Genomic DNA, 288,358 nt, shown 5'->3' with positions numbered 1-288,358 from the left:
GATGCTAGGGAATATTTATATAAGAATGAGAATGATCTGGTAGAAAGGGGAAAACTGATTATGCAAGAGAGAATTTAATTAGAAAAGGCTTTGAGAAGTAGAAGGGTTAGGATTCATAGCTTAAGTTGGAAGGTTAGTTTTTGACAGAAGGAGACAGAACTACAATGGGAGGGAAGGCAGAGTGTGTAATATGCAGATAGGTTGGTAGATTTATGGTAGAAATGTAAGGATGTTACTGTGTGAGTAGTCTTACTTTACCAAGAGGAAATAAAAGTCAGTATAAGGAGTGGGAAGCAGGTATAGGCTGGAGAGATGTGTAAGTAGTTGGAAAGGGGGAACACACACACACACACACACACACACACATAAACATATATATGTGCATATATAAACATAGTCAATGGGGATTTGTATGTAATACACCACAGGAAAAAGACCTATTGTATAAAATATATTAAAGCCATTTTACTAAATATTTTTGAGACATCTTATTTGGAAGACCTGAAACTGAATTCTGAGCTTTTCCAAGGATGCTGATAACAGAGTCCCCTTTCCATAATGTAGAGATTAAGTGAGGACTTCTCAATGCCATAGATACTTCCCATGTTTTGTTATTTTTGTCTACTACAGTGTAAAAGACAGAAACATCTTGTAGCCATTCTAATTCAAAGCTAATGAAAATTAGTTAATGCTTAAAGATGTGTATTATATATTCAAGCTGTCAATTTTCTCAAAACACTATTTTGAGATGGTTTGAGCCCACATCTGAAATTAAAATAAATAACTAAATAAAGGTAATCAGGCTCTAATCGTTTGGTAAAACAATATTTTATTTTGTTTTGTTTTCATATAAAAACATCTGTCGTTTAGGAGAAACACAAGGGCGATATTTTTTTTTTTTCATTGTGCCCTGTCTATCCTGTAGGAAGGATGTGACTTTTTCATTGTGCTTGGAGCTTTATTTCTGGATAGGCTGTATGTAATTCAGTGTGTTGGAATTTATACGTGCATATTTGTTCTTTGGATTTGATGTAAAATTAGACTGTGAATAATGGAATAAGATTGCTCTCCATTTTTTTCTGTTTTAGCATAGCCAAAAATATAAAGATATATGTGTACATATAAATATGCATTTGATTAAACTCAATATTTAAATGGCCATATCAAGTATTAAATGGTAGATTTGACAGTTGCAGTGTATTCAAAATAAAAAAGTTATAAAAATCTTTGTAGCACAAATCCTAAAAAGTTTATTTAAATACTAAATAGTACATTTATATTAAATGCCTAGATAACAACTGTCTAGGTTGAGACATTTAGTCCCTCAGAGAGTAATATTTGACTAATGATAAACTGCAGCTGAAAACATTTTTTCTTCCTATGATTTTTAAAATGTATCTCTTTGTAACCTGTCATAAAGTTATTTATCATTAATTATGGATTTAGCACTGTACCCATCTACTCTTGCAAAAAGGGGAAAAGATCTGTTTGTGAGAAGGAAGTGCAGCACTGCATTATTTTTTCTCTTTAGTATTACATCACTATTTAGAGCTTCAATATATGCCTTTCACTCAGGTTCCTTACACAGCCTATGTTCTTTTTTCTGGTTGTATCACAATATGGTAGAAAGATAAACACAGTAAGAGGGTGTTTACAACAGAACTGCAATCCTACTTATTATCTACTTCACTATGACAACGAAGTAGTCCAGACTTACTTGAATTGAAGGTGGTATTGTTTTCATCTTATAAAATCTACAGTAATATTATGATGTTCCATGTATATTTTCACATGCTGGCATGCTTACAAGTTATAGTGTTATAGAATGCTCAGCTCTCAATGAGGGATTGTTTGCGGTGAATTGCATTACATATGTCATCTATCTATCTGCTGAATGAATATGGTGTTTAGCAAAACTACCTGCTGAGCAACATAAGATTTTTGTACAAAGTACAAGTTACTAATTATTGTATTTTATTTTTCTATGATTTCCTAAGAGGCATTATCAGGGTCTTACAGATGGAGTAAGCCTGTTTATTAAAATATCTATTAGCAAATAAAAGTTACAGTTCTGGTGGTTGAATTTGTGACTTTTTTGTATTGTCGTGTTGATCATATTTAATATAATTTATCTTTTAGTCTATTAAATCTAGATGCTCTTTACATATATTAGTAATTTTGGAGACAAAATCATAGCTGTAATTTTTCACAATAATAGCATTAAGGTCAAGACATAAATTCACATAAGTCACTGTAAATAATTAGTACATATTTTTATAGTGATTTTATATCAGCAAAATATTTTGTGAGATTCAAGTGAATTAAATTGTTCATTGCATAGGTAATACTGTATACAAATTGCAGATGACTGACAGATACACATAATGTACAACTGTTCAAACAGCTTTAGACTATCAATATTTATTCCAAAAACATCCAGTAAATTACCAATCATGGATTTTCTATATTTTTTAAAAGTTGCTGGTAAGAAAATATATTAAAAGTATCTTGAATTAATCAGAATAGCACTGTACTCACCATATCTCACTCTTCTCTCTTTTATAATTCTTACCACAGTTCCAAAAGCTAGTATGAAATTTAAACTGGTAATAAAGTACTTGAAACTTTCTTTCCTTATACAGGTATCTTAAGAAGCCTTCATACAATTAAGAACCATTTTTAAAGCTTCTTATTCTCATAATAAGGAGACCCAAACTAACTTCTTAAATCAAGTGAAACCAATTTTTATGCTGAGCCTTGAGTGTATTGTTGAGAGCTGTTTCGGTTGGCAAAGCACCAAAACAGCAGATTCAACCGTATGAAGTATTCACTTTTTTAAAGGTTGTTAGTTTCAAAACTGACATTTTCTAGATTATTGAGTAGATTGTGGGTTTCATGACCACTATTTCATCTCTAATAATAAGAAGCCAACATATCAACTACACTTATCTAAGATAACTATTTACTTAGCTAAATTTTTGTAAGAGAATTATGTACCTTAAGATAACTATTCACTTAGCAAATTTTTAAAAAAGAATTATGTTATCTGCTTAAATTGACTGAAAAGTTGGATATCTAATCTCTCCATTTCATTTCCAGTGTTCACCGAATGTTTTGTACGAAGCAAAAACAGAACTCAACCTAGGGGCAGAAAATATCAACTCCAAACAGGAAAAATTGTCTGTACACTAAAGTTTCCTAAAACATAAGATTTCTACTTAGCTCTAAGGGAAAAAAAAAAAGTCAAAATCCGGCTGTAAGTACTTAGCTTCCAACTTTTATCAAAGTGAGTCACAATACCCAGACACACAGAAAAGTAATTAATACCTCACTGTAAATTCAGTGTCAGAAATTAAAGGACCACATTTAAAAATCTTACCCATATAATAAAAATTGCAGGAGAAAGGAAGATAGGAAATTGTTTATTGAACACCTACTATGTGCCAAACATACACATACCTCTGTTACCTACTTATTCCTCAAAACCACCAGATGAGATATTTAGTGTCTTTTTGAACGTGAGGAAGCTGAACAATCGAGCAGCGTTAACTGGCCTAAGGCTACACAATAAGGCGGAATATATTTCCATACTCCATTTTTTCAAGGACATTGGTAAGTAAGTTCTTTTGGATACGCAACTATAGGTTTTTTTTGTTTTTGCGTTTTGTTAGTTTTCATCTTTCAACAAGAGTCACTAGCCCAGAACATTTTTTTTTCCATTGTAAAAATAACAGAACCGCATTTGAAAATTTGGAAAATAAAATGCATCCCATGATCATGCAAATACAATCTTTCCCCCATTATTACTTTTATCTAATTCCTTCTAGTCTCTTTTTTCACCCTGCTAATCCACTTAATAGGCCGAAATTGATAAGCCAAAGAACAGGTAGGGTAGTAAATATAACACTAGGTAGCTGGAGGGGGTAAAGAATCTCATACTCCTGGCTAACAAAGGAGATAAGTCATTTACTATTACTATAATACCCCAGAGCAATTTAAGAGGGTGGCTAACTTTAAGCATTGGGACTACAGATTCCTGACCACCTGCCGATTTGATTCCGGTGACTGTACTCTAATCGCAGGGGATTATGCCTCGTGGAAATCTCTTCAGGAGATCAGACACCTCAGAAACCAGGTTCAGGCAGACTTCCTTTGCCGAATAATGCCTGTGAGTTTATCTCCTCTCCTTGCCTGCACGAACGGTTTTGCTTCTCCAGGACTCCGGGGTCTGAGGCCTAACAGCCTGTTAAAGGGTGGATGCGATGGGCTACCAGGCAATTCTGGCGTACTTCTCGCCCTAGAGCTCATAGTCGGGTCCCGCAGTTGTCGCCACCTCGCTGCGCCCATGCTCGACGTCGACGCAGACTCCTCAGCGCTCTGGGCGCCACAAAGTGCGCCGCTCCCTCTGAGCTGACTTTCCCGAGAGTGCGGAAAGACCGTGCGGCGAGAAAGGCCCGAAGCCAACGCGGACGCCGAACACTTCCCAGCAGGCTGTGCGCAAGCCTACAACTCCCATTATGCTCCACCGGGGAACAGCGCGGCTCCTCGCTGGGAGGCGGCAGTTCACCCCTTTAACCTCGCTTACACTTCTTCAATACTCCTCGCTATGCCTCTGGCATTTGGGGGAGCTCTTCAATCCCTTAACGGGAGCACGGCGGCTGACGCGCTGAGACCTGAGGAGGCGTGGCTCCGCACCGGAAAAACCTCCGGTTGCCCGGGGAACGCCACGCACCACGGCGCCTGACCCGCCACTGATGCTTGGGCTGAGCCAGAGGCTACCGCTTCACCCAACTTGCGGAGGCGGCTTTGCTCAGGCCCAGGAATCCTTCCTGTGGAGACCTAGAGAGGAAGGCTGAGGGACGCCCGCACCATATTTCCGTTGCCGAGAGGGATACGAGCGAGTGCGTCCATTCCTGTTCTTCAGCAGCTCCCGGGCCCGCAGGACTAATCTCAAAGACCAGGTATCTCCCCAACCCCAATTTTTGTATCCAGCGCCACCCCCCAGTCCCCTCCGCCACCAATTTTAGAATTGCTCTTCCTCATGTTTTTCACTCCGTGTGCTGGTTTCTAATGTGTGAGAACTAGAAAAGACGAAGTGGGCTATGGACCCCAGAAAACTCATGGAACTGCTTTGGGTGAATTTTTGTTTGATTGGATGGTTTTAACACTACCCGATTTGGGCCGCTTTGTTTGCTGTGTGGGAAGTATAATTGAAATTTCATCATCAAAAACTGAAAGCTGAATAAAAATATTTATTTTTTGGGGGTAGTGAGAGTGTGCTATAATTCACTCTAGAAACATTTTTAAAGTTACAAAGTACCATTCATGGTGTTTTCTTTGCTCGACCACTCTCTCTGTGTAGCCTACCTTCCAAGCTCGTAACTATGGGTAACATCCTAATTCTTCAGGACTTTTCTGGCAACAAGTTAAAAAAAAAACTTTAGAAAGCAGATTCTGGGACTTCCCTGGTGGTCCAGCGGTTAAGACTCCTCGCTTCCACTGCAGGGGGCCCGGTTCAATCCCTTGCTGGGGAACTAAGATTCCCTCGTGACGCCTGGAGGGGCCAAAAAAAAGAAAGAAAGAAAAGAAAAGAAAGCCGTTCCTCAGATAACAGCCAAGAGAATTTGATTGGCTGGTTTGCAGAGAGAGGAAAACAGTAAAATAAGAAACTGGAAAGGTAGATTGGAGCCAGATTGTGAACAACTTTAAACTATGCATGGAAGTTTAGACTTTATTCTAAAATCCTGAAGTTCTCAATAGTGACTGTACATCAGAAACACTGTGTAGCTTTTTAAAATACAGATGCCCTGATTCCATCTTCAGAAATACTAATCCAGCTAGCTGATTCCAGTGTGCAGCCAGGGTCGAGAATCATGGCTATAGGAGTAGGTTGCTACAGAAAACTTCCACTGTATCTCCTCCTGTGCACTTAGGACATGGTTAATGAATGTCCAGTGACTTAAGTTATCTTGTTTCCTTATTTCATGCAAGCAAAAAGTAAATTTATAAAGATGTATAATTACTAAGAAATAGAAGCATATATAAGGCTCTATGATAGTTGTTTATAAAGCAACTTCAGTAAATGTAATTATATCTCTTAGAACAACTGACTTTTATTTTTTATTATTTTTTTTTACATCTTTATTGGAGTATAATTGCTTTACAGTGTTGTTAGCTTCTGCTTTATAACAAAGTGAATCAGTTATGCATATACATATGTTCCCATCTCTCTTCCCTCTTACGTCTCCCTCCCTCCCACCCTCCCTATCCCACCCCTCTAGGGCTGATCTCCCTGTGCTATGCGGCTGCTTCCCACTAGCTATCTATTTTACGTTTGGTAGTGTATATATGTGCATGCCACTTCTCTTTTAAATTGCATATCCCACAGTATTTCAATAACAAGCATCAGGTGTTTGATAATCCATGAAAAAGGGACAGAAAATCACAATCCGATGTTCTATGAAAAAACGAATATTCACGTATCAAGCTTTTTACAATCAATGCTTTATTGTAGTTGCCCAGAGGGGGATGATATGAGAAGTGGTCATATTTTTTAAAATCTATTCAAAATTGTATGGGAATTGGAAAACAAGATATAAACCTATATCAATATGCTTAGTACAATTAATAACAAAGTGAGTAATAGCAAATTTACCTTGAATTAAAATGGTCTGTGTGAATTGTTTCATGATATCCGAAGGCTAACTTAAAGTAGATTCTACAGATGTCTATCCCTAAGCTGAGATTTAAAGGAATGGGTTGAGTGAGATTTGAATCTCCAACACAAGTAGAGAAGTCGATTCAAGCGGCACAAATGGAGTACCTGAAGTCAAACCCATCCCTTGGGTAAGACAACTGTGGCCCCATGTTTGGGTGGGGCGCTTTACCTTCTCTTTCCTGCACATCATTGGAATTCAGTTTTGAAATTTCTGTCCATAATGATCTCTGAAGGGGCCTAAGCAAAACTAATGATGCAGCCACCTTTCAGATGCAGTTGTCTTGGAAGCTTCTTATTATTTAAGTTGCTGAATCCTCATCCTTCAAGGTATGGTCTTGCCTTTTTGGTGTGGAATAAAAAATACTGAAGGAGCTGTAAGATGACAAGCTTCTGGAACCTTAGATGGAGATGAGAATAAATCAATTAAATGAAACTGATATTTAGAGGGTTTTTTGTTTTGTTTTGTTTTGTTTTGTTTTTTAAGAGAACTTTGAAAATGGTGGTTTGGAGAGTAATAGGAAATGTTTGGAATACAGGTGTATTGTAGTTACTGCTGTAGCAGTCCCTGCAGCAGTTGAGGGCTGGCAAAAGTGGTATCTCTCTTCTCCCGCCACATAATAATGTTTTGGGAGGTGGGGGTGGTGATGGACCCAAAGGAAGAACCTTTGGAAAGTTTCATTTGGAGACCTGAAGTCTAAATCTAACAGTACCTTAGAAGGGTATGAATAGCCATAAAGTTATCACATAGCCAGCAACGCATCATCAGCAGTTTTATCTGACTTCAAAATGCTTGTGTTTGGATTACTGACGGAGTTTTTTTGAAAGTTTGCATTGGAAGGATTTTTTTTTCCAAAGAAAGAATTGATAAACAAATGAACACTTCAGGGACAAGTTAACAAAGAAACTTTTATGATATTTGAGAAAATGAGATGAAAATGTAAGATTGGTATTTACATTCATATTCTTTACTAGTACACTAGTTAAAATTCTTTTAAAATGATACTTAACAGGATAGTTCATGTAAGTTATAGTTTCAAAGAAACAGGTATTTATTAAGGTTCAAATTGTGTGTGTGTTTTATACACAACCTTCTTCCCAAATGGATTTGTGGTGACTTACAAAGATATACGTAAGGACTAAGGAAAAATTAAGATAAATATATCAGTTAGGATTTTTTGTTTCTTTTGATAGAAGATATAACCTAAACTGGATATAATCAAACAAAGAAACAAAAATGGTGAATTCAATGTTTATTACTTTGTATTATTGCAAACTACAAGGGGGCTGGCTTTAGACAAAGATTTGACCAGTGGCTCAAATGATGTAGCCAAAATCTCAGTTATTCTCTGTTATTCTGGTCTGCCTTCTACTTTCTAAGCTTCAGCATCAGGCTCACATGAACGCCATTGCCCATCTGTTCCAGATTTCCAGAAAAGGCTGCAAATATTCTCACGTATCACAAATGGCAGACTCCACATGATTCTGAGTTTAACCACATTTTCTTCTTAAGTATTATATGTTACGATGAGAAATGTCCAGTTACTTCAAGGGCATTATTCTGTGTTGCCAGGGGTTATTATCCGCCAATCTGCATTTCAGTTAAGACTCCTTTCTGGTAATCAGCTTAAACTCTGTTTACTAAATGCAAAGCTACATTGACATGGTTTTCACAATATCACTGTGTCTTTAAATTCTGAAATTTGGGATACATATGCTCATATTTTCTATTCTTAAGGTGCCTGTGGGTAATATATCTTTTTTTTTTTTCCCCTGACTTGCAGCTGGTTTGTAAATACTTGACTCACATTATGGGATTGCTAGACAGACTTTCAGGCTTGCTTGGCCTGAGGAAGAAGGAGGTTCATGTTTTGTGCCTTGGGCTGGATAATAGTGGCAAAACAACAATCATTAATAAACTTAAACCTTCAAACGTAAGTATATTTATTAGATACTTTGTGTATTTTCTTTTTTTTAAAGGACTGTTTTTGTTTTTTTATTTTTTATAATCCATTATTTTTTTTTTATTGGAGTAAATTTGCTTTACAATGTTGTGTTAGTTTCTGCTGTACAATGAAGTGAATCAGCTATATGTATACCTATATCCCTCCCTCTTGAACCTCCCTCTCCTGCTTCTCCCACCATCTAGGTCATCACAGAGAACCAAGCTGAGCTCCCTGTGCTATACAGCAGGTTCCCACTAGCTATCTGTTTTACACGTGGAAGTGTATTTATGTCAAACTTAATCTCCCAAGTCGTCCCACCCTCCCTTTCCCCCCATATCCACATGTCCATTCTCTACGTCTGCGTCTCTATTCCTGCCCTACAAATAGTTTCATCTATACCATTTTTCGAGATTCCACATATATGCGTTAATACACAATATTTGTTTTTCTCTTTCTGGCTTACTTCACTCCGTATGACAGACTCTCGGTCCATCCACGTCACAAAGAACCCAATTTTGTTCCTTTTTATGGCTGAGTAATATTCCATTCAATATATGTACCACATCTTCTTTATCCATTCATCTCTCATTGGACACCTAGATTGTTTCCATGTCCTGGCTCTTGTAAATAGTGCTGCAGTGAATATTGGGGTGCATGTGTCCTTTTGAATTATGGTTTTCTCTGGGTATATGCCCAGTAGTGTGATTGCTGGGTCATATGGTAGTTCTATTTTCAGTTTTTTAAGGAACCTCCATACTGTTCTCCATAGTGGCTGTATCAATTAACATTTCCACCCACAGTGCAAGAGGGTTCCCTTTTCTCCACACCTTCTCCAGCATTTATTGTGTGTAGATTTTTTGATGATGGTCATTCTGACTGGTGTGAGGTGATACCTCATTGTAGTATTGATTTGCGTTTCTCTAGTAATTAGTGATGTTGAGCATATTTTCACGTGCCTCTTGGCCATCTGTATGTCTTCTTTCGTGAAGTATCCATTTAGGTCTTCCGCCCATTTTTTAATTGGGTTGTTGGTTTTTTTGATATTGAGCTGCATGAGCTGTTTATATATTTTGGAGATTAATCCTTTGTCCATTGTTTCCTTTGCAAATATTTTCTCCCATTCTGAGGGTTGTCTTACCGTCTTGTTTATGGTTTCCTTTGCTGTGCAAAAGCTTTTAAGTTTAATTAGGTCCCATTTGTTTATTTTTGTTTTTATTTTCATTACTCTAGGAGGTGGGTCAAAAAAGATCCTGCTGTGGTTTCTGTCAAAGAGTGTGTTTCCTGTGTTTTCCTCTGAGAGTTTTATAGTGTCTGGTCTTACATTTAGGTCTTTAATCCATTTGGAGTTTATTTTTGTGTATAGTGTTAGGGAATGTTCTAATTTCATTCTTTTACATGTACCTGTCCAGTTTTCCCAGCACCACTTATTGAAGAGGCTGTCTTTTCTTCATTGTATGTTCTTGCCTCCCTTGTCATAGTTTAGGTGACCATAGGTGCGTGGGTTTATCTCTGGGCTTTCTATCCTGTACCATTGATCTATATTTCTGTTTTTGTGCCAGTACCATACTGTATTGATTACTGTAGCTTTGTAGTATGGTTTGAAGTTGGGTAGCCTGATACCTCCAGCTCCGTTTTTCTTTCTCAAGATTGCTTTGGCTATTCAGGGTCTTTTGCATTTCCATACGAATTGTAAAATTTTTGTTCTATTTCTGTGAAGAATGCCATTGGTAGTTTGATAGGGATTGCATTGAATCCGTAGATTGCTTTGGGTAGTATAGTCATTTTTGCAATAATGATTCTTCCAATCCAAGAACATGGTATATTTCTCCATCTGTTTATGTCATCTTTGATTTCTGTCATCAATGTTTTATAGTTTTCTAAGTACAAGTCTTTTGCCTCCTTAGGTAGTAGGTTTATTCCTAGTTATTTTATTCTTTTTGTTGCAATGGTAAATGGGATTGTTTCCTTGATTTCTCTTTCTAATTTTTTGTTGTTGGTGTATAGGAATGCCAGAGATTTCTGTGCATTAATTTTGTATCCTGCAGCCTTACCAAATTCATTGATTAGTTCTAGTAGTTTTCTGGTGGCATCTTTAGGATTTTCTATGTATACTATCATGTCATCTGCAAACAGTGACAGTTTTACTTCTTCTTTCCAATTTGTGTTCGTTTTATTTCTTTTTCTTCTCTGATTGCCATGGCTAGAAATTCCAAAACTATGTTGAGTAAGAGTGACGAGAGTGGCCATCCTTGTCATATTCCCGGTCTTAGTGGAAATGCTTTCAGTTTTTCACCATTGAGAATGATGTTTGCTGTGGGTTTCTCCTATATGGCCTTTATTACGTTGAGGTAGGTTCCCTCTGTGCCCATTTTCTGGAGGGTTTTTATCGTAAATGGGTGTTGAATTTTGTCAAAAGCTTTTTCTGCATCTATTGAGATGATCATATGGTCTTTATTCCTTAATTTGTTAATACGGTGTATCACATTGATTGATTTGCATATATTGAAGAATCCTTGCGTTCCTAGGATAAATCCCACTTGATCATTATGTATGATCCTTTTAATGTGTTGTTGGATTCTGTTTGCTACTATTTTGTTGAGGATTTTTGCATCTATGTTCATTAGTGATACTGGTCTGTTTTATTTTTTTTGTGATATCTTTGTCTGGTTTTGGTATCAGGGTGATGGTGGCTTTGCAGAACAAATTTGGGAGTGTTCCTCCCTCTGCAATTTCATGGAAGATTTTGAGAAGGATTGGTGTTAGCTCTTCTCTAAATGTCTGATAGAATTTGCCTGTGAAGCCACCTGGTCCTGGACTTCTGTTTGTTGGAAGATTTTTAATTACAGTTTCAATTTCATTACTTGTGATAGGTCTGTTTATATTTTCTAATTCTTCCTGGTTCACTCTTGGAAAATTGTACCTTTCCAAGAATTTGTCCATTTCTTCATGCTTGTCCATTTTGTTGGCATATAGTTGTTTGTAGTAGTCTCTTATAATCCTTTGTATTTCTGCGGTGTCGGAAGTGATTTCTCCTTTTTCATTTCTAATTTTACTGATTTGTGTCCTCTTTTTTTCTTGATGAGTCTGGCTAAATGTTTATCAATTTTGTTTATCTTCTCGAAGAACCAACTTTTAGTTTTATTTATCTTTGCTATTGTTTTCTTCATTTCTATTTCATTTATTTCTGCTCTGATCTTTATGATTTCTTTCCTTCTACTGACTTTGGGTTTTCTTTGTTCTTCTTTCTCTAATTGCTTTACGTGTAAGGTTAGATTGTTTGAGACTTTTGTTTCTTGAGGTGAGATTGAATTGCTATAAACTTCCCTCTTAGAACTTCTTTTGCTGCATCCCACAGATTTTGGGTTACGGTGTTTTTGTTGTCATTTGTTTCTATTTTTTTAAAATTTCTTCTTGATTTCTTCAGTGATCTCTTGATTATTTAGTAGTGTACTGTTTAGCCTCCATGTATTTGTATTTTTTGCAGTTTTTTTCCTGTAATTGATTTCCAGCCACATAGCGTTGTGGTCAGAAAAGATGCTTGATACGATTTCAGTTTTCTTAAATTTACTGAGGCTTGATTTGTGACCCAAGATGTGATCTATCCTGGAGAATGTTCCATGTGCACTTGAGAAGAAAGTGTATTCTGCCACTTTCAGATGGAATGTCCTATAAATATCAATTAAATCTATCTGGTCTATTGTGTCATTTAAAGCTTGTGTTTCCTTATTTATCTTCTGTTTGGGTGACCTGTCCACTGGTGTAAGTGGTGTGTTAAAGTCCCGTACTATTATTGTGTTACCGTCAATTTCCCCTTTTATGGTTGTTAGCATTTGCCTTATGTATTGAGGTGCTCCTATGTTGGGTGTATAAATATTTATAATTGTTATATCTTCTTCTTGGATTGATCCCTTTATCATTATGTAGTGTCCTTCCTTATCTCTTGTAACAGTCTCTATTTAAAAGTCTATTTTATCTGATACGAGTATTGCTACTCCAGCTTTCTTTTGATTTCCATTTACATGGAATATCTTTTTCCATCCCTTCACTTTCAGTCTGTATGTGTCCCTAGGTCTGAAATGGGTCTCCTGTAGACAGCATATTTATGGTCTACTTTGGTATCCATTCAACCAGTCTGTGTCTTTTAGTTGGAGCATTTAATCCATTTACATTCAAGGTTATTACTGATATCTGTGTTCCTACTACCATTTTCTTAATTGCTTTGGGTTTGTTTTTGTGGGTCTTTTTCTTCTCTTGTGTTTCCCGCCTAGAGAAGTTCTTTTAGCGTTTGCTGTAAAGCTGGTTTGGTGGTGCTGAATTCTGTTAGCTTTTGCCGCTGAATCTGAGTGAAATCCTTGCTGGGTAGAGTAATCTTGGTTGTAGGTTTTTCTCTTTCATCCCTTTGAGTATATCCTGCCACTCCCTTCTGGCCTGCAGAGTTTCTGCTGAAATATTAGCTGATAACCTTATGGGGATTCCTTTGTATGTTATTTTTTGCTTTTCCCTTGCTGCTTTTAATATTTTTTCTTTGAATTTAGTTTTTGTTGGTTTGACTAATATGTGTCTTGGTGTGTTTCTCCTAGGGTTTATCCCGTATGGCACTCACTGTGCTTCCTGGACTTGGGTGACTATTTCCTTCCCCATGTTAGGGTAGTTTTCCACTGTAATCTCTTCAAATATTTTCTCAGACCCTTTTGTTTTCTCTTCTTCTTCTGAGACCCCTATAATTTGAACGTTGGTGCATTTAGTGTTGTCCCAGAGGTCTCTAAGATTGTCTTCAATTCTTTTCTTTCTTTCTTCCTTATTCTGTTCCTTGGCAGTTATTTCCACCATTCTGTCTTACAGCTCACTTATTTGTTCTTCTGCCTCAGTTATTCTGTTATTGATTCCTTCTAGTGTGTTTTTCATTTCAGTTATTGTGCTGTTCGTCTCTGATTCTTTGTTCTTTAGTTCTTCTAAATCTTTGTTAAACATTTCTGTATTTTCTCAATCTGTGTCTCCATTCTGTTTCTGAGATTCTGAATCATCTTTACTGTCATTACTCTGAATTATTTTTAGGTAGGTTGCCTATTTCCTCTTCATTTATTTGGGCTTGTAGATTTTTTACCTTGCTCCTTCATCTGAAACATATTTTTTTGTCTTCCATTTTTTTTTTTTTTTTTTTTTTGATGGGTGGGATTGTGTTCCTGTTTTACTGGTTGTTTGGCCTGAGGCTTCCAGCACTGGAGTTTGTAGGCTGTTGGGTGGAGCTGGGTCTTGGTGCCGAGATGAGGACCTCTGGGAGACCTCACTCCAATGAATATTCCCTGGGGTCTGAGGTTCTCTGTTAGTCCAGTGATTCGGACTCAGAGCTCCCACTGCAGGAACTCTGGCCTGACCCCCATCTTGTGAACCAAGATCCCACAAGATGTGTGGGGCAGCAAAAAAAAAAAAGAAAGAAAGAAAGAAAAGGAACAGAATGATAACAAAGAGTAAAAAATAAAATTAGATTAGAAAACTAACAGATTTGTTAGAAAGAATAAAAATATAGTTGAAACAACAACGGAAGGTAAAACAGAGCCACAATAGTAAGGAGAAAAAGAAAAAAAAATCCGGAAAAAGCCTTGGCTGTGGGGGGTAGGGAGTAGGCAGGGGCGGGTTTCAGGTGGGGGTGGGGCCTATGCTTAGGACCAACAGAGCAGGAAAAGGCCCTGGAGGTGCTGGGTGGGTGGGGCGGTGAGTCTTAGGCTCAATGCAGCAGGAGGAGCCTCAGCAGGAGGGGCCCAGGCAGTGCCTCTGGCCTTGGAGGGTGGAGGACCTGGTCCAGGACCCCAGCAGGCTCACTGGGCCCGAGTGGGCAGGGGAAGTGCTAAGCATATTCCCCCCAATCCTCTGATCCTGGAAGGACCCTCCCCATTGGCCTCTCTTCTTTTCCCCTCTCCCTCCCTCTTATGCCCCTGGGACCCACACAGCCAGAGGAGATCCCGGAAGGCAGAGGACCAGACCTGGAAGCCCAGCAGGCTTCCCGGGGCCAAGTGGGCGGGGGAAACGCCCACAGTGCCTTCCGTGATCCCCTGGCCCCAGATGGTCTGCCTCTCCTCCTCTTACCCCCTCCTCCCTCCCTCCCATTCTCCTAGGACCCACAAGGCTGGAGGAGGCCCTGGAGATCAGAGCACTAGGCCTGGGAGCCCAGCAGGCTTCCCAGGGCCCAAGTGGGTTGTGGGGAAACGCCGGCTGCACCTCCCCTGATCCTTCGGCCCCAGAGGGCCCCTCCCTCCCGCCTCTCCTCTTCTCCCCTTGCCTCCCTCCTATGCTGCTAGGATCCACGCTGCCCGGAGGGGGCCTTGGAGCCCAGCAAGCTTTTTGCGGCCAAGTGGCCAGGGCAAAGACCTGTCGCACTTCCCTGATCCTCCAGTCTGGAAGGGCTCCTCCCACCCACCTCTCCTCTTCTTCCCCTCACCTCCCTCCTATGGCTCTAGGACCAACGGGGCCTTGGAGGGTGGAGGACCCTGCTGAGGAGCCCTGAGGGCTTCCCAGGGCCCGACTGGGCAAGGGAGACGCTAGGTGTGCTCTCCCTGATCCTCTGAGCCCCCCGAAGCTCCCTCCAGGCATGGGAACCCCCTCCCCTCTCCCACCCACCCCTCAGGTGCACCAGTCCTGTCTGGCCTCCACTTCTCCTCCCCCCTCAATCCCCCCTCATGCTACCCAGTTGCTTGGGGGTTCCTCCCATCTCCTAGGGTGTTGAGGTCCCCCACCAGGGTCCAGCAGGCACCCTAGTTGTGGAGAAACGCGAACTCCGCGTCCTCTCCTGCCACCATCTTGACTCCACCCCCTGTATTTTCTGCTAAAGAAAGATAAGGCAGGATTATTTTGTTTGCCATTATAACTTCATTATCATGTTATGAAATCTTGTCAAATTCGTGGTACCTTAAATTAATAAGTATCAGCCAGCCATAATTTGCAGTGTATTTTATGCAGGTAGGTAGGTAAATCTTTATTATTTAAACTGGAGTCTTTTCCAAATGTCTTTTCTTCTCAGATGATCTTCACAAATTTGTGGAATTTACTTTCAGGTAGCATTGCCTTCTTTTTGGCTCTCTCTTTACAAGAAGAGCAAAGCAAAGGGAAAGGTGAATCATTTTTATAGGTTCTAGGATAATTAGACAGTTTCCCAGGAGTGTGGTATGCATATCAGTAGTAGCAAGCAAGATGACTGAGTCATTTAAGTAGTAAGTACTTGAACATATTATTTTAATAACTGAAATATATATAAAGCTAGCACATCTACCACATAATGCATGAGTTACAGTTAGGTTCTGCTACATATAAAGAAAACCCACATAACAGTGGACTAAATAAGATACTTATTTTTCTGTCATCTAAATAAGTCCAGAAGAGGTATTCCAAGGCTGGTGTGGCAGCTGCATGGTCCAGGCATCTTCCATCTTTCTGCTTTGATATCCTTAGTGCCTGGTTTTCTTCAAGATCCTCAGGATCTCCACATGGCCACCTTAGTTAACTATCTTATCTATATTCTAAATCACAGGGATGAGAAAAGAACAGGGCAAAAGAATAAGCCTTCTTGCTAAATAAGCCCTCTTTAAAGAGCTTACCTAGAGGCCCCAACTAATGACTCTTTTACCTCATTTGCTGAGGCTGGATTTTTTTTTTTTAGGCAGGACATATTGCTGCTTCCATTAGTAATAGGGGTCCTGTAAGTATGAAAGAAGAGGAGAGTGGATATTGGGTAGACAGCTAACATTTACAGTTGTAAGTACTTTTATCTAGGTAAAAACCATTAGTCAATCAATGAAAAATGCTGAGTAAAAATTAATATAGACTGCATACAGACAGAACAAAAATTAGGAAGCTGGTACTCTTAATGACTGAATGGCTGGAGAGTGGGAAGCATTGCTCCTAAATATGGTAATTGAAGGTGGACTTCAGTGCCTCCAAACAGTGCTTCAGGTTGAGCAGAATGAGAAGCCTTACTGCCTTTTTTTTTTTCTTTCTCCCAATGGCTTCAGTTATACTTCTGTTTAGTTCGAGATTGCTTTGGAATTACAAAAATGCCATTATTTCTTTTCTTCTGGTCATCATTCCCTTCTTCTATGTGAGTGAGTTTGCCATGTGAAAACAACTAACTGCTGGTGTATTTTCAGGTGGGAGTTCGTTTGAGGCAGCCGTGATAAGAAGTTGAAAATGGATTTGCAAAGCAATTTAGGTGTTTTAAGGGGCTCCCCAGCCAAGCTGGAAATCAGCTGAGATATACATGCTGAAGTCAGGCAGAGATAGAAACTAGCAGTTTTATTGAAAAAGGTGATTGTGGAGGGCAAGGTTTAGATCTGGCCAGAGGACTTGCTAACACTCTAAGTTATGATTCGTGTCCCAAAATTCAAGCTTTCCTACCCAGGGAAAGATCCTGCTCATCTAGGTTTACTGCATGCTTAAGAACAGGTGAGAATGCATGGTTTCAAGAAGCATGTGGCTCTCAAAGAGACAGAGACAAAGAGAGAGGCAGAACCAAGGATGTCGGTTTCCATTTCATAAACTGAGAAGTCAAAGAAGTCTTTTTTTTTTTCCCCTATGAAGAGGAATAAATTTGGAGAGGGGAGACAGAGTAACTAGAAGTATTATTTTAATGGATTTCTCTCTATATAGAAGCAGAGAAAAAGAGATTCTTCCCCAATAAGGAAAAGAACAGGTCAAAAAGTTCATATCCATTGGAGTCTGTCTCCTGACCTAGGTGATTATGAGAGATTTCTTTAACAGTCCTTGAGAGGAAGATATAGCATCCTACCCAATTGAATGGGGTCTGAATTGAATTTAGAGAATGATGGATGTACGGTAAAAACAGAACCACGTGCAGCTGTGCTTGGGTCCATAATTAGTTCCATGGATCAGCTATTAGCAGATCAACCTGGGCTAATAGTTAAACTTAGTGGCTGGTGACCTGCGCTTCTGCAGGTAAGGCTGTGAGCAAGATTATAAGGAAATTCTTTAGGTAGGGTCCTTTAGGTCCTATCCTATAGGAGATATTTCCATTTTTCTCCACGTGAAGGAATATCCTCAAAAGTAATTTTTTTGTGAAAGTAGTCTCAAATAAGTACAAAATGATTGAAACCAGAGCCACAGTTAATAGCCCCAAAGTGGACCAGCCCCCCCAGTGCCTACTATACGCAAATTGGCAGAAATGTCATTCAAAGAACAAAACAGAAATTACATTATCTTTTTCCATCATCCCCAACAGTATAGTGATCTTCTGTCCCAAGACATGGTTATTACCGTAGGGATAATCTTTGATATGGGTGGGAACAGCTTTCTTCTCTAAACATTATTGGTCATTTGTTTGGGGTAGAAGGGGAAGGAGGCAGCATGAGCTCAGTCTATCATCTTGAAATATTCTAATATCCCAATTTCAGACTAGTCCTGTGAAAGTTCTACTAACCCTGCCTAACACACCACATTAGTCAGGGAGAGTCCTCAGGAAAACCTAGGCTTGCAGCCAATAAGGAAGACTTTTTAATTAATCTTGTTTTGTTTTCCAACATACCTATCTCTCTGCTACCTCTGATGAATTATGGAACTAGCCTAGACTATCTCCAGGGCTATTATTAAGGAGATAGCCTAATTTCTGACACCACTTCCTGAGCCTTAATCTTTAGCAACTATCCTGTCTCCTGAGAACAATTGACCTCTACATCCTGAGAGCAGAGTAAGTTGCTTTACTTTAAAAAACTTTAAAAAACAACTTGGTGACAGAAGCCAAGAGGACACTTGAAATGGGACTTCTTAAAAAGCCCAAAACCTCTGTCATTCAGGCACAGATATAACACTTGCTTCCTCCCTACCTTTGAACTCAAGAAAAGTGTCTTGTGAGCTTACATCCACTGTGAGAAATTTATTATTTTTTTTTACATCTATATTAGAGTATAATTGCTTTACAATGGTGTGCTAGTTTCTGCTTTATAACAAAGTGAATCAGTTATACATATACATATGTTCCCATCTCTCTTCCCTCTTGCGTCTCCCTCACTCCCACCCTCCCTATCCCACCCCTCTAGGTAGTCACAAAGCACCGAGCTGATCTCCCTGTGCTGTGCGGCTGCTTCCAACTAGCTATCTATTTTATGTTTGGTAGTGTATATATGTCCATGCCACTCTCTCACTTTGTCACAGCTTACCCTTCCCCCTCCCCATATCCTCAAGTCCATTCTCTAGTAGGTCTGTGTCTTTATTCCTGTCTTACCCCTAGGTTCTTCATGACATTTTTTTTTCTTAAATTCCATATATATGTGTTAGCATACGGTATTTGTCTTTCTCTTTCTGACTTACTTCACTCTGTATGACAGACTCTAGTTCCATCCACCTTATTACAAGTAGCTCATTTTCGTTTCTTTTTATGGCTGAGTAATATTCCATTGTGTATATGTGCCACATCTTCTTTATCCATCATCTGATGATGGACACTTAGGTTGTTTCTATCTCCGGGCTATTGTAAATAGAGCTGCAATGAACATTTTGGTACATGACTCTTTTTGAATTATGGTTTTCTCAGGGTATATGCCCAGTAGTGGGATTACTGGGTCATATGGTAGTGCTATTTTTAGTTTTTTAAGGAACCTCCATACTGTTCTCCATAGTGGCTGTATCAATTCACATTCCCACCAGCAGTGCAAGAGTGTTCCCTTTTCTTCACACCCTCTCCAGCATTTATTGTTTCTAGGTTTTTGGATGATGGCCATTCTGACTGGTGTGAGATGATATCTCATTGTAGTTTTGATTTGCATTTCTCTAATGATTAATGATGTTGAGCATTCTTTCATGTGTTTATTGGCAGTCTGTATATCTTCTTTGGAGAACTGTCATATAGGTCTTCTGCCCATTTTTGGATTGGGTTGTTTGTTTTGTTATTGAGCTGCATGAGCTGCTTGTAAATTTTGGACATTAGTCCTTTGTCAGTTGCTTCATTTGCAAATATTTTCTTCTATTCTGAGGGTTGTCTTTTGGTCTTGTTTATGGTTTCCTTTGCTGTGCAAAAGCTTTGAAGTTTCATTAGGTCCCATTTGTTTATTTTTGTTTTTATTTCCATTACTCTAGGAGGTGGGTCAAAAAGGATCTAGCTGTGATTTATGTCATAGAGTGTTCTGCCTATGTTTTCCTCTAAGAGTTTGATAGTTTCTGGCCTTACATTTAGGTCTTTAATCCATATTGAGCTTATTTTTGTGTGTGGTGTTAGGAAGTGTTCTAATCTCATACTTTTACATGTACCTGTCCAGTTTTCCCAGCACCACTTATTGAAGAGGCTATCCTTTCCCACTGTACATTCCTGCCTCCTTTATCCAAGATAAGGTGACCATATGTGCGTGGGTTTATCTCTGGGCTTTCTATCTTGTTCCATTGATCTATCTTTCTGTTTTTGTGCCAGTACCCTACTGTCTTGATTACTGTGGCTTTGTAATATAGTCTGAAGTCAGGGAGCCTGATTATTCCAGCTCCGTTTTTCGTTCTCAAGATTGCTTTGGCTATTCAGGGTCTTTTATGTTTCCATACAAATTGTGAAATTTTTTGTTCTAGTTCTGTGAAAAATGCCATTGGTAGTTTGATAGGGATTGCATTGAATCTGTAGATTGCTTTCGGTAGTAGAGTCATTTTCACAATGTTGATTCTTCCAATCCAAGAACATGGTATATCTCTCCATTAATTTGTATCTTTAATTTCTTTCATCAGTGTCTTATAATTTTCTGCATACAGGTGTTTTGTCTCCTTAGGTAGGTTTATTCCTAGATATTTTATTCTTTTTGTTGCAGTGGTAAATGGGAGTGTTTTCTTGATTTCACTTTCATATTTTACATCATTCGTTTATAGGAATGCCAGAGATTTCTGTGCATTAATTTTGCATCCTGCTACTTTACCAAATTCATTGATTAGCTCTAGTAGTTTTCTGGTAGCATCTTTAGGATTCTCTATGTATAGTATCATGTCATCTGCAAACAGTGACAGCTTTACTTCTTCTTTTCTGATTTGGATTCCTTTTATTTCCTTTTCTTCTCTGATTGCTGTGGCTAAAACTTCCAAAACTATGTTGAATAATTGTGGTGAGAGTGGGCAACCTTGTCTTGTTCCTGATCTTAGTGGAAATGCTTTCAGTTTTTCACCATTGAGGATGATGTTGGCTGTGGCTTTGTCATATATGGCCTTTATTATGTTGAGGTAAGTTCCCTCTATGCCTACTTTCTGCAGGGTTTTTATCATAAATGGGTGTTGAATTTTGTCGAAAGCTTTCTCTGCATCTATTGAGATGATCATATGGTTTTTATTCTTCAATTTGTTGATATGGTGTATCACGTTGATTGATTTGCGTATATTGAAGAATCCTTGCATTCCTGGAATCAACCCTACTTGATCATGTTGTATGATCCGTTTAATGTGCTGTTGGATTCTCTTTGCTAGTATTTTGTTGAGGATTTTTGCATCCATGTCATCAGTGATATTGGCCTGTAGTTTTCTTACTTTGTGACATTTTTGTCTGGTTTTTGAATCAGGGTGATGGTGGCCTCGTAGAATGAGTTTGAGTGTTCCTCCCTCTGCTATATTTTGGAAGAGTTTTGAGAAGGATAGCTGTTAGCTCTTCTCTAAATGTTTGATAGAATTCGCCTGTGAAGCCATCTGGTCCTGGGCTTTTGTTTGTTGGAAGATTTTTAATCACAGTTTCAATTTCAGTGCTTGTGATTGTTCTGTTCATATTTTCTATTTCTTCCTGATTCAGTCTTGGTAGGTTGTGCATTTCTAAGAATTTTCCTATTCTTCCAGGTTGTCCATTTTATTGGCATAGAATTGCTTGTAGTAATCTCTCATGATCTTTTGTATTTCTGCAGTGTCAGTTGTTACTTCTCCTTTTTCATGTCTAATTCTATTGATTTGAGTCTTCTCCCTTTTTTTCTTGACGAGTCTGGCTAATGGTTTATCAATTTTGTTTATCTTCTCAGAGAACCAGCTTTTAGTTTTATTGATCTTTGCTATTGTTTCCTTCATTTCTTTTTCATTTATTTCTGATCTGATCTTTATGATTTCCTTCCTTCTGCTAACTTTGGGGGTTTTTTGTTCTTTTTCTCTAATTGCTTTAGGTGCAAGGTTAGGTTGTTTATTCGAGATGTTTCCTGTTTCTTGAGGTTGGATTGTATTGCTATAAACTTCCCTCTTAGAAATGCTTTTGCTGCATCCCATAGGTTTTGGGTCATCGTGTCTCCATTGTCGTTTGTTTCTAGGTATTTTTTTATTTCCTCTTTGATTTCTTCAGTGATCACTTCGTTATTAAGTAGTGTATTGTTTAGCCTCCATGTGTTTGTGTTTTTTTACAGATCTTTTCCTGTAATTGATATCTAGTCTCATAGCGTTGTGGTCAGAAAAGACACTTGATATGATTTCAGTTTTCTTAAATTTACCAAGGCTTGATTTGTGACCCAAGATATGATCTATCCTGGAGAATGTTCCGCGAGCACTTGGGAAAAATGTGTATTCTGTTGTTTTTGGATGGAATGCCCTATAAATATCAATTAAGTCCATCTTGTTTAATGTATCATTTAAAGCTTGTGTTTCCTTATTTATTTTCATTTTGGGTGATCTGTCCATTGGTGAAAGTGGGGTGTTAAAGTCCCCTACTATGAATGTGTTACTGTCGATTTCCCCTTTTATGGCTGTTAGTATTTGCCTTATGTATTGAGGTGCTCCTATGTTGCGTGCATAAATATTTACAATTGTTATATCTTCTTCTTGGATCGATCCCTTGATCATTATGTAGTGTCCTTCTTTGTCTCTTCTAATAGTCTTTATTTTAAAGTCTATTTTGTCTGATATGTGAATTGCTACTCCAGCTTTCTTTTGGTTTCCATTTGCATGGAGTATCTTTTTCCATATGCTAACTTTCACTCTGTATGTGTCTCTAGGTCTGAAGTGGGTCTCTTGTAGACAGCGTATATATGGGTCTTGTTTTTGTATCCATTCAGCCAGTCTGTGTCTTTTGGTGGGAGCATTTAATCCATTTACATTTAAGATAATTATCGATATGTATGTTCCTGTTCCCATTTTCTTAATTGTTTTGGGTTTGTTATTGTAGGTCTTTTCCTTCTCTTGTGTTTCTTGCCTAGAGAAGGTCCTTTAGCATTTGTTTTAAAGCTGGTTTGGTGGTGCTGAACTCTCTCAGCTTTTGCTTGTCAGTAAAGGTTTTAATTTCTCCATCAAATCTGAATGAGATCCTTGCTGGGTAGAGTAATCTTGGTTGTCAGTTTTTCTCTTTCATCACTTTCAGTATGTCCTGCCAGTCCCTTCTGGCTTGCAGAGTTTCTCCTGAAAGATCGGCTGTTAACCTTATGGTGATTCCCTTGTGTGTTATTTGTTGTTTTTCCCTTGCTGCTTTTAATATGTTTTCTTTGTATTTAATTTTTGACAGTTTGACTAATATGTGTGTTGGTGTGTTTCTCCTTGGATTTATCCTGTATGGGACTCTCTGTGCTTCCTGGACTTGATTAACTATTTTCTTTCCCATATTAGGGAAGTTTTCAACTATAATCTCTTCAAATATTTTCTCAGTCCCTTTCTTTTTCTCTTCTTCTTCTGGATCCCCTATAATTTGAATGTTGGTGTGTTTAATGTTGTCCCAGAGGTCTCTGAGACTGTCCTCAGTTCTTTTCATTCTTTTTTCTTTATTCTGCTCTGCAGTAGTTATTTCCACTATTTTATCTTCCAGGTCACTTATCCGTTCTTCTGCCTCAGTTATTCTGCTATTGATCCCATCTAGAGTATTTTTCATTTCATTTATTGTGTTGTTCATCATTGCTTCTTTCATCTTTAGTTCTTCTAGGTCCTTTTTAACTGTTTCTTGCATTTTTTCTGTTCTATTTCCAAGATTTTGTATCATCTTTACTATCATTATTCTGAATTCTTTTCAGGTAGACTGCCTATTTCCTCTTCATTGTTAGGTCTGGTGGGTTTTTATCTTGCTCCTTCATCTGCTGTGTGTTTTTCTGTCTTCTCATTTTGCTTATCTTACTGTGTTTGGGGTCTCCTTTTTGCAGGCTGTAGGTTCGTAGTTCCCGTTGTTTAGGTGTCTGTCCCCAGTGTCTAAAGTTGTCTCAGTGGGTTGTGTAGGCTTCCTGGTGGAGGGGACTAGTGCCTGTGTTCTGGTGGATGAGGCTGGATCTTGTCTTTCTGGTGGGCAGGTCCACATCTGGTGGTGTGTTTTGGGGTCCCTGTGGACTTATGGTTTTAGGCAGCCTCTCTGCTAATGGTTGGGGGTTGTGTTCCTCTCTTGCTAGTTGTTTCGCATAGGGTGTCCAGCACTGTAGCTTGCTGGTCGTTGAGTGAAGCTGGGTGTTGGTGTTGACATGGAGATCTCTGGGAGATTTTCGCTGTTTGATATTATGTGCAGCTGGGAGGTCTCTTGTGGACCAGTGTCCTGAACTTGGCTCTGCCACCTCAGAGGCCCAGCACTGACTCCTGGCTGCAGCACCAAGAGCCTTTCATCCACACGGCTCAGAATAAAAGGGAGAAAAAGTAGAAAGAAAGAAAGCGAGAAAGAGAGAGAAAGAAAGAGAAAAAGAAAGAAAAGAAAGGAGAGAGGGAGGGAGGGAGGGAAGGAAGGAAGGAGGGAAGGAAGGAAGAGAGAAGGAAAAGAAAGAGGAAAGATGATAAAATAAAGTAACATAAAATAAAATAAAGTTATTGAAATAAAAAATAATTATTAAGAAAAAAAATAAAAAAAATAAACGGACAGATAGAACCCTGGGACAAATGGTGACAGCAAAGCTTTACAGACAAAATCTCTCACAGAAGCATACACATACACACTCACAAAAAGAGGAAAAGGGGAAAAAATAGTAAATCTTGCTCTCAAAGTCCACCTCCTCAATTTGGGATGATTCGTTGTCTATTCATGTATTCCACAGATGCAGGGTACATCAAGTTGATTGTGGAGCTTTAATCCACTGCTCCTGAGGCTGCTGGGAGAGATTTCCCCTTTTCTTCTTTGTTCTCACAGCTCCCGGGGCTCAGGTTTGGATTTGGCCTCGCATCTAAGTGTAGGTCGCCGGAGGGCATCTGTTCTTCGTTCAGACAGGACGGGGTTAAAGGAGCAGCTGCTTCGGGGACTCTGGCTCACTCAGGCCAGAGGGAGGGAGGGGTGCGGATGCGGGGCAAGCCTGCGGCGGCAGAGGCCGGCAGGACGTTGCAACAGCCTGAGGCATGCCGGGCATTCTCCAGGGGAAGTTGTCCCTGGATCCCGGGACCCTGGCAGTGGCGGGCTGCACAGGCTTCCTGGAAGGGAGGTATGGATAGTGACCTGTGTTCGCACACAGGCTTCTTGGTGGCGGCAGCAGCAGCCTTAGCGTCTCTGGGGTCCGTGCTTTTCGCCGCGGCTTGCGCCCGTCTTTGGAGCTCCTTTAAGCAGCGCTCTTAATCCCCTCTCCTCACGCACCAGGAAACAAAGAGGGAAGAAAAAGTCTCTTGCCTCTTCGGCAGGTCCAGACTTTTTCCCGGACTCCCTCCCGGCTAGCCGTGGTGCACTAACCCCCTGCAGGCAGTGTTCACGCAGCCAACCCCAGTCCTCTCCCTGTGCTCTGACCGAAGCCCGAGCCTCATCTCCTAGCCCCGCCCGCCCCGGCGGGTGAGCAGACAAGCCTCTCGGGCTGGTGAGTGCTGGATGGCCCTGATCCTCTGTGCGGGAATCTCTCCGCTTTGCCCTCCGCACCCCTGTTGCTGCGCTTTCCTCTGCGGCTCCGAAGCTTCCCCCTCCGCCACCCGCAGTCTCCGCCCGCGAAGGGGCTTCCTAGTGTGTGGAAACTTTTATTCCTTCACCACTCCCTCCCACTGGTGCGGGTCCCGTTCCTATCCTTTGGTCTCTGTTTATTCTTTTTTCTTTTGCCCTACCCATGTACGTGGGGAGTTTCTTGCCTTTTGGGAGGTCTGAGGTCTTCTGCCAGCGTTCAGTAGGTGTTCTGTAGGAGTTGTTCCACGTGTAGATGTATTTCTGGTGTATCTGTGGGGAGGAAGGTGATCTCCACGTCTTACTCTTCCGCCATCTTCCCTGAACCCCCCAGAAATTCATTATTTTTAGTGAATTAAGGTGAATAATAGAAATCTACAATGCTCTATTAGAAAATGTCTTGCAAAAGAAATCGCAAATCTCATTTTATAGTATCGTATTTTGGGGGGATAAAATCAGTTTCTAGATAACAAGATACTTCCTGAACCCAAACTAGTTTTTAATATTAAGCTGTCCTAATGTTCATTTATTGTTAATATACTGAGGTTGCTGATCTAGGTTTTCTAAACTGATGAATAGAGAGAGAGGAGGTACATTTTAACTTGATAACTTTCCAAGAACCTGATCTTAGCTGTCATTTTCTTGAGATGTGCTCTGTAAACACCTTTCTTCTACAATTCCCACTTTTGCCCCACTCCCCAATATAAATGCTCTCATTCTATCACATCATCCAGTTTTATATTCTTAACATTTAAAACAATCTGAAATTACCTTGCATATACAGTTGTTGTTTATTAAATTTTTCCTCATTGTAAAATTAAATTCCATAAGAGTATAGATCTTGTATTGTTCAATACTGAATCCCAGACACCTAGAATATTGCTTAGTAGTTAAATGTATTTTTGGACAAATGGACTGATGGGTGATTTTTTTAATTTTTATTTTTGGGCAGGGAGTAATGGTCGATAGCACCGAGGATATCATTTGTAGCAGTCTTAATAAAGCTAACCAAATAGGGTCTCTCTTAGAAATCTTGTTCTACTCTTATTGATGTTGGTCTATTCCTGGGCTGTCTCAGATAGCCTAGTCCACTTAGGTACTAATTCCTGTGCCCTTTGCTTGCTTTGTAAGCATTCCCTGTCCAATTTAGAGAATTACCAAATGTATTTGTTCCTGGATAGAGCAGAGGAAAGTTAATCGGTGGAGACTATTTCGGAATTGTTTAGAGGAAAATCTGGAAGTACCAGCCCACATATCTTGTCCTATCCTGATTAATTTGTGGAGTTTCTTCTTTCTGATTATCTTCCAATAGAACTTTAGAAGTGAGGGGAAGAAAAGAAAGTTGATTAATTTTATCCCTATTAAAACAGCAAGTTAAAGGGTAGCTTGTCTGGAAACAGAAGGAGTTTGTGAAGAAACTGGGTGATTGTGAAGAGGCTAGGCCAATTTCTAATTACAGCTCACTGAAGACAAAGCTACTCATTTGAGGTATATTTTCTGAGATTTCTTTAAACTTTTAACCTTTTTTATTATTATGTTTTTCCTAATAATAATAGCTGATGATTTTATCACATGATTGGCACATGAAAATCCGTAAAATCGAAACAGTGTTGCATTTTGGGACAACAAAAATTAGGAAACTCTTTATTCCAAAGTTTGTTGTGCAATGAAAGACCCCTAAGGTATGAGGCAGGAATCTGAGTAGCAGGAAATAAAATCTGTCTAACATAAACAAAAAGAGAGAGATTTTTGGAAGAATACTAGGCAGCTCACAGGATAAAAGGAAAAGCTGAATAAACAAATCTCAAAGCCAAAACCAGGGCAGCTCTGGGAGGTCTTTTCACTAGCACATTACTATTAAGGTGACGAAGCTACAGTGACTTTTCACCTTCTGTCTTTCGATTTGAATTTTAAATTTTCAGGAGTAGACTACCAAAGTGAACATAATGATGTGGAGCAACAATTTCCCCTCTACTTCTCCTGTTTTTACATAAAAGCAACAAGATGAACTGAAAGGAAATTTTTTTAAGTTACACTTTGGGCAGTATGGAGAAAATTGGGGAATGAAACTGAAATCAGTGAGAGTGTAATTCTAATAATAGCAAACATTTGTTGAGCGTTTACTATGGACCAGACACTATGTTGAGTATTTTGCATCCATTAACTTATTTAATTCTCATGATAACACTATGAGTTAAGGATAGTAATAATATATTTTACATTTGGGAAAATTAAGGCTTAGAGCAGCAGTCCCCAACCTTTTTGGCACCAGGGACCAGTTTCATGGAAGACAGTTTTTCCACAGGGGGGGTGCAGGGGGGTTGGGGGGGATGGTTCAGGCGGTAATGCGAGCGATGGGGAGTGGCATATGAAGCTTTGCTGGCTCACCCACCACTCACCTCCTGCTATGCGGCCCGGATCCTAACAGGCCGTGGACCGCTACCGGTCCAAGGCCCGGGATTGGGGACCCCTGGCTTAGAGAAGTGAAGTAACTTGTTTAGGTAGTATATTAGCAATTAGGAGTAATCAGGAGGCTGTCGTAGTAATTTGAAGCAAGAAACGATAACGGCTGAGATAAGTTAGTGAGACAGAACCAATAAAGCTTAGAGAACGGTTGTATAGGGAATGTAAAAAGGGGGGGGGGAGTTGGGGGCTTCCTGGTGGCGCAGTGGTTGGGAGTCCGCCTGCCGATGCGGCGGGCGCGGGTTCGTGCCCCGGTTTGGGAGGATACCGCGTGCCGCGGAGCGGCTGGGCCAGTGAGCCATGGCCGCTGAGCCTGCGCGTCTGGAGCCTGTGCTCCGCAGGGGCGCAGGCCGCGGCAGTGAGAGGCCCGTGAACCGCAAAAAAAAAAAAGGGGTGGGGGAGGAGTTGAGAATAAATCCTAGGCATCTGGGTCAGAAAGTGAATGGATTTTTATTCAAAAGGAGAACGTTTTGATGATAGAAGTATTATGATGCATTTGATGAGCTAACTTGTCCATTTAAGACCTTTTACTTGCCTGTGGGATGTGTCAGCAGGTCTCTCACTATACTCTTGCCCCCTTGCAATCTCTTTTCCACACAGGTCCCACCATGGCCTTCAAGGCCCTACCTATCTTACTTGGTTACATACAGCTCTTTCCCTCACTAAATATACTTTAGACATACAGGCCTTCTACTTTTTCTGAGTGGTGAGTTCCTCCCCGCCTTGAGGTCATGCCCTGGCTAATTCCTTTGACTGGAATGTTCTTTGCCAATATCTTGTCATAGCTTTTCCCCTTCTTAACATTCACTCCTGGGTGAGATGTCCCCTCATCAGAGAGGCTCTTCTATACTAACCCTCCTCTGCCCCATTGCCTCCCACCCTCAATCACCTTTCATAGCACTGAGCACTGCTCAAAATTGTGTTCACTTTGTAACTCAGTTGTTTATTGCTGTTTACCTCCTCCAGATTATAAATTCCATGAGAGCAGGGACCATGTATATTCACCATCTACACATGAGCACAGTCCTCTGTAGCATATATAAACTCAATAAGTATGAAAGATTAGAAAGCCCTATACGTGAGCTGAAGGAGACTTATGAAACCACTTTAAGTCCGTGGTAACTTGCAGCAAGCCACAAAATGTGAATGTGAAGACACACATGCAGATTTATAATTAGTAAACCTTAAACTTTATAAAGAATTCACATGCAGTGATCTCATTGCAAAATTTATAATTTTGTTTAATCCTGTCATCTCCTTAGTGGCAGATTTTAGAACTGGAAAATCTGGGTGCTTTTTTTTTTAACCTGAGGAAAATTTCATCTTTGGTCATTGCAATTTTCTAAACTTTGTCTTCTCTCTTAAAGGCTCAATCTCAAGATATAGTTCCAACGATAGGATTCAGCATAGAGAAATTCAAATCGTCCAGGTAATTCATTTTATTAAACTTGTGATTAAGAAGTTGTGGGTGAAAAGTGATATTAGATCTACATAATTATTCCTCCTACTCTTAGAAAAAAGTAAGTTGCTATTTCAGAAGCCCATAGATATTAAAATACTTGTACCACTACCTCTGGATTATTCTAAAGAATTTAGAGTTTAGATAAACTCTGACAACGTCACTAGCAAAGGAAATATCTTTCTTATATGTTACTAATTGTAAAATCATATTTATATTCAAAAAATTCATTCTATGGCACTTGTACTTGAAAGCTGGCCCAAGTTGAATATTGTATATTAAGGGTGGTTTCTTTGATTGAAAACAATTTAAAATTTTAAGTAAAAGTTAGACTTTTACTACCTTATAATGTAATCATGTTTTTTCATTTTGTTTGTTTTGTTTTATAGTTTGTCTTTTACAGTGTTTGATATGTCAGGTCAAGGAAGATACAGAAATCTCTGGGAACACTATTATAAGTAAGTATGTTTGTGAATGTTGGTAAACTAGATGGTTATATTTTAATAACCAGTAATGATTAGAAATCCAAATGATTACATGGGCTAGGTTGCAATGTTTATTCTTTATATAATTTAAGTATACTTCCTAATTTAAAAAAAAAGTATAATCATACTTCACATTATTTCTCAAATGCTTCAGGTTCTTCCTGACCTTGCATATGTTGTTCTGTCTGTTTTTAATGTCCTATTCTACCCTACTTCTCTGCAACTTAAGGTTAATATATTTGTTCTTTAAGGACTAGCTCAAAAGTCACCTCCTCTATGAAGGATTCCACTGTTTTGCCCAGTTATTCTGTCCCCCATGTTGACACGGTACTTCGTCCATTCATATCTCTTGAATCGTACTTATTATATCTTAAACTCATGTACCATAGCTGCCTCCCTAGTGGGATTATGAACTCCTCAAGGGCAGGGATTTTTTTTTTATTCAGTATTTCTTCAAGACCAAGTATGATTCTGGCCAGATAGATCAGTAAATACTTACTGTATAAATTTAGTTAAAATAACAGCACTAATAGTTGATCCATGTGTTCTACAAGCAATTCTAAACAAGATATTTTTAGCATGTGCAAATCAAGTGCTCACCAATTTCTTCAGATTAATAGCTGTCAAGTTGCTAGGATCCAAGTGTGTTATACTTTCTCAAGATTTGCATGCGATGTTAAAATAAATTCATTAAACTTGTAATATTGCTAGGACTTCTTCATTTAAGATGAGTGTAACTCACTTTTGGAGTCTGAAATTTATAAACAGTATCTCTTCACTAAATGCACTTTTGTTCTTATGAACTCTTGTCTTGAAATGGTGTGTGATGACTGCCAGATCAGATTTTAATTTTCATTGGCTAATTCTTTCATGCTAATGTGGGGACAAATGTTGTATTCCTTGGGTAGGAACCAAAGGAGATTTATTCCAGATATTCTTTAAATATTGAGGGCCTATTTAAATCATATAGAGCCAGAGGACCTCTGAGGTAGAAAGAGAAGAATGCTTCAGATTTGAGGGCCAGTTTGGAAAAGGAGGGGTGGAATGTTTGTGGTATCCTACAATAAATTCTCTGGGGGAAATGTGAGGCGTTTTTGTTTTTAAGGAAATCTCAGTTTTCAGTATAGGATTTTTTTATTCTTCTTCCAATTAGTAGGTAAACAATTCTTTTTTCTTAAAAAAAATGTATTTAGTTACTTTAAAAAAAAGTAACATTTATTTTAATTACGGAAAACAATACTGCATAAAAAAATAGTACTTTAAAAAGGAAGCTTTTTTTCTGACTTTAACTTCTTTTTCTTCAAAATCTTTTTGGAAGAAGTTAATGAATTCAGGAGTATTATAGGTACATTGTAGGTGGAATGCCGAATATGGTTACTGTTGAGAAGTCTACAGTAATAGTAAATTTATTTCCTCTATCTCTATACTTTTCTAATTGTGAAAGAACAAGTGCATTTTAATCTATTAGACTGAAAGAGGTTAAAAAGATTAAGTCTACTGTTGGCAAAATAAGCCACTCTTGTAGTGAGAATGTAACATCTTTCTTGGATAATTTATCAATATCTGTTAAAATGAAAAATGTTCATGCCCTGCAGCCATAATTTTTGCTTTCAGAAAAGTACAGTATGACTAGGACTACTGGGCAAAGATACACAGAAAAGAATGTGTGTTGAGAATTATTTATAATGACATTTTTTCATATCAATTATATGAAGAAAAAAATTATTCTTAATAAAAGTATGTGCTTAATATATATGGAGAGAGAAGAAAATTCTTAGTAGAATATACCGTACCATTAATAGCATTTGTTTTGGGAATAAGATTATAAAGGAAGTTTAGTTTGTCATTTGTATGACTCTGTAATGTTAATTATTGTATAATTTTTGCATATTACTCTTAGAATATAAAAAAAGTAATAAAGCATAAAATATAAAGAGTGCATATTTGGAAAGGAGTTAATATTTGGAAAATATAGAAAAGCATATTTAAACATTGTTTCCTGTAAATCTCACTAATAAATTTACCATTGTTAATCTTTTGGGTATGTTTCTTCTATTTTGAAATATATAATATACACTTTACATAATTGAGAAAGTAGCCTTCTAAAGTATGTACCGTGTACTATATAGTTTTTCAGTTAACATTTTATGATAAGGGTGAATCAGGAAAAACATAGAAAGGATGTAACTCTCATGGCAGCCCAATATTTTTTCATATTCCTGTGCCCAAATTTGCTTAATCATTTCTCTATTTTTGGACATAAAGACTGTTTTCAGTTTTTGAAGATTATAAGCAGTTCTTCAGTTAACATATTACTGTATAAATCTCTGTCATACTTCATGTTTCCTTAGTATAAATTCCAGAAATGAAATTACTGGCTCAAAGTGAACATTTTTAAAGCTCTTGATAGGTATTTCCAATTATATCAGTTTCCATTTCCACTAATAATATGTGACTGTGATAATCTGCATTCATTTTTTAAATGATAGGAGAAAATGGTATTAAAAATTTGTTTTATTTTTATATGCATGTGGTTACTAATGGCATTGAACTTTAAAATCTTAATTTATGATTACACTGAGTCACAAAACACATATAAATGTCCAATAAATATATGAAAATATATTGAACTTAACGAGCAATTAACAAAATACAAAGTAAAATAATATGCTGTTAGGATGGTAAAAAATTGAAAAGAATGATAAGAGCCATGCTGGCAAGGGAGTGGGAAAAGTGCTGGTAGTAGTATAAATTGATATAACATTTCCAGAGGATAATTTATCAATGTTTATCTAAAACTTTAAATTTTGTATGTATTTCTGGAAATTTTATTCCTAAGAACAGATCTTAAAGTATCAAGAAATTTTTAAAATGTATTTAGGAGGATGTTTATCCCAAAGTTTTTCATAGTAATGAAAATTGGAAGTAACCTATGAAGTGCAAAAATAGAAGTTTGGTACAATATTCAATGACACGTCCATTATACTTTATAATCATTAAAAGAAAGATGCGAAGGAAATCAGTGATTTTTGAAGTGCCACTGTGATCTGTAAGTGAATCCTTATACAATTGCAGTGGCTGGTTATCAGCTTAAAAGTCAAATAGAATAAAATAAAAGCTCTTTGTAAGTATTGTCTCAGGAGACTATTTCAAATATATTTACATATACTTATGTGTCTAACGGCATCTTAATGTAAAATGTATTTCTCACTATGGTTATGGTAAAAAATATTTGAGAAACACTGGTGTAGAGCTTTAATGTTTCATATAAAAGTAGTTCAAACTATACTGCAAAAAAAGATCAGGGAAATGTACATATATTTCAGAAAGGCAGTATAAAACAGCAGGATTCCATTTAAATACAGATGTAGATATTCATATATGAATGTACACAAAGGAAATGTTGAAAATGATTTACATGAAAATATTAATGGTTGTATCTGTGTAATAGGATTATGGTTTTACTTGTTATTTTTTAAAATTATGAAATGTCACTAAATTTACCATATTATGATCCAAATGAAAAGAAATTATTTTACATGAAATATGACTAACATGGTTAATATATTAATTACTCATATAAACTAATAAGAAATAGCACCAAAGCCTGTAATGTATAAATGGACATAGGACATGAAGACATAATACACAGGTTAGTAATTGCAAATGGAGAGTAAACATAGAAAAATGTTCAAGTTTATCTTTAATATTTCTCATTCTTTATATTATACAGAGAAGGACAAGCCATTATTTTTGTCATTGATAGTAGTGATAGATTAAGAATGGTTGTGGCCAAAGAAGAACTTGATACTCTTCTGAATCATCCAGGTACATGTGTGTGTCTTTCAGTCTGTGATGTCTGTGCTTTGGAGTCTGTTTATGTATGATGTTTTGTTCTTTGGTGTAAGCAAAACGTGTTGTTTACGCTGTGTGATCTTTTATTTAAAATTTTTGAATTTTAAAACATATTAATTATGCAGAATTAACAATATCTTTACTTGCAGTACCATATATTTTTTAAATTTCAAAGCTTTTTGCAATGTTTTTATTTCCCTGAAAATGAAAATGCCCTTTTTTTCTGATTATATAAGTAATGTGTCAATAGCAAAATATGTGGATGGACAAAGAATAAGGAAGAAAGTAAAAATCGATGTTTCAACACATTAAAATTTTTTTGGTTACCATCTTTTTACGTGTGTGTGTGTGTGTGTGTGTGTGTGTGTGTATGTGTGTGATCACAGCATTTCTTAGATATTTATTGTGGGAATTCTTTTAAAACAGATCTTTTCTGTTTTTAAACTACTCCCAGCCCTCTTTGAAGATATCAGTATTAACAATTTGGTACTTTTACTTTCATACCTTTATCTATATTTCATATCATATATACATACACAAACATATACAGGTACCAAAGATACATATAGTCGCCCTTGGTACCTATGGGAGATTGGTTCTAGGATCCCCAAGGATACCAAAAACTGTGGTTGCTCATGTCCCTTATATAAAATGGTGTAGTATTTGCATAGAATCTATGCGCATCCTCCCACATACTTTAAATAATCTCTAGATTGCTCATAATACCTAAGAAAATATAAATACTATGTAAATAATGCCAGTGCATGGTAAATTCAAGTTTTGCTTTTGGAAACTTTCTGTAATTTTTTCCTGGCGTATTTTCCATTCACAGTTGGTCGAATTTGTGGGTGTGGAGTCCACGGATACAGAGGGCAAACTGTACAGGGTTGGGCGCTATGAGAATTGTCATCGTTATTTACTAGACGGGATCATTTTCTGTACACTCTTCTGCATCTTCCTCTTCTCAAATAACACTGCATGATGGAAATCCTTTCAAGTCAAATTGCATATATATAATTATTCTTTTTAATGATGCCTAATATGCCATACTGTGAATGTACCATAGTTTATTCAGTCATTCACCTGTTGCTAGATATTCTTTTTTTTCCCACAGTAAGTTTTCCAGTAGTATTGTGAAATTCTACATTTTTAGCCTTACTCATGGAAAAACATTTTAAGTGGCCTTTGTACCTGTGGTTTTAGAAAAGGACTTCTAACAATTCTTGCTGCTTAACCATAATATCTTTGGTATTTTTATTGGACAACCTCAAGTTTATGCAAGTATTTGGGGGGGAAATTATCCAGCCTGTACTTTTTATGTGACTTTTTCACTTTTAAAAACTTAGTCTTTTATCTGGGTTGAGAAGGCACTTGATTCTACATTCCCTTTTTTGTTAATATTTCCACTTTCTCCCCCAAAAGTGTTTTGACGTTGACCAAAAAATGAAATAGTTCCTGCAAAATCTGCTTTAAATACCGTGGGAACCTTGGTTTCCTCAACTGAAGCCTTGTCCATGTATCTTTATGTACTTACTGATGCATTTATTTTACCGTTAGATTCCCAAAGGAGGAATTTCTCAGCTGAAACGTATATGAAGGTTTTTTTAAAATTGAAGTATAAGTTGTAATACAGTGAAATGCTCAGATCTTAAGTATATAGTTCTGTAATTTTGACAAATGCATACACTCATGTAACTACATTCCCAATCAAGAAACAGAACATTTTCATCACCTCAAAAAGTTCCTTCATGCCCCTTTCCAATCAACACCCCACACCTGGAAACAGAGGAACTACTAATCTGATTTTGATCCCCAGAATTTTGCCTATTCTACAATTTCATATAAATGAGGAGAAAGGGACATACATTTTTGTGCCTAGGTTTTTTCATTCAGCATAATGTTTTGGGGAGGCACCCATGTTGTTGTATCACTTGTTTACTCCTTTTGCTTGCTTTGTAATATTCTATTATATGAATATACCACAGTTTGCTTATCCAGTCTCTTGTTGATTAATATCTGGGCTGTTTCTAGTTCAGGGCAATTATGAATAAAGCTGGTGTGAACATATTTTTGAGATATAATTCACATATAATATTATATCAGTTTCAGTTATTCAGCATAATGATTTGATATTTGTATATACAGTTAGCTCCTTGAACAACTGGGGTTTGAACTGCACAGGTTCGCTTATATGCAGATTTTTTTCAAATAATGCTACAGTAGTACTACATGATTCGAAGTTGATTGAATCCACGAATGTGGAACCGCAGATACAGAGGGTCGGCAACGAAGTTATTCACAGATTTTTGACTGTGCAGGGTTCGGAGCCCCACCTCCACATTGTGCCAGGGTCAACTGTATTATGAAATGATCACTATAATAAGTCTAGTTAACATTTTTTTTTTTTTTTACAACACATAGGGTTTTTTTCATGGGATGAGAACTTTTAAGATCTGTTCTTAGCAACTTTCAAATACACAATACAGTATTACTAACTGTAGTCACCATGCTATACATTACATCTCATGAATTATTTGATGACTGGAAGTTTGTGTTTTTTGGACCCTTTCACCCATCTCAAGCTCCCTCCACCCCAGCCGCCTCTGACAACAGCCAGTTTCTTCTCTGCATCTATCGGTTTGTTGTGTTTTGTTTTCTTCAGATTCCACATGTAAGTGAGATCATATGATATTTGTCTTTCTCTGACTTATTTCACTTAGCATAATGCATTCCATTTTGTCATTTCCTATCTTGCAATGCCCCCCCCCCCGATTTTGTATTAGGGCTGTAGAGACCTCATAAAATGACTTGAAGAGTATTTACTCCTCCTCTATTTTTTTATCTTTTGGATTTGTGTAGAATTGATATTATTTCTTACATAAACATTAAAATAGAATCTACCAATGAAGCCATCTGGGTCAGGATTTTGTGTGTATGTTGGGGGCATGAATTATAAATTCAGTTTCTTTAAATGATGTAAGGCTATTAAAGTTCTGTATTTCTTCTTGCGTCACTTTCGGTAATTTGTGACTGAATTTGTTAATTTGTTAATTTATCTAAGTTGTGAAATTTATTGGCATAAAATTGTTTGTAACATCCTCTCATTATCATTTTAATGTCTGTAAGACCTGTATGATATACATATCTTCTTTCATTTCTAATATTGGCAATTTATGTTTCCTCCCGTTTTTCTTGCTCCATCTTTTAAAGAGTTTATGGTTTTATTAATTTTCCAAGAACCAGCTTTAGGTTTTGGTATTTTCCTCTGTGGGTGTGTCTTTTTTAAACTTCATTAATTTCTGCTCTCTTTTTATTAAGAACTTCCGTTTTTATTATGAACTTTCTGTATTTAAATTGAATCTTTTTCAGATGTAAGTGGAAATTGTTGATTTTACACCTTTCTTTTCTAATAAAGCATTTTACACCTTTGTTTTATAGTAAAAGCATTTAAAGTAATACATATTTTCTGAGTATTTAGCTATATCTCACAAATTTTGATATATTTCTTTTCTTTATTATTTGGCTCAAAGTATTTTCCAGGCTTAACCTTGTAAATTCTTCTTTGATGCTTGGATTATTTAGTAGTGTATTATTATTTAATTTCCCAAATATTTGGGAATTTTCTAGGTATATTTTTGTGATTGGTTTCTGATTTAATTCCATGTGATCAAAGAACCTATTCTGCATGATTTTTATTCTTAGAAATATATGGCCTAACATATACGATTGAGTGTGGTGAATGTTCCATCTGCAATTACGTAGAATGTATATCTTGCTGTTCTTGGCTGAAGAGTTCTATAAATGTCAGTTGATAGTGTTATTCATTTCTACCACATCCTTTCTTTATTGAGGTATAGTTGATGTGTTAATACAATATCATATAAGTTTCAGGTGTACAGCATAGTGATTCACAATATATTAAAGTTATGTTCCATTTATAGTTAATATAAAATATTGGTTGTATTCCCTGTGTTGTACAATATATTCTTGTAGCTCATTTATTTTATACATAGTAGTTTGAACCTCTTAATCTCCTACCCCTACCTTGCTCCTCCACCCTTCCCTCTCCTGAGTGGTGACCACTAGTTTGTGCCCTACATCTGCGAGTCTGTTCCTTTTATGTTATATTCACTAGCTTGTCATATTTTTTAGATTCCACATATAAGTGATATCATACAGTATTTGCCTTTCTCTGTCTGACTTATTTCACTCAGCGTAATACCCTTCAAGTCCATCCATGTTGCAAATGGTGATATTTAATTCTTTTTCATGGCTGAGTAGTATGCCATTGTATATACGTACCACATCTTCTTTATCCATTCATCTGCTGATGGACACATAGGTTGCTTTCATATCTTGACAACTATGAACACTAGGGTGCATATATCATTTCGAATTAGTGTTTGGGGTTTTTTTTTTGATAAATACCCAAGAGTGGAATTGCTGACTCATATGACAGTTCTATTTTTAGTTTTCTGAAAAACCTCCATACTGTTTTCCATAGTGGCTGCACCAATTTACATTCCAACCGGCAGTGTACAAGGGTTTCCTTTCCTCTACATCCACACCAACATTTGTTATTTGTGTTCTTTTTGATGATAGCCATTCTGACAGATGTGAGGTGATATCTCATTGCAGTTTTAATTTGCATTTCTCAGATAATTAATGATGTTGAGCATCTTTTCATGTACCTGTTGGTGAGCTGTATATCTTCTTTGGAAAAATGTCTGTTCAATCTTCTGACCATTTTTTAATTGGGTTGTTTGTTATTTTGATGTTGAGTTGTATGAGCTGTTCATATAGTTTGGATATTAACCCCTATTGGTCATATCATTTGCAAATAAGTTCTGCCATTCAGTAGGTTGTCTTTTCATTTTTGTCACTGGTTTCCTTTGTTGTGCAAAAGCTCTTAACTTTAATTAGGTCCCACTTGTTTAGTTTTGCTTTTATTTCCTTTGATTTAGGAGACAGATCCAAAAAAATATTGCTACAATTTATGTCAAAGAGTGTTCTGCCTGTTTTCTCTTCTAAGAGTTTTATGATTTCAGGTAGGCTTTAATCAATTTTGAGTTTATTTTTAGATATAGTGTTAGAGAATGTTCTAATTTCATTCTTTTACATGTAGCTGTCCAGTTTTCCCAGAACCACTTATTGAACAGACTGTCTTTTCTCCGTTGTATATTCTTGCCTCCTGTGTTTTAGATTAAATGACCATAAGTGCATGTGTTTATTTCTGGGCACTCTGTCCTAATGTGGTGTATCACAAGGATCAGTGGATCCTTCCACTGATCCATGTGTCTGTTTTTTTGCCAGTACTATACTGTTCTGATTATTGTAGCTTTGCAGTATAGTCTGAAATCAGGGATCATGACTCCTCCAGTTCTGTTCTTCTTTCCCAAGATTGTGTTGACTATTCAGGGTCTTCTGTGTTTCCATACAAATTTTTAAATTATTTGTTCTAGTTCTGTGAAAAATGCCATTGGTATTTTGACAGGGATTGCACTGAATCTGTATTTTGTCTTGGGTATTATGGTCATTTTAACAATATTAATTCTTGCAATCCATGAATACAGTGTATCTTTTCACCTGTTTAAGTTATCTTCAGTTTCTTTCATCAGTGTGTTATAGTTTTCTGAGTATAGGTCTTTTACCTCCTTAGGTAGGTTTATTCATAGATATTTTATTCTTTTTGATGCAATTGTAAATGGAATTGTTTCCTTGTTTTCTCTTTCTGATAGTTCGTTGTTAGTGTATAGAAATGCAACAGATTTCTTTATATTAATTTTGTATCCTGAAAATTTACTGAATTCACTGATGAGCTCTGGTAGTTTTGGGGGTGCATCTTTGGGATTTTCTATGTATAGGATCATGCCATCTGCAAACAGATCCTTGTGATAGTTTTACTTCTTCCTTTCCAATTTGGATTCCTTTTATTTCTTTTTCTTGTCTGACTACTGTTGCTAGGACTTCCAAAACTGTTTTGTATGAAATTGGTGAGAGTGGGCATCCTTGTCTTGTTCTTGATCTTAGAGGAAATGCTGTCAGCTTTTCACCATTGAATATGATGTTAGATGTGGACTTGTCATATGTGGCCTTTATTATGTTGAGGTATGTTCCCTCTGTACCCACCCTCTAGAGAGTTTTATAATCATTAATGAATACTGAATTTATTTCAAAGCTTTTTCTGTATCTATTGAGATGATCATATGGTTTTTATTCTTGAACTTGTTAATGTGGTGTATCACAATGATTGATTTGTTGGTATTGAAAATTCCTTTCATCCCTGGGTTGAATCCCACTTGATCATGATTCTTTTGATGTATTGTTGCATTAGTTTGCTAATATTTTGTTGAGGACTTTTGCATGTATGTTCGTCAGTGATATTGGCCTGTAATTTTGTGTGTGTGTGTGTGCACGCGTGTGTGTGATATCTTTGTCTGGTTTTGGTATTAGGGTGGTGCTAACCTCATAGAATGAGTTCGGAAGCGTTCCTTCCTCTGCACATTTTGGAATAGTTTGAGAAAGATTGGTGTTAATTCATCTCTAAATATTTGATAAAGTTCACCTGTGAAGCCACCTGGTCCTAGATTTATATTTGTTGGGATTTTTTTTTTTTTTTTTTTACTACTGACTCAATTTTATTACTGGTAATTGGTCTGTTTATATTTTCTATTTCTTCTTGGCTCAGTCTTGGGAGACTGTACATTTCTAGAAATTTGTCCAGTTTTTCCAGGTTATCCATTTTATTGGCATATAGTTGCTCATGGTAGTCTCTTATGATCCTTTGTATTTCTATGGTGTTGGTTTTAACTTCTCCTTTTTCATTTCTTATTTTATTGATTTGGGCCCTCTTCATTTTTTTCTTAATGCATCTGGCTAAAGGTGAATCAATTTTGTTTATCTTTCAAAGAACTAACTTTTAGTTTCATTGATCTTTTCTGTTGCCTTTTTAGTCTCTATTTCATTTATGTCTGCTCTGATCTTTACTATTTCCTTCCTTCTGCTAACTTTCAGCTTTGTTCTTCTTTTTCTAATTCTTTTAGGTGGTAGGTTAGGTTGTTTATTTGAGATTTTTCTTGTTTCCTGAGGTAAGCTTGTATCAATATAAACTTACCTGTTAGAACTGCTTTTGTTGTGTCATGTAGATTTTGGATCCTTGTGTTTTCATTTTCATTTGTCTCCAGGTATTTTTTGATTTCCTCTTTGATTCCTTCAGTGATCCATCAGTTGGGTGGTAGCATATTGTTTAGCCTCCATGTGTTTCTGTTTTTTGCAATTTTTTTTTCTTGTAGTGATTTCTAGTCTCATAACATTGTAGTTGGAAAATATGCTAGATATGATTTAAGTTTTCATAAATTTACTGAGGCCTAACATGTGATTTATCCTGGAGAATATTTCTTGTGTACTTGAAAAGAATGTGTATTCTCCTGCTTTTGGGTGGAATGTCGTGTATATATGTATTAAGTCCATTGATCTAATGTGTCTTTTAAGGCTAGTGTTTCCGTATTGACTTTCTTTCTGAATGATCTGTCCATTGATGGAAGGGGCACTTAAAGACCCCTACTATTATTGTGTTACTGTCAGTTTCTATATTTACATCTGTCAATATTTGCTTTATGTATTTAACTGCTTCTATGTCGGGTGCATACATATTTACAATTGTTATATCTCCTTGGATTGATTCCTTGATCATTATGTAATGTCCTTCTTTGTCTCTTATAACAGTCTTCATTTTGAAGTCTATTTTGTCTGATATAAATATTGCTTTCCTTGCTTTGTTTTGATTTCCATTTTTGTATGGAATACGTTTTTCCATTCCCTCACTTTCAGCCTGTGTGTGCCTTTAGCTCTGAAGTAAGTCTCTTGTAGGCAGCATATGTACAGGTCTTCTTTTTGTATCCATTCAGCCATTCTATGTCTTTTGAGTGGAGCACTTAAGTCATTTGCATTTAAAGTAATTATTGATAATATATGTTCTTATTGACATTTTATTCATTGTTTTAGGTTATTTTCATATCTCTTTTTTGTTCCTTTCTTCTTTTGTTCTCTTGTGATTTGATGACTCTCTTAATGTTATATTTAGACTCCTTTTCTTTTTTTGGGTGTATATCTATTATAGATTTTGGGTTTGTGGTTATCATGAGGTATATATGTATGTATGTATATGCATATATGTATATTTGTTTTAAGTTGCTGATATCTTACTTTCAAATGCATTTTAACAAGCCTGCATTTGTACTCTCCTCCCCTCGTGATTACTGTTGTTGATATCATATTTTGCATCTAATTGTTTTGTGTATCCCTTAACTGCTTATTGAGGATATAGATGATTTTACTACTTTTGTCTTTTAACCTTCTACTACCTTTGTGCATAGATGGTTTCTTATCTTTGCTATACATTTGCCTTTACTGATGAGCTTTTTCCGTTCATGCTTTTCATCTTTCTCATTGTGTCTTTTTCTTGTTCACTTAGGGAAGTTCCTTTAATATTTCTTGTAAAGCTGTTTTGGTGGTGCTGAACTCTTTTAGCTTTTGCTTGTTTGTGAAACTTTTGATTTCTCCATCAGATCTGAATGAGAACTTTACAGGGTGGAATATTCTTGGTTGTAGGTCTTTCACCTTATCACTTTAAATATATCCTGCCACTCCTTTCTAGCCTTCAGAGTTTCTGCTGAAAAGTCAGCTGATAGCCCTATGGGACCTCTGCTGTATGTTACTCATTGCTTGTCTCTTGCTGCTTTTAATATTCTCTCTTTATCTTTAATTTTTGCCATTTTAATTACAATGTCTTGATGTGCTCCTCTTTGAGTTAGTCATGTATGGAACTTTGTATTTCCTAGACTTGGATGTCTGTTTCCTTTCCCAGGTTAGGGAAGTTTTTCAGCTATTAGGCCTTCAAATATGTTCTTAGGCCTTTTCTCTATCTCTTCTTTTTCTGGTACCCTCATAATGCAAATGTTAGTGTGCTTGATGTTGTCACAGAGGTCTCTTAAACTGTTCTCATGTTTTTTCATTCTGTTTTCTTTTTTCTGTTCCACATCAGTGGTTTCCACTACTCTGTCTTCCAGGTCGCTGATCTGTTCCTCTGTATCATTTAGTCTACCATTGATTCCTTCTAGTGTATTTTTCATTTCAGTTATTGTATTCTTCATCTCTGGTTGTTCTCTATATTTTGTAACTCTTCGTTAAAAACTTCTAATTTCTCTCTCTGTGCATCCATTCTTCTTCTGAGTTCTTTGATCATCTTTATGATCACTACCCTAAGCTCCTTCTCAAGTAGACTTCCTTGCTCCACTTCAGTTAGTTCTTCTTTTGGAGTTTTATTTTGTTCTTTTGTTTGGAACATGTGGTTCTGTCACTTCATTTTCCCTAACTTTCTGTTTTTATTTTTGTGTATCTGATAGGTTGGTTATATTCACCAACCTTGAAGAAGTGGCCTTTTGTAAGAGATGTCTTATGTCTCAACAGTACGCTCCTCTCTTGTCACCAGAGCTATATGCTTCAGGGTTCCCCCTCTATGAGGCTGTATGGGTCCTTCTGTTGTGTCGGGCTAACTGTGTGGGTAGTTTCGTAGGCCTGGTTGGCTCCTGGTTCATTGGTTGCCAGGTCCTGCTTTGTGTGGAGGCTGATGGCCACTGGTTGGCAGGATCAGCTCTCGAGGTAGCTGACTGCATAAACTCAAGAGGCCCTAGGGCTACAGCTGGTTTACTGGTGGGTGGAGTCAGGGTCCAGGAGATCCTGGGGCTGTTGCCTGCCCACTGGTGGCTGAAGCCACATCCTGGAGCTAGTGCTGGCCTACTGGCAGGAAGAGCCAAGTCCTGGGTTCTGGTTGCAGGGCCCAGGGATCCCATAGCAGGTGTTGAATCGCTGGTGGGTGGGGCCGGTTCCTGACACAGTTGGGTATGGGGCCCAGGGTGTCTTGAAGCTTGTGTTCACCCACTAGTGGGCAGGGCCAGGGCCCAGCCAGTCCCAGAGCAGGGTCTGGGCAGGGCAAGGCTGAGATAAGCTAGAGAAGGATTCCAAAATGAGCTTACTGGCACCAGTGTCCACGTGGTACAACAAGTTCCCCGAAGTGGCTGCCTCCGGTGTCTTTGTCCCCAGGGTGAGCTTTACCTCTCCAAGATCAGCAAGTAGGTCTGACCCAGGTTCCTATCAAATTACTGCTTCTGCCCAGAGTCCTGAAGCCCATGAGAGTTTGTGTGCACCCTTTAAGAGTGAAGTCTCTATTTCTCCCAGTTCTCTGGGTCTTCCAAAAGTGAGCCCTGCTGGCCTCCGAAGACAAATGCTCTGGGGATTCATCTTCCCAGTGCAGGACCCCTGGGCTCAGGTGCCTAGCATGGGGCTCAGATCTGTCCCTCCTTTGGGAGAACCTCTGCAGTTATAATTATTCACTCATTTGTGCCTCGCCTACCCAGGGGTATGGGATTCGATTATATCTCTACTCCACCCCTCCTACCCATCGTATTGTGATTCCTTCTTTATGTATTTAGTTGTAGAATATCCTTTCTGATATATTCTGGTCTTTTTCATTGATGGCTATTCTGCAAACAGTTGTGATTTTGGTGTGCCCATGAGAGGAAGTGAACTCCATTTTGCACCTGAGAGAGTAGAGAATAAACTGCCTGGGGACAGTCCGGGAAATGAAGGCTCTGTGCTGCGGTTTAAGATAATCATCTGGGACAAGCAGCAGCACAGCCAGGCATCAGATGTCAGGGGGTGTGGACAGGGAGCCTTTTCCTCCCACAGATGCCACCCAAAGTTGCTTCCTCATTCAGTCCTGTGGAAAACAATCACACATCTCCCACAATCTTACTGATTTTTTTTTTTGTCTACTTGTCTATCAATTTCTAAAAGAGGGGTGTTGAAGTGTCCACTATGATTGTGAATTTATTTGATTTCCCTTTAATACTCTCAAATTTTGCTTTATGTATTTGGAAGCTTGTCTCTTAGATACACACTTAAAATTGTTTTGTTTTCTTGATTGACTCACCTTTTTATAATTTTTAAATGCCTTTCTTTTTCTTTGCTAATACCCTTTGGATATTGAATACTACTTTGTCTAATATTGGTGTAGCCATGCCAGCTCTCTTACACCTAAGCATACGCATAATATGTTTTGCAAGCCTTTTACTTTCAACTTGTTTGTGTCCTTATGTTCAAAGTGTGCTTCTTGTAAACTTCATATCTTACTTCATATCTTACTGTTTTATCTACTCTGAAATTCTCTGCTCCAGGATAAATTCCAGCTGGACTAAATATTTAAATATAAAAATTATACTATAACAACAGTGGAAGAAACTATGGGAGAATTTTTAAATTAGAAATTTACATATCCTTTGACCCAGCAACTCCACTTCTCAGATTTATCCTATAGATGTTCTGGCCCCTGTACAAATTTTTGTATGTACAAGTTTATTCATTATAACATTGCTTATAGTTGTAAATATTGGCAACAATACAAATATATTTCAGTTGGGTACTAGATACATAAATTATGGTACGTAGTACTGAAAGACAGGACATTCACAACTGTTAAAATAATGATGAAACTGCTCTCTGTATGTACTGATATGGGATAATCTCCAAGCTATGAAATTAAGTGAAAAGCAAAAGGTGTAAAATAATGAGAATAGTCTGCTGTAAGAATAATATATAATAATTGTTTTCAAATATGTAAAATATTCATAAAAAGATGCCAGGATGCCAAGAAACAGATGATGATATGGGTTGCCTCTTGTAGGGAGGACAGGTGTATGGACTAGGACAAAGGTGGGAGGGAGGAGATTCTTTTGCTGCATACAATTTTGTCTCTTCTGAATTTTGAACTATTTAAATGTATTATGTATTCAAAAGTAAAAAAAAATGCTCCCAAAATTGTAACAAGGTAAAAACATCTTGTTAAAGTATCTAGGTTACTTATAATGCTGCAACTAAAATATAAAACCAGGATCCATTTTATACTCCTACTTCTGTTTGAAGTTGACCTCTTCTTTTGTTGACAGTAAAAATGAAACCCAAAATGTTTGACCCTTTTCTAGGTGCTGTTCAGTAACTGTTTAATGAGCCCCCCACTCCCACCTCATCCATCTTTAGTTTACAGTTCCAACCAGAGGGCAGATAATCTTAAGAAGAGGTATTTTTAAAATTCTCCTGTCACTCAAATACATGCTTCACAGTATATGTCTTTAAATGTTTATGTATGTGTGATATGGGAAGAAATGATTGGAAAACAATTTCATTGGATTACAGTTTTAAGGATTTGGGAGAAAGTAACCCAAAAAGCTGGAAATGTGATGATAGCCTTATTTTCTCTTTTAGATATTAAGCACCGCCGAATACCAATTTTATTCTTTGCGAACAAAATGGATCTTAGAGATGCAGTGACATCTGTAAAAGTGTCTCAATTGCTGTGTTTAGAGAACATCAAAGATAAACCATGGCATATTTGGTAAAGTTTTATATTTACTTTTCATTTTATCATTCTGAAAAAAATCTCCAAACTTTAAGGGTTTTTTCCAAGCTCACTTTATAAGTGGTAGGATGTAAGGTAAAGATTTTGTTTTATAGAATCGTGGCTTGCAGGTATTCATTAATATATTACTGTTAAAACCTTTTCAAATCTTTTCAGGGATAGACAAATAAAAACAACTCTTTAAAAGAACAACTTAAACAACCCACTTACTCACCCAAGTTCAGCCACACTGATATCCTTCTGCACATTGAATCAGCCAACCACAGTCCCACCTCAGGGTGCTTGTACTTGTTACTCCCATTGTCGGAATCATTCTTTAAAATAATTTTCCTGCTTGTTATTGCACTTCCTTCAGGAAAGAGACCTCTCTTAATAACTCTGAAACATCACTATACCTTACCCCCATCTCTTGTTTTTTCCTTACTTTGCTTTACTTTTGTATTTCCATATGACCCCTTCTTCTTTTATTTTTTGTTTTATAGTCTGTCTTCCTACACTAGTGCATTAGTACCATGAGAGCTGGGATTTCATTGATTTTGTTTACTCTGTAACCCCCAGAATAGTAATGGTACCTGCTACTTAGTAGATACACAATAAGTATTTGTTGATATGAATAAATAGAAATGCAAAAATTAATATTATTTGGACATACTAATAAGGTTGAACTCTTAAATAATTAGTGTCTGAAATTATTATACGTTGTTTATTTGGAAAGCAGTTTCTTACTAATATATTTAACTCCAGTGTGCCTTTCTACCAAATATTCCAACAAGGATAACCAGAAGTTATATATTAGTATTTTAAAGCCTACCACTACCTTATGTTAAATTAACCTTCCTTCTAACCACCTGCTTACCTCTCCATGCTGGAAGATATCCTTCTCTTGCCATTTTTCCCCTTTTTATAAGAAGATATCTATAGAGCAAGGCTGAACACAAAACAAGGAAGTGGTAGAGCTCAGAGAAGAACTTTAAGAGCTAACCTTGGTGCTGAAAAGAGAAGAGCTTGAGAAAGCCCTTGAAACTTTTCTGTACCCAAGGCTTCATATCTCAAGTAAAACCCTCCTTACTTTGGAAATCAGAGGAAAAGTCAGTGTTTACTAAATGATTCTTGAGTTGGAATTTGAGGTTTTGTGGTATTTGGTTGGTGAAGAAAGGAGGGACTTGGGGTAGAGAAATATCTTGAGATAGAACCTTTGTATTTTTGTGTATCATACTTAAATTGATAACATCTGAAGTAGAATAATTTTTAATTTTTGCATTAAGTGTTGTGATTGCTTTGATAGAAAGTACAACATTCAAAACATAGGTCTAATTAGTAAAAGATGCAGTCCTCTTAATTTCGAAGTAGAAATTAATTTTACAAATGGAAAAATCTCTTTCTACTTAAAATAATTAGTAATTGAATTTTAACAGATTTATTGTGACACCTGAATATTTTTTAGTGAGAGAAAAAAGTAATACCTGATGCTAAAAGGATATGGACTTATAACATATTGCCAGTTTCTATATTACACAACTTATAGAAGATACCAAGTTTTTCTTTTGAATTTATCTAAAATTTTGACTTCTCCTTAATTCAAACTGGACATCTCACTAAGTTCCAATTAGTGTTTCATTTGTTAAGTTTGTTTTTATCTTTTGCAATGTTTTTAAAGCATGTATGAAATTAAAAATACATTTATCCATTAATTTTAGAGAAAGAAAGTAGCACTCAGTGATGCAGAGATAAAATATTGCATCTCTCTTGTCTTAGATACAAGTAAATTTGGTCAGTAAAGAAGAGCTCATAGAGAAATATAGTCTGGAAAATTAAAGGAAAAATTTTTTGGTTTATTTTTGACCAGTGTACTAAACATATAGTCAACTCTGATTTTCAGGTCTGATTATGTTATTGTTCTTCCAGTGTGTTCTTTGACTAAGTCCCTGGTGTGATATATGTACGTATTTGCTTTTTTACTATCTTGTGAGGGAGACAGATAATAAAACAGGTAAATAGATGTATAAAATGTCAGTTGGGAGGATGAAAAAAAATGAAGTAGAATAGTAAGAGAAAGAATAATGAATGTGGTCCCTCTCTGAGATCTAATTGAAGTCAGGGAGCAGTTCACACAAAGGTTTAGAGGAATAACTTTCCAGATAGAGAGGCCAGCAAGTGAAAAGGCTCTTGGATGAGAATGTGCCCGGTGTTTTCTAGGAACAGCAAGAAGTCCATGCTGGCTGGAACAGAGATCTAGGGGGAAATTGTAGATGAGGCCACTGAGAAATAACCAGGGGCCATGTCACATAGGGCCTTGTAGGAAATGGTAAAGACTTTGGCTTTTATTCCAAGTACAAGTCTTATGATTTATTTGAAAGGAAAGGTAGGATTTAAACATTTGGGAATTATTAGGAAAAGATGCAGGGTTTTTAGTGGGGTAGTGACACCTCCACCAACGGGGAAGGATTTCTTCATGGTACTGTACTCTTGTTTGGGACTAGAAGTTTGTGATAAAATCAATACATTGATCTTACTTGATATAAGTATTTCAGTTACTGATGTTTTGCCATTAATATAGGTAATCCATAGTTTGCTTTGAATAATTGTGTATCTTATGCTGTTTGTTTCTGTCTTCCTATTTTAAAATAATTTTATGATAAGTCATATTCTTAGTCTAACAAGTAATTCCTTGGAAGTAATTTCTGTTTTGATTAGAATCCAATTAACAGCTTTAAGGTAATTGAGTACATTTTAAAATCATGCTTCAGCACACTAAAAGGAACCCTAATCATTCAGAAAATCTAATTACGTATACTAATTGTTATTATACGATTATATTTTGAAAAGAAATAACTATATCAGTAACATGTTATGAGAAGCTATTAGTCTGTGTCTTTGAAAAGGATTATTTGATACCCTAAAAATCTTCTGCATTTTATTATTTTAGTTTATATAAGTTTTTATTATTTATAAAATAATGTCACAGTAAGGATTTAGGTTTACTCTCAAGAATGGAAAGACAATGAAAAGACCCTGTGTTCAGTGTTTTATATCCATATCTCAAATATTTAATTCTTACAATAATCACCTGAGGCCAATGGTGATATTCCCCCAGTTTACAGAGGCAGAAACTGAAGGCAGAAGAGTTAAACAACCTATCCAGGTTTTTGAAGCCAATAAATAAAAAACTGTGGTTGAAATCTCCTGGAATTTTTTTATTCTACTAGTTTACCAAAGTTACAATTACAGGTTTATGCCTTTTAGATATCAAACTTCATGTCAAATAAAGTCACTCCATCCTATGGCTAAATTACAACCGAAGTATAGCATTTCTAATAAATAAATGCTGTTGAATCATTGGGGCTGGTAGGGTGGTGTATTCTATAACGCTTTTCTGCTACTGGGACAATAACTCAAAGTGTATGTTTCATTAATGCCAGTCTGAGTAATATTCCTAGAATAGTAACTTTTTAGTGATACACTTTTCCAAATGTCCATATAAATTATGAATAATTTTCTCATGTCTTGCTCCTGAACACTTAGACTTTTATATCCTGTATATATTCAGTTTCAGTGCTTAGCCAGTTTTGCTCAGATATGTTAGTAGAATATATTAATTTGCTATATGGCAAAATTGTAAGTATTTATTCTTGTAGTTTCATGATGTAATGAAATGGATTTTTTTTACGGATTTTATTGCAGTGCTAGTGATGCCATAAAAGGAGAAGGATTACAAGAAGGTGTAGACTGGCTTCAAGGTACATCACAAAATACTGTGCATCTTCAGCCTTTATTTCCCTTCCATTCAAGTTTTCTTTCCTTCTTTACATTTTATTTTTGTTATATCACTGCCTTTCTTCCTCTTGTTTCCATTTATTTCTGCGATCAGAAAAAACAATACAGTGAGTATCCAATACTTTGCTCCATTTACTTCAATTACATTTTTGTAAAGGATTTATTTAAATAAAGTGCTTACATCAACATGCATGACATCTCTAGAAAATAATTTTAATTTATGGCAACAAATTTCCGTCAGATCTAGTAATAGAAGCACATTTGAAGTTTGGGACAAATTTTAGACCTTACTGTCAATAACTAAAAATAAATCTTCATGGCATGTATCGTTCAAGAATCATGCTATACACCATATGTAGCTCCATTTATTCATGGCGTGTTTTTACAACTTTTAATACTCATATTTAGTATTATATATGCTGGTATTCTATTAATGTTTTGTAATCACAGTTCTATTTGTTATTCATCACAATAGCTATCATAAATTAAGATATATCATTTTTCCTAAGGTTACATTGTCTACTAGACACAGGAATGGATTGAAGCACAGTGACCCACAGAGAGCAACAAAATGTGAATGTGAATGAAACCAAGTTCTATAGGTCCTTCTTATTACAGGACCCTTGAAGATCAGGCCAAAAAATTTCCATTTTTGAGCAAGACAATTGAGGATGATTTCTATTAGAATCTCCCTGCCCTGAACAAGGGTGAAATAACAAGAGATTATAAATTCTAGCCGTAGTCTTTTGGCTATAAATTTAATTTCTTCTACACAACCCTCTCAATTCCAGTTATTTGTGGGGTTTTTTTCTCTTCTGTATGTCATAGTGGATCTAAGAGTAGCCTGCTTGTCCATACATAAAGAGACATAGTATTTCTTTGGTTCAAAGTACTAAATGTACTTCTGATAAATATTTCTATGTGTTACTAGTAAAATGTGGTGTTTTAGGTAACTGCACAGACCATTGTATTTTTTTCTCTTTCGTGTTGTCATCATGACATTTACCATTAAACTGCAAAGAACCTTCTAGTTATATTTTACAATTAAGTGAAACTTAACTGAGAACCTCTAGTAGTTCTCAGAAGAGCTAGTGGGATTTTTCTGTGAACACACCAACTTCATTTCCTAGACTGTGCAAAGAAGTGGTCAAAGTGACCACTCTGGGACTGATTCCCACATAAAACAGATAGGTTACAGAGGAACATTATAGAGAAGACACTAGAAGCATATTTTCAGCCTTTACTTCTTATTTTACAAGTGCTTATTATTGTTCACAGTGGAGATATAGCATGGATGGAAACACCACAATTGCTCATAATATAGTAATTCAAAGCACAGTAACTTACTGAAAATAGGTTGATGGTCATCTGAATTTTAAATTGTAGATCTCTTTTTTTTGGGGGGGGGGGTATTTTGTCTGTAACAATGAGGCCACTAGGTGTCAGTAACGATCCAACATCACAGTGCCACTTGCCAACTCTGGTCTTACCTAATTTTTGTGTCTTTGACTTTTGTGATCCATTATCTTTGCATCTTACCTCCCAAGTCTTTGTAAGAAGGATACTTTATAGGAAAAATTTTTGTGCCCTTGTGTTACCATATTATTTTATGTAACCTTTACAACAATTTTCTGCAAAGTAAGTAGTAGTATCCTCATTTTATGTGGGCAGCGTGGAATAGTAGTAAAAAGCACTTGGGCTTTCAAGTCTAGCAGATTTATTCCACTACTTATTAATTATTAACTAATGTCTCTAATTATCTTATAAAAATAATTTTCTTCATCTGTAAAATTAAAAAATAAAATTTCAAAAATTGCCATACAGATTAAATGAAATACTGCATGTGTTAAAGTGCCTACCGTAAGAAAGCACTCAAAAACTGTTAAATTTACCCTTTTACCTAACTTCTCCATTTAGTAGAGGAAGAAACTTAGTATGTAGATTTAAAAGTATATCAGTTTGGTTTTGAGTAGGAGATCCTTTGTTCATAATGTCTATGTAACAGTAAATAGTTTACATTTTTGATGCTCCTAACTTGTCTCTCTGGATTTGAAAAGAGGGGAAAACCTATACTGCAAAATAGGTAGCAATAAATATAGGAGACTAGTCTGTGCCTATAACTGTTAACTTATTAGCCAAAAGTTTTTCTGTAAATCTGTGAAGGATGTTCTGAACTTATATCTCTTCATTTTCCTTGCAAAATTCTGAAATTTCCTAGCGTGATAAACCAGAAGGCCTGTGGTTCATTTTGGACCAATTTAATCTTATTATTTTAAGTTTACGGTTGAAAAATTGTGGGTAAAACATTAAATGACACATTTTGTGCCATGATTCCATTCTCTTTTGGAAGGATTCTCAATAATTACCTATGCACTACAGCCAAAGACAAGAACCCATGAGTAGACTATGAAATATTTTTTAAAACCACCAGAGAATATACAGAAACCATTGCAGAGGTAAAGAGAGATATTTATAAAATGAAATCCTCTCATGTGACTAATGAAACTTATTCATTGTATCACTTTATCTGTATGTGAAAAGTTAATAATGCTTCCAGGTTTTAATATAAGAATTTTATAAACTATGCATATGAGTATTCCAATGAAAGACCAAGGATTGAACACACACTTAGTTTCATCCCCTCTTCAGATCTCACTGACAGTAAAGAGACTTTTGTTTAAAGCCATTTAACCCAAAAAAACGGGAGCGACAAAAATGGCAACCAGATTTTGGAAGCCAAATATCTGATGAATGTTGAATAACTTAACAGACCTGAGAAAGCGGAATTCTAAGCTAGCACTGGAGAAAGCTGGAAAGCATCCTAATTTACATTGCAGATCCCCTCAAAGGCTCAGAAATTGATGGAAATTGGAAATAAGGATGAAGTGAGACAGAAAGGAGAAGACAGTTATACATCCTTGCCCCAAAAGAAGATTGAAGTTTCATTCTTTGCAGAGTCAAATAGTATCCCTGGACTGGAGAACACCAAGCACAACTGTATGTTGGCATGCTGACCTGAAAATGAGGAGTAACTGAAAGTTTCATACTGAAGGTTATAACCGTCTTCTGCCTTCTCCTATTTCTCCTAGAAGACACTGGCAATAGGTAGGAGATAGCAAGTCAACTTTGAGGAGTCAGACCAGACTAAGAGAAAAGACCTAAAGGTATTAACATCAGAAATTCTCAAGAAAACGGCTTAGCTAGATACACTAGACTGAAGATCACTTTTGACAAGCCTCACACATGTAACAAAATTCCAATCAGCTTTATAGTGTTCACTCATACATATGAGAAGATAGCAAAAGATCACCAAGTATTTGAAGATCAAAACATTAGAATTATGGAACATAAACAAAAAAAGCAGATTAGAGGAAGACTATTTAGGGAGAACATTTCAAAAAACTATTAGAGTAGCTTCAAAGAGATAAGAGAGAATGTATTACTTTCATGAATATGACAAGAATACTACTTGAAAAATAACAAAAAAAATGAGTTCTTGGAAAATAATAATAGAATAGTAGAAATGGAAAACTCAATAAAAAGAAGATAAAAAAGAGACAGTCTCTCAGAAGGTGCAAAAAAGACAAAGAATGGAAAGAAAAGATAGAGTAAGGAATCATTTTAGGAGGCTCAATAACCTAATAAGAAGTTCTAAAAGAGAGAACAGAGAAAAAAGAGGGGAGAAAGTCATCAAATAAATCATCAAACAGTATTTTCCAGAACTAAATGATGAGTTTTTAGTTGCAAGGCCCCTTGAGAGCCCAATGCAGTGGATGAAAATATTCCCACACCAAGGTGCATCATTATTAAAATCGACACTGTAAGACAGAGGAAGATTCTACAAGTTTCCTGAGAAGAAAATAAGAGGTTTCATCTAGAGGATAAGGAAACAAAGTAGCAACAGATTCTCACCAGCAACACTTGGAAGCAATGCCTGGAAGAATCTAAGGAGAAAATAATATTCTCTGGCAGTATCAGTGTATTATAACTGTATGATTAAGACATCTTCAGCCATGTAAAGTCTGAAGAGTTCACTTTCTATACCATTTACTAAGGTAGCCACTGAGGTGTACTGATCAAAAACAAAAGAATAAACCAACAAGAAAAAAAAAATAAGGGAAATAGGAAAATCTGCACAAGAGAGTTGGGAAGGAATCCCTAGGATGATAGTGGAGATCCTAGAGTGATAATGAAAGATCTCATATGAAAATAACTGGGCAAACATGGAGAACAACTGGTTCAGATTAAATAGTTTTACACAAGACTAAGGGAGAGTTCTTTAAGAAAGTGAAATTGATTGTGTATTATGCTTCATAATAGTAAAGGTTGAAACAGTGTGAGAGTAGTGGGATTGAATTAATGTTAAGTACATTTTTTTAAAAAAAAACTAAAGCAGGGTTGGGGATGAAGAACAATTAATAACTGCAGGGAAAACAAAATGTAGTAGAAGAAAGGAAAAGTAACTGGGGTATATCACTCGTTTCAGCTGTGAATAGCATTCATATAGTCATCCTATTGATGACTACATCACTGTGTTAGGAAAATGGGAGTATTGGTCACATGATGAGCGTGGCAGAAGAACAGTGTACAAGTGTGTGAGAACTGAAGCCCCTTATTACATTGAAGGAACTGATATTTCAAGAAGTAACAATAAAAGCATATTATTTAGAGATACACAGGTAATCACCTAAAAGGGAGTTGAAAGTAGTTGCCTGTGAAAGGAGAAAGAGGGGATGAGGCAAGGAACTGCTTTTTTTAATACAAGCCTTGTAGAACTAGTTGATTTTAATTAGGTGCATGTACAATGACAGAAATACAAACTATAGTGTGAATTGTGCTTTTAAAAAGAAAACAGCGTACACATAGGTTTCTACCATGTTCTCATGGATATGTCTTGGATTACTTTAGAGAATGGGTTTTGCCCTGTAGAGACTGATAATTTTTTATTTGGTTTTTATTATCAGATCAGATCCAGGCTGTGAAGACATGAAAAGATAGTATTTGGAAACCTCAACAATTTTCAATTCAAGGAATATATATTAAGGCAAACTGAATACTTTAAATTTTTTGAAAGTTTTTACATCTAAGAATACTTGATAATCTTCTGCTTGCATTTATGGACTCTGAATGAGGTTTTTAAGAACATAAGACTTCAGGTATGCTAATCTGGCCATTAATTATATAAAAACTAAATGTTTCCTGAAGGGCTCCCTCCCCAGAATTATCAACTTCTTGAAAGGTCTACATTTGATTGTAATTAGAATGTGTAAAGTCAGAGTTATCTCAGTATCTCATCTTGATTTATGATATCTTTAATGCATTTTATTTTTTTAATTGTCTTCTAAAAACTTAGCTTATGATATGACTTTGTAGTATGATTATGCTTGTGAAAAAGAACTTTTAAATATTTATAAGGGACCATGGGTAATTAATATATATTAAAGTTTTGCTATATGTCACCATCAATAAAACATAAAATGTAATATACGAACTAGTGTGCTTTATATGCTGAAAAGAATAATGCTGTGTTAATATGGTGTTTGGTGTTTTACTGTCAAACATTTGTAAATTACCTGAGACCAAGTTAAGCTGAATTTATTTATTCAGTGAATAAAACACTGAATAAATAAATGAAACATCTCTGTACCTATACTAGTTTGGCATTGTCCTAGGCAATGGTGATACAAGGTAAACAAAACATATTCCTTATCCTCAGAGAACTTAAAATTTAATGAGGGAGAATTTGAGAATCTTTTCATACAGAGTATCTAATTTTATTTCATTGGCTGACTGAAAATATTGCATTTTAAGATTAAGAGGTATAAAAATGAATTAATGTGATTCTTCATAATTATTACAACTGACTTATTCTTTCTTCCTTTAAAATGTCTCCAGTTTACTGCAGTACTTTGTTAAAATAGACTGTGACTCACCAACTGTGTTTTTCCTGGGCATAAACTGCTACAAAAATGTTTTTTAGAATTTTAAACATATCTCTGCCATCTACTGTATGCAAATTGTGTTACTTCTCACAACTTAGAGACTGCTTATAATTGTAAACTCTAAATAGAAGCTTTCATTTTTAATTAATCACTGGAAAACAGTGGATAGAGCAATGGTGTAAATCCTGAAAAAATTACATATAAAGAAAAACTGTAATAATGTGTAACATCATAAATATCCTTAGGTGTGAAAATGATAAAAACAGAAGACAAAAGGTAAGTGAGTAATAAAGATGTATTATGATAACTACAGTAGTGGTATGTTTCACAGAGATTTGAATAAAATATTTTTAAAACTTCAGTAAAAGTTCTATAATTCAGTTTCTCTTAGTCCAGAAATCCCAGTGCTTTCGAATTTGGCACATTGAAAGTCATCCAGAATATTCCAGTGATCCAGCATTTTAGCTAGCTTGCCAGCCTCTCATAAATTGTTTTGATGAAGATACAAAGTAAGTCTTATTAATCTAGAGGTGCCTCAAATATAAAAAAGACATGAAGATGAAAACACTGTAATTCAACAAAAAAACCCTAATATGCTATAACTATTTTAGGAGGATGGAGAAAGGGGTGTTTTAAGAGAATTCAAATCCTCATCTACCGTAAGGTAACAATAACAATAATAAAAGCTATCACTATATTTTGAGCAAGATATTATTACATGTATGGGATTTTACATCATATAATCCTCATAATAGCCTTATGTAGTAGATTCTAGTGTTTGTTTTATAGACAAGGAAACTGAGGCCTAAAAAAGGTTGTTTATGGTCACAGAGCTAGTAAATGGTGGTGCTGGGATTCAGAACCAAACAGTCTGTTTAAAATGGATGATTCCATAGCTAAGAGTATTACTGATTTTAGAAATATAGAGATATCTGCCATAAGAATAGCTAAAAGGATGGGAAAAATCTCTCACTGGGGTGGGAGACCAGGATTGGGGTGCTGGAGGTCAGGGACAAGGGACTACTGTTTTTTTCTTTTTGCTTGTTTTAAGTCTATTAACACTTCAAACTTTAAACTCTGGACAAGAATGACTATGATAAAAATAATTCTTGAAATTATGTTGATTTGTTGATTCTAAATTAGTATTCCACAAACTACAGTAATTTACACCTATGCAAATATGTAGAAGAGAGTACTAAATGCTTCCTTTGTTTTCATGATCTCCAGATCTAGTTTATAGTCTATAAACATCCATTCGTACTCTACATTTTCATGTAAAGATTATGTAGAAGCAAGTTGGGCTACAGTGGTCACAGCATGCCATGTGTGCATACACTGAGGTTATTGCATTTGTATTTAACATATTATGCAATTAAAATTTATTTCATTAAAGCTCAAGCAAGTGTTTTTTTATGTTTAGACATCACTGTGTTAACAAAGTTTAATTCATTAAGCTCCACATTTCAATGTGACACCTCATAAAATGTTCAAAAGTTAGCCTATTGTATGTTTTGCATTTAAATATGTATAATGTGGCCCTATTCAGCCTTTGCCTTATAAATCACAGAAGAGCTGAGTTGTATATATTTTTCATTTATAGGTCGTCTGCTAAAAATTATGAATTGCCTTCTGATTACTTATTTTTTTCCCACCATATTGTGATTTCCAAAAATATATGTAGTTACTCTAGAGAAAACTTAAGGCAAAGACATCCTGCATGTAGCTCTGGTACATTAAAATACTGTAGCATTTTAACTGATTTGCTTTCTGATTTTTCCTTCTTGCTTCTTAGTTAAAAAATAAATAAATAAAGACGCAGACCTCTTAGAGAACGGACTTGAGGTTATGGGGAGAGGGAAGGGTGAGCTGTGACAGGGCGAGAGAGAGTCATGGGCATATACACACTAACAAACGCAGTAAGGTAGATAGCTAGTGGGAAGCAGCCGCATGGCACAGGGATATTGGCTTGGTGCTTTGTGACAGCCTGGAGGGGTGGGATGGGGAGGGTGGGAGGGAGGGAGACGCAACAGGGAAGACATATGGGAACATATGTTTATGTATGACTGATTCACTTTGTTATAAAGCAGAAACTAACACACCATTGTAAAGCAATTATACCCCAATAAAGATGTTAATAAATAAATAAATAAATAAATAAATAAATAAAACCAATATTAAATGCTCACTTAAATGGATGTTAAAATAGGTTTGTTCATTTCTGTGACTGGAAGGAAATACTTTGACTGAGAAATGGTTACTGTGTTTAATTAAATGTTTCAAGTAACTTATTTATTACATTTTTATTGTGAATCTTTCTCATTAAGGATGTTCCTTCTGGGGTTTACAAGGAACTGCCTCAGGACCATTGCTGATTCTTCCCTCTGATCATTCGATTTTAATGCCACACTTGGCAGCTTCATGAACATATAGTATTAAGCTTTTCTCTGGTGATTTAGAATAAACCAAAAAGGACAAATTTAATTCTTCACCAAATTTCAAGTCACCAAGTAATGCTAGAAGTCATAGAGGAATAGGAGGTACTTTGAAAATAAAATTTGGTTAGAAATATAGTAGAAATAATAAACATTTTTGTGGTTTTTACTATGTGCCAGGTACTTTCTAAGTATTTTATATATGTATATTACTCCATTTAATAACATAATATGGATAAAATGGATAACTAATAAGAACCTGCTGTATAAAAAAATAAATAAAATTCAAAAAAAATCATCATAACAATTCTATGAGGTAGGCGCTATTATCTCTATTATGTAGGTCACGGGTCAGCAAACTACTAATCTGTCTTTGTATGGCCCTGGAGCTAATAATGGTTTTACATTTTTAAAGCGTTATTTAAAAAAAAAAAAAGGCAACAGATACAGTATGTGGCCCACAGAGCATGAAATTATTTACTGTCTGGGGCTTTACATAAAATCTTTGCCGACCCCTATCGTAGATGATGAAAGTGAGGCAAAGGAGGTTAAGTAACTTGCCTACGGTCCCATTGCAAATAAACAGAAGACCCCAGATTTTGAGGCTAGACTATCTGGCTCCAGAATTTGTGTTCTTAACCTCTACAAGGTTTCTTGAAAAGCTAAAGAGCATTCTAAAATGGCATAGAACAATTTGAAATTACTTCTTTCTTAAATAATTATATTAAAGATGAAAAATTAGATGCGAATAGCTGAAAAGTAATGCTCATTGAAATCCTTTTTTCCCCCCCAGTTATATTGATGTCTTGGCCCTCTGATGTCTTTTTCCTTCCTTTTCTTTAAATGGGTGGCAACAGATGGGGCTGATTCTGAAACATCAGACATGTTAATGTTTCAAAGTTTAATCACACACAGATTATCCCCAAGCGTCTGGCGTGGTCTTCCAGATTTCTTAGTGACTTTTACCAATATTTTGAGTTAACTGATAACTAGTGTTGACAGTCTTGAAACGTGGTAAAATGTAGGCGCATTAATAATCCAATTTGTGGATATGCATTTTAAGTTGTGACCCCAAGTAACAACTATAGCTAAAAATATTTTCTTAATTGCAAATATTTTATGGCTTTGCCTCAATGTTCTAAATTTTTGCCATTTGACTATTGGAATAGCATATATCCGTAAAGGCCTAGGCCCAGAAATCAGTGTGTGTGTGTGTGTGTGTGAGTGTGTGTGTGTGTGTCTGTGTGTCTCATTGTCTTTTGGAAAACTTTATAAACTCTTCCAATTATTTAATGAAATGTTATAATGTTACAGTAAAATATTACTGAGATAGGTTTACATTTCCTTTAATTGAGAGTAATCATTAATGTTGGAGTTAAAGCCAATTTCACATTAAGCTCTATTTTCTTAGGCTCAGTGTGTGCATGTGTGTGTATATCAGAATGTACCATCCTAACGTCATAGGAAGCTCTCACTTCACTCATTTTAGTGATCACTAACTATTTCCCCAGGGCTTTCTTGGGAAGATTTATAGATAAATCTTACAGATACGTTATTCTTCCTGTGTTGTAGGGTTTTTTATTTTGTTTGTTTTTGTGATGCTCTTAAATGATACGTCAGTTCTTGCCATTTCTGGAAACTTTATTATCTACTTGATAGAGTTTTTACTGCATTTTTTAGATGCTGGATTATTAGTGTATTAAGTACTGTCCACTAATTCCATGAGCTTAATTTATAGATTCACAAAATATCACTTATTCCTTTTTACATTGTAAAACCCCCATACTGTGACTAATTTTATTTCATTTATACATAGCAGGACAAAATTTCTTAAGAAAAAATAAAATGATTTCCAAGACCCTGTATCAACATGGTATCTTGTTAATGTTAAAATCTGTTTTTCTAATTTGAAATATGTCTAACACAGAACTATTTTTTAAATATTAATGCTATGTTTGCTGATTAAAAAGTGTGTTGGTCTCTGTAAAGGCAAGAGGCAGTATTTTTCTACTAATTAGACCTTCAGATGTAACAAGCAGATATATCAATACTTATCACAGAACTTGTCTATGTGGGAAATGGGTATAAACTTAAGAAATAGACTATAGTTCTTTCTTAAAGAGATCAGGACAATTCTGAGGCTTCGCCTCCATATCAGGAGGTCTTAGTCTTTTTTACGAATAGGAATAGGGCTTGCCCTACTGTAGAAAAGGATTCGAGCAGCAGCTTTGTCTAGGAAGCCTACAATTGTATTTCCTTTTAATATAAGAGAATTACTAGTGCCACAAAGAAGACTTTATTTACATTTAAAGATTATACAGTACTCTGTATTTAACTTAATACATCCTTATTTTTATTAGATTTATTTAAATATCTGTCTTATGTATCCTACCTTCCAGAAGGAGACTGAGGAAGAGTATCTGCATCCTAAGGTCACTTCATAATAAAATGAAAAACCATAATGCTAAATGTCTTACTCTAAGGAAACTTAGAGGTTATTCACTTAACTCATGGTTAATTTTTATTTTTTCATCCTTTTTACTTTAGCCTTATTTCAAATTGTTCTTCAAAAGGCATAAGTTAATATTGATATATATGCATTTATTAAGACAATCCTTTAATCAACTACAATCAAAAAAATTTCATAGTGTAACTTAAGTGTAAACTCTCTAATTATAAAGGAGATACCCAAATCCTTACCTTCTCTTCCTTCTTACAGAAAATAGTATGGAGTGGGAGGGTTCAGTGGTGCCCTGGATAAAACTCAGATCTGGGCTAACTCACAGAAAAATCATGATTTCAGATTACTTCCAAGTCCTTGTAGCTATCACTGAGTAGATGGCTCTCTAAAATTGATAGCACATTTGCTTATTCCAGTAAACCCAGGTCACAGCCTGGAAGCCAGAATGTGAACACATTAGGGATTGACGTGGCTCTGCATAATAATGTAAATCACTTCACAAACTATATTATATTTAGAAAAATTGTTTCCCTCAAAATTATTCTAGAATTTGACTCAGTACTTATTTTAGAGACGTGTGCATAACCTTGATTTGCAAGGGCAATAATTGTGTCTTGAATGTTTGAGTCTTTACCATAATCCTTTATTGAGGAAGCTGATGCATTTCATCTTCCTTTTTTACACATCCTAGTCACTCTTGTTTTGAATATCCACTCACCACCTAAGATCCTTTTCTCTGCTGGTTCCTGTCTTAAGTGTTTTCTAAGCAAGTATATCAGTTCCTAGGGTTCCCTATGGAAAGTCTTAACATATTATATTTAATTGAACCATATGACATTGCCATTTTGTAGGCCCAAAGCAGCTGAATGATAGCACTTTCATATGGTTCAGTTAAGGTCACCTGGAAACTTCCGAACAGCTTAATTTTTCAGTAAGTGTCAAAGAAATCAATACCTAAGCAGCCACAACCTAGCCTGGCCCAAAAAAGACCTATGGTTTTTTTGGCCACAATACTTGGTAAGTTCCATGCCTCAAACCAAGCCAGTAATCTGAGGGATTTCTTAATTTTTAAGGTATATATCATTTCAGACACATTTTATGAGCCATTTCAGATTCTCTCAGACTCACCATCTCTTGTTTCAGCTGCCACTGCTTTTAGGCTCCAGCCAACTGTGTAGGCGCAGAGCACCCTATTTTTGTTCTCATGCCCCTACCCCTACCATTCCAAAACGCACATAACCCAGCAGGGGAACCATTGACAAGTGGAAGACAGAACTAGTGAATAAATTCTCCCCTCTTTCTATTGTTCCCATCAATCATGGACAGTCTAGAGACTCACCATATATAGCTTCCGGGATGATTACTGTGACTCTAACAATTAGTCACACTCAGCAGCAGCTAGCTCAGAAACACCTCACATTGCCACTCTCCTAACCTGCTTCATTCTCCTTTCCCATGACTTTACTTCCTAATAATACAGAATCTCTCTGCCTCAACAATACTTTCTGAGGAACCCAGGCTATATCCAACAATATTCTCAAATTTGCATCAGAGTCACCTATGGTAGAATACATGCTGAAGTTTGAGAAGTATTCCCCTAGGACTTTTCTTTCTTCATTTTTATATTTTAAATGTTTTTAATATTTATTTTATATTGGAGTAGAGTTGATTAACAATGTTTTGTTAGTTTCAGGTGTACAGCAAAGTGATTCAGTTATACAAACATCTATTCTTTTTCAAATTCTTTTCCAATTCAGGTTATTACAGAATATCGAGCAGAGTTTCCTGTGCTATACAGTAGGTCCTTGTTGGTTATCTGTTTTAAATATAGCAGTGTGTACATGTCAATACCAAACTCCCAATCTGTCCCTTTCCCCTCCTGGATAACCATATGTTCATTTTCTAAGTCTGTGAGTCTGTATCTGTTTTGTAAATAAGTTCATTTGTATCACTTTTTTTTTTTTTAGATTCTACATATAAGTGATATCATATATTTGTCTTTCTCTGACTTACTTCACTTAGTATGTTCATATCCAGGTCCATCCATGTTGCTGCAAAGGACATTAATCATTCTTTTTAATTGCTGAGTAATATTCCAGTGTGTGTGTGTCTGTGTGTGTGTATATATATATATATATATATATATACACCACAACTTTCTTTATCCATTCATCTGTCGATGGACATTTAGGTTGCTTCCATGTCTTGGCTATTGTAAACAGCACTTCAGTGAACAGGGGTGCATGTATACTTTCGAACCATGTTTTTTTCTGGATATATGCCCAGGAGTGGGATTGCTAGATCATATGGTAGCTCTCTTTAAAGTTTTTTAAGGAACCTCCATACAGTTCTCCATAGTGGCTGTATCAATTTACATTCCCACCAACAGTGTAGGAGGGTACCCTTTTCTCCACACCCTCTCCAGCATTTATTATTTGTAGACTTTGATGATGGTACTTCTGACTGGTGTGAGGTGATATCTCATGGTAGTTTTGATTTGCATTTCTCTAATAATTAGTGATGTTGAGCATCTTTTCATGTGCCTCTTGGCCATCTGTTTGTCTTCTTTGGAGAGATGTCTATTTAGGTCTTCTGCCAATTTTTTGATTGGGTTGTTGGTTTTTTTGGTATTGAGCCACATGAGCTGTTTGTAAATTTTGGAGATTAATCCTTTGTTGGTCACATCATTTGCAAATATTTTCTCCCATTCTCTAGGTTGTCTTTTCGTTTTGTTTATGGTTTATTTTGCTGTACAAAAGCTTTTGAGTTTAATTAGGTCCCATTTGGGTTTTTTGTTTGTTCTTATTTCCATTACTCTAGGAGACGGCTTGAAGAAGATACTGCCGTGATTTATGTCAAAGAGTATTCTGCCTATGTTGTCCTCTAAGAGTTTTATAGTATTTGATCCTTCATTTAGGTCTTTATCCCATTTTGAGTTTATTTTTTATATGGTGTTAAAGAATGTTCTAATTTCATTTTTTTTACGTATAGCTGTCCAGTTTTTTTCCCTGGGTCCTGGTGCACACAAGACCTTGTGTGTGCCCTCCAAGAGTGGAGTTTCTGTTTCCCCCAGTCCTGTGGAAGAATTCCTGTGATCAAACCCCTCTGGCCTTCAAAGCCAAATTCTCTGGGGCTCTTCCTCCCGTTTCCAGGCCCCCAGCTAGGCAGCCTGATGTAGGGCTCAGAACTTTCACTTCTGTGGGAGAACTTCTGTGGTATAATTATTTTCTAGTTTGTGGGTCGCCCACCCGGCAGGTATGGGATTTGATTTTATCATGATTGCGCCCCTTCTACTGTCTCATTGTGGTTTCTTCTTTGTCTTTGGTTGTAGGGTATCTTTTTTGGTGGTTCCAGCATTTTTCTGTCAATGGTTGTTCAGCAATTAGTTGATTTTGATGTTTCCATAAGAAGATGTGAGCTCATGTCCTACTCTGCCATCTTGTCACCAGGATCCTCATTTCTTAAATAGACTTTATTTTTAGAGCAAATTTAAGTTCACAGCAAAACTGAGCAGAAGATACAGAGATTTCCTACATACTACTGCCCCCACATAACGCATATACCCTCCCACACTGTCCACATCCTGAAGCCCTAGGATTTTGAAGCACGTAAAAGTCACCCTCAAGTGAGCATAGTGATAAACAGTTGATCAAAAGCTACCTTGGAAGTTCTGCCTCTGGGTAAGTTAGAGTAAGTACACTCCATCCTATCCCCACCAAATGCAACCATAAAACCTGCATAGACCAGGTATTTGAATGCATGGTCCAGCTACTTGAGGACTCAGAGTGGCAGTCAGATTGAAGAAGACCAGAATTTAACATACCACAAGACCAACAGTGAGTTTACCCGTATTTTCCCCTTTGGTAGCCCCTCTACTTGGGCTTAAGGCTGCTTAAAACCCAGAATTGGGATTCTGTGCAGACAGAGCTCCAGAGAAAACCTAATTTTGGCTCAAAGAGTGGGAAGGGAGTCTCCTAATGACCAGCAAAAATTAAGAAAATACTCCTTTCTCTTTTTCTATGTTTTCTTGCACACCAGCTCTCAAACAACCTGAGGGTGTCAGCAGCAACAACAGTGGCAGTGGCAAACCCACAGACACCTAAAATTCTGAGGAAAGGGAACCTTCGTGTACAATCAGAGGAGCTGTGGTCCCAAGAGGATGTGGTAAATCCCATTGCTTTTGTTCTCTCTGTCTTCCCACTGCTTGGCCCCAGACGGGCATATTCATAGAAAGTGTGTGGTAGAGCAGGGCACATAAAGCCTCAGCTTTCTAGCTGGGAGGTTAAAAAAAAAAAAATAGTAGGGGGAGCCTCTGGAACTAAAGTACAGAGGAGATTGGGAGACGGAAGAGATCAGCAAAGTAACCCCATAAAGTTGCTTATGAAATCTCAGTCTTGCCCTCAGTGTGGGTCTGAGTCCAAACAGCATACACAGACTTGGAGAATTAAACTATGACCCAAATCCAAGATTAGCCACTGGGTGGCTCACACATGGCCTAGATATGAATAAAACTCTGGAGGTTTTTGAAAACAGAGATAACATTGAAATATGACTCCCACAAGGCTGGTTGGAACTTTTGACCTGAATCTAACCAGAATGAAGGCCTGCTAAAGAAAAATTATCAATAATCTCCATAGAATTTAAAAAAGAGGGACTTCCCTGGTGGTGCAGTGGTTAAGAATCCGCCTGCCAATGCAGGGGACACGGGTTCGATCCCTCGTCTGGGAAGATCCCACATGCGGCAGAACAACTAAGCCCGTGCGCCAGAACTACTGAGCCTGTGCTCTAGAGCCCACAAGGCACAACTACTGAAGCCCATGAGCCACAACTACTGAGGCCTCTGTGCCTAGACCCCATGCTCCACAACAAGAGAAGCCACCGCAATGAGAAGCCCACGCACCACAACGAAGAGTAGCCCCTGCTCGCCACAACTAGAGAAAGCCCGCGTGCAGCAACCCAATGTAGCCAAAAATAAATAAATTTATTAAAAAACTAAAACTAAAAATAAGTAAATAATTAAGACTTAGACTCTCATTACATAATACTCAAAATGCCCAGGACAATCCGAAATTACTAAGTATACAAAACCCAGGGAAAATTCACATGGGAAAAGAAAAAGCTGATGCCAGTATCAGCATGACACAGGTATTTGAGCTATCTAACAAAAACCTTAAAACAGCTACTGTAAAAATGCTCAAAGTAAGTTTGAACACAAATTTGGCGAAGGGCAGAGTGTACACATTTCAGAAGCTCAGCTTGAAAGCAGCCAGAGAAAATGACATATTACTTATAGGGAAACAACAATTTAAATGACTACTGATTTCTCATCAGAAATCATTGAGGCCATAAGGAAGTGGCACACCATTTTCAAATTGCTTAAAAAAAGAGAAGGAAGGGAAGGAGGGAGGGAGAAAGAAAGGAAGGGAGGGAAGGACTCTCAACCCAGAATATCTAGCAAAAATATCTTTTAAGGATGAAGGTGAAATAAAAACACTCAGAATAAGAAAAGCAAGAGCATTTATTGCCACCAAAACTGCTCTAAAAGAAATGCTAAAGGAAGTTCTTCAAACAGATGGGAAATCTTACCAGAAGGAAACTTAAAGAACATCTTATGTTCTTTAAAACGTTTGACAGTTGAAAACATTGTGTTATGTTTCAATGTATGTAGTTGTAACATATACTACAACCACAAAATAAAGGAAAATAAAGGGTCAAATGTGGTGCTTTTCTACTCTTGAAGCACAAAAATATTTTTCTAAGTAGACTGTGAAAAATATGTTTATTGTAATACCTAAAGAAGCCACAAAAAACTATACAAAAAAATTAAATCATAAGTAAGTTAAAGTGAAATACTGAAATATATTCACATGATCCAAAAGAAGGCACAAAAGGGGAAGCAGAGAAACAAAATATGGAGGGAACAAACAAAACATAATTGTAGACCTAAATCTAAAAATATTAAAAGTAAGTGGCCTAAGCATACCAATTAAAGAAAGAAATTGAATGGATAAAAGCATTACAAAACTATATTTGCTTACTAAGTTACTGTCTATAACCTCTCCCTCAACTAAAATGCAAGCTACAAGAGAGCACAATTTTTGTTTTATTCACTGCTGTGTGTGTAGTGCCTATAAAAGTATCTAGCATGTGGCAGTTACTCAATAAATGAATGCACAGAGAGATGAATGAATGAACTGCAAGTAATTCAATTCAAATATAATGATATAGGGAAGTAAAAAGGTAAGAAAAGGTTTACTACGCAAACACTAATCAAAAGAAAGCTGGAGTGCCTATATTAATATCAGACAAAGTAGATTTCAGAGCAAAGAAATTTATCAAGAATTAAGATGGGCGTTACATAATGATAAAAGGGTCAAGTTACCAGGAAGACAATATTTTTTTGTTTTGTTTGTATTTTATTTTATTTATTTTTTTATAAAGCAGGTTCTTATTAGTCATCCATTTTATACACATCAGTGTACACATGACAATCCCTATCTCCCAATTCATCACACCACCACCACCAGCCCCCACCGCTTTCCCCCCTTGGTGTCCATACGTTTGTTCTCTACATCGGTGTCTCAGTTTCTGCCCTGCAAACCAGTTCATCTATAACATTTTTCTAGGTTCCACATATATGCGTTAATATGCGATATTTGTTTTTCTCTTTCTGACTTACTTCACTCTGTATCACAGTCTCTAGATTCATCCATATCTCTACAAATGACCCAATTTCTTTCCTTTTTATGGCTGAGTAATACCCCATGGTATATATGTACCACATCTTCTTTATCCATTTGTCTGTCGATGGGCATTTAGGTTGCTTCCGTGTCCTGGCTATTGTAAATAGTGCTGCAATGAACATTGGGGTGCATGTGTCTTTTTGAATTACGGTCTTCTCTGGGTATATGCCCAATAGTGGGATTGCTGGGTTATATGGTAATTCTATTTTTAGTTTTTTAAGCAACCTCCATACTGTTCTCCGTAGTGGCTGTATCAATTTACATTCCCACCAAAAGTGCAAGAGGGTTCCCTTTTCTCCACAGCCTCTCCAGCATTTGTTGTTTGTAGATTTTCTGATGATACCCATTCTAACTGGTGTGAGATGATACCTCATTCTTGGCCATCTGTATGTCCTCTTTGGAGAAATGTCTATTTAGGTCTTCTGCCCTTTTTTGATTGGGTTGTTTGTTTTTTTAATATTGAGCTGTTTATATATTTTGGAGATTAATCCTTTGTTGATTCGTTTGCAAATATTTTCTCCCATTCTGAGGGTTGTCTTTTCGTCTTGTTTGTAGTTTCCTTTGCTTTGCAAAATTTTAAGTTTCATTAGGTCCCATTTGTTTATTTTTGTTTTTATTTCCATTACTCTAGGAGGTGGCTCAAAAAAGATCTTGCTGTGATTTGTGTCAAAGAGTGTTCTTCCTATGTTTTCCTCTAAGAGTTTTATACTGTCCGGTCTTACATTTAGGTCTCTAATCCATTTTGAGTTTATATTTGTCTATGGTGGTAGGGAGTGTTCTAATTTCATACTTTTACGTGTAGCTGTCCAGTTTTTCCAGCACCACTTATTGAAGAGACTGTCTTTTCTCCATTGTATATCCTTGTCTCCTTTGTCATAGGTTAGTTGACCATAGGTGCATGGGTTTATCTCTGGGCTTTCTATCCTGTTCCATTGATCTATATTTCTGTTTTTGTGCCAGTACCATATTGTCTTGATTACTGTAGCTTTGTAGTATAGTCTGAAGTCAGGGAGTCTGATTCCTCCAGGTCGGTTTTTTTCCCTCAAGACTGCTTTGGCTATTCAGGGTCTTTTGTGTCTCCATACAAATTTTAAGATTTTTTTGTTCTAGTTCCATAAAAACTGCCATTGGTAATTTGATAGGGATTACATTGAATCTGTAGTTTGCTTTGGGTACTATAGTCATTTTCACAATATTGATTCTTCCAATAAAAGAACATGGTATATCTCTCCATCTGTTGGTATCATCTTTAATTTCTTTCATCAGTGTCTTATAGTTTTCTGCATACAGGTCTTTTGTCTCCCTAGTAGGTTTATTCCTAGGTATTTTATTCTTTTTGTTGCAATGGTAAATGGGAGTGTTTCCTTAATTTCTCTTTCAGAATTTTCATCATTAGTGTATAGGAATGCAAGAGATTTCTGTGCATTAATTTTGTATCCTGCTACTTTACCAAATTCATTAATTAGCTCTAGTAGTTTTCTGGTGGCATCTTTAGGATTCTCTATGTATAGTATCATGTCATCTGCAAACAGTGACAGTTTTACTTCTTCTTTTCCTATTTGGATTCCTTTTATTTCTTTTTCTTCTCTGATTGCCATGGCTAGGACTTCCAAAACTATGTTGAATAATAGTGGCAAGAGTGGACATCCTTGTCTTGTTCCTGATCTTAGAGGAAATGCTTTGTTTTTCACCATTGAGAATGATGTTTGCTGTGGGTTTGTCGTATATGGCCTTTATTATGTTGAGATAGGTTCCCTCTATGCCCACTTTCTCGAGAGTTTTTATCATAAATGGGTGTTGAATTTTGTCAAAAGCTTTTACTGCATCTATTGAGATGATCATATGGTTTTTATTCTTCAATTTGTTCATATGGAGTATCACATTGATTGATTTGCATAGATTGAAGAATCCTTGCATCCCTGAGATAAAGCCCACTTGATCATGGTGTATGATCCTTTTAATGTGTTGTTGGATTCTGTTTGCTAGTATTTTGTTGGGGATTTTGTTGTTGTTGTTGTTGTTGTTTGCGGTATGCGGGCCTCTTACTGCTGTGGCCCCTCCCGCTGCGGAGCACAGGCTCCGGACATGCAGGCCCAGCGGCCATGGCTCACGGGCCCAGCCGCTCCGCGGCACGTGGGATCCTCCTGGACCGGGGCACAAACCCGCGTCCCCTGCATCGGCAGGCAGACTCTCAACCACTGCGCCACCAGGGAAGCCCTGTTGGGGATTTTTGCATCTATATTCATCAGTGATATTGGTCTGTAATTTTCTTTTTTTGTAGTATCTTTGTCTGATTTTGGTATCAGGGTCATGGTGGCCTCATAGAATAAGTTTTGGAGTGTTCCTTCCTCTGCAATTTTTTGGAAGCATTAGAGAAGGATGAATGTTAGCTCTTCTCTAGATGTTTGACAGAATTCACCTGTGAAGCCATCTGGTCCTGGACTTTCGTTTGTTGGAAGATTTTTAATCACAGTTTCAATTTCATTACTTGTGATTGGTCTGTTCATATTTTCTATTTCTTCCTGGTTCAGTCTTGGAAGTTTATATATCTTTCTAAGAATTTGTCCATTTTCTTCCAGGTTGCCCAGTTTATTGGCAAAGAGTTGCTTGTAATAATCTCTTAGGATGCTTTGTATTTCTGCAGTGTCTGTTGGAACTTCTCCTTTTTCATTTCTAATTTTATTGATTTGAGTCCTCCTCCTCTTTTTCTTGATGAGTCTGGCTAATGGTTTATCAATGTTGTTTATCTTCTCAAAGAACCAGCTTTTAGTTTTATTGATCTTTGCTATTGTTTTCTTTGTTTGTATTTCATTTATTTCTGCTCTGATCTTTATGATTTCTTTGCTTCTGCTAACTTTGGGTTTTGTTTTTTCTTCTTTCTCTAGTTCCTTTAGGTGTAAGGTTAGATTGTGTATTTGAGATTTTTCTTGTTTGTTGAGGTAGGCTTGTATAGCTATGAACTTCCCTCTTAGAATTGCTTTTGCTGCATTCCATAGGTTTTGGATTGTGATGTTTTCATTATCATTTTTCTCTAGGTATTGTTTGACTTCCTCTTTGATTTCTTCAGTGATCTCTTGGTTATTTAGTAACGTATTGTGTAGCCTCCATGTGTTTGTGTTTTTTACGGTTTTTTTCCCTGTAATTGATTTCTAATCTCATAGCGTTGTGGTCTGAAAAGATGCTTTATATGATTTCAATTTTCTTAAATTTACTGAGGCTTGATTTGTGACCCAAGATGTGATCTATCCTGGAGAATGTTCCGTGCGCACTTGAGAAGAAAGTGTAATCTGTTGGTTTTGGTTGGAATGTCCTATAAATATCAATTAAATCTTATCTGGTCTATTGTGTCATTTGAAGCTTGTGTTTCCATATTAATTTTCTGTTTGGATGATCTGTCCATTGGTGAGGTGTTAAAGTCCCCCACTATTATTGTGTTACTGTTGATTTCCTCTTTTATGGCTGTTAGCACTTGCCTTATATATTGAGGTGCTCCTGTGTTGGGTGCATATATATTTATAATTGTCATATCTTCTTCTTGGTTTGATCCCTTTATCATTATGTAGTGTCCTTCCTTGTCTCTTGTAACATTCTTTATTTAAAAGTCTATTTTATATGATATGGGTATTGCTACTCCAGCTTTCTTTTGATTTCCATTTGCATGGAATATCTTCTTCCATCCCCTCACTTTCAGTCTGAATGTGTCCCTAGGTCTGAAGTGGGTCTCTTGTAGACAGCATGTATATGGGTCTTGTTTTTGTATCCATTCAGCAAGGCTGTGTCTTTTGGTTGGAGCAGTTAATCCATTCACGTTTGAGGTAATTATCGACATGTATGATCCTATTACCATTTTCTTAATTGTTTTGGGTTTGTTTTTGTAAGTCATTTTCTTCTCTTGTGTTTCCCTCTTAGAGAAGTTCCTTTAGCATTTGTTTTATAGCTGGTTTGGTGGTGCTGAATTCTCTTAGCTTTTGCTTGTCTGTAAAGCTTTTGATTTCTCCATTGAATCTGAATGAGATCCTTGCCGGGTAGAGTAATCTTGGTTGTACGTTCTTCCCTTTCATCACTTTAAGCATATCATGCCACTCCCTTCTGGCTTGTAGAGTGTCTGCTGAGAAATCAGCTCTTAACCTTATGGGAGTTCCCTTGTATGTTATTTGTCATTTTTCCCTTGCTGCTTTCAATAATTTTTCTTTGTCTTTAAGTTTTGCCAGTTTTATTACTATGTTTCTCGGCATGTTTCTTCTTGGGTTTATCCTGTATGGGAATCTCTGCACTTCCTGGACTTGGGTGGCTATTTCCTTTCCCATGTTAGGGAAGTTTTCAACTATAATCTTTTCAAATATTTTCTCGGGTCCTTTCTCTTTCTCTTCTCCTTCTGGGACCCCTATAATGCAAATGTTGTTGCGTTTATTGTTGTCCCACAGGTCTCTTAGGCTGTCATCATTTCTTTTCATTCTTTTTTCTTTATTCTGTTCCACAGCAGTGAATTCCACCATTCTGTCTTAGAGGTCACTTATCCATTCTTCTGCCTCAGTTACTCTGCTATTGATTCCTTCTAGTGTATTTTTCATTTCAGTTATTGTGTTGTTCATTTCTGTTTGTTCTTTAATTCTTCTACATTTTTTTAAATATTTCTTACATCTTCTTGATCTTTGCCTCCATTCTTTTTCTGAGGTCCTGGATCATCTTCACTATCATTATTCTGAATTCTTTTTCTGGAAGGTTGCCTATCTCCACTTCATTTAGTTGTTTTTCTGGGGTTTTATCTTGTTCCTTCATTTGGAACATAGCCCTCTGCCTTTTCATCTTGTCTATCTTTCTGTGAATGTGGTTTTTGTTCCACAGGCTGCAGAACTGTAGTTCTTCTTGCTTCTGCTGTCTGCCCTCTCGTGGATGAGGCTATCTAAGGCTTGTGCGAGTTTCCTGATGGGAGGGACTGGTGGTGGGTAGAGCTGGCTGTTGCTTTGGTGGGCAGAGCTCAGTAAAACTTTAATCCACTTGTGTGCTGATGAGTGGGGCTTGGTTCCCTCCCTGTTGCTTGTTTGGCCTGAGGCGACCCACCACTGGAGCCTACCTGGGCTCTTTGGTGAAGCTAATGGCAGACTCTGGGAGGATTCACGCCAAGGAGTACTTCCCAGAACTTCTGCTGCCAGTGCCCTTGTCCTCATGGTGAGACACAGCCACCCCCCGCCTCTGCAGGAGAGCCTCCAACACTAGCAGGTAGGTCTGGTTCAGTCTCCTATGGGGTCACTGTTCCTTCCCCTGGGTCCCAATGTGAACACTACTTTGTGTGTGCCCTCCAAGAGTGGAGTCTCTGTTTCCCCCAGTCCTGTTGAAGTCCTGCAATCAAATCCCACTAGCCTTGAAAGTCTTGATTCTCTAGGAATTCCTCTTCCCTTTGCTGGACCCCCAGATTGGGAAGCCTGACGTGGGGCTCAGAACCTTCACTCCAGTGGCTGGACTTCTGTGATATAAGTGCTCTCCAGTTTGTGAGTCACTCACGCAGCAGTTATGGGATTTGATTTTATTGTGTTTTCGTCCCTCCTACCATCTCACTGTGGCTTCTCCTTTGTCTTTGGGTGTGGGGTATCTTTGTTGGTGAGTTCCAGTGTCTTCCTGTTGATGATTCTTCAGCAGTTAGTTGTGATTCTGGTGTTCTTGCAAGAGGGAGTGAGAGCACATCCTTCTACACCGCCATCTTGAAACAATCCTCTATTTGTACTTATTCTTCAATCCAACTCAAGTTCTCAAATCAATAATGAGTCCTACAAAATTTGAGACATCCCTTTTTCATTTTCCTATGACTCATACTTCTTTCTTCCTGGCAGTTTGTTGGGGTGGGGGTACGAGGAGGAACTCTCCAAAATCCGGAACTCCACACCAAGAAGACAACAATTTTAAATGTGCATTCACCTAAAAAACATCTTCAAAATACTTGAAGAAAAATTGACAGAGCTGAAAGAAATAGATCCACGGTAATAGTTGGTACTTCAACACATCTCTGTTAATAAGTGATAGAACCTGTAAACAGATGATCAGCAAGGTTATAAATGTCATCAAACTGCTATATTGAAATGACATTTATAGAACAACACTCAATCCAACAGCATCAGAATAGTACTTTTTTTGAGTGTATAGGGAATGAATCATCAAGATAGACCGTATCCTAGGTCATAAAACAAACGTTAATAGACTTAAGACAATTGAAACCATACAAAGTATGTTCTCTGACCATGAAGGAATTAAATTATAAATCAATGACACATTTAAAAATCTCTAAACACTTAGGAATTAAACAACACATTTCTCAACAATCCATAGTTCAAAGAGGATAATTCAAGGGAAATCAGAAAATATTTGTAACCAAACAAAATGAAAATGCACCATATCAAAATTTCTGGGATGCAACTAACAGCACTCCAAGGGAAATATATAGCATTAAATATATAGCATTAAATTAGAAAGAAATTATTTCAAGACAATAATCTATGCTTCTATGTTAAGAAAATTGAAAAAGACAAGAAAATTAAACCTAAAGCAAACAGATCAAAAGACATAATAAAGATTAGAGAAGAAACCAATGATATTGAAAAACAATAGAGAAAAATCAGTGAAACCAAAAGCTAGTTCTTTGGAAGAAATAAACTACCATAGCTTTGAAAGGGGTTCTAGGCCTTGGATGGACCTTGCTTTGATTCACATATTCTCTTGTTTTCTGATCCTGATTTAGTTATTAGGTAAATCTCACTACTAGAAATAGAAAACACTTTATATGATAAAATCAGATTTTTGATGCAACCATGGGAGATTGAGGGATATTTTTCAAGGCCTTGACCAGCCATGTAAATCGAACTGTTTAGAAAATTGACTTAAGAACTGGAGACAGATAGTAAACAGCAGCATTGAACTATTTCTTATTCTGTGTTTTTGACAACTTGTTGTGTGTAGATATCTATGTAAATACACTATGTATGTATGTTTGAATCAGGACAGATTTAGGACTCTGAGAAGCTAGATAATTTTTCACAAAATTAATTTAAAAGAAGATTCTTTATATTTCTACTTAGAAATTATAACTTATTAAAACAAGTGATACCCTAAAGTTTCATAAAGCATTCATTCTCTGAAAAATACCAATACGTTTTAAGCTGTTAATGAGGTCTCCAAAATGTTTAAAATTTCATGCTTTTTGTTTCACATATGCACATTTTGGAAATCCTGGATGGTTATATTACAACAGTACTGATAATAAGTTTCATTTTCTGCTGTTAAATAAAGACCAAATGACATCATTTTGTACCCTATCCTAATATTTTACAGTAGGGTATGTAAAGAAAAGTGGGAGAATTGAGTAATCACAGTATTCACAATTATATAAACATGGCAAAATCAAAAGAACTTATCCATTATAATCAATATTCCATTCACTTTGCAAATAAGTATAGTAAGAAGATCCTATCTTTATATGTACCAACTTGCATGAGTTCATTTAGCCAATCAAAATAAGATATCAGGAATTAAAAATGGGTTCATTGATGGGACTTCCCTGGAGGTCTAGTGGTTAAGACTCTGTGCTCCCAATACAGGGGGCCCAGGTTCAATCCCTGGTCAGGGAACTAGATCCTGCATCCCACATGCCACAACTAAGAGCCCACATGCTGCAACTAAAAGATCCCACGTGCTGCAACTAATACCCAACACAGCCAAATAAATAAATAATTTTTAAATGGGTTCATTGATAGCAAAGTAAAATAATGACAATAATACTGAATGCAAATTATGATTCATTATGCCAATAATCAAATTGATAACAATTAAAATATGAAGAAGAGATATAATTTCTTCTCTCATGTCCCTCTTACAATCCATCAGCAAATTCTGTTTCAAAAACAAAATCCGGAATCTGACCTCACACCCCCTTCACTAGAATTTCTCTAGTCCATACCACCATAGCCTCCTGTCTGGACCTCTAAATTCACTTCCTAGTCACTCCACTTCCCTTCTACCTCAACAACAATGTTCTCCCTTTGCAGCAACCAGTGTCATTTTTCTTTTTAAAAAATAAAACATATCACTCTCCTATTCTGAACCTTCCAGTAGCTCCCCATCACATGTAAAATAAAATCCAAAACTTTACCAGGGCTTACAAGGGTCCCTACCTCATGCGTTCCAGCTACATCTTTAGTCTCCTTCCCAATAATTTGCTGCACTTCAGCTTATTAGTCCTCAAATGAGCCAAGCCCATTCTCTTCTCAAGACCTTTGCATTTGCTCTTCCCTCTACCCAGAATACCTTTCCCTGGATCTTTGCATGTCTCACTCCATTTCATTCAAATCACTTCCTCAGAGGTTTCATCTCTAACTATCATATTCAAACCAGCAAATTCACCCTCCTCTACTCTCTTCTCCTGCTATATTTTCCTTAAAGCACTTTATCATGACCTGATATTATTATATATATTTATGTATTCATGTTGGTCTTTTACACTAGAACATAAATTTCACAAGTGCAGGGAATTTATTCACACCTTACATTCCAAGTGCCTAGGACACTGCATGGTATATATTGTGCCCACATTTGTTAAATGAATGAATATGTAAGCCAGTATTATATGTAATTTTTGCCTGGTCCACAGATTTTGGGGGCATATTAAATAAATTTGGAATGTTAATGAAGGGTTTTTTTTTAATTTTATTGAAGTAGTCTTTATTTTTGTAAAACAGAAAAGAATAAAGAATAAAACAAGCAAAAACACCAATTATCCCTGTACCCAGAGAGTGTTTGTTAACATAGAGAAAAATTAGACATACATAAGATTTTTCAAAAATTAACAGTACAGAAATGTAAATATTAAACAATGTCTCTCTTACCCACCTCCATGGTTTCCCCCCACCATCTCTCTCCCAAGAGATGTACCTATCACATATTTCTTATGTCCTTACAAAGAAAAGAAATTAAATTTTATGGCATATATAGATCCTTTGAAAATGTATACACCATATTGTTACTCTTTATCTTCCTTTAAAAATAAAATTAATAGTTAACTATACTTACTGGCATTTTCCATTTCATCTCTATTCTTTTTAATGGCTGTATAGTTCTTTGTTAATATGTACCATTATTTGTCTAATTTGTCCCCTTAAACATCTCCATTTTTTCTACCACTTTTTGTATCATAAGCACTGTGGCAATGAATTTTTTTTTCTTTGCTTAGTATTTGTAGATTTTTTTAAGTTTATTTTTTATACAGCAGGTTCTTATTAGTTATCTATTTTATACATATTACTGTATATGTCAATCCCAATCTCCCAATTCATCCCACCACCAACACCCCCACTTTCCCCCCTTGGTGTCCATACATTTGTTCTCTACATCTGTGTCTCTATTTCTGCCTTGCAAACCGGTTCATCTGTACCATTTTTCTAGATTCCACATATATGCGTTAATATACGATATTTGTTTTTCTCTTTCTGACTTACTTCACTCTGTATCACAGTCTCTAGTTCCATCCACGTCTCTGCAAATGACCCAATTTCGTTCCTTTTTATGGCTGAGTAATACCCCATTGTATATATGTACTACATCTTTATCCATTCGTCTGTCGATGGGCGTTTAGGTTGCTTCCATGACCTGGCTATTGTAAATACTGCTGCAATGAACATTAGGGTGCATGTGTCTTTTTGAAATTATGGTTTTCTCTGGATATATGCCCAGTAGTGGGATTGCTGGGTCATATGGTAATTCTATTTTTAGTTTTTTAAGCAACCTCCATACTGTTCTCCATAGTGGCTGTATCAATTTACATAGAATGTTAGTGAAGGTTAATATTTGATTATGTTAGTCTAAATAAAATATTAAATTATTCAGTGATTAGCTATTTTTATTTTTATTTTTTATTTATTTATTTTTTTGCAGTACGCGGGCCTCTCACTGTTGTGGCCTCTCCCGTTGCGGAGCACAGGCTCCGGACGCGCAGACTCAGCGGCCATGGCCCACGGGCCCAGCCACTCCGCGGCATGTGGGATCCTCGCAGACCGGGGCATGAACCTGTGTCCCCTGCATCGGCAGGCAGACTCTCAACCACTGCGCCACCAGGGAAGCCCAGGACATCATTTTGAAAACATACTTTCAAATGATTCAGGGAATAAAAAGTTCTTTGTACTATTCTTGTAGTTTTTCAATAAGTATGAAATAATTTCAAAATAAAAATTATCTTTACATAAAAATAATTTTATACAAAACAGTAATATAGAGTAAGTGGCATTTTACATAAGAAGAACCAGAATAGAATATAGTAGATTTGAGTAATTAATTTTCAAAAAAGAAAGTCTAAAATTGTATAACATAAAAATCAACGGCCTGAATATGTTGACAACTGCAAACAGTATGGGAAATGTGAATATATTTATTATATGAGTTACAGATCTCTTGAAATTTGTAGATATACTATTAGACAATACAGCACTGCCACCAATTTTTAGAGGAAAAAAACCACTTTAACCACTAATCATAAACATGGACCAGGTGACTTCCTGGATTTCACAACAGAAATAATAACAACCTGACAAGTTAGAGTGAATTCAGTGTAATAGCTGTGAGAAAGGCAATTTACAAGAATGCCAAACAAATGTCAAACTGTTTGGTTCTTGTATACACTTGATTTTGGTCCTAAATTAGACATTTGGTTAGTAGTAAGACTTCTCCATCCTGATTTACTGGTCTAACCTGTCTCAGTCAGTAATTGGCAGATATAAACTCAGATTATGTAAATCGAGTTAGGATCAGTGCAGCAGTTTCTCTGCTTGCATATTTCTCATACTTTATTATTGTCGTCTACTTTTTAATTATGCAATTATTTTAAAGAATGAAGCAAGTAGTTCACTTAAAGGTAGTTTCATATTAACATACTAAAGCCCTTAAATATCCTTATGTTACACATATTATTTGATGATTCACAATGTAGTAGCACCCACTGACTGTAATGTCTCCTCACCAAATCAGATAGCAGATATTAATTATATGTCTATTGTTGGCCCAGTGTTGTATGCACTCCTGTTGGGCTTTGATACTGCTTTCTGACAAGTGCGACATTTCTAATATAAATGTTTCAACAGGTGTTTTAACTGGTTGTGGTTGCAGGACTTTCTGATCCATGTTTCTGGAGCCTGATTTGTGAAATCTATCCCTGACCTCAAGTACAGCCTGCCCAAGTGATACAGTTAGACACTTTCTTCTCCCCTTTTCCCATGTACGTATTTCTCACTTTTCAAATTTATCACACTGTCCTGTGATTTGTAACTGTCACTTAGTTCTGTTCTCCTTTTTTGAGACAATGTCTTGAGGTGGATCACATTCATATTCCAATCGCCAAACGCAGGGCCTGGAACAGGTAGAATGTTTATTGAACAGGTAGAAGGCCATAAAATAACTTTGTAGATGGGATATCGTTTTTTGGTTTTTCTTAATATATATTCCTCCCACCAACTTTCCTAACCGAGTTTGAGGCAGCTAACACTAGAAGAATGACTACTAGGTCAGTGATCTTGATTTAGACTCTATCTAGATCTTTATTTCAGAATTTTCCATTTTCTTATTTTTTGTTTTGTTTTGCTTTTCTGAAATGTAGACTGATTAATAAACTTTTCAGTAAATACTTAATTTTTAAAAATTTCTCTGTCTACCTTCCTTACCTACTAAGGAAGAGTTTTCCAGTAGCTACTTTTTAAATTTTATTAAAAGATGCTTTTTATTTCTAACCTAGATTGTGTTTTATTTAAGCTGCAGAGATACATATACCTACAGAATGTCTTTAAGTGGTAGGAAAAACTAGAATGAAAGTGGCAGAATTTAAGATGAATAAGTTAATTTCCATTCCCCTCAGACTGCATATGGTTTATAAAGTTGTGGTGTGGTCAGCTCTTTCATTTGATGATGTACATGACTGATCATTTGAAGTGGAGTTCCTGTTGAACCAGATAGAAATGGAATCATCATTTCTGGAGTTACTTAAATTAAGACCAACTGTGAAATTGATAAAAAACGATTTGTTCATTTGATTGTCTTCCAGACTTGATAATTCAAAGTCATATGTCAATACATTCACCTGTAGGAGAAATAAACCAAATGACTTATGATGGAAACTGACTACCCAAAAGTACTTATTTGGAGAGTTGAAAGAAAGAAAAGTAAAGTAGAAGATAGGATGTAGAAATGAATGAAACTTAAGAATGGTTGTTAATATGAAATCAATTATAAGAATTACCTTTTTACTTTGATACTGGAGTCAAAATATTCCTATTGTAACTTCTTCTGTTTCACCTTTTTTTCATAGGTAACTCCTTTTACTATTTACCAATGAAAAGTTGATTGGAAGAGGTGAGGAAGGAATTCAGTTGCTAACACAGACTGATGGAAATATTTGATGTAGGCTGCTTTTGTTCATTATTTGCAAAACCAATTAAGTTATAGTTTGATAAATTTTTAGAAATTTTTCATAATGAAAGTGGAGGCATTGAGAATGTACTTACTTCATTTCTAAAAAATCAAAATTGTATCCTCTACAGTAACACTTGATTTTATAAGCTCCATATGGATTTTTAACTACATTTAGCAATATTTTTAAGTGAAATTTCATGAAAATTTGTTAATGATATTATTATTTCATAACGGACTATGTAAGATTTCCATAGGTAAGTATCAGTACTTCATCACTCCAGATTATAAACAAAGTGAATAGACATCTAGTCCATTCTATACAAAGAAAATTCATGTAAAGGAAATAATGCTAATCTCAATTTGAGATTAGGTAAAGTCCCCATTTGAAAACTGTGGCTTATTTTACATGACAGCATGTATCATTTCCAGCTGCTTTCTCTCTCTAATCAAAACATTTGCTCACAATAACAGCTGCCTCTATGCCTTGCTTTTAAACCATTTGCAGCAAATCAAACTGGGAACGTGTCCATAGTAAGAAAACTCAGGATTCTGGGATATGTCTGTTCTCCAACTTCAAAATAAAAACAACAAGAAAGCTAATTCACAAACCAATTATCTTTTTCCTCTGAAGCTTTGTTTCATGAGCCCTAATAAACAAAGTTTACAATAAACACTAAAATAGTACAGTCCAGAGATTTATAAACAATTGTTCTTTTCAAAATAAATCCATTTAAAATTGTATATCAGATATGTACAATACAGTGCATGACTTCTGTACTCATCAATTATTTTGGGAAAACAATATAGGAACTGAGTTTTGCAAATAATAGTAAATTATTATTCTGAGCCATTATCTGTGTCATCTGTATGAAGCTGCATTACTAAAAGTTAATAGTCTACGTATGACTTTATATTATAGATAGCTTTTGACTCAAACAAAAGAGATATCAAACTGAATTGGTATGAATAACTATTTTGGAATAGATTTTATAATCTATGTTTGCCAAAGAAATCCTTCTTCTATTTATATACCCTTTAGAATACAATGGTTTGGTATTAGCAAATTTTGCACTGTTTTAGATGAAAATATTTGATTGTTAATGTTATAATTTTTTAAAGCATTCATTTCTCTTCATAAGTATCATCATCAATTTCAAGGGAAGAAAAGAGTAAATATAATTTAGGTCAGACTAACACATCTTAATTTAAGCATTAAAAGATGTGTGTTTGAAAGATGTCAATCTCCACATGTTCTGGAAATAAAAACCAGACAAACAATACAACAGAACTTCATGCATCCCATAGAAATCTGAATAACCAATTACTTAAAATTTTACCATCTGCTCTCATTGAAGCAGCAAGACTGAGGCATTTTCCCGTGTTACAAACCATGATAATCAGAATGTAACAGAATGAGAAATGCTAACATCATTTTCCCCCCTTCCTTATTTGCTGTTGTGTTTCTTAATGAAAACCTGGGCTATACAAAGGAAAGGGGAGGACGTTCCCCCGCCCCATCTCCTAACTGAGGGCTTATACCAAGTAATAGCTTTCTACTGCCCTGGGCAGTGTGACATTGCCTCATTTGGCCAGCTATTATTCTAGGAGGCAGCTAGTGAAGTGCCCCGATCCATCTGCTTGCTTTTCATGGACTGGTGCTTTCCTTGATGTTGACAGCTGTCTTAGTATTCCTGGGCCACCTGCCACATAGTAAATACTGTGCTCCAACATATATACAGAAGCTTATCCCTCTGGTGGACTTTTTAGAACAAAAAGCTTAACATTTCTAAACTACACTTGCATCTTTGTTGAAATGCTTCAGAGTCAGCACTTTGTCTTTTCTCATACTTTTGAGGAATACAGTGCTTGTGCATTGGGAATGGTAGTTCAGTTACAGTGTGATGAACTTCAGCTTTTCTCAAACATCAAATAAGTATTGAATTGCAGACCTTTTTTGTGGAAGTCATGGTGGTCACAGGAGGCAGAGGGGAAAAAAGTTATCTCCTCTAGTGAGCCTTCCTGGAACCTTTTCGACTAAGTTGGGGTCCATCCTATTTATACCCATCCTATTTATACCCTATTTATACCCATACCCATTTTCCCTGTCCTACCTGCTTTGCTCCTCCGTTTACCCCATCAGACTTGCTCCTTGAGGGAAAGCACTGGTTTTTATTCATCACTGTATCTCTAAGAATGAGTGTGTATCTGACACATGGTTGGCACTCAAGGACAGACCAAGGTTTTAAGGTACGTGAAGATTTTTGCAATTTCTCTTTAAAGAGAAAGATTTAAAATTAAAAATAAAAATTAGATATAAAAGTGAATGAAGCCGCAACTACTGAAGCCCACGTGCCTAGAGCCCGTGCTCCGCAACAAGAGACGCCACCGCAATGAGAAGTCCGTGCACCGCAACAAAGAGTAGCCCATGCTCGCCGCAACTAGAGAAAGCCCGTGAGCAGCAACGAAGACCCAATGCAGCCAAAAATAAATAAGTAAAAATTTTTTAAAGTGAATGAAAAAATAAATCATACAAATTACCAATTTTAAAAGGTTGGCTAATACTACAAATATCACGAAGTCTAGAAAAACAGTATTTTTTCCATTAACTGCCTGGTATACCTCTATAATATTTTTTTCTTATACCTTTGTTGGTATACTCTTTGATAGCATTTCATATGACAATGATTTTCTAGTGTCATTTTCTGTACATATAATGGAAAGAGAATTCAGTCTTTCCTCAAATTTGATTGAGTGTATTATTGATAGAAGGGCCAGGTAAACATACAACACTATACACTCACATACACACTCATTGTTTGTGGTATTGCCACAGGTTTTTGCCCTACAAACAAAAATTCTGAAAAATTCTATTTTACATGATTTTCATTTAAAAAAAGTTTGCTGAATTTACAATTATAAAAATTATATACACTCCATTATTGAACATATTACTGTTATGAGAGAAATTACATCAATTAGAAGTGATTCTTTCTGTGCTGGTTTTGTCTTCTGATGCCTGAAATAATTTTCTACAACTCACCTTTTGCTGTTGTACATTTTGAATCTTGTTTCACCTCCACTACCCACACATATTTTCAGTGTTAGGGGAATTAGGATGTGTTTATGTAGTGATAATGTATCCTGGGTGTAATGCTTGGTGAGTTGCACAATGGACAAATTGGAATTTAAGCAGTAACAACTATTCTTTGGAGAAGCTGACAACCAAAAAAATATATCCTACTAAATCCAAACTGAATGTATCCCCAGCGCAAATTTCCCAGCAGATCCCAAAGTGCCCCCAATAACTCCAATACCAACTGACTCTAGGCATAAGGTGATGGAGGGAAAATCCAAGTGGAAAGAGATTGTGGTCTTAATTGCAGTTTAAATGTTTGCTTTTGTAAATTTGTAAATTTCATAAACACACACGACCAAGTGATCACATTCCTGAGTTCACACTGGAAGATACTGTACCAGTGCGATGCCCTGAAGCTTCAGCTTCATCAGCTTCACAGTAAATGTGCTTCTACTGCAGATACTCATTAAATGTCTTCAGGAAAACTGAATGAACAAATGAAGGCAACTGTGCTAAATTAGCATCTCTAAGATCCTTACAACTCTAAAATTCAACTTTTTTACAGACTTCCTAACGTAATCTTAGAACTTAGTATTCAGAAATTTGTTATTATGAGTTTAGAATAGAAGAATGGAGGACATCTAGGAACTGATAAGTACTTGAAAAGTAAATAAATTAAAATTCAGGAATCATTAATTTATGGTTTTAAGCTAATTTTTCATAGACGAAGTTTGCCTTAATGGAGGCAGGACACCATGTATACTTACCTTACAATTCATTTAAATGCTTTGTTCTACCACAGGCTGGAGATTAGAATATCGTTAGACATTGTTTCCTTCGTGAAGTAGTTGCTTTTGAGGAAAAAAAATATATATATAAATATTTATAAAATATAAATATTTATATATATATATCATGGGTCTGTATTGGACCAACTGTTCATTTTAGGGGCCTCTAATAACATTTATATTATACCTTTGCAAGCTGTTTATTAATAGAAGGGATTCTAGCTGGATGAACATTAGCATTATTTCTACTACATATACTATCACCACCAATACTATAAAAAGTTTCTATATGAATGAAGGACTTTACCCATCATGATTCTATGCCTTCTCATTTACCAAGGATAGTGGTTATTGAAAGAATATGACTATCACAGCATTCTCCTTGACAACTATTTTTTAGAGAAATCCTTTCTTTAAAAAAAAGCATTATTAGATAAAACCATAACTCGGTAATAAATCTTACTGTGCCCAGTAAGTTTTTATCCCCAGAAAGACTTCCTGAAAATCTACCCTCTGGGTAGGTATTAGGGTGTAGGGCTTGCTTTGGTCAGTACAGTACAGTACAAGTGGTGGACACATCTGGTAGTTATTTAACTTTCCTTTGGGGAGATTAATTCTCTAGCCCTTCTAGATGGAGAGAATGGTTTGCTTCATACTTTCTTTGCTTTCATATTCTCTGGGCTTTCTGGTAAGCTGGTCTTTAATGGAGATTCTTCCCTAAAATAATAAGGCTCGAATTGGGAATTTTACTTGTCTTATTCTAGTGTATTAATCTAGCTTTTCCCTTTTTTCTCAGACTCACAGAGAGGGAAGAAAGATTTGCAAAAGAGAAGGTGCTGACTAGCACTTTTGATCCCAGACGATTCCAATCTTGAGTGATCATGTGGGATGAACCCAGCAGAAGGAAACTAGACTGATTTGACTTTGGTAGGTTAAATTGAGCCAGAACAAATTAGAGTGATTGGTTTTGGGCTCTGCTGCAGTTAGTAGGGGCTGGAGTGCTGCTGCGAGGCAGCTGTGGTGTGGCAGGGAGGCTCAACAGCCATCAGCTGGTGTTGAAATGACCTGGGGTGTATAGCCATCCAATCGACTCATCAGCAACCTTCTCTTCCTCCAGGACTCCAAAGAAAGAGGGGGGATGACCCCAGGGTACCTTCCTGCCCCTCCCCCAAGTCAAAACTGCCTTGGACATTTCATTTTTATCTCATTTACCTGTATAACATTTTCAGTGAACAGGTATAGGATGTTCACTTTTCTGATTTCTACACCCTCACAGGGGCAGCTTAGCTTTAAAACAAAACACCTGCGGTGTATGGGCCCCTTGATATTTTCTCTACTAGCCACTAGGGTATAAAAAACTAAAAAAAAAAAAATCGTGCTACTATATTAGTGAAATAAGTCAGACATAGAAAGACAAATACTACACTATATGGATTCACTTATATTAATGAATCTAAAAAAGTCAAATCCATAGAAGCAGAGAGTGGAAAGGAGGTTGCCGGGGGCTGGAGATGGGGAAACAGGGCGGTATTATTCCAAGGGTACAAAGTTGATGTTATGTAAGACGAGTAAGTCCTAGAGTTCTACTTACAGCACAGTGCCTATAGTTCACAATACTACATTGTATGCTTAAAACTTTGCTAAGAGGGCAGATCTTACGTCATAAGTGTTTATAATAATAATAAGTAAGAGGGTGGGAGGGAACTTTTGGAGGTGATGGATGGTTTTATGGCATAGATTGCCATGATGGTTGCATGGTGTATATTTATCTTCAAACTCATCAAGTTGCATACATTAATTATTACAGCTTTTTGTATGTAACTTCTTTTAAAAACTGAGAAAATCCAAACTACAGTATTTAGACATATTTAAAAGCAAATCTTAAGGACCTTTTTTGGTCTCCAGATTTCAGTGACGTCTGTGTAATAACTACAAAATATTTGTTCCAGCATTTACAAGTTTGCATTACACTTGTTTTTGATCAGTGACGTTTTGCAAGAGGGTTCGCCGGGGAGTAGTATGTAACACGGAGCGTGAGAAATACCAAAACACATCTGGGTTAGGGTAAGTTACTCCACACAGTAGTAAGCCAGCCGAACAAGAAACGAGTTGTTGACAGATCTAGACCAGGCACCTACGGAGCCCTCCACTTCTAAGACTCGGCCACGGGGTAACCTCATCTTCTGCAGCCCCGGGTAGCTGTTTTAGGAACAGCTGTTAGTTAGCTGAAAGGCAGCCCAGGCCATTCTGGTACCGCAGTTTACCAGGTGTGTTCACAAACTTTAGTTCATGAACTTCTTTCAAAAGTCTGAAAACTGTTCCGTCCATGGGCTGGAAGATAGAAAAACAAATCAGTAATAGGAAGGAAAATTTGAGCGAAAAGACAAACGGGCTGGAGCTCGTTTGGGCGGGAATCCCGGAGCCGGGCGTAGCGGGGTTCCGCGTCCCCACGGGTCTCAGGCCAGCGCCGGCAGCGAGGGCCTGGCCGGCGGTGGCGGACGGCCGCGGGGCCCGGGCTCGGGGCGGTGCCGCGGCCTCTGGCTCCTCCCGGGGGCGGGCGGGCTGGGGGCAGGAGGAGGAGCCGCCGCACAGCGCAAGAAGTAGCCGCGCTGGGAGCGCATCGTGCCCGCACTTCTCCTGCCGGAGATGGACTGAGCCGCACCGCCCGCCCGCCCGCCCGCCCGCTTCGAGTCAGTCCTGCCTTCGCCGGGTCCCGCGGCGCCGGTCTCAGGGCGCAGGACACCGTCTCACGCGTTCCCCGGGGACGGCCGCGGACCGGCTGCCGCGCCGGGGAGATGTCCGGCGGCCGGAGGAGGGGCGGCGCCCCCTGGCACAGCTTCTCCCGGTTCTTCGCTCCCCGAAGCCCTTCCCGGGACAAGGAAGAGGAAGAGGAGGAGAGGCCGGGAACAAGCCAGCCGCCCGCGCCGGGCCGGGGCGCAGCCAGGTGGGAGCTGCGGGGGGGACGTCGCGGGGCCCTGCGCCGACTCGCGGGACGGGGGGCTCCTGGCCCCGGTGTCCGCAGCCAGCCGCTCTCGGCCAGGCTGCGCTCGCCACTTTCTGTTCCTCCATTGCTCAACTTTCGTCCTTCTCGCCCAGTTCTCGTGCCGCATCGCTTGGTTTGTTAAATCCGGGAGAAGTTCGTGACCCGAGGCCGCGCCAGCCCGCGGGGCGCTCTGCCTCCCCACCTCCCCTCCCCGGATGTGATTCGGTTCCCGTCCCGCAGTCGCGTCTGCTCTCCAAGTTCTGCGGCAAAAGCGAGTCCCCCGGCGTCCTGCCGACAGTAATGGGAAACAGTTGTGAGCCCAGCCATCCGCCAGGGCAAAGAGGGCGCGATCCGAAAACCACTTCTGTGGGAAAGGTAACGCTTTGGAGCGCCACCCCCTTGGCTGGGATTTTACCATTTTATTCATAGTTTCTCAAAATGATTTTTTTAGAAAAAAGAATGGTGATGCTGAGTTCCCAAGACTCCATCAAAATATAAAACCCTCGCTAGGCTTATTTACCATTGCCTGACATTTAGATGATGCCGTCCTTCTTTCCCATGTCTCTTCGGAAACATCTGCCTCAAGTTCCCAGACAAATTCCAGAAACCAGGACTCGAGCTGTCTTGGTTTCAGTAATGAAAACTTGCCCCTTCTCTGCAGTCCTTTTTCCTTCTCCACCTGCTGCTATAAAATCGAAATTTAAAAAAAAATTCATGTCTAATAAAACTACCTATTCCTGAGTCCTTTCATCTGAGTCCCGAGGGAGGAAGAGGGGTTAAGTGATATACAACTCGCTGTTTTAAACTTTTGATGGCAAGAGAGGCTTACTGCTCCGTCTTCCCCCAAATTGCACTAGAAGATCACTCATGTGATTGGAAGGACGCTCTCCAGAAAGCTGTGTTTACTTCAGATGTTAAAGCCTTCGTGGAGGGCTTCAAAGAAAAATGGATAGGAAACAGAACTGTAACTGTGACTGAGCTGATTCCATCAATATTCATTCAGGTCTTGTGATTTGATTCCAGTCGTTTATGTGTTCCTCAGTTTCCCTATTTGTGAAATCTTTCCATTTTGACCATCTGTTAATAAAATGCCTCATCTTTCCAAGAAAGCTCCTATATAATATTTGGAAAACTTCTCCTGGGAAGCTTTAGCTATTATTGCCCTGTTAAGAGAAAATTTAAAATTCAGAGTTACACAGTAGTTAAAAATAGTTTTGAAGTCTGACAGGGCTCAACCAGAATGTCTGAATGCTGGTGTGGGCAGACAGCCTGTGGTGCCTCCCATCACTGTAACAGCACTAACAGCCTTGGATAATATGGAGGCAGTGTTTAAAAGAAATCCCAAGTAGACTCAGCAAAAGTTGGAAACTTGTGTCAGTGTTAGCAGGGAATAGGCAGGCCAATTTCAGGTTTATATCAGAATTGTCCTGAAACCCTGCCTGCTGCCCTGCCCTCTTTGGGCTTTTTAGGCACTTCTCAAATCTCTTTTCTCTCTGGAGCTAACCACTACAGCAACTTGTCTCTTGTCTTCTTACCACTCCTCCATTCTCATCTCCAGAGAGGCACACACTGTGGCTTTTTGACAATGAGAAATTTAATTGTGCTTATATGAACACTAATTGTGTCCTTATCTTTTTTAGAACTTGCCAGATGTTAAGGGGATAGGAGATAATCCTTTGTGTGGGTGTTTTACCTTTTAAATGAGTTTAAATCTTTCTTTTCAAGGATATAAACAGACACAAAGCGTTTATTGAAAGTTTAATGAAACTAACGGAAACAATGTCCTAGTAACACAGCACCTGGTGTTAACAAGATTGGAAACAGAATTGCGATTTGTCACTGTGATCTTATTTCAAAATGAAGGGGGTTTTGGCTGTTTATTTTTAGAGGCAGTAAAAGCTTTTGATTTTATTGGGAGCCTAGTTTACCTTTTGTACTGGTGATTTTAGATGCAGGGGAGTCTGTTCGAACACGAGGGGCTTGGTGTGGTAGGGATGTAAAGATGACTGAGAAAAAGGTCCTTTCTCTCAAGGAACTGGGAGAAGGGAAGAAGACCACTTGAAAACAGTCATCCTACCATCTATGGTGTGTCTGGCCCATTACAATTGACAGAGTACTTTTAATAATATTACGCTTTGAGGTTGGACAGACCTGTACGATCAGTATTTTCATTTTACTATAAGAAACAGTTAAACTTCCCCAAAGTCACACAGCTTCTTTTCAGTTAATGAACAAGTATTAAGTCCTATGCAGTGCCTGCAACTCTGAGCCCCCTTAACGTACATTAAGGATTAATCCCTGCATTCTGACTTTTCCATGTACTCAAAACAAAATGCATTCTCTCAAACTTGGGTTGTATAGTCTCTGTTTCTGCACTTCCAGTGTTGGCTTACGTGAATTTTGTGATGTAACTGTGTGTGTACAAACACAAATGGGACATAAATTCCTTAAGAACAGAATTCCTTAACAATTTCTTAAGAACAGAATTAAAAATTAAACACAAACGTAACCACAAGACCAATAAAAGTAAAATTTACAGCATTATCCTAACAGCTGTTTTTTGGCTACTCACAAAATGCATATGGTACCAACTGGGACAAACACAAGTTTTTTGGGGGTTGCTAGGACTCTAGCACTGTGTACCATGACATGATTCAGGTGGTCCAATATTTCCCTATTTGAACCATAGGAAAACTTTTGCTTTTATGGTGTGCTGTTAAGTTATTTGGGCATCATTTGCTGTGAACACATCATTTATATATTGTGTTCACTGCTGTTCTCATTAACCTTCAGCAGTTAAAGAAGGCCTGTTTGCATCAACACTGTTGTATATGGGAATTCAGGTGTTGGCAATGGAATTACATTTCAGTACTTATGTCTTAGGTGGTTGACCAGATCCAGGAAGTGTTTATATTAATTTGTTTTAGGTGTTATAGAGATGAAAACTGCAACTGAATTCAATTCACTGCTATAATGTTTAGCCCAGTTTATGAGCATGCAGTGAATGGACTCATTAGAAGTGATAGGGGAGAGCAGGGAGGGCTTCATGGTGGAGGTGGTTTTACCTGGGCCTTCAAGGCACTGGTGTTTTTCACAGGTAGAGAATTTAGCCACGAAGAGAGAAATAGGGAGTGGGTCTTCTAGGCTGAGCAAAAGCCTTCAGAGGTTATGATCTCTTGGGGGCTGTATACATTAGTGGGGCAGAGTGAAAGAGGCGTTAAGAAAGCTAGATTAGTGCTGGGCCATAAAGAGCGTTTGGCTCTCAATTTAAAGCTTAGAGAATTTTTGTGAAGGTCTTTCAAACAGATACTGCTAAACTGAAATCTGGAGGATACCTGCCTTCTAATTTTCCCCACTTTGAGAAGATGATTGCTCAGTTTTGTTTCTTTGCTATATCACACATGATGGACGTGTTTAAAATGAGCTCCGTACAGCGTTCGTAAACTCGGGAGGGGGATAGTAAGGCGAGAACAGCATTTATTCAAGGGCCCACTGTGCACTTCCTCACGGGCTGGGTACTTTTACTTGTCTCATTTAAACGTCACCCTCAGCCTGGAAGGTTGGTATGCTTATCACTATTCTGACAGTTGAGCACACTGAAGATGATAGGGTTCTTAGGCATGGACACTGTTGGCATCTTGGGTGGAACAGTTCTTTGTTGAACTGGGCTCTCCTGTGCTTTGCAGGACATTTGGCATCTGTAGCCCCACCCGCTAATTGCCAGCTGCATCCTCCGGTCATTGGGAGAACTCGAAACACCTCCACCTGGGTGGGTGGCAGGGAGAGTGATAGCACTCCCAGTGGAAAACGATTTACTCCAAATCATGACAGGAGTAAGTTTCAGGGGTGAGATTTGAAATTGGGTCTCTCTGACTCAGAAGCTCTGATTCTTTTTCCACACCATTCTGCCCGCCACCCTGGTGAACTGTGCTCCTTCAAAATACATCTGAATATGTAAGTCAGTTGGACCTTTCCTTCCTTTATTCCAGAATGGGTAACGCTGTGGCCCATTTCACATATACTCTTTTTGGTTGTTCCTTTGAGCGTCCCAATATAGTGCTATTGATAGAAGGTAAGACAGGATCACGAGACCCAAGGCAGGGCTGTGTCTCATCTTGGTGTCCCCTTTACCTAGCTCAGGTGAGGGAGTGAATCTCTGTTGATGGAGCATTAAAGCACTTACTACTGGCTTTAAGCGAGGGTTAGTACACTCGACCCTTAAAGTGGGCATTTTGAAACATGGGGGACCATAAAGCTCTCTAGACAGAGTGTTTGGCTATTGATTTAAAGTTCAGAGGATATTTGCTTTGCACCATGGCTGAGTGTGATTGATAAATGGGTAGAGCCAGGATGCTAATGGGATGCAGTGCAGGAGATAGTCTCATAAAAAATGTCAATAATGCCCCTGATACCAGCATGAGAACTGTTGGCCTTCAAGTTAAATGTTGACCACAGCATCAGTTATGTAAGGAAAAAGAGCTTTGTTCTCCGAATTTTTATGATGATTGCATTTTCATTGATTTGGAAACGCTATAGAGAATAATTGATAACTAGTTTAGTGGAATAAGAGATACCTATGTGGTGTTGAAGGACCACATCTGTAGTTCATGCCTGCAACAGTAAAGATGACTGGGGGCTTCCCTGGTGGCACAGTGGTTGAGAGTCCACCTGCTGATGCAGGGGACACGAGTTCATGCCCCGGTCCGGGAAGATCCCACATGCCGCGGAGCGGCTGGGCCTGTGAGCCATGGCCGCTGAGCCTGTGCGTCCAGAGCCTGTGCTCCGCAACGGGAGAGGCCACAACAGTGAGAGGCCCATGTACCGCAAAAATAATAATAATAATAATAAAAAATAAATAAAGATGACTGGAAAATTCCAGAAGTCCTCAGCCCTGTGTATTTTGTGAGAATCTTGAGCTTCCAGGTTAATGGAAAGCACAGAACCTACCTTTGGCAGTGGATTAGAAATATAGACTGTTTTATGGTATTGAAACCATACTTTTTTTCAAGTGAGATTTCTGACTTTTGGGCTTAACAGGGTGTCTGCCAGATGTCTACCTTGGGGATTCTGTTTCTTGCTGAGGAAATTCCTTGAAAGCTAACTCAATTGTACACTCTAAACAGGTTCGAGTTGCAAGTGTACCTCAAATTGGCCTGCAGTAAATTTAATCAGCACTTCTAACTTTGAAAGTTCTGATTAAACAAACATTTTTTTGTTTTTTTATCTCAGTGGAAAATACGTAAAAAGGGTAATAGCACATTCTGTAAAGTAAGAGGAAAATAATACTCCCTCAATAAAATATTTTATCTCCTAACCAGAGTTTTGATGAAATACACTGATGTGCAGATATACCAGAAACACCAGTACAACTGTGGTAGCAAGAAAACAGGTTGACAGAAATTGAAACTGGGGAAAGTAATCCAGGCTCTCTACTGAAAAGAGAGTATCAGCATGAAGTAAAAGTTAGCCCTATTTTTTTAGTCTGTTCATTCCATAAATTTGAGTGACTGCTACTTGTTGAGTATGTCGCTAAGGAGTGGGATACAAAGATGAATGAAAGACCAAAACTGCCCTCAGAGAGTTCCTAAATTAATGGAGGAGATAAACATGTATGTCAGTATTTTCCAGATGAGCTCATTATGCGCCAAACATGTATTTGGTGTGTGTGACATGTGGTTCAGAACGCATGTACTGTATCACGAGGGTCAAACATTGTATGAAGACTTTCTCATACAAAGTGACCTCTCGCTGCTCTGAACTTCTCTCTGAGCGTGGTTTGATGAACAGCCTTGGCCAAGGCAGACTAGTGGGGAGATGTGGCAGTAACTATACCAGCAGGGATGGAAGTGCTTTCCCTCAGTCCCGCCTGCTCCTCCTTGACTCAGCAAGTCTTAGATGGAGGCAGAAATGCGCATCCTTTCAAAAGTCCGCATGCCGGGCTTCCCTGGTGGCGCAGTGGTTGAGAGTCCGCCTGCCAATGCAGGGGACACGGGTTTGTGCCCCGGTCCAGGAGGATCCCACATGCCGCGGAGCGGCTGGGCCCCTGAGCCATGGGCGCTGAGCCTGCGTGTCCAGAGCCTGTGCTGCGCAACGGGAGAGGCCACAACAGTGAGAGGCCCGCATACCGCAAAAAACAACAACCAAAAAAAGTCAGCATGCCAAGTAAGCGGAAATCCCTATACAAAATGGCTTGGTGTTGATAGAGAAATAAGTTGAAGTTTTGTGACCAGAAATAACCAATTCTTAATGTTTATTTGTCAGTTGTGAAGGCCAAGTACTGGTACAACTCCAGCAGGATTACCTCTCAGTGTTTAACTCCTGGGGGTATGTAATTGGAAATATCCCAAAGCAGCGAAACAACTGTTTGCTTAGTCAAGTGTTTCTTTTTGCCTGACAGATTAATGATGACAAAACTAAACTACCCTTAACCGGGAGATTGGGATTGAAACATATATACAGTAATATGTATAAAATAGATAACTAATAACCTGCTGTATAAAAAATAAATAAAATAAAATTCAAAAAAACCAAAAACCTAAACCACCCTTAATTGAGGCCCTAATAAGATCCAAGCCCTATGATTGGGGCTTTAAACATATACATTCACTTAATCCTCAAAGCAACCTTATGAGAGAGGAATCTTTACTCCATTTTACAGATAACATAATTTAAGGCTTGGAGAGGTCCAATAACTAATCAAAAGTGTCAACATCTTGTGGTAGAGTAAGGAGTCGAATTTTCCTTCCTGAATTCAAAGCCTACAGCATTATGTGACTACATCCCCTGCTTAACTTGGGAAGACCCAAACAGAAGGCAGGCCTTAGAAAATGGTATTGAATGGCAATAAAAGACAATGGCATGCAGCTGGATGTCTGTCCAGATGGCCTGGATCAGTGCTCTGTACAATAAAGAATTTATGGTCCTGGAAGTTGAGGAAAATATATACACTTATACAACTTATAAATTTATATTTGAACACGTAAAAAGAGTCAGTCTCCTTCGGAAAAGATACAAATTAAGACTAGCAAGATACCATACTCCACCTGTTTGATAATCAAAACTTGAGTTTGTTGGGAGGAACTCTCATACACTACTAGCGGGAGTGTAAATTGATACGCCACTTTGGAGGGCAATTTGACAAGTTCTATCAGTATTACACATTCACATACTCTGATTTAACAGTTCTCTTCTAGGAATTCCATTGGCTGTATACAGTTTGTAAACAGGCCAAAAGTTGCCTCTACAAGTTTAATCATTGCAGTGTTGTTTTAATTAGCAAGAGGTGAAAACTAAAGTGTAATCCCATCAATAGTGGACTAATTGGTAAATCATAGTATATCCATGTAGTGGAATATTATACAGCTGTCAAAAAGAATGATAAAGCTTTTTATATACTGATAAGAAAATGTCTCTTAGATACATTAAGTAAAAAATTAAAAAAGCAAGATACAAACCACTGTGTATAGTATGCTACTGTTTGCATATGAAAATGGGGGAGTATGAAAAAAGTCTGTTACTAGTATTGTGTTAACTACTTAGGGAGGATGAGAGACTGGGTGAATTAATGAGGAACAGGAGGGAGACTTTTCATTTTAGACCTTCTTATACTTAAAAAAATTATGTGAATTATCTATTTCAGAAAAAAAAAAGACTGGTTAAGACCTAGTGAATATCTCTGTATAAAAGAGGAAAAAAGAGAGAGAATTTATAATCCTGAGTTGGCAAAAATTCTCCAAAGAAAGAATGAACTCCATTAACTTGTTCAAGTGAGAAAAATTATGATTAAGCCTATAAGTAAATGGAATATTTATAATGCAGAATAATTAGATATTTTGATACTTTCTGCAGGTATGAGGAAGGCTTATGTATTATTAGTCTGCAATGTGAAACTGGGTGGAGTTAACAGAGCATCAAAAATATCAACTGCGCTTCCCTGGTGGCACAGTGGTTGGGAGTCCGCCTGTCGATGCAGGGTACACGGGTTCGTGCCCCGGTCCGGGAGGATCCCACATGCCACAGAGCGGCTGGGCCCGTGAGCCATGGCCGCTGGGCCTGCGCATCCGGAGCCTGTGCTCCGCAGCGGGAGAGGCCCCAGCAGTGAGAGGCCCGCGTACCGCAGGAAAAGAAAAAAAATCAACTCATTTTTGTGAGATCACCTAAATCATCTGCTTTAAGTAGCAGTGTGACTCTGGGTAGTTCATTAGCTCTCTGTCTTTGATTATAAAGCGAGGGAGGTGGCCCTCATTGCTAAGGTCTCTTCCAGCTTTATCGTGCCAGCCAAAACTCCATAGGGTAATAGGTGTGTACAAAATAAAGAAGTATGCCTTATAGATTAGGAAGACTTTTGTTTTACTGGAAAGGTTACATATGAATATGCATTGGGTATTTCCTCTCTGTGGTTCTAACATTTTCATCAGTTGATTTGAAAACCTCACCAATGTTTTAACAAGAATTCATTTGGTACCACTTGTGCCAGGCCCTGTACTAGCCTCTGGGAATCCAGTGCAACATGGTCTTTGGTTCAAAACACTCCTGCAGTTTTGTGGGGAAGGCAGACATAGCACAAATCTTTCTTTCCCTCTTAAAATAAGTACCAAGGTGTCTCACAGGGCTGTGGAGGATTTAACAGGTGTAGGCCCATTCTTGAGACTCTCTTCTTAGAGGAAACGGTTTTAGTCTCGTTTAAGCTGTTTCTTCTGGCCTTTCTGTACATGTGTCTATTTACTATTCTTTCTTGATTTGTAAACTTTAGACAGTTTATATTGATTTCTGATGATGGTAGATGAGGACTTAGCTATTTTACACCTCTTCCCACTTCCCTTTATTCATTCAGTCAAAATAAGTGTTATAATTTTGGGACTAAATCAGAAGTCAACCTTTCCATGTATATAAAATACAGTTTTGTTTAGAGTAGTACAACATGCTTTTGAAGGAGCACACCTTTTATATTTTCTTTATGACAAGTAGCGCAAATGGTAGTGCCAGAAATGACATGAAAATGGTATTTGAATGCTCTCACAAATACTAATTTTGTGTGATTTCTACATGATATGTTAGAAATTTCTCCTTTACTCTTTGTGCTAAAATTTATACAAAACATGGATGCTACCTTAGTGGCAGATCATAATTTTTTATAGCTGCCATGCTTATGACAAGGAATGAAATACTTTGAATTTTAAAGTTTGATAACTGGGAACAGGTTGGGTGAGATGTAAACGCTCAGCTTTTTATTGTCTTTGTTGTCAAAGCACAAAGGATCATACCCTGGCTGGAGGGGTGGCATTGTGCTGTATTAGTCAAAGCTGAAAATATGTATGATAATTTTTTTTTTTTTTTTTTTGTGGTACGCGGGCCTCTCACTGTTTTGGCCTCTCCCGTTGCAGAGCATAGGCTCCAGACGCGCAGGCTCAGCGGCCACGGCTCACGGTCCCAGCCGCTCCGCACCATGTGGGATCTTCCCGGACCGGGGCACGAACCCTTGTCCCCTGCAGCGGCAGGCGGACTCTCAACCACTGCGCCACCAGGGAAGCCCAAATATTTTTGATTGTTCCATTGTTCTAGGTAGGCAGATAAGGATATTATTTGGCAATGTTGTATTTATTATGATACAGAGAAATTGCCATTATGAAATATTTGTACTGTTAGTGTTTAGTTATTTGTCTACTTTAAATTTGCTAGCATTTTTCACTAACTTGTTTTTGTGTTTTAAAATCAACTACAATACTTGTCTTTTCTTCGTTTTGATAGTAATATATGTTTTTCTAAAACAGCTGTGAAATTATAAGAAAATCAAAAAGAAAAAAAGCACAGCTCATACATAACCCTATCCACCCGGAGACGAGTACTGTTCTTCTAGATCATTTCCTATGTGCATGTCTACATGTATACATATTTTTAGAAAAAGTAAAAGTTCTCTTCAGGATTTTGAAACCTGATTTTTTTTTCACTTAACAATGTTGCTTTGTCATTTCCTACAATAGTACACATACTTTTACAAATTATAAAGATAATTTTAACCCTTTAAAAAATCTTAGATGGGTCATTGCTTTTCAGAATCTAGTTTGAATATCTAAATGTGTCTCTGCTTACAGAGGGTTTGTATTCCGAGGGGAAAGTTCTATAGATTTATATATAATGTTAGCTATCAAGTAAAATAAAGCCGGGTGAGGGAAGAGGACGTGATGGAAGTAGTGGGTCTGTAATAAGGTACAGAGAGGATGGTCATGAAACGCCTCTCTATTGGGTACCATTTGACCCAAGACCTGCATGACATTTGGAAGTAAGGACATGAGCAAATCAGAGGAAAGGTCTTTCCAGGAAGAGCGAAGAGCCAGTTTCAAGCTCCTGGGGCAGGACCATGTTGGCACAGATGCCGGAATAGGCAGAGACCACAGAATGGAAGGGAGCCAGGGGCCAGTTGAGGTAGGTCTTGGTAAGGAGTTGAGATGATGAGATTACTTTTTTTAAAAAAAGGAATCACTGGGGCATGGGTTTATATGTACTTGTATGTTTGTATATTCTCACACAGTTTATCAGCTTATTGGTATGCAGAAGACTTGACAGAGGAGGAAGAGTTTGAGTTGGAGGTAAGGTCAGCCTTGGTTGGCTCTGGGAAGGCCCAGTCTCACCTGTCCTTGGATCTCCAGTGCCCCTCCCTCAGGGCAGTTTGTTGAATGGTACACGAATGGGTGTCCCATTTTAGACAGCAGCTAGAATACTGCTTTGAGTTCATGTCACAGCAAAAGTTCAGGGTATTGATTCTTTTTTTTTTAATTATTATTTATTTATTTGGTTGCACCTGGTCTTAGTTGCGGAGGGGTATTGATTCTTGTGATTTGGGTCACAAATGTTCAGAATCTGAAGGGTATGAGGAAGAAGAGTTTGGGAAAATAGAGCAGTTGCTGATGTCATGTGTAGCTGGACAGCTCAGGTCACATCAAACAGACTGAGCTTCTCTATAGCCTGTGATTAAACTGTAAGTATAGGTCTTGTTTTGGGAGCATGTGATGGGAACAGGAAGTAAATAAGCTTCAAGGTGGATACATAAATTATAGGAGAGGGTTGACATTATGGGGAAAGGACTGTCAGAAGCTCTAAGACTGCAAAGCCATGAAGCTTCATAATCATGTCTATTACCTCTCCTCCTTGCTCCCAGTTTCTCTCCAAAGAGTTCCGAAATTTAGACGCCAGATGTTTGGGCTAAAATACATGCTGTTTGTCTTAAAAGTGCAGCATTTTGTTACCTTTTAATTTGAAACCCAGAAATAGCCATAACCACCTGTTTTATATTCTGTTAATTGTCCTTAAAAAAAATACAAGTACTACTCTACTGTTGGCAGTCACTGTTTATGAATGGGGTTGTTTGGAAATTGTCGGTGTGGAACTGTCTTTATTCCCATAGAAGCAGGGTTGGAGATGCTGGGTGGGATTCCAGGCCAGTGCACAAGTCAGTCTAATCCATAATGTACCTGCAGTATAGCAGTGAACAAAGAGAACTCTAGAGCTTGTCATGTGAAGATGTGTTTCTAAGATCCCCAAGGTAGTGTAGATGCCCCAAGGAATGAGCAGACCCTTTGGAAGGTGTGAGGGTGCTATATTTAAGGACCCAAGTGAGGGATGAGAGGGAACAGTCCAGGGGAATAGAGGACAGACCCCGGCTTGGCCTCAGTCACTTTGAAATAAGGGACAGTAGAAGTTTCTGCCTCCTTTGTGATGCCCTGATATCAGTTTTGACTGAGTTGGTTTCTTGGTCACAGTCTTTTTCTTCCTTTACCACAGAAGCCTCAAGGTTAGTCTCCCTGTTCCTGTTTCCCCTCACTCTGCTTACTGAAGGATCATATGGGATTTTAGATATGGCAGAGTGCTGAGCTGACACTTCCAATGTACATATTTGAAAAAATCAGATCCAGAAAGAAGCATTTTGACTGAAGTGCCTTTTGTCCCTAAGGTGCCATCCCTGAAACAGACCTATGTCCGTTTTGTTTTATTTTACGTCTGGCATAAAGTAAGTGGTTGCTTAATGACTGTAAGTTGGATTCCTGGTTTTCAGACATGGTCTAAATATGTTTGCTTCAAAAATGAGGAGCTTCTGTGTCACTTTGACCTTGATATTTATCTGGACCATTTTGAAAGAGTAATTTCCAGAGTTCTGTTAGCTAAGTAAGATGAGGCTATTAAAATTCAAGGGAGTCTTATTTGTGCCTACGTGTGATTATGATTACTGCCCCTCACCCCCTGCCGTGAGCAGAATGTGTGCCTTCTAAAAATACTGCTGTTGAAATAATTCCCGGGTCCCAAAGGGGGTTAAATTGTGAAAGAACAATAGGAAAGGCTTGTCGTCTTTCTTAACATTTGAGATCATCTGAATTGGAAATGTTTCTCTTTCTCTTGTATTTTTGAGAGGCTGAGAGTACCACTCCAAGTCTTTCGAGACTTTTCTGTTAATGTTTCTTCTTCTTCGTCCTCCTGCTAAGTTGACATCTAAGTATGCAGTATTTTGAGTGTCTTTATAGATTCTCTTCTAATTTTTTTGTGTTTTGTTTGTAAATCAATTGGAAATACCCTTGTTGCTATTGAGTAATTTTCTTCTCACAGCCCTACTCCCCTCTTTATACCTTTAGAGAAAGATGATGCAGGATGAGAGTGGATGGTACATGCTCTCAAGAGACTTATACTAGTATTTCATTAAGGAAAAAAGACTAATGTGTATTATTCCATTGTTCCCAAATGGAATAGTGTTTTCTGATTAAGCACACATAACTGGAGACTGCTTAATATCAGTTATTTTAAAAATTCATTTAACAAACAATATTTGAGTGCCTTCACACTGTCAGGCACGATGCTAGGCTCTGGGATACAGCCATGAATGATATCGTTCCTGAGTTAAATGAGTTCAAGTTCTAGTTCGACAAATGGACAAACAGCCAGTCATTACCAGCAGAAATGTATGAGGGGTATCAATGAGCGCAGTGGAAGCACAAAAAATACAGGTTAATGGACTTCCCTCGTGGTGCAGTGGTTAAGAATCTGCCTGCCAGTGCAGGGGACACGGGTTCGAGCCCTGATCCTAGAAGATCCCACATGCCGCAGAGCATCTAAGCCCATGCGCCACAACTACTGAACCTGCGCTCTAGAGCCCACGAGCCACAACTACTGAGCCTGCATGCCACAACTACTGAAGCACGCGTGCCTAGAGCCTGTTCTCTGCAAGAGGAGAAGCTACCGCAGTGAGAAGCCCGTGCACCACAACGAAGAGTAGCCTCCACTCTCCGCAACTGGAGGAAGCCCGCGCCCAGCAACGAAGACCCAACACAGCCAAAAATAAATAAATAAATGAATAAATTTATTTTTAAAAAATATAGGTTAAGCTAGAACTAAATTGTAAAGGATTAAGAGTTGGACAGGGTGGGGAAGGATGTTGCAGGCAGGAGAAGAAAGTGGTTTGCTGGCATGTGAATTTGGTGCATTCTGAGAATGGGAATTAGTTCTATGTGACAGGTGTGTCTGCGACCAGGAAGTGAATAACTTTCTATATCTATATTAAGGACTCTTCATTTTATTCATCAGCTGATGGAGATTTACTGAAGGAGTTTTTGAACAGAAGAGTGTCATGGTCAGATTGAAAATCACTTTGACCAGGAAGAATGGATTGAAGCAGAGTGATCCTGAAGATGTCTGAAGATGTCAGACACAAATGAAGAAGGGACTCTAGTAATCTAGGAAGGAAGTGGGGAAAGCTTATCTGAAGCAGTAATTTTTATACTTACCCCAAATTTTAAAATATTTGTTTTAAAATTCAACACATTTTAAAATTTTGATTTAGCAGTAAGATTAGTGAAACAAACATAGAATGTAAGTTTCAGAAAGTTTTACGAGTGTCAAGTATTACTTCTTTTGGTGATTTCAGCTTTAAATTCTTCAGTTGTTTGCGCAATGCAAAATACTTATGTGCTGACTTAACAACTGTTTTTCTGGTATTTTGTATGTGTTTATAGTGTGGAAATGATTATAGCTGCTTGAAAATACTGAGTTCTGCCTTAAATCCCATGGACGCCGAGCTGCATTTTCTGCAGAGTTTTTGTATTGGAAAAGACACTTTTACCATTTTCATTTACAATTTCACTAAGGCAGTAAGTTTATAGAATACCCTGTAAACACTCTAAATAAGTATACTTTCAGAAATCTTGAAGCAAGAACTAGGATACTAAAATGCCTATTGTATGTTTAGATAGTTTTTAGGTCATTCAAAATAGATTGTAGTTAGAGAATACACTTATAAAATCACCATAATCAGTAGTATTCATGATTATACTCCAAATTTTTATATCATGCTCTTTTTATGTGTATTTTGCCAGTCTCTTCCTTGATTTGAGCTTAAATAGACAAGTATTGACATTTAATTAAAAAAACCTGAATTGTAAATAACCTTGTGGCAAAAGATAAGCCTAGTAAAATAGGAAAAAAGAGATAAGAACCCACTCACATTTAAAATATTAACCATCTGAAACATTCTTATTTTATAGACATGTACATGTATATAGATACAATTCTGTGTTGTACATTATTTTTTCTACTTTTGTTCCTGTTTTTTCCTATGGAATTTCCATGCGTTAAACACATAGCTCACAGATTTATCTTATTTACATGCTTGCTTTTTCCTATTTGGCATTTAAAAGGCTTAAGACAATGGCTGTTTCTTGTTGGTCCTTGTATTCCTGCATAGAGTCTGAGACTAAATGAAATTTTAATCCATTATATTTTCCAGGTGTTCATGATCTTTTTATTTGTTCCTTCTGTTTTTTGGGGTTTTTTTTATCATTATCGCTTGTTGCCTGGATAGTCTGCTCAAGTGCACTGGATTGTATGGATAGAAAATCTAAGTAGCACAGATGTGGCCTCTTTGCATCCTGATGTGAGCTATCGACCCCCTCCTCCTTTCCATTTCGCCCCCCCCCCCCCCCCCCCCCCCCCCGCGCCAGTCACCATGATTCCATATGTTTTCCCCCACCCAGTCATTCTCCTGCCTGAAGGCTTCCCGGTGCTTCTCACATTCTGTAACTGGTCCTCTGGTCTCATTCTCATCTTTAGCAGGATTACCTCTGCCTGTCACAAGATCCTGTGCTCCAGTCTTTTTTTTTTTTTTTTTTTAATTATTTTTGGCTGCCTTGGGTCTTCGTTGCTGCGCGGGCTTTCTCTGGTTGCGGCGAGCGGAGGCTACTCTTCGTTGTGGTGCGTGGGCTTCTCGTTGCGGTGGCTTCTCTTGTTGTGGAGCACGGGCTCTAGGCGCGCGGGCTTCAATAGTTGTGGCACGCAGGCTTAGTTGCTCCGCGGCATGTGGGACTTTCCGGACCAGGGCTCGAACCCGTGTCCCCTGCATTGGCAGGCGGATTCTTAACCACTGCGCCACCAGGGAAGTCCCCAGTGCTCCAGTCTTATAGTAAAAACAAACAAACAGAACATGGTTTCCCCAAAATGCCGCATTCTCTATCACCTCCTGCCTTTGTACCTCCTCTGTGGGCACTTGACTAAGCAGGCAGAATCACTGCCTCTTGTTTCCTCTGTGCTCTATGGCATTTCTTTCATTCAGCAGTTGTAACTTGTATCAAGTTGTATTATTTGTTTGTGTATCAGTCTCCCCTACTAGACTTTTTACAAAGACCCTGACGTACTCCTTCTTAAATCCACAAGGCCTAGCATGTGGTAGAGTGTCATGATAACCTTTAGAGGGGAGCTACTCAATTTGTCTAGGATTATCAAAGTATGAAAAGAAAATAATATGTAAACATAGAGACATAAATATTTAGATCTAAAATGTATGTGTGCCTAACAGGCAAGATAGGTTATTGTGACATCTGTGAAGGTATTCCAGACAGGACAATTAGAAGTGACTATCTGGAAAATCAGAATTTTAAGGGGCCATCTGGGACACATTTGGGGTTAGATAAACCTGCATCTATTTTGAGTGTCCCCAGAATTTGCTAGATGACCCTATACATTTATAAAAATTTGCTGAGTAGAAATATATTCCAAATAACACTCAACATAGGCATTAAAAAAAGATTAGACTGTGGAGAACCTTAATAGAGATAAAATCAAAGAATGGTAACACTTTCCAAGATTATGATAGTTGTACACGGGTGCTCCTTCGTTCAGGTGCATCATTAGTGTGATGCTGGTCATCCGCATAAGAAAATACAGCACAGAATGGACTCACAAAAATGTCTGGAGTCTAGATGAGCATTTTCAAATGTGTGTTTCAAGTGTAGAGACTCCTATCAACATCTTTTTAGTATAACACTTTGTATATGAATCTTGAGTATTGCAGATATAAAGGACCTTTCCGTTTTTTCATTAAACCCAGAAACTGTATGATTTTAGTAATTCTCTTTTAATTTCAAAAGAAACTGTGGTTTTTATTTTTCAGTGTTGAAAATGAGCCCATGAGCACAAGTCAGAAAAAGGAAAAGGTACTTTCATCAGAAGCAGTAAAGGTATAGTTTTAAATTAATATTATTTTATATCAAGCAAATATGTTTCTTAGTTTCTGCTGTTTCTTATTCTTTTAGATTCTGTCATCTCATTTTACGTTTCAAAAAGAGCATAAAGTCTTATCACTTTATGTGGAACTCCAGCCCAGCTCTACTGGACATTTGCATCTTGGGGTGTGGGTAGGGGGAGAGGACTGAGGAGAGACTTGAGGCAGTGGTGCTCTCACCCCAGCCTAGCCACTAACTAACTGTGAGGCCTTCAGCAGAGGCATTTAACTTCTTTGTGCCTTGGTTTTCTAATCTGTAGATTGTATCATCTGACCTCCACAGTCTCTTTTCTCTAGGAACTTCTTTGATTTATGTTGTGTTTTCTCAAATGTTTCTGACAACTAAGAGTGCTTTTGAGGGCGTAGAAGTTAAAGACATGTTCGTACATGTCATTAGTATGTGATGATATGTTTGTCAGCTCATATATGAACTGGCTTTCCCTGCATCTACAGGACAAGCATGGAAAGAGTATAAGGTACACTTCTACGCAAATAGTTACTGAAAAGTGTGGTTAAAAATCCTGGAAAACCACTAAACCTTATAACATTTCTTTTTAGTCATAAGTGATTTTATAGAAATTGGATGTTTATGTTGTTTGGGGATATGAGGCCAGGTATGTGATCAAGTTTTGGTAGCTGTCTCCCATTCATGGAGTTTGGTCCCAGTTACTTTCTTTTTAAACGATTTGTGACAGTCAAGGAGAAAGCTTGTGCTTTCCAGGGATTTCTGGGTACATTAGCTTGGTCAGTGGAAGGACCAGAAAGTCATCTTAATTCTTCCTTACTGATATGGGGACTCTTAAACATTATATGAGATCCAAAGACCTTAAATATGGTAAAGATAAAGCTGTGTTCCTTCTTTATTCCCTCCTTCTCTATCATAGTTAGCAATATAAATATTTTTTGAAAGAAAAAAAAATCTGATTTTTTTTATTTGTTTGTTTTGTTTTGTTTTGTTTTTTTGCCATACGCGGGCCTCTCACTGCTGTGGCCTCTCCTGTTGCGGAGCACAGGCTCCGGACGTGCAGGCTCAGCGGCCATGGCTCACAGGCCCAGCCGCTCCGCGGCATGTGGGATCTTCCCAGACCGGGGCACGAACCCGTGTCCCCTGCATCGGCAGGTGGACTGTCAACCACTGCGCCACCAGGGAAGCCCTGATTTTTTTTTTTTAACTTTATAGAAAGAAAAAAATCAGGATCGCCTTGCTTCCCTTCCCTTTCTTCTTCCTTTGTGAATTTGGCTACTAAATCCTGCTCCCAGGTTTGATAACACCTCCTACCTATTCTGTTTCAGCTAGTCGTTAGCCAGCTTGCTGGTTCACCACTGCATGGGCTCTGTAGCTTTCTCCCTCTTGCTCAGTTTTCACATGTCCTGAGATGCCTTACTTCAAGATTTTTGCTTGAATTCTATAGGTGCAACCTTGCTCTTGAGTTGCTTCACAGGAAGTACGTATGTTACTTCTGAGATCTCAGACTTCACAGTTGCTTTGGCTGCCAGCTCCTGTCATTCTCTCTCTTAATCTCTCATTGCCTCTGCACCTACCCTTGAGCTTCAGAGAACCTTCATGTTTTCCCTGCTCTCTTCTCCTCTCTTGGTCTCTACTTGTTTGTCTACTTAGCCTGGAACTGATATGTAACACTTCAGCTATTAATCTCACTGAAAGAAACAGTCTTCAAACTTGGCCCTCAGACTTTAATTTCCAGTAGTCCTGCTTTTTCACCTGCAGAGTTCTGCGCTAGAAAGTTACATCTTTGTGGCTTCAGTGTCTATGTGGTGGCAGATATAGTGGCTGGGCCTCCATGATTATGATCTTTTCTATCCATTCTTAGTATCTTGGTTTGAGTGCCCAGGGTAATTTCAGTTTGGGATTTGGGCCCCCAAGTAAACAGGGCTCATGTTGTGAAACTGTTTCTCTTATGGTTTAAACGAGACCTATAGGATTACTTATACATGGGCAGTTTTGTTAGCCCATGATAGAAAGGGCACCGTGGCACTCTCACTGGGGTAGTGTAAGCATTTTGGACCATGTAACTGCATTTTTTTTTTTTTTTTTTTTTTTACTTTCTGGAAATTATTGGTAGGATTTCCTCAACCCCGCTACACAGACCCAGTTCTGGGACTTGCTGCTGCCAGGCATCAAAAATACTTACATTTTGCAGATTATATTCCATTATAAGTTATGACCAGCTATTGGGTATAATTCTCTGTGCTATACAGTAAATCCCTGTTGCTTCAATTAAAAAAAGGAAAGAAAAGGTACATATTTTGATAATATCAATAGTCAGATGCATACCTAGGGGGAAAGAAAGGTTAGCAACAATATCTATGATCTTATTATTTTAAATAGTCTCATTTAAAGTTTTTTATTTAGCAATTAGTATAAAACACGCATTTGCTTTCTTTGTAACGAATGGTTTTCTGAAACAGCACTCCACTGTAATGTGACATTTCTTGCCGTGCTTCCATCTTCTTAACCTGAATTTTATGATAATGCCTTCCATGATAAGGAAAAATGTGTACCATTTTTCCTCTCTAGTGTAAAATGTAACAGATTTATGTATAATGAATGTTTTTAGTGCATTGCTTTTTGCATTTGACCTTGAGATACCAAATCAAGATATTGAAGATTGTTTTGTTATAAATTTAAGCTGCAAAAAATTAAGTATATTTTTCAAACAGCTAGAGACTGTAGAAGCTTTATATTATCTTTGGACATAATTAGATTCTTAGTTCTTAAAATATCACTTATACGCTATACAAATTTTGCTGTTTTGATAACATTGGAATCTGTTTCTCACATGTGCATGTACCATTCCACTGAAATGTATATTTCTTCTATATTAATCAGTTTTTGTATCTAACTGGCAAAATTCCAGGTATTTAGTCCATATTCTATGTTTATTTCTCTATAGGGAGTGTAGATTCTTGTCTTGCAGGCTTAGACTCTTCCTGTGCTCATGTCTACTGTTATTTAAAAGAGAGGGAAGGCATGTTATAATGCCCTGCTCCCTTCTGCCTGTTTCAGAGGACTATTCATCCCTTCCTGCCTTCCAAGGCTAAACTCCCTAAATCCCCCTGCTAGTGGTACTGGTCTCTAATTTCCCACCTTCTTTTGGACTTCGCCTTGCACTGCATCCATCTCTCCATCTTCACTGGCTTCCTCTATTTCTCTCTAAATATATAAAATTTTTAAAAATATACTTTTTTCCTTTCATGGGTCTGGATTCCTTTCAGGCTATCATTTCATTTTACCTGCTGCCTTTAACTCAAAGATTTCTTATGAAAGTTTGTCATAATCACTGTTTAATTCTTAATGCTTTCTAATCTGACTCCGGTCTCCCTCCTGGTTCCCTTAGACATGGGAAAACCAGTACTGTGCCTGCCATACATTGTCATAGTTGTTAAATGAGTGAGAGTCATTCCATGAAACCCTGACCTCTTGCTAACCATCAGTGGCCTTTTCTTAGTTCTTATTTAACCAGTTGAGACACTTGATTTTCCAAGTCTTGTCTCCTTTCCAGAAAGTCTCTTTTTTATATTTGCACTTATGATATTGTACATTCTTGTTTCAATTCCTGCCTCTGGCCATTCCCTTCTGTTTCCTTCACTGATTCTCTTCTGGCTAAATTACTTTTCATGTAGATGTTTCTCAAAGTCCTCGACCCTCCTCAACATCAGTCTTTCAAAGCAGTATCTTCCAATCTTATTACTTCATCTTTTGGCTCTCAGATCTCTACCCGACATCCCTCTTGAGCTCTAGACTTGATTGTCAGAGTTCCAGACATTTCTACATGGATGGCCTTTGATACTGCAAATTCAGTCTGCCCAAAAGTCTCAATATTTTCAGAGATGTTCTCTCTATATAAATTTGTTTGGGAGATAGAGGTGTTGGGAGGTAGGGAGGATTGTTTAACGGCTTGGGATGGAGGAAGAGCCCTGGGGGTCAAGTACTCCATTTGGAGATTTTCAATCAAACTCTGCTCTTAATCCCATGTCTCATATTGCCCTAAGTAGTACCTAGTCTCTTCAAATCCTGAGCTTTTCCAGGTGGTCTGCTGACAATCTGTCTGTAGATTGTTTCCCCCTTATGATCAAAGTTTCCTGTTGCAGACACTTGGGTGGAAGCTTCTTCTGGTCAATTACCATGCCTTCATCTGCTTTTGCCTTCTAAACTTTTTCTGAAATCTCTTATCTGCTAATATCTACTCTCTTCCTCTCCTTGTATTTATAACTTAAAAAAAACCCTTTACTGTCATTTTAGAGTGTTTTGTACAAGAGAAGAAATCAGTGTGTGTGGTTTATCCCCAGTGTTAATCAGAATTTTTATCTCTTTCTTTCTATAAATTTATTTATTGATTCATTTATTTAATTTTTGGCTGCACTGGGTCTTTGCTGCTGCACGCGGGCTTTCTCTAGCTGCTGAGAGCGGGGGCTACTCTTTGTTGCGGTGCGCGGGCTTCTCATTGTGGTGGCTTCTCTTGTTGCAGAGCACAGGCTCTAGGCGCACGGGCTTCGGTAGTTGTGGCTCGCAGGCTCAGTAGTTGTGGCTCGCGGGCTCTAGAGCACAGGCTCAGTAGTTGTGGCGCACGGGCTTAGTTGCTCCACGGCATGTGGGATCTTCCCAGACCAGGGCTCGAGGCTGGGTCCCCTGCATTGGCAGGCTGATTCTTAACCACTGCGCCACCAGGGAAGTACAGAATATTTATCTCTTAATAGTTGAGGAAAGTGAATCTCAGATTGTCACTTGACAAACTCATATTATTATTGAGAGGAGGCAGGAGAATTCAGATGCAGTTCTATACCATAGTGCTTCCCACTTGTGAACTTAATTTGTAAGGTATACTTATAAACTTAATTTACCAAAAAGAAATCCTATTAAAAATTAAAAGAGCTGTGGCAGTAAGTCTGTTTTCAGAATAAGTCATGAGCTAAATAAAATAAATTAAATCTGAACCATAGGTTATAGATTTTCTAAACCAGCCCTAAATAACTTGGTGATTATTAGGCCTGTTCTCAGTAGCTTGGCATCTGCTTTATGTAAAGTTTAACTCTTGCCCCATTTTAGAATTGTTGCTCATAACTGATCATACAACATTGGTGAAGGTTCTGGTATCTTTTAAGAGATGTCTGGTTGCTATATGCCTATGATGTTTCTAGGGACAACCGAGGAGTATCAATCTAGTGCATATTACTGTTAGTTGTTAATAATTCATAACCCTTATTTTTAATATTATCATAAATAGTTTACTAAAAAGAACCACGTTTGTTTTTATTGTTGCCACTGTTCACTGATATGTAAAAATGGAAGAATTGTAGCTCAAGAGTATCTCACTGAATAAAAATAGTCACAGGGCTTCCCTGGTGGCGCAGTGGTTGAGAGTCCGCCTGCCGATGTGGGGGACGCGGGTTCGTGCCCCGGTCCGGGAGGATCCCACATGCCGCGCCATGGCCGCTGGGCCTGCGCGTCCGGGGCCTGTGCTCCGCAGCGGGAGAGGCCGCAGCAGTGAGAGGCCCGCGTACCGCAAAAAAAAAAAAAAAAAAAGTCACAAATTGTTCTTTATATCAATGCCTATATTGAGGGTACAGTACTGTTTAGTAAGATGAATATATTAAATTATGCATTTGTTTATATTTTGATTCGTGTAACTCTTATTTCCTTATTGGTCTTTTTCAACTCTTTTTTGGCCAGAGGTGAAATGATAGTCAAATTTAAATATATTAAATGTTTGCATGGTTAGGAGAAATTTAATTACTGAACTAATTTTTAAAAATAAATTAAAGCCTTAATGCATGCTTGCTGTCCTTTTTTTCTCAGTGATACAAATAGCAATATGACATCAATTTTAAATCAAGATTAAAAAATTTTTCTTTTTCAAACACGGGAACTCTCTTTTCAAAAACTTCAACTATAGTTGGACTTGGAACCCCATATGTAAACAGATCCAAGCAACGCTTCCCTGTTGATGATGGGAATGAGTAGCCTGGAGCCTCAGAGTCAGCCGCTGTTCCCTTCCTCTGCCAGCTATGGCACCTCCTTGGAACAGTTTTAAAATTACATGTGCAGTGATGGAAAGAACACAGTCTTTGGAATCAGACATATCTGGGCTTAAATCCCAGGTCTCCATGTGGTAGCTTTCTAACCTTGGAAAATGTACTCAACCTCTCTGAACTTTGGTTTGCTGCTCTGTAGAGGGAGGTGTCAAACCTTATTTATTTTTTTTTTTTGCGGTACGCCGGCCTCTCACTGTTGTGGCCTCTCCCGTTGCGGAGCGCAGGCTCAGCGGCCATGGCTCACGGGCCCAGCTGCTCCGCGGCATGTGGGACCCTCCCGGACCGGGGCATGAACCCGTGTCTCCTGCATCGGCAGGCGGACTCTCAACCACTTGCGCCACCAGAGAAGCCCCAATCCTTATTTTATAGAAGTGTTTTAGAATTAACTGAGATAACATGTGCTGCACTGCACGATACCCAGCACAATTTAGGTACTGAGGAAAAGAGCTGTCTTCTTACCGTATGCAGTCTGACGACAACTTAGAATCTAACTCTTTGCTTAAGAATGGTGCGGAGGGCTTCCCTGGTGGCGCAGTGGTTGAGAGTCCGCCTGCCGATGCAGGGGACACGGGTTCGTGCCCCGGTCCGGGAAGATCCCACATGCCGCGGAGCGGCTGGGCCCGTGAGCCATGGCCGCTGAGCCTGCGCGTCCGGAGCCTGTGCTCCGCAACGGGAGAGGCCACAGCAGGGAGAGGCCCGCGTATCGCAAAAAAAAAAACAAAAACAAAAAAAAGAATGGTGCTGACTTTTTCTGGGTGAATTGTATGGAAATCAGCTATTAGAAACATTGATTCTCTGTAACATTTGAAAAGAAGGCATGCATGAACGTATGTATGCACATTGAACTTTAGCTAGAACTCAAAAACTCTCACCCCTGATTGCTTCTATAAGGACTGGGTGCTGTCAGCGTGCCTGAAGTGGAGATTGCACTGCATGTTACTGTACCATTCAGATGACCAAAGGGGCTGCCAGGGCTTAAGCCTGTTGATATGGCTGCTGCTGCTCTGGGGCCTTGATATCTCAGAGTTCTTGGATGTTGAATGTATTGCATGGTATCTGGTTTGATTTGCAGTGGCTCCAACCTCTCATAGACCTGGAATAGTCCTACTCTGTGGTGTGGTGGCATACCTTATGAAAATGGAAACTGGGGGTGAAGGGTCATGTACATACTCCAGATTTTTTGTGAGTAAATTTGCCTCCACAGGTGCCAGATACTGATTTGAGAGCTCCAAAAGGCTCTCACAGAATTAAAAACATTTATTATTCTTGCCCAGTGTTTTCGTTGGAGAAGTGTTTATACCATAACAAGAAGGAATGGCTTTCCCCCTATGCTATGTCATCTTGTTCTTTTCTCTTCTCACCTTACACACCTGCCCTGGTTGATTTGATTTTACCTACATCTTAGCCAATGACAAAAATCACATCTGTCCCTCCAGCCCAATGTGTTCTCCTGAGCTTCAGGGTGACGGAGCCAATTCTTTGATGGACCTTTCCTGTGAAGGTCCCTGAGTATGAGATTTGACTTACTCAAAGTTGAATGCAGTGTATTTTATCCTAATTTCCTTCTGTTCCTGTATTCCCTGTCCTGCTGATAGGTGCCGCCAGGTACCCAATCTTGGTATCAGGGAATGATTCTGCCAAGTAATGTGTTGTGGCCAGATATCTTAGGAGAAAACTAACTAGAATTGTCTAGTAAGCAGCTGGGTTTAGTTTATGAATGCCAGATTTTGGTAACTGTAAGTAATCTAGGTAATAGTCCTACTCATGAAGCAAGCATGAAGTTGTTTGCCCTAACCTTGTGGTGACAAGGAAAAATAGGATGTTAAGAGTTGTTTATTGGAAGAACACATACACACGTACGCATGCACGCACGCATATATGTAGGCAGTCTCCATTCTGAAAAACTTTTGAGTTGTAGTAGGAATTTCCCAGGCAAAGAGGGCAAGGGATAAATGGTCTCAGCAGTGGTAATAGCTTTGTGCAAAGACATACCTGTAGTAAGAGAAAGAGGAAGCAAGAGGGCAGGGGGGAGAAAATAGGCTCCCATGAATGCCTGAGACCGCATATGGTGACATTAGGCATTGCGAGTGACAAGAGATCGAATCAAAGAGGGGCTAGACCCACCAAGACCCTAAATGCCATGCTAGGGAGTTTGGATTTTATCCTGACAAGGGTGCACAGCCAATGGAAGCCTTTAAGGATGATTAGATTTGAAATCTTTTAGATCGCTGTGGCTTTTGTCTGGAGAGCAGACTGGGGAACTTTAGGAATGGAAGCAAGGAAACAAGTCATTCATTGCCGGCAGTGTTCTAGGAGAGAGGTCATGGTGTCCTGATGTTTCATCTGACTTTTTAACAAGTGGGAATGTTAAAGTTTACAGAAAATGGAAGAATGGAGACACAGCATGGTTAAGTTCAGTTTCGGATGTATTGAGTTTGAGGTGCCAGTGAAGCATCCAGGTGGGTAGGGATGTTGGGTTGATCGTTGGATATACAGTCTGAGTTGAGAATACAAATCTGGCAATCATCCGATTAATCTGTGAGAAATGAGACCTCATAAGAAAATCATGAAGGTAAAGCAGCCCCGGGCTGGAAGTTGGAGAAACATGACATGTAGGGAATGGCTAGAAGGATGTGAACTTGAAGGAGATGGAGAGAGAGGAAGAAGGGAAACCTCAGGGTGATGTCATGGAAGCCAAGGAAGACTGGTTTTCAGGATCAGATTCAGTCTCACCTCCTGTAGACGCATCATATGAGACCAGGGCAGAAAGAAAGTACATTGAATTAGCAAGTAGGACAGTGTCTCTGAGAGATCGTGGTCAGAGCACAACTGGGGCAGAAGCCAAATTGCAGGGGCTCAAGGAGTCACTGGGAGGAAAGGGAAAGAAGATGGTGAGGGTTGGTGACTCCTTTTAAGGAGGTTGGTAGTGAAGGCAGGGGAGAAGGCTGTCCCTGGACTTAGACTTTTGAATAGTGGGCTCGCAGAAGGGGCAGACGAGGAAGTGGGGTTCCTTAGGAGACATCAAGCGTTATGAAGTGGTGCCCTGGTGGATCCTTAGAGGAGGAGTCCTTCATCCCTTTATGCTGAGGGTGAGTGAAGGAAGTGGGACAGATGTGCTGTGAGGCAGGTAGAGGAGGGGTGGAGGCAGGACCATAGGAGAGCATCTCCATGAAGTAGAAGGTAGGTGCCTCTGCTGGGCGACGGATGAGATGGTGGAGGGGGTGTGGCAAAGGTTTGAAATAGCTGCTGTGGAAAACGGGGACTGTCTCAGACTGATTTCCAGCAGAGGCTGTAAATTGTGAATTATTGGCAGCCTACATCTGCATAGTTGTGCAGATCCCTGTGGATTTTTAGAGCAAGATGCATTCATTTATGAGGAAAAGATAAAACTGGAATCTTTCCGGGGGGTGATGACCAGAGAACAAGCAAAAGAGGCTCTGAGGGTGTTAGCCATATTTGATGGCTGGATAGAAAAGATACGAAAATTTGCGGGAGCTGAAAGGGACAGAGTGAGAGAGGCCAGAAGCTGTGATGAGGCAGGAGGACATTGTGTGGTGGGTGCACCTGGGACAGTGGGCTAAGAGAGCTGGAAAGATGATAGGGTGTGAACACTTGGGAATGCCTGAGATTGAGATTCACAGGCTGGGTGATTATGGGTAAAGACAAGGGTCAGGGGTTGCCGAACAGTGAGGTCCAGCAGAAGTGGAGGTCATCGGAGTTGAGGACGCTAACACAGGTCAGGGTGTTGTAAGGATTATCCCTGCTGTGTACAGTGAAGGCAGAGCCTGAGGTGGGCGGATGACCAAGCCAGGTGCTTGAGACGCTAAAGGAAGGGCCATCTGGCTCTTCACTATTTCTCATCAACAGACTCTTCGTTTGGTGACACTCTCTACCCCTTGGCCTTCTTGACCTTGTTCCCTGTGCCAGTCACCATGTTGGGACAGCACCGGCCACCTGTTAGAGGCTGATGAAGGAGGTGACAAACTAATGCCAATTAGACCTGAAAATAAGTTCTCACATCCCTAGAATGTAGGCTCTGTGAAAGCAGGGCTCTTGGTATATTTTTTTTCACTGTTGGATCAACGCACATAGAGTAGTATCTCGCTGTTCATCATTTATATAAGGATGAATACCTTAACATTTGCATTGACCCCGACTGTTCCTTGGAACACCTGGTCTCAGCCTATTGCTGCATTCCCCCAAACGCTCTTCCAAGTCTTCTCTATTTGGGGAGCTCAGATCCCAGCTCCACCTCTGTGTCCCTTCTTCAGCGGAGCATCTCTCCTCTCACTTTACTGAGGTCAGAGCCACTCGTTGGACCTTGCTCATAGTCTTCTCCCCCTTACAGAATTGCTCAGGCTTTAGCCACTTCCTTATCACTGTAGCTGGAAGAGGAAGTGCCCCTACTCAGCTCCAAAGCTCGTGCTTCCCCGTTATTAGAAGTATTAGAGACTGTACTGGTCTCTTCATCTCATCACCTTCTGCTTTTCTTCCTCATATCCGTCATCCTTCTGTTGTACAGCAGTTACTCCCTTCCCCCCAGGTGTAGAGCTGAGCCACAAAACAGGAACAAAAAGTCATTTCTGCTGTCTTGGACCTTAAACTGTCACCTTTTTACCTTTTCTCTAGTTAAAAAAAAAATCAAAAGTGTTGCCTTCTATTGAATTATTTACCGAGTGTTTCTATTTCTTTGCTCTGTGTTCACTGTTTAACACCTTGCGTTTGGGGCTGTACTCACAAATTCCTGAGCTGTTATGACTATTTCTCCTGCATTCCTAGGGCTTTTCTATGGTCTTCATTCCTTCGTTTATTAGTGCAACGAGGATTTAAGCACCCCTTATTGTCAGGCACATTTCAAGGTGCTAGAGACAACAGCAATGACTAAAACAGACAAAAAACCCTGCACGTGTCGCTTTTACTTTCTAGAGGAAGAAACATTAAATAATATGTGTGTGTGTGAGATGTGTGTATTTGATACTAACAAGTACAAAGGAGAAAAGGCAGAGAAGGAATATAGGCCGTTTCAGAGTGGAGGAGTTTACTATTTTAGATAGAGTGACTGGGGAAATTTCAAATGGAGATGACAGTTAATAAAGGTTTGAAGGTGGTGAGCGGGTGTGAGTCATATAGCTCTGTGGGGGAAGAACATTCTAGGCAGAGAGAAGGGTGAATGCACAATTCCCGAGGGATGAGTGGGCCTCATGTTTTTTGGGTTTTTTGGGTTTTTTTTTTTTTGCTGTACGCGGGCCTCTCACTGTCGTGGCCTCTCCCGTTGCGGAGCACAGGCTCCGGTCGCGCAGGCTCAGCGGCCATGGCTCACGGGCCCATCCGCTCCGCGGCATGTGGGATCTTCCCGGACCGGGGCACGAACCCGTGTCCCCTGCATTGGCAGGCAGTCTCTCAAGCACTGTGCCACCAGGGAAGCCCGGGCCTCATGCTTCTGAAGAACAGTGAGGAGGAAAGTCCTCATCTTTCTTGACCTTACAGTGGCGTTTGGCATTTGCTCCCCTTTGCTTTCGGAAATATCCTTCGTTGTTTGCCTTTGGAGACCAGCATTCTGGTGGGATGACTGTTCCGGCTTTGGCCTTCCCCATCTGTTTCACTGATTTTTTTTCTTCTTTGTGCCTGCCTTTTAATCTTTTTTCCCCAAGGCTCTTTTGTTGGTCCCCCTTTCCCCTGAACACACTGTGTATCGCCAAATTGTGTTCTTAACTGTGCTCTGACTGCTTCACCAGGGGACCACAGATTCTGCACGTTTGACATCTAGTTTGTTGCCTCACCTCCCCCAAACCCCACAAAGGCTCTAATCTCACCTTTCCTTCTATTTCCCATATCCATTTTTGTCTTAACTACTTAGATAGTTTCCCAATTTAGAACACTTAATCATCTGTGACTTTGTTATCTCTCACCCTCCACTTCTAATTGGTCATCTTATTGACTTCATTCTCTATCCTCTGTGCCCCAGTCTTCTTCACCCACAGCCCTGCCGTAATAAACGTACTTCACACTTCTGTGTGCTTGACCCAGGCGCTACCTTATGTGTTGAATGCTCTTCTCACCCTTCAGGAGCAAGCTCGAACATCACCTCTGTGTAGAGAATTCTCCCCATCCCCAGCCAGATTAATTTTGTCTTCCATTGTGTACATATCTCTCCCTTGCCCCACCCAGTGATATAATGATGAGTATCTTGCTGGACTGTAAGTTCCTTGAAGCCACAGCTGAGTATTATTAATCATTGTTCTTAATGCTTTCCTGTGTTTCCCTGTATTGGGCACATAGCAAAGAGAATAGTTAGATAGATGGATGAATTTGGACCTAAGGACACTGCGTTACAACATATTGAGTATGAAGGGAAAAAAATTAAATTCCCAAGATACATATGCCTTCATTAGTAGCCTTTATATGCTACATTCGGAATACCGACATCTTTGAGGGCAACTGGAACCGATGTTTTGTTAACGTTTGCTTGAATCCTGAGTGCTTTCATTCTAGTACTCGTTGGAACAGTGGCAGACAGTACTATTGGCAGGTGACATTGGCCCTAGCTTGTGGCAGGCTGAACTTCATTGTTGTCTAGGCTGAGGTCAAAGAGCAGCTATTTTATATCAAATTTTAAGATGTAGTTATATAAATACTGGGTTTGTTGTGTTAACTTTGAATAGCAGTGCTCTTTCGTGCTAACTTTTGTCTCTAAATTTAAATAGTTTTTTGGTGGTGTTGTTGAAGGTATTTTAATTACTGATACAAATTTCTCACAAGATTAGTAGGCAGAAATTAAGCAACTAAGACATTAAAATGCTCTTAAGATACTGGGATTCTGGAATAGCAAAGAAGTGATAATTGAGGGGAAAGAGAAACAAGTGATTTTTTTAAAATTTTATATATATCATTGTAAAAGCGTTAAATGAGAAGGCTTTCACTAGTTTAGCAAAATGTATTTTCCTTGTTGAGACAGCAGTCCATTATATTTTGAAAGGAATCGTCAAGTAAAAATAATTGAGGCAGTGAGAGAAATAGTATTTTTGACAAATTATTTGTCTTGAGATTTTATGGATGTCAAAAAATGTAATTTCCATGTTCTCTAAGTTTTCCTTTTTCAAAAACCATTGCCCCAATTTTATAGAACTCTTTTGTGACTCTCTAAAGCATTTCAGGAATATTTGTGTTATTTTAGTGAGCAGCCTGTAGTTCCCGTTCCTCGGGTAGCCTCCCAGGAGGAGTGATGATACTCGTTGCAGGAAACAAATCACTGTTCTCTTCGTGCTGCAGTCTTGGTTCATTTTGAAGCAGGAAGAAATATTGTGGGTGGCCATTACAACAAATTAAATGGAGTAGTTAAAGGCAAAAAATATATGTCTTTCATACACACGATCACTTTCAAAATGTCAACTAGCATATTTTCTGCTGCTGTACCGAGAGGCCATCTATGCTGTCAACGCGAGGAGAGGGCGCAGTTAATTTATAGGGCGGACCCCATAAAGAGCAGGAGGCTGGGTGGATGGAGTGGAGGCGCGTGGGATTGAGATGCCGTTGAAACCAGTAAAAGGCGAGACTTTGAGTGCCTCTGGAAGGCTGGTGCTACTCTAAACGTAGAGACTCACAAGTTATATTAAGGACGTAACACACAGAAAAATGCTATGCTGTGTGTTTACTCAGAAATATCCCTGACTTCTAAGGTGGGAACAAACAAAAAATATTGTTCGCTTGAAACTAATTTCCTGGGTTAATGGGTTCTAAACATTTTCTCAACCCTCCATATGCCAAATATTATTAGTGGTTAGTGGAACACTCCTTTAAACTGTTTTGAATTTGGATTAAAACAGGGAAGGGGGGTGAACAAATGACATTATACTTATGATGTTCTTGGCTTCTTGAAGATCAGCTTCTTACAAAACGTTTTCCTGTGAACCTGCAGTGGCCTAAGGTGGTCTCACCTTGGTGTCCTGATATTTTTCTGACTCACACTTGAGCTTTCCTTTTATAAGGACTAGTGAGTATGACATCTGACACATACTATCAGACCGCATTCCTTTCACAAGTAGGTGAGTGAGCGTGTTGGGAAGGCAGGCTGAGCTGGTCCCTTGGCCTGAAGCTAACGCAGCTTTAGGGAGGAGTGTGCCCTGGAATGCCAGCGCGCGCTCGGATGGAGCAGCTCCGTCTCCTCACACAGAGTACGCGTGAATGGGAGCTTGCTTCACTAGTAGGTTAATTATGAGCAGGTAAGATGCACCCCTGAAAGTGTTTAACGTCTGCAGGAATTCCCGGTGCTGCCCACCGTTTGCATTAGTGCACATATCAGGGCTTTGTGTTTTACCTTGAAGAGTCTGTAGCGGGCTTTTCCTCTAAATTGATACACCATGTTGCTGTCTTTCCTCATCTTCCTGAGGAACAGTTTTCCACCATGTGGCAGCTTCAGAGGTTAACACAGTGCTGAAATGATGAAGTCTATTTAGGTGTTGTCTGATGTACCGAGTGTGTGAAAATACTGTCCATTAGCTCTGTAATAATAAAAGCTAAATTTAAACACCTCTGAGGTCTGCCATGATCTGTCCTTTTAGTTATCTCTCCATACTTAACTTTTTGCTCTTCTCATTTTACACTCTTACCTCCAGTCCTTTTAAACTCCTTAGAAGCTAACACCTCTCTAAATGCAGAGAGACAGGGAGAAGAAGCAGGGAGCGGAGAACAGAGAGTGAGGGAGATGCACAAGCATCACATAGGCACTTTTTAGGTCTCCTTCAGAGGACACTTCCTTTAGGAAGCATCCCCTGAGTTACCTCCTCTGCTCTCTCCACAACCAAATCTGGACGGGTTACTCCTGGGTCCCCATGTGGGCTGTCCTTCCCCCTTTGTGATATTTACTATATAGCTTTGTTATAGTTGCACTGACGGTGCCCTTCAGTAGCTTGTAAACTACTAGGGAACAGAAGCCATCTGTCTTATTCACAGATGTATCCCTGGCATCGGGCACAGAGTGTGTCATGTAATAGGTTATCAGTTAGCCTATGTCATTTTTTAAATGATGTTGCTTAATATTCTCTCTTTCGTTTTCAAAGATTCCCCAAAGTGAGGACAAAAGGAACCATGCTGAGAAGCTAATCACTCTTCCAACACAGGAAGATTCCAAAAAGCCAAATGACCTTTCCGGTTCCACTTCAGATGCCAAAATGGGAGAAAGCGATAAACAGCCGAAAGAAAGCTTTTTTCAGTTTCTTGGTAACTTATTCAACATCTCAGGAAAATCATCTCTTGGTGAAGCCAAGCAGTCTTCTTTCAAAGATGAACATGACAAAACTGTGAAAGACTTACGAAATCCCAGTGACCATCCTGATGAAGGGGTCCAAAGGGAGAGGGCTGTTGTCAGTGGCTCCCTGGGAACCCTGGCACTTCCAGCAGAAGCACAAGAATCCAACTCAGCTGAACTCTCAGATGCCTTGTCTTTGGATACAACACAAGACAGTGAACAGGAAACCAGTGATTTGCTAAGAAAGTAAGTTTAAAATCTACTTATCTAAAAAAACTGAGCTTTTGGACCTAGCTTTTGAGCCTTAGTTCTACTACTGTTAAGTAAGGGGATTAGAGAAAGTATTCTGTAATGTCCCTGCTACTAGGTGAAAAATTATATGATTCTGTGTACCATACACATATCTAGGGCCCTTTGAGCTATTTTAGGGGGTGGTACTAATACCTTTTAGGTGCTAACTTTGTCATAGTAAACGATTTATTTCTGATTTAAGACTTCCTTAAATGTGAGTGTTTTCTGTTGTCTGAATTCTTCTGTAGTAGGACAGGCAATGTGTTCAGTATCTGCATTTTGGGAACAAAAATAATCCTACGGTTTGTGTTCACGTTCCATCAATATCTTTTCTTTGTGGAATCCAATTAAAGGGGTTAAGAAAAGAAATTAAATTGACTTTATTTATGGAATTAGCCTTTTGAACCTTTCCCACAGCTCCAAGAAACAAATCTTGAAGAAATTTAAGGAGCACTTCACCAACCCTTTTTACTTTCTTTGATTTACAAATGGGCACTAACTTGTTTTTCTTTGACTCAAATGAGCTAGAAGGAACATTTTCTATCCAGAAAATGTTTGTAACAATGTTGAGTCCATTAGACATTTTGTGTAACATAAAAGTATTCATTCGTAACTGATAAGGATCTGTTTTATTTTATTTTTAAAAATTTATTTATGAATTTATTTATTTTTGGCTGCATTGGGTCTTTGTTGCTGTGTGGGCTTTCTCTAGTTGTGGCGCGCAGGGGCTACTCTTTGTTGCAGTGCTCAGGCTCTAGGTGCGTGGGCTTCAGCAGTTGTGGCACAGGGCTCAGTAGTTGTGGCGCATGGGCTTAGTTTCTCTGTGGCCTGTGGGATCTTCCTGGACCAGGGCTCGAACCCGTGTCCCCTGCATTGGCAGGCAGATTCTTAACCACTGTGCCACCAGGGAAGTCCATGGATCTGTTTTACTGATTTTAATTTAAACTCTACTTGAGAATTATTTTTGTTCTTTGAAGAGTTCATTAATACTATAGTCAGATATAGATGACAACTTAGGACTATGTGATTCTTTATAGTTTCAAAGAGTCCTCATGCATGTGATTTCAGTGAATTCCTCATAGTAAGCTTTTGAAGTAGGGGTAGGCACAGACCCATCTTACAGTTGTGAGAACTGAGACCCCAGATGGATTTGGGTTTGCCCATCAAGAGTGATGAGGTGGGGCTTGCCCTACCAGTTGTTAAAGTGTTCTGATAAAGCTACGTAAATTGAAATGATGTAATACTGGTGTAATATTTGCTAGACATTTATATGGAACAGAATAGACAGTCTAGAAATAGACCCTTGTGTATTTTGTGATTTGAGCCCTTGAATGTGATGGCATTATGTATTCTTGTAAAAAGGAAGACTTGGGGAAATGGGATAATAATTTGGAGAAAAAAATAAAAGCTAGATACTCATCTCATTTTTACATTAAAATTAAAGTGGAATAAAAATGTTTAAGAAACATACAAAACTAAAAGCAGCTAAATGTGAATTATTCTGGTGAGAAACAATTTTCTAAGCATGATAGCAATGGAAAGTATCAGGAAAGAGAAGATCAGTAGATAGGATTGCTTCCAGTTTTCCAACTCTCTATGATAAAAACTGTGAACAATGATACATTAAATTGGCAAATCAGAAAATTATATACAAAATTTGTATGTAAATAGTATATACAATTATATGCAAATATAATCATATAAATATACAAGTCAAAATTTAGACAAGTTATTACCTATAATTTGAAGTGTTAGAAAAAAATCCTTATCAAAAAGCATTGTAAATGATTTCATCTTCACTTAATTAAAAATAATAAACAGCTGTGTAATTGTTTTTATGTACCATTGAGTATGCAAATTTCATTTTTAATACCAATAAAGCCTTTAAGTAAACCTGTTGTGCTAACACTTTTTAGATTACTTTCCATACATTAACTCATGCTTCTCGTGTAATTTATGTAGGAAGCTACTTCACTGTTGGGTTGAAATTCTTTAAAAAGTTCTGCAATTCTTACATTTTCAGCAAATTCATATCCATCATGAGAAACTCTTCTGTCAAAACTTTATTGTGATTTTTAAGTAAATGTCTGGTTTTGCAGCTTTTCTTTACATAAAATAGTTAAAAGCCTTCCCTATTGTGAGAGAAGATATTCTTTTAAAAAATTATTTTTATTTTTATTTTATTTGTTTCGGCTGCATTGGGTCTTTGTTGCTGTGCGTGAGCTTTCTCTAGTTGCAACTAGCGGGGGCTACTCTTCGTTGCGGTGCGCGGGCTTCTCATTGTGGTGGCTTCTCTTGTTGCGGAGCATGGGCTCTAGGTGTGTAGGCTCAGTAGTTGTGGCATGTGGGCTGTAGAGCACAGGCTCAGTAGTTGTGGCACATGGGCTTAGTTGCTCCACGGTATATGGGATCGTCCCAGACCAGGGCTCGAACCCGTGTTCCCTGCATTGGCAGGTGGATTCTTAACCACTGCACCACCAGGGAGGTCCCAGAGAGAAGATATTCTTTTTTTAAAAAAAATAAATTTATTTATTTATTTTTATTTTGACTGTGTTGGGTCTTCATTGCTGTGCATGGACTTTCTCTAGTTGCAGCGAGCGGGGGCTTCTCATTGCGGTGGGTTTTTTTTTGTTGCAGAGCACGGGCTCTAGGTGCGTGGGCTTCAGTAGTTGTGGCTTACGGGCTCTAGAGCGCAGGCTCAGTGGTTGTGGTGCACGGGCTTAGTTGCTCCGTGGCATGTGGGATCCTCCTGGGCCAGGGATCAAACCCATGTCCCCTGCATTGGCAGGCGGATTCTTAACCACTGTGCCACCAGGGAAGCCTGAAGATATTCTTCATTATGTAATTTGAAAGGAAATAAATCTTACCACTAAAAATGTAGCTTAATCATACTTACTAAAAGTGAATTAGATATACTGAATACTTTTGCTCTAATGCTATTATTTTCAGGCTGCCTTTATAGAGTTTTCTTTGAAGAATGACACATGTCTTTGGTTAACCTTTGTAGTATCAGATGCATTACGTTTATCCAGGATAGAGTACAGCCATATGTAGTACTTGGAGGCTTAATAAACTTGCACATGATAGGTAGTTAGCTTTGGGCTGAAATGCATAAAACCCTTTCCAGATTTTCAATATGTATGTCTATTCTCTTAAATAGTTGAAATTTCTAGATATTTTACTTTTTTCTTAGTGTTGTTTGGATCACATACCTCTACTTATATTGGATAAGCTACAGATCCCATCCACAATTACATAATACATGAAATGAATATGTTCTTTATTCAGTTTGTGAAAATAAACCTTTTTAATTTTCCATCTTTAGTTTATTTGTAAAGTTATGTGTTTTTGACATTTCCATTTTCTTTCTATTTTCTGTATTAGGGAAAATCTTAATTAAAGGACAGTTTTATGGTCTTAATACTATTCAGTTATGAAGACTCAACTACAACCTGTGAGAGAATGTTGTAGAAAATAGACTATCTTGGCATGACTAACCCTTTACAAAGTGTGAGTGTAGCTCATCAGTATCTGAAAGGACTAATTATAATACATGAAGCTAAGCTTGAAACTTTGATGTTCAGTGCTTTAAACATGATAGTATAGTTGTTTAGTATAAAGGGTACATATTTTAGTCACAAGCGTATAACATTTCCACCAGCCAGGGTGCTGAGGGAGATTATTTCATTAGAAATTTATACTGGTTCATATAAATCAGTTTAATCATTCTAGTTGACAGTAACCAGAAAGCTCCCGAGATGGTAATGGAAAACAATTATCCGCGCCCCACCCCCCCCAAAAAGGACTCCAAAACTACCAACAGGCATTCTTACAGTGAACTGAAATTTTTTCTGGAGAGGATTTTTCTCTGTGCTTTATTTTAATAGAAGTTCTTTTAGAGCAAAAGTCGCATTATTGGATTGATGTAGAATAAAACGCCTTGACGTCTCGTTAGGATGGAGTTGGTAGTAAGAGAACCTGAGTTTACTATACTTGAAGAATAACTTCTGATCCTTCTCTCTCGAGTCTTATTTCTTCGGACATCATGTACATTTTGGTGATCTTTTAGGGAAAAAAAAATTTGCAGCCTTGAAAGTAGGTTTTAAGTATAAAATTTAAAAGCTTTGAAAGAAAAATCAAACAATAAAACTTCTTGTCATCTGTTCATACTTCTGGATCTTCGTGTATTGTTCTGAAAGGCTCTTGTATTTTCTGAATAATTTATGCATTTGGATATAGGATTTTACCAATAACATTAATTTACCTATATGTATTTTTTCTTCTTGTATGTTTTCTTAGATAGGTTCCCTTATCCAACTTTTAACTTTGTTTCATAACTGTCTTTGATCTAGCCTGAAATTTGTGTAGTAGCTAAAATCACTTCTCCAAGGCAAAGCTTTTCTCTATACATCTCCTGTAGCTCTTTTAAAATAGACAGTAAAATGAATGTAACTAATACAAACTTTTACAATAGTGGTGTGGTAGGATTTTAGAGGCCAGCAATTACATAGATTGAAATAAATTATTTCAGCTAAAATTCAAGAACTACGTTAAGGGGCACAGTTAATTGAGATTTTACTTGTCAGAGGTTTACTTTGTGTTTTATCATGTGGGCAAACCTAGCATTCTTCATGGTGTTGCTTTAAAGTTGGGGAGAGGGCTTCCCTGGTGGAGCAGTGGTTAAGAATCAGCCTGCCAATGCAGGGGACACGGGTTCGAGCCCTGGTCCGGGAAGATCCCACATGCTGTGGAGCAACTAAGCCCGAGTGCTACAACTACTGAGCCTGTGCTCTAGAGCCCGCAAGCCACAACTACTGAAGCCCACGTGCCTAGAGCCCATGCTCCACAACAAGAGAAGCCACCGCAGTGAGAAGCCCACACACAGCAACAAAGAGTAGCCCCTGCTCTCCGCAACTAGAGAAAGCCCGTGCACAGCAATGAAGACCCAACGCCAAAAAAAAAAAAATTTATTAAAAAATTAAAAAAATAAAGTTGGGGAGAAAATACCTCATTTTTAGATACTGGAATACTGATAACTGGATTTCTTAGTTATTCATATGGGGTCTATAATGTTTTGTTAATTATATGTTTAACCTGAAAAAGTTAGAGCATACATCAAGTTTTTCTACCATACATTTTTGTAGCTGGGACCCTAAAATGTAACTAGAGAGCAGAATTGAAAACACTTTAGTATCATTTATAAGGATTAAGACAGAAACAAATTACTTAGCGTTTAGTATCATTGCTTTACTTAGCCATTCATTAATTCACACAAAGTTATTAAACATACATCATTTGCCAAATCTTATGTAGGGCACTTAAAAATATGAAAATGGGGCTTCCCTGGTGGCGCAGTGGTTGAGAGTCCACCTGCCGATGCAGGGGACACGGGTTCGTGCCCCGGTCCGGGAAGATCCCACATGCCGCAGAGCGGCTGGGCCCGTGAGCCGTGGCCTCTGAGCGTGCGCGTCTGGAGCCTGTGCTCCGCAACGGGAGAGGCCACAACAGTGAGAGGCCTGCGCACCACAAAAAAAAAAAAAAAAAAAAAAAAAAAAGAAAATGATGAAGATGTAGTGCCTGCCTTCAAATAGGCACTAGGTTAGTGGGGAAATAAATCAGTGCATATATCTTTATAATCTAATATGGCAAGTGATGTGCTCAGGGCCCTTTGTCCCCACAGATCAGAGGCTAACTGCCCGTTCTAGCAGTAACGGGGTCTTGGGGTAGGTTTGCATTGGGGTTAACTTGGGAACTGAGTCTTATAGGACAGAAGCTTCTGTCTGGGGCTGGAATTGAAGGGGAGAGAAAGGTGTGTGTTAAGGGCTGTAAGGCAGCATAGAATAGCATACCATAGCATCAGAGCTCCCAGGGGTAGATTCTCCAAAAGAAGTTAGATGCTGAGGACATCAGGAACTTTATGCTAGGGTTGAGAAAAAGTAGGGAACTTGTGCTAGAAACCTTTTTTGATTTCTGCATTCACCCAGCCAGTTTAATACTTACTCTGCTAATTGAAGAACTTAACAGGAGAGAGGATTTTTAAGGGAATTCTGTCATTTATTGACTTAAGTATATATTGAGTGCTTACTGCAGGCTAGACATCTTGCCAGGTGTTTTCTTTACAACTTCTCTAACTATGCTAAAAGTTGCTGTTCCAAATTCACATCTAAATAAAGGAAGAGAAGCTCGCTATGATGCTCTGATATGGTGGAGAAATCAGTGATTAGCCATGAGGTACCAGTATGAGGCACAAAGGCAATGTGGTTCCTTCTAGTCAAAAACTCTTTGGAGATCAGAGCTAGAACTCAAGCCTCAGGCTTGTCCGCCCACGTTCTCTCCATTAACCACCGTGAGAGAGACAGACGTAATCAGGTGAGAGGGACAGTTCTGAGGAGCTCAGACATTCATGCTGGTTGACACTTATGTGCTGCTGGTCACGTTTGTATTATGCTTAATAAAGGTTGAGGTTGAACTAAAATATTCTAGGATTTCCTTCCCAAGTTTGGACATATGAAGAATAGGAGTGTTTGAAAGATATACTTCACTATGATTTCTGGAATTACTGTTAAGTGTTACTAATTATATTTCCTGATACTCTCATGCTATTTCTTTTTGCAGACAAATGGATGGTAAACCAGAGAAGCCTGTAGTAACATATGCCACGTACCGAGGCCCCAGACAAATTAGGAAGTATTTGAAGCAGCAGACGGCGCTGGAAACCTTGAATCCCTTAGACAGAGAAAATGAAAGTTCCGACTCTAGTACGAGCACACATATTGGCCTTGGAAGTGAGATAGAGGCTGGGATGGTGTCATTGTCATCAGCTAGCACAGACGTTTCTGTGAAAGGACAAGTGCTTAAAGGCCGGATAGAAGACTCTGATTATAATAAAATAAATATCAACCCAGAAAGCCATTCAACAAACAACCGAGCACTGTCTAGCACTGCTTCTTCTAGGGATGTTTTAAATAAAAATGATCCTGGGGGACCTGAGAGAAGTCGGTCATCCCGTTCTGAGACTAACTCTAGCTCCACTGATGGAGAATTTGACTCACAGCACCATTTAAGTTGTATACCAGTTTCTCAGACTGACAGAAATTTGGTATGTTCAGCATTGTTTACAAAAAGTAACAGTAGCAAAATTCCTTGCAGTCCAGACTTGCAGAGGACAGCAACACCAGAAACTACGGTAATAGAAAACAGCTCGATGATGAGTGATGGGACACTGGTGCGAAGAGAGGAGTGTGTTGAGCCTGAGAACCCTGCTGTTTCCGACTTCTCTGGTAGTAAATCTGATGGGAGTGACACTACCAAACATGGAAATACAGATTTGCCAAGTCCAAATAAATCAATTAGGCGTCAAGCCCTGCAGTGGCCAGAGAGTAAGTGTTCTGACAAGCACACCGAAGGTAACTCGTCAAAGCACGCTGCCAATCACACCAGCAACATTGCTCTCCAGAGACATGCTGTAACAGACACAGAACTTGTAAGTGAAGAAAACAGATTGTCTGCCCTGGACACACAGGAAAATTTGGCTCCTGCAGAAATCAAGCAAGAAACAGAAAGCACCTCAGTTGGTGAACCCACAACTTCAAGTCATGGAAAAGCTCCAGGAGATAGAATCGAGTCATTACCCAAAGGTACTGACAAGTTGTTGGTAACAGAAGCCAAGAAGCTTGTTAGGCCACATAGCAAAATGCCTCCCATTGTTAGAATGAGTGAAAAGGATGCTGCCTCTGTAAAACACACCAGTGAGTTAGCCGTTGTAGCATGCTTAGAAAATAAAATATCACCTGAACTGGATAGAAATCACATTTCAGGATCTATTCTTGACTCTGAGAGTTGTCAGCAAGCCAAAGCATCACCTGATGCCAGGACATCTCTTAACCTTGACCATAAAAAATCAGATTTCAATACTTCATCTCCTACCTTGGTTTCCCGAGCTGGCCTGCTGAGCAGGTTGGATATTCCTGTCTTAAAGAATGAAGGTTCCTCTGTGCTCACTGAAACTGGGGATGTCAGCATCATTGGTATTTCCCATCAGCCTCGTAAGTGTCAAGAAGAAAATGTGGCATATCATGCTGAGGCCACAGACAGGAAGAGTCTCCCTGCTTGCCTTCATCCTGAGCGTGCATCTGCAATTCCTGAGTCCAAGGAAGTTCTTCCTGATAGTGGAAAATGCCAGTTTCCACTAGGTCTTGAAGCCAGTGACACCCACTTAACTGCAGTGGACTTGAGCTTTGAGTCCGAAAGCCTCTCTAAGGACCACAGTTCCACTTCATCTCAAGACCGTGATAAAGCAGAGTTCATGCTGTCAAACGCCAAAGCAAGTCAGGGCACTATAGGCAAGTCTGATTCTCTTTTCTCCTTGGAAACCAAAACTGATAACCTTGCAGAAATGTTGTCAACGTCTCAAGTTGATGGTCAGAACAGTGTTCCTGTTGGGTCACATTCTGGAAGAGGAAAAACTCTAGGTCTCTCCAAGGTATCTGTTCCCCAAACAGAGCCCAGAGACACTTCTCAGGATACAGTCTCTTCTCCACTTGAAATTACAGATGAGCCAGCAAGTCCTCTTTTATCAGAATTGACTTCCCTAGAAGTTGAACAGGACAGAAGTTTTCAGTTAGTGGGTCATAAAGAGATTAAAGAGAAATATTCAGATGCCAGCCTTAAAGAGAATCGCCAAACTGAGGTTTCTCCTTCTGCCTCCAAATATCAAGGTACACAGGAAGCAGAGGTGGAAGCCCCAGGTAATTCTGCTCTTCTCCAAAGTAATATACTTGGGACTTTACCTGCTGTTCATGATGGAGAAGTCACTAGGCAAATGGCACAGAACTGTGAAGCCAACGCTTCTGTGATTCATCAACCTGCAGTTATCTGTGGGACCAAAAAGATTTCTGGTTTTTCAGAAATGGCAGAACTCAGTTTCACTAATACTTCCCCCAAATTCCAAGAAACTGACAGCGCAGCAGTAAATGCACCTTTTCTGGGCTCTGGTGTGAGTTTGGAAAAAAATACGTTTGCATCTGAGGATTCAAATTTTCGTACTCATCCTTCTGTGCTGAGATCAGAAAAGAGAGCCTCATCTCACAGAAAGAAAGAGGGTGCTCATCTCCTAAGTGGTGGTATTGATGGCATGGCTTCTTCCTCCAGTAACTCTGAAGAAGTTAGCATGGTTACAAGTTCACAGAATCCCCCAAATGATTTTAGTTCTGTAAAAGTTACCATAGATGTCCCACATGAAGGTGCCTCCTGGACTAACCTGCTGTACCCTGATAGCTCTTATTTGGAATTTGAAACATCTCTCCCAACAGGGGCAGAAGTCACCCCACTTCAGGACCATTTTGGGGATCATACTGGGATGGTATCAGTTGATTTCCCAACTGCTGCCCAATTTGACAGTCCTATGAAAGCAGAGACTGGAGCAGTTGCTGGGGCCCCAGCGTCAGTTAACAGCTCAAGCCAGCAGTGTTCTGAAGCATCTGCTGAGCACATAGAAGCAAGGAGGAGAGCACGTGAGCCACTTCTGGACCTCGAAAGTGGTTTATGTAAAAAGGCTGATACATTGATTGGTGAGATCTTTAATTCTGTCAGGGAAGAGCTAAAGTCCAGACACACAGTTGGTACCTGCCAGGAGAATATAGCCGTAGGCGGCATAATGAATCCAGGTACCCTAAAAGAAGACATCCTTGAGAAAAGCCCATCAGAAGTGACACTGACAGGGATCCAGCTGACAGAGCATTTGGAAGAGCAGGCCGTGGAAAATATGTCTGAAGTCCAAGGGGAAGAAAAGGCTTGTGCTTCACCTATGGTTGGCGAGAAGAGTCTCCTTTTTGATTCTGATAGAATGAATGTATCTTGGTTGTTAGAAGATCAAGCTAGGGAATTAGTCAATGAGATTATTTATTCAGCCCAAGAAACCTTAGCAAACGATGCTCGGGATACCCGGGATTCTGAACTTCAGGCTAATACTTCAAAACTTCTGAACAGTGATAGTGTTAAGCCGCTTGATATGGTAAGGGAGTTCTTGGTGTCAGAACAGGCAGGAAATCAAAGCACATGTGAAATTAGTGAAAAAGTATTAGGTAGATTCTTTGCTGTAAGTAACTTAGTTAGTGACACAGAGTCAATTAAAGGAAGAGAAATTGTTCTCTACCAAAAATCCCCTTTTTCAGGAAATAGAGGTGGACAGTCTGATAGTATAAACTTGCAGGAGTCAGATACTGTTTTACTAGCTGAAGACACGCCCCATACAGGGTTAGATGATAAGTCAGAAGCACATTTGTTTCTCAACAAGGACTGTAAAGAGAAAATGGAAATAAAGGGTGTTGATAATCACAAAACTGAGACAGAGGAAAGAAGAACTCTTGTATTAAATTTCACGTGGCCTCCATTTGTGAATGATGACATCCATGTACCTGGGACATCTAAAAGCGGTTTGTCTGATACTCTTTTATGTATGTCTGAAAAAAGCTTGCCAGGACATAGTAATAAAAGCGTACCCCTTGCAGTGTCAGAAGTAGGGAAAGTACACAAGAAGGACACTGAAGTAAATGTAGGAAGAATTGAGCTTATACCTTCCATGGTAGAAATGGGAAAACCAAATAAGAAGGATGCTGAATTGAATATTATGAAATATGAGGCAGTTCCCCCTATGTCAGAAGTGGGAAGAGCACATAAAGAGGATGCTGAGTTGCATACCTCGAAAACTGAGCCAGCAACTGAAATTCTTAAAATGAGAGAAGCATACCAAATGGATGCTGAGAGGTATATTGAAAAAACGGAGGGATTACCCGCCATTTTAGGAATGGAAAAAGCTTATGAAATGAGGGATACTGAAGGGGATATTGGGAAAACTGACATAACACCTGATATGTCAGAACTGAAAAATGTCTACCAAAAAGATGCAGAGGGAATCACTGGAAAGACTGAAGTGATACCTGCTACGTTAGAAATGGAAAATGTTTACCAAAAGGATGCTGAAGGGGATGTTGGTAAGACCGGGATGACTTTGGTTATGTCAGAAATGGGCAATTTCTACCACAAAGATGTTGAGGGCACTGCCAAAAAGGTTGAAATGATACCTGCTACACTAGAAATGGAAGATATTTACCAAAAAGATGCTGAAGGAAAGATGGACAAAACTGAGGTGATGCCCGTTACATTAGAAGTGGTAAATATCTACCAAAAAGATGGTGAGAAGATCACTGGAAAGACTGAAAGACCTATGATGGACGTGGAAAACACTTACCAAAAGGATGCCAAAGGGGTTATTAGGAAAACTGAAATAGTACCTCCTTTTGTGTTAGAAGTGAAAGAAGCACACAAGAAGGCAGTACCTGCTTCCTTAGAAATGGAAAAAGCATGTAAGAGAGATGCAAAAGAGACAATTGGAACGATTGTGTCCATGCCCTTTAAGATAGACATGGAAAGAACATCCCCAGAAAATTCTGATGGGACTGTCAGGAAACATAAAGTGTTGTCCACAGCGGTAAACCTTGAGAAAACATACGGAACAGATCTGGAATTGCCTGTTACACAAGAAGAGGCCACGCCTCCCATATCTGAAGCTGAAAAAGCACCCCAAGAGGTTGCTGACGGGAGTGGTGGAGAAATGGAGAAGGAGCCTACTGAAATGAAGGCATGCTTGACAGCGTTTGACACTAGACTCACCTCTTTCAGGGGTTATGAATCACCTATGCTAAGTAAGGATTATGAAGGCTACCCAGCCTTAGCAATGCCAGATTTTCAACCCGAGGCTACCATAGGAAAGCTAGACAGAAGAACATCTGTTACTGCAGTACATAAGAAAATAAGAGATCTAGATTATGGAGATGAAAAGGAAGAGCCTAACCTAGCCTTCGTTGCTCAGGATGAACAAGAAAGTTCTTCCTTTACTATATTATATGAAGAGCCTCTTCAAGATGAGGACAAGTATGCTACTGCAGAAGTAAGAAGAACACAGTCCCTCCTGATTCCTGACACATCCACCAACAGCATGCCTGTTTCCGCGTGTGAAAGGTCTGAGAGTAGAACTGACCTCTTCCATCATTTTGAAAAGGAAACTAAATTAGGTGAGACATTCGATGATGATAGTTCAGAAATGATCTTATCAGTAGAGGCCAAAAGGTACAAGATTTATCCCTTAGCTTTGTCTCCCATTTATGAGGATGACAGCTCTCAGGAGGACATTCTATCCAGCGAAATCTCACCTGGCCATCGTGGCTCCACGAAATCGAGAGAGAGTGCAAACCAGTCCTCTTCTGTTTTATCGCTTCTCCAGTCAGTATCGGAGCGTTTAAAGATGAATTTGGATGAAGATGACAGATGGAGGGGAGGGGAAGAGGAGAAAGAGGAGGAAGAGCCATTGCACAAAGGAAGTCTGAGAGCTAGAAGGCGGGAAAATGTTATCTTCAAGCTGCCAGATTCTTCTGTCGCATTTTGCCCTGATGATGACCAGGAAAGTACTGGCGTTTCTAAGAGTTCTTATGTGATGTCAAATGAGCCTACTACCTCTAATCTGCAAATTGGTCTGTGGCCAGAAAAGGCCTCATTTCTACAAAAATCTGACCTTACTTCCAAACTACATTCTTCTTTAAAGAGTGCTTATCATCAGTATTTGCAGACTTCCAAAATCCGTTCTTCAGAAAAAGGAGCCAGATTTGGTGGAATTTTTCAGGAACCGGTGTCAAAATATTGCTGTGCTCGAGACACCTCAGGCCGATTAAGCTCGTTCACAGAGGTGAGTTATTTTGATTATTAACTAGTGAAGTAGTGCTTTGGATCATGAAATGATCTAAAAGTTTATTAAGAAAATCAGTGTTGGGCTTCCCTGGTGGCGCAGTGGTTGAGAGTCCGCCTGCCGATGCAGGGGACACGGGTTCGTGCCCCCATCCGGGAGGATCCCACAGAGCGGCTGGGCCCGTGAGCCGTGGCCGCTGGGCCTGTGCGTCCGGAGCCTGTGCTCCGCAATGGGAGAGGCCACAACAGTGAGAGGCCCGCATACCGCAAAAAAAAAAAAAAAAAAAAAAAAAGTCAGTGTTTTGAGGTTGTGAAAGATTTTTTTTTTAAAATACCAGAGGTTACTTTGTACTTTGAAGTGTATCATAACTCATGAATTTTAGCTGGACTGGTATATTTGAGAAAACAAAATTGCTTCATCAGAATTTAAAAGGCATAAGAGAGAAGCAAGTTATATCCCAGTTCTTTGCTAATTTTTAGTTTTCAAACTAAATTAAGTGACAGCCTTCTGAGTTTCTCAAGGTACTGTATGTAGAAAAATTGTCACTTGCTGTTGAGCTTATGTGTCTCAAGAAAATATTTCACGATACTTAAAAATACTTTAACTACTTAAAATATTTTAAGTCTTTGCTTGACAACAGTCTCTCACTGTAGTTGATCTTCTTGTTCATACATAGCAGGGCAATGAACAGACTAATTCAGAGAAAAGGAGATGAAAACATTATAGCTGGAAAATGTCTTGAAATTCAATTACACTTTTCTTCAACTTAGAAATATTTATATGTTTACTATAGACTATTCATTGAATATGGGACATTCCTTTTATTTTTTTAATATATTTATTTATTTACTTTTGGCTGCTTTGGGTCTTCATTGCTGCGTGCAGGCTTTCTCTAGTTGCAGCAAGCGGGGGCTACTCTTCGTTTCAGTGCACGGGCTTCTCATTGCGGCGGCTTCTCTTGTTGCGGAGCACAGGCTCTAGGCACGTGGGCTTCAGTAGTTGTGGCACGTGGGCTTCAGTAGTTGTGGCTCGTGGGCTCTAGAGCGCAGGCTCAGTAGTTGTGGTGCACAGGCTTAGTTGCTCCGCGGCATGTGGGATCTTCCCAGACCAGGGATCGAACCCATGTCCCCTGCATTGGCAGGCAGATTCTTAACCACCGCACCACCAGGGAAGTCTCAGGACATTCCTTTCTGACATTCCAAGATCATGGAACTTTCTCTAGGATTCCCAAGGACTGTATCTGTACTTTGAATACCCTTAGTAGCAAGTACTAATACTTGAATACCAACCAATAGCTTGCAAGGCAAGGTCCTTTTAAAAGAAAGCTTGGTATTTGAAGAAATGTTTCTTTAATGGTTCCTGGTTTCCTACTAAGTCAAGTGCAACCTCTTCACTCTATGACGAGGTCCCCAAGTCTTGTTTGCTCAGCGTTCTCTCTTTGTGCGCTGGTTCCACGCCCTGTAAGAGTCTGCACTTTTTCTCAAGATGGTCTCTTCCTGTAATTTTTTTCTTTACTACCTCCACACCAACCTGCCACATTTTTTCACTTAACTGAAGTCCTGTTTTTCAAGGTCTGCTCCATACCACTACTTCACACAAGCCTCTTGGGCACCTTCTTCTGCCATCACCTCACCTCCATGCTGGTGCCATTTCTCTTGACTTCCATAACTTGGCATTTTGATTGTATTTTACCTGAGGGTTTAACTTAATCCCCCCACCTAGAAGAGACATGGGAATGTGATCACCTGTTTCCCCTTTCTAAGCTATAAACTTCTTGAGGGCAGAGACAAAGCTTTATTTTCCTTTGTATTTACCTTTATATCCCTTATAGTACCTAGAGGTGCACCTTGTAATGATGCCCACTAAATAAATATGCGATAAATTGGATCTGTGACCGCTAAGAAAGTGAACTGTATATCTTTCTGTTTATGTTTCTTAAGGCTTACTTCTTCCACTTTTATTATTTCAGAATGTTGACAAACAGACTCTGAAGTGTAACCCAAGACCTGGGAAGGTAAGCACAAGTTTCTTAGGTAGACTAAAATAAAAGAAGTAAGGTTACTTTTACGTTTGGGAGTTTAAAGTAAGTACTTTTAACTGACTTAGAACATGATTGTTTTACTCAAGGGTTTAGCATCTAAAGTAATATTTTTATATATTTAGGATGTTTTATTTTCTACATTCTAGGACATTTTGGAATTTTAAATGCATTCTTAAAATTAGTTATTGTGCCTACTTACTGTGTGTTGCAGCTGGTTATCTATGATCTCCATGGAAGTAAATATAAACAAGAGATCTACTGTAATATTCCCGATGCTACATCTTGGTCCTTTCCGAATGGGGTACTGATAAAGGTTGTAAGGGGCTGGTAAGAGATCTCTTAAAATTTATAGCATTTTCCCCCTAAATTAAGTGTTTTCTTGCTGTTTATGCTTTATGTTTTTTGTATCGAGGTCACATTCCTTTTCCTCTAGAATAACTGTTTGAAACGTTATTTGTATTTTATAACTTAATTGTTCTCTTTATTTACTGTGACAGAAAATATAGGTTGTTTTTAGTACTTACAGCCTGCAGTAAGTAGTAAGTCCTAATATATACAGTATATATAATCAGTACCATTTTGTAACTGCATTATTAGCAGGATAGATTTGGCAAGTTTAGTTGAAGGCTTCAATTGAACGAAGCATAGCTTTGAAAATGAGTTCAAAATTTGTGGGACACTAAGGAATGTGAAGGCCACATGCTTAAAGTCATTTGTATCGGGCTTCCATGGTGGCACAGTGGTTAAGAATCCGCCTGCCAGTGCAGGGGACATGGGCTCGAGACCTGGTCCAGGAAGATCCCACATGCCGTGGAGCAACTAAGCCCGTGCACCGCAACTACCGAGCCTGCGCTCCAGAGACTGTGAGCCATAACTACTGAGCATGCGTGCCACAACAACTGAAGCCTGTGTGCCTAGAGCCCGTGCTCCACAACAAGAGAAGCCACCACAATGAGAAGCCCACGCATTGCAATGAAGAGTAGCCCTCACTCTCCGCAATTAGAGAAAGCCCACACACAGCAACAAAGACCCAATGCAGCCAAAAATAAATAAAATAAATTTTTAAATAGGCATTTGTATCACTGATCTGCTCAAGAAGTGAAAGATTCTTTGTATGGTGTAAAAATGATGGAAAACCTCATTTGTTATTATGGACCATGTCCCCTGGACATGTGGGGGCCAGAGTTTCTTTGTCCAGTGTTTGCGTTACCCACTGGTCAGTCACGTTAAAGCAGTGTCGTGTAGTGTATCTTCATGTTATAAAATGAGACACATGTGCTCTATTGTCCAATGACAGGAAAATTAGGGTAGAAGTGGAATTTGGAATTGTTAAGCTATTGTTTTTTTTGTTTGTTTGTTTGTTTTGCGGTATGCGGGCCTCACTGTTGTGGCCTCTCCCATTGCGGAGCACGGGCTCCGGACGCGCAGGCTCAGCAGCCATGGCTCATGGGCCCAGCCACTCCGCAGCATGTGGGATCTTCCCAGACAGGGGCACGAACCCGTGTCCCCAGCATTGGCAGGCGGACTCTTAACCACTGTGCCACCAGGGAAGCCCCAGCTATTGTTTTTAATGTAAATGTGTATACAGCATCTGTAAAGTGTATATATACATAAATATAGGCACAGGCATAGACTGTGGTGCTGTGTTCAGGAAGTATTACTTCCAAGTTCTGTGCACTTTTATTCTTCACTCTTTGCTTATCCTTACATTAGCATATTTATCATTGTTTCAAAATAGGATTATATGCTAGTAGTGGAAAATAGCCCAGATATTAAAATTTAAGTAGAGAAGATGGTCTGTGAATTATAAGTATCATTTGTTTTATGCCTCGTTTCTTAGAAAATTAATTATAACTGATCATGCTTTCATATGTGTTCAGCTGGATTTTATATGAGAAACCACATTTCCAAGGTCAGAAATGTATACTAGAAGAAGGGGAAAAGGTGTTAAATCATGACTGGATCCTTCAGAACAGAAAGCATCCACAAAGAAACTTTGTATTGGGGTCTATCAAACGTGTCTTAAAGGTAATGGAACAGTTGATTTTATCCCTATTTTTTATTTTATTTTGTTTGTCATGTAGTAAAGCTGTACTTTGGCCCAGCAATGCTAGGAAATGGTTGCTAATATTTGTGCTAATTTTATTAATCTTCATATCATATTGGTAATTTTTGACCAGATATGTATAAAGTGTTAAGTGAATGAAAATTTAAAATATTACATGTAATCTGGCACATAAAATGTTACGTTATGTATATGTATTTTTAATAGTAGTAGGAGTATACCATCCAGACATCTTTAGGATAAGATATTTACAAATATATCTTTTTCTAGTGTAGATTTCTATTCCTCATTGTAGCTGTGTGTGTGTGTGTGTGTGTGTGTGTGTGTGTGTGTGTGTGTGTGTGTGGTGTTTATGAGAAAGGGGGAGAGAGACGAGTGTTAGAAGAAATTAGAGAAGGAAGGATGGGGAGAGGAACCGAAAAAGTGTTGCTTTTTTATTTTCTGTTTAGAAAATATTATTTAATACTAAGATGAGGAAGGTCTTGCCACATAATGAAACATTTTGTGGGAAGTGCCTTGGTGGTTTAGAGGAGGGGTGAGTTAGTGATAATGACAGAATTCTCCCATGTATTCTTAAGAGTTCCTTCAGCAGTAATGTAGTACATGATTTAGCGCAGTGACTCCTGTGACAGTCGTGGACATATATATTTTTCAAATTATGGAGATTCCATTTATATGCTAAAAATGTCTAAATTGGAGTGGACCCTATCATGATGACTTGAATCAACATTATTTAACCTTGATAGTTGCAGATAGCATATAGAAAAATGAGAGGACATACAGGAAAACTCATATTATCATAAAGGAGTGTCTGCATGAATTAATACCTTCTGCAAAACTGTTAAACAAACCTTTGTCTAACAAATGTTTGTGTCTTCTTTTGGACCCAATACTGTGATAGGCACTGGGAATAGAAATACAAGTGATGTACGGTCTTGTACTTCAGATTGCTCAGAGTCTAGGTCAGAGACAGCTGAATCACATGACCATATGATGTGAGAAGTACTACGCAGGGCCCTACAGGTGCTCGAAGAAGAGGTACCTCACCCGGAGGAGGTGGTACCTGATTGGCATCTTGACTGAGTGAACAGGAGTTAGGCAGCACGGGAGATGTGAGGGAGTCCCTAACAGAGCCACATGTGTCAGATACTGAGGTGAATGTTGGTGGCTTGCTGGTACTTCAGGGAGATTGATGGCTACAACATAGAGGGCAGTGTTCGTTTTCATTGAAGAATTTAATCGCAAGCAGTTCAGCTCAGCAAGCAGCATTTGAGTGCTCACATAATTAGCTAACTCACGAGAAATTCCTTGAAACAGATAATTAGTTTGTAGGTGGAATCTTCTAAGATTTAAATAATGTGTGGTTTTGTGCCTGCCTTGTGAATGTCAGGCACTGTGCCAGGCATAGTGGGGGAAAAAAAAAAAAAGATGAATAAAGTATTGTAAGCAGCAACCTCCACCCAGAATCAAGCAACAATAAAATCAAACAAAACTTCAATCTGTTGAGCCTGGGTATATAAATGGGTATTTGCACTTCCACCATTTGCTTCGAATATATTATAAGAAAGAATAAGTCATACTTGCATTTTTTTCTTCTTCCACTGTTTGTTTGTGGAGTCATTTTTTAAATTGCAGTGTTAGTGCCCGCTTGTCTTGGACATGCTCGCAACTATTAGTGAGGAAGGAAAATAAAACTATTGAGCATTGAATGGAAAAAGCATTAGCATTGTTCTAAATATTTTACAAAGCAAGAATCAGGCATCAAACTGCTTCCTTTCTCCCACCTTGTCAAAATTCTGCCTATCGATAGCTTCATTTTCCTGGCAGCCATTCCAAATTCACCTAGGCCTACGCCAGCTTTAGCTTGTTTCAGCATCTTTTAGTGGCTCTAATCTGAGTAGTCAAACTTTTAATGTTCTTTAAAGAAAATACTTTCATGATGTCTTTGTTTTGCCGTGAATAGATAGAGCAAGTAACAGAAGATACCATCAGTCATCAGCAGTTGTAGATTCTGCTCAAGGGTCATCTTTGCCCCCAGTGGAAATAACTGGAGGTGGGGTAGCAGTGCAGTGAGTCTTGAGTCAAGTGCTTTCTTTTCTCAAACAGAAAAAAGGAATATTGCGCATTACTCTGTTTATTATGCATTTAATATTTATTTTCAAAGAATGACATTTCCCTCTTTCAGAAGTTACTTAGGTTGTGCCCTCATTAATGAGCTGAGAAGAGAGAGATCTGTTGTTCGATCAGGGACTGGAGGTATTTCATGTAAGGTGGAGGCAAGTTTTTCTTACTGTTTTTGTAATTCATTCCCACCCTGTTTCTCTCCTATAGCTTTGTCTCCATTCCTACTAGTCGCTTTAATAGTCTAAGCTTGTAGATTTCACCAAGATATTATAAAGTATATCATGACTAGAAAAGTCTGGGAGGAAGCCATATAAATTCTACCAGGAGTAAACTGCTTCTTGTTGCTAGGTTACCATAAGGCGCCCTTCAGTTGCTAGTGTTTACTGCCTTTGTCAAGAATTATACAAATCTTGCAAAAGACATTACTTCTGTGAATAGCCACCGTGGAGAAAATAGAACTCATCAGTGAAATCTTTTTCAGTCAACTAGAGAAAAAAATTTGTCCTCTAGTAAAGATAGTTGAGAGCATAAGCATTCTTATTTTTATTTTCAATTTTTTAGCCATCATTATGCTTTTTCCATTATCTGTTTCCTTCTGTGTTGTGGTAGACTCATGCCTCTTAGCTTTTTCCCTTTTAAAATACACCACCCAAACATTGTTTGTATAACACAATGCAGAGGAAACTTATTTGTGTGAGACACTTAGTTATGTATTCTGTTACTGTACCTCAGATCCCTGGGGGAACATTAGTATGGCAGCATTTTAAATAATGTTACTACAGCTCTATTTTTAATAGCAAACAAAAGAGTCTTGAAGATTGACAGGTGACTTCTGGAGATTTCTGGCTGTTTTTTAAATGAAACTTTAGAAGGAAATATACCTTTTATACTTTAAAGGATATTTTAGGTTATACCTTTTTACCGTACTGCATTTTAGAACTAACTTTCTGAAAACAAGATGTATCAACTTGCTTGCTTTTACATATTAATAAGAATGATTAAGAACAATTAATAAGAGAACTCAGTTTGAAGAAAGATTAAAAAATCAGAAAATTGCAGTTTTAAAATTGCAAAGCAGATTATAATAAAAATATAATTGTTTAATAACTGTCACCTCTAATTGTTATTGCATTTACCTATTTTATTAAAGCACAATCATTTGAATTTCACAATGTCTTGGATGAGAATTATGCTACTGAAACTTGAGTTGTGTAATTAAACATTCATGATTACTGAGATAGATTGTGTGTTCAGACAGAAGCACATCTGTAGTTTTAGAGAAGAGAAAAATAATTGTGGTTTTGATTCTTTAAGAAATGATAAGGTATTTTTTTTAATTAATTTATTTTTGGGGGGTCTCTCCCATTATTCTTTTTTTAAATTTTTAAATTATTTTTTTAACATCTTTATTGGAGTATAATTGCTTTCCAATGGTGTGTTTCTGCTGTATAGCAAAGTGAATCAGCTATACATATACATACATCCCCATATCTCCTCCCTCTTGCATCTCCCTCCCTCCCACCCTCCCTGTTCCACTTAGAGATGGTCACAAAGCACCTAGCTGATCTCCCTGTGCTCTGCAGCTCCTTCCCACTAGCTATCTATTTTACATTTGGTAGTATATATAAGTCCATGCCACTCTCTCACTTCGTCCCAGCTCTTTTTTGAGTTAGGACTTGACTACCGAAAACAAACTTATGGTTTGCAAAGGGGAAACGTGGCTGGGAGGGATAAATTAGGAGCTTGGGATTATCGTACATACTACTGTATACAAAATAGATAACCAACAGGGACCTACTGTGTAGCACAAGGAACTCCACTCAGTGTTCTGTAATAACCTATATGGGAAAAGAATCTGAAAACGAATGAATATATATATATATATATATATATATATATATAACAATCACTATGCTATACACCTTAAACTAACACAAGATTGTAAATCAACTATATTCCGATAAAATTTAAGAAAAGATTTTCGTAAGTAATAATACAGACAATTTTGTCTTTAGTTACAATAAGGGAAACATTTACCAAGGTTAGAGAGGCCAGAAGCAGAGGTAGTATGGATACCAGTATGACTGAAGAGTTTTGGGGAGTTAGTGTATAGCTCACTGGGTTGTTGCCATATTATAGAAAGGAAAACAGAAATATAAATTTGAAATGCTTGGGTCTTGAGCCAAGGATTATGATGAGGGAAGTGGTGTTCTCACAGGCCCAGCTCTATAAAGAGTAAGCTTACTCGACTGGTGGCCTAGGCTCGTAATCAAAGTCTTGGCCTTGATGAAGAACCTTGACAGTGGAAATTTTAAAGGAAAGTTTGACAGGACATGGTGACCGTGGACATGTGACGGAGTATAGGTTCAAATTTCATAATGCCTTTCTTCTTCAAACCAACTTGTACTGAAGAAAATAAATACCACAAGTAGGAAAACATTTCCTTTGCCCTCACCTCTAATTCCTATTTCTTTTGTCAATGTAAATTGGATAACATGCTGAGGGAGCAGTGCCTCTCTGTTATTTATTTTTTATGTTCCCCATGAGATCAGCTTTTATTTAACTCCCTTCCTCCCTATGGCTTTGTTATGCTTCTAAGAAGGAAGGCTTACAGACTCTTGGCACTCAGATAGTTTGGTAAATCTGAACCTTGGTTAATGGAGCAAGACTTTTAAAAACAAAGCAGAGAGAATTGGAGTAATACTTTTTCAATCAATAATATTTATAATTTTCATGTTATCAACGTAACTCCTTAGAAAAATTTATTTTAACAGACTGGTAAGGAGAAACAGTACTTCCTTTAGGCTGTTTTTGGATAGAAATTCAACTGAACAATGAGAATAATTGTAACTGCATGTCCAGGGTGTTGAGAATACTGGAGTGTGTGTCTCTAGATATTTCAAAGCCAATTTTTTTTTCAGGATTGCAGCATTCCAGAGATAGAACTTTGCCCACAGTCTGACCCAGCATGTTGTCCTATCTACCTACAGCAAGCAGTCCCCAATTTGGAAGAGCTGAATATCCCCAAATCTGTGTCTCTTACTGTGAAGTCAGGAGTGTACGTATCCGTTTCTCTTTATTACAGTGATTGCTGGTTACCAAAGTTAACTTTTTGTTTGATGTTTCAATTGGTGACGTACACATTTCTGAAGTTTTAGTTAATTTTACTGTTTATACTTCTGGATACCCAAGGAAGACTTTTGCAGGGATTAAAACAGATTCTGTCTTTTTTCGGATCCAATTAAGTCTTTGGTATGTGACTCACAGGAGCAGATACAGATTCTCAGACGTAGTTCTTGATAGATGCATCCATTGTCTTTTCATCCGCCAGACTGTGGGACTGAGAAATAAATACATGTCCCTGGCCTAAAGTTCTGGAGCCTGAGCTATTTGTAGAGTGTCTCAGTGCTGATAGTTATTGAGGGCCTCGTAGGACCAGGGACATGGCACCTTTTTATTACTCCTGTATTCCTGGAAGACAGGTAGAGCTGCTCTCATGTCATAAATGAGGAAATTAAGTGGCTTGTCCCAGGCTACCAGTTGGTAAGCATTAGATTTGATACTAGGCCTTTCTGATTCCAAAGGTATCTTCAGGACTGTGGATCTAAATTCAATCTTAATTCAGTCCCAGATTGGCTTAAATCATAAGTTTTGTGATGTCTGGTTCAACATGGATCCTTCTCTCTTTCAGCATTTTCATCTGCTCTGGAGATGGTTAGTGTCGAATTTGGGGGTCACTGTTGGACATCTTTCTTCATCTCCCCCAAGTGTAGATTAGAACTGTTGGGCAGACCCAGTAATTGACATGATCCTGAGAAATGTCTGTAATTATCAAGTTTAGCTGGTTGCTAAATGGGTTTTTTAGGAATCTTATTTCAAATGCTGTTCCTGAGGCAGCCCAAGAACTGATATTGATTCTAAAACTGTGGGTCAAAGGTATAAAATGCTTAGTGGAATCCCTACCTCTTATTGTCCTAGTTTAAAAAAGAATGGAATATAGTGGAATGGTTTTTATTTTTCAGTTACATCCTAATTGTAATTGTTTCACACCTTTTAAATATTGGAAAATTCTAAAGAAAGCAATGCCAGTGCTTGGAAAACATATAATAAACTTAGGATAGTATCTGAATGTAAGTACTTAACAACTTGTTAACTCATTGTTATATGCTGTCTGGCAGTGTCACTTTGAGTGTGTTTTACTAGTGTAATTCTGTGACAGAGGTTTCTTTTACTTTTTGTAGCTTTTTTTTTTTTTTTTAACTTTCAACTCTTACAGAACCAGATTAAGGTATTCCTATTATACTTTAACCAACCATTCATTTCTTACTTAGTTGGCTTGCCTACCCGGATATTAATTTCAAGGGGCAAGCCACAGTTTTGGAGGAAGACCATGGACTCTCTGAGATTTCTGCAGCAGAAATGAAATCATTGCATCCACTTCAAATGGTAAGCATATTTAAAAAGAAGCATTTTCCCAAGTATCCATGAATTCAAAATTAAGATAGCTGTGATGGCTGGTCATGCATCTCGGTCTTGAGAAATGTATATGTGTACTACTGAATGGGCAAACTATTCATACATTGTGTTTCTGTTTCTTTCAGTGTGTGTGAAAATATTTTAATGTTTTCTAGAAGACAGATGTCTGAATTTACTTTGTGCTAAATTTATCACAATACAAGCAGTTTCTTTATAGTAGTATTCTGTGAAAATTTTGCAAACTTTAAAAAGTTCTGAATTTGTTTTTTTGATGCTTATTAGAAAATTGCTTGTTGGAAATTATACTCTTCCATTGCAGTAATGAATGATAAGTTCAGCATTAATAATAAATGGGCAGTTCTGTCAATGGTTGCCTTCTTAAAAGTAATAAATGCCTGCATTAATGATTTATTTTGTTGCAAACATTTTCACTTGAGGGGCAAACTTCAGTTAAATGATACTATGTGATAAACCATTATGGTTGTGCTGTGCCTTTAAAAAAACAACAGGAAAAACTGAGAAATTTTAAGGAATATCACAGTGTGGAGTACCATTGGAAACAAGGAAATTATAAACTAGAGCTTTTGTGAGGAGTGGGTTACCTTTTATGCTCTACACCCATGTGGTCACAAAGATAGTAAGTGTGATACGAAGTGTTGATAGAACTTGGAAGAGGAAGTGCTCTCTCTAATGTAGAAAGCCCAAGCAATTGTAGAGAAGCAATTTAGTATTATGTGGTTTAGAAATGTACTCTGCCAGATGAAAGTTTTAAATCTACTAACAGCTCCACTGTTTTGAGACACTCTGCTGTGGGGTTAAATCTTTAATTGGTCACATGTACTCAAGCACTAAAGTTTGGTTTCCTTCCTTGTAGTGGTTATACTCTAGAAAGTATCTTTTAAGATTTCTTACCCCATCTACACTGATGTAGAGTAGTCTGACTTGATTTTGACCACTGTAGAGTTCTCTACTTAAATTTCTAAATTTTAAAATACACAACTTAAATTTGACTAGTATGTAATCTTCACTAATCAGATTTTTATATAACCTACATACATCACTTAGTTACTTTTGAGTACTTTAAATATGTATATGTCTAATATTAAAATTTCTTGTCATCTTAAGGGTGGACTGAAAGTGGAAATGCCTATGAACTTAAAGGTGAGTCTTAAACACACTTTGGTAGCAGGCTAAAAAGTTTGAGTATTAGTCTTTAAGTATTTTGGACTATTAAAATAAAAAAATGATTACCTGAACGTATGCTAATAATAGCTAGCTAATGCATATTGGGGTGGTGGGAAGTGACTGCACACAGTGGTTGCTGAGAGCCCAGGCTTGAATGAGGAGAGGGCTCAGTATGCAAAGGTGGAGGTCTGTTCTGACAACCTAGTCAGACCCAATAAGTACCTCCTAACAGGGTGGAAAGATGATAGGTTTGATATGTGTTTTGTGGAGTGGTTGAGGTGACAGCTAGACATTTAAGTGGAAATACCTGGCAGGCATTTGGGCGTGATGCTGAGGATGGAGATCAAGGATGATGGAAGGAGGTGTAGGCAGCTCCTATGAGGTGATGTCAGTTTGAAAGTATGAGTATCTGAAGGGAACGGTAGAGGCAATGAAACCTGGGGTAGTAGTAATGCCAGGATTAAGTACGTTTTGGGAAAGGAAAAGAAATGGAATTATAAAATTATGGTAAAGAGAGATAGGAAGAAAACCTCTGTTTAATTAAGTTACAGCATTTCCAGAGACAGGCAGGGAGACAGGGATTCATCCTCCTCTCCTCCAAAACAAAGCACAACTCCTCCAGCTTTCCCATTTCTGGGCTTCCTAATTTGTGGAATTGACTACCGTTCTCTCAATCACATAGATGGAGTTTTTTAAAACTTAGTATCTGACTATCTCTAATACACCTTGGCTGTATGTTGGAATCATACATATGTGAGTTTTAAAAAAATACTTATGCCTGGGTTCCACTGGAAGAGATACTTTTTTTGGTCTGGGGTGTGGTTAAAATTTTTCAAAGCTTCTTAGGTGATTCTAACATACAACCAAGGTTTCGAACCAGTGACCTAATAGTTTCAGAATTAGTTGTGACACAGTTAGTTGTGACACTCCCTGAGTGATGTCTCAATCTCCTTGTCTGCTGAATGAGAATTTCAGGTGCGACAGGCTGGGAGTCTGACAAGTTGTAGAGGTGTATGAAAGGAATGGCTATCCTAGATAGTCACAATTTTCACGTTGTTGGGTGTTGGCTGATGACTTACTCATCAAAAAATTATTGCTTCTTACTTAGTTTGAATGTGTTCAGCATATGTAGCATGTATTAAACCCAAATAATACTTCATCACTTCCAATAAACACTCTGAAAATTTAATACGTAGAAAACAGCAGGAACAGTACTACATATTTTTTTCAGTCTGTATAATGTTCTCAGTTTGTTTTTTGTTTTTTTAATAAAGAAGCTATAGCTTGCTGGTTCAGTGTGTCTAAGCATGGGTCTTATTTGCCAATTGTACACAAATTATGCCATTAGCCATAAATAGGACCAAGTGATAAGAGTGTGAATAGATGAGCGCTGTTATCACGCTTATCACTTTCCTGTACTAAGGGCAGCTTGTGTTTGGGAAGTAAACAGCATCAGAATGGTAGAAGAGAAGAACTTGTACCAATCCAAGTTTGAAGTAAATGAAATACTAGAAATCTGTTTCCTACTACATTCCCTCCTCCCCCATTTGAACCAAATATCCAATAAAAATACCAGAATTCTTTCAATCATTTCAAACTTTTAGGAAGTTTTGTATTTAAATTCAGGAATTTGCATATCTAATTCTTCTCAGTGATTAGTAGTGACCATACAAGCAGTGCTACAAGAAACAGCATGTTTTCTCAAACCAGTAGATAATTTGTCATTATGCCCTGGAACCCCTAGAGAGTTTTTATTTCTTATAGAGGAAATTAAATAACTGTAAGGCAGGTCTGTATCAAATTTTGAACAGAGAGAAAAACGTAGAAAGATAATTCAAGAACCAGTTATAAGACAGTTTACTCCATGAGATGGTCCTAGGATTTGGGTAACTAGAACAATGTAATCACACTTGAGTATAGTGATACGAGAGAAACATATTATCAAGATGTTTTAGCTTTATGATGATAAAGACTCACATATTCCTTGTGAATGTCAGACAGCGTGCTATATTTTGCGTATGTATTAATGAAGAAAATGGACAGTGGCCCTTAATTCAGGTTGTGGCCTTTAGTGTCACTTAAGTAAATCAGTATGTATCTATTCTAAAATATGAGCCTGCTAAGTAATTTTCTTTCATATTTTTCAGGTTATTATTTATGAAAAACCTCACTTCCATGGACAGGCCAAAGAGTTTAGTGAACATGTAGACTCTGTCCCTAATTTTTTAAAAAATGATGTAGACTTTCATGGAATTGGATCAATGCGTGTCATCGGTGGAGTGTGAGTGTTATATTTTCAATATGTGACTCAGTTGTCGATTTTTGAAGATCGGCACAAAACACGTGCTAAGCGGAGCAAAAACAACCTACCTCAGTCTAAAACTATACATCCCTTCTGAAATGTGGGAAATAAAAAATATTAGTTACTGACAGCTTCCTGTGAACTCTTGTTAGTATTAGAGATTTTGAGATAGATTAAATGAAGAAAACAGTTTCTAAAACTTAAACACTTAGTATTTCTAAACACAATATAGAAGATAAGAATTGCAAGATAAAATTACTTTTTGACAGATCGTGCACATGAATGAGAGCCCCAGTTTTTAACCCCTATTCTACCTTAGTTGACTTTCTGTGCTGAGCATCTTGGCAGTGAGTCCTCCCTCATTAAAGAAGTAGCCTGGATTGTGTGTTTACAAAGTCGAGGATTCTTGACACTGGTTATCCTCTGGCCCTGCATTGTTTTAAGAAAGCTCCCTAAGAACTTCTAAGTACAAACCCAAGTGTAACCATCATGCTGCTATCCTAGTCTCAATCGGCAGTTACTGGGGCAAGAACCCCAGAAAATCCATGACTGCACCTGTGATGTGCCTTTGTATCCTGGCAGGTAAAACCATAGAGAAGAAGCCTTCCTCATAGCTTATTTGCCATTGTCAACTCAGTGCTAGACTTCCTTCAGACCCATTGTGTTAGTCTCTCTGTTGATAGGTTGGACTGTTTGGAATGATGGTTTAGTTTAATTTAAACATCCATATCTCGTATTATTTGCAGTAATAACATCATATAACTTGTTCATGCTATTCTAGCAAAAGATGCTGCTCAAATATTTTATTCATAGAAGTTAAATAACTTGTTTAAGATCAGTCAAGGGTCTACATTTAGAGACTTAACCTTTGCAATTTCTGACAATAAATCAAGCAATGGCCACACTAGCCAAAATGGAAATATAAGAGAGTATGCGATGCATTAGATATGTAGGTCATGTCCATAATTAGTCTTGTTACTTACCAGGGTTCTTGGCCTCTTTATTCAATAGGAGGCTGACAAGAAATTCAGGCAAGGCTTCACTGGGGCCCCTGCTGTAGCAGGGGGGGAGAGAGAACAAACAACAAATTCCCTTTCTTACTCACTCCCTGAGCGGGTGGTGAGCTTGTTCCTTATATGGGGTGAGGGTAAGGGTGTGTCCAGGGGTTGAGCCTGAGGGGTAGCTTAGGTAGTTTGCCCACCCCTTAGGTGGTGGTGTGTGCAGGGGGCATGGACAGTGCCCTGCCTTTGCTCCAGGCAAAGGTGGCAGTTGTGTTTTTTGGTCTCTTTGTATCTTTTGTTCAGAATTTGCCCCAACTGCACATGTACTCAGTTATTTTTAGTCCCATATAGTTTCTTTGTATTTTGTTGCTCCAGGAGAGGTTTGTTCAGGTGCAAGCATTGCAGCACTGCAGCAAAGGGTCCCAGGTTCCAGCCTGTCTGAGTCTGACATATTAGTAATCAGCTAATTCCTTATCTTTGAATTTAAAAATTTTATTAGAGGCTTGAAAAACACAGCTCTTTTAGATAAACAGATTTTTATTGTGTTGTATTTAGTTAACAGTGTTCTCTGATCTGTGGACACACATGCTTCTTGTTAATCCTGATATAAAATATTTTTTGCCTTTTCTTTCCTTTAGGATCTGAATGGTTTTATCATTAACTATATAGTGATTTGCATTGTTATTTTCTGAGTGTATTTGCAGTTATTTTATAAAAATCTCAAAATATTATGCTGGTAAAACAGTATACACACTTTCATTTTTTATATGACACCTGCAGGAGAAAAATGTGATGTCCTAATTTAAAGGTGAACAACTGACTTCGTTAGTTTTTCACAATTTCTACTATTTTTTTGTTTTGTTTTACTGCTTCTCTATTTCATTATTTTCACTTTTAACTTTTGAACTTTATCTGTAAGTAATAGGAACTCTTCCTCACCTCTGTCTTGTCTTGAGGATCTAGGGAAAGTGAGGTTGATGTGTCTTAATTTTTCTCAGATAACATCTATTTTTAAATATCCCAGATATATAAATTGAATACTAATCAAAACTTTATCTATTGAGAAAAGCTGGGCAGAAGATTTTTGAACTGTCATTATGTAATAATTGCTGATCTGTCCTTTAATATTAGATCTTCTATATCTTATATTATTTTTCCCATTCAGGTGTATTAAAAGCATGTTTCGAATAGCTACATTTATGTAAACTTAGAATTTGAAAGTTCTCGTGTGAAATTTATTTTCACATAATAGTTTAAGAATAAAATAATGTTAGTTTCTTTATATATTACAAATGAATGAAGATGTATAAAATGTTTTTTCCAACTCATGTGGACCCTTACCCTGCCATATGCACTAAGGAAATTGGAGACAGGTTCATGGTTACTGAGTGGCTACTGTTATTTTTGTACCCTATGAAAACGGTTCTTTGGGATATTCCTTGTATTTTCCCAAAATAATTGTAGTCAGCCCTACCTGGCTTCATTTTGTCAAGCTCCAGAATTCAGAGGTCCCTAACCCAGGAGCCCAAAATAGTCACCCTTGAAATCTGCCCCATTGGAGGGGGTCCCACTCTAGTTACACAGTGCCAGCTGAAGGCAGATTTAATCGGGTCAACGTGTGTTTTGAACCATCTATGCCCACGTTGCGTTAGCTACTGTGGATTGCTCCAAATAAAGGTAAGTTTCCTGGAGGACTAATGACTAACGGTGTTTATCAGTGTTCTGTACTGATAATTTTAGAAGTCAAGAAACCTGTGTCCCTGGAAAGACTGCCACAGTGCTTCCAGTTTCCATTATCACCACTGATAAACTAGTGGGAGCAACATTTCCTACCCATACATATTTACAGGAGTCTTTGTATATATTTAGGCCACGAGGGCTAATACCAGCCCAGTCGCATTTCCCAGTTCTTGCTTGCTAAACCCACCAGTAATGTGTTTCAGATCTGAAGCTGGTGACGGGTTCCTTTGATTTAAACCCTAAATAAATATTTAATATAGTAATCATTCTGGGGTTCCAGCAGAGCTTAATCAGAAAAATAAGACTGATTATCTTTGAATCTCAGTGTGGGCTTGCACTATTTCTCATTGGCTATTTGTGCTTTCCATTCGTTTTTACTCGGCAAACTATTCTCCGACCACGTTGAGATGTAGTATCGGGTCATGCCGCAAACATTTAATGAGAGTTCCTCTGTTGCAGTTCTACAACAGTTAACCTTTTGTTGGGAAAAGCCTCCAAACTATAAAAACTATTGATCCATGAGGCATACACCATTTGTTTGTCTCTGTAAATGGTAGCAAAATAAACGTGTTGCTTTTTAAAATACGGTGATGTGCAGCTCGGTGCTTTATGATGATTTTCTCTCTTGCATTCTTGCCTGCAGTTTTATCAATGACTCAGTTGGATGTCCTCTGTATTTCTAGGTGGGTTGCCTATGAAAAAGAACATTTTAAAGGCCAGCAGTTCTTGCTTGAAGAAGGAGATTTTGAAGACAGTAGTGCCTGTGGGGCATTAAGTGGTTCCATCTTGTCTTTCCGGTACTTACAAGCTGTGAGTTAGCCGCCTTGTTATTAATTTTCTTTTTTCTTTTTTAGCTTTCCATGTAAACTGGATATGACCTCTGGTAGAACATAAGATTATAAAATGTTTCTAATACCTGAGAGCATTAAACTGAACGGCTTATGTGACTTGCATGCCTTTCTTAACTGCCGTGATTAATATAGAATATTTATGTTTAGTTTTCATCCATTGATTCCATAATCATTTTTGACCACCTGCTTTGTTAGATGTATTGTGTCGGGTGCTGGAGATATGGTGGCCAGAGACTCAGTCCCTGCCTTCGCAGAGCAAGCAGTGATAGGGTAGATAGCGCCTATATCAATGTTTGATATTGTTTGACTATGACTGGATTAAGCACAAAGTACTCAGGATACCCAGAGAAAGGTCAAGTACTTCCCCTTGGAAGTAGAGAGGAAAAGAGGGCAGCTGAGTTGAAATTTCAAGTTTGAGAGTTAGCCAAGTGAAGAAATTTGGGGACAGGGTGAAGAGGAAAGACAGGTGTTTCAGCAAGAGGTTAACATATAAAAAGGCAAGGATGTAAGCCAGTGGTTCTCAGCTGGGGGTGATCTTACCGAGGGGGCATTTGGCAGTGTCTGGAGACATTTTGGACTGTTATGACTTTGGGGCGGGGGGGTGGTATGGCATGCTACTGACATCTAGCGGGTAGAGGCCAGGGAGGCTGCTAAACCCCTGCGATTCACTGAACAGCCCCCCACCACAAAGAATCATCAGCCTAAAATGCTAATAGTGCTGAGGTTGAGAAACCCTCATGTCAGTGAACCTGGTGTGTTTTGGAAATGCAGCGAAGTCGGGATATTAGGCAGAACTTTGGGAAGATGAATACAGAGCCAGATAACGAAGGGCCTTATATGCCATGTTGAGGAGCCCACACTTTTTTTCTTGACCTTCTTGGCATGAGGTGAAGAAGGTAAGTAAGCCTGGAGGCAGGAGGTCTAGAATGTTCCAGGACTCCAGGCGGAAGCTGATGTTAGAGAGTTCTGCAGGATATCAGGGCTTCTCAAAGGTTGCTCATTTTTCTGACCAGCTCTGGAGACTTTTTTGGTGTGTTCAGAGGGGCATGTTTTCTCATAATTCAGGAGTTAGACCACCGCAGTGTATTTCCAAAATAATCTTTACCCATATAAACTCTAAACTATCTGGCAGGGCCTCCAAAGCCTCCTTTAGAAGGAACTGATAATGAAGTGAAGGGTGATTATTGGGTCCACGTGGGCTTTGCATGAGCACAGGGGTTATGTGCTCTGTTCCTTAAGTTTCTGTCTGCCGGGGGCCACCAACACCACTGGTGCAAACCCTCACCTGTTCAGGCATGAGGAGCCCGAATGGGAGAGAAGAAGCACAGGGAACAGGAGAGCGCTTTTTTTTCCCATGAGTGATCATTGTTAGTAAGAAAGTGAGTTGGAAACCGGTTCTACCAAAAAGAAATGTAGCACAGTCCACTGAAGATTGGGCACTGAGTTTGCATGAGCAATGGATAGATAGCTTTTGAGGTATTTAGTTCACAATTCTAATGTACAAGGGCCACGGGTTTTCTCTACATAGCTACTCCTTACTTGAGCACTAAAAGGCAAGCCAGACAAAACACAATACAGCCTTTTTTTTCTTTTAGGTCGTTGTGACCACACGCGTCGAGGAAGCTAAGGGTTGTGATTCAAAGCATCTTCCACCTAGTATTGAGTAATTTTTAAAATTTTCCCTCCTGATTTAAAAAAGAGTTGGGTGGAAGTGTTGCTCCTAGAAATGTTCAGCAGTGAATATGATGGTATCTTCCAAAGATGACTGTGACTAAAACAAGCAAAACACAAACCAAAACCCCAAGATTTCACTAGTTGAACTCTCCCAATAGTAGAAAATGTAAAAATTAAAAATACTGTATAACTATGTAGCTAAAATTTTAGGAGATATTTGATATAGACAGTCTATGATAAAATATATTGGAAAAATTAGCAGAGATTGGCATGTCAATTACCTCTGCAAACAAAAGTTTTGGGTATTTACAAAAATGATGACACAGTTTTTGTACAAATAAGTAAGACTTTCCTTCAAAGAAAATCTTTTTAAATTAGACTTTTAAAAAATTAGGACTATGGGGCTTCCCTGGTGGCGCAGTGGTTAAGAATCCGCCTACCAATACAGGGGACAGGGGTTCAAGCCCTGGTCGGGGAAGATCCCACAGACCGTGGAGCAACTAAGCCCGTGCGCCACAACTATTGAAGCCCGCGCCCCTAGAGCCCGTGCTCCTCAACAAGAGAAGCCACTGCAGTGAGAAGCCCATGCACCGCGACGAAGAGTAGCCCCCGCTCGCGGCAACTAGAGAAAGCCCACGCACAGCAACGAAGACCCAACACAGACAAAAAAAAAAAAAAAAAAAAAAAAAAAAATTAGGACTAGTTTACCTTGTAAAGATATTAGCATAATCCTCATTATAATAATCCTAACATTTTCAGGTACTTATTAATGGCTTTACATGCATACTTGCACTTAATCTTCACAAAAATGAAGAGATAGAGACTCACGATTCCCACATTATAGATACAGAAGCTGAGGATCTAAGATGTTCAGTACTGTGCCCGAGTGTAGAGCTGTGATTTGAGGGGCAGTCTGTCTTACTCTAGAGCCCATGTCATATTACCCATTTTCCTTTATTACAGAATGATTAGAGTAAAAAATTTAAGCACTTCAAGAGTGGAAAGCTGGAATTTCATTCAGCCAAAGGATTATTAGCATTTCATTTGTAGCTATAAATATATAGTTACTCTGCAGACTAATACACATGTATAATAAATATTTACATAATTTTCAGATTATTTATAATTTAAATGTATGTTCACGAAAATGTTTTCAGATGAAATATTTTATACTTTCCAGGTATAGCGTATAATTGGGGAGGAGTTCTTTTTTAAAAACCACTTTATTGAGGTATGAGTGACATGAAAAAATCTGTACATATTTTTTGTATACAACTGAGGAGTTTGGGAATAAGTATACACCCATGAAGCCATCACCACCATCAAGGCCATAGACATAGCCGTCTCAGAGTTTCCTCGTGCCCTGTTTATAATTATTATTAATGTTTTTGTGCTGTAAGACACAACATAAGATCTACCCTCTGAAAATTTTAAATATATGATACAGTATTGTTAGAAATAGGATTTAAAGCTCTTGGGGTTGTCACCTGTGTCAACCTATGTGATTAGCAGGCAGAGTTGATGTGAGACATCTTTTCCCCATGTAGACTCTCAGAGGTCTCTCACCTGGGAAGAGTGAAGCACTGCATTTAAGATCTAAGCTGAAATAATAGAAAATAGAGGACAGAAAAGTTGCATAACACAATGCAGTCTTCTAACATCCTGGCTGTAGTGCGTGGAACACTCTGAATCTGCGAAGGTCAGATCCTGGATATGTTCCTTAGGGATAATGTGATCTGTGTCATGGATTGCTTTGGAGAGGACAACCAGAAATGTGCTTCTAATTCCAAATGAGTCAGGCAGATATGTTGACTTGGAGTTGATTACTTTCTAAAGTGAAAAGGACCAGAAGGAATATAGCAGTATTTAGACTCCAGGGATTAAAGAAGGAATTTTTATTCCTTGGCTTGCTCTATAAAACTTTCTTGGGATGCTTGTTTTTCCTCAGTTTCATACTAGCCTAACTTCTGGATTTGCTTTTGATATGATTTTCAGACTTGGGCCCTCTTTTCAGATCTCTGAAACCAGGTGGTGTGCAGCAGACACTGTTATGTCTCCTAAATTAATGGATACACCAGATCTCAGCTGGTGTCTCGTATTACGCTGCCCACCCCGGGGGGTTGTAGCGTAAGAGTTCCAGGGCCCAATGAGCTGAGGGATTTTATGGAATTTAAGAATAATCAAATGACTGATCCTTAAGACTTATTTTTGGTCCTGAAGCAATGGCTCATTAGCTTGCTCTAACAGTGGGGAGTACTGTACCTGAAACCATATTAGACTACCCAGATTTTTCATTGGGTTTAAGTTCTTTAAAAACACAAAACGGAGTACAGATTTGAGGTTGTTACATCATTATTCATCCTTCTGGAGCAACAGAGCTCCACTTAAATCTGTGTGACTTTCAAAGTTATTTGATAAATTTAAGTATTATGTAATTGTGCTTATAGTCAAAATGATAATAACCTAGAATAACCTAGTAACCTCACAGGACTTGTGTCCTGTGGCAGTCACCTCCTGAGCAAGGCAGTTAGAAGTTTTGGTTTTTTGTTTTTGTGTTTTCTGGCATATTTCATCCCATACTTTATACATGTGACCCTTGAGATTTAGCCCCAGATGTGTGGATTTGGCTTGGAGTTAAGAACTCTGACCAGCAGGGACACCATATTGATGGCAACTAGTCAACTGGATCAGATACTGTATATTTGGTAGGTTTGAGTGAAAAATGCAGAGGGGGTCAAAGACCGAAGCCTGGCTCAGAAACATACTTAGAAAAAGATGGAAGGCAGAAGCTACAAGGCATGAATACACAAAAGCAGGAGATTAAAAAAGAGAACGATGTCACTTAGGAGTCTCCTGTGGCCTTTGGCCACGTCTCTGGGAATGGTAGCCAGAGTAGGAAGGACACAAACTCAAGCCACATGAGTAAATTTATTTGTGAACCCATGTGCTGCCAGCACTTGTACTCGGCACTGCGTCCTGTGGCAGTGGGTCCCTCCTTCTCTGCTCAGCTCCCGACTGCATCATTGCCAAATGGCCTGCGCCTTCAGCCTGCTTCCCAGCTCACCCTCCTCACTGCCGCCACTCTCCCACGACCCACACAGTAGGCTTTGTGCAAATCAGTGCTCAAGTAGAGTCCATGACACCGTAACACAAGTGATTTCTCAATGAAAAGGCACAGTCCCAGCACATGTGCACATATCTGTGCTTGTCTCTGTCCCGTTTCACTCCAGCGTGACGGAGTGACCCATGGTTTATGTCAGCTTATCCCCACTCAATTCCTACAACCCTAACAGGGAGTAGAGAACAGTTGTAGGGGCAGAGGAGATAAAAGCAGAGATGGAGCGTTCCGGAATCACCAGAGTATGGGAGGAGGGGTCCACGTGTGAGAGCTGCTGAAGACCTGCCCGTTGTCATGGGGCCTGACTTGGTCAGCGGCTGTTGATACCAGTTCCTGACCAGGACCCAGATGGGCGCCTTCAGTTGTCATTACCGCATTGTATTCTCACAGCCGCCTGGAGCTATTTACACACTTTCAGGTTGCAAGAAACGGAGGCATGTTCGTGTTCCTTGGATGATGGAAGTTTATGTTGTCAATATAACCAGGTTTGTTGATGTGGCGCCCAGGCTGTAAAATGTCATTGGGGAGGCTTGTCCTGGACACCTTAAGGCAAATCTCTTCTAGGATGTTGAAGCCTTGATTTAATACATGTATATTCTAGATTTGTATCTGGAAAATGGCAGATCTATATCTGTAACAAGATAGATATAGACATCTATGTGTATATGTGCACATATATGTATACATATGTGTATATATACACATATATATGTAAAATAAGGGTTTAAGGGAGCTCAAAAGAGATAACAAGTGCAAGTGTTTTGAAAAGTGTTCTATTAATAAAATGAGGGATGGTGGGAGTCATGAAGAGTAAATCCACCCTGCTCCCGTTTTCTTAAGAACCATGAGAAAGTAATGAAGGTGACAGGTGTTCTCAGGTTGCACATGTTTACTCTCAAGGAGGAATTGAGAACACGAATATGGGTTAGAAATTATTTTGTAATAAAAATTTCTGGTAAAAAGCCTTTATCTTTGAAAATTTCAAATGAAATTTGACCCAGCTGTGTTAGCAGTTTTTAAATCCTTCAAACTTGACAAGTTGTAAGTGCAAGAGAATTTTTTTTTAAATGTATTTTCTTTCTCTCCTCATAGGTGCTTTGTTTTTATTGGACACTGTTTTGCTTGTTCATGTAAAATGAATGGTTATACTAGAAATCTTAGATCATATTTATAATAATAATCATAATGAGAAATTTGATAGTGTTTGAGATGTATAGAAGCTGATAACTTTTTTCCATAGGTCTAAGACTTGAGTTACAAACAATGAAATATAGTAGGAAAGGAAGAGTCTTTGTTTTTTGTTTTTTTAAAACATATATTTATTTATTTACTTGGCTGTGTCAGGTCTTTAGGTACAGCACGCGGGATCTTTAGCTGCGGCACGTGGGAATCTTTTAGTTGGGGCATGCGGGATCTAGTTCCCTGACCAGGGATTGAACCGCGGCCCCCTGCATTGGGAGTGCAGTTTTAGCCACTGGACCACCAAGGAAGTCCCTCTTGTTTTTTTTTTTTAATGCATTCTGTATTTTCCATTTAAAAATATACCTATTATAAAGTTTTGAAAAAAATATAGGGTAAAATTGTTCAACTTCTGGACCCAAAGATAACCAGTCTTGGTATTTTCTTTTTTTTCTTCTAGTCTTTTTTTGATGAAAGTTGGGGTTTTTTTGAGAACTTGTAATCTTACCAAGTTTTTAAGTTTTAGTTTTTGTCCTACTGTTTCATCCTTACATTTATATCTGACAGTAATTAAGAGTTTAGAGTAGACAAATAGACAGATTTGGACTCAAATTCTATCTCTGCCACTCAGTAGCTGTGTTATATCAGGCAAGTTACTCAATTTTGTTAGCTGTAAAATGGGAGTGATAGTAATATAATCACATTGGAAATAAGGCATGTAAAGCTCCTGCCCGCTAGTAAGTGTATGATATAATTTTTAACTGTTAGCTTGTTAAAAACTCTGCTTAATTGTATTTATTCCATCAAGCAGTGGATGCATAAAGGTTTATGTTTGTAAATCTTTTGGGCATTTACACTTTTTACAGCTTTTCGCTATGATAAATAATTCATATAAATTGGCTATCATTTAGTTTTAGGAAACTTAAGAAAAAAGGAATTTCAGACTCAAAGAATGTAAACAATTTCAGTCTTTTAAATATATATCTAAATTATTTTCTAAAGTAGCTGTAAAATGTATATTTCCACCAGGAACGTTCCCTGGTAAAACTGGGTTTTTAGATCTTTCTTAACTTAAAAAGTGAAATTGTATCTGTTTTAATTTGAATTTCTTCATTTTTATGAGTGAAATTATACATTTGTTTGTTTTTAACATTAATCTTTTTTGTGAATTATGTGTGCCTTTTGCTGATTGTCAAGTTGGGTCTTAGAATCTTTCTGTTATTTTTGTTTTAAATATGCCGTCTGACTATACAGAGATGTCCTCTGATTTTAATTTTTAAAGAACAATTTTTTTGTCAAGCGGATTTTATTTTTTCTGTTACATTTAAGCTCATAAACTCCTCTCCCACAATGCCCACAGTACATTGTGTGTTTACTTTACTTCTTGGTTCATATGGCTTTTGCTTTTTAGGCATAAGTGAGACTTTAGTTTCCTTTACATTTAGTGTCATATGTGATAGTCTGTAAGTCCTGGCAATTTACTAACTGTTGACTAATTTCCAATTTCATAAAAATGTGTTTTCCTGATTAAAGTAAATTCAGACTTATTTTTTTTCTTTAAAGTATATAGGAGTAGTGACTATTAAAATTGTTTTCAGTGCCATTTAAAATTCTTCCTGGATTTATTTGTGTGAAAATCATCCCACAAGTATGTGAAAATTTGCTAAAATACAGCAATCCGTAAAACAAAATACCATTGTTCTCCTAAACTTTCCTCTTCCTCCTTTTAGAATTTCATAGAATCTTCTATCACACTGTTTGAATCTGATCTAGAAAGTGGAAAGTTTATTGACATTACAAATCAGGAAATTTCTGACTTAGAAGAAATGGGTTTTGGCAGTGAAACAAGATCCATTCACGTTAAAAGTGGCGTGTAAGTTGTCTCCTATTCTGAGAACCTAGAGCTTCTTTGGTGTTTAAAATTATTGGTTGCTCGATTCTGTGTCACCTCAGTTCTTTTTACTTTTTATCCTGCTAGATGGGTTGCCTACCAGCAGAAGTTCTTCTGTGGAGAACAATACATTTTAGAGAAAGGGAAATACAAATGCTTTTTTGACTGGGGAGGATCAAATAATATAATCATGTCAATACGACCTATCCAACTGGTGAGTTAAATGTGAACATAACCAATGCCAGTGACATGTAATGGCATACAATTGAACACATGGAACAGGCTTTTGTAAAAGTGGAGCTGTTGGATTATTTTGTATGTATCTATAGAGAAAATGAAACAGCATATGGATTTCTGCAGATTCCATAGAGAGCTAGTAGATTGGCATTAGCACCTCGATGATTAGGTACTCTGTAATTTGATCAGTTCATTCAGTAGCATTTATTTAGTGCCTTTGCTGTGTCAGACAGGACTGATCACTGGAGATGAAAGATGAATAAGACTGCCCTGTCTCAGTCTCTTAGAGAAGACAGGCATATGCACAATTGCTTATGGTATGACTAGTGAGGAAATGAAGTGTGTAGGCAGTGCTGAGGGACCAGGGGAAGGGAGAATGGAGAGCCTGGGGAGCTGGGGACCATGCCTCTCCTCAAGAAGAGGATGCATTGAGTCATGTCTTAGAGGATAAAAGCAATTTTGCCAGGAAGGGAAGTGGGGCAGAAAAGGCAGTTCACCAAGAGGGAATCATCTCCTCATGTGCAAAATTACGAAGTTATGAAAGAGTGTGGCCAGTGTGGTTAATAACAAACACTGCAGAACAATAGGGTGCCCAGGAGATAGTGACGGGAAAGAGAATGTTGGCAAGTTCAGACTCTATCTTTCTGATGGACTATTGGGGCACATTTTTCTTCTAGCTATAATATTACTCAAAATGAATTAGTAATAAACATTAAAATTATTATAAGCTAATTTAGTAGGTTATATGAGGGTCCTAACCAGTTCAAGGAATCTAGTAAATTGGTCAGACCATATATTTTTTCATTTTTCAAAGGAGATTTTCAGCACTTTCAAAGACAACTGTGATTATACAATTATAATTTTTAAAATGTTTTAATATATGTTTCAGGAACCACTTGGGATAAATGAGCCTCCACATTTGGTATGTTTAAAAATATTCTTAACTTATAATTGTTAAATTGTGTACTAAAAATGTATGCCCTTTCTCTCAAGTCTATCCCTTTCCCTCAGATAACTTTTATGGGTCTGTATGGCAGGGCAGTTTCTGTTGTCCTAGGAACCTGTGAGCACAAGAGTGCCCATCTTTGTTACTGATCATATTGGCCTGGATTTGTCACGGTTCCTTTCTTTTTCTCCTACTAGAGCTTCAGCACTGACCACTTTGGGTTCGTCTTGAACCTCTGCCACTCCTTCCTTCCTGTTGCCCATCCATTCTTCAGTGTCACATTCGTATTCAGCACAGTACGTTATGCTGACTGGAGGAGCAGACTTACCAGGGAGAAATGGCATGCTTATTATGTAAATGTAATTCTAATACCTAAATCACATATTCCTTAAAAGCACAGATAAAACTGCAACCCCGCTCCTTTATTTCTAGTGTGTTAATGGTTTGAAGGATTGGGTAATACTCTGGAGCCTAATGTTTGTTTATTATCCATTGAGGGCTAGAAATTGTGCTTATTTAATGCTTCTGATAACTCTGTGAGGTCAGGATTTATTCCCATTTATTAATGAGAAAGCAAAGATTTAGAATTTAAGTAAGCATCATTTCACACAGCTAGAAGTAGCAAAAGAGGCATTTTCTTCAGTATCTAATTCCAAGATTTTACGTCAAAGAAAGACATATCATGATATGAGCGGTACAACCACAAAAGAAAGGGGATGAGTTACAGTGCTTCCTCTGTCTCATTTTAAATAACCAATTTAGAAAAATTTCTTCAGAAAACCAAATACAATGATTAATTTTTAATATTTGACATTTGCTAGTTTTACATAAGGCTGAATCTTTTTCTCTGAGTGTGTATGTTTTTCGTGTTCATGTCAGTGTTTATATATTTCAAATCAGCTTAGTTTAACTGTGATTCTGTTCACAATGCTTCCAGGTTTTATTATTTTCCGATTAGCTCAGGCCTATTGGGAACATTTCCTCTCTGAATATAACTCAGTTGCTGTTCTGGAGACACTTCCTGCCAGCTCTTTATTTTGAATCTTAGAAAACTCTGACTGTGGACTTTCAAAGCACTTTTTCACATGCATCAACACAACCTGAGTAGATAAAGAGGTAAACCAGGATAATTCCAAACTGCACATTCTCTGAGTTTTAAGTGCAGATAAAAAAATCACATTCTTTTAAGCTCTGTTTCTCCCCCTCCTACATCCCTGTTCTTTCTTATGAACTTCCTTGTTTGGGGCAGATTGCTCAGAGGATTTACAGCCCAACTTGAAGAGAAAGTAAGCAGCAGCAAACACCCAGTGAAATTGGCCCTGTTTAATTTTCTCAGTATAGCTCAGCCATTGCCTTGTGAAATAAAGGTCTCTGACAAGTGTATGACAGCTGGATATTTGGTAACATGCAGACAAAGCCTCCTTAGTTTACCCAGTATCGAAGCCCTTATTATTTCCATTGGACCAAATATTCAGAAAGTTGTGCTTGTTTTCATTTACCCAAATAAAAACAAACAGATCTTGGCTGATAGTCTGCTTCCATTCAGTAAGCGGAAGGTATTTTCTCCTTCGCAAGTAGTTGTGATAGGTTGACGATGCAGAAGCTGTGTTCATTTGAGGTAGTTAATTTCCCTATCTAAGGTATAAGGAGGAAGTTACATCTCGAGTTCAAGTCAGAGAGGGAATTCCTGTCTGCTGGTGATTTGAAAGGAAACCTCAAGCCACTTAAGGGAAAAGCCAGAAGATATATGTGTGTAGAAATTAATATATAGCATGAGAGTTATGCTAATAAAAATAGTATTGCTGATGTGTAAGCAGATTATGGTGATATATGTCTTTTTTGGGACACAGAACACCACCTTTTATTGAGAAGATTATTTTTTCCCGTGGCTGAAGATTGATCACCAAGTCTGATTGCCAACTCACAATATTTGATACAGTGACAGGACCATTATAGAGTTCTTCATAGCAGCTGGCATTTTATTTTTGTTTTTATTTTTTCCCAAACAAAACAAACAGAATGTGGATTATGTTCAGAATGTCCTCATCTCTCTCTTTTAGCAAGTCCTGAGTATCAGAAATCTCACTAGATTAAATCTTATAAAAGTGAGTTTCGTTTCCAGAGAGGCTGTAGTCAGGCATCCATTCTCTAGAAATTCTAACTAGTTCCCCACTTTGACCCAACCAAGGACCTTTCTTTCCTGGAATCTTTTAAAAGTCCATTTGCAAATATAATTAGAAGTTTGGATTTCTTTAAGTACTGAGCCCTCTGTTCCATTTTATACATGATTCTAGCTGAGAAAAAGCAACTGAATATTTTCTTCTATTGGATAATTTGGCCAAATTGAATTTTAGAGTGATCACAGGATCTTTAACAGTGGTGGTTACTGTTATCATGTATGGAGGAGAAGTAAACAATAGTTTTAGTCAAATATCAGTAAGATTCAAGAGCAGTAGAGGAAAACATTTTTTTGGTACTACGACCAGATCATTTTTATAGAATCCAGAGACCAGAAATATTCAGGAAGTAGTACTTATCTAAGTAAAGAAAGCCTTCTATGAGTAAACAGGGAAGTAAGATTATTATTGAATATGTAATGAATGTGAAAACTACATAGCACTGCGTTATGAGACAATGTGATGTAATGGAAGAGTGGAAACAAAACTGTTCTTTGTTTAACAATCAGTACATTTATTTGAAGGAAGTCCAAAGGGCTGCAGAAAGTCTGGTTTAGACAGGATAGAATGTTTCTCAGAGAAATTATTTTAGCATTGGAATAAATAAAATTACGTTCAGAAATTATTCTGATATTGTGGAATAAATTGAGAAAGCACAACTGTTGTTCAGTAATTAAGTTCTTGAGGTTTTAGTTTGTCATATTGAAGAACTATTACATCCATTTCTATATATCATAAATGAAAAGTACATAGTAAACAAAGGATCTCTACAAAATTTTCATCACAAAGAGGTGATAATATCTGCTTCAAAGGGTAGTTCTAAAGAAGATAAAAGATAGATATGTGAAAAGGCACCTTGGAAACCAGTGATACACTGTTGTTGTTTTTTTCTTCTTCCATACAGTTCCATTTGGTGCTGGTAGGGATTAAGCCATGCTCACATGGCACGGAGGAATGGGCATAGTTCGAAATAAACTCATTTCTTGTTCAACTGACTATTCATCTGTGTTCTAAGCCACCTATCCGAGTTGTTAATTTATTCTCCATTAACCTGGAAAGGAAACCAAAGTAGTGAGTCATCCAGCTAGCTTTTCACAGGACTTATTCTCACCAAGGTACTGCCACTTAATTTCACCAAGGGTAGAAACCACAGATTAATTATTATAATTAGAAAGTGCAGAGTTGGTTTCGGGTGGTCCATCCTCAGAACATTATTATGAGAATTATTCTGTTCTGAGGCATATGTAAGGTACTCAAGAATGAGGGGTTACTTTTCTGGGGTTGGACAAATCCTGAGTGAACTGTGTATCAATACCATATCTCATTTGGGGGGTAAAAATAAACTCAGGTCAGTATTAAGTCCTTTTTTAAAATTTGGGTAAAGAGTATTTTAAATCATCAAATCAAAACAGTACTTCATGGCAGAGTGAGTGTGTGTATGTGTGTGAATTTTAATGCTTCTGAGTGTGACAACTGAGACTAAAAAGTAGAGGTGGCTGTTACATACATCAACTGCAATATGATTAGCTTGCATCGTCAGTTGTCCAGGATTTGACATTTCACGACTTCATGATGAAATACTGAAGTGTAAATCTTAGGCTCAGCAATATGAATATAATTAGTTCAACAAACTGGGAATACACGTAGTAAATCAGACAACCGTGATCTCTGTTCTCATGTGCTTTTTCTGATCCGTATTGTGAATAAAGATAATATTTGCCTGTAGGAGAAATTACTCCACATTTTTGGGAGTTAAATGTGATTTACTTTTTAGCCTCATGTTTTATAAACCTTTAAGTTAAAAAACATAGTCTGAAAAACCACTAACTAAAATATATGCTCTTATCAAGGAATCCAGGGCAGTTTGCCTGGACATGTAGAATTGTTCTTATACAGGGAATCAGTCGTTCCAGAGGTTTGTATTGTTTTGGACTTGTGTTTTCTTTCTATCCCCTGTATCCACCAAAGGACCATGATGTAGGAACTTGATGGATCACGCTTCCTTAAGGCAGGGAGTCCCTTGGTGTTTGCTCCAAATAGAGCCTCGTTTCACATTAGGAAATCGTACTGTGCAAGCCCCGGTTGGTCGGGGGGGAATGGGTTCTCTCGGCTTTCTGGTTTTGGCTTCGCTTTGATATCAGACCTAGCAAGGTCAGAGCAGAATGAGCTAGCTAAGAAACAATTCCTCAGAACTCAGAGACCACCCATCTCTAAGAGGACCCTTGGGACAATGAAGCTGAACTTCAGCTGCTCAAAGAAGCCTTGTTCTCCAGGACAGCCGTGGCGGGAGAGAGGGCGGTGCTGTAGATGATCATGATGCGCTCTTAGCTACGACGCAGGCCTCTTGGTGCCGGGTGGATCTGTGGGCCATGTTATGTCAAGGCTCCACTGTATTATGAAATACTTATAGGCCTCATTCATTTTTTCTTACTTATTGGAGATCCAAGGCCACTAGTGTTGCAGATTATTATATCTCTGGTCTAAAGGGAATTATAGTTGAGACTTCATGAATTTTCCTTGACAAAAAGGACTAAAGCAGAAATGTACTTATATAAAGCTGTAAGCTGTGCATTTAAGGTACTCTTCAGTAAACTGGAACCTGTAAGCTGAAATATATGGCACAGACATCTTTCTTCACCATAAATCTTCCACTAATCCCATCATTATTGTCTTCTCTGCCATCTGCTCCTATGGTCTCACAGTCACCCTCATGCTCTCTTATGAGCATGCGCTTGTGCTTTCTCCGTCTCCCTTTTATTAACTGTGGATCAAGAAGGCTTGGGGAGAGAAAAGGCATAGCCACCACACCTCATACCACTCCAAACTGCCTTCGTGTTTAGCACTAAATTGCTTCTTATTTTACACATGTAGTCTCACCATAGGGGATAATAATTGCTTGATACAATGGGCAAGGACCACATTTTAGTAGAGGAGGGACTGATTTACTCTTATAGGTAGAATTATTTTCCAGGCCTCTGTGCCCAGCATCTGATGCAAGAGATGGATGGAAATGATAAATAAATCTTGACACTTCTGGCAAATACGTAAGGGGAAAAAATTGAGTTTAAGGAGAATGTCATCCTTAACATGGATTCCTTGTTAATAAAACACGAGTCGAGTATTTTGCTGAATTCTTGTAAGTACATGAAATGGAAGGTTTTCATTTGCTTTGTGATGATGTCAAGCAACTGTTTTCTGTTTCATTGTTGTGTTGTTGCTCTTATAGCTCAAAGCATTCAGTAAACCAGGGTTCCAAGGTGAATGTATAGATTTTACCAAAGAAATTTCGGATTTGACTTCACCATTCACGCCATGTTCTTTTAAAGTTCTTCGGGGTTGGTAAGTATGCTTACGGAATGATTTCTGCTGTTGTTTACATAACTAAATTGCTTTTAAATTTGCAGAGATTTAACTTTATTTTTTGCGTATACAGTGAAATAAACATATTTAATCATTAGTCAACTGCTAATTTGCCTATATGATCTTTGCCCAGCTTGTATTACAAGCTACTGTGAAATAGAATGCTGATTAGCCAACATTGGGAGCATTTTTGGTGGGGTTTTTTTTTCTCATTGTTATCTTAGATTATTTCCTAAATGTTTTGAATGTTTATATTGTGTGTTTACTGTGTAGTATAATAGAATGCTATGAAAATTAGCATTTTTGTCCAGATAAGACATATTATTCCTAAATTTAAAAAATAAAATAAAAAACTTTTTGTTTGTTTAAAGTATTCATTGTCCCCATTTCACAGATGAGGAGCCCTGATTCAGAGTTAGTTTCCCAAGGTCACACACCAAATGTCAGACCCAGGATTGTTGGGCCGTTTTGTTTTTTTTTTTTTTTTTCCTGTGTTCTTCCAACTGTGGCAACGTACTGGACCTTTCTCACATGTATATGAGACTGTATGTGATTCTCAACTTATATTCTAACATATATTCCTTTTTTTTTAACATCTTTATTGGAGTATAATTGCTTTACAATGGTGTGCTAGTTTCCGCTTTATAACAAAGTGAATAAGTTATACATATACACATGTTCCCGTATCTCCTCCCTCTTGCGTCTCCCTCCCTCCCACCCTCCCTATTCCACCCCTCTAGGACATATATTCTATGTATCATTTTTTATTGTGGTACAATATGTATAACATGAAATTTATCATTTTAGCCACTTTTAAGTGTATGTATCTTTACAGTGGCATCTCTGTATGTCAAGTATCTACCTAATAACTCATCAAAGTCTCTCTTCTCCCTTCAAAATATATTGGATTCATCCGTTCTCCTCCGTTTCTCTTGAACTGGTAGAGGGGTCCTATCTTCCACTTTAGGAATTTCAGTCCCCTAATGAGCCACACTCCAGTGTCATCTTTTTGTTTTTTAATTAATTAATTAATTTTTTGGCTGCATTGGGTCTTCGTTGCTGTGTGCGGGCTTTCTCTAGTTGTGGCAAGCGGGGGCTACTCTTTGTTGTGGTGCGCGGGCTTCTCATTGGAGTGGCTTCTCCTGTTGCGGAGCACAGGCTCTAGGCACGCAGGATTCAGTAGTTGTGGCACACGGACTTCAGTAGTTGTGCTCATGGGCTCTAGAGCACAGGCTCAGTAGTTGTGGCGCACGGGCTTAGTTGCTCCGCGGCACGTGGGATCTTCCTGGACCAGGGCTTGAACCCTTGTCCCCTGAATTGGCAGGCAGATTCTTAACCACTGCGCCACAAGGGAAGTCCCCCAGTGTCATCTTATTTCCAGTGTTTACCACAAACCAATCATAGCCCAGTTATTTGTCCCAAAGTCCAGCTTAATATTTTACTACTCTTCTTTAAATCCCACTCATTCTCTAATACCAGTCAGATCAAGTTCAAACTCTTCCTTTTCCAGGATTTACCATCGATGAGTCTCATTTTCCATATCCATACTCCATTTTATCCTTGTACTATCCTCCTTTCCTCCTGTCTTTGGGCATTTCCTCAGCTATGTGTTTTCCTCCTTACCATCTGTACCAGGGGTCAGCAGACATTTTCTGCAAAGGGCCAGGTAGTAGATATTTTCAGTTTTGTGGGCCATACAGGCTTTGTCCCAGCTACTCAGCAGTGCCACTGTAGCACCAAAGCAGCCATAGGCAATACATAAACGAATGAGCATCGCTGTGTTCCAGTGAAACTCTGTTCATGAATGTTGAGATTTGAATTGTATATAATATTTGCATATCACAAAATCTTCTTTTAATTTTTTAAAACCATTTAAAAGTGCAAAAATCAGTCTTAGCTTGTGAACTGTTGGAAAACTGGCTATGAGGTGGATGTGGCCTACATGCTGTAGTTTGCTAACCCCCGCTCTGTATCAAACGTGGTAGGTTTCAGGTAAATCTAGCAGGTGTTATTTGGTTGGCCTACACACTGTTTAAAAAGTTTTTTGGGGGCTTCCCTGGTGGCGCAGTGGTTGAGAGTCCGCCTGCCGATGCAGGGGACGCGGGTTCGTGCCCCGGTCCGGGAAGATCCCACGTGCCGCGGAGCAGCGGGGCCCATGAGCCATGGCCGCTGAGCCTGTGCCTCCGGAGCCTGTGCTCCGCAACGGGAGAGGCCACAGCAGTGAGAGGCCCGCGTACCGCAAAAAAAAAAAAAAAAAGTAGTTTTTTGTATCAATACTTAAGTTTAGAATATTTTTCAGAAGAACCTGTTTTTCACCATCCCTTTAAAAATCAGAAGATTTGGAAACTCTGGGGAAACATTCACGTTTGGTGATAATTAGCTGGTGTTGAGTAGAGGCATAAGTGCTCCCCAGTGTACCATAGGATATATTGCCAAGTTGGGTTTTTTTTGTTTTTTTTTTTTGCGGTACTCGGGCCTCTCACTGTCGTGGCCTCTCCCGTTGCGGAGCACAGGCTCCGGACGCGCAGGCCCAGCCGCTCCGCGGCATATATATATATATATATATATATATATAATTTATAAATATAAATTATATATTTGTATATATAATTTATATATATATAATTTATAAATATATATATAATTTATATATATATAATTTATAAATATATATATATTTATATATATATATAATTTATAAATATATATATATAAAATTTATAAATATTTTTATATATATATATTATATATATATAATTTATAAATATATATATAATTTATAAATATATATATATAATTTATATATATAATATATATATAATTTATATATATAAATATATATATATAATTTATAAATATATATATATAATTTATAAATATATATATAATTTATAAATATATATATATAATTTATATATATATTTATAAATATATATATAATTTATAAATATATATATATAATTTTTATATATAAATATATATATAATTTATAAATATATATATATAATTTATAAATATTTTTCAGTATAATGTGTGTGTGTGTATATATATGTATAATTTATATACACAGTTGTCCCTTGATATCTGTGAGGGATTGTTTCCAGGAGTCCCCACATATACCAAAATCCGTGGATGCTCAAGGCCCTTATATAAAGTGGCTGACGACAGTCGGGCCTCTGTATCTGCAGGTAGGAAACCTGTAGATACAGAGGGCCAACTACATACAAAATGTACATTTTATTTACATATTTTATTTAGATTTATGTGTAATTTATTAAACTGTAGTTTTAATAAAAGAATACAGGAACCATGGTGATTGTTTAAGTACCGGGGATGCTTCAGAGATGAGGATTTGAGCCCAGTTCACCACTATGTAATCTCAAGCAAATTGGACCATTTCTCTGAACCTCAGTTTCCTCCTGTATAAATGTGGGCTAATAACAGTACTTACCTCAAAGGATTCTTATAAGGACTAAATAAATAATGCACGTAAGGGCTTAGCTGCATGCCCAGCACATTGAAAAACCTTTCGGAAATATTGGCTATAAAATGCTTGTTACGTAGGAGACGTGGCAGTAAATTTTGTCACAGAGCATTTCTGTGGTTATCTAAAGTTAACCTCGTATAGCTAGAGCATGGTTCTGGTGATCTTAAAATATAGAGCTAGAACTTAAACACACCAAAGCTAAAGTAGTAACGGTCAATTAATTTCTCCCTTGTGCCCCTTCTTTCCAAAATGGCATGTCTTAGCCAAGCTTTTGATGAGTGCTATATTGAAGATAATTTGCTATGGAAGATTCTAAAGGGTTCATTTCTTTTTAAAAATCTCCGCTTGCTATCAGCTATGCAGGTGACAGGTTTTAAATACTGTTGTGTGATTTTTGGAGTCTAGCTTCTAACTCAACCTAGACTGAAAGCAAACTCATCATTAAATAAGGATACAAATTTTTGTTTTCCTCAAAAAGAATTTCTAATCTGTTAAAGTACTTAATAATTACTATAATTTGATCCCAGGTTTTTATACTTGAAAGCACTGAATGAAGTTAATGTCTTTAGCTTACAGCAGATGTTTTATTTCAAATTTATTTAATAGTTGGGGGAATCTTGGGCAAATCACCTAACTTTTCTACCTCACTTGTTTCTACCTCATAAAGTAATGAGTACACGGTGAAATAATGCATGCAGGGTACCTAGTCTGGCACATGGTAAGCAGTCAACAGGTGATAGTAGTAGCTTTTTTTTTTTTTTTTTTTTCCCAAACCGACTCTGGGTATTCGCTGCTGACCAGCACCAGGAGTTTTATGTCTTACTCCTACCCTGGCTCCCACTGCATGATGACGAGTCAAACTGCCAACTGATGCACTTTGAATGTTCCACTGCTTGTTTTTTCAGCTGGCTCCTGTATTACCAAGAGGACATTTCTAATCATCAGTGTGTGTTAGAAGAAGGGCTGTATGCTGACCTTACTTCCTGTGGCTGCCCAACATCTAGAGTCAAATCCCTCAAGCCCATTGACTATGTAAGTACTTTGCTGATGCATATTTATAAGACTTTTTCTTGTCCAGTTTAATTACCGTGAATGATAACATGAAGTTGGAAGAAATAATACAGGGAAAATATAAAAATGTAAGTAACTTGCTTGAAGATTGTAAAATTGAGATTCACTCATGAAATCCAACTAATGAAAGATTGATTTTTTTTTTTTTTTTTTGCCGCACCGTGCTGCTTGTGGGATCTTAGTTCCCTGACCAGGGATTGAACCCTGGCCCTCGGCAGTGAAAGCACTGAGTCCTAACCACTGGACCACCAGGGAATTCCCAAGATTGATATTTTTCTTCTTTCTTTGTTTTTTTTTTTCATCAGAATGCAAAATTTAGGAAGTAGAGTAATATAGCCCTGAGCTTAAATGAATACTTTAACGACTTTGGGTGACATTGACAAAGTTACTTAGTTTCCTCATCTATAAAAGATAGTAGTACTTTGTAAGGCCACTGGGATATTAAATGCAATGGCGCTTGTAAAATGCCTAGCACATGGTGAGCGCTCAATAAGTATTAGCTGTTAGTATCGTGACTGTAATTGGTAGAGCTGCTTAATAAAAATAATAACCTGATCATTTTATTATTCTGCTAGATAAGTCACATGACAGCTTGTCTGCTACTTAGGTTTGCAGTGTTACTTTAAGTCACGGAACACTGTTGGTATTGATTTCAAACCTTGTTTTGGGGGAACTAAGGCTTTCCTGCCTAGAGTGTGCAGAGTTATCTGGGTCACCTTGGAGGCTTACATTTATAGAGTAAGTAATTTTACTCCTTACTATCATATTTACTCAGAATTTTAAGTGTGAGAAAAACAGGGTAGCTATTCTGGGACATTCATTCCGGGTCCCTAGTTAGTAGTGTCTTTGCAGAGGAAGTAGTAAGGATCTGGAATATTTTTAAGATGTCTAGTTATGATGATTCCCTAGGAGCATTTGGTCAAAGCTGAGATTTACACAATGATGACTAGAAGCCCAACATGGTGACAGGAGTGACTCAGTCAGATCTTTCAACCAGAGCTGACTCCAGGAGTGATGATCATACTCAGGATCTTCGATCCCAACCTCAGCAATGTAGTCTTTTTTTTCCTTAAGATTTATTATTTATTTATTTATTTTTAATTTTTTTAATTTTTGGCTGCATCAGGTCTTAGTTGCGGCAGGCGGGCTCTTTGTTGCGGCACACGGGCTTCTCTCTGGTGGTGGCGCACAGGCTCCAGAGCTCATGGGCTCTGTAGTTTGCGGCACGTGGGCTCTCTAGTTGAGGCGCATGAGCTCAGTAGTTGTGGCTCATGGGCTTCGTTGCCCCGCAGCATGTGGGATCTTAGTTCCCTGACTAGGGATCGAACCCGTGTCCCCTGCATTGTAAGGAGCATTCTTTACCACTGGACCACCAGCGAAGTCCCAGCAATGTAGTCTTATTTCAAGGCATTCCTGGAGAGAGTATTCTTGGTATCAGGGTAAAAATAGAGTCTTGGCTGAGGAACAAGAATAAAAATAGAGGCTCGGTCTCTCTTAGTGGCCTTTAGACACCAACTTGGAAAGACTAAGTGGCTACGATGCTTCCTGTCTATTGGAGGAAAACTGGATTTAAAAAAAAAAAAAAAAAAAAAGAATATGTTTTGGTCAGTCTCTCCAAGTATTGATAAGGCTGAAAAAGGCATGGGAAAGTAGTCTGCATTTACTGGGAAGGGAACTTTTTAGCAATTTTTAGTGGTCAAACTAGCAGACAGATACTTAGGTGCTCCAAATGAATGGTATTACTATTTTTGTTTGAAGAGTTACATTTCTTCCACATTCATGAAGTCAAAAATAAATAGTTAAAATTAGGAGTAAAAATACAGACAGAGAAAAGAAACATCTCTACATAAGTTGAACTATGCAGTTGCATGTCCCTGGTTTGGTCCTGTGGAATCCAGGCAGTGTAGATGAAGGTGCCTCTTGGAAAGGATTTGAGAGCTATAGCCTTTTCACTTCAAGAACTGATTAAAGGGTGTATTCAGTTTATGTAAGGAGAGCATATAAGTTTTCTTAATGCCTTTACCAGGTATGTTTTGAATCTCTGAAAGGTCTTTGTTGAAGCCATGTTTAGGCAGTAGGTTTGGTGGTGAAATGGAAGGAATATGAGGTGACATTGGGCATCCCAGTAAAGATCTGCAAGCTGACCAGGAGGCAGCCTCAACAGGTAACATTTCCTTGGTGAAGTCAACCATGCTTCACCCTGGTGGCCCTGAAACCCTGAGTTGACCAGACCTAGGAGATTGATAGGTGAACCAGAAGGCCAACCTGGTAATTTTGTAGGAGGTGGATTCTAGTAACTAGAATACTTGAGAATTCTGTCCTGGGTATTTTTCTGCCTCTCTGGAAGAACCCAGGAAATGGAATTAGTCATCAGACATTTTAATATTTGGATAAAATTAGGTAGATGTCTTGAGTAGTTTACCTAGGCTAATATTCCCCACAAAAGAGACTCCACCACCCCACCTCCCCAGTTGTTTGTATTCTCCAAATTCTGTGTCTCCGTTCCTTGGAAAATTCTAGACACACTGTATCTATCCTGCTTCTCTGATTACTTTCACAGCCCCTGTCCCCCTACTGTGTTCCCACTTAGGAACTGATACGCCTTTTTCTATAGATTGGTTAATACTACTGCCTATGCCACAATCCAGTGTGATTCTGGATTCATTGTGGGAAATGTTACGTCCAGCTGAGTTAACTTTACATATATATGAGCTAAATTTTTTTATTTTTGCTTTTATTAGTTAAAACTGCAGAATTATGAGGGTGTTGCTTGTAGTTGGCATTCCCAGACATGCTGGGACTTTTAGTGCTAAAGTGTCATAATGGTATAATATTGAGGAATCCTAACACTTCATCTTCATACAAGATCAGTATGTCTTGCAAATGACAGTTTGCTCCAGGCTGATTTCTATCTGTGCAGACATATGTTACATTCTAGAGGTCCATGGATGCATAATTTGCAGTCATTTTACAGCGAAAGGAGCTGCGAGCATGGTTTACAGTTCTGCTTTTCACTAGTGTGACCTTGTACAAATCACCTAATTTATTTTGACCTCAGTTAACTCACCTGTAAAGAAACTGTTAGAACAGGTATTTTTACAGGTATTTTTACAGGTATTTTACATCTTTACATCTTTACATCTTTACACTTCAACAGAATAAGTATCCTGGGCATATTTCTAATTGGACATGAAAAGCAATGTGTCCAGTCTTAGGCCTCACATGGTCTGAGGGAATAAGATGGTATGTTAGCTTTCAATAAAGTTTTGCCAAATAACAGTCCCCAGAACAGTTGGTGAGGGGCTAGAGGTGAGTTGGGAACATTAAGTAAAATGTTTTTTAAGCATTGGTCTAGTCGTGTGTGGGGTAACCTGCTTTTGTTGCATTTCCATGGGAGCAGCAGTCTTCTCATTACTTCTTTAGTGTCTCCATGGTGGCTTGGCATGAAAGTTGGCCTCCTTTGAAGTATAATCCAATCCTGGTAGCTATAAGCAGGCAAAGCAAAAGAAACATTGTAACAAGAGATTGTAGAAAAAGTTCAAATGAAATTTATGATTGTGATGACATAAATGATCTTAAAAGGTAGAATAAGAATTGGCAAGACAATAATTCATTCTGTGCAAGAGTAATGAATAAGGGAGGGGTACAGCTATAAATAGATGACTGTAAATCCAGCCACAGATGAAAGGAAGCAATGACTTTATAAAGTGTAGGGGAGTTTGGTTACTTTTAAATTTTCAGATGAACTCATATATAGTTAATAGCAGTAACAACTGTGTACATTTTGAACATGAAGGCCAACAAAAACCTACAGTAAACATCATACTTCCAAGTAAGATACCTGAAGCATTTCCTTTTAAATTCAGGCAGAAGACAATGGTCTCTACTATCACCACTTCTATTCAACATTATTTTGGAGTCCTAGGCACTTTAATAAGATTAAAACCACAAAAGGTATAGAGGAAGAAACAAAATTGTCAAGAATATCCACAGACAAGTTATTAGGATTAATATGAAATCTTTAAAAGTTGCCGATTACAAGATAAATAGCAATTAAAATATAGGATACTTAGAAATAAATCTAACATATGCAAGTAAGTTCTTTATGAGGAAAATTGTTAAAACTTTCTTGAAGGACATAAAAGATGGAGAGAGATTTTATAGATGAAAAGACTCAATATTGTAAATATTTTGGTCTTCCCCAAATTAATAAAATTTCAGGCAGAATGCTTACAGAATCTTTTGTCTTTTGCAGGGGTGGTGGTAAGACATGATGAGCTCCTTCTAAAATTAATTTGGCAAAGATAGGGATTCAAACTAGCCAAGATTATTTTTAAGAACAATAGGCAGGATCACTTGTCCTACCAAATACAGATATTGCATTATTCATCAGTAATAATTAAGGTAGTGAGTATTGGTACAAGGAGAGACCAATAGAAGAGTGGGATAGGAGAGCATAGAAACTGACCTTCATGAATAATGGAATTTGGAAGGTGACAGAAATAGCATTTCAGTGGGACTATTATGAAAGACAGTTGGCCCTTTACATGGAAAAAGATACCATTTGAATCTTGCTTTATTCCAAACACCAAAAATAAACTCCAGATGGATTAATGGCAACCTAAATGTGAAAAACAAACCTGAATGAAATGTACAGTGCCGGGCATATAGTTAGTAATTACGTAATATCTTTGTAAGGTGACAGACGACAACTCGACTTCACGGTGATTGTTTTGAAATGTATAGAAATATTGAACTACTGTATTGTGCACCAGGAACTAACATGGTGTTGTAGGTCAATTATACTTCAAAAACAAACAGACAAACAAACTCATAGAAAAAGAGGTCAAAAAAAAAAGAGGTCAGATTTGTGGTTAACGGGGTGAGGGGTGGCGGAGGGGGAACTGGATGGCAGTTAGTCAAAAGATGCAGACTTCTAGTTATAAGATAAATAAATACTAAAGATGTAACTTGTAATATGATAAATAGAATTAACACTGCTATATGTTATATATGAAAGTTGTTAAGAAAGTAAATCCTAAGAGTTCTCATCACAAGGAAAACAATTTTTTCCCATTTCATTTTGTATCTATATGAGATGACGAGTGCTCACTAAACTTACTGTCCTCCACAACAGTGAGAGGCCCGTGTACCGCAAAAAAAAAAAAAAATTAGTGCTGAAAACAACAGAAATGATCTTACATTTCTGGAGGTCAGAAGTCTAAAATAGGTCTTACTGGGGTAAAATTACGGGGTCGGCAAGACTGCATACCTTCTGGGAGACACTAGGGGCGAATCTGATTCTTTAACTTTTCCAGCTTCTAGAGGTGCCCAGCATTCCTTGGCTCATGGCCCTCTTCCATCTTCAAAGTTTATCACTTCAATTTCTGTTCTCTATCCTCTGTCTCTGACCCTCTTATAAGGACCTATGTGATTATATTAGGTCTATCTGGATAATCCAGACAAATATCCCCATCTCTAGATTCTTAACTCTTTTTTTTTTTGTGTGTGTGCGATACGCAGGCCTGTCACCGCTGCGGCCTCTCCCGTTGCGGAGCACAGGCTCCGGACGCGCAGGCCCAGCGGCCATGGCTCACGGGCCCAGCCGCTCCGCAGCACGTGGGATCTTCCTGGACCGGGGCACGAACCCGTGTCACCTGCATCAGCAGGCGGACTCCCAACCACTGCGCCACCAGAGAAGCCCTAGATTCTTAACTCTTAATCACATTTGCAAAGTCCCTTCCACTATATCAGCTAACATATTCATAGGTTCCAGGATTAGGATGCAGACCTCTTTTTGGATGGTGGTGGGGGAACATTAATTATTGAGCCTACCACAGCAAGCCACAGACTAGAGAATATATTTTCAGCCCTTATAAGCTACAAAGGTTTAATGTATAGAATATAAAAAGAACTCTTTCAAATCAATTGGAAAAAAAAAAGAAAAACCTATTTTAAAAATCAGCAGAGACTATGAATAGCCAGTTCATAAATGTGAGAAAATGGCTAAGAACATACAAAGGATGTTAAACCTCACTAGTGATCCAGTAAATGCAAATTATCAATAAAATAGTAATTAGGTAGCATTACCTTACTTTAGATACAAACATTGGAAGATCTGACGACACCAAAGTTTAGTTTAGTGGCAGAGAAGTGGGATTATTCGTACAAAGCTAGTGGAAGGAGTATCAGTTGCTATGAGGGAAAAATAAGGATGTTTGTTGCAGCATTGATGGATGAAACAAACTATAGTACAAACTATAGTACAAACTATATATCATAAAAGGAAATATAATATATTAACTGAGGTTCATGTGTTACTAAGGATGTTACAGTAAGATATATTTCTGTGAAATTTAAAAACAAAGGATGTATAAAGATTCACAACTTCATCATAGTGGTTACTTCTAGGGAGGGGGGAAATTAAAATTCATCTGTACATGTTATGATTTTACTTGTTTATACAATTTGATATAAATATAGTAAAATTCAAATGTATTACTTCTGGGTGCTGGATACATGATCGTCTAGATATTATTCTTTTTTGAAATGTATTATAACTTTTTTTTTAAAGGAAGAAGACCAGTTAGAAAGGTAGGCCTGTGATGAAACTGATTTTCTAAGCCAAGTGAAAGAGGCTCTTATGAGGGGCATTATAGTTCACTGGAGAAGAGTTTGGTTTGAGAGTCTGACAGACCATTGCTTGTTAGCTGAGTGACCCTGGGCATGTTTCTGACCACTCTATGCCTCAGCTTTCTCATCGAATAAAATGAGGATTATATGAGCTAGTGCATATGAAGCCTTTAGCACATGAAAACACTCAATAATATTATAATAGCTCATAGACAAGAATTCATATTTGTTGTGCAACATCAAGATTTGATAAGACAAAGTATTTATGTGATTTTGTTTTAAATGGGCCAAACTTAGAAGATTCCAGATTAGAGTCTCATTAGAGATTTATGAGCCTTGAATTAAATTTTCATCACTGCAGAAACGTTTTTGCCAGCACACTGTTTGGTATTTCTCTGGATTGGAATGGTATTTGAGGTGCACATTATGGTTACTTTCCTTGAATTCAGTCTAGTTGTTCTTAGTTTTTTAGCCATGGTTCACTTGGCAAAGATTAGGGTGAAGTGATATTGTTGGGCTGTACAGATATGGCTGTTCTTAGTGGCTGTTTGCTAGATATTTTTAAAATAAAATAACATGTTATATTTAGAGTCTAACCAACTAACTAACTAACTAACATTATCCTAAGGTAATATCAACACCTTTTCCATACAAGCAGTGATTTGAAACTCAAAGAACTATACAATGCTAATGTACAGGTCTGTATGGTTTGTTTTTTTTTTTGTATGTAAATAAATGAGCATGTTTATTGCCCAAAGGGAAAGAGCCAGGAAAAAGTGGAAGGTGGAAATGTCAGAGACAGATGATATGGGACAAAAGAATTCCCCTGGACTTGGCAACTGGAAATACCTGGAAGAGTGAAGATCTGGTTAAGGCAGATAAGGATGTAAAGTGCTGAAAAGCAATAGAGATGATAGTAACTTTGTTACTCTGACAGATGAGGCTGCAAAGCCCTTTGGAGATCAGAACGTGAAGGGCTTTGTATACCATGAAAGGAAGTTTTGGACACTTCCTGTTAGAGGTCAGAGCTCAAGAGCTTCCTTCCATCTCAGCGTTTGAACTTGTTTAAGTATCCCAGGCACTTGGCAAATTATCTGGCGTGCAAGAAAAATTCAGAAATGTTTGCTAAATTGAATAATTTCTTCTTTCTTCTAAGCAATGAGAAGTAAGGCAAAATTTTATCAGATGCTTTGTTTTTAGTATTAATAGTCAATAAACTTTCCAAGTAGTTTTCACCTCTGTTCTCACTTCCAGAATGGCCTCTTTTTCTCCAATAAATGTGGTCTTTGAACGGGATGTTCCCTTTCATTATGTTTTTGTCAGAGGTCTCTCTTCCACCCCTGCCAACTCCGCCCTTTTAGTCTAACACAGACTCTAACTAGAGATATTCTGTGTGATTACACAAACCATGCTTCTAGGACCCCAACATATTTCCATTTCAAAAATCTTTTGACTGTGTGCTTTCAAGTTATAGTTTATGTACTCCCTGGAGTGAAAGATTGAAGTCTTGGTCTCATGTTGACACTGAGCTAACCAATATAATTCAATTATTTGCTTCGTCTTTAAAATTAGGAAAAGACCATTTGACAGACTTTATTCCACCTCAAAGACTTGCTATATGGATAAAAAAATAATGAAAAAAATGTATAAAGTACATATATTCTCTTTACCATCTTGCAAACTCATGCAATTGGTGATTAGGGAAACTAATTCACCCCCATCGTTAAATACTATTCAAGTTCATATTCAAGTCTGTATAGTTTTAAGAAATGTCAAAAATTAGTAGTTAGATTTAAACATTTTATCCAATATATATTGAAGATGTGTTGATATAAATGTAATCCTTCTAGCAGAGTACCTGTACCCAGGTCTCAGCGCTTCAAATTTAGATGGTGGACACACTTGCTAAGTTGATGGGATAGGTAAGAATGGGGTCATAGATATTACCCAGATGAGCAACATGAAGTCAACTGCTTCAGATAATGTCACACGTGCCAATCAAAAATATTCTACATGATAAAATTACTTAGAACATTTTAGAACTATAGTGGAGGGGTTAAGAACGCAGCCTCTGAGGCCATTCTGTCTAGTTTCAAATGCCAGCTCTTTTATTTACTGTGTGTGACCTGTGCCTTCATTCTTCATCTGTAAAGTGGGGATAATAATGGTACCCATGTCAAAGGAAAGTTGCATGGATTAAAGGAGTGAATACAGTTCTACAATTCCTAACATGAATGTATTTTGGGATTTGGAATTTTTCATATTTTAAACAGTAATATGGTTCATAGATAGCATATAAGACAATAACCCCAGAAAGGTTCTGGGCAATACCCCATAATTAAACACATTTCTGTTGCTGTAGCAAAATATAATCATGGCTACACAAGTTGGATAAATATTATAAATAGTTTTCTACTTATTCAGATCAGATTTTGTTGCCAAATGAATTAGGTTAAAAAAATCGGGATATATGTATATGTATATATACACACATGTATATATACATATATATATCCATCCATTCACAATCCCTTCTATATAGTTTGTGTGTGTGTATGTATATATGATGCCCAGCACATATTAAGTGTCATGTATGTTAGTTCTTACTGTCATTTAAAATATTATTTTCGTTTATGGAGTGATAAGTTTTCTTTTCATTTATACAGTTTAAGTATTCTTTTCCTTTCTTAACCACAGCCTCCTTTTAGAGGCTGTATCCTCTTTGCATGGCTTAGACTTCACCCAGCAGGAATGTCCTGTTGCTGCCGACACCTAAGAAGAGCCTGTGGCCCCAAATGGTTGGCTGTCTTCTAAGTTAGCATGGACTGAGGCCAAGAGATTTGTAGAGCTCAAATTGTAATTAAGTTCTGGTGGTTTCTGTTGTCCTTGGAAAGTTCAGATTACTCTGTCATCTTCAGTTTTAAAGACTGTTAATAGTGTATATATACTCTTCCTACTTTCATATTTGGAAAATGTATCAGAAAAATAAGGTTTTAACATAGTTCTTCAGTGCTCTTTATTTCTGAATGATTGCCTTCCTAACCTTTAGGTACATTTATAAATGGCGTACATTTATGAATTTAAGTACAGTTGACCATTGAACAACACAGGGGTTTAGGGGTGCTAACCCCCCGTCTCCACCCCCTATAGGCAGTGGAAAATCTACGTACTGCTATTTCTGCCTCAAGACAAAGGAATTGATAAATGTCTCACCCAAGGGCAGGAAGGTGAAACAATTTGGATAGAATCAGGACTCGAACCCAGTTCCTTTGATTCCATATATTGTGATCTCTAATGAACACAAACTTTCCCCAACACTTAATTTAAAGAACTGTAAAATGAAAATACAGATACTAAATTTATTGGGAAAAAATCCACGTTCGGGTGGATCTGCACAGTTCAAACCCATGTTCAAAGATCAACTGTGTATTTATAAATTAAGACCATTTAAGTAAAAATAATTTAAATAGAGAAAAGTCAAGTTAAATATATATCTCAAACCTCTAAAGACGGACTGACTTTAAGCTTAGAAACAATAGTTGTTCGCAAATGAAAAGTTTGATAGATGGGACCACATGATGATATCTCGTTGTTGTTAATGGAAAGGAGGGAGGTTTGTCCATCCCTGTTAGTCATATTTCCTACTTGGTTAATGCTGTTGGTTTGTGTTCTTTGCCCATTTAGGTACTGGGTCTCTTAGAGGATCCTTACTGATTTATGTAAACTTGTAAAAATATCTTCAGTCATTTTCTGCAATTTTTTTCTCAATCTTCCTGCATGATCATTTTTAAAACAATTTTTGAGATCCCCTCCATCAGATTTTGCATTGTTATCGTAAGATAAATTTCTAGGTACAGAATTGCTAGATTGTCTTTGAAATGGGGAGTGAATTTGATGCACTGTGAGTGATAATGGTAGTCTTTTTAAAAATGCCTTTGAAAAAAATAAAATAAAAAACACCTTTGTGGACATTCCACAAAAGGAAGGTGAAAAATGTACACAGGACCTATTTTCTTAGAATATCACTTAGCATTTAAGTTATATCCTCACATAAGATTTTAATTTTTCCCTGTGGACTATAAAAGAGTTACCTCATGTCAGCATTAAATGCCTGTAATGTAAGTGCCACTCTTACCACAGCAAACTCTTTACTGGGGAGAGTGTTGCTGGTGGTTGATCACGAGCCCAGTCCAGGCTCCTTGCCTGTCTGCCCTTCCTTACTAATTAGCAGCTCAACAAGTAGAGGTAAGCTGAAATGCTTCTTCATTAGCTTAAGGGTGAGAATGTTGGGAAAAGTCCAGCAATAAAGTCAGGGGCTTATCTGTGGATTTTGACTGTCCACTAATTTTCGGTCACCAGTTTTAGTGGGTAATTTAAAGGCTGCTATTGGCTGCATTTCTAAACTACTGCTGTTCTCGACCCTCCTATAAGGACATTTCTTCTATAAATTGTTGGCATGCTTCCAGTTTTTATTTTGCAGATAGCAGAAGAGAAGCCTGATCTGGTCTGCAATCACTCAGGAACCTCAGTGACTTGAGATGAATTTCCATTCCTGACCCAGTTTATGTTGTTTACTGAAGGAAAATCAGTGCTCCCGGGCAGTCTTTTTATGCTTAGCTTACTGTCTCACTGCACACAGTGACGCTTACCTTCTTTTCCAGCATCCTCTAACCCCTCAGTCTGCACTGTCTGATACCATAGCACTAGTCACATGTAGTTTTTTTAATTAAAATTAAATAAAACAAATTCACTTTGGTCACACGAGCCACATTTCAAATGCTCAATGGCCATGTATGGCTAGCAGCTACCATACTGAAGATACGGATATACAATATTGCTGTTGCTGCAGAAAGTTCCGTTGGACAGTGCTTCACACCTTCCGTGATCCACAGGCAACCTCTGCCACATAACATAAAGAGAAAATTACAACACATTTTACCTATTTTAGAAACCTGGAAATTTCTCGTTATTCTTTCTCTATCTTTCCTTGTATTTCAGAGGTAGCATATTTCATCCTTTTCAAAGCGATCCTTTTCCTCATGGACTGATTCCAGTCAGGGGTTCTGCACTGATGGGACAGTGGATTGGACCTCCGCCTTCTTCCCTAGAACCACTCCTCTTGTCTTGCATCATTCAGATTCTTCCCGTTATGCTGCCACCTTCCACCGTGCCTGCCACGTGGACCAGCCGCCGATTTCCCTCCTCTTTACCAAACTTCTCTAAAAAATAACCTGTATGCCGTCTACAATCTCTTCCCGCTTATTCCTCAGCCCTTTCAGCCTAGATTCTGCCCCTCATCTCCTGCATGTGGCTCAGTGAGCTCTCCCATTGGTTACCAGCTGCCCCCTGGTCGCCAAACCCAAGCAGCCTCGTCGCAGTCACCCTCTTCCTTGACATCGCAAAAGTATTTGATACTGTGGCCAACTCTTCCTTGTAATTTTCTTTCTCCTTTACTTCTGTGATATGTCCTCTTTTGTCTCCTCTCTCCTAGTTCAGTCACCTCCACAGGCCTGCCTTTGATCACCACCCGCTTCGTTTGTCAGCACAGTACTGTCCTCCTGTCATTTCCATTTTCTTACCCATAACTGGCTCCAGTTATTACCCAGATTCTGAGAGTTCCCAGATTATCATCCCTACATTCGATCTTCTCCCTGAACTCCAGATCAGAAGGTCCAGTGTTCATTGGACATTTCTGTTAGGATTATTCTGTCTCTATTTCAACCTTCAAACCTCCAGTTCTCAATATAAGTTCTCAGCTGCGGGGCGTATTTCCTCTCCAGATTTTCTTATAATTAGTGTTGACTCTTGAACAACATGGGGGTTAGGGGTGCCGACCCTCCGCACATTTGAAAATCAGCGTGTGCCTTTACTGGTGGCCCTCCATTTCCGAGGTTCCACATCCAAGGATTCAACCAACCTCAGACTGTGTAGGATGTATTTATTGAAAAAAATCCCTGTACAATTGGATCTGTGCAGTTCAAACCCTTGTTGTTCACGGGTTGACTCTGTACCACCGTGCCCCCAGCCCCACTCTCGCACATGTTTTTTCTCACTTTCTCATTCCATCTGTTTGTCTCACTTGGTCTCTCTCATCACTGCGATAGTTTTTCTGGCCATCCCTTATTCGCCAATCCTAACCTTCCAACACCCCCCACCACCACCACCACCTCCTGTTTTAGGTCTGACTCTTCTTCTTTGGCCTGGGGGATTCTTCCCCTGTACTGATACTTGCATTCTTTCTTTTCTTCACTCATGTTGTTGCCAGATAAGTTTTCTGAAGTCCATTTAAAGAAAAATATGTGCAAACACATTTACATGCAAACATAGGCATAATAATTACCAATTTAAATTTTTGAATAAATATTTCCATGGTTCAAAAATCCAAAAGGAACCAAAAGGCATGCAGGGAAAAACTTGGCTCCCACTTGGGCCTTTTATCTTCTCAGATCCTAGTTTCCTGACAGACATATTCGCCATGGAGTAGTTTTATATTGATTTTTTTAAGGAAAATTTTAATGCATATAAAGCACATGTTATATGTGTGTGTACATAAATTTTCCCTTCTCTACACAAATGGCAGCATAAGAAATGTGCTCTTCTGCACTACTCTTTGTCTTTGCCACGAAAGAACATATCTTAGAGATCTTTCGTAACAATCTCATTCTTTTGTACAGCTGTATAGAATTCCTCCACAATTTACTTAACCCGTGCCCACTTGATGGACATTTAAGTCATTCTCCATCCTTTGCTATTCCAAACACTGCTGCCAGGAATAACACTTTGATAAGTCATTTTGCTCTTATGCAAGTGTATCTACAGGTCACTTGTGAGAGCTGGTCGTTGGACCGTTTATTTACTGTTCTCTGAACGTCCACAGTCCCTGTCCCCAGTGCTCTGCTTCTCATGTACCAACTTACACATAGTTCAGCCCCTTCCTGCTCCTCTGCCCAAAAGCCTTCAAGGACTCCCTGTTGGCAGTACATCTGTCTCTGCCCTGTCAGTGTAAAGGAGAAGCAGGCAACTCAATACACAGTAGCAAACAGTGGGAGCGCTCGGCACTGTTTCTTGTTGGACTCTGTGTTCTAGCTACATAGGTCTACCTGCTGTTTCCCTAACGTGGCCCGTGCCTTTCTGTCTCCCTTCTTTGCACAGAGTGCCTTCCCTTTATTCTCCGTAGGCCTCTCCAGACCCGTGGCATCTTTGGAGACTGAGCTCCTACACCACCGTGTCTGTGAAGCTTCCTTGATTCCTGCACCCTTCTGCTAGAAAGAGTCTGGGCTTCCCCTGGGTACTTTCATAGGGCATATCCTTCTCTGCCCTGGATTACATGCCGATATCCGTGCAATTCTTCTAGTTTAGCTTCTAGTTAGTAATGCCCCAGACATAAGGATGGTGACTTGTTTTGATTTCTCATCCCCCAGAAGTTGCCTAACATGGTGTCTTGTATATACCAATGAATGAGAAAGAGCAAAGTTGATTCTATTCTTGTCTGACGTGAGGGTTGGGGGAATACTTAAGAGCCTAGAGCCAAGAAGTCTTGTATTTTCAGTGACTGCTCCTGTGACCTCCTGGGAAATGCGAGTTCTGTTCCATTCTATGTTTATTCTATGGCCAGCTAAAAGCATTGGCAGGACCAAAAATGCGGTCTGTATTACAGCACAACCAGACCTTAATATGTGATTGGAACCAGGTCTCCATTTTTATTATGACAGCGAGACTCCTTTTTTCAAGCTTCAATTATTTACCAAAAAATTGAATAAAAATTATTTATGGAATCTAGTCTCACCACTGCAGCTTTGACTGTAAGGCCATTAGAGGGTAGAGCAGTAAACTGCATATGAAACCGTGGATCCAGGGTACCCTGCGTTCTAACTGGGATGTCACTGAGGTGTGGCCACTGTGTATGGTGATGTTTTCTCTTTTCTGTGCTGTTAGGTTTTCGAAGAACCCTCCATTAGCCTTTTTGCTCTGGAACATTGTGAGGGGAGAGAGTTACATCTAGAAGAGGCTGTGAACTCTGTTCTGAACAAGGACCTGCACTTCTACACCCAGTCTGTGTGGGTAAAAAGTGGACTGTAAGTATGGGACAAGGGCCTGGCCTGCTTCAGTCACTCTTGTAGGACAGAGTTGCACGGTTGCTTTTTATTCCCCCACAGCTGCTGTTACTTGGTCTGATGGTACTCTTACTCCTTCTTTTCTCTCTCCATGTAATAATAGTAGTTTCTCTCAAATAAGAGAAGACAGTGGACTGTGTCCAGTATGAAGTAGCAGGCAGTGGTCTGGGAGAAGAGCCTGCTGCGAGAGAAGGGCTGCCACGTGTTCAGAACATGTGTCCTAGAGAAGGTGGACCAGATGACCGTAACAATTTGAGCCCACTTTCCTTTCAGAAGAAACCTAATTAAACCAGCCGCTTTGACTGGTTGAGACCATTGCCTGCTTATGACAAGTGACTAAAACTAATAGGGTTTTTTTGTATTTTGATTTGACATCTTGTTTATTCTAGAGCTGTTTGCTCCAAGGCAGTTATTTTCAGGCTGGATGTCCTGGCTGACCCAGCCCACCTACCAGCGTTGCTGTTCATTCAGGATGTCAGTCAGGGTGGATCCAGGTCTTGCAGGGCCTGCACTTTTACAATCTAGGGAGATGACTCTAAGAAAAGAAATAAAAAATGATGGGTATGAACTTCATTAGGTATGAACTTGCAAATTTATTCAGAACAGAAATGGTAAGTGGCCTGCAAGGGAGGGGCCCTGAAGTTGAAGCTTTAATGCTTCCTAGAAAATCTACATCTCAGGCCGTCTCTGAGAGTGGCTGTCAGCCTGCCCCTCCTCCTGTACCTTTGGTGTTTAGGTACCAAAAGTCATCTGAAAGAACACACATTGCTCTCAATGATTAATATAAAGATGCCTATTTTTATGTCTTATGACTTTGAAATTGTGTGATAATCAACTCTCCTTGTTAAACTATCTTGGGGATAATGAAAGACAAAGCTGAGACTGTAAGTTGATTTGAAAACTGAGTTACCTATTATAATAAGTGGTTTCTGTATCATTCACATGTACAGCAGTTTAAACTTTCTTCTGCAAAGCATTTCACATGGTTTGATGTTTATTAAACATAAATTGCTTTACTCTCTCTAAGCATAATAATCCCTATATTATATTCCAGTATATCCTTTACCACTTAACTAACTCTGAACTGAATTCTACATCCCTGTGAAAGTTACGACTTTCACAGCATTTTTTTAAATAATAAATTTATTTATTTTATTTATTTATTTTTGGCTGCGTTGGGTCTTCGTTGTTGCGTGTGGGCTTTTTCTAGTTGTGGCGAGCGGGGGCCACTCTTCCTTGCGGTGCACGTGCTTCTCATTGCAGTAGCTTCTCTTGTTGCGGAGCATGGGCTCTCAGCGTGCAGGCTCAGTAGTTGTGGGATCTTCCTGGACCCAGGGATCGAACCCGTGTCCCCTGCATTGGCAGGTGGATTCTTAACCGCTGCACCACCAGGGAAGTCCCTTACAGCTTTTTTATACGTTTCTTTTCTTTACATTTCTAAGTGGAACTGATAGTTACTGACTCACTTCTGGAAATTTCTCACGAGCTTATTTCACTCTTTTGTAGAAAACTGCTGCCATTTTACCGTAACATTCTTATTGCTTCTCTTTAGTTTATTATGTACCTCCTCTCACTGTTCTGGATTCTCTGAAAGAGAATTGGTACATGGAGTAAGGACTAGTGAAGGCTGTCTGAAGGTATTCCTAGGCCACAGATGGCTCCCAGAATGCCACTTAATGCACAGCCAGCTGCCCTCAGTGACAAGTTTTGTTTTGTTCTGTTTAATCCCTGTATTATGCCACATCTCTGATCTGTGGTGGTAATGGGGGCCAAGTTAATGCTTTTCAACTGTGAAATTCATTAGATTAATATATAATGAGGTATAGTTTATTGAAACCTTGCCTAGGTTTTATAACTGAGACATCCCTGCCTGTCTAAAAAGAATCTGCAAAGCTGGAGAGGTAGCTCAGCCCCTCCATGGTCACGCTGTCCTGACTCTGCACCAATCTGATGGTTTATTTAGATTGTGTTGGCAAGAAGGGGTAGAGGGAAGGTCATATGCCTTGTTCATCCATTCATAATTTAGCCAAGCCTGATCTTGGCTGTGGAGAGCAGGAGGCTTCATCTGAACCAAGCAAGGCAGCCACCTCGTCTTCATGCCTACTTTCTGAAAGCACCATATGCCATGACCTGGAGTCTGCTGAGAATTTCAGATCCTCTTGGCAGTCCCAGCTTATTCTCCTTAGCTTGATAACCACCTCAAGCAGGGCTCAGCAAACCTTTTCAGTAGGGGCCAGGTGGTCTTTTCAGTTTGTTGGCTATCCTGACTCTGTCACAAGCATTCAACCTGCCATTGTGGTGCTGAAAAAGCCGAGGCCAATCCGGAAAGGAATGGGCGTGACTGTGTGCCACTGAATGAGTCTCCAGGCTCCAGACACTCACCTTGAGGCCCTGCACACTTTGACACCCTGTAACTTGGCCCGACTTGAAGGCCCCTGGGGTACTGAGAAATATTTGCAAAGGAGCTAGACCTTGAAGTAAGGGTTCAGACCAGATTTCTGTGGATAATTTTAAGTAGCCCTTGCTGGGAGTTGTTGTGGAAGGAGGTGTGTCTGCAGAGGTCACCGGAGCTGTCCAGAGAGGCTGTGAAGGATGTGGGACAGTGAGCCTAAGAGTGGAGAGGAAACAGGTGGTTTTTAACTGGGTGAGTAGGGAGGAATTACGGTCTATCTCTGAATGTTAAAATGTTAGGGAAAAAAACTTGGTATCATCAAAGGAACAAAGAATTCTAAAGCTGGAGGGAACCTTGTTTTGGACGTAAGAAAACCAGATTCCTGATGAATCTAAATCTTCTAAGCCACAGTCCAGTGGGCTTTCTCCTTTCTCCTAGTCCTCCCTGCTTTTTCCGTTAAAATATACAATTGCGCAATGCTTTTTCTTAAAAACAGTCTACAAACCTGGAGGTTTTAAAGAAGGAACCCTATATGGTATAGTAAGAGGTATTTTTGTTAAGAGATTGCTTTCTGTTTTAAGCATCCCATTTTTTTTTCTTTCCTCTTCTCGTATAGGTGGATAGCTTATGAAGGATCCAATTTCTTAGGAAGACAAATCCTACTCAAGCCTAATGAGATCCCGAATTGGACAGCATTCAGTGGATGGAAAACAATTGGTTCCCTCCGTCCTATGAAGCAGGTAAGGAGAAGAGAACCATACGATCCAAAATAGCTCCATTTCTTAGTAGAAATGTCAAAACCCACAGCATCTGAACTATGGACCGTTTAATTTAGTTTGTCATTTATGTTGTAGGAGGATCTGATTAGGATGGGGATTTTATAGATTTTAACTAATTCATAAAATTGTACCTAAGGTCAGCACTGGGTTTGAGCTTTGAGTCCAGAGTCCTATTGACCTTGTTGCCTTTTCATGGGAAAATAAGTATCATAAGCTCTGTGGCAAGCAGTGGAAAGAAGAATGAACTCTGAGAGTGCACTAGTTTTACTTCCTAAGTACTTGGCTTTTTCCCCCAACTTATGTAATACTCAGGATGGATCCTGGCAATTTAATTAACATAGTATTTATTGCACACCTACTGCTTGTCAGTCTTCTATTCAAAAGCTTCCCACTGTACTTCGGATATAGTCTAATCTCTTCAACGTGTCCTATGTGATCTGGCTCCCCCTGGCTTCTCCAGCCTCATCTCTCATCATCTCCCACTCACACGCATGGCTGTCACATGCACCAGCACACAGAGTGTTTTCCCACGCTTAACACAGGCTCTGCCCTCTGTCTAGAAGTTTCTCCCCCCATTCTTTGCCAGGCTAGTTCTTACTTCTCCTTCTAAGTTCATCTGTAGTTTCAGGTCCTCCAGGAAGCCTGTTTCACTCTCTCTCTAAAACCAAACTACATCCTTAAAGACCTGGTTCTTTTTCTACAAGACACTGCCTGCAGTTTGTCATGACACAGTTGTTGTTGGGCTGGGTGCTTTCTCACTCTGCTAGAAGCCCTGTGAAGGCAGGGGCTGTGCATACTCTACCCTGTCACAATGTCTGGCACATTGTAGGAACTCAGGGACTATCTGTTTAATGAAGGAATGAATGTATAAATGGATAAGTGAATGTTTGACATTATGCAGGAAAATTATGGAATATGTATAGGGGTAGACATGATTTTGGCCTTCTTGGAGCTTACATTTTTGTTGGGTAAAAAACATGTCCAACTCAAAGCAGTAATATAAACTGCAAAATGGGGAGGGGCCAAGATGGCAGACTAGAAAGACCCTGAGCTTACCTCCTCTCACAAGCACACCAAAATCACAACGATCTGCAGAACAGCCATTGATGAAAAAGACTGGAACCTACCAGAAAAGACATTCTATAACTGAAGACATATAGAAGGAACCACAACGAGTAGGAGGGACAGACTTGCAATATAATCAAATCACATACCCCTGAGTGGGTGACCCAAAACCTGGAGAATAATTATATTGCAGAAGTTCTCCCAAAGGAGTGAGGGTTCCTGAGCCCTACATTGGGCTCACCAGCCTGGGGGTCCTGCACCAGGAAGATGATCCCCCAGAGCATTTGGCTTTGAAGGCCAGTGGGGCTTAATTTCAGGAGCCCCACAGGACAGGGGAAAATAGAGATGTCACTCTTAAACGGTACAAGCAAAATCTCATACACAATGCCCAGGGCAAAAGCAGTAATTTGATAAGAACCTGGGCCAGACCTACCTGCTGGTCTTGGAGAGCCTCTCAAAGAAGTAGGTGGCAAACGGATCAGTGAGCTGGAAGACAGAGTAGTGGAAATCACTGACGCTAAACAAAAGAAGAAAAGAGAAAAAAAAAGAGGACAGTATAAGAGCCCTCTGGTACATCAAGCACACTAATATTTACATTGTAGGGGTCCCAGAAGGATAAGAGCAGGAGAAAGGGCCTGAGAAAATATCTGAGACATAATAGCTGAAAACTTCCCTAACCTGGAGAAAGAAATAGTCACTCTAGTCCAGGAAGCACAGAGAGTCCAATACAGGATTAACCCAAAGAGGAACATACCAAGACACATTGTAATTAAAATGACAAAAATTAAGGATATAGAGAGAATATTAAAAGCAGTGAGGGAAAAGCAACATATAACATACAAGGGAACTCCCATAAAGCTATCAGCTGATTTTTCAGCAGAAACTGCAGGCCAGAAGGGAGTGGCATGATATATTTAAAGTGATGAAAGGGAAAAACCTACAAGCAAGAATATTCCACCCATCAAGGTTCTTGTTCACATCTGATGGAGAAATCAAAATCTCTACAGACAAGCAAAAGCTAAAAAGAGTTCAGCACAACCAAACCAGTTTTACAACAAATCTTAGAGGAACTTCTCTAGGCAAAAAAGAAAAGGCCACAACAAGAAACAAGAAAATTATGAAATGAAGAAGCTCACCGGTAAAGGCAAACAAGCAGTAAAGGTAGGAAATCATCCCCACACAAAGCTAGTAGGGAGGTTACAAAGCAAAAGTAAAACCACCTCTATCCACAATAAGCAGTTAAGGGATACACAAAACAGGTGTAAAACATGACATCAAAAACAGTAATCATAAGGGGAGGAGAGTACAAATAGAGGCTAGTTAAAATGCACTTGAGATTAAGAGATCAGCAACTTAAAACAGTCATTTATATATATAGACTGCTGTATAAATACCAATGGTAACCATAAACCAAAAATCTACAACAGATATACACACAAAAAGGAATGCAAACATAACACTAAAGACAGTCATCAAATCACATTAGAAGAGAACAAAAGAAGAAAAAAGGGGAGAAAAGGGCCTATAAAAACAAATCCAAAACAGTTAACAAAATGGCAGTAAGAATATACATATCGATAATTACCTTAAATGTGAACAGACTAAATGCTCCAACCTAAAGACACAGAGCGGCTGAATGGATACAAAAACAAGACCTGTATATATGCTGTCTACAAGAGACTCACTTTAGATCTAGAGACACATACAGACCAAAAGTGAGGGTTTGGAAAACGGTATTCCATGCAAGTAGAAATCAAAAGAAAGCCAGAGTAGCAATACTTAACATTAGACAAAATAAGACTTTAAAATACTGTTACAAGAGACAGAGAAGGACACTATATAATGATCAAGGGATCAATCCAAGAAGATGACATAACAATTGTAAATATATATGCACCCAACATAGGAGCACCTCAGTATATGAGGTAAACATTAACAAACATAAAACAAGAAATTGACAGTAACACAATAATAGTAGGGGACTTTAATACCCCATTCACATCAATGGACAGATCAGACAGAAAATCAATAAGGAAACACTGACCTTAAATGACACATTAGACCAAATAGATTTAATTTATATAGAGAGAGCATTCCATCCAAAAGCAGCAAAATACACGTTCTTTTCAAAGTATACCTGGAACATTCTCCAGGATATATCACACGCTAGGCCACAAAACAAGCCTCGGTAAATTTAAGAAAATTGAAATCAAGTATCTTTTCCGACCACCATGCTATGAGACTAGAAATCAGCTGCAAGAAAAAAACTGCAAAAAACACAAGCCTGTGAAGGCTAAACAACTAAACAACCAATGGATCACTGAAGAAGTCAAAGAGGAAATCAAAAAATACCTACGGACAAATGAAGATGAAAACACAACAATCCAAAACCTATGGGACACAGCAAAAGCAGTTCTAAGAGGGAAGCTTAGTGATACAGGCTCACCTCAGGAAACAAGAAAAATCTCAAACAACCTAAACCTTATGCCTAAAGCAACTAAAGAAAGAAGAAACAAAACCCAAAGTTAGTAGAAGGAAAGAAATCATAAAGATCAGAGCAGAAATAAATGAAATAGAGACTAAAAGCACAACAGAGAAGATCAGTGAAACTAAAAGCTGGTTCTTTGATAAACCTTTAGCCAGACTCATCAGGGAAAAAAAAAAGGGGAGAGGGCCCAAATCAATAAAATCAGAAGTGAGAAGTTACAGCCGACACCACAGAAATACAGAGGCTCATAGGAGACCACTACAAGCAACCATCTGCCAATAAAATGGACAACCTGGAAGAAATGGACAAATCTTTAGAAAGGTATAATCTCCCAAGACTGAAGCAGGGAGAAATAGAAAATATGAACAGACCAATTACCAGTAATGAAATTGAATCAGTAATTCGAAAACTCCCAACAAACAAAAGTCCAGGACTAGATGGCTTCACAGGTGAATTCTACCAAATATTTAGAGAAGAGTTAACCCCTATCCTTCTGAAACTATTCCAAAAAATTGCAGAGGAAGGAACAGTTCCAAACTCATTCTCTGAAGCCAGCATCACCCCGATACCAAAACCAGACAAAGATATCACACAAAAAAAGAAAATTACAGGCCAGTATCACTAATGAACATACATGCAAAAAGCCTCAACAAAATACTATCAAACCAAATCCAACAACACATTAAAAGGGATCATACACCATGATCAAGTGGGATTTATCCCAGGGATGGAAGGATTTTTCAGTATCTTCAAATCAATCAATGTGATATACCACACCAACAAATTAAAGAATAAAAAAAACATATGTTCATCTCAACAGATATAGAAAAAGCTTTTGACAAAATTCAACATCCATTTACAATAGAAACTCTCCAGAAGGTGGGCACAGAGGGAACATAACTCAACATAATAAAGGCCATATGTGACAAAGCCACAGCTAACATTATACTCAAGGATGAAAAGCTAAAGAAATCTCCTCTAAGATCAGGAAAAAGATAAGGATGTCCACTCTTGCTGCTTTTATTCAACACAGTATTGAGAGTCCTAGCCACAGCAATCAGACAAAAAAAAGAAAGAAAATGAATCCAAATTGGAAAGAAGTAAAATTGTCACTGTTTGCAGATGACGTGATACTATACAAAGAATATCCTAAAGATGCCACCAGAATACTAGAGCTCATCAATGAATTCAGTAAAGTTGCAGGATCCAAAATTAATATGCTGGAATTTGTTGCATTTCTATACACTAACAATGAACTTTCAGAAAAAGAAAGTAAAGAAACAATCCCACTTACCATTGCATCAAAAAGAAAAAAACACCTAGGAATAAACTTACCTAAGGAGGCAAAAGACCTGTATTTGGAAAACCTTAAGACGCTGATGAAAGAAATTGAAGACAACACAAACAGATGGAGAGATTTACCGTGTTGTTGGATTGGATGAATCAGTATTGTTAAAATGACCATACTTCCTAAGGCAATCAACATATTCAATGCAATCCCTATCAAAATACCAATGGCATTTTTCAAGGAACTAGAACAAATAATTTTAAAATGTATAATGGAAACAAAAGACCCCCGAATAGCCAAAGCAATTTTGAGAAAGAACTGAACTGGAGGCATCACACTCCCTGACGTCGGACTATACTATTGTACAAAGCTACAGTAATCAAAGCATTATGGTACTGGCACACAAACAGACACATACATCAGTGGAATAGGATAGAGACACTGGAAATAAACCCATGCACCTACAGTCATTCTATGACAAAGGAGGCAAGAATATGTAATGGAGAAAAGACAGTCTCTTCAATAAGTGGTGTTGGGAAAACTGGAGAGCTACCCATAAAAAAATCAAATTAGAACATTCTCTAACACCATATACAAAAATAAACGCAAAAGGATTAAATACCTAAATATAATACTGGATAGTATAAAACCCCTAGAGGAAAACATAGGCAGAACACTCTGACATAAATCACAGCAATATTTTTTTGGATCCATCTCCTAAAATAAAGGAAATAAAAGCAAAAATAAATGGACCTAATTAAACGTAAAAGCTTTTGCAAAACAAAAGAAATCATCAGCAAAACGAAAAGGCAATCTACTGAATGGAAGAAAATGTTTGCAAATGATATGACTGATAAGAGATTAATATACAACACATAAAAACAGCTTGAGTAGCTCAACACAAAAAACATACAACCTGATTTAAAAATGGGCGGAAGAACTGAACAGACATTTTTACAAAGAAGAAGTGCAGATGGCCAACAGGCACCTGAAAAGATGTTCAGCATCACTCACCATCAGAGAAATGTAAATTAAAACCACAATGGGATATCACATCACACCTGTCAGAATGGCTATTATCAAAAAGAAGACAAAAAAGAAATGTTGACGAGGATGTGGAGAAAAGGGAACCCTTGTGCACTGTTGGTGGGAATGTAAATTGAAACACTAATTCAAAAAGGTACGTGCACCCCAATGTTCATAGCAGCATTATTTACAATTGCCAAGATATGGAAGCAACCTAAGTGTCCATCAACAGATGAATGGATAAAGAAGACATGATGTGTGTGTGTGTGTGTGTGTGTGTATACACACACACACACACACATGATGAAATACTACTCAGCCATACAAAAAAATGAAATTTTATCATTTGCAGCAACATGGTTAGACTTGGAGGGCATTATGCTTGGTGAAATGTCAGAGAAAGACAAATACTGTATGATATCATGTGTGGAATCTAAAAAATACAACAAACTAGTGAATATAACAAAAAAGAAGCAGATGCACAGATACAGAGAACAAACTAGTGGTTACCAGTGGGGAGACTGGGGAGGGGTAACATATGGGGGAGGGGGAGTAGGAAGTAGAGACTATTGGCTGTAAGATAGGCCCAAGGATGTATGGTACAACACGGGGAGTACAGCCAATATTTTGTAATAACTGTAAATGGAAAGTAACCTTTAAAAGTTGTACTAAAACTTTTTTAAAAAATTAAAAGCTAGGGGCTTCCCTGGTGGCGCGGTGGTTGGGAGTCTGCCTGCCGATGCAGGGGACACGGGTTCGTGCCCTGGTCTGGGAAGATCCCACATGCCGCGGAGCAGCTGGGCCTGTGAGCCGTGGCCGCTGAGCCTGCGCATCTGGAGCCTGTGCTCCGCAACGGGAGAGGCCGCGGCAGTGAGAGGCCTGCGTACTGCAAAAAAAAAAAAAAATTAAAAGCTAAGAAAAGTGCAAAACAGTGTGTAATCATCTAAAAGCCACAGGCAATCCCTGATTCAGAGGAAGGAAGCATGAACATGTGTAGGAGTGGTGGGAGGTTTCACGGAGGGTAGGAACCCATGCTAGGCTTTAGGGGTACTGTGGCCAACGGATATGCCATTGGTACTTCTCTGAACCCTTTAGAAACACTTTCACACTTGATTCCAACAATAGTCCTTTAGGGTAGGAGTTATTACAGTTGACTCTTGAACATGGGTTTGAAATACGTGGGTCCACTTATACTCCAATTTTTCCAATAAATACTACAGCATTACAGGACTACAGTGATCCAAGGTTGGTTGAATCCACAGATGTGGAACTGAGGATACAGAGGGCCGACTATAAGTTATGCTCAGATTTTCAACTGCGCAGAGGGTTGGTGCCCTTCACCCCTGCATTGTCTAAAGGTCAACTGTATTCCTGTTTTCTAGAAGGAAAACTAAGGCTGAGAGAGAGAAAGCAAATTGGCAAAAGTCATCCAAGTGTCAGAACCAGGATTTGAACCCATACCTATTATGCTCTAACATCTGTGTTCTTAAAACAACCACACCCTACTTTCCTCCAAAATAAGAGAAGCATTTACAGTGTGGTACCATATACTTCAGGCACTGAGCGAGTGTAGGTAGCATAGTGGGTATAAATGCCAAGGCTCTGATTTTCAGATCTGACATATAAGTGGTAAGTAAATGGTAGCCAATAAAGTTACCCTAATTATTGGTCTTGCTGCCCCCTTCTCTCTCTCGCTCTGTCACACACACACACACACACACCCCCCATGCTCATCCCTGCCACTCTGGTTCTGTTGGTTCAAATCCTAGCTCTGCCTCTCAGAAGCAGTATGACTTGGGGTGAGTCATTCATTTCTTGGCACCTCAGATTCCTCACTGGTGAAACAGTGATCACATTGCTTACCTCTCAGTATCACTGTGAGGGTTAAATAAGAGTCTGACACAACACGTGGCTCATATTGCTGTGGTAACACATTTATTTTGAAAGGTTCTTTACTCACGATGTCCTTTGAGAGAACCAGAGATGCCCAACTGAGGGATACTAAACATCAGTGCACTTTCTTGGCAGAGTGTGTGGTACAGGATTTCCTGACCCTCACATCTTGCTTATTCCTCAGTCCTGTCACATGGGATGATGGGTAACCGCCCTGAAAAGCCGTGGGGAAAAAGCACGGCTGAAGTGGGATTTCAGTTTAGCTTTTACCGACTATATGATAACGCTTAATCCCATGTTGTTAGAAACTTTAGAAGCCAAGTTGGATGCTGAGAACATTTCCCTCACTTTTGAAAGGGGGTTCCTTGCTGGGGAAGGATGTCCCTGCCTATTGTTCAGGGCCCTGAGATAAAGAATAGCTAGAACAGTGTCCTCTGATTTTACGTAGTTTTTTGACAATTAACATTATATATCATTCTCCTTGCATTGTGCTTTGGGAAATTATTCCTGGTTAAACGTTTAATTTCAAAATAATATTTTAATAGATTATTTTCCTTTGTTTATTTAGGCCACAGCTTTGAAACGCAGCAAAGGAATTCTAGGTTTCTAAAACAGTATCATGGGTCCTATTTCCTTTTTGGTAAAGCTCTTGGCACTGCTTTAGTTTATATTCTTGTTTAGAAATTCAGGAATCATTAAAATGTGATCCTCTTTGAGCTTGGGAATTAGGAAGTCACTAAGGTAATTATCTGCATATCGGTGTTTAAATGTATAATTACAGAGGAGTCAGACTACAAGTGTGTAAAAAGGGTAATTAGTACCTTGCTTGAGTTAATGGATTAAAACTGTGATGTTTGGTCCTAACATAATTGGAACTCTGTCATCTGTGAAGGTCACACCTGTTTTCTTATATATATAAGGTAAGGAAACTGTAGCAAAGAATGTACTGAAGCATCCAGAATTAATTGCGGTGGGAGATTTATAGAATTATATGATTTATAGACTTTTGAATTATAGGAGTTTACCTAATGTTGCACTATGAATGTGGAAGTAGTGGTTTCAAACACTTAAAACATTTTGCCTAGTAGAGGTCTTTTTCACCTGCTTTAAATTACCAGATTAAAAAAAAAAATGTCTTTCTATTTGCTCATTTAAGTGTTCCGAATGTTTATTTCCTTAGGAAGGCAAACTTTAACTGGTCTCATGTTGACCCATCTTAAGTTTCAAAATAGAATATTCATTGGTGGGTTTACCATGATACCTTGTTGAATTTACCTAGCACTTACATTTCTCAGAGTGAAAGTGCTCTTTTGTTAAATCACAGATCATGTGTTACTATTATTTGACAGGGTTGTAATTGGGATGCCAACACCTGACCCAAGGTGGGGATGTTGGGTGTCCTGTGTTATATTACATTAAGACTGGAGGCCTAAGTCCTGGGGCTGAAAGAATAGTTTCTGTGGAGCTTCAGTCATGTGCTGTGTCCTCCTGTCATCTTATTTCACTGCCACTTTTGGAATCGGTCTCATTCCCTGTGTCTGAGAGTAACTAGTGCATTTCTCAGGCCTTAGAGCATCAGGGTGAAGAGGGAGTGTTTTGGTGCAGACAAACCTGGCTCTTCCTTGTCTGCGTCACCCTTATTTACAAAAATGCGGGTCATAACTGTACTTTCTTGAGGGGTTGTTCTGGTCATTAATTCTGACTGTGGCCCAGAAACCATTTAGGACTAAGTCTCAATAAATAATAACTGTTACCCATAGAGGCAAGTCCCAGATTTAATATTTTATTTGCAAACTTCTTGTATATGTGCCAGGCCCAGGAGATGAAGTCCTCTGTTACCCAGTTTTTGAATACCTACATAGTGATCACCTACATGCATGGTCTCTTTCCTTGACATATTAAGGTCAACAAAGTATAAACAAAGAAATTACCAGTGCTACTAGGGCCCTCAGCTACCTGGGTTTTTCAAGACCTCCCATAGCATTCATTGGGCACTGAATCATAGCTCAAGCCAGTATGTCTGATGATTGTACTGTCGCTGCTAAGTTGTTGTTACATCCATGTAGGTAGTACCCTGCCCTTATTCCTACTCCTCTGCCTTCCTGCGGCCAGCTGGGACGTAGTAGTTAGTGAATGAACCTCATTAAGTGCCGAATTCTGCACCGCCCCTTGCCATAATGGAGTGCGAGTAAATGAAACTATTACCTTTCACCCTTCCAAAAGAGTGTATTTCAGAAAAAATATAATAGAGACTGTACAATTTAAGCTGTGTGCCCTGTGGTGTAAGGATTTGTTAATAGAAAATATTAATTTACACACATCTGCTAAAGTGAAACAGATATAAATAAGCTAAATTCTGTTACCTCTCACATCCCCCTCAAGCTGTCCTTTGGAAAGATTGATTTCCAGATTCAAAAGGTTTTTTCAAAATGTCTCTGTTCCTCCCGTCACAGCCTGCAGTGTACATAAGAATAAAGAACCGAGCCCAGGATGAGTATCTGACCGTCACCGGAAATGTAGCTGACACAAGGGCAACATCTGTGTGCCTTTCTCCCTACAGTGGGAAGAATACCCAGATCTGGCACTACTGTCGAGGACTCTTTAAATCCAAGGTAACCAACCCCACTGATAGTATACCCCGCTTTTCGGTCTTTGGTCTTTTTCGTTTGGAAACCAGAATCTTGCCAAATCAAATGGCATGATAAAATAATGCAATTTCCTATCAACAGTTTTTTGCATAATTATAAGAACATTGACATATATATTACTGAAGCATCTAGGTGAAATGGGCTTAGAAACTAGATTTTCTACATCAAAAAATTCTCTACTTTAAGTAAAAAGTAAGATTAACACATACTATGGATATTCCTAAATGGTTTTTTTAAACCAGTGATAAGTCACTGTACCCAAATGGACAATGTGCTTTTGTGAGACGTTCCTTACACTCTGTGGCCCAGGTTAATTTAGCTGTCTTTGTAATTCCAAACATGTTGAAGCCTCCTCATCTTCAAAATATACAATGAAGGTAGAAGAGAGCTGCTGTTTTTTGGAGGAAGCTTAGAAAATAAAACTTAGGTTTCTTTGTTTTTCTGCAACCCTTCCATTATGTTTGATGCTGTGGGGAATAAGACACCAGTTTTATTATATCACCAGTGGATTATCGACCATTTTCTCATGCTTCAACAGAAATGAGAAGCACTTAAAAGTAATTATTGTCTGGGTATCTTGCACATCACCCAAGGTTTTTTTGTTTTTTGTTTGTTTTTTTTGCGGTGTGTGGGCCTCTCACTGCTGTGGCCTCTCCCGTTGCGGAGCACAGGCTCCGGACGCGCAGGCTCAGCAGCCATGGCTCACGGGCCCAGCCGCTCCACGGCATGTGGGATCCTCCCGGACCGGGACACGAACCCGTGTCCCCTGCATCGGCAGGTGGACTCTCAACCACTGCGCCACCAGGGAAGCCCACCCAATGTTTTTGTAAGAAAAACAGGCTCGACCTTACACATTTAAGCTAACAGGGATTCAACATTTAATTGTAATTCAACAAACCTTTGACCATCTGTTGTCAGATCCAGACCATCCTTTTAAAAACAAGTACCTCTAGTTCAGTATGTTTATTTCCATACCATCTCCTTCCTTCAGCCATAAAGAAGACTTAAAAAGTTGACTGAATTTATAATTATGCTAGTTTTCTTTTGAGATTAGACAGTCATGTCTCTGATCTGTTCACATGAAAGAAAAGGGGCCCAATCCAATTGATTTTAGTAAACACAGTACTGCCAATTTATTTCTTGACCCTTTTAGGCCAGTGACACATGTCTCGATGTGATTGGTGGTCGAGACATACCTGGAGCTAAAGTTGCCCTATGGACTGAACATGGGCAGTTCAGGCAGAAGTGGAGACTGAACAAAAATGGGACCATCAGCTCCTACCTCAGTGACCAACTTGTCCTTGATGTTAAAGGTAGGCCTGTGATGAAACCCAGTGTTCTGTGTCCTTGGATATTCCTTTTAAATTCCAAGCCTCCTCCTCCTTATGGGTAAAAGAAGTCCTTATGCATAAGGGAAATATTAAATCATTTTAAATTATGCTTGAGAAAGTCGAGATACGCCATTTTAACAAAACAATTAGCTATATACGGATCAAGAAAAAGCCTAAGGACCAAGCCTACAAAGGTTTTTGTTTATCAGTACAGCTGTAAAATTTTCATTTTCTACATGATCTTTGAGAACATTTCTAAATTTGAAGCATCATCAACCATAAGATGTCATCCATTTCCTAAAGAAATATTTCTCACTTTCTGTTGTGCATTGCTGTGGTCCTTAAAATGTATGGTCCTTTAAATTTATCATTTAAACTTGTTTTTGAGTCCAGCCAAGGTCAGGGCCAATATTATTCAGTGCTGTCGCTTTAATTGAGTTAGTCATAGCCACTCTTGGTGTAGAAACTAAAACCCAGTACCTGCCGCTGAGCTAGAGCACTCTCAGAGCACTGTGTTAAGAAACCCATTGTCAGGGCACACCGCTTATGCAAACATCTATTATACCACTTAGCTTTTCAATCAGTCATAATGTCTGATTTGAGGTGAAGAATAGCTACGCCCGTTTAACCTCAGTTTCCCATTTCAGACCGCTTTACAAATGACATATTAATCTACCCCAACAGTGAGTGGGCTGAGCAAAAGCCTGTGAAAACTGAAATTGCTAAGCACCTGTGTGAACAAATAATCTTTCCTTTTGGGATTTCTGTTTTAGGAGGAAATTATTATGACAAAACTCATGTAATTGTAAATGAGCCCCTGGAGGGAGAAGAAACACAGAAATGGGACATTGAAATATTGTGAGAGAATCTGCAGCATCCCTGAGAGAGAGCAAGGGGAGAAGGACCCTCATGCCCCGTGAAAAGGAAGCTACCTGTCCTCATGCTTCTGGGATCACTGAGCAGAATGAACTTCTTCCCCAACCTTGAAGACTATTGTTGTTAACCATGGAAAAGCTCAAAATATTCTTGCCAGTCATCCAGTGTTCCTATGAAGAATGCGTTAACGATTTCTGGGAAAGGTTCTACTCCTGCTTGATCTCCAGCTTCGGTGAGCAAGCTTCTTGAAGTCTCTTCTCTCTCCTTTCCACCAAACACGAATCCTATCCCTGATAGCCATTATAGGACACTGGTGATGCTGTCATCCTGTGTTAATTAACCTCCTAGTAGATGTGTGTGTGAATGCAAGGCACAGAGAAGCAGAGTCCTATAGGTCAAGTCATACTTTTAAAAAGATGAATAATATTTTTAGCAATATCTGAAAACATATTTAATAAACCTTACTATTAAGCTGCTGTATTAGATAAACATTAAAGGTTCCCTATTGAAGCTTTTATAACTGAAGCACCGTAAGTATTCACACTTGTAACTGACCCCAGGGAGGGGACCTCAGCTTTGTAAGGAGAAGGCTCAAGTACAGGAGTGTTTTCTGTGGCTGTTGTTTGCTCGGTCCTTCAAACTAAAAAAGCACAAGTAGCCTGCGGCTGTCCTTGCACTCTAAATATTAACAGAGACACCCTTCTGGGTGACAAGACTGTAAGTAACCGGGGCTTACCTATCCTGGTTCTGAGACCTCACCTGATCTACCCTCAAGAAGTGTTTATAAAGACTCTGTCACCTACGTGTAAGAATAGTCAAATTTTTCTTTGCCTGAAGTAAGGGGAAATTTCAGATGTTCAAATTAAGACCAAGTAGTATCTGATCCTTGACTATACCACTTTACTTTACAAAATGTGACAGAAAACTCAGTTTTTCACTCCCATTTTAAATAGCTTTCATTCAAGCAAAATCAGGTAGGATAATGTCTTTGACTTAGTTTCAAGTAATCATTACCACCATCACTATACAATTCTCAAGCATTTTTCCCTCCTGAGTTGGTTTTAAACTTACATTGAGACAACTGTTCCCTTCATCCCCAACTTTTGCCAGAAAGCAGAAAAAGGTCTGCTCTATTTTTATATACAGAAAGATTAAATTCTCCAATGATATTTTTAAAAATATCAACCTGTATGCACTTTAGAATGTTAACAGTGAACTGTTTAAACTCAAAGACCCACTATTTTGAGTATTTTTTATAGACTTGGTCTTTCCATGTAAATATTATTGTGTTTTTTTTTTCCCTTTCCTTCAATCTCAGGCTCTTTTGTCATCTTTCAAGCAACATCTGTAAAACTATTTTATGCCCACAGATGTGAGTGCCTGTTAGTGTGGCAGTATTATTTAATGAAATTGATGTTATAGGGTAACTTTATTTTAATGGGAGGCCTTGTGTGTACACAAAGGTAGGTATGTATATTTTCACTGTAAAAAACCAAGTTAAAAAATTCTTCATGTTAATTGTTTAAAATTTTTCTAGAGCCAGTGAGGCTCTTTAAAGAAGTTGTTTCTTCCAAAGAACAAAGACAAAGCCAGGTAACGACATGTAAATTTAAATGATACATTTATTGAGCTGTGCCTTTTCTACCACACTGGATTAAATAAACTTGTCAAGAAGTACGGTTTTTGTCACCTTCTGGGACATTTAGTAATTTGCTGTTCTTTCTTCTATGTACCTCTGTTAGTACACATGGCCAACTGGTCACCTTTAACAGGTAGGTCTCATGTTATGTTATTAGATACACAGGTAAGGAAAGTTACATTCATTATGTCCTTGGTTCAAAGCAACAGGGGCTCCCTAGCATGTAAATCTTTGCAGAATCAAGTGTCTACTATTTTATATATACATATTTAAAAAGAAGCAAAGGCACTAGACTACTTGGATTAAACATTCTGTCCAGAGGGCTAATACCAGGCTTTGCTTTTCCTCATCTGTAGTAAGTTTCAGGTCCTTGACAGAAATAGCTGAACTGTTCCAAATTTGCTTCAGTGCATCGATATGTGATAAAGGAAAGCGAAGTCCATGAGACTGAAAAAAGATAAACTATTTAGTCACTTAGGTGGCATTTTCCATAATTTCTCAATACATCATTATTGATATCCTTCACAAGTATGAAACTTGTTTCAGATAAGCTACTTACAAAAACTATGATAACTTATGAAAGTTGCTAATTCCCATATGAAAACTCAGACTTCATGAAAGGTATTCTGTTTTATAGAGTAAGAAATATTAATCCTTTGAGAAATGCTTCACATTTGTTACACCTTTCCCACAAGGCCACAGGTCCTAGTATCTTTTAAAGTGGGTACATATATCACAGAAATGTCTGACTTAATCATCCCTGTGCAAGGGCTGTCAATTTGTGAAATGTGAAGCCCACACTGCAGTCATAAAAAAGGTCATTACCCATAAATCAAAGGTAACAGATTCTTCCCAGCCACCAAATCGCAGGAAAGACATGCATTTTAGGTTGGAACAAACCTCTGTTTCCTCATTTCCCATCATGTGTGTGTCTCTCCTATTCTTTAAGGAATGATAGATGTAAACCATCTTTTCTCCAGTTTCATCCTTAAAAAAAAAAAAACACAGCAAGTCGTCAACACCAAAATATTGAGCACTTCAATACTAGGAGGGTTTTCCAATAACAAAGGTCAACACCAAGAAAAAGCTTAATGCCTCAGTGCTTAAGTGAAATTTATTGAACACTAAAGAATCCTTCTGGCAAAAAAATTATGAGATACAGATAAATATAGATATATACACACGCAATGTAGAATATACGTATTTCATTATAGTGCTCACAGATTACTATTTGTATGCAGCAAATAACCACTCGTCATTTTTCAAAAAGATAACAGCATCTTCAGAAACGACCTAATGAAAAAGCAACCATTTATATATCAACTTACCAACGAAACATTCAAGTTTTTCGTTTCATCATACCTGCACTATCTTTTTGCATCAGAAAAATTTGACATTCCTAGGTATACATAAATGGACAATTTATGAACACCACAGAGTAAATATTAATTCCTAAGAAATACCAGCTATGTGATCTATAAAAACTTCTATTCCACGTACAGTAAAGTAGGCTCCCGAATGGTCTCGACTTCCCGTCCCTCTCCACCCACCATAACACAGTGCACTTTATTATCTCTTCCAGAACCTTTAGAAATTCCTTGTCACCTCTCACTCAGACGAGGACCCAAAGCCTTAGCCTGAAATAGAACGCCTCAAACTGAGTGATTGGTTAGCAGAATAACTAGGATTTTCTTTTTTTAAATGGGGATGTGGGAGTATATACTTTTTAGGTTTTATATATATGTTATAAACCAGTCTTCTCCAGGGCTGGCCCTGATGGCTGGAAAAATAGGGTTCTGGAGACATCTCGGTGCCCCCCGACTCTCATCCCCTCCAGACATTCATTGGACACCTCCCAAGAAAGCTGATTAGGAGGAACAGGGTGAAGCCACAGGGCATGGGAGAGTTCCCAAGGGCTTTAGGGTTGTGTGGGGTGCTTTCAAAATAAATGCAGAGGCTCCACACCAGACGAAGCCCAGGAACTTACAAGTTCTAAAAATTTTCCAGTTGACTGTAATCAGCCAGTTTGGGGAACCACTGGGCTAGGTGGCAAGGGTATGGAATGTAGATTTTCCTCTCCATCATCTACAGAGTAGAGAGTTTTTGAGAAGAACCATCAACAAAACCATATGTAAAGGCAGGTCTGCGCCGTATACAGGATGGGCGAGGGACTGAGACAGGGAGACGCATGAACGGGGTCTGCGGCCGTCTAAGCAAAGGCAACCTGGCCTGAATTAGGAGACAGAGAACAGACATTTAATTACTAATTAGAGAAAAGAAGGAGGGTTCTGTGGGGCCGAAGACAAGCCCTCAAATGCCCAACAGGCAGGAAACCTTGGAACCATAACAGTGAGATCTGGGCATGATCTGATCTAAAGAGATGGCGTTAAGCTGTGAGGAGGTGGATGCCCAAAGGAGGAGGGCAGGGCCATTTGTCAGTCTGATAACCTGGGGCCTGTGATGGAAATGCCCTGAGAAGAACGGAACCCCCTTCCCCTCTGGATACTCACGGATGGGTCCTGATCGGGTCCTACAGTGAGGACAACGTGGTCTCTAAATTGCAGCCTCACAGTGCTGTCCAACCCCGGTAACCGTCCACCTGGAAAACCCAGAGACAGGGAAAGCCATCTTTCAGAGAGGAAAGCAGCAGGCTCAAACCTGCTTGCAGGAGCAACTATTTAGGAAGTACACTTAGTAACAATTTGCAGGTGAAGCCAAATGTGGGGCGCCCTCTCCAGCTCAAGTATTCGCTCTCCCCGACATTTACGGTGATCTGAAAAGTGTAGCTGACATCTTGATGGAGCTCATCCTTATACTGAAGACACACATACAGACTTCTGTTGTTATTTATCTAACTGTAAGTTCATTTAAATAGTTGTCACCAGTACCCGGGGAGCACATACTATCACAGTACAGACAGGGCCACCATGCCTTCTGCACAGAATGCTCTCACGTCTCCAGTTTCTCTCCCCTGCTTGCTCCACATGTGGACTCTGAAAGGACTTCCAGAGCTCAAAGTGCACCACCCCTCCAATTACTAGTTCCATGACCATGGCAAATTATTCAGCCTGTGTAGGTCAAGTGCAGTGTCATAAAAAAGCCACCTAATAAAGTCCACAGGAAAAACTACTCTTTCCTAGATTGGATTTAACTTAGTGAAAAAGCAGCCACTACAATCAGACCAGCCTTACAGGGTCTTCTGGCTGGAGAAAGAGTTGAGGGATCATAACTTTATTGACTATAAGGACTAAGGCAAGGAAAACTCTGGATAACATATCCTGGGCCATAAGCTGATACTCAGAACACTGTTCTGCTAAAGATTAAAATATGTGCTGGGAAAACATGTGCTATTTTGAGTAGATGCTATCAAAAACAAATTTTAAACTCCCGCGCCCCCCCCCCCGAGACTATAATAAAAATGTACATAGAATAAAAATGTAACATAGAAAATGTTAGAAGGGACCTTGTAGAGTGTGTATCTCAGTGGTTCTCCACTGGTGATAAGGCTTTTATGAAAATTAGTGAAAATGAAACTCTCCCTGTACCTGACTAAGAGAGAAGGAGCCTGAGAGCCAGCCTGGCACTCACGGCTGTGTCTCCATGTTCTCCAGCTGAACACAGGCCATTACACAGAACCCCGATATTAAGCAAGGCCACGCTGTGACTGAGAGAGATCGAGACAAAACCAAGACCACTTCATCATCAGGTCAGAACTCAGGCCAAAGCAAGGACACTGTCCACACCACAGAAGTGACCAAACGTGCCCTATCCTGGCTGACCTGAGTGACTGCTGCTGCTGCTCTACCAACTGTCACCTTGGCTTCATTTCACTCCTCCTGCTACTGGCTAAGATTTACAGGAGACCCAATCCGAGAATCCCTCCTTTTTCCCGACAGCATTCAATCCCGAGCCAAGCCCTGCTTCCTTGAACCCTCCTGAAAATCACCTAACTCAAACCCAAATCCTATAAATCCTTTCCAACATCCTTTTACCGAGGTGCCTACAGGCCCCAGTGGCGTGCTCTCTTCCCTGTTACAAGTCAATAAACCCAGCTTTGTCCGACTACAGGAGTGTGGTGTGGTCTCTGCTCCAGAACACCGGTATCACCATCCACCCAGAAGTCTATCAGTGTCATCTGTACCTGACACCTGTCACAAAATAGTCACCTGGGACTTGGGAGAAGGTCTGATAATCTTGGGCATTCTGGTAGTTCCCCTGCTGATGGCAACATTTTACCCATCCCTGGGTTAACTCCAACAAGATTATTTCAATGTTCAAGTTCTTAAAACTTCCTGAAGATGATGAATTCCAGAGGGGCCCTAACCACACATACTCCTCACCCCAAATCACAGGGCTCTCATTCCCCATCAGGCTGCATGTCCTGTCCAACCTCACACTAAGGATAGGCCCACATTAATCCTCAAATGCTTCATACATTCCATCAGCTCAAAGAGGTGCCCACCCAGAAAAGCTCAAAATAGCCCACATTAGCCCGACCACCTAGAAGAAAAGAGCAAAGCTCTACCTGGTGTTGAAAGCTCTGCTCCATCTCCCACATAGTACGGTGGGAGTCTGTTCATAGCAAAATCCTTCTTCATGTCTGCTGAAAGCAGTTCTCTGGTGCCCTCCAGCCGGTCTGCAAGCATCCTCAGAAAGCCACTTAATTTTCTTGTTGCAACGGCTGTGGTTTCCACCTGCTAGAAACACAGAAGTGAGTCCGGGCCCAGACTCCAGTGACCTTACTGCCCAGGTCCCAGTCTCTGGAGTAGTCCACTGACCACCATCACCCAGGGCAGACGCAGATCCACGTCACTCCCTTAAGAACCGTATCCCTTTATTTCCTCATAACCACTGTTCATCTTAAGCTGCCTACCGTTTGCAAAAAAAGATCAATTTTCAGGATTTTGCCTGAAAAGAGGGATCCCTGGGAACATGGCACAGTCTCGGCTTTGCCTTTTGAAAAGCAAATCGCTGTCTAAGGTGTCTGCTTCAGACCGCAAAAGCACCCTCTGCTCAACTCAGCACTGATGCACTCAGCTTCTCAAAACTAGCCAACAGGGCTGCTGTTTCAAAGGTAAAACCAGGACGGACAGGAAAGCCAGGGAGCACACCAAGGCCAGGCTCTCCAGTGGGTCTGTCCTAACTAGTGATCTCACGTGTGCTCAGGCTACAGTTCCCAAGCCAGGTTAGTTATTCATTCAACCACTGATTCAGCCAGAGCTCCCGGTGCCTGCCATTGCCGCCATGAAGTACAGGAAGCGGGCCGTCTGCACAACACTGTTGGTCCTTTGGGCGGCATGCAATGTGCAGCACTCCATTTGTTCTGCAAACCACCGTGCCTGGGAGAAGACGAGCTTGGCTCGCACGGGGAGGACTCTGGGGTCCCGAGGAGGGAGCCACAGCTTCAGCTGTCCTGGGCTGTGGTTACCCCGCCTTTCCCACCTGCCTTTACTCCTTACCAGGAGCAGCTGCCGGGGTATGCCGGCCCGTAGCTCTACGTCTGCCTTTGCAGTATCAAACACGAGCCCTGAAATGGTGTCCAAAAGGAAATCTCCCCATGAACTGGAACGTGTACCAAGAAAAAAAAAAAAGAGTGAACACATAAGAAATGTGCACAGAACACTGATTACTAAAAGCCTAAAGCTACAAACTGTCACACCAATTCCCCTGCCCTGACGTCCTGAGTTCCACTAATTTCACATTACTCAGCATAAAGACTTACGGCCTTCATCAGTCAGTCTTCCCTTACTTCCCATCCCAGACACTCAGGTGCAAAATTAAAGGTGGGAAGCTAGGCTTCCTTCATGATTTGTCTTAAATGTAAAGATACCAGAGAATTAATTACAGACTGTCATAAAGTAGGAAGTTTAAGGGACCAATTTTTTTTTTTTTTTAATGTTTTCAACTATGTAACACAGAGCCTTGAGGAGAGCTTTGCAGGAAACTTTAACCCTCAATCATTATAGGACCTAAAAAGATTTTTATGTGTAAAAAATCCAAAGCAACACATTTAGGGTAACAGCAAGATCCCCGGACTGTGTAATCATCTGAACAGTTAAACACTACATTTTCCTTTGTTCCTTGTAAAAATTCCTCAGCAAAATATCCAAAATCAACAATTTCAAAACAGTTGATTTTGCAACTTGTTAAACCCTGGCAGTGGTTTTACTGGGGTAGGAGATAGAAGCCAGAGGCCAAAAATACCATCTCGGGACGAGCATCAGTGTTCAATTGCCTCTGCTTTCTCTGGGGCATTTAGAATCGCTCACTCCTCAATGTGTGCCAGTGTGAGAAGCACACGCTGTGGGGCTGCTCTCTTTAAACACTTCTGAGCTGTTAAAAATTTTCCTCTGTGTCACCAGCAGATTTCAAATTGCTGGCTGCATGCAAGATGGAAATTCACAGTATGACTTTTGCTTCTCACGCAGTAACAAAATTAACACTTTTATGCTTCCCTCCTGGAAAAGTGGCAAAAGAGGACAAAAGCCACATGAGAGACACTTCCCCCAAGACGTCCACTCCTCCGTGGTAGCCTCACCACTTGTGACATAATGCTACACCCAACCTCACACCTTTGATTGAACTTCGACCATAGAGATCTTTCAGCAGCATGAAATAATATCGTCCTTTGAAGGGTCCCAGGTACAAGTCATGCAGCAGTAGCTCACAGAGGAGTTTAAGTGCCGTTAAATTGAGCTCTGTGTTCTTCTAGGAAAACGGATCTTGGGCCTTTCCAAAGTTTGGAAATAACACCTCTGGAGGGGTTCACTTTGGTAAAGCAGCCAAATCGACAGGCCACTGTCTCATACAGCTGGCCCTAAATTTTCCAACGATGCTACCCTTGAGAGGGGTTAGGAAAAGGCCCAAGTCCTCACTCTGCCACAGGCCTTAAGGAGCACCAGGACCAAAGCATAGGGACACCTCCGGGGAGCGATGGTCCTCGAGTTACATCTGTCCCGTTCTAGCACCGGCCCCACTGACAAAGGCCCAGGTCGGCATCCAGCTTAGATGCACGGGTCACGGTGCCTACCCACAGCCCCCAGCAGGCATCCTCTGTAACTCAGACCTCTCTTCCCCAGCCCTGCTGCCTGCAGAGGGGGTGGGTGGGACCAGGGAAGGCTACCAGTTCATCCTGGGGACTGGGAAACAGCGAGTCAGGCACTCAGTGGAAGCAAAAGCTAATAGGTTCAACGAGATCGAGGGAGGTCAGAGAAGTAACTGAGGATGCTTGTGATGAGCCAATGTTGTGAGTAAGTAGAAACCGAGGAAGGAAAACAAGGGAGCGAAAACCGATTACTAGGAAACCAAGAGAAATGAAAAAGAGGGAGAATTAGAGAAAGAGGGAGCAGCTGAGTAACCTCAACGGCGGGACACCAGAAGATGGACATTCATGGGGCCAAACTATCAATATGTGGCTGCCAAGGCCCAGAGCTGCTTTAGTCCAGAACGAACTTCTGGTTCAGCCTCCCTGCAGCCTGCCCTTCCCCAGTTCCTACGACCCACCCCCTCAGTCACCTCTGTTCTTCTCAAGCTGCCCTCAGAGACCGTTTCTCGCTATGCAAGGCACCTAACCAGTCACGGTGACAAGGGCATTTTACACAAAGGAAGCCCCAAACAAGCTTTAGCTTCTACTTGTGGGCAAAGAGAGCCTAACTTCAGGCCAGACTCCAGCTAGCTCCTCCTGTCTCTTAAACACAGGGGGTTCACTTCTCGCTGAAAAGCCAGAAGAGGAGGCAGAAGAATGCTTACTCACTTGTTCTGCAAGATACGGCTTTGAAGTTAGGAGGCGACTGGCTGTCCCTCAGGCCGGGAATATCCTCTCCTACTCTGACCTCCTGACCCACTTCTACTTACTCCTCCTGTAAATCTCCCTCAGCTTGTGTGTCAAGTCATTTCCAAAGCGTTCCCTGAGGCCCCGGCTTAGCTAAGTGCGTTCCTCTGTGCTCCCAGAGTCTCCTCTGCAAACCTATGATGGGATGTGTCACACTGTTTGGTAACTACATGCCTATCTCCCCTCCTTCCACCACTTCCAGAGAGTAAGTTCTCTCAAAGCGCCTTCAGTCCAATGCCTACAATCTCAGCAACTAGCACAAGGTGTAGTGCTGCATGATGAATAAATTAATGACTGGCGTTTTTAATGGGACCTGGACTACTGAGGTCGCTGCTACCAGGAAATGACTCACTGGGCACTGCTGCCCTGGCCCTGTCATGTGACGAGGCACTCGCTGAACTGGAAGGCGGTTTTAATTGGAATTGTTTTTAGCACGTGTGCTTTCAGGACTCACTGTTCCAGACTTCCTTTCTGACTTTAATTTCATGAACTGTAAAAACATGGAAGCCTTAAAATAGACCCAGAGGTTTCAGTGGATAGAGTTTCTGTTTGGGGTGATGAAAATGTCTTGGAAACAGGTAGTGGTGACGGTTGCACAACAGTGTGAATATAGTTAATGTCAGGGAATTGGACACTTAATGGTTAAAATGGCACATTCTATGTTATAAATATTTTACCACAATCAAAAAAAAATTTGAAGGGGGCGGGGAGAGAGAGACAGAGACAGAGACAGGGAGAGACAGAGAGGGGAAGGGAGGGAGGGAGGGAGAGAGGCAGGGGATAGGGGTGTGGGAGAGAGACTACAAGCCCAGCCTGGCAACACGAACACACTGCCACACCCACAGCTATGCTTCTATCTTCCCAAACCATGGGAGCCTTTATTTGGGCAACTCCCAGCGTTCTGTGGAGTCAGGGTCATGACAGGCCAGGAGGAAGCCTGAGTGAGTCAATGGCACAGGTAGGACGCTGAAGGAATAGGAAGTCAGCCGGAAACCCTGGGGCCGGGTAAGTAGGAGAGAAGCAGCTAACTCCCTCACGTCTCCCGAACACGCCGCTGTGGCCACAGCTCGGAGCTGTCGGGGACGCGAGGCTGCAGGTGAGTGCTCACCTGCTCTGGTAGGTGCTGATGGTCACGTGCGTGGAGTGGGCCAGCCCTGAGGGAGTGTCCGCCTGATGAACGGTCCCTCTGGGAAAGTACAGCAAGTCTCCTGGCTAAAGGAAAAAAAAAGGGGGGAAGGAGTTAGTAGGGAGGATATCTTCTCGTTCTTCTAGAAAGGCTGTGAGTTTCAGTTCTGCATTCTAGAAACCTCTATGTGGTGCTTCGAGCAGTGGTCTGCATGCCGTTCTCTGTGGTATCCACCCGTCTAGCTCTGCTGTGTCTGTGAACCTGTCGCCATGAACCCCAATCCTGGAGAGGCTTCCAGAGCCTGAAGTCACTTTCTTTATTCATAAGCTGAGACCAGATACACCTGAAGCCACCCTGGGATCAAGGTGACAGCCTGTGCCTGGGAAGCCTGCTCCCGCCCTCCACACCCGTCAAAGGGGGCAGTGAGGATAGGAGCTTTAGAGCCATACAGAGGCTACACTCCCTGGCTGTTGGCCCCAGCAAATTACTTAACCTCCCGAGGCCTCAGTTCCTTTATGTGTAAAATGGAAGCCATCGCCCCAAATCTCACAGAATTATTTTGAGGATTAAAGGAAAAGAGTTCTTGGAGCTGCCTTCCCTGGCGGTCCAGTGGTTAAGACTCTGCACTTCCAATGCAGGGGCCGTGGGTTTGATCCCTGGTCAGGGAATTAAGATCCCACATGACGCACGCGAGGCACGGCCAAAAACAGAAAGCTCTTGGAGCAATGCTGGGCAAGTGGCTGTGGCTGTATTATGATTCTTATTGTACCTGCCAGTCCCTGAGAGTCTGTGAGCTCTTCCAAGCAGGGTCTATATCCATCTTGTATCCCCAGGGCCTAAACCACCTAAGCATTCAGCACACACCAGAGGCTCAAAAGATGTCTGGAAGAATGGATGAAAAACCCTGTGAACCTAAACACGATACGTACCTAAGATCAGTCACTTCTCGGGCAGGTGAGCCTCCACCACCCTGTCCTATTTCTTTCCCAAGCCACGGAACAGAAATATTTTCCCCAAATCACTACTGCCCTGGAGCTTCCTCCTCCCTAATCCCAAACAGAAAAAGAACATTCTGTATAAGCAGTTGCCTGAGCAGAGGAGAGGGAATCTTGGGAGTCGCTTATCTGCTCTCTACAGCCCTGCGAAGCCTTCTGTCTCACTCGTTAAGAGCATGGGCCCTGGAGAAAGAGCTCAAGAAATATCAGATTAAAAAAACTTCTCTTTTTAATGTTAAGTACATACGTAAGTAATTATAAGAGCTATCTTGCCCTGGATAACACCAATCTGACAGGGAAACTAGTACTTCCAGTAAACAAATGCACTACTCATAATTACAGGTATCATTTGTGAGAGTCTGTGGGCCAGCCCTGTGACTGAGGCCCTCACATACATATTTCATCCATCCATTCATTTATCCATCCCACAAACACCTGATTAACCCTTCCCTGCCCACCACCCACGCCAGGGACCTGTGCTAGGCACCGGGGGAGAGAGCACTGAACGAAACAAAGACCTGCCCTGATGGAGCACATTCCAGAAGAGAAAAACATCTGAGAAGGGAGAAGGTACACTAGACAATGAAGACATTCTAGTGGGGCAAGAAGGATAAAATAAAGCGGCAAATAAGTAATGTCAAGTGATGGCGAATGCAAAGAAGACCAAAAAAGCAGAAGGAGGAGGAGGGGAATGATGTTGATGGAAGTGGGGGGTGGCGGGGGGTGTCTGGGATTAGAGGGGCTATTTGACCCAGGATGGTCCATTAAACCTGACTCTGCTAAGGTGACATTTCAGTAGAGACTTCAGGAAACGAGCAAGCCAGCCATGCAATGACCTGGGGAGAAAGGATTCCAGGAGGAGGGAAGAGCAAGTGCAAAGGTCCTGAGGTTGGAACGTGCCTGGCAGGTTGAGGGGCATCGGTTAGGCCAGTGTGTCAGGAAGGTAGTGAGTGAAGGTGGGAGTGATGGGAGGTGCAGTGAGCAGGCAGCAGAGGGGCCAGGTTACAGGGCCTTCTAGACCATTTTAAGGACTTCAGCTTTTTTATAATGATAAGACAATTAGCCATTTGACATACCACTGTCCTGTTTCTGTTTATTCTGAAAGAACTAGAAAAGCTAATTTTTTTAACCAAGAAAAAAAATATTTCTGGCTTCAATCCAAAGGCTACATAAACCAGCAGCATAAAGCCCTGAGAAAAGGAGGATTGGGTATAAATGAGTTCCATTTTCATTGTCTTTAATTATTCCATTGATATTAATGCCTTTGAAAATATACACAATGGTAATGAATATGGTGGTACACTAGGATGTTGAAAAATATTTTAAAGAAATTTTATTATAATTTTCCATTAATTAGATCATTAAAACTTACTATGCTATCAATTTTCCATTTAAGTAATAAAGTATTGATTATTTTTTAAAAAAAGGACTTTGGCTTTTATTCTGGGTTTAACGGAAAGACAGTAGAGGTCTGGGCAAAGGGTTCAGGGATCACAAAAGGATCATCATGGTTGTTATGTCAGAAACGTCTGCAAAGGGGACACTAGGTAGGAGGCTTCTGTATAAATCTATGTCCAAGGATTTTGCCCCAAACAAGTAGAAGAAGGGTGACACATTTGCAGGGAGAAGGAGGTTGGGGACAGGGTAGGACACGGGATTTTGGTTTGGGGAATATTAAATTTGTGGTATCTTTTACATTTCCAGGGAAGACATTAAGTGGGCAGCTGGATTATGAGTCTAGAGTTTAGAGATGTGGGCTAGAGATCTAAAACAGCGTTTAAAATACATCAGTGTAGAGGGTATTTGAAACCTTGGGAGGGGATGCTGACTGATCAAAGAAGTCCAGGAAATGAGCCCTGTACCCCAAATTAGAGAAGTAGGAAGACTGAGGACAAAACAGCGAAGGAGAATGAATAGGACAGTCAGGAAGGTGGAGAGAGAACCAAGAGAAGGTTGCATCCCGGAAGCCAGTGGACAGGGTGGAAGTGACCCACTGTGTCAAATGCTGACGACAGGCAGACTAAGAGGGGACTAGGAGTTGACCGCTGTACTTGACAATGTGGAAGTACCCTTGAGAATATTTCTAGAGGAACAATGGGGAAGAAACCCTGCTAGAAAGGGTGCCCAACAGTGGGAGAGTCGAGGAAATGAAGACAGGCCATTATGGCAGGGTCTCCAAAAATGTCTACATCCTAATACCTGGCATCTGTGAATACTTAGGTTACACGGACAAGGGGAATTAAGGCTGCTGACGGGGATTATTCTGGATTATCCACGCAGACCCAATGTAATCACAAGGATACTTAAAAGTGGAAGAGGGTAGGGCTTCCCTGGTGGCACAGTGGTTGAGAGTCCGCCTGCCGATGCAGGGGGACGCGGGTTCGTGTCCCGGTCCGGGAAGATCCCACATGCCGCGGAGCGGCTGGGCCCGTGAGCCGTGGCCGCTGAGCCTGCGCGTCCGGAGCCTGTGCTCCGCAACAGGAGAGGCCGCAACAGTGAGAGGCCCGCGTACAAAAAAAAAAAAAAAAAAAAAAAGTGGAAGAGGGTATTGGAAGAGAGAACCAGAGAGAGGGCAGCATGAGAAAGACCAAGCTCCATGTTGCTGGCTTTGATGTCGGAGGGAGGGGCCGTGAGCCAAGAGATGTGAGCAGCCTCCAGAAGCTGTAAAGGGCAAGGACACAAATTTTCCCCTAGAGCCTCCGGAACGAACACAGTCCTATTGACACCTTGATTTCAGCCACGTGAAACCCCTTTTGGACCTCTGAACTGCAGAACTACAAGATAATAAATTTGTGTTGTTTCAAGCCATAGAGTTTGTGCTAATTTGATAGGCAGCAATACACTGACATATAGCCATCACTTCCATGGAATTTCACTGTAAAGGCAGCATCAAAGTAATATTTTTAAATCTTTACAACCTACAAGATAAACATTATGATCTCCATTTTAACAAAGAAGAAACTGAGACAGAGATCAATAACTTGCCCAAGGACATGCAGCTCGTTAAGTGACAGCAGCTGAATTCAAACCCAGGTTTGTCAGATCCCTAAGCCACAGAGATGTCTATCCATTATAGGGGTGGTCTTCACCCCAAGACCTCAGGTTTGGCAGACGTACAAGTCAGGCTGCCACTTGGGTAGGAAGGAAGAGGGGTGAGGAGGGCTCCAGACCGCTCATCGTAGCCCTCAAGCCCACCCCCACCCAGAGCGACTCAGATCTTCGATTTCATACACTGGGCACTTATGCAAGATTTCATTTGAAGAATTCCACTGATTAAAAACTCAATAGACATACAACTTGAAAATCCCCGCAGGACACAACGCTGTCTTTCTCCTTCCAGGAGACTCAGGGCTTCTCCTAGTGAGCTGGGACCAGGATGGGCATGAGCAAACCAGGATGGGCATAAGCAGCGTGCAATGCTCCGTCTCCTGCAAGTCCCATGCCCTCTATGACCACCATGAAGCCCGACCTACTCGGGCAGGGCAAGTAGCCAGATGTCAGTCTGGGTAACTCAGCCCTGGCCTCAGAGACCATGGACAGCTTAGTCTTTGGCTTAAAAATAATCAGCCAAGAGCGGGGTTGGCAAACTCTCTCTGTAAAGGGCCGGACAGTAAATATCTGTGGTTTGTGAGCCACATGGTCCCTGTGGCAACTAGCTGACTCTGCCCTAGACAGTACATAAGGAATGAGTGTGGCTATGTTTCCATAAACTTTATATAGAAAAACGGGCAGCAGGCCAGACTTCTGGCCTATGGGCCATAGTTTGCTGATTGCTGACCAAGAGCATAAAAAAAAAAAATGAAGAACGGTACCTTTATTGTTGTATTTATTCAAGTCCCCTATAACACAGGCACCCATCCTAAAAAGGGAGATTGTTTCTCCCAGTTATGGTAGGCAGGCAAAGATCTTAAAATCAAGAAAGAGCTATGAGGCCCTGAGTAGGAATTAGATACTAAGTATAACGTCAAGACACAAGAAATACAAAAACAATAACCATATGCAAGTTTGGTTAGAATCTTCGGTATGGTTTAAATTACCTATTTTCTTATTACCACTGAAGGAAATTAAATTTTAAGTTTCGTAGGAAAAGGTATAAAATTTAATTATGCAGCTATTCTTATCCAAGATTTTTTCCTCAACAACCCCACCTGCTGGGGATTGGCTATGATCCCATCCAGCTAACTGCTCAAAGACACACTTTCTCAGCAGCAAGATGCCAGCGAACCAGCACATGGCTCAAGCCACCTGGCTTCCTGGGGAAGGCCTCCTCAAGGGCTTTCGTGCTCACTATTCTTCTGGGTACTATATGCAGGCGGAAGGGAGAGCAGAGAGTCTACTGCACAATCAGGAGGAAAAGGGGTCAGACTGGAATTTTACCAACAAAAAAAACTACTGGGTCCCTGGCCGTGCTCTGCTCAAGCAGCCTACGACCCAGCGGTGACCACTGGCCATGCCTTCCACTTTTGCTCTAGAGAAGTCAGTGGTTACTGAATTCATAATTCATTCCTGTTGCACTTGGATTATAGTTGGAGACAGGTGATTTGGAAAATGAACTTAACATTTCCTCAGCTCACTTCCGCAGCTAAAAACTACCAAATGTCCTTTAAGAAGCCCCCCCGCCCCACCCTGTGCTGGCTAGCTGGAATGAGAGCCACTTGCCCCCAGCCTCTTGGGTACGTTTGCCGGGGACCATTACACAAACCTCAAACCAAACCTGTCTCAGGAAAGGCACCCACAAAAGCAGGCCCGTACCTTCAATGTGAACTCATGTGCTGGCCTCCCGATCCTGTCCTCAGCCTCCAAGCTGTACTCCCGCGCCAGGGGCACCGTCGGGTGGTACAGGCGCCAGTGTTTCTCTCCCTCCAGCTGCAGGATGAAAACCTACAGGAAGCACAGGACCCCGGAGTGTCAGAGAGCCTCCAGACAACTCATGAGGCAAAGTGCTTCTAGAGTGTTAGCCCTCTCAGGGCTTAGATGAATCACAAATTTCAGATAAAAAAATAAAAATAAAAGATCACAGATACATTTCACTATACACTTAAAGTTGCCACTACTGGTATTCACTTTTAAAAACAGGTAATCGTGAAGTCTGACACTGGAGGGCTAGTCATTCTTTTCACTTTCATGAAAACCTCACTGAGTTCTTTATATCCCAATATCTATCCCACTATCTCATTCTTTTAAATCTTCCATCAGGCAGCTGAAAGCCCATAATCTCTGACGGAAAAGCCAAGCTTCAGATATTACTGAGTGTCTAAAATCCTGAACACAATCCTTGGCACATAGGAAAATGTCAAGTTTTTTTATTCTTCATTCAACCAAAGATATTTTAAAGTTCTGTTAGAAATATATATTTTTAAATTTATTTATTTTATTTATTTATTTTTGGCTGCGTTGGGTCTTCACTGCTGCACGCGAGCTTTCTCTAGTTGCAGCAAGCTGGGGCCACTCTTCGTTGTGGTGCGCAGGCTTATTGCGGCTTCTCTTGTTGCGGAGCACAGGCAATAGGTGTGTGGGGTTCAGTAGTTGCAGCACGTGGGCTCAGTAGTTGCAGCACGTGGGCTCAGTAGTTGTGGCTCGCGGGCTTAGCTGCTCCGCGGCATGTGGGATCTTCCCAGACCAGGGCTCAAACCCTTGTCCCCTACATTGGCAGGTGGATTCTTAACCACTGTGCCACCGGGGAAGCCCTATTAGAAATATTTTTTTTTAATTTTTTTGGAAACTGTATTGATATCAAATTGCTCTCAAAGGAGGGGGAAAAAAGAGGTTTTTTACTAATAACTCTGTGTTCACACATTGTCTTGGTACAAAAATAAAACTATGAAATACCTAAGCCAAAGGGTTAACTCTTTTTGGCAGCCACATGAGAATGAAATCAACACTTGTCAAGGCGCCAGTGCTTAAGTGAAACCATGACCTTCATTCAAGCTGCCCCAAGATCTTCACAAATGGAAAAAATATATACTTTTGGTAGCTACAGAAAAAGGACAAAAGAAAGCAGATGTAAGAATTACTTAAGACCTCACCTTATTAAAGACCATACATTATAAAATTAAAGAAAAAGCCAATCACACTTTTCTGTAGAAAATTCAAAAAACACCTATTTCGGAGGAATGTGTGGCTCTTTATACTAGTAAATAAACAACCTCCCCTTTCTGAAGGAGCAGGAAACCAGTTTGATGGGATTAATTTTGGCCCAACATCCCGGTGACTGAGGTCAAGCTCTGCAGAGCCCGCACAGGAAGAGTTGGCAGAGACCCGGCCCGAGAGCTGAACTGAACCCTGACAACCCACTAACCCGGGCTGGCAGCAACTCGTCCTCCCGGAGCCGAGCAGTTTCCTCCCCCCTCACCTCTACGTCATCATAATGGGGCGGCAGGCCCTGAGAACCCGCAGGGGTTATGTATACATTCGAGCCAACCAACGAGCCAAAGTAGCACTCCAGCTTCTCCTGGATCCTCCAAAGCTCATCCTTTAAAAAAAAAAAAAAAAAAAGATGGAGGGGAAAGAGGTGAAAAATACATTAGAAACAAGGAATATGTTCTTATGCGCTCAGCAAGTCTTTATCGCACAGCTATTATGTTCCAGACACCTGGAATTCAACGGTGCCCAAGCCAGCGCCTCTGTCCTCAGGACCCTTCCGTCCTCGTGCAGAACAGCACAGAGAAGAGGCAGCAGCAGACGAGACTGGAGAGGCAGGCAACAGGGAGTCATAGGATCTTAAGCAGGACAAGGACAGGATCCAACGCGCACTTATAAAAGCTCACTCAGGCTGCGGTGTGGGGAACTGATTGTAGAAAAGCAAGAGAGAGCCGTGGGGAAGCTACGAAGGCAGCAGCGTAGGCTGGGAGTGACCAGGGTGGTGGGCGAGGGAGAGAGAAATAGAAAAGTCGAGATGCGCTCAGAAAGCAGCACTGACGGGACATGCTGATGGCTGGGGTATGGGAGTGGGGAGAATAAATCAGAGAAACATTCTTGGGTTTTTGACTGAGGCAGTTAGTCAGCTCCCAGTTCCACTGAAATGGGAAAGATCTGCTAAAGAACAAGCTTTCAGGGGGGAGAAAAGAAAAGCCGTACATTAGCAGTGTTAAGTGTGAGCTGCTAAGACCCCCGTGTGCTGGCTGGCTAAGTCTGAAGTTCTGGCAAGACGAAGAGCTAGGGGGTACATCTGGGAACTGCCTGCACAAAAGGGTACTCAGAGCAATGGAAGCAGAAATGACTACCTAGGAAGGGGGTACAGACAGCGAAGGGGTAAACAGGGTCGAGGAATGCTCCCTTTCTCCAGTCGCTAATCAGCTCTTCAGGGCCTAAGTTGAACTGAGGGGCCTAGAGAGGAGCCACACATCCCTGCAAGGAAGAAACCTGACTGTCCCGAGGCAGGTGAGAGAGGAGAGGCAGCAGTTAGGCCACGTAGGTATCGGCACTTCCTATGTGCCAGGCACTGTTTCCAAGTGCTTTCCTACTTCAGTTGTACAACCCTCCCCGCCACCCCGTCTCATAGGGTGGGTCCTACCAATGAGGAAATGCCAATGAGGAAACGGGCACGAGAACACACAGCCAATGAATGATGGAGCCAGGATTCAAATCCATGCAGCCTGGCTCCGGAGCCCACACCTTTAACCATGACTCTATATTGCCCCTCTAAGGAACTACCTTAAAGAAGTCACCTACAAAGGACACTGCAGAGCCCCTTCAAGCACATGCATGTACAGTGCCTGCCACACACAAGACACTGAAACATCGAAAGTATCTGCTGAGTAAACCAGTGACCACAGCTTGGGAGTCAATCCTACCACTGGACGGAAAAACACCAAAAAAAAAACAAAAAAAACTACAGTATTAAAAATGCCAAGTGGGAAAGAATTGGGTCAGCATGAAAAAAGCTTTGGGAGACATCTTCAGTATAGACCACTGAGCTTCTCTACTTACACATCTCAGGCAACACAGGAAGAATGATTTTATGGCATCTGAATAGCTCCCGAGAGTTAAGAGATCTCCCAAGCCGCCTAATTTATACCTGGGAGGGGCCAGCAGGACCTGGCCCTGTAATTACATTTATACAGTAACTAGAACCAGTTTCTCTCTTGCTCTTTCTCTCTGTCTCTGATGGCCTGAGAGGTGTTTCAGGACCATATGGGTGACTTTATGGCCCCCAACTCAAGCTTCTGGGTCTGTAATTGAGGAGTACATGTCTCTTTTCTTCTTAAAAGTTACTGAAGGGCTTCCCTCGTGGCGCAGTGGTTAAGAATCTGCCTGCCAATGCAGGGGACACGGGTTCGAGCCCTGGTCCGGGAAGACCCACATGCCGCGGAGCAACGAAGCCCGTGCACCACAACTACTGAGCCTGCACTCTAGAGCCCGCGAGCCACAACTACTGAAGCCCGTGCGCCTACAGCCCGTGCTCCACAATAAGAGAAGCCACCGCGATGAGAAGCCTGCACACCACAATGAAGAGTAGCCCCTGCTCACCGCAACTAGAGAAAGCCCGCACGCAGCAACAAAGACCCAACACAGCCAAAAATAAAATAAAATAAATAAATTAAAAAAAAAAAAAGTTACTGAAAACCCCATCATTTGTACAATTTTTCTATCTCTCCTGGAAACAGAACCTTTAGCTTCTCAATCTGCCCAGTGTGGCCCACTAGAAAGGGATCTGGAGTCAAATCACCACCGACCAAGTTGTAGGTACAAGTCAGCTTCTTTATTTGCAAAGGAAGACTCCCACCCTAAGACTGTGGGAAACAGCATATTTATCTCAAAGCCTATTTACATTGCAAAGCAATGTACAACTGTTACAGCTTCACCAGTGCTGACTCTGGCACAAACAAGGCTCCTGAAATCTGTCTCCTTTGACTCGTGACTCCCAACTATGTCTGGAGATGCCAAGGAGGACCCCAGAACAATGGGAAAGGGAAAGGGAAAGAGGAGGCTCCTCCTCTCTCCACTGACCTATCTGCAGGCTCAGCTGAACACAACAGCTAAGACCAGAAGCCCACACTCACACCTAAAGGTGAAAGCAAACATGCCCAAAGCCCTACTACATTTCAATTAATATCTTTAGATATATGGTTAGGAAAATGCTTTAATTTTGGAATCAGAAGTCCTTACTTAGTAGCTATGGAAAAGTCACATCTGTGAACTCGTTTTTTCCATGTAAAATGGAGACCACAGTGATTGCCCCAATTATTTCAAATGTCTGTTGGAGAGTTCAAAAGTGAACACATGTAAATATCTGGTAAACTCATCTGGACTCCTGATACACGGATTACCCAGAGCAGATGGGGAACAACCCACCACTCTCTGGTTACCTCCTTACTCATTTCCAGACAAACTAGAATAATAAACTGTGCACACGGTGTGACCTGATAAAGAAAGGGCTGACTGTTCACTCTGATAGTCTCTCAATCTGGCCAATGAGGAACTGCCTCTATACTTTCTCTACCCTGATACCAACATATCCATTAGTAAACACACACACAACACTAAATCTGGTCACAATATAATACTTGGAACCCAGCTTCTAGTGTAAAAGGGTGAGCTCCTGAGGCCTAACAGATTTCTCAAGTCCTCGTGGTGGAAAAAACCAAGCAAAACAGGATGCATCCTAGTCTAGCCCGGGGGCTGCGTTGAGATGGGAAAGCTCATCCTTCCTGCTTTAATAAACATGGCTAGAGAGCTGAGTCAACAGGGCAAAGGAAACACAGTCTTGGCCACTTGAAACTGGGGAAGAGGAACATGCAGCACTTAAGCAGACGAGCAGAGAAGAGCCCAAGATGATTCTACAGCACAAAAATGACAGCCACAGAGGACACCACACATATGCCAAACAATAACTTTCTGCTGGTCTGTGAACAAATTACATAATCAACATCAGTGATCTTTTCTATTCATACTTCTTAGGTGTCTAAAAACCACTCTTTTAAAAAACAGTGCTGCTTCTAGCTAAGTAAAGAGTCAAGGACAAGCTCAGAGTGAAGTACCTCCGTGTCCATATTTTCTGAATACACATCATGACTTGGTCTGCAAGTGATTTATAAATTCCTTTTGGGTGCTAGGGACAAAAGGCTGGCATTCAAAGGACATTTCAACTGCTCATGATTGCCTCACTCCTTTGGAATGAGTGCCTGTACTGAAAAGTCTAAGAGTACTTGTACTTTATCCAGAGTACAAATAGGTTCAGGATCCTGCAGACAAGAAAGGGAAAGGCATTCAACAGATGAGAGAGGCCTAATGGATCTAACAGGGCAACTCGAGTTCCGTCGTGAGAAGCATTACTGGTAATTGATGACAAAGTCCTAGGAGCCACCACACAGCCAGAAGCCACCCGGTCAGTGTGGAACTTCACGGGCTGCTCTCCTCCTCCTAAGCTGACATTTTGATTCAGCCATGGGTCACAGAAGGGCATTTCTGAATGGGGATAAACTTTATCTAAAACTCAGAATGGGCCCTCAATTGTTCTGGGCCACCTGTCACATAAAGATCTCATGCCTCTAAGAGCAGATTAGCTCATCCTAAGTCTACATTTTATAAACACAGAAACTGAGCACAGAGGAGGCAAATTATTTCTCAAATGTCAACCACTGACGCAGAATAAAAGGTTAGCCAGTCTTCCCGACTTGCAAATCCAACCTACCCTCCACCTGCGAATGCCCCCCCAGCAGCAGTTCCAGGACCCTGCCCCTCAGTGCCAGGCGGGCTACTGTTAATAAGGGTGAAGTCTCTTTCTTAAACGTGCCTCTGGTGCCTATGTGGTCTGGTCACTGCTCAGAAGCCTCTACTTAGGTAGATGTAGGCAGTAGAGGGAGGCAACTTTAAGGAAAAAATGATCACCTTGACACTATCGTGCCTTAAGTTACAGTGAAGGAACAAGCCAAACAGAAATGTCTACCATGTGTCAAAACATAAACCAGCCCACGGAAATGCTCCTGGAGGTGTAACGTCACTTTAACAAACTTTATAAACCTGAAGTATAATTTAGTTTTTGCAGCTCACCACGTCCAGCCTGAGTTGTTGCAGATTCTAACAGTTTAGCCAAAAGGGAACATAAAGTCACTGAAGTTGTAATGCATTTGAAGACCAAACAGGTGCTACCTCTTCTCAAACTGGCAGCAGCCTCATCATCATCAAAACAGATTTACCCCCAAGCTGATCTGTGGCCAAATGGTAGCACTTTAATACACACCAGGATTCTGCACTGGGGAGAACCTGTTACCTTAAATCTCTGAGGTTGGTGAAACTGAATTGTTGCCCTTTTCTGATCAAAATCTTTTCTCAGCTGAAGAAAGTGCACTTTGCCATCTTTATTTAAAACCTTCTTCTTCCCATTGACACACCGGCAGACATTTACGTCTCTTCCATAGTACATACCCCGGCTGCACAGACTCTTCAGATCTGAGAGCCTGAACAGGGACCGGTAATATGTGGCCAGCACAGGGTCATCTCTCTGGATAAGAAGGGGCTTCTGCTCCCAGAACTCCTTGAAAAAAGTCTCTGTCTTGACGGGCGAGATCAAACTTTCAAAGAGGCCACTGGGACTGTCAAGGTTCAAAGGGGAAGGCCCACCAGCTGCCTCCAGCTTCACCTGCTTACAGGGAACAGGCCCCTCTTCCTTCCCATCCCCTGCAGGCTTCACTTTCTTTGGCATCGTTGTCTTCAAGACAAGGCAGTGAGGAAAAGCAAACCTGCCAAAAAGAAGAAAACACTCGTGATTAGGCGTCCCAGTTTCGGTGTCAGAGGATCTCATACACACAACTTGCATGACTATTAGGCCTTTGTGCGAACTCTTCCTAAACCAAGGCCATTTCTACCAGAAGAAGATACAGCCTGAAGCCAACACCATTTCTTCCAAGATATGATTCAGCCTCAAACACTATGCAGATCACATATTCGCAGAAAGGAAGGCGTGTTTTTCTTGTACACGAGCACTAAGTCGTGGAATTCATCACTTATCGGAAGGTATAATTATCCCAAATTAAATGATTCAACTATCTCAGCAGTTCCTAGTCACAGTTTTTAGCCTGTGGCCATTGACACAGCAAAGTTGAAATCTTAAAGTTGGCTTTAATCAGCACCAGATCCCAAATCTAATTAGATGCACTCTGAGTTATAAATACTTGACTCAAGAGCTGCCCACGGCCAGGTGCTCCTCACCAAAGCACTACCCCCAGCTGCTGTCCTGGAGGCCACCTGGGCCAGAGGTGCCACCTGACGGCTGGGGCAAGAAGATGCCTGCTCCCAGGTCCTTAACCACCTGAATTGCCTCACTTCCAAACCTCAGCTTATTCCTAAAAATTGCCACCTTATCAGAAAAATTAAAATAAAGCAGAAAACTAATTGGGGGCTGAAAGTGAAGGGTAAAGATAGTTATATCTCAAGGCTTTTAAAAGCTCTACCTTTTTAACTAAAATAAGACATAATAAAATGGCAACGTCATTAACTTCTAACAAAGCTCTCCTCCCTCCAGCCTTCACGTGCACACACATCCCCTGGGCGCCTAGGGCTCGGGTGGGACTTGAGATTCTGCATGTCTAACAAGCCCACAGGTAGTGACGCTACTGCTGGGCCACAGACCACACTTGAGTAGCAAGAGAATCGACTCCCCTGAGTATTGCCAAAGGTCTCTCAGAACTGCCTCAAATCACAACTGTCATCACGTTTACAATGCAGGTGTCCTGCATCTGGAGTTCAAGAATGTATGAATTTAAATTATATGAATTTCCTGAAACTGCAAAATGCTATTTTAAAATCAATTTTTTTTCTGGGAAAGGGGGTAGGTCCATTGCTTTTACCAGATTTTTGAAAGAGTCCCCATACCCCAAAAAGGTTAAGAACCACTGTGCTTATAAAAACCAATTTTTCCCAGAGACCAGTAACTTATTTATAAATGTCATGCTTTTCTATTTTGTTGGGCTATCAGAATTGCAAGCACACTGTTTTCTGCTCTTTTGTCATTATAACTAAGCTGTATTTCAGCTACCCTATAGACTGAGTAGAATTAATGGTCTGGCCTGGGAAGTAGGCACCTGAACAATGTGTTACACATTGCAACAACTAACTTACAAATTTATAATTGATAAATTCAGAATAAACCTAGAAAATAAATTTAGAATTAATCCCTCTGTCTAGTGTACCCAGACCATTAGTCACTTAGTGGCCGTCTTGGTGATCAGATTGACTGTCCTAGTATCAGAAAGCTTGTCTTCCGGTGACCCTTATTTTACTTGATAATGATGGCCCCAAAGTCCAAGAGTAATGATGCTGGCAATTCGGATATTCTCTTACTGTGCCTAATTTATAAATTAAACTTGGTTATAGCTATCTGGGAATAGGGAAAAAGCACAATATATACAGACTTCCGTACCATCCACGATTTCAGGCATCCACTGGGTGTCTTGGGACGTTGTCAGCCGTGGATAAGGGGGTGCTACTGTTTAAAACTCTCTAGGGGCCTCATTTTAGCTTCTAAATATTGTACCCACAAATAGCTCAGTTCCTTCAAAAGGGCCAATGCTTTGGGCAGGAAACACAGGACCATAGTATAAAACTAATACAAATTGATACTAAAAGCTTGCATTGAAGGGGTAAGGGCTTAAGCTTTTTTCTTAAACTTTGGGGAAAAAAACTTTAATGTCTTAGGATATATCATCAATGAGACACATTTTCTGAAAATGTTTCTTATTCTTTTTAAGTTAAACAGACCAGCGTGCTTTCTCAACTGAAGAATCAAAGCTTCAGTGAGACAAAGTACTGCTAGTACTTGGAGCCCAGAAGTGATGAAGAAATACAAGAGATACGAAAACAGATTCAGTAGACAGCATTGCTTGTGCAGAAAAGAGCCACCTGCTATCCTTTGAAAGGTCAGCATGTGGTGGATGTCAGGTCTGGGAACTTAGATTTCAGATGTGTTCCCACCACCATTAACTGAAAAGAAGGACTCACTGTGTCTAAGCTGTTTGGACAAACAATGCAGGTTATACTGAACACCCGCATTCCTTCTGGGTGTCTGGAATTTTGATACATGCCAGCCAGAAGGTCCTACATGATGAGCCCCCAATAAAACCCTGGGCACTGAGTGTCTAATGAGCTTCCCTGGTTGGCAGCATTTCACACATGTTGTCACAACTAGCTGCTGCAGCAATGAAGCACTTGGTCTCCATCTGCTGTAATAAATCAGCTGTGAGTCCTAGCAAATCACTAACCCTGGGGATGGTGTTGGGGAAGCGGGATACAATGCTCACATTTAATTGTTAAAAACTGTTAGGTTGCCTCAGAAGGTTTGCATGATTAAAGGTGTTTATTAATGGAAAAGTAATTTCATATTCAGCTACACATTTCTTATCCCTTACAATTGGTCAGTTTAAAATTTATTTAAGGGATGGGAGCAGCAGGAAGATGCAAACAAAAGGCTTGTTTTCCTTAAGCACAGTATATGAATACAGTATAAGCATATTCACCAGGAAGTGTGGTGAAACAATGTGTGCAAAATACTTAAGCCAAAAATAAAATCACTTGAAGCATATTTCCCATCTACAATCAGTAACAAAATAAATCCCAACAGTGCATAACGAATGCTTTTGTTAGACTATGAATTTCACTACTTTTACTGCCAAAAGTTACATCATTTATTGTTTCTATGTGTTCATTTTGAAATGATTTGAGGCTCAGTTAATTGGAACGTAGATTAGTGGTTATTAGGCAAACATACTATTTCTCTGATTCTCACATTGCCCATACTGTAAGACAACCATTCTTTTTAACAGCTTTTGGGAGGTTGAGAGAACAGATGACATACTCCACCACATTAAACTTACAAAATAGTAAGCTGCATCACAATTTCAGAAACATTAAAAATGAAAAAAGCAAAAAGTGTTTTTTGTAATGTTAAGAAATATAGGAACTAAACAAGAGAATGCTTTGTCTGGAAAAGTACAGCCAACACTAGCCTGCCTCTGAATCTCACAGACCACCCAAACAGAAGTTAAGAGTAAATATTTTCATAAGCTACAGGGGGAAAAAAAGCAAGCGTTTAAAAAGCAATTGTTTCCAACTTAAGTTGACCACAGCATTCAAATGTAAAAAGATTAAGTTAAAAGATTCAAGGTTCATATTTTACTAACTGCCCACAGATGAAAACCAGCAACTAATCTAAACAACTTTGAAGGATTAAACTCCACAAGAAAATCAATAGTGATACCCATTCTACAGGCAACAAATACAAACAAAGCCTTTATATTTTTAAGTGTCCTAACTTCCTTTTCTATGGTAATATTCACTGACCAGAAGTCTTAACACAGAGCAACTATCTGCACATTTTCAGAGCCTAGCACAGACCAGGGCACATAGGAGGTCCTCAATAAACATTTGCTGAATTTTTTTCCCCTTTTCATCTTTTGTATACAATTTTAGAGGAAAAAAATCTCAAAAGCCTTACACAAAACAGAGTTAGGGGAAAACAGATGGTTTGTTCAGTGGGGATTATTCTTGGATGGCAGCTGTAGCTTGAGTATTCAACAGTACGGTCAGAGCTGAAAGGCACCTTAGCCATCAGAGGTCATTACCAACCAGGAGAGGGAGGTGTGTCTTTATAAGCTCCAGAGCTGTGTTTTACAAAGTGTAGTCAAATCACCAGGAAAGCTTGTTAGTATGCAAATTTATGGGCCCCATATCAAACCTACTGGACCAACACTTCTGGTAGCTGAGCCCAGAAATCTGCAGTAACACAGTTTAAAAGAAGTTAAAAAAGAAAATTAACAGTTCTCAGCAGGAGAATTTTAGATCCACTAACATAGAGGAGGATCATAGGCAAACTCAGCTCAGTTAGACGCACACAAACTGACAGAAACGATATATTGCCTGTAACAAGTTTGCCTAGGCTGACTTAAAATATTTCCTTTGGGCCCTCATTGATGTTTACCAGTTCAGAGAGGGAAAAGTGGTTCTCCTGTTGACCTAAAGCTGTGATTGGCACTTATCTTTTTAATTCTATTTTAGAAATAATGTATTGAACCTCATTAAAGTATTTTAGTAACCCTGAGGTTACAAAGGATGAGGGCAGAGAGGCAAAACTATCCAAGCGATGGTGTTAGAAGCTGGATAAATCAGGCTTTTCCACTTAAAGATGAGCCCAGTGAAATCAAAGGCCCGGCGCCGAATTTACAGCTGATTATTGGAGTAATCAGAGCCTGCGACTCCCAGGCCAATACTTCCTTAAAACACAGTAAACCACCTGGTCTCATTAACCTGATGGACAACCCAACAGTCGAGCAGCCGTTCTAGAAATATTCGGTGACAAATGAAAGAAAGGGAGGGTAGAATGTCATTTTAAAGTTACGGTGGGGAGAGAAAGACGCAGCTCTCCCGCCCGCACTTCAGGTTTTGCTGCCATAAAGCCGGTCTCCTAGGCCCGCCCGGCCGCCCGGGAGGACAGCCCACGTGGCGCTCCCATACAGCCCGCCGAGCGGGGCCAAGGCCTGCATCACCCTCCCTGCAAACCTCCAAACTTTCCGTGTGCTCGTCCCGTCTCAAGACCACCGGCCGAGCACGTGGTTACTCTTGGTGCCCAGGCCATCCGCAATCCTGGGCGGCACCACACCCAGCGTGTCCACTATTCCAGTGCCCGGGATCGTCGAGCGCGTCGGCGCGCGTCCCCCGTCCCGAAACCAACAGAGCCCGCTGGCCGTGGCCCGGCCTTACCGAAGCTCTCGGCCCGAGCCCTGCGGTCCCCCCCCCTCCCCGACCTTGCTCCATCCACACTCGCGCCTGGACGCCCGGAAGTTGAGCACCACCCCACATAGCAGTGGCGGGGACGGAGAGCCGAGACCGCTCCACTCACCAGACTCTGCGTGGGGCGCGCGGCCGCGAGCCAAGCGGGCGGCGGCGTGGGTTGGGGGCGGGGCAGCGCAGAGCGGCGCGACGTGAGCACGCTCCGGCGGCCCCTCCTGCTGAGCGCCCTTCTCCACGCCCGCCGCCGGCCCGCAGCGGGTGGGAGGGGGCTTGCTTCTAGCTCCGGGATGCAGGGGTATGTTGGGAGTTCAAGCCCGCACATTTTCTTCTCTGGTGCAAAAAGAAATAAATGAGGGTTTTTCTTGAATTGGGGCGGGATGAGGCTCAGGATTTGGGGACGTGCTCTAGTACCGCACTGTTCCTTTAATGAATGGAGAAACTGAAGCCCGGAGGGAGTAAGTGAGCTGCCCAGGTTTAGGGAGCTAGCGGTCCAGGTTCTCCATCGCTGTCCTTTGGGGCTCTCTGCTACACTGTGCTGCTTTGTACTAAGTCAACTATAATTACTATCGTGTTGCTCCCGGAGAGAGAATTAATCCTGATTTTAAAGGATGCTGGAAATTCTTGCTACTGTGCCTGTAGAAGAAAAGAGTAAAAGTAATTATTTGAGTAATTTCGGCCTAACACTCTCTCCTTTTGACTCATTATCAGGACTTTTGGGTGGGGAGGCTGGCTGAAAGGAGTTGTCAGGGGATCAATTGCTCACCTCTGCTCTGGCATGTGCGTTTCATAGCTCTGTACACAGGCAGAGGGGTCACAAAGAAAGTCCTTATTTCATTCTGTTAATATGATTGAAACCAGAAGCTCTTTCTGATGATCAAGGGACACATGAGCAAATGGGAACAAAGTTTACCCTTACCCAACACTTGTCCAAACTAACAATAATCGCAGCCAGTAACGAATATTTCTAAAAATGAATGCATAAACTGTGATGAAATACTTTGTATAGGAGTAAATCTAATGGGATTTTCACTTGAAATTTCACTTAATGCCCCAAAACAGGAGACAATCATAATACTTTTGTTGAGCACCTACCGTTTTCCAGGCACTTTTTAAAATTTGTACTCAAACTTACTAATGCATACAAAAATCTATGAGAAGGATGCTACAGTTATCCTCATTTTGCATGTGAGGAAAATGAGGCACCAAGAGACTAAGTTCTTAGTCAAAGGTCACAGAGTACACGGGTCAGAATGGCCATCATCGAAAAATCTACAAACAATAAATGCTGGAGAGGGTGTGGAGAAAAGGGAACCCTCTCGCACTGTTGGTGGGAATGTAAATTGATACAGCCACTATGGAGAACAGTATGGAGGTTCCTTAAAAAACTAAAAATAGAACTACCATATGACCCAGCAATCCCACTAGGGGGCATATACCCTGAGAAAACCATAATCAAAAAGAGTCATGTACCACAATATTCATTGCAGCTCTATTTACAATAGCCAGGACATGGAAGCAACCTAAGTGTCCATCGACAGATGAATAGATAAAGAAGATGTGGCACATATATACAATGGACTATTACTCAGCCATAAAAAGAAACGAACTTGAGTTATTTTTAGTTAGGTGGATGGACCTAGAGTCTGTCAGAGTGAAGTTAAGTCAGAAAGAGAAAAACAAATACTGAACGCTAACACATATATATGGAATCTAAAAAAAAAAGGTTCTGATGAACCTAGGGACAGGACAGGAATAAAGACACAGATGTAGAGAATGGGCTTGAGGACATGGGGAGGGGGAAGGGTAAGCTGGGACAAAGTGAGAGAGTAGCATGGACTTATATACACTACCAAGTGTAAAATAGATAGCTAGTGGGAAGCAGCTGCATAGCACAGGGAGCTCAGCTCTGTGCTTTGCAACCACCTAGATGGGTGGGATAGGGAGGGTGGGAGGGAGACGCAAGAGGGAGGAGATATGGGGATATATGTATGCATATAGCTGATTCACTTTGTTATACAGCAGAAACTAACAACACTGTAAAGCAATTATACTCCAATAAAGATGTTTTAAAAAAAAAGTTCTCAGAGTAATAAGAGGTAGAACCAAGATTTTAATCTAGTCAGTCTGGTTTTAGAGCAGGCTTTCTTAATGTGGGCATTACTGACATTTGGGGCCAATAATTCTTTCTCGTATGGGGCTGACCTATGCTTCGTAGCAGCACCCCCAGCCTCTACGCTTTAGATGCCAGTAGTGCCAGCACCCAATTTGTGACAGCCTAAAATGTCTCTAGACCCTCCATAATTTCTCTGTGGGGAACTACTGTGTTAGTAGTAACCCCTACCCAGCTTTTAACCTCACACTATGATGCAGTTACATTCCGCACTTCTCAAGAGGCGGTGCTCAACGTTGCCCTATAGGACTCACTAAAATAGGTTCCATGACCATCACCCACATTCAGAGTATGTAAAGAGAAGACTGGAAATTGAAGGGCAATCTGTGGCAGTAGGGAATATATGGGAATAGAAGATCATCAGACTAGTGGAGATTGCTGTAGCATTTCTCCTCCTCCCCCAAGCCAAGTGACAGGGACTGCAGAGCCCATCAGAGAGAATGGGGGCATCTGCAGAGGAGTACCTGACCTGCTGCTTGCTGAGCTGTGAACCTTCTGGTCTGTGCTGGGGCTGCTATCAAAGAAGAGCCCGGTGTAGTTACAAAGTTCTTGGATCCCTAAGACATGGCTGTGGGAGCTGGGGGATGGTTTGTGGACAGAGACAAGTGGCTGCTTCTTGCTGGGAGGATCCTGAAGGAGGTGGCACTCTGAGGCCAAAAGGCAGCATGAGGCAACTGCTCTAACACCCTTTGTCTTGTCAAGGACCCTTGAGTATCCTCTGGGTGGAGGGGGTGCTGTGGAAAGTATCAATACTTGGGCTTGGTCCATCGGGAGGTACCCTGCCAAAGAGAGTGACATAGCAGCTGATGAAGGCCAAGCATTAGGAGGCAGTGGGGTCCACTGGCATGGACAGGAAAGGAGGTATGGGGCCACAGGAGGTCAGTCAGAGATCTCAAGTTTAATTTTAATGCAGCCCAGTGTGTAGACCTCCAAAAGAACCTTCACCTGCATCCCTTGTAAACTTCAACATTTGAACACCCGTTATCAAGGCCAGCTACATAATTGGTGGGGCTCAGTGTGAAATGAAAACGTGGAGCTCCTTGTTCCAAAGGTAGGGGAAAAGTGTCATTAAAGGTTCTAAGGGGGCTTCCCTGGTGGCGCAGTGGTTGAGAGTCCGCCTGCCGATGCAGGGGACGCGGGTTCGTGCCCCGGTCCGGGAAGATCCCACATGCCGCGGAGCGGCTGGGCCCATGAGCCATGGCCGCTGAGCCTGCGCGTCCGGAGCCTGTGCTCCGCAACGGGAGAGGCCACAGCAGTGAGAGGCCCGCGTACCGCAAAAAAAAAAAAAAATGTTCTAAGTTATAAAATTGTTCCTTTCCTTTGCAGCCTCTCTCTTCACTATGATGGTGGTGTTTTCAACTTGCTATTTAGTGTCATGCTCCAGGGAGCACAGGAATACTTGAAAGGTGAGTGCAGACATTCAGGAGCACTGGAGGGCCCTTCCGTGCCACTTGGACCCGTGTATGCACAGGAGCACCTGTCCCACAGGCTGTCGAGGTCTCCCATCTGCTGAACACTGGTCCAGCATTGCTATGCCCTGGCCAGGGGTGGAGAAACCAATCCCTGATGCACTGGTCATGGCCCCAATCCACAGCAAACCAGCAAACCTCAGGAGATTGCAACCTTCCGCCCAGGGAACACTCCTTACCTGGGTTGGGGTAGTGAGAGCCTTGCTCTAGTCCAGTCACCTTCCAAACACACCAAGGTGCTACCTGTCCAGGGTGGTTACAGGGTGTGGGATGTGCGCCCCGACCCAACCCACCCTGCATCTGTGAGTCTTCAGACAGGGGCAGAGGGCAGCCGTGGGCTTCAGGCGGGGCAGGGAGAGGGGGCCAGGAAAGCGAGGTCCAGAACCCATCTCACAGGGAGGGAGGCAGAGCTGCACAAAAGACTTCACTTAAAAATCAAATTCAGATTACATTATTAACAACTATAAGATAGCAACTGCAGAGCATTAAACTCCAAGGGTGAGGCCCTGTGTGAGGGCACTGATTGCACGCCCAGGAAGCAGACCCTACCTGCCAACCAGAGGACATCAACAAACTCAGCTAAAATACATGTCATTTCAGTAAAAGATTTGCCAACTCTTTCCCTAATCCTCCCCGTCCATTCCTTGCCCCTAAACCTGGTGGAATGGAAGAGGGTGAGAGAGAGGTGTGTATTAAAGAGCAGATTCTACGTTCTTCCTTGGACCACTTCTTCAGTTCAGGGTGCAGGCCTGAGCTGGGAGATGGGAAAACAGACTTGAATCAGTCTAGGCATTATAACTGAAAATTATTATCATTGTTATCAAAGTGAGTATTTTGTATGTATGTATGTGCTTGTTGATTGATTGATAATTCAAAGTACCCAAAAAGCAATGGGATTCACCTGAGAAGTCAGCAAGGGGCAGAGAAGGAATAGCTAATAAAGCATGTTTGACAATAATTGATGAAAAATACAGCCATTTTCTACCTGTACCTCCAACAAGTTCCAATTGTTTCACATAAAACTATGGTTCAGGGATATGATAAATGGGTAACAAAGTAGAACTCACCGGAAATTCTCCACCAGTAAATTCACTGCATAAAAGGGGTAAGTGATAAAGTCATGAGAGAGTAATTTGAAATGGGTTATTTGTGTCAAGATGGCATATTGATTACTTAATGACCAATATGCAATTTAATTGCTTTGATTGCCCAAAGACACACCATCTTTTGTACAAATGAGCAATAGTCATCTGATTGCATTAATCTAGACCAGGATATTAACCAAAATAATCAAAGTAATTAATTCTACATTCAAATCCAAATCTTTCTCCAAGATATATGGGACTTTAAGGAGTTTGTTTTGTGGATCAATCCCATTTTTAGCTTCCACCTTGGTCTTTCCTTTGCCTTATTTTTCTCTCCTACTTTAAATTCATATTATCTTTATAAGTCATATTAAATTATTTGAGCTCATTTTCACAAAGCTTTCTCTTTCTTTTCTGTCTACCTGAATTGCATATTTATTTAAAAGCTGTTTAACAGGTCCTGAGTGAGCCTCCTTTCACCTTGATTCGCCATTTAATTTAAATATGACCTCATCCAAGATACAACCTAATTAACAAAAGATATTTTAAGCTATTTTGGGGTGGTGTGATAGCTCTAAAAATGTCTTTGATGAGTGGGTTTATGTTTATAACACTTCTTTAAAGTGCAAAATGCGTGAAACACCTGCATTAATGTTCTCTGAAGAAGTAAGAGAAGAAACGAATATGGGTGCAACACATCCATCCTTCGGATGCCTTGCTCAAATAGTCTGCTTGGAAATATTAGAATTTATATGTCACTTTTAAAAGACAGTCTTGTATATCAAACCTCAGAAAGTCTTATTACTTCACACTAGCTTTAAAAATAGTTGGTAATGACACTGTAACTTCATCTATTGATACTTTTGATTGCCTAAGGCAGGAAGTGATCAACTAGCAGCACAATTTTGTAGAAAGCCTTTGAAGCACTCTTGTATGAATAAGTTTCTATAATGAATTGTATTGATCCTAGGTTTAAAAGTAATAGTTCATCCTTCATATGACCTAACTGATAATAAAACATAGTTCAGTTTTTCCTACAACAAATTAAGTATCTATATATTGAAAAGAAAACTATGGTAATTTTTCCCAATGACTGTGAAATCTGTCATCACTTGGCCCCATCATTGACCAAAAAGCATTATGATTCAGCAGTGGATTAAAATGGAAGAACAACTGACAATGTTGAACTTTTTCTGAAGCCCCAGTGTTCATGGAAAGCACAGCAAAGGGTGAAAAATCCCCCCACCATTTTGTTTTCTGAGAAATGGTAATTTTGCTCTCATATATTCTGAGATAAGACCCACCGCTATCCTTCCCCAGTGGATCTGACTCCCATGTTTAATATACCTCTTTGGGTTTCTCAGTCCCCTTCCTTTACTTTGAGATGTTGCTAATTATGAACATCCTTCCTGTTGCAATAGCCTGAAAAAATCATCTCCTTAATTATCCCATGCATTTTGTCTTGCATAACTTCTTTTTTAAATTTAATTTTATTTATTTTTGTTTGTGTCGGGTCTTCGTTGCTGCGCGTGGGCTTTCTCTAGTTGCAGCGAGCGGGGGCTACTCTTCCTTGCGGTGCGCGGACTTCTCATTGCGGTGGCTTCTCGTGTTGCGGAGCACCAGGCTTTAGGCTCGTGGGCTCTAGAACGCAGACTCAGTAGTTGTGGCGCACAGGCTTCGTGTCTGCAGGGTATGTGGGATCTTCCCGGACCGGGGGTCGAACCCATGTTCCCTGCAATGGTAGGCAGATTCTTAACCACTGTGCCCCCAGGGAAGACCCATAACTTCTTTACAAGAGGAAAAAAAAAGTGTTCAAGCTCTTCATTAAATCCTGGGAAGTCAAATTGCAGTTGGAAAGTGATATGACTTTGAAATTAGGCAGGACTTTAAGTTTGATTGAGTGTTTTAAAACAATGTTTACAAGGGAAGAGTGGGTGCCTCTATTCACAAATGAGGTAGTTGGAGTGTAACACTGACTGCTTTGCCTAAGGCCCCGCCAGGAAATAACAGTAGCACCAGGTATAGAATTGTAGTTGAAATAGCAATTTCCTTACCACCGCTTTCTTTTGCTTCTTTAAGGATGTTACTTAATTTCATTGGAATTTTGACCTTCAGTATGGTAATAGAATTAGATATAATTATTTTCCTCATTAATCTTCATGTTAAAAAATTATATGTATATGTATGTGTGTGTATGTGTGAGATTTGAACAGGCTTATGGGTCGTACAAAACAAAATGAGACCTTACACATTAAAACTAACCACCTGCAAGGATTAAGACAATGTAACCATAAATTATGATTTTGTAGCAACTCATATACAACTATTTACAATCTCAGTTGTTCTTCTACTTACAAAGATGGTTTGTTGTGGGAATAGCAGTCATGCAAGGAAGCAGGATTTCAACAAACAGGACTGCTTTAATATAAGCATTTTATACAATGCTGAAACATCTTTTATATAAAAGGAATGCCAGTGGATATATATTCATATATATACATGTATGAAGGCTCTGCTTTGGGGGGAAAATGAACTAAAAAAGTTCCTTTAGTTACAGTAATCTATACTCCAGAGCTTCTGGACAAATAGGCGAGTCTGACATGGCAGATTCTAGTAGCAAATAGGGATTCTTATAGAGAATAAATGCTGAAATTTGGATAGGGCTAGAAATTTCATTTGTTTCTAAAATAATTTCACTTCTAAATATTCTTTATGTTGCTAACTGCAACCCATTATAATGGCACACAATGGGAAATAAAGCAGATGTCCCACAGGAGGAGATGGGCTAAGTAAACCACGGTGCACTCATTCAGTGGGCTGCTCTGCAGGTATAAAAATTAGTTTGCAGGAAAAAATGGCATAGTTGTCTATGGAAAAAAATTAAACAAACTGAAAAATATATTGTTTATGATCTAAGGTAGAAAATCTGGCTACAAATGGCACCGTTTAGACACATTTTCAAGTAGAATGTATGTTCAATAAGTCAGGGGGTGTTCATCTTCAGTTACTGTATCCCCAGCAGTGTTTAGTACGACATAAGGGTTTACATTAATAAATGAAGATATATACAAAATGATTTCGTTAGAAAAATATATGTTATGCATAGAAAAACTCTAAGAATATTCATTAAAATATGAACTATTTGAGTGGATTTTTTTTTTTGGCCAACTGGTTTTTTAATTTTTATAATGAAATTGTATTTCTTTTGTAATCAGAACAAAAACAATAAACCTAAGTTAAAATATATCTTTTCATAGGTTTTTCAGAGCGGTCCTTATAAAACAGTCCTGATAAAATAGCCCATTTCTATATTTAGGCAGTTTATAGAGTTGGCTGGCTCTTTCTTAATCTTGGAAAGCAACTTATTTTCTGAAATCTTCACATTTTATCCAAGCTTATCCCTCAGTGAACAATCACACACAGTCTGTTCCAGGTTGTAATCAGTAAATGAAGTGAAAATCACAATGAGATAACTATTATATGCTGTCTGTCACTCACAGATTTCCCAGGTAGCTGTGATTTCATTCTTCATGAAATAAGAACCAAACCAGGAACGTTGTTGCTCCCCAGCAGAAACAAAGCTCACTGGAACAGTTCCGTCCTCACCATCTTCAACAAGCCACTGATTTGAGAAGAAAATGAGCTAAAATCCTAGGAGCTTATTGTGAACGCTCTAATTAATGCTCTTGAGCAGTAAATATATTTTAGACATTTATTACTGAAGAATGCAATGACTGTGTTTCTAGACATTAACAAAAGTTACGTTTGCTTGGCCAGCAATTGTGCATTAATGCCCCTCAAGAGGAATGCCGAGTGTATGTGTCCTGTGATAGAGACACATTTTTCTGGGCTAGATTGCCAAATGTATACAAGGATGCATTTAAAATTGTGCAATGAATACGCCCAAGGGAAGTGTTAGCTGTCCTGAACGTTATAGATCAAATGGAAGAAAGAAAGCAATGTCTGAAAAACTGGAGACTCAGAAGAAGGGAATTGTGCAGATTTATTCTGTTCATTTGCAGATTTGTCTTTTCTTTTTTTTTTTTGCATCGATTATATACAGAGTATATCATATATCAGAAGTAGAAATGTTAATCCAACTGTAGTATTTTGCTTAAATAATAGCTACAAATTCCCAAAGAACCACCTAGGATATTAATCTGTTCTAGATTTTGAAAATATAATCCTAGAAAATTTTACCCCCTTTAAGTCAAGCTTAAAAACTATTAAATGAATACTTATAAATTGTATTCATGGTTTATCCAATTAAACAGAGAAAGTTTCCAAATAAATTATATTAGCTCAATTTTGGACAGTTTCCTAGAAAAATATAATCCTTGGAAAGTTTTGAAATAACTGAAAAAGTTGTATTAAGAAAATAGAATGAAGTATCCCAGAATTAGCCTGCCCATGAGGGAAGTCATAATAGAGAAAGAATTTGCCTTTAAATCTTTTGCACCCAAGAGGAAAATAAGTTTCTAGAACAGTATGTTATTCACAATAGAGAACCAAAACCAATGTTATTGGTAAACAAGCAGGACGTTATTTGTCTCTTCACCTGGCATGAAATAATTCAAATCATTTTAGTTCACTTTATGGTAAAATAAATGGCAAGACACTGAAAGTAATACACCGTTTAATTTATTTCCCTTAATTCAATCCCAGAAATCAAAATAGGATGGGAAATATTTCATACTTCCTATCAAGAACTTATCTCTAAATGGAATCTTTTTCACAAATACTCAACACAAAAGCATGCAAACTGTCAATCTACAAAATGAATGCTGATCATTGGAGGGTTTTCTACTTACCAAACATTTATTTAATACCCACTTGACCTGATTTACTTGGTTCAACCAAAGTTACTACAGATTGCTACGGGATACATAAATTTCATTCAATTTTTTCACTCAATACCAAGTCTGTAAGCATCTTCAGTTGTTTTTAAATTGAGAGCCCTCATCCCTTCATGGATGTTTTTTCCCTTCTTTTGATATCCTCTTTTCAGAACCCAGGTAGCGTAGTGTATATACCTCTATTTTAACACCCATTACATTCATTATTTATTGTAGCTGCCATTTCACTGTTCCTACTATGCTGTGCACTCACTGATGGCAGGAATGTCATTTTGTATTCATTTTTTAGTACATAACACCAAATAAAATACCTAGTACATGTAGGAGGTCAATAAACATTTGGTGAACAAAGGTAACTAATTAAATACCTCCAAAAAGCTATGAAAGCTATAACTACGAGATGCTACTATTGAAGATTAATGTATTAATCTAACATTAGGATGGGAAGACTGAGTGATGTTTAGATTTTTTGTCCCCCATTGGGGTCAATAACATATGAAACTTAATAGTAAAATAGGATGAAAGACTTGATTGGAGATGGAAGAAGGAGGCTCTTCATGGGAATCTCAGCTGTGTGAGTGACCATGGTGCCACCTTGATGCTGATAATTCTACCTCAGAGGGATTCAGCACTGTTAAGTAATCTAGCACTAAGGAACAGACTCTCCTGGAATTATTGTGATAGTCCAGCTTTATTCCTCAGTTAAATGCAGACAATTTACATTTAGAGAGCAAGGAGAATCTAAATGAAGCATTTACAAAGCCCTTCCCTATGGAAACTGTATTTCCATACTCTGCATGCCTATGACTATTATTTTTCTTTAAATCTTTATTTGAGTATAATTGCTTTACAATACTGTGCTAATTTCTGTTGTATAACAAAGTGAATCAGCTATATGTATACATATAGCCCCATATCCCCTCCCTCTTGCGTCTCCCTCCCACCCTCCCTATCCCACCCCTCTAGGTGGTCGCAAAGCACTGAGCGGATCTCCCTGTGCTATGTAGCTGCTTCCCACTAGCTATTTATTTTACATTTGGAAGTGAATAAATGTCAATGCTACTCTCTCACTTTCTCCCAGCTTAAACTTCCCACTCCCCAAGTCCTCAAGTCCATTCTCTAGTAGGTCTGTGTCTTTATTCCCGTCCTGCCCCTATATTCTTCGTGACCATTTTTTCTTTTTTTTTTTAGATTCCATATATATGTGTTAGCATATGGTATTTGCTTTTCTCTTTCTGACTTACTTCACTCTGTATGGCAGACTCTAGGTCCATCCACCTCACTACCAATACCCAAATTTCGTTTCTATTTATGGCTGAGTAATATTCTGTTGTATATAAGTGCCACATATTCCTTATCCATTCATCTGTTGAAGGACACCTAGGTTGCTTCCATGTCCTAGCTATTGTAAATAGAGCTGCAATGAACATTGTGGTACATGACTCTTTTAGAATTATGGTTTTCTCAGGGTATATGCCCAGTAGTGGGATTGCTGGGTCATATGGTAGTTCTATTTTCAGTTTTTTAAGGAACCTCCATACTGTTCTCCATAGTGGCTGTATCAATTTACATTCCCACCAACAGTGCAAGAGGGTTCCCTTTTCCCAACACCCTCTCCAGCATTTATTGTTTGTAGATTTTTTGATGATGGCCATTCTGACTGGTGTGAGGTGATACCATATTGTAGTTTTGATTTGCACTTCTCTAATGATTAGTGATGTTGAGCATCCTTTCATGTGTTTGTTTGCAATCTGTATATCTTCTTTGGAGAAATGTCTATTTAGGTCTTCTGCCCATTTTTGGATTGGATTGTTTGATTTTTTGATATTGAGCTGCATGAGTTGCTTGTATATTTTGGACATAAATCCTTTGCCAGTTGCTTCGTTTGCAAATATTTTTTCCCATTCTGAGGGTTATCTTTTCGTCTTGTTTATGGTTTCCTTTGCTGTGCAAAAGCTTTTAAGTTTCATTAGGTCCCATTTATTTGTTTGTGTTTCCATTTCTCTAGGACATGGGTCAAAGAGGATATTGCTGTGATTTATGTCATAAAGTGTTCTTCCTATGTTTTCCTCTAAGAGTTTGATAGTTTCTGGCCTTACATTTAGCTGTTTAATCCATTTTGAGTTTATTTTTGTGTATGGTGTTACGGAGTGTTCTAATTTCATTCTTTTACATGTAGCTGTCCAGTTTTCCCAGCACCACTTATTGAAGAGGCTGTATTTTCTCCATTGTACATTCTTGCCTCCTTTATCAAAGATAAGATGACCATATGTGTGTGGGTTTATCTCTGGGCTTTCTATCCTGTTCAATTGATCTATCTTTCTGCTTTTGTGCCAGTACCATACTGTCTTGATTACTGTAGCTTTGTAGTATAGTCTGTGGTCCGGGAGCTGATTCCTCCAGCTCCTTTTTTCTTTCTCAAGATTGTTTTGGCTATTCTGGGTCTTTTGTGTTTCCATACAAGTTGTGAATTTTTTTGTTCTAGTTCTGTGAAAAATGCCAGTGGTAGTTTGATAGGGATTGCATTGAATCTGTAGATTGCTTTGGGTAGTATAGTCATTTTCACAATGTTGATTCTTCCAATCCAAGAACATGGTGTATCTCTCCATCTGTTTGTATCATCTTTAATTTCTTTCATCAGTGTCTTATAGTCTTCTGCATACAGGTCTTTTTTCTCCTTAAGTAGATTTATTCCTAGGTATTTTATTCTTTTTTTACAATGGTATATAGGAGTGTTTCCTTAATTTCTCTTTCAGATTTTTCATCATTAGTGTATAGGAATGCAAGAGATTTCTGTGCATTAATTTTGTATCCTGCTACTTTACCAAATTCATTGATTAACTCTAGTAGTTTTCTGGAAACATCTTTAGGATTCTCTATGTATAGTATCATGTCATCTGCAAACAGTGACAGCTTTACTTCTTCTTTTCCAATTTGGCTTCCTTTTATTTCTTTTTCTTCTCTGATTGTGGTGGCTAAAACTTCCAAAACTATGTTGAATAATAGTGGTGAGAGTGGACACCCTTGTCTTGTTCCTGATTTTAGAAGAAATGGTTTCAGTTTTTCACCATGAAGAACGATGTTGGCTGTGTGTTTGTCATATATGGCCTTTATTATGTTGAGGTAAGTTCCCTCTATGACTACTTTCTGAAGTGTTTTTATCATAAATGGTGTTGAATTTTGTCGAAAGCATTTTCTGCATTTATTGAGAGGATCAAATGGTTTTTATCCTTCAGTTTGTTAATATGTTGTATCACATTGATTGATTTGTGTATATTGAAGGATCCTTGCTTCCTGGGATAAACCCCACTTGATCATGGTATATGATCCTTTTAATGTGCTGTTGGATGCTGTTTGCTAGTATTTTGTAGAGGACTTTTGCATCTATGTTCATCAGTGATATTGGTTTGTAGTTTTCTTTTTTTGTGACATCTTTGTCTGGTTTTGGTATCAGGGTGATGGTGGCCTCGTAGAATGAGTTTGGGAGTGTTCCTCCCTCTGCTATATTTTGGAAGAGTTTGAGAAGGATAGGTGTTAGCTCTTCTCTAAATGTTTGATAGAATTTACCTGTGAAGCCATCTGGTCCTGGGCTTTTGTTTGTTGGAAGATTTTTATTCTTTTTTTTTTTTTGGCGGTACCTGGGCCTCCCACTGCCGCGACCTCTCCCGTTGCGGAGCACAGGCTCCAGATGCGCAGGCTCTGCGTCCACGGCTCATGGGCCCAGCCACTCCACAGCATGTGGGATCCTCCCGGACCGGGGCACGAACCCACGTCCCATGCATCGGCAGGCAGACCCTCAACCACTGCGCCACCAGGGAAGCCCTGTTGGAAGACTTTTAATCACAGTTTCAATTTCAGTGCTTGTGATTAGTTGTTCATATTTTCTATTTCTTCCTGGTTCAGTCTTGGAAGTTTGTGCTTTTCTAAGAATTTGTCCAATTTTTCCAGGTTGTCCATTTTATTGGCATAGAGTTGCTTGCAGTAGTCCCTCATGTTTCTTTGTATTTCTGCAGGATCAGTTGTTACTTCTCCTTTTAAATTTCTAATTCTTTGATTTGAGTCTTCTGCTTTTTTTCTAGATGAGTCTGGCTAGTGGTTTATCAATTTTGTTTATCTTCTCAAAGAAACAGCTTTTAGTTTTATTGATCTTTGCTATCATTTCCTTTGTTTCTTTTTCGTTTATTTCTGATCTGATCTTTATGATTTCTTTCTTTTTGCTAACTTTGGGGGTTTTTTTGTTCTTCTTTTTCTAATTGCTTTAGATGTAAGGTTAGATTGTTTATTAGAGATTTTTATTGTTTCTTTAGATAGGATCGTATTCCTATAAACTTCCCTCTTAGAAACGCTTTTGCTGCATCCCATAGGTTTTGGGTCATCGTGTCTTCATTGTCATTTGTTTCTAGGTATCTTTTGATTTCCTCTTTGATTTCTTCAGTGATCTCTTGGTTATTTAGTAGCGTATCATTTAGCCTCCATGTGTTTGTATTTTTCACAGATTTTTTCCTGTAATTGATATCTAGTCTCAGCGTTGTAGTTGGGAAAGATACTGGATATGATTTCAATTTTCTTAAATTTACCATGGCTTAATTTGTGACCCAAGATATGATCTACCCTGGAGAATGTTCAATGAGCACTTGAGAAGAAAGTGTATTCTGTTGTTTTTGGATGGAATATCCTATAAATATCAATTAAGTCCATCTTTTTAATGTATCACTTAAAGCTTGTGTTTCCTTATTTATTTTCATTTTGGATGATCTGTCCATTGTGAAAGTGGGGTGTTAAAGTCCCTTAGTATTATTGTGTTACTGTCGATTTCTCCTTTTTTGGCTGTTAGCATTTGCCTTATGTATTGAGGTGCTCCTATGCTGGATGCATAAATATTTACAATTGTTATATCTTCTTCTTGGATTGATCCCTTGATCATTAGGTAGTATCCTTCTTTGTCTCTTATAACAGTCTTTATTTTAAAGTCTATTTTGTCTGATATGAGAATTGCTACTCCAGCTTTCTTTTGATTTGCATTTACATGGAATATCTTTTTCCATCCCCTCACTTTCAGTCTCTATGTGTCCCTAGGTCTGAAGTGGGTCTCTTGTAGACAGCATATATACGGGTTTTGTTTTTGTATTCATTCAGCCAGTCTGTGTCTTTTGGTTAGAGCATTTAATCCATTTACATTTAAGGTAATTATCGATATATATGTTCCTATTACCATTTTCTTAATTGTTTTGTGTTTGTTTTTGTAGGTCTTTTCCTTCTCTTGTGTTTCCTGCCTAGAGAAGTTCCTTTAGCATTTGTTGTTAAGTTGGTTTGGTGGTGCTGAGTTCTCTTAACTTTTGCTTGTCTGTAAAGGTTTTAATTTTCCTTCAAATCAGAATGAGATCCTTGCTGGGTAGGGTAATCTTGTTTGTAGGTTTTTCCCTTTCATCACTTTAAATATTTTCTGCCATTCCCTTCTGGCTTGTAGAGTTTCTGCTGAAAGATCAGTTGTTAACTTTATGGGAATTCCCTTGTGTATTATTTGTCGCTTTTCCCTTGCTGCTTTCAATATTTTTTCTTTGTGTTTAATTTTTGATAATTTGATTAATATGTGTCTTGGTGTGTTTCTCCTTGGATTTATCCTATATGGGACTCTCTGCATTTCCTGGACTTGATCCACTATTTCCTTTCCCACGTTAGGGAAGTTTTCAACTAAAATCTCTTCAAATATTTTCTCAGACCCTTTCTTTTTCTCTTCTTCTTCTGGGACCCCTATGTTTCAAATGTTGGTGTGATTAATGTTGTCCCAGAGGTCCCTGAGACTGTCCTCAATTCTTTTCATTCTTTTTTCTTTATTCTGCTCTGCAGTAGTTATTTCCACTATTTTATCTTCCAGGTCACTTATCTGTTCTTCTGCCTCAGTTATTCTGTTTTTGATTCCTTCTAGAGAATTTTAAATTGCATTTATTATGTTGTTCATTATTGTTTGTTTGCTCTTTATTTCTTCTAGGTCTTTTTTAATACTTTCTTATATTTTCTCCATTCTATTTCCAAGATTTGGGATCATCTTTACTATCATTACGCTGACTTCTTTTTCAGATAGACTGCCTGTTTCCTCTTCATTTGTTTGGTCTGGTGGGTTTTTACCTTTCTTCTTTATCTGCTGCATATTTCTCTGTCTTCCCATTTTTCTTACTTTCTGTGTTTGGGGTCTCCTTTTCACAGGGTGCAGGTTCGTAGTTTCCATTGTTTTTGGTGTCTGCCTTCAGTGGGTAAAGTTGGTTCAGGGGCTTGTGTAGGCTTCCTGGTGGAGGGGGCTGGTACCTGTGTTCTGGTGGGTGGGGCTGAATCTTGTCTTTCTGATGGGCAGGGCTGCATCCAATGCTGTGTTTTGGGGTGTCTGTGAACTTAGCATGATTTTAGGCAGCCTCTCTGCTAATGGGTGGCGTTGTGTTCCTGTCTTGCTAGTTGTTTGGCATGGGGCATCCAACACTGGAGCTTGCTGGCCGTTGGGTGGAGCTGGGTCTTAGCGTTGAGATGGAGATCTCTGGGAGAGCTCCCGCCGGTTGATATTACATGGGGCCGGGAGGTCTCTGGTGGTCCAATGTCCTGAACTCGGCTCTCCCACCTCAGAGGCTCAGGCCTGATACTAGGCCAGAGAACCAGGACCCTGTCAGCCACACGGCTTCTGAAATGTAGTCACGTTCTCCATTTAATTTGCAACTCCTTGTAGAAAAATGATTAGCCAACAATAAAGACTGCAGCCGGGCAGCGCTCTCTGTCTCTGTCTGTCTCTCTGACTTGCTTTCTCTCTCTCTGTATACGGTCCAGATGTCTCAGTAACCCCTTACTATCGCAAGGCTGTGTCCTTAAGGCAGCTTCTGGTGTGGTGGAGGCAAGCAGAATGTCGACTCTCATTGATGGAGCCAAATTCTCCTAAGACCTTAAACTCTTTCCTAGATGTGAATCAGTTAACTTTCAAATCTTCTTTGGGCCAAGAGAAGTGACTGGCTGACTCCAGTGTAGTCTAGTACCATCCAATTTATAGTTAAGAGTTGGTGGTTTTTATTGTTGTTTTTAACATAATCTGACTCCAAAACAAATTTTATCAACTGGGCTTTCCTCTTCACACGTAAATACTCCAGTAAAACAAATTAAATGTAATGTACACAATGGGAAATAAAATCTTTGAATAGGTGTCAATGACATGGTTGTTCTCCAGAATGATTCTACCAACCTGCCCTCCTAGTGATTTTCTTCTCTTTATCGGAGGTGAATCTGTGCTGAGGTTGCCTGTGCATCTTTCTTGCATGGAGTCCTCTTCTGAGTGTAGAGAAAAGGATGTCTGGTCCGTGTCAGTTGTACTGTCATGGTAACAACCATCGAAGGCCATGGCTTGAGCTGCATCAATACTGTACATTCCAGAAATCTGACAAAAAGACTTTTGTTAGTTAGTCATGAATATGGTTTTAGGAGTTGGAATTACAGTAAAAATCTAAACAATCAGATTTTAAAAATAGTTTCAATAAATACTAAGAATGTTTGCTTATTTTAAAGAATAGAATTCTGGTTTTGCTTCTGGTATCTGATGAAAAGTCATTTTCATAATAAATGGAAAACATCATCTTAGACATCCATTTTTAATAGGGATTTAGAGAGAGGGATATTTGAGCATTATACAAATAAATGTATCACAACTATAATTGTCAATGTTTTCTAATTTAGTCCAGGCCTGACAGACTGTTACACTCAATGTTTTTTTCCACAAAAGGGAACATTGTTTCAAGTCTTCCTCTTTGTTTCTGAGTAGTATGAATTGCTTGCCCTAAGTTTGTGGGTTGAAATTGAATATGATTTATCAGAAGAGCAATATAAGCAATTGGACTTGTTTTTCAATGTATTTTTCCTCTTTAGAGAAAACATAGCAATATGCATAATCAGTGTGGGGGTTTTGTCCCAAAACAGAACAATATCATCTGGTGATCCATTTTTGCTTGAATTTGGGGTGGAGATAGGGAATGATTTTAGCTGCTCCTTTAAAATGTAAATTGACCAAGCCTTCCCACTTTTGCTGAAAAGTACCTTTAAATGATACTAACATAGCTCAATTAAACAACTTGAAATTGGTGTATTTTTTTGAAGGAGTGAGTTATCAATGCTTTCTGACTCCATTGCTTGACTGAATCTAAACCACTGTTTTTCTTTAAGGTTTTACTCTGCGGGAGATAGTGGTTCTCCCTGATACAGAGCTGTGTCTAGGAAGCAGCTGTTACTAATTGCTTTCTGAGAAAACAAAATTTCTTTTTGATCTCTAGGGAAGCTAAAAAATGAACAAATATGGACAGGCTACTACTGGATGAAAGTATTCATAATTCAAATTGGAGGCTGCAGAGTAAATTCTGCCAAAATGTGTATTTGGTTCAACACTGACTCAAAAACCTAATATTTTACTGAATTCAAGAGACATAAGGACTATTTTGTGCAGTCAGTAAACTAACCAGGGACCCATACTCGAATTATGTTGTCCCTTTTTGTTTTAGTTGTAGAAACTTCTCATAGTAAAATGAAAATGGGTAAAATAAACATGAAATGACATTGAGACTGAATTACTAACCAATAGCCAATAATAACACTTATATCCAACTCTGGATCTGAGGATAGAATAACTATATACTGTCTCCTTGGTTTTCTTTCTCCATTATGATAATTTAGATCTATAAAATTGGTTAAACCTTGCAGTGCACAATTTACCAGTAGGCTGCTAATGTCCACAAGTTTGTAAGTTGGTTGTTCCAGTAGAAACAGTTTTAGAACTGGTCTTTAATTTTTCACTCCAGCTTACAAATAAGCACAAAGCTAAGGCATATTATATCTAAAGTACAGATTTGATGGTTTTAGACTGAGCTCTAAGTCCTAGAATTAGGAAAACACTTGGATGAAGAATAAGAAAGAAAATAGCTTCCTTTCTCCTTTCTGGGCAATGGTCAATGCTAGGGACAAATTTTCCATGGACCTTACTGTTCTCCCATCTCTTGGTATCTGGGGGTGGTTGGGAGGGGTGTGTGATGGTGGTGATCGTGGTGTTGGAAGGAAATGAGCTTTGCTTAACTTCATGATTTCATAGGGAGGAACTCCATAGCCTAACATTCCTGGTCTTTCTCATCATCCCTCAATCACTCTACCCTAGGGGTTTGGAAGAAGGAACTGGCATGTGTGTTTTTAGTCCTTTTGGAGTTACTTTAGGATCTGCATTGGTGTCCAGGTTTGTTTTCTGAAATGAGGTAAAGGAGACTGTCCTCACAGGGAAATCCTGAATTGTCTAGCTTCGCCAGTGACCAAGAGAGTAAGTACACTGAATACAGCAATGAAATATTAGTGGGACCCCCTGCTCACAGATCTAAGGCAATTTCTCTAAACTGTTTTACCAGTAACAAAGGTAACATTATCACATCCATGTCTGGCTCCTACATCTCTCTCTCTCTCTCAGACTGGTTTCCCAACTCACATACAGAGGGGAGAGGTATCATTGATTAGCCCCCAATCCTACAGACGTATCTTTTTTCCCTGCATCTCACCAGAGCATCCCACCCCTTTAAAGATCTCTCATCTCAAACAGCCTGTTCCCACTATCCCTTTCAAAACTGCTACTCCTTCAGAGAATATGCTCTGGGCACTAATCACAATAAGAACATAACATTTGTGTAGCACTATATGGTATGCAAAAATGTTAAATGCATTTATTATATCATTTGATCTTCACAACAGTTCTGTGAGGTAATAGGGAAGAAATTCCACCATTTTGCAAATGCAGAATGAGGTTTAGGAGACAGCCTGGCACACGGAGGTAGGATATTAGGTTTGGCATCACTTCTGACTCCAAATCTGTGCTCCTTCATTTGTATCACAAACATATGAAGGGCAAGTAGGACATTTCTTTGAGATAATTGCACCTTTGAAGGAGAATGCATAGAATGGTGGTTTCCAGAGGTTGGGAGGAGGGGGAAATGGGGAGTTGTTTAATGGGTACAGAGTTTCGATTTTGCAAGGTGAACACTTTCTGGAGATTGGTTGTATGGCAATGTGTATACTCTTAATACTATGAAACTGTACACTTTAAAACAATTAAGGGCTTCCCTGGTGGCACAGTGGTTGAGAGTCCGCCTGCCGATGCAGGGGACACGGGTTCATGCCCCGGTCCGGGAAGATCCCACATGCCGCGGAGCGGCTGGGCCCGTGAGCCATGGCCGCTGAGCCTGCGCGTCCGGAGCCTGTGCTCCGCAACAGGAGAGGCCACAACAATGAGAGGCCCACGTACCAAAAAAAAAAAAAAAAAAAGAAAACAAAAACAATTAAGATGGCAACGTCTATGTTATGTATATTTTACTACAATTGAAAATAAAAAATAATTTTTAAAGTGAACAATGCTTATTAATTCAAAAGAATATCTTCTGGGGTACACAGAAGACTGTGAACAACCCGATCAAGTGAAAAAAACATGCAGGTAGTGTGAGCACATGTGCTTTGTGGTGGGGTGGGTGGAGGTGGGGAGTCAGAGGACTAGCTAGAGGTGGCTGAAATTACTACAGTGCCTCTGTCGTGGGTTCACCACTCCCCACCTGAAAACAAAACAAAACAAAATAACACAAGAACAAAATTCTTCTCCTCATCGCACATTTATCTCTTTCACTTCACAGCTTATCTAATCATGGCTCTTCACAGTGTGGCTACGGACTGGCAGCAGCCAGGGCTTAGAAATGCAGACCCTCAGCTCCCACCCCAGACCTACTGAACGAAAATCTTAACAAATCCCAGGTGATGCGTACATGCCGATTACTGCACACTCGTCTAAAAGCTCCTGATTTTCTCACGCCTGCATAGCGGTCACTGTGGGTATGTATGTGACAGAGACTCATATTTCCATGCTGTCAACAAAAGAAACTAAAGCATCTGCAATGAAGCAAAGTCAGTTTCTATTACAGCTTTGACTCAAAGGATATGAAATAAAAGACTGAAGTGGCGTTACAGGAGATCTGAACTGCGATTGCAGCTCTGCTGGCTCTGGATCTTTTGGCAAATCACCAGAGATCATCATCTCCGCAAGGCCTACATCATGGAGTTGATATGAGGGCTCGGTTCCAGAAGAGGATATACAGATGCTCTGAAAAGTATGAAATACTCTCACTAGAAGTATAAATAAATATTAAATAATGTTTTGGGTGTGTATAAATAGTCATTATAAGAATTTCGTAAACCGGTGTGAATATATCACATTAAAATTGCACATATATATATATATATACACATATACACACATACATATATATAGCAAACAAATTAACTTGATCAGTTAGGTTTCTGAAGTAAAATATCATGTGTCAGTTCTCGTAATAACAGGAAGTTGGTGCCCCACCCCTTTGTGAAATGAAGCAGGGAGAGAGCAATCTATCCAGATTGACAATGTCACAAGGAACAGGTGATAACATTTAGGCCGAGAAGGTACCTTATTCCCAGTACACTGTGAAGAGAAGAACCTTCCCTCGTGCTCTACCACTCTCCCGAGTGACTAGAAAAGAAAAGTAAATCCTAGATCTTGGTGGAGATCGATCATTGATTGGTTGAGAGCACAGCCTTTGGAGTCAGGGTGCTGCAGAAACAAATCCTGATTCTTCTTAAGCTGTGTGACCTTGGTCAAGTTACTCCCCCATCTGCTCCTATTTCACCTCCGTAAAATGAAGGTGATAAAGTACCAACCTCTTGGAGTTACTCTGAGAATTAAAAGACATAATATGTTGGATGGTTAGCACAATGCCAATATATAAGAAACACTCATTAAATGTTAGCTATTATTATTATCATCATCATCATCTACTTGAAAGGATGTGATTTGTACATCAACCCCTTCTTTTCAAGGGTTAGAGTCAGTGGAGGGGAGCACACTGAGAGAAATTCCTCACACAGAAAATCTCTTGGCAAAGGTGAATGAGGATGCTGAGGAAACCAGCCAGCACAGAGCAGAAAGAATAAAGCTCAATATCAAATTGTCATCACCCCATAAACTTGCATCTTGCCAAGGCACATGGACTTCACACAAGGGTCGCAATGCTGTCAGGAGAGGGCATAGATGAGGGTAGTCTTTTTCACATTCCGGAAAGGATACAACAGTCAAAAGAAGGCAGTACCTTCCCTGTCTTCACTGTGGTGAGGTAGTTCAGGGCTGCGTACTCAAGGACTGACAGGAAGACAAAGAGGGAGCTAGCCCACAGGTACACGTCCACGGCCTTGACGTAGGACACCTGGGGCAGGGAGGCGCACACCCCAGAGAGGATCGTGGACATGGTCAGCACCATGGTGATTCCTGCCATTTGAGAACAGTGATGAGTTCAGTGACATAACCATTCAGCTCCAGGTGCTGGTGCTGGAAGACACCAGGGGATACATTTCCAGATTGATACCTGGTGATCAAAGGCGTGTGTGTGTGGACGGAATCCCAGCATGTTAACCTAGTACACGGCTTGAGCCTAAGCAAGAAACTCTGCTTGGATTTCTCTTTCCATCTCATTTTCTCACCCTCACCTCCATTGTCTGTGACGTCTCCTTCCCTCCAGCTAAAGTCTCCACGGAGTCAGACTTGTCTTTAAGGATCCATTGCTTCCCACCCTCAGTTGGGTCTCTTCTAACCATCCCAGGAAGGTAATAATGTATTCAAGTTTTAAAAATTCTTCTGAGAAAGAAATTCTAAAACCATTTCCACTACCCTTCCCCATCATTTCACAACTTCTACTGTTCAGAAAGCGTCTTCATGTCAATCTTTAATCTTTCATTTGTCAGGGAGTGATCTTTAGCAGTATTAAAGATTGCTTTCTCTGTATTTTTCTTTCATATAGAACGCTTACAAGCCATCGTTATTGGTATCACTTTGCCCCTGGTTACTGAAACTACAATTCAGTTGAGATTGAGAACGGAAGTGTGTTAGTGGAGTCTGGGTTCAGTGTAAATATTTACTAAGCAACTGCTAAATGCCACTTACTTTCTGCGCCTCCCCTCCCTTTCCCTTGTTGTCCAGTACTCCTACCACTTTCCTTCTCTTCCCTTCCTCTCCCTGACCACTGCCTTCCCCTTCCCTTTCCTTTTCTTCTCTTCCTTTCCCTCTCTTCCTTTCCCTTCTTTAATCCCTGCCATGGGCGTCAGAGGTAACGAGATCAATGTTCTGGGGGACAATGGAGAAAGAAGTGACTCTGAGACTTCCTTAATAAAATGCCAGCCTTGGGGAGGGCTACTCTGTGTCTACACTAATTTCTCAGAGGCATACTGCAAGAGTACTGCCTGGAGAGAAAGTAAAGCATTGTAAATATTTGAAATGTACACTGGCTGGCATGGTTTTATTTATTAACTTCCCACCAGGGGAGTGCAGATGGAATCCTTAATGATTTTTATAAGTTGTGAGGACATTTTAATGTTAACAGACAGAGTCTCGAATAGCAGGAGGAGCACTGCGATTTACTCCTAAATGTACAGACACAGCATGTGGACAGCTTTCACCCGCACGTTTCTACCTTTTCAACAAATTCTATAATTCTGCGAGGTTCTCATCTGAGGGAGGCCCATATCAAAGACAATGACAGTGCTACAGAGCTACTCAATTTCAAATTAAGTTTTTCCTTTGGATGACCCAAACCAATGCCATTTGGCAATTTGATAGTCACCATAGGAGGGCCTGGAATCTCACCTTCACACTGCTTTGAACTCCAGAATAAGAAACCTAGAAGCTTCTCTAGCACTTACCATGAAATGCAGGCCACTGACCCACTGAGTCTCAGGTTTCCCCAACAATGGTAATATCAATAATCTGCGTCTCTGTGGAGGCTGCTTGCATTCCTTGCTACATAAACATGGAGATGTGAACTTTTTATTAATGGATCAGGTGTATGTATAGCTGAAGCTGAGATTAATAAATAAAACTTGCTTGCCTTTATTGAATGTTTACCCGCCACAACCTAGGTAAATATTAACCACATGTTGCAGAGGAGAGTGGCTAATGAGCCTGAGTTTGGTCAGGAGCAGGACTGAAACCTTTCTCTCTGAGTGTAGAACCATGCTCTTTTCATGCAAACCTGTGGCCTCTCATTCTGAACCTGTAGAGGAAACTTCCTTTTGTTTTGTTTTGTTTTGTTTTTGCGGTACGCGGGCCTCTCACTGTTGTGGCCTCTCCCACTGTGGAGCACAGGCTCCGGACGCGCAGGCTCAGCGGCCATGGCTCACGGGCCCAGCCGCTCCGCGGCATGCGGGGTCCTCCCGGACCGGGGCACGAACCCGCGTCCCCTGCATCGGCAGGCGGATCCTCAACCACTGCGCCACCAGGGAAGCCCTCCTTTTGTTTTTAAGATTATAAACCAATTTCTATATATGGAGTATCTCTGCGACAAGATGCTGTAAAATTGAGTGTAGAATTATGTCAGGAAGCATGAAGGTACTTTGTGCTCTACAAGAGAACAAAAGACTTACCCTGTCAGGATTTCCCTGGTAAAACCGTGAAAACTGTGAAAATCCTAAATGAACATTCCTATTTAGGAATGTTTACCTCATTTGTTCAAAAATGTTGAAATGTTTTCTCTTACTGGTTTTCTAAGATATGGAAGATAGAACTTGAATTTTTTTCAGTGAACAGTAACATGAAGCTTAATGGACAAAATAAGGGTTTAGAAAAACACACAGATACATGCTCTTGTCATGTATTTTAAATTGATGACTGTTGGGTCAATAAAAGGGAATTGCATTATCTATATTTGCCAGACAGCAATAAACTAGCAGTCATTTTCTTTAGAAAGGTGCTTAGTCCAACTAATTTTTGGTAGCTCTATTTATTTTTAAACCAGCATTCTAGACTTTCCTCTTTAAAAGGAGCAAACAGAGAGAGGGAGAGACAGGGAGACTGGGGAGAAGGGAACGTTGAGTACAGGGAGTAAGGGATGAGAAAACTGATATATAAATTCCTAAAGCAATAGGACTTGGAGTGAGGAGTATTACAGCTACATTAACCACACTTGTCTTGAGCCACCCCTTAGAAATACATTAACCTTGACAAACTGTATTCATTCCAAGCCCATTAAAGTTAACATCCCAATAAAGGAGTTTTGAATTATAGGAAGTGACCATTTAGTCAAAGAAAGGTCCTGTGTTGGGATTAGAGGACTATTTTCCCACCTACTGAAATTGCTATGCATAGTGAGGAAAGTGTTAAGAGGCAATAGTTAGTCTGGCTTCTGGGATTCAACTTCCCTGGGCCTCGCAGTTTCACTCACCATATTAATTCTTAAGGACACATATGAGATCCAAAGAGCCCTGCAGTTAGGGGAGCTATCTTTGTGTTTCATTGGCTATTTTTTGCCATATATGATGGAGAGGTTCATTGACCTGTGTGAAAGCAGTAGGGCCTGCAGACGTCACTTAGAACTACTGAGTCAGTTCACCCCTTCAGTGGCTGTGTGGTGGGGAGCTCTTTTGAAGGAATAGGTGTCTACATTCATCTTTAAATGAGCAAAAACATTTTCCCTGTAGGCCTAGGCAGAAGAAAAATATTAAGTGATGTGAGGGAGAGAAACACAGGCTGGATATCCAAATACCACTCTATGGCCAGAAAGTAACAACCATTATTCCACAAAGTCGGTGCCAGAGCCCATGGCACAGAAGTTCTGGTTACTTCTATAATGGTAAAATGAATAGCTCCTAAGTATTTACTTTTCCAGGTATACGGGATATCCTCTGTTAGACATTTTGCTTTATGAATGACTACATGCCTGAAAGTTTTAGTTGCCTTTCTCTGCCATGTTTATTTCCTGATAAATGACCCCATTACTTCATACATTGTACATGAATGGCATACCCCAGCAGAGGGGTCAAAACAGGAACGATGGAGACAAGGAAAGAAAGAGGGAGGTAGAAAGGAGAGGAGAACCCTCCATGAGGGTTAAAACATCCTTGAACAGCTTGTAATAGCCTCACACCAGATCGAATAGAAACATAGAATGGTATTTTAACCCATTACACATTCCAAGTTATGACAGCTATTGTCTCTTATGAGAAGTGCCTAGTCACAATTGATACTTTTGTGCTGTTCAGCTTCCACTGTTCTTTATCTGAAACATGACAAATGTGGAAGGGTCTTAACCAGCAAATGATTCATCCTCAATCAGCAAATGAACCCAAATGTGGAAGAGTCGTGAGCAATGAATCATCATTGTTTTCAGTTAGTAGCTAAAATACAGTTATTAAAAACATGGTGGGCTAAATACTGGTAGTTTAACAACTATGTATTGAGCACAAAATATGTGCAGGACACTGTGCCAGTCACGTAGGGACAGAAAAGAGGATAATAATGATCCTTTTCCTTAAGAAACTCATATTCTAATAGAGGAGACAAGATGAGCTACCAACCCATCCCATAGCCGAACATGAAATAGAGGAAGTAGGGGTCTCAGGAGAGATACAAAGTGCTATGTGGTCCAAAGATGGGAGAGGCCATATCTGCCTGGAACCATCAGTAAAGGCTTCTGGCTGTATAGAAATGGCTGAATTTGACAAAGAAAGACAGGTAGGGAGGGCATTCTAAGCAGAGTGAGAGCCAGAACAAATGTATAGAGGTGAGATACGCAGATAGGCATGAGGGCCTGTTTGAGAACATTGAACATTCAAATTGGTTGAAGCTTATTAGGGCTAGTATGTTGAGGCAGGAGTATGATTGAAAATTTAGCAAATAAAAATACAGAACACTCAGTTATATTTCAATTTCAGATGAACAATGAGCAGTGTTTTAGTATCAGTATGTCCCATACAATATTTGGGATATACTTAAACGAAAACATTATTTGGTGCTTATCTAAAACACAGATTTAACCAAGTGTCCTGTATTTTATCTGGCAACCCTCAAGGGACACCTTGGATTCCAATGGCATTTGAGATGAGAGTATTGTGATCACATTTGCGTTTTAGAGATATCACTCTGGTCATAGGGTTGAACTGGGGCAAGAAGAGAAGGAGGTGAAATAAGCTATTACAAGGCCTCTGCAAGCCCAAACTACATCTTTGTACAAATTAGTAAGAGGTACCCCTTCCTCTGGAGGACGTCACCCCAAACCATGTCCCATGGAACTTGGGCTGGATTTCTGCTCCCTACTCCTCACTGGGTGCACTGAAAAATTAGGAGTTTGGGATTCACAGATACACGCTACTCTATATAAAATAGATAAACAGCAAGGACTTACTATATAGAACAGGTTACTATACATAATATCTTGCAATAACCTGTAATGGGAAGGAATCTGAATCACTTTGCTGTACACCTGAAACTAACACAACATTGTAAATCAACTATACGTCAATACAAAAAAGTTTTTTTTAAACAGAAGGCAAAAACAAAAAACAAAAAACAAAAAAACAACAGAGGGCAAAGTATCTTTGAAAGAACTTGAAGGTGGTAGGAAGGAAAAGCCTGAGAGGATAGCGGTGTTCTAGGAATACTACAGTTCTATTAAAAAGGTGAGGGACACTTCTTATTTGTATATTATTTTACATAAATCTGCATAGCAATTTCCTAACCCTGAGGAATCAGATGTAGACGCAAGAAGCACAGAATTTCAGGGGCGACTTAAATGGATTTCAGTGTTCTCCATTCACCCCACCCTGCCCTGGAACCAGCGTTTACTGCTGTCATTTTCAAAGTATAAGAGTTGAGCAGTCAGCTTCAGGGATCCTATTGAAAATCATATCCATAAACCTTTAGAGACTGAATGCCCTTCTCATTCTGTCTCGAGGGCTGGAAATAGGCCTTTAGTCTCCTCTTTTGGGTCTACACTGCCCTACTGCGGTCAGGGCCAGGCTGCTCTGATGTGAAGGAACAGCAACAATAATTTAATTACTCATTCAGATAGTATGTTTCCTCTTGAAGACATTCAAGCCTCAAATGCTTGTAGATTGAAGCTTTTAATAGGGGAAAGAGGTGAACAAATTATTAATATTAATGACGATTTATGTCTTTCAAATGATCTTTTGAAGTATGCATATAATTTGTGAACATTAACTTAGAAATCACCCTTTCTGGAATGAATTGCGTGATAATTACAATGATTATGAACCACTTATGACAATCTTCTCTCTAGTTAGAGCATTACAGGTGAAAGAACAAAATCAACCAAAATGATAGAGTTCTGCCCCAAACCAGCTAAGAAGGCAGGTGGGATTGACTCTTGGGTTCCCACTAAGTAACATGTTATCTAAGTGCTTAGCTAGGCAACTCCACTTTGTAAGGACTCAATAACTGCTAAGTGAGTCTGAAATCATTCCCATAAATCTGTATGTGTGACAGTGGCAATATAACATATGTAGATAGAGGAGATAATATACCTGTTAATGAGGCTGGACATGTTTCTCCACCTGAAATCTCTTGCCCACTAATGTGTCACCATACCTAAAATTCCACTGCAGCTGATTCTGATTTTAGCGTTTAGATTACGCCCTAATTTCTAACTAGTGCTCATGTTTCCAAATTCAAACATCCCCCTCTCCAAGAAGTAATTTATTAAGGTACCAGTATAGTGTGAATTGGTTTGAATTGAAATCTTCTGTGATGTACGGGTTTGTCAGGGGAAGTGAAATGAACTTGGGCAAGGGATAGGGAGGTTTTCCTGAAAGGGAGAAGAGAGACATTTATAAAGTGAGGCTGTTTATGCTTCATAATTTCACCCTCTCTCCTTACTATCATCCAGCTTTGGTCAGTTGGTGCAGCCTTCATACCTAATGTCTGGATTCCCGAGGAAAGAGTCCAACTACAATTTGCCCTTGAGGCTGTCAAGCCAAATACTGTAACCTGAGCCCACATCAGTAACTATCCCTACTAAACCATCAGTCTCTTTCCCTCTCCACTTACCACCCTTTTTATTTACCTTCCTCGACATTTCTCCCATATTAACATTTCACAAAGGTGTGGAAAGACTTACCCTCTTGCATGAACAGCTCTCTGGTCAATCTAAAATGAAACCCAGGAAAGCATTACCATCAACACAGCTGGGAGACAGGTTTGCAGCACGAAGAAGAAAATATGCCTCCTTAGCACAAAGTTGATGAAAAGCCTGTTGTACCAACCTGTGAGAAAAAGCCAAAGTTTTCATCAGAACAGGCTTCTTCGCGGAAACCCCACACTTAGTGAAACAACATGCTTCTTTAGACTCCAGGCTCTTAGGGAACATGGAACTTAACACACTCATCCTTGTTTACCCAGCATTGGCATAGGACCTGGGCCTGGCACTCCATCCAATGTTTGTTGAACTAACTGAACTGCAGTCTGTTTAATTATCTGACTCAAAGATCCTCCTTTAAATTTCATACCTGCTGTTCAGGGATGAATGGTAATTACATTTTATGGGATGGCCTTTAAAGACCTTTCTCCAAAATATACTGTGTTTGCAGTGTTTCTGCAGGTGAGAAAGTCTTCAGTACATGGCTAATGACTGATGCAATAGCCAATACACTATTTATTAGCTATAACAAATGAAATGAAATATTTTATGTGAAGGAAAAGATTCACAGTAGCTACTAGGTCACTGGATTCCAAGTTAGGATCCAGACAGCTAGGGATTCAAAGAAGAGCTAGGGGGAGGGAGTATCCGTAAACTATTTTTTATTATTTCAAAGTTTCACGGGTACCATTAATTTATCTATGATAAGTCTGCCAAAAAGTAGCCAAATGATGTTCTTTTGCTTGTTGTTGGAATTATATAAACTCACGTTGGTAATATTGATTAATTTGTGCTGATCAAAAGTACAAATTGTAGTCACATCCACACACATTTTGTTCAGGTTTCCCTTTTCACATTGGCTGCAAGGAAGTTTAAAGCCATATTTTTGGACCATCTATAGAACTTCTCTGACTGCCATTCTCTAATAACCACATATATTCTATAACATAACTTAACCTTGTTTTACATTTTTCTTTCTCACACATTTCTGATTCACATCATGCTTTATTTCACAATAGCTGTGATGTCAATCTTATTAAACCTTTTCTAAAATAAGGCAGTGAATAATGAAATGATAAAAATGAAAGTATATCTTTTATAAATAAGTGGTAAGATTAATTTTTCTATGATAAATGCAGTTGACTCTGAGACAAAATTATTCAAATCACAGAGACCATAGGTCAAAATAATAAATAAAACTAAATCATAGATGTTGCACAAGTGGTAAGATTAATTTTTCTATGATAAATGCAGTTTACTTTGAGACAAAATTATTCAAATCACAGAGACTATAGGTCAAAATAATAAAACTAAATCATAGATGTTGCAAAGTTGGAGAACTCTTCTACTTCCTCAGTAGTAATTTCTTAGGTAACTCAAGATGGCAAACCTATTTAGACAGATTAGGTAAATACTTAGGCACTTAGTCTAAGATGTACTCCTAGTCAATCCACACCGAATTGGCAGACTGCATGCCTAATATTCTACTCTTTTTTTTTTTTTTTGCGGTACGCGGGCCTCTCACTGTTGTGGCCTCTCCCGTTGCGGAGCACAGACTCCAGACGCGCAGGCTCAGCGGCCATGGCTCATGGGTCCAGCTTCGCGGACCGGGGCACGAACCCGTGTCCCCTGCATCGGCAGGCGGACTCTCAACCACTGCGCCACCAGGGAAGCCCAATATTCTACTCTTAATTAACTGCTGGTTACCCTTCTCTTTCCTACTTGTTCTGAGTTTCTCTCACCATCAGTTGATACGTTTCAGGAACACCAAACAATTTCATTACCAAGGCTAATAAAAGATACACTACATAGTGCATTCTAAAGTCAAAATATACATTTTTTAAGCTACTCATTGTCTTGTATTACCCATGTCACAGTCCACTTCATTGTGGTTTGCAATTGAGAATTTTGATTATGGTTGTAGAGTGAAATAATAGCATCTCTGACGTTATAACTTCATATAATTATTGTGAGATTAAAAGAGATAAGGAAAAGCTGTGAAAGTACTTCATAAAGAAAGACATTAATGCATATGGTTTTAAGTCTTGAAATACATTTAGGTAACGAGGTCCTTTCTTTACTCATAATTTTCTGAATTTTTTTTTTTTTTTTTGCAACCCAGCAGGAGAAATGTTGCTCTGTCTTGCTGTTCTTCTGGGATGGGGAGACTAGGGATGGTTTTGTTGTTGAAGCTGTAACCAGGAAGAGCTCCCTTTACCAACCAGGAAAGGTAGTGCTGCTTTGAAAAGTTGTGGAGCCCTCACTTTGGGTAGTGCAATAAATAGAGTGTGAGTCCATTTTTCATATTTGACTTCTGATAACTTTCTAGCCCCACTTCCCCTTCTGTTCCACACCTGGGCAAGCTAGGAGGAAAGCCAAATGTTACCTCTTTGGCACTGGTGGGAAGATCAAACCATGCAAACACTGCACCATTTAAGGGAATCCTCACCCTAGCCCCACTTTCTAACCACCATAGAACCCCAAGTCAGGCACCCTTTTCTGTTCTCTCAGACATTTTCAGACCTTCTCAGGAGCCTGCCCTGCTCTCTCTAGAAAACCTCATTATGTGAGTAATAAATCTCTTTATACCCTTTTGGCATGTGTGTGGCATCACAGTGACGTACTTGATTGATTGATTGATTGATTGATTCAGCTGCTATTTATTGAGCACCTATCATGTGCCAGGCACATTCGAGGTGAACAAAAGAATGGGGAAGAGATGGTGAACAAGGCAGACAGATCCCTGCACTCTTTCTAGTCAGGCACTCAAACAATAAGGCAGTCAAACAGAGATGTATTTCAGGACATGGTTAGTGATGTGAAGACAAGTACACATGGGGAATGGTGAGGAAGGAAGTCTATTCTAGATAGGATGGCTAGGAAAGCATTCTTTTTTTTTTCAGTACGCGGGCCTCTCACTGTTGTGGCCTCTCCGGTTGCGGAGCACAGGCTCCGGACGCGCAGGCTCAGCGGCCACGGCTCACGGGCCCAGCCGCTCCGCGGCATGTGGGATCTTCCCGGACCGGGGCACAAACCTGTGTCCCCTGCATCAGCAGGCAGACTCTTAACCACTGTGCCACCAGGGAAGCCCTAGGAAAGCATTCTTTGAGGAGATGATATTTGAACAAAGCTCTGAGCAAAATGAGGAAGCTGGTCATCAAAAGATCAGGGGAAAACATTCCAGGCAGAGAGAGAAAAGGCCAAAGCAGAAACCCTGCAGATGGAATAAGATGGGTGTGTTTGAAGACACGCAAGAAGTAGGGAGAGGGGGCAGGGGTAGTTGTTGAGGTCAGAGCCTTAGGCAGAGAAAGATCATGTAGGGCCTTGCAGGCCATGGTTAGAAGCTTAAATTCTGCTGTAAGTTTGGTGGAAAAACACCAGAGGGCTTTGAACAGAGAAGAATTGTGCTGTTTATGTTTTCAAAAGAACACTCTGTCTGCTGTATTAAGAGTAGACTGCAGGGGCCGAGAGGAAGCAAGGCATCTAGTTAGAGGTGGTTATATGACGAAGACAGAAATCTGCACAGACGGTCCCTGACTTAAGACGATTTGACTTACAATTTTTTGACTTTATGATGGTATGAAAGCCATACACATTCAGTAGAAACTGTACTTCCAATTTTGAATTTTGATCTTTTTCCCGGGCTGGCCATATGCTCTCTGTGTGATGCTGGGCAGCCGCAGCGAACCAGCCCCCAGTCAGCCCCAGATCACGAGGGCAAACAACCGATACACTTACAACGATTCTGCACCCAGACAACCATTCTGTTTTTCACTTTCAATACAGTATGCAATTAAATTACAGAAGATATTCAACACTTTATTATAAAATAGGATTTGAGTTAGATGAATAAGTGTTCTGAGCACATTAAAGGTAAGCTAGGCTACTTATGATATTCGGGAGGTTAGGTATATTAAATGCACTTCAACTTATGATGGATTTATTGGGAGGTAACCCCATCGTAAGTTGAGGAACACCTGTATTGGAAAGGTAGAGGTGGCTGCCTATAAAAGAAGGATGATGTTATTGGCCAAATGGGATGCTTGTTTGGACTTGGGTCTTTCCACTCATACTTTGCCGACAGTAGATGCTCAATAAATGCTGATGAACTGTCCACATAAAATACGGTACCTGTGCTGCTATAGAAAGCAAATCCACTGGATGCACCGAATTCCTTGATGAAGAACTGAGAAAGCGAAATATGCTCGTCAGTATTCAGGGACTTGTTTCCATGTTTCCAGTACAGCATTAGATCCTCCTCATTGTAGGCATCTAAGACAAGAAAATAACATTCTTTTTATTGGAGTAAGCTCTTGTAAGTTCCATGAGGTCTATGACCATGTTTTATACAGTTCTGTATCCCTGGGGTCTGGTCCAATGTCACGGCTCTGAAATATACGTTTGCCAATAGACTGATAATATCCACATCTTCAAAAAGAAAAAAAAAAAACCTCCAAAACTTAGACCCCGATTACTGGCATAGTGTGGCAGCTTTTTCTGTGCCCACGTGTTTCCATGTCTGTGTGTACTGTGATGTCACAGCACCGCCTTTCCCTCACAGGTCTGATGCCAAGTCTTTAGGCCCCTTTAGTTTTGTAGCTCTATTGGATGAAATTCCAGAGTGAGCTGGGCTTGTACAGAATTTTCTTCTATAATCAAATACTATTAAGAGAGTTTCTAATGGATTTGGGGAGGAGCATCTATGTAGGAGACATCCATTGAGATTCCCAGCATTTTACCCACATTATGGAAAATTGCAGTCAGCTTTTAAGATATCATGTCAAAAATAGCTGGTGGGTCAAAGTAATTGACAGGGAGCTGGCTCAGATGCCCTCTGACAGGGCTTTGATTAGGAGGTTTAAGTCTAGAGCTGGGTTTTTCCAGGGAAACAAAGCATACTTAATGGAAGACTGGGATTTATACGGGAACATAAATGGCAGAGCTTTCTAAATCTGCCAGTCTCTGTTAATAGCATTAGCAAGAATACAACTTTTTAGGGAGCTATTCCTTTAAAATCATTGTGGAAACTGCAGAATATGTAGTTATCAAAGCATTTTTTCCCTTGAATCTTCTATCTTCTCATTTGAGAGACAATTTGCCATCGTGATTCTTACTAAAAAACCAACCAACCAACCAACCAACCAACCAGCTGTTTTGGACAAATATATTTATCAAGATGTTTACATGCTTGTTAAGAGTATGCTTATTTATATGCAAGTAGGTGATGGTGTGTTCAGACCACACATACTCCATAGGGAAGTAAGACTTACAGCTTTCCCGTTCAAGGGAAAAATTTTGAGTGTCAAGTGGAAACCTGCTGAAATCCATAAAGCACATTGCTGTAACAGTTATCCTATAGCAAGAATGAGAAAAAGAAAACTGCAGATCATTTAACCACATGGTCAAATAAGCAATGCAGCATTGAAGCTCTCTGACACTTTTGAGTGCCTTTCAAGACTAATGCAAAACAGGTGTTACCATCTTCTTTCCAAGTAACCCATAAGGAAGCAAACCCAGGAAGGTAGGTGATTTGCGTAAGACACAGTTAACGAGTGAATTCCTGCCCTAAAAATTGCTTCTGATCTCACCATTTCCTGCGCAGCTTCCTCTATATTTTCTGGGTGTTTTCAGAAAAACACACTTCAAAGTGAGAAGGCTTTTAAATAGATTTAAATATTTTCTGCTTTCTGGAAGATGCAAACTTAAATAGTTTCCAGTAATAAAGAGCTGGAATGGTGGTAATAAAAACCTATGAGTAAAGGTTTCTTTCACAAAGCAAGTTTACCTGAGGAAATTATCTTTCCAGGAGTGAGGGGAAAGCCTGGAGCATTTTCAGTTATAGATCTACGTGCTATTAAGCATGTAATTCAGGTGCTATTAAGTGAAAGGCTTGCATACTGATGAGGACTGCTTTTTCAAATTTTATGTCCTTTTAGCTTTTCCTGGCTTCAGGCAGAGGCTGTTGAACTTTGGTACCCGCAATAGCAGATCGGAGGTTCCTTAAAAGGCCCCTGAGCAAGTCTGCAAAAAACAAAGGCAACAGCTGGTCCTACCGATGGTGTATCCAAGTTAATCAGAGGAGTAGAACCATTTTATCTGCCGGGGGTTGAATTCTACTGTCAATAGTCATGCAGCAAAATGCCAAGCCAGGGAGATGTCTGGATAACTTTGTGTCACAAAACATATTCATTTTGGCATCTTCCTTGTACTTTATTTATTTATTTTTTTCCTTGTACTTTAAAGCTGGAAAGGACTTCTGAAATCTTTGAGTCTACTTCCTTCAGAGTACATATGAATAAATTAAAAACCAAGGAGATTAGGCAGGCACTATTAAAGAAAAAACTATGCATGATACTTGTTAAAGAATGGTAAGGCGGACTCTATTTAGGAGGGCTACTATAATTTTTTTTTTTAATGGGTAACAAAGATTGGGCTCAACTCCAAATATAATGAGTGGGAATTTATAGTGAAGGAAGAGGGAGTGGGGTGGAGGTGCGGAGGTCAGTGGATGAACAATTACCAAGAGGAAACATCAGGGCTTGGGGGATTCTGGCTAAATGGACCTAACAGGATTCTTGCTGAAGGGGGGCCAGGGTGATCAGATATCAGCTGGGGGTTAGGGGGTGGATGAGGAACCTCATCAGATATGGAGGGTGATCAGATACTGAGAACAGGGGAGCAGGGCCTAGGTGAGAAGACAGTTCAGAGGAGACTGAGTAGAATTTGGTCAAAGAGAGAATCTTTGTCAGTAGACGGTGTCAGAACCAAGCCTGAAACCAGGTGACTGGCTGGGCTTCAGCTGGCTCTGCTGTCAGCTGAAATAGCTGTGCAGACAACAGTTTTGAGTCCTTCTGTGTTGGGGGATCTCCAAGACCAAGCTCAGGTTCAATGTTTCACTAGAAGGATTCACAGAACTCATCAAAGCTGTTATACTAACAGTTAATGGTTCATAGCAATGAAAGGATACCAGTTAAAATCAGCAATGAAATAAGATGCATAGGGCAGGTTCCAGGAGAGACCAGGAGCAAGTTTCCAGCTGTCCTGTTCTAGTGGAGGTATATGGACAGTGCTTACTTCTCCTAGCAATGATGTGTGACAACATGCACGGACAATTGCCAACCAGGGAAGCTACATAAGCTTTGGAGTCCAAAGTATATATTAACTGAAGGTTGGTCACATAGTTATGGCTGACCTTAGTTTTAGCTCCTCCAGAGATCAAGTTGATACCGTGTGGCTCAAGGCCTCCGGGTAAACAAAGACATACTTATCAGGCAGGATATTCCAAGGGCTTGTAGGTTATTTCCCAGGAACCAGGCAAGAGCTAAATCTTTCTTTGGAATGTGCAGGGTAAGGATAATCCCCCGAGTTAATTCTCCAGTGGATATCACCTCATCAAAATAATTAATTTAAATCAGTTGATTCCTTGGCCAGATGCTGCCAATCGGCTTCTGATTCCTAGGAACGCTTGATTCCAGTACTTATTAGAGTCCTATGTTACTTCTGATTTAAAAGTCCTATGGAAAGTAGTATTTTCCTTTAATTTCATTTTTTTTTAAAAAAAAAAAGCATATGAAACGTCTGGTAATAGCACTTTTGTACTAAAGTGAACAAGGTGTTTTTAATGAACAAAAAGAATCTGTATTGGTTTCTTATTTCCATTGTAACAAATTACCATAAACTTGGTGGCTTAAAACGACAGAAATGTATTCTCTCACAGTTCTGGAGGCCAGAAGTCTGAAGTTAGTATCACTGGACTGAAATCAAGGTGTTAGAAAGGCCCTGCTCCCTCCAGAGGCTCTAGGGGGGAAATTCATACCTTGCTTCTCACAGCTCCTGGTAGCTGCCAGCATTCTGGGGCTGGTGGTTGCATCACTCCAATCTCTGTCTTCATGGTCACACTGCTTTCTACTCTTCCGTGTATGTCAAATCCTTCCTCTGCCTTTCTCTTACAAGGATACGGATGATTGCATTTAGGACACATCCAGATAATCCAGAATAATTCCCCTATCTCAAGACCCTTTATTTAATCACATCTGCATAGATCCTTTTTTTTTTTCCATATAAAATAACCTTCACAGGTTCCGGGGATTAGGGCATGGATAACTTTTGGGAAGCTAATTTTTTTGGTTTTTTTCAGTTTACTACTGAATCCTTCTGGGATTTCTAAGACATAAAAAAAATGAATTGCTTGGATTTACCAAACATTTTTAGGATTACCTATGGTAAGCCACTCAGTAAGCACAGGACCCAGGCTTAAAAACATATGGTATATTAAAGATGGAGGGATATTATAGCATAGTGTCAGAACAAATGTTTTAAATTAAAAAATTTTTTTCATTTTCAAAATTTTTTAAATGAAGAAACTAGGGGTAACTTGGATGATGACTATATATTCCTGTGAAAAATGAAGGAGATAGTTAACAAAATTATTTAGTTGATCCAAGATTCCAAGACTGCTTGCTGGGGTGCAGGGTGGGGTGGAGTTGGTGAGGAGGAAAAGTAGTTTTGTATACTTATAAAATTGTGGGCCAGATTCTTAAGGATTTCCATAATTCAGCTCCACTCTGTCCAACCTTATTTCCTATCATTCTCCAATACATGCCCAGAGTGGGTACAGTTAGACTAGGAAACCATTCTTTAAAACCTGGAAGTTAGAACCAGGAAAAATCACATCTTCTGCTTGTGTCCCAAGCTCCAGCATTACTAAATACAGCAATATTGGGAGTTTAGCCTGAAGTGAGACCCATCAGCTTTGGTGTAGATGGTGTGGTATAAGGAAGCCAAAGGCAGTAGACAGCCCTCCTTACCTGACACTGAAGAGGACACTTCCATCAGGGTGTACACACAGCATGATGTTCTCCACAGTTGTATCATGGATGAAGGATCTCTTCGAATGGACAAAAAAGATATCAGGCACCCAAATCTTTTTGATTAATCTGTGATCAAAAGTCATGCTTTTGTTGGTTTTGCTGGGAAAGGCAAGTCTTTCATCTTTCCAGTAATGCCTGAGATAAAAAGTCATTGTAAAGTCCTAGGTAGAGAGAAAAAGAGACAAGTCAAGGTCAGTAGGAATATGGTTCAGGGTGATCAATCAATACTATTAGTCTCGATTGGTTTCCATGGGTTTTAGTGACCTGTCCGTGAATAGCTTATATTTTCAGGTAGATTTAGAATGAAGCTACTGAGCTTCAGTCACAGAGCCTCTCCCTCACCTGGACTCTGGTGAATGTTGAGAGTTTCTGAAAACCATCAAGTATTCAAGTTGGTGAAGGGAAACAGGTTATAACTGGGAAGCATTTCTACCTAAGCACTCTGGTAAATCACCTAAAGAGATCTCAGAAGAAAGGAACCTGGAACTCCATGGTCTGGTATTTTATTTTGATTTTTTTCTCATTATAAATAAATATTCACTTTTGTGATTGATTTTGTATCCATACATTTATATTGTTTTTGTTTTAAAGAAGCCCTCCCCAAGTTGAAAAAACTACAGTCCCACAAAAACCTGGACACAGCCTTTATTGGAGCTGTTAGTGGAAAGCATGTTTTCGGAGGTTCTGAAAAAGCGACAATGATCTCCCTCTTCTTGAGAGACAGAAAGAATGCCAGGAGATGGTGGTGCTGGAATTTTAGTGTGCAGAAGAATCACCTGTGAATTCGTTAAAATGGCACATTCCCCAGAAGCTAGTTCCCAGAGATTCTGATCCAGTATGGCTCAGGTATTTGAATTGTTAATGTGTATTCCAGTTGTAAGGAGGTAAGGATGAGGGGAAAAAACTATGTTAACATTATGTTAGCAGAAAAAAAAAAATGGTTAGTCAATAATTTGAGTTTTATTTGGCTCTCAGATACGACATTAAATATTTTGTTTGAACAGAAATTCTCCTATCTTCGTCCAAGTCACTGGGTGTGGGCAATGACAACGTGTTTTACATTTCCCAAATGCTTACTTCACACTATCATTTATTGCCCAACAACACTCCTATTTTTCTTGAAATAACACGTATAATAGAACTTTGACATTTATTACACAGGCAAAGAACAAATCTCAGTAAACCACAAATAAGTCATCAAGCAATGATGAGCTCATTTGTTTTTCTTAGGATCAGAATAGAGGTACATTGTATTATTGCTCTGCGTTAATCTGGGAGCATCAGCCCTGTGTAATTTTGGATTACAGTGAGGGTGAATAAATAGAATGGTTCATTCATTACGGTAACACTACTCCACAGGGAATCCTGTGGGTTACTGCATGGGTTGCTTCAATGAGCATATATTTGGTTTTAGATGCTCAGTCTGATCAGAAGGGCACTGGGCAAATACTGAGCCTATGAAGTCAAATGGCAGACATTGGTATATACATGTCAGTGGTACATCAGCGTCACCACTAGTTGGCACTATCATGAGAAGCGGGCTGAACAGCCTGTTTTGAGGAGAGCAGGACAAAACTAAAAGGGATCGAAAGTGAATTCAGGGTGGGACAAGGGAGCATGGGAAAATGATAAATGAGAAGCAAAAGAAGCCAACACTGGAGGTCACTGATGATTTTTTCAAATTAGGCATGGAGAATGCAGACCAGTTTTTGCTGATACTGAGTACTAAGGCTGAACTTATTCAGGAGAAAAGGATGAGGTCCAGTTTTGGGGGCTGTGGGGTAGACACAACGAGATTTTTAGATGCAGACTGGGTCATTCAGGTATCACTTAGAGATTATGCCAGGAGAGGCAAAATGACAGCCTGCTTCTGGAGCACAACAGGCTCAAGAAAATGTCACCAAAAGCCACTTTTGGTAAGGGAAAAGCCAACGCTTTCTAATCAAGGCATTTTTGAATAGTGGGTACTAGTGGTGCTATTCCCTCTGGGAGTAGGGTGCTTACAATGAAGGAAGTTTCATTTAAGGTTTGATATTGAACTGAAATAAATATTAAATTAGATAATGAAAAGGACTAGAAGGACATTAACTGAAGACTGAAACCAGATGTTGGGCCATAGAAGATCTTGTTTAGACTTTTCTGGAATTTTTATGTGTCCTGTAATTTTCATTTAGTTAGCATTTGGATGGCAATGACTAGTTGAAGGAATCACTATAAATAAAAATATTAATTAAGTTTACATATGAAAAGATTATTTGCTCTTTCAATTTTAAGTGATTTATATTTTCTAGGTCCTGCTTCCTTAAGAGATCCCTACTTTATTCTTTCTCTTTCATTCTCTTCTTTTTTAAAAAAAATTGTCTTTGTGGTAATTCCATACTAAAAATAATATGTAGAATCTAAATTTCAATACTTAATTCTATGAAAAACACTATATATAAGCCACAGTTCATATATCAAAAATACTTTCATTCCAAAAAATATCTCAAAGCAACTTCTGAAAATTTCACAAGAACACACATGTAAAAGATTCCAGAAAAGGGAATAAAATGCAAGGATTAACATACATGAAATGACCAGATTAGATAAACAACAAACTAAATCTTTCCAGATGGAAAATGGAGTTTGAAACTAATTCATATCTTCTCTATTCATGGAGGGGGTATTCCCTGGTTTTATTTTTATCACCCTCTAGCCCCCTGCAAAAACTAAGCTTCCATATTCAAAGTAGAAAATGAAAGACAATAAGCGTTTGGCTAAGAGTTGCAACTTCAGATGTCTCCCTGGATCAGGACCTGGCAGGAAACACCAATGAACGAAGCAGGATGAACCTAAGAGGAAAGCCAGGCATGGGTTCCAGGGCAAACTGGAGGGCACAGGCCCTACCTAACGGCATTCACAAACTGTCTAAAACTTGGGGGGAGGTAGGAACAAATCCAAAACTGAAACCACAACCAAAACCAAAACATGTTCAAAGCTGCATCCTACCAGTGAGTACCTGTTAGGGCCCTTGTCATTAATAGTTGCACCTAGTGTAATGTTGATAGGAAACAAAAGAAAGACAACTACAGGAGATGATGGAAAAGACAACACAACTGAAGAGAACAAAATTAGATGGAAAGAGTGATTCAAATATAAGAATATACATCACTTAGGTAAGAACAAGGAAATGGACATTGAAAATTTGAAACTATAACGCACTTTTTATTTGGCATAGAAAAATATACTAAAATGGGCTACACAAAGCTCTGAGACATTAACAAATTAACAGAATAGTAGTAGGTAAAAAGGAATTACATCAATAATGTATATGTTTGTGCAAGTAAATATTATTCTTAAAGTACCTGAAAAAAGCTTAAAATTACTTAAATGAAACACAATTCTGGTAATTATGTAGACTCGGTAGTTCTAAAGTGGGAGTAGAGAAAATAAAATGGAAAAATTATGGTAGGGGATATTAAAACATAAATATAGCTAAAATGGTAAAACTGGGTTAGGGGGAATGGGGAAGAGGAAACAAAAAAGCAAAGCATATAAAATGGCAACGGAAACAGGAAAAGGCTAAAAGGAAAATGATAATAATCAATCAGTTTAAAGTTTTAAGTGATGGTGGTTTGCAAGTACTACTCCATAAAAATGACAAATATTTCAGTGCAAAATAAAATAAGGGCAGTCTCTTCTGGATTTCTAGAAACTCTAAGGGAATGGACAAACTTTTCTTAATTTAAATTTTTAGTCCTATGAGTTTAAAAAATCCTTTGTTCTCTGCTATTGTTTTTCTACAGATAAGCAAAGTTAGTATGAACTGAAAAATCTGGAAGCATTCTATCAACCCAGATTCAGGTGTTTATCATTTTGTGGGTAAGGACTCATGGTTGTGACTTCATATTTCACATATATTATGATCATCCCTTCTTCTTGTGCAATTGTTTCTGGTTCATGTCACATAGCTAAATATATCATGTCCTTCAGTGCTCCACCACTGTAAAGCCATTAGAAGGAAAAGAGAAGAGGAGGAAAGGAATGAGAATTTTAATCAGAGGTAGAAAGAAGTGGATAGAAGAGAGTAAAGCAACTTCAACTTTATTAAGCAAAGTAGGAAAAATAAGTAACATACATAATTAAGTTGATTTATTAAAACACCAGTGATTTTGACACTATTGAGACTCTATCCTTTCAGAAAAAGTATCTCATAGAGAAACTTACCATGTTAACCTCTGAAATGCTGTCAATGCTTTCAACCTGGACATCTGTAACCCACTGGCACTGGAGATCCTTCAGAAAGAAGAATGGGTAATATAACGAGGAATCAGGATTATTTTGGAAACATTTAAAGTGGAGAGAGATCAATGTTGCAAATGAATTATTTTTCAAGTTTTAACAATAAATCTCTCCATTGTCTATTGATATATTATTACACATTCAGGGAGTGGATGTGGTCATGGAGTTCATGACTTTGGTAAATATGGGAGCCTTTCCTCCCTTGCCAAAAATTCAGCCTTTTTCACTTGGGCAGTGCATGGCAGTCTAGAGGAACACACTGCTAGTACAATGCTACACAGGGATGCTGCACATTCAGAAATGTCGCTACCCAGATCATCAGTAACCACAACCTGCATTTGGGATAAAGCAAACATCCTTTGAAATGTGTGGCTGAGAGTATTCTGAAAGTCAGAATTGGAGCAACTTCAGACAGACAAGTGTTGAGACTGGTGTGCCGTTGGGTCTCACAGAATCAGGCTCATGCACCCAGAGAACAGACTGAGACCAAGACATTTTCTTGTCACACCTTACAGAGGGTTTCATCTGTTCCTGTGTGAGGGGATGCTGATGTTAATAACTTCATTATTTAGTATTGTGTATGAAATTTGATGTATATATATGTTCAAAGAGTTTGTATATTTATACATATAGTCTTCGTATGTTTTCTTTCCATGGTGACCAATTCTCAAACTTTATAGTCCCGAGTTAAAAAATGCTTTCAACTGTTGTTGAAAAAACAGAAATCTTGCCTAGATGGATCCCAGGTGGCTGTTTCAGTCAAGATTCTGGGATTTAGAAGGGACAGGCCAGAAAAACTTCCTTCCTTATTGTCTGGATGTGCTACATGTGACATATATGTGCATATAATTTAATAAGGCACCTAATTATTGTGTTTTAAATGCACACTATAAAACAAGATATGCCTCGCCAGCCCCTGTGCACCCTCTATGACCCCCCTACCCCATTAATTGGCTGACGTTACCTTCACTTTATCGACCCAGATTCCCTCTTCTATTCCATAAGTCTAAACCCTCAATATCCTTCTTTACTTACAAGGGTATTAGCTGGCCAGGCACTGGGCCTGTCACTAGAATATATTTCTGTTTCAGGCTTTAGGAATACCTTACTTGCACCTTAACCACCAACTACTTCCTGTCATTGGACCAATTACTTCCTGTAATGTTAATAATGACAATTCTATTAAAATTTTGTTTAATGATAATTATGATTAAGCATTAACTTGGGAACAGCTCAGTATTATTCCTTTATCAGCTTTAACTCTGGTGCTTTTATTTTGTTTGGTTGTCTTTTTTCTTTAATTGGTAGAGCTATCAAAATAAAAAAATCATGGAAAGATCTCATCCCTGCCCCTATCTGGCCTTTCAGGATGAGTAAATATTCCCATTAACTCCAATACTCCAAGGGACTGAAGGGATTGGACAGGTCTTGGACAGGGAGCAGAATGTCCTGGAGAAAATTCTGGCATTAGAGTCCAGACCAGAGTTTGAATCCAGCTCCATGACTCACGTGTGATCTCGGGTCAGTAACATCTCTAAGCTTAGTGTCCTCAGCTATAAGATCCAGTAGTAGTACTCACCTTGGAGACTTACTGAAAGACTAGAAATAATATACAGTCAACTTAATTGATACTCAGTAAATAGCACAGAATAAATGTTACTCTTACTGCAATTCAGCAAAAATGTGAAACTGTTCCTAGGACTGCAAACCACAATTCCCAATCTTACATTCAAACATTTAGACAATCAGTCCACTCTTCACTAAAAAATGATCCAGTGTTTCTTACAGAGAGCTTATTTTAGGACAAAACCTGAACACAACTTGGATTCAAGATCTCATGACTTGTAAGTAGGACCTATTTACTGATGACTATCTCTGCAATCCAGGAACAGTCTTATAAAGCCACCATACAAGGACATTCATGCCACCACTGGACAAGCACTGGGCCCTCGGGGTTGTTTGAAGGCTGGACTGACAGTGGGGTAATAGTATGGCTTGTCTCTTAGGAATGGGTTCCTGGAAACATCTTAGATTTCTTCTTTCTTCCCTCTCATTTTTTCTATTCTTGTGGGGATCTTCCATCTCAAAGGAAAGTGTTTGTCTTCAGATGCTGTCTAACCTCATTTTTGTCTCCTTTGCATTTGATGCCCAAGTGTACTTTCTCCTGGGTCTAGGCCTCTGTACTCTGGTTTGACATTCTGAGGACAGAGTGGAGGATGAAGGCGTGTAAAGGCAAGATGCAGAATCATAGAATTTTGGAGCTGGATAAAAGCTCCAAAGATCATTCTTTTTGTAAAACAGGAGCTGAGTCCCAGAGAAAAAGTGGCAATAAAGCAAAAACAAACCAAACCAAAACAAAAAAACATGAAATTTGTAGCCACATAAACCCGAGTTAAAATTAAATGTCTGGGGCTTCCCTGGTGGCGCAGTGGTTGAGAGTCTGCCTGCCGATGCAGGGGACACGGGTTCGTGCCCCAGTCCGGGAAGATCCCAACATGCCGCGGAGCGGCTGGACCCGTGAGCCATGGCCGCTGAGCCTGCGCGTCCGGAGCCTGTGCTCCGCAACGGGAGGGGCCACAACAGTGAGAGGCCCGCGTACCACACACACACACACACACACACACACACAATTAAACGTCTGTAAATCCTTAACTCCTCTAAGCCTCAGTTTGCTCATCTGTAAAATAGGGGAAATAAGTATATGGTATGTGCCTAATTGGGTTGCTGTGAAACAAAATGAAAAAATGCATGTTAAGTCCTTAGCCTAACCTAACATTCAAATGTCTTAACCAACTTATTCAGTATCTATTTGATGTGTAATACATAGAACACGAAATATAACACTTTCATAAATACTCTTATTAATTCTCTATGTAAAGCATTTGGAATATAGTAAAAATTAAATGACTATTAACTATTACAGTTAGGTGTTGATTTCCCAGGATCACTAACTAGGCAGTGGCATAGATGTTTATACTACTTTATATATATATAAAGCTAGATCATCAGTCTGGTTTTATGCATGCTGGAATAAGGAGAGCTAAATGAAAGTTATTCATCTTATTTGTGAGGTGCATTTAAAATACTTTATATATTATCTAATGTTATTATTATAGCCACTTCGTTAGTTAGCTGGGCAGAATCAATCTTAACTCCATTTGATATGAGGGAACTCATGCTCAGCAAGGTTGAAGAGCTTGCCTGCAACCTAGAGCTGTTTAATGCAGGAATACAGCCAGGTCCCTCTGGCTCCCAATCTGGTCCTCCTGTGTGAAAGCAAAGACTACACAAGCGGCTTTTAGAGCTTTAGCTTTTGTTTTGACTCAGTAGTCAGTATCTAGATGCTGAATTGTTTTCACTTTAAAGAAACAAAGAAATCATCAACTATAGAACTAAAACCAAAAAACCCCTTAGTTATGGGAGATGTAAAGGGTAGGGAAAGTGTAAATAAAGAAAATGAGCTGCAATTTATAACCCAAGTTAAACAAAAAGCTCCCTTAAATATGTATCCTCCTTTTTCCACATAATGAGTCAATTAATCTTCTAATGCTTTATAAAAGACACTGCAGTAGCAGCTGGTTTTACTGTTAAGGCTAATTAGGAAAACATTAAGGCAAGAGAAGTGCTGAAGTTACATTTAGCTCAAGAGGAAAGAAGTATGTGTGTGTGTTTGTGTTATGGACAAGTATAAAGAAAGAGAAGATAAATTTAAGCCTGTCTTTTATATCCTGCAGGCTGATTTTCCCAGGAAGGCAGGCTTGAGAGAACAGAGAAGGGGTCACCTGTATAAAAAGCGGTTCTGACCAAGACAAGAGAAGGTTAAGGATTATATTTCACAGGGCTACCAGACTGACATTTCTGACTGAATTTATGGATTTTTCTGCCTGAACTGACTGAACACACAAGCCATTTGGATACCATTTAGCCCCAGTCCATGATTGTCAGAAAAATTTCTTAATCGTGGGATGATTTGCCACCTGCCACTAAATAGTACATTTAAATTGCATTTTTAATGACCCCACAAAGTAGTCTCAGGAAAAAAAATGTTTTAAAAATTCTTAACATGTATCCCTAACAGATCAAGAGAAGTGGAATTTTAAGATCAGTTTTATGTTTTTCTGAGGGATGAGGATGATATATAGGAGGGAGAATGGAGGCATAAATGCTTTAAGATAAAAGTAGAGGGTCGGCTCTTGGTAATCTATGACAGTGCTTGTCAAATTGTAAAGTGTATTCAAATCACCTGGAGATCTTGTTAAAATGCAGATTTTGATTCAGAAAGCCTGGGGTGGGGCCTGATCTTCTGCATTTCTAACTAACTCCCAGGTGGTTCTGCAGCTGGTCCTTGGACCACTTTGAGCTACAAAGTGTAGCGTGCTTGTTTCAAGGTCCAAATTCAAGGACGGTAATTTTTCTCTTAATCTTTCTGGCTTTCAATGGTCTAAAATAGGCCCATAAAACCCGTTCCTCTAGGACAGTAGTTCATTTAATTGAGGAACCTAACCTGACAGGAATTAGGGCAGCTTTTTGAATCGGTGTTGAAGAGAGTACATCATTTTGAACTGCTAACCGCTACTCGGGAGAGGCCCATACCAAGCCATTCCTGTGCGTCTGGAGCCCCCTAATGGCTCAAAGGACCCATAGCCCGGCAAGTTTAACTTTGTAAGATTTTCCCCAACTAAACCATGAGAGGGAAAAGATTTTAGAAACTCTTTATAGAATCATAGAGACCAAGGTTCAGAATACCCGAGTAAGAGTCGTAGAGTATATTCTCCAAACTTTGGGCAAAACTTTGGGGGAAATAAACGGTCTGTTGGGAATGGTAGTTAGATTTCGGGCATCTTTTGGAGAATTGTCATCCTTAATGACACATCTGAGAAGTAGTGATGTAAGACAACAACAACAAAAAACCAAAAACAAAAAAACAAAAAAAAAAGAAGATTAAAAAAATAGACCTATAATTAAAAAAAAACCAAAACAACAGAAACGCACACATCTTTAAACCCGATTGATTTTGAGGCTTCTAAAAATCTTAAATTAGGTTCAATAAGTGTGAGAAATGCTCTGGAAAACAAACAGATTCTACTCACCATGATTTAATCCGATGCTGATAATCTAATTCAGTAGTTATCAAATGTAATCTCAGATCAGCATCACCAAGGAACTTATAAGACGTGACAATTGGTGACCCCACTCAAATCTACTGAATCGAAACCTCTGTGGGGGAGGCCCAGTAACCTGGCTGTTAAGGAGCCCCCAGGTGACTCTGATGCTTGCTAAAGTTCGCATCATTAACCTAATGAAATCAAAACCATACCCTTAGAACTGCAACCCAATGGATTCCAGGAAATGAGGACAAAAACCAAACAACCCTCAACATAACAGCTACCTGATGTACTTTTAAATTTTCCCTGTTAACAAATGAGTTTTCTAGGGTACCTACACGCCTGTTGTGCTTCCCTTTGTCATAACCACAACATGATGAGTATCAAGTTCTCCTCACCCCACGCTGAGTACTTGAAGCATTGGTTATTTATCAAAAAGCGGTACCTGTTCTACTGCTGGGGGATCCTGCCTCCTCACCACCACGCTCACTTCTCTCACCTCCATATCTCTAGCATGGAAAGTTGTCAGTTCAGGAGTTGTGGGTGTGGGAGACCTTAGGTCAATGACAGGAGGGTCAGGATGGATTTAGCAGTAAGACGGAGAGTTCAGTTTACCTTGTGGATTTTACCACATCCTGTGCATCTCTGGGAAACTTGGTACCCTCAGTGATGCAACTACATGCACAGTAAACAATCTGACGGGAGGAAAGGCTTTCTTACAAGTGTATCCTTCTAATGTGGTTTGCTTCTGTTCTCATCAGCCATTGCATCTTGGTTCCACCACTTACTGCTTTTTTCATGGCCTTGAGAAAATTTCTTGACTTCTCTAAGCCCCAGTTTCCACACTGGAATATTAGGGATCATGATAACGCCTACTTCATAGGGTCACTGTGAGCGTGGAACGAGACAGTGCATTAAAGGGCTTAGCACAGTGCATTAAAGGGCATTCCAACATTTTGATCACTTTTTGTTGCTAGGAGTAAATAAAGGAAAAATCCTCAGCAGAGGTGGTTCGAGGGAAGCCGTGGCCTTTGGCAGACTAGTTCTTCAACAAAAGCCAGGCATTGCAGCTCATAAGAATGTTCAACAAGACTTTATGAATATTATCATATAACCCAACTTAACAAATTTTAATTAAAACAATATGTTGCTGTATGGGCAAGGTATATACATTCACTATTTTTGAACACACACTATTTATTAAACACACTATTTATGATAATGTATATAGAAAAAAATGAGTCTTTTTGGTTAATTTAAAATGCATAAATTATCAACTGTTCTTATTCAAGAGAAGATCATTGTAAAAGGTTTTTTGTTTTTTTTAAATTGGTGGTCTTGTGTTTTGGTCTTAATTCCTTCAAATTTTCAACTCAATTTTTTGACAGTGCAATGGACTGTGACACAAGAGTTTTGTAAAGATAGTACTCACCTCCAAATCCAGGTCTCACTGCAGAATTCTGGTCCTCTATATGGAGAAGTTGCTAATACTTCAGGGGACACACTTTGGCACTGTCATCGTTCCTCATTCTAGTTTCTTGTTTGCTGTACCTCCAAGGGAGAAAAATGCTTCTGAGATACATATGCTTCTGGATATTTTGATTTAGGTTAGCTTTCTGTGTTCAACATGATATGCTCTAAAATATACACATAAAAGCTCATTTTCTCAGTTCATATTACATATAGCCAAAGATCTGCCAGCATTTACTGTTTAGTATCCAAGGGTGGGGCAGGTAAGCAAATCTTGGAGCACCTTAGATGATAAACTGAGTTTGGATGTGATCCTGACAGGCAATGTTTCTCAGAATGTGGGTTATAGTAGGAAAACCTGGTTACTAGCACCTGGGTGGAGGTGATCAAGATTCAGATCCACGGACCCCAACCCTGATCAACTAAACCAGAACCAGAGGAAACAGGGCCTAGGCATTTGCATTCAATGTGCTACCTAAGTGATTCTTAGAGTCACTGAAGTTAAACTACCTCTTGCACTAAGACAGTAAAAAAAAAAAAAAACATGAAAAATTGTAGACTGATGAAAATAGTGTTTTACAAAGACAGAATGTGCAAAAATTATGGGTGCTGGTTGAGATTAGAGGAAGTACCCCTATGGCAGGTTCTGGAACCTGAGAGAAGGCGATGGGCATGGATGGAGAGGAATCCCAGGGAAAAATGGATGATCTGACAGCTGATTGGACCTAAGGTCAGGTCCAGCTGTGAAGCAGGTGCAGCCTATTTTCATCTGCAGTTTTCTAGGGCAAAGGCAAAGTGTGTGGCCTCTCCTGCGTGTGTGGAGTCCTGATCTGGGAGTGAAGCCCGTTCCTCCCTGGGTCTTTGAACTCTGGCAAGTTACTGGGCCTCCCTGACTCATTTCCTGTGCTGTGACACATACCTCCCAGACGTATTCTAAGTGTGGCGGCAGAATATCTGTGGAAGCGCACACAGCTCCTCTGTATGTGACATGCTGCTGTCTCGTCATCCCCAGTGCCCGAGACCTAGTTCACTGCCTCTTCCAGAAGAACGTTCCTGTCACCATCGCCGTCATCACTGTCAGCAGCAGCAATAACACAAGACACTGAGGGGTCTTCTAGGTGAATTCTAGTTACTCTGAATTCCTGACTGACTTTTGCATTGATACATGTCTTCTTCAGGAAACACACGTAAAATTTTAACATAAGACTCATGAACGCAATTTCCTAACTCAATAAAGTGACTTTGATTGTGGGAATTTCACATCCTGAAGCGGCTGGTTTAAGAAATATGTCCAGGTTTATGAGCACCTCAGATCACCTAGTATGGTCTTTAACTAGAGAAGTTTCTGGCTGAAACCTTCAGAGATTTATGTATGTATTTTTGCCATTAATAGAAATGGCGAAGTTGGAGGAACAAATCTGTTTTGAGTAGAAGACAAATGAGTTTGATTTTAAACATAAGTCATTTTATCCTATGAATAATTGAACACATAGAACTATTTCTTCCAAGGATCTCTTAACTAGAAAACTTCTTTCAGGGAGCTAGGATGAACCATTTATTGAAAAAGTAATAGCAGCTAACTTTTATTAAATGCCTACTGTGTTCAAGGCCCCCTACCAGATGTTTTGTAAATACTATCTTTGGGCTGCATCTGAATCACCAGGTTTGCTGGGTCCCATGCCCAGAGGTTCTGATTCCACAGTTTTAGGGTATGAGAATTTGCATTTATAACAATTTCTCTGGAGAACTACTGGTCTGGAAAATAGCAGACATTTTATAAAAGCTAGCTAGTTGTTATTATTTTATGAAAAGTGGAATGTAACCTTGGGTGGAAATTCATGGAAATTTGTGAACTTCTTCAGTAATATACACAACAAAACGGCAATCTCTAATACTCCTTTCAAAAGTATAACCCTCCATGAGATTGGTAGGGATAAATCTTAATTAAGAATCACCAGAACAATGAACATGCAGCCTGCTATGAAAGGCACTCTTGGCAGTACCTGAAATCACACACACCTTTTTTTACCTGAGGGCTCTTCTGATGTACAGTGAGATGTCCCATCTTTATTTATTTTTGACTTTATTTATACATCTACTTCTCAAAATATTTATACATCTACTTTTCAAAGAGGTTTATGTGGCTTAGATACCCTCTAAAAGAATTTTGAAAACCTCACACATATTTAAGTAGACACCTACAATTTTTTCATCATAAAAGTTAAAATTACTTAAGTATTGATAATAATTAAAAATAAAACATATTCCTCCTTTTAATGTATCCAATGAACCTAAAATACCCACTTTATGCATTTTAAAATACATGAATAGGGGCTTCCCTGGTGGCGCAGTGGTTGAGAGTCCGCCTGCCGATGCAGGGGACACGGGTTCGTGCCCCGGTCCAGGAAGATCCCACATGCCGTGGAGCGGCTGGGCCCGTAAGCCATGGCCGCTGAGCCTGTGCGTCCGGAGCCTGTGCTCCGCAACAGGAGAGGCCACAATAGTAAGAGGCCCGCGTACCACAAAAAATAAAATAAAATAAAATAAAATAAAATAAAAAAATAAAATAAAATACATGAATAAACTCCTCTTTAAAAACCAGAAGTTTTATCTCATTCCTTGTTTTCTTGGAATTTGTATTTTATTTTATTTCCATTTTATTTGAAAGTTCATTCGGGTTTTTCCGTAAGATGTTACGGAAAAACCCGAATGAACTTTTTGGCCAATCCAATATTTCCTTCATTGAATTTTATCACCCCATCATACTTCTTTGCAAGAATATATGTATACATATTGAAATCATCTTTTTTAGCCTCTGTGACTATTGCAAATGGAGCAAAACATAATGCATATAAATGTTGATAAATACTTATTAAAATTATGAATTAAATTTTATAGGAAAAGTATTTCTTAATAAAGTGATGGTACATTTTCCCTATTTTGTGTATCTGTATATGGATATTACTTATTGCACTTGTTATTTCTTGTCTTTTTGATAAAGCCCTTCTAATAGGTATGAGGTGATATCTCATTGTAGTTTTGATTTACATTTCCTGATCCTACTTTTCACTTCTATAGATGAAAATATTGAAAAACTTTGCTGATATATATGTAAGTACATGGAATTACAAGAAATTTTGTTTCAGGAATGTAACTTAATTATTTAAATTCCTTCTTATTTTCCAAAATTCACGTTGTGGTCTATCATCAATTATTTCTAATGATTTGTAACCTGACAAATTAATTAGGTTATTACTTCAATATTGATGAACACAAAAAAAAAGAAAAGAAAAGAAAAAAGAAAATCACGCAGTTTGGAAAAGGATATGTTATTTAAACTAAAGTCATCCATTACCTCAACAACGATATCTGTAAAGGCTTCTTTGTACCTGGGAGGTTTTATACACTGGTGTAATACACATAGTTAAGATTCAGGAACAGGGAGAGGCATGCCTTTATCTTGCCAAATGGGACAGAGCAATCATTAAAGGGAGGCTACAGAGGAGACTGCAGGCAAGTTTTCAGGAGGATCCGTCTTAGGAAAGAGGTCAGAGGAAGTCAGAGATCCAGAAATAATTATTTTAAAACTATCCATGCCCACGTGCCCCTCTGATAGCTTGCATGTACCCTAAGGGGAACATTATACTCTCGGAGTATAAGTGCCCTATTTGAAGACCTCTGGCTTATTAAAAAAAAGACATATATAGAAAGGTTAATAAAATGAAGACTGAAATAGAACAAAGGCAAGAAAAGTAAATATGCTTAATAAGGGGATTAATTTATGACAGAGAATCAGATTTAGCTCAGAGCTTTCTGGCCTGATTCCATATATGTATAATTTTAAGCCCCTTTGTCTTCTGTCCTCTTCCCTTTCCTAGAAAAAGTGATTTTGTTTTTAGTAGTTACTGAAAGAAATCTTTTGGATGACTTCTGTCTGAGGAGAGGGTCTTCTAGAAGGCTAGGTGCCAATGGGATAGAACAAAGAAATCTCAACTCATGGAAGAGTCTTGCATCATTACAGCATTCTTAATCTTTATAGCATTCTTAATCATTACAGCATTTGTATTCTTTCCCCACAAAGAAAGATTATGAACATTGTTTGAGAAACAACAGGTAAGGCTCGGTAATAGTTATCATTTTTCTTTTTGAGTTAGAAACTTTTTCTTTCTGGATGAAACAAAGGAACCATATTTTTATGTTCCCCCTTCTTGTCAGTATCAGAAACTTCACTATAATTTTGTCACTAAGAAAGTGTGGGTTCAGGGGGAAGGAAGGGCTGGATTTTGAGTGGTTTCAGGGGAATAAAGGGGTCTTTGAGGAGGATATACTAGGCAGAGAATTAAAAAGTACCAGAACTGCTTGAGGAAAAGCAAATACATCCAACTCATTCTGATACATTGGTGTTTAGTCAGTGGAAAGACAAAAAACTCATTTTAACTGAATCATACTCAGCTGGTTGCTTTACCAAACTGCTTTCCCAAGGGCCTATATAGTTGATTAGTTTACTAGGATCAGGACTTGTAAACGACTAGGCCTGACTAAATAGACTATTTACCCAAGAGAGGCTATAATTAAGAAACATATTAAAAAATATTTAATCTAGAGAGTTAACAGTGAGATAACAATTAAAAGTATGAACGCCATTTTATACCTATTAAATGAGCAGAAAACAAAAAATTTTAGTACCCAATGCTGCTAAGAATAGGATGAAATAGAAATGTTTATACTTTGTGTGTAGCAATATACTTGTAAAGCCCGTTTAGAAGTTGATTTTGAGAGCTACGAAGATAATTCCCATCCTTTGATGCCAATCCAAGGAATGCAGTAAAGTAGTCGGAAGGAAAATCAGTTGATCCAATTTTTGATCACAAAGAAAACCTTGATAATTCTGGATCCAATGTTTATTTTTAGGTCCCTGATGCTTTTGAGACTTCTTAGAGAGGACATGGTGCATTATACGGAGTGAATCTTGTGGCTTCGACTGAACTGCCCTTGAACTCATGACTCTAGGAATACACACTTGACTTTAGTCAACAGCCCGTTTCTTATAAAGGAAAAATCTACACGGACGAGCATTTCTGTGGAAGAGCCAGACAGAGAGAGTGCCCCACTTGAGACACGACAGTTTCCATGACTTAACTTGTGTCTCTATCAGATCATGAGCTCAGTGAGGTCTCAGTTTCCTCATCTGTGAAATGAAGAAATTGGACCAGATTAGGAGCTGGTTTGCAGACATTTTTTGGATAGCCCATATGGTGTATTAAAGTGGAAAATTTCACAGGAAAATCTGAATTTTTCTCTTGAAAAATCAGAAAATCTGGCAATACCAGGCTCAAGTTGTCTTATAAGAAGTCTTGACCTGACCAGCCTCTGCCCCCAGAGGAGCATATAGCCTGTAGTTGCCACAGTCTCTGCCACTCCCTTTGTTATTTGCAGTAGCAGTTGAATTGGCAATCTCTAGGACCCTCTTGGCTTCTACATTAGGTTCCTGGATGTGCTGGTAAATGTTTAAGTGGCTCCCCTGGAAAAAAAAGCCCTATTTGTAGTGTTTGTTGATTTCCATGATGTAAATACTGCCACCATAGCTGATTTCAAGCTACAGATATGACAGAGATGTGTGTAGCCCATAGTGTAGTATAGTACAGTAAAGTATAGTTTTGTGTATTATAGTATACTACAGTTTATAGGATAGTATAGTACAGTATAGTGTAGTATTTCTACCAGACATAAATAGATATAAATAATGGAGAACAATAGACAATAGCGACATGTAGTAAAGTAGTTAGGAAGTGGTGAGTTTTAAGTATTTATTACCTTCGTTTTAAAAATAATTTATTTAATTGTATATTTATATAATTTAATTTTTTTTTAACATCTTTATTGGGGTATAATTGCTTTACAATGGTGTGTTAGTTTCTGCTTTATAACAAAGTGAATCAGTTATACATATACATATGTTCCCATATCTCTTCCCTCTTGCGTCTCCCTCCCTCCCACCCTCCCTATCCCACCCCTCCAGGCTGTCACAAAGCACCGAGCCAATATCCCTGTGCCATGCGGCTGCTTCCCACTAGCTATCTACCTTACTACATTTGTTAGTGTGTATATGTCCATGAATCTCTCTCGCCCCGTCACAGCTCACCCCTCCCCCTCCCCATAAACTCAAGTCAGTTCTCTAGGAGGTCTGCGTCTTTATTCCTGCCTTACCCCTAGGTTCTTCATGACATTTTTTTTTCTTAAACTCCATATATATGTGTTAGCATACGGTATTTGTCTTTTTCTTTCTGACTTACTTCACTCTGTATGACAGACTCTAGGTCTATCCACCTCATTACAAATAGCTCAATTTCGTTTCTTTCTATGGCTGAGTAATATTCCATTGTATATATGTGCCACATCTTCTTTATCCATTCATCCGATGATGGGCACTTAGGTTGTTTCCATCTCCGGGCTATTGTAAATAGAGCTGCAATGAACATTTTGGTACATGACTCTTTTTGAATTTCGGTTTTCTCAGGGTATATGCCCAGTAGTGGGATTGCTGGGTCATATGGTAGTTCTATTTGTAGTTTTTTAAGGAACCTCCATACTGTTCTCCATAGTGGCTGAACCAATTCACATTCCCACCAGCAGTGCAAGAGGGTTCCCTTTTCTCCACACCCTCTCCAGCATTTATTGTTTCTAGATTTTTTGATGATGGCCATTCTGACTGGTGTGAGATGATATCTCATTGTAGTTTTGATTTGCATTTCTCTAATGATTAATGATGTTGAGCATTCTTTCATGTGTTTGTTGGCAGTCTGTATATCTTCTTTGGAGAAATGTCTATTTAGGTCTTCTGCCCATTTTTGGATTGGGTTGTTTGTTTTTTTGTTATTGAGCTGCATGAGCTGCTTGTAAATTTTGGAGATTAATCCTTTGTCGGTTGCTTCATTTGCAAATATTTTCTCCCATTCTGAGGGTTGTCTTTTGGTCTTGTTTATGGTTTCCTTTGCTGTGCAAAAGCTTTGAAGTTTCATTAGGTCCCATTTGTTTATTTTTGTTTTTATTTCCATTACTCTAGGAGGTGGGTCAGAAAGAATCTTGCTGTGATTTATGTCATAGAGTGTTCTGCCTATGTTTTCCTCTAAGAGTTTGATAGTTTCTGGCCTTATATTTAGGTCTTTAATCCATTTTGAGCTTATTTTTGTGTATGGTGTTAGGGAGTGATCTAATCTCATACTTTTACATGTACCTGTCCAGTTTTCCCAGCACCACTTATTGAAGAGGCTGTCCTTTCTCCACTGTACATTCCTGCCACCTTTATCAAAGATAAGGTGTCCATATGTGCATGGGTTTATCTCTGGGCTTTCTATCCTGTTCCATTGATCTATCTTTCTGTTTTTGTGCCAGTACCATACCGTCTTGATAACTGTAGCTTTGTAGTATAGTCTGAAGTCAGGGAGCCTGATTCCTCCAGTTCCTTTTTTTGTTCTCAAGATTGCTTTGGCTATTCGGGGTCTTTTGTGTTTCCATACAAATTGTGAAATTTTTTGTTCTAGTTCTGTGAAAAATGCCAGTGGTAGTTTGATAGGGATTGCATTGAATCTATAGATTGCTTTGGGTAGTAGAGTCATTTTCACAATGTTGATTCTTCCAATCCAAGAACATGGTATATGTCTCCATCTATTTGTATCATCTTTAATTTCTTTCATCAGTGTCTTATAATTTTCTGCATACAGGTCTTTTGTCTCCTTAGGTAGGTTTATTCCTAGATATTTTATTCTTTTTGTTGCAATGATAAATGGGAGTGTTTTCTTGATTTCACTTTCAGATTTTTCATCATTAGTATATAGGAATGCCAGAGATTTCTGTGCATTAATTTTGTATCCTGCCACTTTACCAAATTCATTGATTAGCTCTAGTAGTTTTCTGGTAGCATCTTTAGGATTCTCTATGTATAGGATCATGTCATCTGCAAACAGTGACAGCTTTACTTCTTCTTTTCCGATTTGGATTCCTTTTATTTCCTTCTCTTCTCTGATTGCTGTGGCTAAAACTTCCAAAACTATGTTGAATAAGAGTGGTGAGAGTGGGCACCCTTGTCTTGTTCCTGATCTTAGTGGAAATGCTTTCATAATTTAATTTTTAATAATGCTTATATTTAACAGCCTTAAAATTTAACAATTGGCTCTTGCAAGCCATTTTGCACAGACATTGGCACTCTGCTGATTATTCTTAAAGCCAGAGACAGTGTGTTGTTCTTAACTCTCAACCCAGTACTTGTCATAAAAAAGGCACTCAGTACGATTGTTGAAAATGAATAAATACTCAGTGAGTCTAGATGCCTAATCCCCTTTGCATCCCTTGAGAGCCAAATCTCTCCCCTAGGCAAAACAGGAACATTTTCCCCTGCCATACTTAATTTATTCACCAACTCCTCCTCTCCCCCATTTTGTCTTTAAGAAATAAAGGAAATGTTTGGATGAAAGATTTTTAAAACACTTCGATAAAAAAGGGAATCTTTGGGCAAAAAGTAAGATTATATTCTGAATGAAAAAGGATAATAGGAAAGGATTTAAGGGCCTGATTGTAGGAAAACTGGCTCAAAATAATGTACATAAATGTGAGTTAATAGATAAAGATATACTTCCTAATTTTCAAAGAAAGATCAGGCCTTTCTTCCATGTTCATTCTATTAGTTCTCTTGCATTATGACAGAGTGGATTGTTCATTCATTCATTCATTACTTATTTAATTACCGATAATCAGATTGTGTGTAGGGCAAAGAACCTCACAGCATTTATTCATATATTAAGGTCTAATGTATCCTGGGCTCTTTACTCTAGAAACTATCCTATACAGTAATTTCAGTATTTTTGTCAAAATGCCTTAAAATCTTCATGAGAGAGTGCTGAGCGACAGCTCAGAAACAGGCTGGCTGAATTATTCTGTTCACTGGGGAAAATGCCTGACTCTCATCCTAAGTGGCTGCTTCTGAACTAGGGTCTATGTTTTACGCAATCCCTAGTGTCCTAGAGGATTTTTCTTTGAAGAACAAAAGAAGCAGATATAAATTTTAATGAATCATGTTGTAGCTTATCGCTGAAAGGGGTACCTCACTTAGGTTATAGAGAAGTGAAAACAAACATGCTTGGCCCCATGGAGTAGGAAGCCCGGGGTTACCTCTTCATTTAAATAGATTCTAAAAATGAGACACCTATCATAAGAGAGAAATTCCCACCCCACCACAAAGAACAGATGTTCTCCTCTTGTCCCTTAAATGACACCTAAAAAATACACATGGTAGGTTTTTCTGCAGCAACTCTTCCACCGAGAGTGTGCTGGTGAGATTGATGAGTTCCTATGACTATCTCCCTTCTTATCTGCACATCCACCAAACAAACTAGACAAACTTCCTATTGTTTGAGTTGTAGATGATATTTTAAGCAGTCTCTATTTGTTTCAAAATTAGATAAAATATACTACTAAAATATACTAGATGTTATAAGCAATCTGAAAAAACATACAGTTTGGTTGTATAGCCCCACATTTCCCAAATATTGCTTGCCCAATTGCCTTGAAGAAGACTCAAAGTGTTCAAACTGGGCAAGATTTCATAGCATCTCAGATCTGCGTGTGGGAGCAGAAGCCTGGAAGGGAAGTGTGGGAGGTGGTCCTTGATTTTTAAGAGCAGAGCAGGAATTAGGTATCTAGTGACCTCTCCTCCCCTCCCCCCATACCTCTTTTGTTTTTGGTCATTAAACCTGAGGCTTCAGAAGGATTTATTAAATTTTTATGTTCTTTCCTGATGTTATAGTGAGTGCTTCATAAATATCCAAGATGTGAGGGCAATCTGGCTGAAACAAAAGTTACCTCACTGATCGCTAAGGTTGGCTGGGTGATATCACTCACCTTTATTCCTCAATTTCTCCTACTGGGTCTTTTTGGGAATCTTGTGCTTGGTGAAAAGGAAAGACTTTCCCTACAATAGGAGGTCATTTCTTGGTTATTAAAGGGTAATAGGGTGACTAATCTTTCTAGTTTGTCTGCGACTGAGGGGGTTCCTGGGACTTCTAGTACTAAAAACCATGGAACCCCAGGCAAATCAGGATGAACTGGTCATTCTAGTAGAGAGCTATGCCGCTTCACTAGCAGGTCCAAACATACTCTGATTATTGATAAGATAATAATGATGATATATTGACATTCAGGATGATATTTCAAAGATGATTTTCAAAATGGAAAATGAATTTTAAAAAACAACAAATGGCTTTAATGTCTTTCAGTACTGTCTCATAGATATACAGAACTATACACTCTGCAAGTACTTGACATTAGAAATTGGTGCTTAGACTAATTTCTACTCAAAAAATTTTGAAGGAACATTAAACTCATGTTGTTATTTATAATAAATGCATTACTCATTGGAGAAATACAATCCTTGAAAGAAGATTCATACATGAGCCCTTTAACTGTTTTCTCCAAAAATAAGCAGGCAAATGCCAGCAGAAACCCCAGATTCTTCTCTTTCTATGCTAATTAGAGGCGATTTATTTTGACGGTTGAATGCTATCTCTAGAGACAATCACTGCCACAAATACGTGCTACCATTAAAGATATAGTTCTGAGGCGGGTGGTGAGAGAAACTGGGGCTACACTATGGATATCTTACCGGGTCGGCTTCACTGAAGAGAAGCAGCGCTGGTGGGGCTTCTTGATTTCACCAGCAGCACAAGCATTTGACATCAGTGTGATCCAGATGCAGGTGAAGAAGACCAACTGGGAAGCCGGGATCACCTCTGCCGAAAGAAAGGAATGTAGATGGATGCAACCAACGCTGTTACCAATATTGCTTCTTCACGTGTCTTTTAAAAAGTAATTAGAGGGGCTTCCCTGGTGGCGCAGTGGTTGAGGGTCTGCCTGCCGATGCAGGGAACACTGGTTCGAGCCCTGGTCTGGGAGGATCCCACATGCTGCGGGGCAACTAGTCCCGTGAGCCACAACTACTGAGCCTGCGCGTCTGGAGCCTGTGGTCCGCAACAAGAGAGGCCGCGATAGTAAGAGGCCCGTGCACCGCAATGAAGACGGGCCCCCGCTTGCCACTAGAGAAAGCCCTCGCACAGAAACGAAGACCCAACACAGCAAAAATTAATTAATTAATTAATAAACTCCTACCCCCAACATCTTCTAAAAAAAAAAAGAATTGAGATAATGTAAATCAGACATCAGCAATCAAAATCTAGTCAGAAAAGGGTGGGAAGAGCAAATGTGAGATGAGGTGGCAGGAGTGAGTCACTAAAAAAAAAAAAAAAAAGTAATTAGAGTGCCAGGTAAAAAGGCATCAAGGAAAAAAGAGAGACATTGTTTTCAATGCTGTGTCTTTTGTTTTAGTAGGTTAAATGGATTGACATCATTTACAGGCAAACATCTGTATCGATCACCAGCAATTTAAGAAAAACAAAGCAGATTTTTTCATTTTGTTTCCATCCTTTAGTCCCTCTTTCCAGGGAAGGTTCTTAGTGGGATGCTTGATCCCCTACTCAATAAACTCCCAGCTGCAGTCCTCCGCAGACAAAGAAGTGAGATTAGGCATTAAGTCCCCTTAATCCAACACAATATCATTTGAATATATTTAATGACTCAGCAAAATAATATGCTTAATGAGAATAAAGATGATTAGTTTAATTTTAGTTATAGTTTTAAAGATCCTTTCCTTTATCTCATGGCTGTTTTTTTTAATCCAGAAAGGAATCTTTCCCTCTCCAAATGCGTACAGATTGCCAGGATACAAACAAACTTAAATTATTATTTTATCAAATAAATAACCATATTTTAAGATGATGGTTTATTCCATTGATATAAAAAGTAGTTCAATTTAGGGTTTAATGTGGTGAGCAGCCAGATAAATAAAAAAAGAAATTAGTCTTGGGCAGTGGGTAAGGAATTAAATTATGGCCACATCAGCTCCTAAAGGTACTTTGCACACATCGAGTAGAAATATTCCCTCCATGTATGCAAAGTACCAGTGAATGGGCAGGTTAGTGAAATTCAGTTTCTCCAACTTAAAAAGCACAGGGTGAGCAATCCAGCGACAGCTGATCTGTTTACTAGGACTTAAGAAGAATGCTGTTTTCTTCCCAGGGATATACTGTGAAGGAATTCTTAAATTTCCTCGAATTGATTTGTCTCCTTGACACCTCATATCCTGTGTTATTGCTTGATGGTGTTAATTTATTTTGATTTGGGTTATCTCTTCTCTTGGCCCATGCATCTCCTCCTATGTTTCTTTGGCATGTCTTTCCTCTTTAAAATATGTGTTTAATATAAAATATTACAAATATTAAAATATTACAAATATACAGAATGATGTAATAAATACTTACCTCTCTCTTGATCCCCTATTTAGTGTTTATCATTGTATACAGTTATACTATTATGTACAGATTTTTTGCATATTTCAGAAAGTTTAATAAAAATGGTGTTAAATTATACTTTTACCTCTGCAACATACTTTTCCTCTCCACATTATGCTTAGATTTATTGTGTTGATAGTTGCAGTCCTAGTTAATTTTTGAGTGCCATATAGTATCTCAGCGTGTAGATAACTAACATTTTATTTATTCTTTTGCTGATGGGCATTATTTCTTACTTTTCAATGATAAACAATCTATTATAAGCAAACCTGCAGTG

The 288,358-nt window shown here is 39.3% G+C and overlaps 5 protein-coding genes and 2 long non-coding RNA genes across 22 annotated transcripts in view; 4 read left to right on the top strand and 3 right to left on the bottom strand.

The window, feature by feature from the left end:
* Window positions 1-2,090, top strand: part of EPHA6 (EPH receptor A6) — an 893,594-nt gene extending 891,504 nt beyond the window's left edge. For both annotated transcript variants that reach the window (XM_049710017.1, XM_033433353.2), the window contains one exon: window positions 1-2,090. This exon is cut by the window's left edge and continues 9,926 nt beyond it. The gene's annotated coding sequence lies outside the window, so the exon portion shown is untranslated.
* Window positions 2,091-4,518: 2,428 nt separating this feature from the next.
* On the top strand, window positions 4,519-55,391 carry ARL6 (ADP ribosylation factor like GTPase 6). Of its 4 annotated transcripts, none has more exons than XM_033433354.2 (9): window positions 4,520-4,961; window positions 6,716-6,846; window positions 8,500-8,649; window positions 29,227-29,288; window positions 29,708-29,776; window positions 33,537-33,631; window positions 45,977-46,106; window positions 49,812-49,867; window positions 54,869-55,391. In XM_033433354.2, the coding sequence occupies exons 3-9, from the start codon at window positions 8,527-8,529 to the stop codon at window positions 54,892-54,894; spliced, it is 561 nt and encodes a 186-aa protein (XP_033289245.1). In that variant the 5' UTR covers window positions 4,520-4,961; window positions 6,716-6,846; window positions 8,500-8,526; the 3' UTR covers window positions 54,895-55,391. The 4 variants fall into 4 exon arrangements, with proteins under 4 accessions (XP_049566039.1, XP_033289245.1, XP_033289246.1 ...); XM_033433355.2 differs by having other exon boundaries at window positions 6,701-6,846; XM_049710082.1 differs by lacking the exons at window positions 6,716-6,846; window positions 54,869-55,391 and adding an exon at window positions 52,994-54,857 and having other exon boundaries at window positions 4,519-4,961.
* Window positions 55,392-62,901: 7,510 nt separating this feature from the next.
* On the top strand, window positions 62,902-81,976 carry LOC125964456 (uncharacterized). Its single transcript, XR_007477500.1, has 3 exons — window positions 62,902-64,903; window positions 77,398-78,730; window positions 79,814-81,976. It is a non-coding gene; the product is annotated as an uncharacterized LOC125964456 (long non-coding RNA).
* Window positions 81,977-86,031: 4,055 nt separating this feature from the next.
* CRYBG3 (crystallin beta-gamma domain containing 3) lies at window positions 86,032-200,758 on the top strand. 5 transcript variants are annotated; one of them, XR_007477496.1, is made up of 22 exons: window positions 86,093-86,725; window positions 118,406-118,839; window positions 125,500-131,623; window positions 133,593-133,637; window positions 133,876-133,991; window positions 135,545-135,692; window positions 140,775-140,911; window positions 142,185-142,299; window positions 143,455-143,490; window positions 145,662-145,795; window positions 149,241-149,367; window positions 157,110-157,252; window positions 157,358-157,484; window positions 158,397-158,429; window positions 163,857-163,969; window positions 168,383-168,509; window positions 183,117-183,256; window positions 186,304-186,427; window positions 196,680-196,838; window positions 198,028-198,187; window positions 198,979-199,313; window positions 200,619-200,758. XR_007477496.1 is itself a non-coding variant. In XM_004272627.3 (22 exons), exons 1-22 carry the CDS (start codon window positions 86,577-86,579, stop codon window positions 199,065-199,067), a joined length of 8,847 nt encoding a protein of 2,948 aa, XP_004272675.1. In that variant the 5' UTR covers window positions 86,459-86,576; the 3' UTR covers window positions 199,068-200,758. The 5 variants fall into 5 exon arrangements, 4 of the variants coding, with proteins under 4 accessions (XP_049565948.1, XP_049565945.1, XP_049565946.1 ...); XM_004272627.3 differs by adding an exon at window positions 103,188-103,254 and having other exon boundaries at window positions 86,459-86,725; window positions 198,979-200,758; XM_049709988.1 differs by having other exon boundaries at window positions 198,979-200,758.
* LOC117202420 (uncharacterized) lies at window positions 169,636-188,959 on the bottom strand. The gene is made up of 4 exons (XR_004484756.2): window positions 187,965-188,959; window positions 187,523-187,589; window positions 183,747-183,830; window positions 169,636-172,033 (listed from the first exon to the last, which is right to left on the bottom strand). It is a non-coding gene; the product is annotated as an uncharacterized LOC117202420 (long non-coding RNA).
* On the bottom strand, window positions 200,363-227,637 carry RIOX2 (ribosomal oxygenase 2). Of its 8 annotated transcripts, none has more exons than XM_033433349.2 (10): window positions 227,504-227,637; window positions 221,885-222,353; window positions 216,971-217,144; window positions 215,425-215,553; window positions 209,660-209,763; window positions 206,180-206,282; window positions 205,246-205,414; window positions 203,231-203,319; window positions 201,621-201,707; window positions 200,363-201,167 (listed from the first exon to the last, which is right to left on the bottom strand). In XM_033433349.2, the coding sequence occupies exons 2-10, from the start codon at window positions 222,314-222,316 to the stop codon at window positions 201,009-201,011; spliced, it is 1,446 nt and encodes a 481-aa protein (XP_033289240.1). In that variant the 5' UTR covers window positions 222,317-222,353; window positions 227,504-227,637; the 3' UTR covers window positions 200,363-201,008. The 8 variants fall into 8 exon arrangements, with proteins under 8 accessions (XP_033289240.1, XP_033289237.1, XP_033289241.1 ...); XM_033433346.2 differs by having other exon boundaries at window positions 205,246-205,417; window positions 227,504-227,636; XM_033433350.2 differs by having other exon boundaries at window positions 205,246-205,417; window positions 217,025-217,144; window positions 227,504-227,636.
* Window positions 227,638-242,755: 15,118 nt separating this feature from the next.
* On the bottom strand, window positions 242,756-287,870 carry GABRR3 (gamma-aminobutyric acid type A receptor subunit rho3). Its single transcript, XM_033433372.2, is given in 12 exon segments — window positions 242,756-244,382; window positions 249,133-249,308; window positions 253,845-253,852; window positions 255,943-256,087; window positions 260,092-260,232; window positions 261,231-261,313; window positions 264,768-264,991; window positions 269,037-269,084; window positions 269,086-269,105; window positions 275,649-275,761; window positions 286,341-286,505; window positions 287,692-287,870. Coding segments are annotated over 12 exon segments (1,605 nt in total). The 3' UTR covers window positions 242,756-244,079.
* Window positions 287,871-288,358: the final 488 nt, after the last annotated feature.

This window comes from Orcinus orca, chromosome 5, assembly GCF_937001465.1.
Source record: "Orcinus orca chromosome 5, mOrcOrc1.1, whole genome shotgun sequence".
Lineage (NCBI taxonomy): Eukaryota > Metazoa > Chordata > Mammalia > Artiodactyla > Delphinidae > Orcinus > Orcinus orca.
The sequence above is the reverse complement of the archived record's forward strand: the minus strand, read 5'-3'. Positions and strand labels throughout refer to the sequence as shown.

Bases quoted from the DNA above. Each gene is read 5' to 3' on its own strand.
- RIOX2 (XM_033433346.2), bottom strand. From the start codon at position 222,316: ATGCCAAAGAAAGTGAAGCCTGCAGGGGATGGGAAGGAAGAGGGGCCT. The intron at 205,418-206,179 runs GTAAGGAGTAAA...CTGTGTTTCTAG, and splicing joins TACCCCGGCAGCTGCTCCTG to CAGGTGGAAACCACAGCCGT. The intron at 201,168-201,620 runs GTTTGTTCCAAC...ATCTTTTTTCAG, and splicing joins TGGGAAATGAGGAAACAGAG to TCTCATGGACTTCGCTTTCC.
- CRYBG3 (XM_049709988.1), top strand. From the start codon at position 86,108: ATGGGCTGGAAGATAGAAAAACAAATCAGTAATAGGAAGGAAAATTTG. The intron at 86,726-118,405 runs GTGGGAGCTGCG...TCGTTTTCAAAG, and splicing joins CCGGGCCGGGGCGCAGCCAG to ATTCCCCAAAGTGAGGACAA. The intron at 198,188-198,978 runs GTAGGCCTGTGA...TTTCTGTTTTAG, and splicing joins ACTTGTCCTTGATGTTAAAG to GAGGAAATTATTATGACAAA.
- ARL6 (XM_033433354.2), top strand. From the start codon at position 8,527: ATGGGATTGCTAGACAGACTTTCAGGCTTGCTTGGCCTGAGGAAGAAG. The intron at 29,289-29,707 runs GTAATTCATTTT...TTTGTTTTATAG, and splicing joins GAGAAATTCAAATCGTCCAG to TTTGTCTTTTACAGTGTTTG. The intron at 29,777-33,536 runs GTAAGTATGTTT...TATATTATACAG, and splicing joins CTCTGGGAACACTATTATAA to AGAAGGACAAGCCATTATTT.